Genomic DNA, 210,091 nt, shown 5'->3' with positions numbered 1-210,091 from the left:
CAGAGGTACACTTCAACTGTGAGAGACAGAATGTGAAAAAAAAAATCCATGAATCCACATGGTAGGATTTGTAAAGAATTTATTTGTAAATCAGGGTGGAAAATAAGTATTTGGTCAATAACAAAAATACAACTCAATACTTTGTAACATAACCTTTGTTGGCAATAACAGAGGTCAAACGTTTACTATAGGTCTTTACCAGGTTTGCACACACAGTAGCTGGTATTTTGGCCCATTCCTCCATGCAGATCTTCTCGAGAGCAGTGATGTTTTGGGGCTGTCGCCGAGCAACACGGACTTTCAACTCCCGCCACAGATTTTCTATGGGGTTGAGGTCTGGAGACTGGCTAGGCCACTCCAGGACTTTCAAATGCTTCTTACGGAGCCACTCCTTTGTTGCCCGGGCGGTGTGTTTTGGATCATTGTCATGTTGGAAGACCCAGCCTCGTTTCATCTTCAAAGTTCTCACTGATGGAAGGAGGTTTTGGCTCAAAATCTCACGATACATGGCCCCATTCATTCTGTCCTTAACACGGATCAGTCGTCCTGTCCCCTTGGCAGAAAAACAGCCCCATAGCATGATGTTTCCACCCCCATGCTTCACAGTAGGTATGGTGTTCTTGGGATGCAACTCAGTATTCTTCTTCCTCCAAACACGACGAGTTGAGTTTATACCAAAAAGTTCTACTTTGGTTTCATCTGACCACATGACATTCTCCCAATCCTCTGCTGTATCATCCATGTGCTCTCTGGCAAACTTCAGACGGGCCTGGACATGCACTGGCTTCAGCAGCGCAACACGTCTGGCACTGCGGGATTTGATTCCCTGCCGTTGTAGTGTGTTACTGATGGTGACCTTTGTTACTTTGGTCCCAGCTCTCTGCAGGTCATTCACCAGGTCCCCCCGTGTGGTTCTGGGATCTTTGCTCACCGTTCTCATGATCATTTTGACCCCACGGGATGAGATCTTGCGTGGAGCCCCAGATCGAGGGAGATTATCAGTGGTCTTGTATGTCTTCCATTTTCTGATGATTGCTTCCACAGTTGATTTTTTCACACCAAGCTGCTTGCCTATTGTAGATTCACTCTTCCCAGTCTGGTGCAGGTCTACAATACTTTTCCTGGTGTCCTTCGAAAGCTCTTTGGTCTTGGCCATGGCGGAGTTTGGAGTCTGACTGTTTGAGGCTGTGGACAGGTGTCTTTTATACAGATGATGAGTTCAAACAGGTGCCATTCATACAGGTGTGGGGGACAGAAAAGCTTCTTACAGAAGACGTTACAGGTCTGTGAGAGCCAGAGATTTTCCTTGTTCGAGGTGACCAAATACTTATTTTCCACCCTAATTTACAAATAAATTCTTTACAAATCCTACCATGTGGATTCATGGATTTTTTTTTCACATTCTGTCTCTCACAGTTGAAGTGTACCTCTGGTGCAAATTACTGACCTCTCTCATCATTTTAAGTGGGGGAACTTGCACAATCAGTGGCTGACTAAATACTTTTTTGCCCCACTGTATATGTCGTCCTCAAATGCTCTCTCATCTCACCTGTTGCACTTCTGACCTTTCACCAGAACAGAGGCTCATCCTTACATGTAATCCTCAGAATAACCTGCACTTAGACTCTGCTTTCGGTTTCAGTTCTTCAAAAGGCACACTCTGCAAACCTGCAATTTCCTGTCAGCCTGTGGCTTTAGTCTTTCTGAAAGACGCACACTGTTTAAACATCTGAATGCAATATCAATACTGTAGATTATATTATTAATCTGGACAATAGCAGTAAAATAATTTCCCTGATCTCCACAATGGATTATTTTTTTTATGTTCACACCAAATTCTGACAATATTTTTCCAACCCTCTATTGTCCAATTTTAGCAAGTCTGTGCAAACTGTAGCCTCAGTTTTTTGTTCTTAGCTGACAGGAGTGGGACCTGATATTGTTATGTTTCTGTAGTCCTTCTCCAGTCCAACCATTTTCCTCTTACTTCTGTGTGGCGAAATCTCAGTAGGTCAGTAGTTTGTGAAATATTTAGGTTCAAAAGTGGTTTTTATTTTAAATTATTCACTAAGCAAAGGTAAAACGTTGGTATCCAAAAGAGCATAAAGGCAAAAGGTGTTGTCTCCTTAAAATCAGCCTCAGGCATGCCTTTATTCACACCTCATTAGCAATTAGGCCCAAGCAACACAAGAGAATAGGCGTTCCTGAGTGGCGTGACATAACAATGTAAAAGCAAACAGCTGTGACATCAAAAATGTCCCTACACTTCCCGTAAGCCTGACAGGGGGATAACTCTGATGACATCATTATGACAGAATCAGGGAGAGCCTTGAAAACTTCCTCATGAGCTGGGTTTTTCCACACACACATAAAGAATTAAATATGTGTGTGTGTGGCGAAGACCATCAACATGTGTATCAAATCAAAACATTAAATCAGATATGTGATACCAGAAACAGGAATTTCTTTTTAACCAATCAAAATTTGTATGATTGTACAAAACTGAGTGACTAATCCTTGCTGCCCAAGCCTCTGTAGTAATGAATATAAATCCCATTGACTGTACTTAAATTGATCATCGTTTAATCGCATTTCTTTGGCCGGACACTTTGACATTGGCATTCCTCATGTAAAAGAAATCCCACAGGAAACGCGTTGGTGACAGGTCTTCAGGAGAAGAAATAATGACCCTATTGGACAGCCGTGATGTCCTTGCTGCTGTTCACATAATTCAGGCCCACAGGCAGGTGTGGTGACATCATCCTGGCAATGAGGTCCCACAAGCCTGCATGGCTCACTTGGCTCCATCCAAAGCCTGTACTGGTCTGCTTTTTGTTTTCGTCAAGCCATTGCAGAATTAATGCAAAGTGACTCAGGCTGCAGCACGCGGGGGCAGCGAAATAAAGGCTGCATGGCCACACATTCGGATGTGCAAAGTACACAATGCACACGCTCACACCTGCATTTTGTTCATACGATAAAACACAATGACCGTGTCCTAGTCAGGCTGAGGTTCTCTATTAGTCAGAGCCATGACAAAGAAGCGACGTCTATTTTAGGATGCTTTATTTTTTAAAAACTTGGCTTCGTCATGATCCAGTTGGGGGTAACATGCTTTACTGGGCAGCCAGCTGTTCACCAGAGATTTCCAAGTGTGTCTTTTCTCAGTCCCTTTCTCCGACACAGAGGCCAGATGTAGAGCGTGGAGGGAAGACTATATCTGTACCAGCGAGTGTGAATGCTCCAGGTGGAAAAGGGTGGCGTGAATATAAATTGGGTTTAATTCTGAAAGTGTCAAGCTACGGGGCGAAAGTCTTAAGTTGCTTTGATTCACTTTGTGAAAGTGCATGGATCCAGGCACTTCCTGCTGCTTTATTGTGCGTTGTGGGTCCTTTCCAGGAGCAGAGCAAATAATTTTCTAATGGCAGGGGGTAAAGACTTTTAAATCTCACCATCGTGTTCAGAGAGTTGGCCCATGGCACCATAGTGTGTCGACATTTTGAAATCTCCTGTCTGAGTGGTTTTTCATCATTCTCCTCGCATATTGCCGCAAGGGGAGGCAGAACAGCTCGGGCAAAGGCAAACAAGAGAAACAGCTTTGCACTAAACTCGACTAAAACTCTGGTTAATTGAATGTCTAAACTAATTTTTGAAAAAAGCCTAATAAAGATGCTTGAGTGTTTTCTACCAGACAGGCTATCTAGGACATGTTTAATGCTGCTGAGAAGGTTTATTTTAACCCCAACTATTATCTTTTCATAAACCCAACCAAGCAGTTTGCTTCCCCCACCAAACTGGGACTGAAAGCTGAAAGCAATTTAAAAACTAAATGAATTTCTTGGACTAAATACCTGACAGGTTTCAGAAGAACAGGTTCAGTAACATCCTTGGCAGTCATTGTTATGATGCTGTTATATGCTCATCTATATTTTTAGAAGCAAGACAAAATACGCGTGTGAATGAGAGAGAGACGGGTGTAGCAGTGAAGCTGCGAGAGATGAGGTAGTGAAGGTGGATGAGTGTAAGTACCTGAAGTCAATCATCCAAAGCAACAGAGAGTCTGCAAGAGAGCGCAGGGTGGAGTGGGTGGAGACGAGCTTTACAAGGCGGTAGTAAGACCTGTTATGATTTTTGGTTTGGAGGCAATGGTACTAATAAAAAGACAGGAAGCGTGAAGGATGGAGAAGATAAATACGTATCAAAGGGACGGCTCAGGTTGATCAGTTTGGAGACAAAGTTAAAGAGGCAAGGCTGAGATGATGTTGACATGTGCGGAGGAGAGGTAGCGGCTATACTGGACAGAAGATGTTGGATACGGAGCTGCCAGGCAGAAGGAAACTGTTGTTAGCGGTGTTATGAATCAAGGGAAAAATATTGTAATTTCTTTCAAGCTCTCTGTGATATGGCTTCTGGAAAAATAATGCTAAAAGCAGACTACTCAGGCAGGCTAAATAAATAAAATCTCAAAAGAAATAAAACTGCAGAAGCCAAAGGATTTTGTGCGCATACAAAGGGGTGATTGGTGGTCAGGTGAGAAGAAGGTGTGGAAACAATCAGTCGCAGAAAAAACTAATCAAGTCAGATTTTCATAAAGGAGGGAACAGAACAAAACCTGGAAGTAAAACCAAAGTGAGATATGAGAAAAGAAATGCACAAAGAAAAACAGGAGGCAAATAACTAACACAGAGAGAGCGAGAAGGGCTAACACTGAAAGCAGGAGAAACCAAAAACAGCAATAAATATCCTTGGAACATGACATCAAACATCATAAATAGATTTTCCTTTTAAAACTATACCAAGAATCAACTGATGATTTGATGATGATAAAATGCAGCGTGACAAAAAAGTGAATCTGGGAAACCCACAAAGCCAGTGCTGCTTCCACTCTTGCTTAACTGCAAAAGCCGCAAATGTAGTTCGACACCAACGGGTAGAAAGAACTGGCCTGAGAAACCGTAACGGCTGCAGTGTTCTTGAACCCTGGCATCTAGTGTCATATTGAGGAAAGGCCCACTCGCAGCGCTTACGCAGCCTGTTGTCAGGCTGCATCCACGAGATTGCGGTGAGGTGAAGAGACAGGCAACACGCCAGCGGAGCGTCTCCAGCCACATGACTCAACCTGTCCCTGCGCGTTAGCCTGGCTCAGTCAGGGCCATGAGGGAACAAGGCCGTTGGTATTGAGTCACTGACACAGCGGACAGTCCTTACATCAAGCATGACGATGGGGGAAGCGGGGGAAGCTTTGCATGTTGTCACGTTCTCGCCACGAATTACTGGCACGAGGGGTTTCATCCATATATACAAATCTACTATAATGCAACATGATGATTCTGTGCATGCACTCTCTGTCCGTCCTCCATCCTGCGTTATGCTTTTTTATCCCGCTTACCACTTTCTTATAAGTTAAGTAACATTGCACATTGTTATTATTTATTCTAGCCATATTGTGATTCTGAAAAGCTATTTTATAGTCACATCTGTGTTTGTGAAATTCTTAATTTTGAGAAAAAACTATGAATTTTGACTATTCAAAAAAATTTCCCCATTTTTTCAGTTTTCTTTTTTTACACCCAGTCATGTTTCTGACCTGTTGCCAGTTGACTTAATTAGTTGCAAAGTGTCCCTCTAGCTGTTTCTTGTGAGGAAGACTCGTTTTTCCAGACCTTTGTTGCCGTTTCCCATCTTTCTTTTAGTTGTGTTGCTGCCATTAAATTCAAAATAAACTCATATTTTACTCTAAATGGTACATTTATTTTCATATACGTTCAATATGTTCTATTGTGAATAAAATATGAGTATATGACATTTGCAAAACATTGCATCCTGTTTGAATTTAAATTTACAATTATGTAACAAATTTTACACAGCGTCCCAACTTTCTCAGCATTGGACATGGAAAGGATGTTGTGGCCGTTGCCAAAACCACCCACTGGTTTTCAGAGTCCAAATTCTGAAGCCTCAAGCAGATCATTTTACCGCCACAGCTTCTTTTTTTAAAAATGTATTTGTGTTTATTATATTTGTTAGATGGAACAGTGGAAAGACATGAAGGAGTCTCAGGCAGACTGCAACCCTCAACCCTCTATTAAAGACTCAAGTCTGCAGTAGAGTAGAGTTATAGGTGTCACGTGCTTGTGTGTTAATAATGGGGATTCACTGTGAAGCGAACCCTCATTTGCTGTCGTTCTGCACACTAATGGAGGCCATAATATGCAAAGTGAACATTATGCTGTGTTTAGTAAGAAACTTTGAAACCATCTTATTAGGAAAATCTTATGTTTTAGGTGAGGTGTACTGAAGGGTTATTTTCTCAAAGACTTCCATACATCTGTTCTTTATCCCTCTTGGATCCAGGGTATAATTGGCCGTTTTTGACTACTTTTGATTTTACCTCTATCTTTAACCTTTAAAAACTGTTTATCTTGCCTTGTTTGGTATCATTATTTTCAGCACGACCTCAAATATCTGAAATTTGAGTTATTTGTTCATTTTGGCAAACTATATTAGAACAATTGATCTAGATTCAGACAAAAAATTCAAAATCTGAGTAGAAAAAAGTTTTTTTTACTGTAGAACTCACAAACATGTCTAATGAATCATTTTCATAACTTGAAATGCAAATAGAAATGGTACATTTCCAAAAACTTTTGCACAAATTTTGCAAACAACAAAGTTATATGGTACTATTTATTACCTAAAAATGCAGCCAAGGCCTCAGGGTTTTTTTATATAACCATTTAAATCAAATTACAGAACAATCAGGTGTTCTGCATCAAATAAGAAGGCACACAAATTATTTGTGCCAGTCCAAAAAAAATAGTTTCTGTTCAGTATAAGACAGGAGAACACCAAAGGCCTAAACCCTGCAGGTCTGACAGCAGGAGGTGGATCAGTCCTGTTTTCCACGTGGGAACAGCGTTTACACTGGAATCTGCCTTTGACGGCTTTTTTGACATTCAGCAGTATAACTGACACACAAAACAAAACAATAACTGCACAACACACTAACTACAGCCTCCAAACACGCTAAAAGTCACTAATGTCTCACATATGAAAACTCTCTCTCTCTCTTTCTTTTGCTCGCCCGTTTTCCGTCACGGGTGTCACTCCTTAAAACGTCCCCTTCTCCCTAAACAACCAAGTGCCACATGTTGCCATATCAGTTTTTTGATTGGCTGACATGGTAAACTTTAACACCAATAGGGAAGCAGTGTTTTTTCTTTTTCTTTTTTCACTCACAAGCGGAGAATGTTTGCTAGCGCTGTCTGTAGAAAACGCAGTTTTTACCGTTGTAAACACCACTGTTTTGTTCAGAAAAAAACATTGCGTGTATTTTTTATCATAACTCTGGTTTTACATTGCCCATCGACACAATTCAAAAACTGGTATATAGTTTGAAGTCCGCACTTTCGACCCAGCTTGAAATGGAGACTCTGTGTCGCTGCATCTTGTAGCTGTGATGTCTTAAATTGGTCATGTGATTTTGACGCGCCGGCGCGTCCGTCGACCCCAGAGGGTTAAGACACTTCAAAAGTGGTTTCACTATTCAGACATGAAAGCCAAGTCCATCCTTTATATACAGACTATTCCATACATAGAAATCTATGCAACGTCCGTGTCCATGCAGTTCAAAAATAAGTATTTTTTCCTCATTTTGAGCCTCTATTGCATATTTTTTATTACAATTTATATTAGTTATTTTATTTTTTTCAGTTGTTTGCATGTCATAAACACTGCTGAGGGAGAGTTTGCATGTTTGCTCTCAGACAGTTTCTACCACAAACCTGAGAAAAGTGATGGAAGAGTAGCAGGAACTGATGAGGACATTGTTCTTTTCACAACAAAAGCAAAATTAAAGGTCTCACAAAGCTCAATCACCGTCATCTGCTTTCTTGTAATCGTGCCTTTTGTCTTTTTTCTTTTTTTTTTTGTCTTTGAGGACATTCTCTTTACTGAGTTGTCATGTTATTTCTCCATAAGCATGCAGGCAGCTGCATGAAGAAGCAATGATTCTGGCATGTTTGCAAACTCTTTTTGCTATATTCCAAAGATGTGCAAGAACTTTGCTGTATTTCTTGTAGCCCGAAGAGAGGAGTGCAGCTAGTGTACAAGTAGCCTTTCCTGTTTATTTTTAGTATCCAGTGTGATATGTACAAGCTTGTGGTGACCCTTGAGTTCACACATCTGGAGAGGATGGCAGAGCAGCTGGCGAGACTCTGTTCAGTGTCAGTGGTTATTGACAGACAGCGAGACAGGATCGAAGAGACACCCATTTTTTAGCCCAGCTGCAGGCAGATTTTAATCTTTCCCAGAATTATATCTTGTAAATTTTTGTGCTGATTATACACTGCTGTTTTTTCGCTGTTCGTGAAATATGTCACTTTTGTTGTTGTCAACTCGCACCATCTCATGCCACCCTTCTCAATGACAGCTGCTTTCCACATGCAGTCAGGTTACTTCAAGGCTGATCGAGCAATATAATCCTCATCTTCTTTTTAGGTCTGTGATGCGTTCTCTTTGTTTTAAGGCAAAAAGTGCCAGATCACGCAAATTTTATTGAACTGCTTACCCACATGACTGTAAAGCCGAACTTGACATTGATGAGGCCATGACATTTCCTTCTCCTGCACCAGGAGGCTGACATTTTTGGTTTTTAATGGCGTGTCTCCATTGCTGTTACATGGATGGACATGTGGCACAGCCCACGCTGTTTACTTACCTAGTGACACGTCTTAATTGCCACCGGTGTCTGGCCTGTGTGGTGCTAAACTCAGAGGGTTTACAAAGAAAGCGTTTTTACCGGATAACTATCGGGTTGTTACTGAAAGCTTGAAAACATTCTGCAAGAAAAAATAGAACCGGATTTTGGACACAACGATAGCACCCACCCTCCTGGTGCCAAAGCCAAGAAAGCTTTCTATCATCCAGGCTTTCTTTCACATTGTGCAGCACACTGCAAATGAAACAAGAAAAAAAAAAAGAGCGAAAAGCAACCTTGTTTACGGTCGGTGGTGCCCTGTGAATAGTTTATAATGGTGCTTTCTGAGGAAAAATGCTTTTTGAGCTGAAAGGAAATGAAAAGTAACACATTGTTAGAAAGCGTACTTCTTCTGTACTTGTATAGATACTGCAAAAGTAAGATAACAGCCCGTATTATGGTCTTTTTCTCTTTTGAGAACCCTTATTGTGTGCAACTTTTCGGTGAAGTGTAGATTTTTAAAACTACTTTGTTAAACCCAAATAATACAAATACCTAAGATTTTTTTTTGTGTGCCACTCGCACAACACGTCAGTGTGGGCACATTGGTGTGGGAGGAAGTGCACAGGAGAATAAAAGGCAATTTAGCTCAACATTTAAATTTGGTTGTCCCCCAGTGAGATAAGTGAGGATGTTCAAGATAACAACACCAAGGGCTCATTAATGTCACTTCAAACATTTCAGAGGAGGCACTTTTCTCCAAGCCTAGCATTGTCCTGTCTCACGGAGACTTAAAAACACATGCAAGGATACACACACACACACACACACAAATGATCCCAGAAACATGCACACGCACGCTGCAGCAGCCTGATATGCCTCACCAACTGGCCCCTGCAAATGTCACATTGAAGCCATGTCAGTTTACTGATAGGGAGTCGGGCTGAGTAAATGAATCAAACGTTTCCTACAGTTACGTTTGCATAGGCTAAAGATTACCTAAATTAAAACAAGTCTGTAGCAGAAACGTAATCTTTAAAATCCTTCTACTTCTTAGCGATTAAACAGCCACAGTAAAAAAAATAATAAAAGACTCTCAAAATATCCCCACAGCCTAGTCCAAGAGGCGAGGCTCGCGTCAACAAAAAGCAGCTTAAAGCACTTCTCAGCGCAGTGCTTATCTTTCAAACCTCGGACCTGCTGAAAGTTCGGGAGAGCGTGAGATGAAATGCGAGTCTAAGATTTAAACTGTGTGTATAGTCCAGATTTACAGAATTACAACACCGGCTCCCCGAGTGTCCTTGTTCTATTCTTCTCTTACATGTCGGTGTCTTGTTCAGGTAAAACCACCATTAAAAACCCCTTGAAGAGCACATCTGTGGTTCTTGGAAAATCGCAGAAGCTGGAAAGAAGATCATTCATTTGTAAGATGAGGATGCTGTAGAGACGCTGCGGAGGTTTCCAGATGATTCTGGTTGCCAGCGAGAGACTGTGACCTCAATAAATGGCTTAAAAGAGCATGGGAGTCTAGCCAAACAAGACATTCATTTATATCCATTCAGTATGACGCAACACTTTGTTCTATTTGCCAACATGATACCTTCACTTAGGTTCTGGGAACAAAAGAGTGAGCAGAAACAAACCGCCTGCCAGCGTTCTCAGGTGCATTTCCCCCCCTTTTGCTCTCTTTGCTCATGTTGAAGCAACAAATGCTGCTGAACCTTCAGTTCAATGCCATTTTTGTGCCCTCTTAAGCGTTTCTATGTAAAATGGTTTCTGTGAGTTTGTTCTTTTCCCCCGAGGATGTCAGGAAAGTACAGATGTTGCAGCGCTCAGTTCTGATGGTTTTAGCAGTGAAAGCTGTTTCTCGCAGACCGGGGGCGTTTGTCTTTGACATTGTGACATGAAGTCTCTAATTTGACTGCGTGCTCATGCACCCTGCAAGAAGAAAACAGCCTGAGCTAGTGCTCAACTGCCCCATGGCTTGGGTGACCTCTGCTTATGTATGGACCTTCAGTCCTAATTGTGTCTGGAGGAATTTTCTCGTCTTAAGACACGCTTAAGTTAAGCCCAGAGAGCTTCCTGGCTTAGGAAAACACAACTCAGTGTGGCAATCATTTTAATCAAAGCCATGCTATCATACCAATCAGAGAGGATATTCTGGAGGCAAAGAAGCCTATCATAGCCTTACCGTATCATCACAGTGGGTGATAGTCCCAGGTAGAACCTTTTGGTTTAGGCTAAATGGTGCTGCCTGGGTAGGAACCGAGAAACACGGCACCCACTGGCTCGCTAGGCATTCATTAGCTCCTCCTAAGTAAAGCTCCTTCAAGCAACCATAAACTTAAATTCGAAACTTCTTAACCTAGAGGCAGTTTTGTTGCCCGTGTCAAAGGCGACTTTTGTAATATCAAAGTAGCTCTTCAGAAAAGAAAGCAAAAAGAAAACAGGGTATTGGTTTTTACAGTTTGGGCCTCGAAGCTATTTTCTTGTCCGTGACACTTGTGTCACAGCAGAGGCTAATTTGCCCTGGATTACTTCGCGACGCTGATCTAAGCTTTGTCATGATACGTTCTAACACCCGTCACCCTGTCTGTTTTTTCTTTCCCGCCATATCTCAGCGTCTCCACACCCATTAGAGGAAGAAACGCATCCCTCCTTTGATTGTGAAACACAATCATCTCCTGCTTCATTTGGCATTTAACACAGCTGTGATTCCCCCTACTTTCCCCCACAGTGATCGTCTCTGCATTGATTGCCTCTCGCTGCGCTTGCGTGGCTCTCTTGTGTCTAACATTTGGAAGAATAAAGGCTGGTTTCGCCGAAAAGGGAGAGATCAGAACGGCTTATCAAAAAGTAGATGAGCTGAGTGATATTAACCACATAATATGTGAGGAAATGCAAAAGAAATTGAACTTTTAATGAAAAACCATGGACATTAAAATGAAAAGCAACAGCGGTAAATGCTTCCTACATGTAGCTATTTAAAATTTGTTTAAAATCGCTATTTTTTAACATTTTAGCAGTCGTTGCATGCATGAATTAATGAAATAAAGCTTTACGAGCAAGCACTTTAACCGCTACGTGGTAAAATTGTACAACTATCTATTAACAGTTTAGCTGTTTTTAAGGACACACAATAGGAAATACAGTGTGTGCAGTGCTGAAACTACTCTTCCTGTGTTCAGACATTAAGATTCAATATCAAATTTATATTTTATACACTAACATTAAATATGATGAGCTGATATGATATGCGACACGATACATTTTGTGACACTGGCGGCCTTTCAAGCACCAAAATCTCATTGTGGCATCCAGTTTATGACAAATTATCATTTCTTGTGACAACATATGATTCGTCAGTCACTGATGCACAACACTGTATAATACAAAGAGCATGAGAAAGAAAAAAAATCGCAACATAAATCCAAACAGCACATTTACAAACACTGTAGTCACCACGACTGTGGGATTTTCAGACTTAAATTTTAAATGACAGCTCAAAAATGATGGCAAAGCTTCTGCACTGTCAGAGTTGTTACCGTATCTCAATATGACACATGGCAGTGACTGACACCGTTACGTTGCTCGTGTCCATCAGAATAGAAGCATAGGCACCCTGTATACAATGGCATGTGGGCATGACAGTTAACCGACAGCCACAAATCCACAGCTATTATTACCGTATTAATGCTGATCTTAAATATCTAGCTGTGGATCAGTGGCTGTGGGTAACATTAACCTTACTCCACATCAGAAAGTGATCGTCTGCTGGCTGTGACCTTTCACCCCTCGTCCCGTCCAGTCTTCAGTCGGCATAGAGAATAAACCCTGAGAAGGTGCTGTACTTGTTGCTGTTGCCCCCATGAGCCTTTCCCCCATCCAGCTTTATGAAAACTTCATCACCTGCATCCAGATGAAGTATGACACTGTTGCCGGCATAGTCATAACTCTGGTCCTGGTCCTGGGCAATGGCGCTGGCCCTGACCTGGAATATGACACACACACGCACAGAACCGAGGAAAGAGGAAGTGAAGAAATATAAATGCTTAAGAATGTTTTAGTAATTTTAATTGAATGTCATAAGTTCTAACTAATAAAATCCCTTAAGATGACATGACTAAAGTTGATGAAGGTATTGAAAAAAATGCTTTTATTTTTTAAATATCAAATGACTTCCTGTTTTATAGCCTGGCATGTTACTGCTCTGATTATGTTTATATTTATATGTGGACTTTTTTTTAATAGAAGAGGGGGTTTTTTGAGACTGACTTGTGTAAGCTTTATCCCTGTGGTGAATATCTTGTTCTTCTCTTATGACTCAGCTGAGAGGGTCAGGGTTGAGTCAGCCTGCCTCTGAGGAAGGATGGCAGTGCGTACTATCCCTTTGTCTCGAGTTCTTCTCTTGCATCCACCTTTTTCTGAGTGGTGCACTGAAAATGTCATGTTTTCCCGAACATAAGTGTCACTGGGTGAAGAGAGGTAATTACTGCGATATAGAGCAACACACCCAAATCTCGTTGCATGTCTGTGGTTTTAAAAAAAAAAATAGAAACTGCTTGTACACTTAGCCCCTCAAGGACAGATCCCTCCTAAGCTTTAGCTAATGTGTAATGAGCTGGGTTGCCAGATTGGCTGTTACGCTCCAACTTCACCAGACGAGCTAAACAAGTGTAATTCTTGCTTCAACCAGATTGTGGTAGAAAGTTTTAAATTCAGTTAAAGCCATAAGAACATGAAACTGGTGATATTGTATTTTTGAAGTATTTTTACAGTAATAGTCGTTCACAGTGGACATAAATGCCTTCTGTCACTTAGCTTTAAAAAAAGGTGCTTTAGATACATCTAAAGGACAACGGTCACTCTTTTGAGGATGCCAATGTTCACATTTTGGAAAGAGAAGACAGATAGTTTGAAAGAGGAGTCAAAGAAAGTATGTCCACTGTGAATGACCATCTTTCAACAGATCTGTCTGCCATCTATAATCCAGTTTTGAGATCCCTTTCAAAACACCTTAACACCCACTCCTATCCTGGGGCTTTTGACTTCAGTAAATCACATGATAAGGTGGGGCTAGGTTTCAAAATGGGCTCACCCGAAACCTTGGCTGATTGTGACCCACACCTTGGCTTGTGTGATTAGGTAGAGTAGGGGTCTCCAACTCCAGGCTTCTTCTTGCAGGTTTTAAGAATCACCCTGGGTCAACACACTTCATTACCAGCCTCTGGAGAACTACAAGACATGTTCAGGAGGTAATTTAGCCATTTGAATCAGCTGTGTTGGATCAAGGACACATCTAAAACCTGCAGGACACCGGCCCTCGAGGCCTGGAGTTGGAGACCCCTGAGGTAGAGGATAAATAGGGGGTCCATGACCCTCTTGGGGACACTCCCATAGGGCTTAAAATCTGGGACTCTCCACCAACTGCTCTTAGAACTGAAGAAGCTTCTCTGATGAGAAGTGAAACATCTTCAAGAAAATTTAAAGCAGTCCAGACGCTTTTCTTTCCAAGCTCCTTAAACTACGATGACCTGGACGACTGAGAACCTTCCCAGACTGATAAACATGCCCCTGCTCCAACTTTTTAAAAACCTGTTTCTGATATCAAAGGTCAAACAAGGATAAATGTTTTTATGCTTTGGAACCAGAGTTGTATGTCTTGTGGCTGTGGGACTCTGAAAAATGTTGAGCGACAGCATGACAGCATGATGATGGATTTCTGATACATGTGAGCAATGCAGCATAAATTCTCTTGGCTTCCACCCTCTGCTACACTGTAGCAGCAGCACGGTGTCTACAACTGACTGGCATTTTATTTTACAGCAGCTTATTACCATATCTCATGTTAAATATAATGGATAAAAGAAAGTGCCTCCTTTTTGCCTAATAAGTAGCAGGTAGTACTAAATAATTCGTTAATTGTTAATTTCTGTCATTGACTTTTTGTTTTTAATTCCACAGTGATATACCAAATGTCCTATTGAGCCCCAGCTCAATGAGCAATCATATTTTAGTGTCGTTGATGGCAGGAATAGCTTCTCTGTCTTCAAACTGGTTCACATAGGTTGTTTTACAGCTGCTTTAATCAAATCCATGTTTATATGATTACTGTTGTTCTCTTGAAACAGAGTACACCACATACAGACTTTGGCTGGCTGTGTGGTGAGCGTGGTGCAGCCATAAGCATAGACATTTATAGAATTCATGTACATAAGCAGGTTAGGGTTTATCTGAGTATATAAAATGTGTTAAATGTTAAATTTCTGTCTCTTTTCCAATCACCACTAAAGAAAGCAGATATGAAGGAGTAGAAGCCCTTCACTGCAGTATTTGTGAAACTTAAAATATCTGTTTGCACTGAAACTGTGGTTACAGTATGTTCATCAGGTGTGGTTTTGTTGTCTCGGGTTCTTTTTTCCTTGTGAAAAAAACACCTTTTCTGGTTATAATACAAACCATTATAGCCACAAAAGGTTTTTATTGTGGTGTAGTTTGTATTCATCTGAAAGTGCATTTGATGTCCTGCATCAAAAGTATGGAAACAAATCTGAATCTACACTTCTTTTAAAGAATCGATACTAAAATTGATGTTGTGGTGAAGTATGTTGTGATGTAGATGTACTTGTGTTATTGCATCCACCTTAAGTGCAGCCTGCTGCAGTCTGGATGTGGTGTTGGCAGTAAAGTTTTAAGGTTCAGATGTGCAAGGTGTCATCACCCAGGGGCCTTAAAGACATTACAAAATTAGCCATGAATATAGCAAATATCATCACTGGATACTGAAACGCATTCGCCTGACGGGCTGTCTGATAACGTTTACCAGCACATCATTGCATCCATGAAGTTTGTTGTATTTCAAAGGGCACCAGCTTTGAACTAGCCACTACCCCGGGCTGTGTTTTGAAGTGTGCAGAGTGGAGATAGTGCTGTCCTCCTTCCACTCACTTCAGCTTGTACATCATTGGATGTGTAATAATCACAGATACACAATCTGGCAACATGCCACTATGTGTTGTCATTATACTGGACTGTAACACCAGACTAAATCAGAGCTAAATCACTATACACATGAATGCTCGACTACTCAATTTAGTCTGCCAGCATACTGGTAACACTCTTCCTTGAGTATTTTGATGTGCGTTCATCCCAGTAATAATACTTTTCTTTTACAAATTTTACCTTTACACATTTTTAAATTATTAGTTGGGGCTTTAAACACAAGGTGATAAATTCAAAGGCATACCCACCAGGCCATTTTTGATCAGGTCAGCCCACATGCTAGTGCCGTCTCCTCCCCTCATCAGCACATTGTAGATGAAAAAGTAGGTGCCAGGGATCTTACAGGTGAATTTGCCCGTCGCGCCTTCATAGTTACCACCAATGTTAGTCACCACGTCGTCAAAGCGCAGTATATCATAACCTTCTTGAGGGTTTCGTAGTCCTGCATAAAATGCCACCCGAGGAGTGGTATTGTATGTAGTTGTACTAACTGCCCCTTTACCCCCTAAACCTAGGATCCCTGTCCGTACAATGTCCACAGCATCTCCGGGTGGTCCTTTAGGTCCTGGTGGTCCTGGCTCTCCGGGTGGACCCGGGGGTCCGGGCTTGCCGGGACGTCCTGGTTTCCCTTGTGGGCCGTGAGCACTGTACGTGGGCAGCGGTGGACCGATGCTGTGATCACTCAGATCGTCCTCGTTTTCCACCTGTAAGACTGTAGGTGCTGTATCTGTGCCTGTGTGCACACCTTGGCCCGTGGTGCCCGTGCTGGGAAATGGGTCACAAACCATGCGGCAGGTGCCCAGCATCTCGTAGTGGCTCGTGCTGTCATCTATACCACCTGTGCCAACAGAGCTGACCAACACAGGGATGAGGACGACCAGAACCAGGACCAGCATGACCCCCACAGCAGCTGCCACCAGGGTCTTCCGCCCGATGCTCAGCCTGGGAAGGGGCTGTGCTGCCAGCGTGGAACTCTCCGGGGTGGAAATGGTGACTGCGGGGAGTGCGTCCACCTGGCAAAACGCAGATGCAATGAGGATCCCCGATAGTGGAGATGGTGCCCAGGGAGAGCCGGAATAAGTGTGTGACAGAGCTGTGTAGGAGTAAGGGAGAGGGAGAGGAGCAAGGGACCAAAGTGTTCAAGTGAAGAGAGAGACTGAGAGAGTGAGGAGAGAGAGTAAGAGGAGAGGCGGAGGGAGAGAGTGAGACAGCTTGAGAGGGGAAAAAAAGAGAAGAGAGGGGTGGAGAGAGTGAGCCACCATTTGAGTCGGGGCTGGGGAGGGCACTTTCCAACTGGCAGATGTGTAAAGCCAGAGAAGACAGGAAAAAGCTGTGGGATGTATACAGAACAAGAACATATCATCATAAAGAGAAATACATTTTGCTTGAAAAATTAAAATAAGAAAATTTATGAGTTACCGCTGACATTTCTATCCACCAGGTGTGAAAGTGATATCAAATTATTGGCACAGAGTTTGTGCACAGGTGTTTTTTCTCATTTTAAATCCAGTGCAATCAGTTGGAGCTCTTCCATAATGGACTAATTCCAGGTACCTGTATTCAGTCGACCTTCAGACTAATTTTAAAACATAAGGTTCAGAATCTTGTAAGTAAATAAATTTGTTCTGTTTTAAGATTAGCCTTAAAATTTCTATTAGCTGTAGTGAGTTTTGACTCTTAAATGTAATTACTGAAGCCTAGAGCTTTGGCAGCATCGCTTCAACAGACATAAGTAGAGAAAAATGACATATGTACTTTGACAGCAAAATCATTGCATTGAAGTCTGCATCAGCTCTGACATTAAAAGGAGATCATCCTTTCCCCCCTACTGTGTATGTCTTTGTGATTTGAGCAGCACTCTCCTGATTCTTCTAATAATCCACAGGTCTTTCCCACCAGCTTTGTTTTTCACCTCCTCTGAGGCAATCCAGAGGTGTTCCCTGAGTAGAGATGTAGCTATGCAGGGATGCAATTTCTGAATACTATATCATACTCTGTAATGTTCTTCTAGTTGAATGGACCCTAAAAAACTCCAAAGACTCTTCAGTCCATCAATGCTGGCTGCTTTAATGCAAAGTAGCAGCTCTGCTCTAATCTCCCTCCAGATGTCTCATTCCTTCTCTAAAGCTGAGCACAGTCACCCTACAGGAAAACAGATTTTGGCCATTTCAGGCACAAATGAAAGTGATCTGAATTGTATGTATGGCCACATATACTGTGTGGGGATTTTTGGATCAGTATGTTAGACAGTGCTCTCCAACAGCTTGACAAACGAGGGAAGAATTAGGAAGAATCTGATGTTCATCCCTCCAGTATGGTTCAGTGTCACGGAGAATCAGTGCCAAGCCACATTAAACTTGCTCGGGTGGCACATGATGGCCTAACTCAGACACTTGTTTGGTTATTTGATGCTGTTTTCTTTGTGCATTCTTTGTGTTTTCACCAATTTAAAAATTTTTTTTTCCAGTTTGCCATTTGATTCACTTTTATTTTAGCTGAGATTTAAATGACTGAGACACCATCACTCTGAGCCCACACAATAACGTAAGTTTATCATCCCGCAAAATTACATTTTACATACTTTAACTTGAGTTTGTAGCATTAATTTACATGAGAACTCGATGTTTTATGGTAAATTAAAAGTATTTCCACGTGAAAGAACAATTAAATTACCAAATGTTATGGTCAAGCATTACTGTAATATAAATAATCAGGCTTAAAAACATCAAAAAATTGCTTTTATTGTTAATATTTTTTCTTTTTTAAACCTTAAGAAAAATTCTGTACAGAATATGCATTTCTAGCTTTACTTTTCTCTACTTTTACCCGTTTTTGTCAATAATTTAAAAAAGATACAGAACTACTAAAAATAAAATCTGTGAAATTACAGTAATGAACAGTAATTATAGCTGTTTTCAATAATTAAAACTGTATTTTGACCAAAACTTAATAGTTTTATCTAAATAAACATTGCATAGGGTGTTAAATTTGCAACTTTGTTTTTATAGTCTTTTATGTGGAATCTTAAATAAAAAGGTAATTTACATTTTATTAGGGCCCGAGCACTGAGAGTGCGAAGGCCCTATTGTATCTGATCCGTTTCTTCTTCTTATTATTATTATTATTATTATTATCATTATTATTATTATTATTATTCAGGCAAAACAAGGGCCTTTTTGAGGGCCTAAACATGCTCAAAAACTCATGAAATTTGCACACATGCCAGGTCTGGTGAAAAATTTTGTATTTTAATGGTTTTACATATGAGCACTGGGAAATGGCTCTAGAGTGCCACCTATGCCTTGTTAAATGCAGCCCTACGACCACATCGTTTGAGCTACATGTATGAAATCTGGCACACATGTGTATCTTGCCGAGTCGAACAAAAGAGTCTGTGGGCCCATTGACGCAAACCCAACAGGAAGTCCGCAATTTAGAAGTGAAGGTGACATTTTGGCTCTAATTTTGCCGTTTCCATGCCTCGAACTTTTTCGAACTCCTCGTTGAGATTTGGTTGTATAAGCTTCATCTTTGGTCAGTGTCAACTACACACCTGGGCCATGTTAAATTGCGGAGCTTTTGAGTTTTCGTGATACGGTGAGGCCGTGGCGCCACAGCGAATTTCGATGACTCGCCATGAAAATCTTATTGCCTCTCATTCAGTCATACATTGTCCGATCTGGACCAAAGAGCACACATATGATAAGGCTCCACCCCTGAACATATTTCAACTGCCATATTTGACATAAGGGCCAGCGCCACCTAGTGGGAACAGGAAATGTCATGTTTTACACTTTGGGGTGCAGTATTGTGATGGGTGACATCTGCAGCCTCAAATTTCTCCAGGAAAGCCTTAAGGAGTTGGTCTTGCGTTACAGTGAAAACTGTGAGTTTTCACGAAAGGGTGTGACCCCGAAAGCATGGCGAACTTTCATGTCTCGCCATGAAGAAACAAATTAGTATAACTCAATGAAATCCAGTCTGATCAGTACCAGACTTTACAGGCATGATGTCAGACCTGCCCTGCACAGATTGATGTGCCCATTGTCAGGAATACACAGAACGCCACCTAGTGGCAACAGGAAATATCATGTCTTTCACTTTGTTGTACTGATTTTCACAGGTTCATCGTGGCCACCTCAAAAGCGGTGAATATCACCATCAGTCCCTCATGATGCTTCAGTGCAAAAATTGTGACTTTAAACTGAACTTTAAATCTGGTGGCAACGCGGTTCACCATGAAAAATGAAGTGGCTTTTGAGGGGCTTGGAAAGTTTATAAAGTCTTGAAATTTGGCCCACACCTCCAATGTGATGAAGGCTTTGTTGTTATGTGATCATTTTCATTGAATAGTGCAAAATGGCTCCACAGCGCCCCCTACAATATTTCAAATCATCAGCCCCTGCTCTGTGTTTTATGTATGAGTCTGAAACCTGGTAAGCTTATAGAAGATGTCAAGATGTACAACAAAGTCTCTTGGAGCAATATCCCAAATCCAACAGGAAGTCAGCCATTTTAAGATTAATGTGTAATTTTGGCGACATTTTCCCCTTTGTCTCTTTGTACTGTGAGGTGATATTACCTGACCTCCCCAGTCTGCTAAAGAATGTATGTATGGCTCATTTGCTTTAAAGTTCAAGTCCTCCATACCACATAAACCTGCTGTGTTCATATGGTAGCTTACATAATAGCCAGTCATAAGCCTTGGTGCTCGGTGTTTAAGCTGTTAAGCTGTTTGCTGTGCTGTGCATGGTGTATCCTTTGTAAATGTGTTGCATTTAAGTATTAGAAATGCAGTGCTTAAAAACCCAGAATGTTTATTTTAAAATCTAGTCAAGCTTCTACATTTCCAAATGTTCTAAATTATGACATGTGACAAAAGATCTAGCAATAGATGTAGCAGTGGCATGAAGAACAGCATCCAGAATGCTCCACGTATCTTAATAACCCACAAACACGATGCATGTGTTTTTTAGATACAGTCTATCCAACATGCACAGAAAATCAACTATTCTGCTACCAATTAACCACCTGATTTAACTACAAAACAAACCGTGTCACATTGATGCGAGCTGCATAAACGTGACTGCATACACGTGGCTGAATTATAACATGTATGAAAATGGAACAATTGTAAAGTGAGACTTGAGTTTCATTGGAGTAATATAAGCAGACAATCATTTTGTGAGTCCCCTCTGCATTTTGATGGCACCGTTTTCTCGGGACATGACAATGGCTCTGAGTCACACACCTCAAGCAGCGCTTTCTTGCTGAGTCTCTCTAGCTCATGACACAACACACTAAATCAGAGGGATGACCATTAACTCAGAAATATGAACACAAACTCAGTTTTACTGATAACATTTTGTGTTTTTAAATCCTTCATATGAAATTTGGTCCAGGGAGATCGCATGAGAAAAAAATTGTTGTTGCGAGCACATAGCACAAGAAGTCAACAAACAATCAACCAGGATTCACTTAAAAAAATCATCAAAATCTTTTTTTTTAAAAATGGATGCATTCTTATAAATACCAAAACTTCTGCCCTCTGACATCGTACAGTTTTCTCCAACAACTACCTCACGATTTCTCATTCATTTGCAGACTTTAGTGCCCTCGTGTGGTCTTTTCAAAAATTACAACATGTGTTACCTCCACATATCCATTCCCACATTCCTAACATGTTTATGTTTAGCAGGTCATGTTTGTCTTCATGCTTTAAGGTCAGCTTTTAACATGAAGCACTGATGAAAAAAAGGAGATGATAGTGGTTTTGGAGGAAATGTCTGGAAGTTTATTGCATTCAAAATTGATCATTGATACAAGGACATACATATGAATCATCAAGCATTTTTTATTTAAGCAGTTACATGTGTTCATTGGTTCACATTTCCATGCTGAGAAACACACATGTAGATATCAACCAGTTCATCACATTCACTCTCATTCATCCACATTTTGGGAAAAGGTGTTCTTAGACTTAACTTGTGTCTTGATGCTGCTGTTGATATCAGTTCACCTTTGCATAGGTCAAAAAGCAAGTTTTTGAATTATGGACAAAATAAGGATTGCTTTTCCTTGGACTTTCTGCTAAGTGGCACTAAAGTATGCCTTCATTATTTATTGTTTATTGAAAATATACATACTGAGATCATTTGACTTGCTATAAAATAGTAATACGGGTGTATTTTGCAATGGCTATATTCTGTTTAAGTGCTCAAGAGTTATATTAAATTCCAATGCACTGACTGCATTTAATTCTCTGAGCCAGAAGATGGCGCCCAGGCATTATTAAAAAGGCATCCCACAACAAACAGCAAGGCCATGCTGAAGCCAGTGGATTGTCAAAGTAAATCAGAATTACAACTATTTGGGTTATTTTTGACAAAACATCCATATATAGTAAAACGATCTCTCTCTATATTTCCTGCAATGTGCAGTCTGGACATTTATGATCTTTACGATTGCAATCCCCTTAAACACCATGCAGCAGCAGGGCTCAGGTATCTATAGAGTAGCAGGACAGCAGAAGGTAGACCACCCATCATGAGCACATTCCAGCATGCACGCACAAGATGACGTTATTAGTAATCGGAGAGCATAGGAAACAGCAGGCCATCTTTGAAGTCTATATTCAGGATGCAGTCCTCCAGAGGTGGTCCTTTTGGTCTCTTTTGATTATTATTTCTTTAAATAATTGTACATTCAACTATATTATAGAATAATAATAACAATAATAATAAAATAGGTTGTGTCACGAAACATAAAGTTCAAATGTTCAAATTGGGATCTCTTTATTGACCTTTGGTATGACAACTCCTTACACAGGGGGAAAGCATGTCAATCCCTTGTATGTTTACACAGTGGTTCAAACAGAGTAACTTCCTTGATTCTTTCTTTTTGGACTCTTCCTTTTTAGGCAATGGGCTGCTGCCTTGTAGCCCCTCTGGGGAATCTGTGGGAATTCCTTAGCTGGTTTGCTTGGCAGTTGGTTTTCAGTCCTCAAATATTGTTATTTCAGGATGTGAGGGTGAGGGTGAGAAGGAATTTTAAAAAGTGCCATGTCCAGCCACTGACAGAGCTGGGTTTGTAAACAGTTCAGTATGTCGGATGTTATCTCTGATAAGGGAAAATTGTTTTCAGCCAGATACTATGGGTCACTGCAAATTGGTAAAGTAGTGTGTAGGGTGTCCTTTATTTAAATTGAGATGTATACTCACAGAGCCTGTTATATATCAGTCAGTCATTGACAAGTAGGTTAGAAAATAGTGTCTTTGTTACCATTTATTTACAGCTTCTTTACTTTGTGGAGAATTTCGGAGTGCCCTGCGGAGTATACTGTTTGTTTTGGGAAGGGTTTGTAATCTGATCTCCACAGCTCCGATTTCTGGGCCAGCGGGGCCGAAAGCCCGACTAGTTAATTCACAGCTACTGGAATCGCACTCCCCTCTCAAACAGTAGACACATATTTCCCTTTTTAGGACATATGATGAGGATCTATTACGTAATCTAGGGAGCACTTGGATCTCTAGCAAACTCGTCAGTATGGAAGAAGGCGGTCCCGATACGGAGCGGCAGCCCTAATAACCAATCACAATCTAGGAAGCGTGCGTTCTCGTTCATTGATTGGGAAGAAGGCGGAAACCGTTGGTTGACGTTTAGGTTGCTCGCGCTCACTCTCTGGCTGGGAGTTTTTTCGCGTTCATGTTTTCATTGTACTTGTAGTCGGGAGGACTATCCTGGGGGGGAAAAGATCGTGCGTGGATTGTTTTAGGCTTCTGTAGAGGGAGATTTGGAGAAAACTGCCTTTGGTGGTAGAGTTTTTACTTAGATAGTGTTCTAAAGTTGTCACCATGCCGGTTTTTCACACGAAGACGATAGAAAGTATCCTGGAGCCGGTGGCTCAGCAGATATCCCATCTGGTGATAATGCACGAAGAAGGTGAAGTTGATGGGAAAGGTATCCCAGATCTGACGGCGCCCGTAGCTGCTGTTCAGGCAGCCGTTAGTAACCTTGTTCGGGTGAGTAACTTTCTTCTCTGTATAAAATCACATTGGTAAAGTTTGGCTGAGCTCGGCGAGTGTCGTAGGCTACCTGTCGCATTGTCCCATTCACCCATTACTTTCCAATGAAGTTGGACACAACACTTCACTCAGCAGAGTGTTAATGCGGTTACCAAATGTGTGTTCAATGGCAGGATTAGGGAATGCCATGAAACTTTTTTGGAGTTATTTAACTCGGGGCAAAAGGGCAGTGACGCCCTTTTCCCCTTGAAGATATGCCCTGCCTCCTCCTCTGTACATGACTGCCATAGCTTGACGTAGGCACTGCTGTAATGTGTGAGTCAGGTACAGGACCACAGTGAATTACTTTTTACTTTAATCACTCGGCTGCACAGAACAGCTGCACCTGTAGTGATCATCTATGAATAGTTCTGCAAATCACATCACTGCACTACATATCATATGCATTTGAATATTCAGCTATCAGTGCACTACTAATGCGTGAAAACAGTTATGAAAGGGGCATAGTAAGTAGTAAGAAGCGTGTGCATGTGTATTTGGTCCATAAGATTGTAGGACCAGACTAGGAATCTCAGCTGTAGTGTGTAAATGAGAAGTAGGTGCAGTAATTTATCGAAACATGTTCAAAATGTGTGGAAATAAAGTGTGTATAAAGCTAAAAAGCACACTTTATACAATTCTAATGAGCTTTAAAATCAATATGTGCTATGATCACCTTTATTCTTAAATACAGCCTGAACTCTCTTATTCAAGCTTTCCTTATAAGTAGTCTTCATGAATAGTTTTCCAGGGTTCTTCAAGGACATTCAAAACTCTTCTTTGGATGTTGGCTGCCTTTTGTTCTGTTCTCTGTAAAGCTGATCCCACATTGATTTAATAATTTTGAAGTTTGGGCTCTGGGGAGGCCAATCCATGACAGATAGTGTGCCGCTGTGTTTTTCTTTGAGTACTATGGCAGTATGTTTAGGATCATTGTCATGCTGTAAAATAAAGCTGTTGCCAATTAAATGCTTCCAGATGGTACTGGATGGTGGATTGAAATTGAATGGTAATTCTCTGCCTTCATAATTCATTCAGTTTTGACAAGCTCTCCAAGACTGCTGGCTGAAATGCAGACCCAAACCATGAAGGAGCCTCCACCTTGTTTCACATGGCTGCCTTTTGCTTCCTGACCTCCTCTTTAAATATTGAACCAAATATTTCATCACTTCAACAAGACCTGTTACCACAAATTTTTCAGTCCAGGTCTTGTGTAATTTGGCATAACTCAGCGTTTTGTTCCTGTTTCCCTTCCCCGTAATGGTTTCTTGAAAGCCACCCTTCCACTCAGAACATTTCTAATGAGGCTTCAGTGGACAGTAGATGGATCAGCTGAAGACCATGTTTCGGATCAGTTTTTTCATCTAATACTCTCCGGGAATCACATTGGTGGTGGAAAATACTATTTTATGCCTGTCAGATTGCAAAGTTTAAAATAGATTCTTTGCCAAGTTGTTTTGTGTGGAGTGGACACAACCTTGGTTCATCACTTGAGTGGGTTGCCTTTCTTATGCTTCATGCATTCAGTCATTCATCAAATATGAAGAAATGAGGGGTGGCTTGGAAGTTTTGCACTAATGTAAAAACTGCAACCCTTCAGTATTAAGCTTAATGTTATATTTTAAAAACTGATAATATTTGTAGTAACTGATAAATATGACATTGTGTGTATAATATTCACCTGCAAAAATTCATTTTGAGTTGCGTGTGTTTCATACCTTAGTCACGAGTCACGATTTGCTCTGTGTGTCCTCATGTTACACAGAAACCACTTGCTATTGACCCCATGACCTAGAACCACACTTTTTTTTAAAAAATAGAACCTGTCATCATACACATAATCTTGATGCACTATAGTGAATCTGGCTACATTATCAGATCTAGTTTGTGTCTGTTATCTTTTTCTATCCACATGGTAATTAACTTGTCTATGGGCCTATTAACTATGTGTTTCCAACCTATCTTTTTAAAACATTAAATTATACACAGCCCCTTCACCAGATGCAGCTGTTGCCTCAATTATATTTAGACTCAGTGATGTAGTTATAATGGCATGTCTCAAAACCACATTGTATCTATCATGGAAGCTAGTTAGGAAATGACTGTCAATTTTATCCTGAAACACATGCTGAGTTCGTAACAAAGGAAGCGAGGGCCCTGTCAGATACTGTGGCTTATATGGAAAGAAAAGCATACAGGCTAAATTGAGGCAGACATGGTTCCTGTGTGTTGTGCAGTCTGTCAGCCTGGTCGAGCCCAGAACCCCTGGCACTTGTCGGGCAATAAATTTGGACAATTACTCTGGCGTCAGCAAAGGAATGTTTCATTTAGGGGGATTGCCTACCATTGCCTCGCAGTTTATTTATTACAGTTCATGGCCTATAAGAATTTCAATCTGGTTTACTTCATTCTGACGCTTTGTTTTTCCTCAGTGCCCACTCTTAAACAACAGGTCTGCACCTCATTGTGTCCATTATTTATATGTTTACAGGCTTCTGTCCTCTAAGGGCCTTTATAATACCCCCTTTCCACCCATGCTGGAGCCTATTCTGCTTTGCTGTCTTTCAAGAGCAAACCTTCTATTTTGACAGGTCTAAGAACTAAATGGTACATGTTTTTGGACCATTTTGGGTGGACTGCAGTAAATTTAGACTCCCTTTAACCCCATGATTAGGGTGGATTTAGCACAAGAGCTCATTACCAGTCCACTTACAACAAACCATTGAATAAACAAAGCCAAAGCAGAGCTAAATAAGGCTCGGTAATACATTTTAATATTTAGATATTAAGCGGTCAAGTTGTTCTGCCACTCAGTTTTTAAAAAAGTACAGAATTAAGTTTTTAGTGTAGAAACCTTTTATTTCGGCCAAGTAATTAACATGAAAACAGGGCTTGTCGTAGCACATGAAAATGTCCTGTGTATCCTCAGCTATCTTAGGATGAAATCATCCAGGCTTTCTGGACACTGTGAATTGTGATCAGATGTTTCCAACAGTGGCATGAATGGTTGCACGAGTCTGTAATTATTTCCAGTTGCTGTGGCAACATTACAACATGAACAGCGTTATGAGATCACTGAAGTTAAGGATCCGATGCAATTTCTTGTGGTCACAGTCCCATGAGTCATACATTGCAGAGCCTACATAAGTAATCAAATACACCGTGTAGCCCTTATCTTTGATTTTATCTAATGAGAAAACAGAAGTTTATTTTAGTCCATTAGCTGTTGGTGTCTTTTCCCTGCATATTTCATTGTTTTCCTAAAAATGACTTTTGAACTTCTTCATTTTTGCACCTGTTTTGTACTAGTTACTTGAAGTGAGTCTGCTTGAAAACAAAAATGTAAGCGTCTAACTTGAAAGTATATCTTTACTATCTAGGGAAAAGGATGAACCCTTCTAATTGGATTTTATTTAGTCATTGTCGGGATAGGATCGTTTCAAAGAAAAGCCATTTATTTGCTTTATTGTCTGTGCTTCCTAGAAAACCATCTGTTGCACAGACTTCCTCCCCCATTAACTCTGTCCAAGATCTCCAGAGCAGAAGCTTAAGTACTGTAATCAAGTTAAAAAACTGAGATGACCTAGAAATCGAACAGAGAGCAAGTTGCAAGTAATTCTACCTTTAAATTGCTTATTAAGACGATTGCACCAGGTTTTCCGACTAAAAAGGAAGGTGAGATTCCAGGATGTCTTGGATGCTTTAGCCTGTCTGAAGAGATCAGGTACAAATGATTAATTTTTAACTTATTCTAGCAGATGCATGGAGATAAAAGTGTAGCCCCGAACCATAATTGTTACTCTAGCAACATCACAAACTACTGTCATATACTCTGTGTTCATTTAATATCTATGACTACAGGGAGTGCAGAATTATTAGGCAAGTTGTATTTTTGAGGAATAATTTTATTATTGAACAACAACCATGTTCTCAATGAACCCAAAAAACGCATTAATATCAAAGCTGAATGTTTTTGGAAGTAGTTTTTAGTTTTAGCTATTTTAGGGGGATATCTGTGTGTGCAGGTGACTATTACTGTGCATAATTATTAGGCAACTTAACAAAAAACAAATATATACCCATTTCAATGATTTATTTTTACCAGTGACACCAATATAACATCTCCACATTCACAAATATACGTTTCTGACATTCAAAAACAAAACAAAAACAAATCAGCGACCAATATAGCCACCTTTCTTTGCAAGGACACTCAAAAGCCTGCCATCCATGGATTCTGTCAGTGTTTTGATCTGTTCACCATCAACATTGCGTGCAGCAGCAACCACAGCCTCCCAGACACTGTTCAGACAGGTGTACTGTTTTCCCTCCTTGTAAATCTCACATTTGATGATGGACCACAGGTTCTCAATGGGGTTCAGATCAGGTGAACAAGGAGGCCATGTCATTAGTTTTTCTTCTTTTATACCCCTTCTTGCCAGCCACGCTGTGGAGTACTTGGACGTGTGTGATGGAGCATTGTCCTGCATGAAAATCATGTTTTTCTTGAAGGATGCAGACTTCTTCCTGTACCACTGCTTGAAGAAGGTGTCTTCCAGAAACTGGCAGTAGGACTGGGAGTTGAGCTTGACTCCATCCTCAACCCGAAAAGGCCCCACAAGCTCATCTTTGATGATACCAGCCCAAACCAGTACTCCACCTCCACCTTGCTGGCGTCTGAGTTGGACTGGAGCTCTCTGCCCATTACCAATCCGGCCACGGGCCCATCCATCTGGCCCATCAAGACTCACTCTCATTTCATCAGTCCATAAAACCTTAGAAAAACCAGTCTTGAGATATTTCTTGGTCCAGTCTTGACGTTTCAGCTTGTGTCTTGTTCAGTGGTGGTCGTCTTTCAGCCTTTCTTACCTTGGCCATGTCTCTGAGTATTGCACACCTTGTGCTTTTGGGCACTCCAGTGATGTTGCAGCTCTGAAATATGGCCAAACTGGTGGCAAGTGGCATCTTGGCAGCTGCACGCTTGACTTTTCTCAGTTCATGGGCAGTTATTTTGCACCTTGGTTTTTCCACACGCTTCTTGCGACCCTGTTGACTATTTTGAATGAAACGCTTGATTGTTCGATGATCACGCTTCAGAAGCTTTGCAATTTTGAGACTGCTGCATCCCTCTGCAAGATATCTCACTATTTTTGACTTTTCTGAGCCTGTCAAGTCCTTCTTTTGACCCATTTTGCCAAAGGAAAGGACTTTGCCTAATAATTATGCACACCTGATATAGGGTATTGATGTCATTAGACCACACCCCTTCTCATTACAGAGTTGCACATCACCTGATATGCTTAATTGGTAGTAGGCTTTCGGGCCTATACAGCTTGGAGTAAGACAACATGCATGAAGAGGATGATGTGGACAAAATACTCATTTGCCTAATAATTCTGCACTCCCTGTAGTTATTCCTCATTGAGACAATGAGCGAGATCTCAATTAAAGATGAATGTTAGGAATGCGAAGAATTCCCAACAGGCAGGAATTTATCCCATTTTGGAGGGGGAGGTGGGATTGGGCTGATCCTTTGAATGAACAACTTTACTCCCTGACCATGTTTTCACATGTCAGGAGCTTCTTTTTTGTCAGTGATATCAAGTTTTAGCCTGATACATATCTTTAGCTGCAGGATGTGGCTATGCTGTGGCTGACTGGTCGATTTCTAGCCGAACCAATATGCTTGTGCAATGAGAACGATTGCCTTTGTTGCACAAATGAGTGTTGTAACGGTAACATCAAGAAAATGAAATAAGTTGTTTGTAAAGCTGAAAATGTTTAAAAGAAAGCATCCTGTCATGAAAATTTGATGCTTGTTTTTTTATTGATGTCTTTCAATTTTAGCAGTCATTTTAATCTGACAAAGTAAAATCATTTTTGAGGCACATATCACTGTTAAAAAGACTGATATTTTTAATGATTCTAAGAGTTTTGATAATGTCCTAATGGGATAAATGGAGAGCATACTTGTCTGTGTCAGTAGCCAGCCTTTAAGGTTGGCTGTGCAGGCCTGTTGTAGCTCATTATTTTTATAGCTCCTTTTTATAGGTGTAAGGTTAAAAAAAAAAATCCAGTTTCTTCCTGTTTGCAGAGATCACGTGACTTGTGGAGATGCTTCTCTGTGTAGATCACTGAGTTTTTGTTGGGATAAAGAAGCTACTGTCTTCTGCAACACTCTGGAGGTTACAAAATATCACTCTGATTTATGAAATGCAGTTACTGGAAGCTGGGCTCGGCAGCAGTCACTGATTAGTGGGTTGTGTGAGAAATCTGGCCTCATGCTTTTTGCTCAATCTGCACAACACATCTGCAAGACTCTTGGAGGCCTTTAATATCTTCTCGAATGTCCTTAAACTTTGAAAGAAATACAGAGGATGCAACACGAGGGCGCTTTTAGGGGAATTTTTAAATACTTAATTGTGACGTGATCAGTATTTGAGTATTTTTGTTTATAGCAATTTCAATCACCCACTTCTCTAACCCTTTAGAAATGGGAAACAAATGAGCTCATTAAGTAAACTGCTTCACAGGCCAACAAAAGAAACCCTTTCCTATTACCTGGTACTCAAACTTCCTGCATTTTGTCAAGGGAAACAATTTCATGCAGCTCTCCATTTGATTCTATTATCTTGGCAGCAATGTGAGAACTATGGACTGTGAAATGTTTGTATAGTCAAACAAGAACACCTTACTAGTCCTCATGCTCATGCACTATCAATTCATAATGCAAAGTTTGTGTATTTTTAGCTTTTTCTGATGAAAATTAGCTGGGATAGGAGAATACGGCAGAGCGTTGAGTTGAAAAGGAAATGCAGGAAGCCAAGTCAGGAATACCCAGCAGCTGTCAGCCCCACTCTGAACAAATGAAAGGAAAGCAAAGGGAAACCCTTGTCCCTCAGCAGCAGGGTGTTTATGACTCCAGAGCACACCATGACAAATCACAAAATGCACCTGGGGTGATCTTTTTTGTGGGGGGGTTTTTCCCCAAGAAACAAAAATTCAAGATTTTGTTGGAATTGTTTCCTGTGCAGTTTGTGTTCCCCAAAAACACTGCAATCAGTATTACCAAATGTATTTTAAAACACGGATGTGGCTTTCTAAAATTGCTCAATTGAAACTTATGAAAGAATATTGAGAGAGTAGTAGAAATATAAAATGCATTTCCAAGTCAGGTGTAGACAAGGACTTGTACTTGCCTCTTTTTTACCCTATTTGAGCTCTTAGCTTTTAACTTAACTTTCGTACATTCACTGCGATCACATCTGTCCATGTTGTAATCGAATATCAGAAGGAACTTGGAGATACCGTATTTTGCCCAAGGAAACCTCAACATTTAGCCACTCCACCTTTGAGCTGCTGTTTTCCACGTTGTCAGACAAACCATGTTCTTCGGCACACTTCCGGCACTTTCTTTTTATGATTAGTTCTGTTGTGGACACCATTCATGCTAGTTATGATAGAGTAATGAACAAACATGAAGTTCTAGTAACCCCTTTAAGCCATCAGCTGCTACTCGAGGCTATTTTGCTATGTTCAGCTTTCTGTGATGTACCTTGTGTAGTTATGTTTTGTAGGAGAACAGAGGCAGTAATAATTTGTGTCCTTTAACAGATTCATGGATATTTAAAGTCTTTGACTCTTTCAAACTCAACAGTTTGCGTTTTTACACCAGTGTAGTCTGTATTTTAACTGAAAATTAATATTCTTTTCATGTAAACGTGAACAAAAACATCAGCTCCCTTTTTAGACTGTCTTTTTAGAATAGTTTCCCCCTCATTTTCTGCTAAACAAGCTGAGCTGTAGTCTAGTTTAATGGAATATAAAGTAAAGTTACAGTCCTACATTTCATGGAAATAGTTATATCAATCAGATAGTGACAAATAGGTTTTATATGGAACCACGTCATTGGTTGGCCAAATGTGAAGTTGAGGCTTCCTCTCTAGCACTTAAAAGTTATCTGTTAAATGTGTTGTTTTTAGCTGTCCGTGTTCTGTGGAAGTGAACACATGCAACATGCTTTTTATTGACTCACTCTTCTTTTTAAGATAAGGACAATGAGTATAAATGCTGTTCCCCAGTAAGGCTGTGAGCTGCAAAGTTCCTGCATTGTGAAATAGTAGTTGTGATGTATTTCTCTAGCCACAGAGCCTGTTTTGCCTCTCCTAGCAGAACAATTGATTTGTGACTTTCAAGCAGATGATAGGATTTGGACACACCGTGCATAAGTGTTTACTGATCCAAATAAGAACAAACAAACAAACATGTTGGACACCGCTTGGAAGATGTGTGATAATGCCATAAGCACAATGTTTCTGCTGCCCTTCTGAATCATTATTAGTCAAAAGCCATTTGATATGTTAAAAAGCAGCACTTCCTGGTTTGAGACTATTGATCAAAGGTAGCTAATGGAGTGCTTTTGCATCAGATTGCAGTTCAGAGACACTTACTGTGGAAATCGGCGTCTTTCTCTCTGAGAAATACAAGTGTAGTTTATTTTCTTATATGGTGTTAAGGGTTAGCGGTAGCACTGCTTGTAGGAATTTTGCAGTCATAGATCTTTGAGGTCCCCATGACTAACGCAGTATTGTGTTAAAACTGCCCGACATGAGAAAGGCAGGCTGTGTCTTGGCAGTCTGGAGGCTTTCAGAGTCGCCTTTCTTCTCGAGAAAGAGTGATGGGCTCCTGTCAACAATGCAGAGTCTGTGCTAAAGGAGCAGCCACTTTATCAAGCTACTTCACAACACAGGAGTGCCAGTGTTTCCACTCTAGGCTCAAATGGGACACACAGCTAAAAGTGTTGTAATGGCAGCTTGGAAGAAGATGACACTAAATCTGTGGAAGGCTTTAAAAAGATGCTGGGAGGGAACAGCTGTGCTTCTTTAAATTGTTTTGCAAGATTCTATTCAAGAAATAGAGGATTTTTATTGTGGTTTGGGTTGGCTGTCATAGCTTTAATTACTAATGACTGGTGACCGGACATCCTCATGTCATTGTTTCCCTAAGTCTTGATATCAATAATTTAATGGGGGGAAAATACCATAAAATTGACAGAAAAGTAATCTGGAAAAAAGAAATACAAAGTATAGGCTTCAGGGGTCTCAGTTCAGTATTATTCTTTATATTAAGTTTGATTTGTTATAAATTAAATATCCTTGCATTTCAACTTTTGTTGCTGTCGGACAAGACTTGTAATTACAGGCCATTCTTGGCTTTGGTAACTAGTGAAGGACATTATCTTCTATTGTTTTACAGAAGAAACTATTAATCTCTTAGGCCAACAAAAGACCCCAGGAGACAAATCAAGAGATAAATAATCACAAGCTGTAACCCTAATGTCAAACTAGGGCTTTGCTGCCGTCACAGGAATGTGGTCCAAAATCACGACAGAGGCTCAAAATAGTAAAAGAGGCCAGGCATCACAAACTGCTCGACAACAAGCGTTGCAAACTTTGGTTACAGTTCTATTTTTACATCAAATTGTTTGGATCGCTGGTGCAAAACAATTTTTGAACTTCACACAACAGGAAGAGGCACGACAAGGGAGGAAGGAAAGGAAGACAGTGACAGTATCAAGAAATTTAAATTTGCTCAGTTTCAGAGACTCCTGTGCGACGCTTCGGGGTCAATATGACTCAGCTCTTGTTAAATGAATGCTCAGTTTCAGATCATGTCTAAACTTGACTTGAGCTTCAATAAATAGCAGTGTTGTTTTAACAGTTCTGTGAAGAGCTTACACAATCACCCTTACCTTGGAAAGTCGTTCATGAGCTGCTTGAGCCCCCTTGACATAATAGATTTATTTACCTAACCCACCTAACAAGTACTCGAAGCACACTGATATAAAGGAGTGAAAGTAATCTATAAATAGTAGACCATATATGCAAATAATCTCATATAGCTGTTGATAAAAGACCTTCAGCATTCATATGCTTTGTTCCTGTTAGGGCTGATGAGCAAATAATTTAATCAAGTAGCTGCTGAAACCACAAGGAAGCTACATTTTTTTTCATCATTCTAGTTTACTGCAACTGTGCAAAATACTTTTTGCAGGTGGATCAGTAGAAGTATGACAAAGCTTTAAAGCAAGATAAGACTGGAAAAAGGAAATGCACTCGGATGCACTGAGTAAGTAGTTTAAATACTAAAAATATCCCAACATCAGTTGTTGCTGGCTTTTTTTCCCAGAGCCTCTTTGGAGGAATGTCAGGGTGGCGTATGCTCCCTGCCACTCCAGCTTCCCCGGCTGAGCTTTAGTTTTGGTTTGGCACAACCTTTGCTCCTAATTTATAACCCCACAGTTACTCAGAGTCCCTCAGGTCCAGTGAGCACAGCGCGAGGAGATGCATGTGTGCTCTGCTCCATTACTGCCTCCACGTCAACCATCTGGAATGGCTCTTCTAGTGGCTGTATACAGACACAATGACAAGCTCACTGGGATTGCTTACTGTAGCATCAGGAATGCATCATGAATAAGAAAAGCAAAAGCAGAAGTCACTGTTTTAAAGGAACTTCCAAGAGGTTAAAAAACACTTTGAAAGTTGTGCCAGGATTTGGATTCATTATTTCCCATGCCCTAATTAGACATCTCTAAATTGTTTTGTCTTGTCCAAAATTCAGATATATTTCCGCAAACGTAACTGAAGAACTTCCTGGTGTGTTGCCTAGCGGGTACAAAAGTGTTCAGGACATTGAAACACGTTGGAAATGCTTTGTAAGAGTAAATTGTGTGACAGTCAGGAAATCACACCGTCACACATAATCTAGCGCTCTGCAACACTTTTACTATTCAGCTGATTTGTAGTGCAATATTAATGTGAAAGGAAAGGTTTGTGCAGCAACGCATCTCATTTAAACTGGTCAGTATGCTCCGTAAGGATGAATGCCTATGATCTCTCACCCATGGCGGCTCAACGTGGGTGAGTTGTGCCTCCCCGCAGAGCTGAGGTCATGGTTGGGGGAGGTGAGTCATTTTGGCATTGGATGGCCAGCTGCAAGGAGGCGTTCAGCTGCTTTGCACATTATAACTGTACCAAGGCCTGGCATCCCTCAGCAGCTGCCTTGTTGAAATAGTGCTTCGCTACACAACTAACAGGACATCATTCTGAAAAACTGCCTGATTAACAGCAAGACTCTCTAAGGAGGAAAGTTGTGGTTACAAAGTTTTTACTCATGCATATAACATTCAGTTGATCTATGTACTGTGGTCACATTGCATAAAAGCTTTGGAATAGACTGTGTCCACCCTGTTTAAATTTTGTACAGGGGCTTTAAGCTTTGACTCACAGAAATCCTCATGACTGATGAACTAGTCAGAGTTGAAGCTTGGGTGTTGGGTGTGTCTCGTGTCTGCTGTTTTATTACTGGTGCTATCTTTAACAGTTTGTAAATATAATGGCTAACTGGCTTTTAAATATTACAGAGAAAGAATACATAACACCTTCTGGTTAAATGGGAAATTGTTATTGGGATTTTTGGTTGTGAGCTTTGGGACCATCATATCATAAAATATCTGCCTAAATACTCTGTGTCAGACAGGTTTTCCAAACCTGGAAACATTTCGCTTCATGAGGGAGCAGCATGGATAGTGAACACGCCCACTCACTTGTGTTAAATGTACTGGACTGCGCTATTCACACTTTGGCGCAATCTGACAGGAGCTGTCAGGTTAAAGATTGGCCGATGACCTGTAGGCCCCAGAAAAGTTTGCGGCTGCAGTGAATGTGTCACAGTTGCTTTTAATGCCATCTGGTGATATCACTGGCCAGTATTTATCTGTTGAGTCAGACTACTTTTGCACAGGCTAAAAGCTGTGGGAATATTGTGAAGAGGTGAAAGACTTTCTATAAATAATAAGACCTGTGAACAGCAGGCACATAAATAACAAAAGCAAGATAAGAGTATATGTATCATCTATTAGGCAAGTAAACCAATTTGCCTTTTTTTTTTTTTTGTAACTAAGTGGTTTGTAGTATCCTTGCTATTATTTATGGTTGTTATCTAGATTATTATTCTTGAATTGTGCTAATTTGTGAGAATAGTAGGTGTGATGGAATCAGAGAACCCCATGGACACAATCCAGTAGAATAACCACACTTTGACTTCACTTTTCCTAAATCTGTCTCTCATGAAAACTGAGACATGTGCCACCACACTGAGGCACAAGGCAGATGAATATATTCCTGTATTATTTATTTGCCACAGAGTACCTGGCAAGTAAAACATTTGCTGAGGAGAAAGTCTGCATGCATTATTTAATAGGTAACTTAGGCTTGCACACCTCTTTTCCCAACATGCACTTGTACACATGTGCTCTCTGTCCCTGGCCACACTTATAGTTTCTATGCCAGCGAAGTAAAGACCAATTATGGGGCATAGAGTCACAGCAGGTGCACTGATGATAAGGTGTAAAATATGGAGTGAAATTAAGTTGATTGTAGGATAAACAATCAAATAACACTTTGTTGATTTTATTGTGCTGACCTTTAATATCACTAAAACCCAGATGGATCTATTTTATTGTCAGCAGTTGATTGATTAGTGAAAAATTGCTGGGATTTTTTTTTTTTTCAGTTTCTAAAGTTGGACATGCCAGAAATGTCCAGTATGTTCCCAAACACTTCCCATCACGGTCAGCTTGGTGTGCTATTGCACACACTGTGTTTACTTTAAATGTCATGTTTCTTTACATTATGCGTGTCTAATGTTTACTCATTTGTGTTTTCCAGGTGGGAAAGGAGACTGTACAAACCACAGAAGACCAGCTCATGAAAAGGGACATGCCACCAGCTTTTATCAAGTAAGTAAATGCCTCAAATTCATCTCAAACATCTCAAATTCTTGGATTAAATGTCTCTTTCAGTATGTGGAACCCATCAGCTTCCCTTTGGATCTCTTTCTCTCTTTATCTGTTGCAGTAATGGCCGGTTGTGCCCAGGCAAAGGTCAGACATGGCATGTTAAGTGCCTCAGTCTTGCCATGGTGTAACAAAAATACTTTTTAGATCTGGGAGGAGTTCCTTTACCCTTTAAGAAGTGGGGCCTCATGAGAGTCGCTGGCTGCTGCTTTTTGTTTACAGAAAAAATGTAGATATTGACATAGAAAAGAGATGTCCCCATTTAATCAGTGTATTTGTTCCCCTGGCTTGCTTGACATTGCTTAAGTCATTAGTTTGTGCTTATCTGCTGCCTGTCTCGATCACAGTTTTTGACTGATCCTTATTATATGAGAAACTGCAGTCAGCGAGGGGGGAAAGGGCGTCCTATGGGCCACCCCAAGGTCAGGGAAAAGCATTGGCAAGCACAGGTCGTCAGGCTCAACACATTTGGCGCCTCAAAGTCACATCGTCACCTTGTCGTCATCCATCAGCACATGCGCTGGAATGTGTCTCCTTCACTAAATATAGTGTCTGCTGGGATCCAGTTAATGCATGTCTCTTTTCTTTCTGGTGCACGCTGAAGGACAGTGCTGGCTGGCTCTGCAAAGACACACACATTCATGTCAACCTTGATGCCATGCACATATATTAGCCTTTATCTTACACAAGACTTGATTAACCGACTGTCTCTTGCTTGGCCCCTTTAGTCTATAGCAGTAATGTTTCCTTGTTACCGGTGAACCCTTTAGCCTGTAGGCAAATGTAGGAAGTCAGTATACCGTGGGAACTGAAACGTGTTGTTCCTTGGCTTACTGCCTGTTTCGATGTGCAAAATGGCTGAGATATTTTGCAGTTGGCATGTACGACAATGAATCAAATGGCTGAGCCTGCATTTTTTTTTCTTTTTTTACTGCTTTACAAGTCACAGAGTACACCACACCCAGGAGGCAGCTATTGATCTTTACATTTCTGTAAAGCAGGGGTTAAATTGGACCAAGGCCAGACTCGAGAGGTGGGGTTCAGAGGGGAACCCCACCTCTTGGATCTCGTATCACGTCCTGTGAAAGCAAGATAACTTCTGTATCAAAAGATTGTTTACAGAATGAATATTTCAGTCAGGCCATTTTTGTTTATGTAGCCACTATCACAGATTTGCCTCATAATCAGTACGACACATGACATTGCTTTAGCTTTTAACCAGGCTCAGACTTGATTACTTAGACTCTGCTCATGAGACCAAATTTTACCCATTTCTTTTATGTTTTTTCATTAAAGACCACCACTCAAGGTCAATTAATTAGGCAGTTTTTTTTACAGTCTTTCTTCGAGGAATAAAAGGACATTCAGCAAACAGTAACTCCTTAATTTTGTGCTTTAACATTTTCCAAACGAAACTTTTAAATGATTTAAAATAGATTTTAAAATCGCATAAATGTATTTCTGAGATCATTGAAGTTTTCAAAATAGAGAAAACTCCCAGATCATTTTAAAAAGATACAGTGAAAGGACCTTTAAACTTTTTATTCTGAAGAAATTAGTTTGTGTATTTATAACTTCCTTACTAAATAACAAAGTTTGGTTAGGGTATATAATAAGAAATGACTGCGTATGCTCAGCTAGAGTATGACGTGACCATTTTTGGTTAACAGACTGCCAACTTCACACACTTCTATTTTCTGCGAGCAAATAGAGGAAGCTGACGATACTGTTATTAGCTGTTTGTGTGGGCTCCTTACCAGAGAAATTCTGCCATCACATTTTTCAGTTAAGAATTCGTTTGAGTGGAAATATTTACAGTACTCTGCAGACGTCTTGACCCACCCATTATTTCTTTGTATTTTGCTAGGAAAAATTTAAAACGGTTGACAATTATTTAATCAAATGCACAAACACAAATGGAAAAACCCCATGTAAGGGCAGTATGTTTATGATCATTGTCATGCTGCAAAATGAAGCTGTTGCCAAACAGATGCTTTCCAAATGGTATCACACGATGGATGAAAATCTGATGGTACTTTTCCCTGTTCTTAATTCCTATAGTTTTGACAAAGTCCCCAACACCACTGGCTGAATTCTAGCTCCAAACCATGATACCGCCTCCAACGTGTCACCATTGTGTCGTCGAGATGGCTGTAGACATTCACTGTACCTCTCTCCTGACCTAAACTGTACAAATTGACAGTGATTTGAAGCAAAATTTTCAAATTTGAATTCTTCATTCCATTTTTCAGTTTAGTTCTTCTATAATTTGCCAACCTTCCATTGAGTTCATTTCTGATGAACATTCAGTAATTAGTAGATGGATTAACTGAACAGTCAGATGCATTTGTCAGTTCCTGTGTCAGGTCTTTTCCTATTTCTTAAGAACGCTTCCTATTTCTTGATGGCTTGAGACTTGTGCACAGGACTGTATTTGTTTTGTGTTTTGGTTACATTTGATTGCAACTAGCAACAATTAGAGTAAAATCTTATGAGGATCACTTCATTTGAGTCCATATGTAAATGAATATCTGAAGAATTGTGGTTTGCCACACTTGTAGCGAGAACTGCGATGTTCTTGATATGCACTTTATGGAAGATGGTGTGAAAAGGATTCACGCTTCATTAACTTTACTGCACAAGGTGTGATTTTTTTTTTTTCTTTAAAAAAAAAAAGCATATACTAAAGAGGAAATGAAACAAAGTTATGTTTACATTGCAGTTACTATATGTTATGGCTACATGCTAAGGCTTCCATCTGTCTTTGCTTTATGTTGTTTCTACTTGTAATGTCACTTGGCTTTGTACCATGAGCATGACTCGTGTTAAGCATTTTTCTACAGGCTCTTGAAATGGATTGTCTTCTTTCCACAGAGTGGAGAATGCGTGTGCTAAACTGGTACAGGCTGCATCCATGCTGAAAGCTGATCCATACTCTGTTCCTGCTCGGGATTACCTGATCGATGGCTCTCGGGGCATCCTGTCTGGGACCTCTGACCTGCTCCTCACCTTTGATGAGGCTGAGGTATTCATTCATTAATTTATTTCATTTTACATGGAAAACCTGTTAACCAAAATAAATCTGCTGGAGGTCAGAACATCAGTTTTGTTACGGCAACAAAATACTGATAAGGTGACGCTGCTAGATATCAGTTTTACAGCACCAGATTCATTTCATACTTTTGATGGTGGTTTAGTGACCTTCTACTCCCGTTCTTGTGCTCAGCGGTTGATTTGGAAGGGCTTCACCGACTTATTAATTGACTGTTTAGACGTTCAGAGGATTGCTGTCACAGGCTTCTCTGCTGTAAGGATAGTATCTATTCCGGCCTTCCTCTTGGGTACTGTAGGCAGAGACGTAGATAAATATACTGTACGTGTACAGAAACACTTCTTATATCTCAAATCAGACGGGAATATCATCTGTCATGCCCATCTATCTTTTCCTCTCAGGGACAGAGAGTGAAATGAAAAAAGTTGCAGGTCAGCACTCTGGATGCAGACATCAGGCATCCCAGTCCTGTCTGCAGCAGTCAGCAGGAGTCATCATTCAGCACTGCAATCATGTTTTCCGGTAGAGCTCAGGGATCACCCTGCATAGTGTAGTGGTGACTCCAGCAGTTCACATAAAGCTGGAGTGAAGCAGCACAAAGAAGTTGGAATGTCAGTTGGCCGTGTTATCAGAGTGTAATTGGAGGGAATGTGAAAGGGGTGTGTGAATGTGTGTTTGCATGATCACTTGTTTTATTTGTCTTTGAATTAGATTAAGTAGTTGTTTTCTTTTTTTGCTTACTGTTCTCATAGGTTCGCAGAATAATCCGTGTGTGCAGAGGCATCCTGGAGTATTTGGCTGTGGCAGAGGTGGTGGAGTCTATGGAGGACCTGATCACATATACAAAGAACCTGGGACCAGGTCGGTTTTCCAGTACAAGCTTACTTAGCCGAAGTCTTAACTAGACAGCGTGTAAAAATAACATTTTGCTGTGTTAGTTGACAGATTCAGAAGTTGTTTTTGCTGTGTAATCATTCTAGTGTAAGTGTCAGTTGTGATACCAGTGCAAAATAGTTATTTTTCCAACTCTGTTTTGTTGCCTTTTTCCAGGTATGACGAAGATGGCAAAGATGATAGATGAGCGGCAGCAGGAGCTCACGCATCAGGAGCATCGCGTGATGCTCGTCAACTCTATGAACACTGTCAAAGAGCTGCTGCCCATCCTCATTTCAGGTACTCTTGTTCTTTATAACTGTTACACAAGTCAGTGTTTCTTTAAAAGGGAAGCCATTTTTATTTGGATTATCCGATTTCTTATCGCAAGTTCCGTTTTGTATTTAAGGCATCAAAATTTATGTGACAACCAAGACCTCTGAAAGCCACGGAGTGGAGGAGGCCTTGAAGAATCGTAACTTCACTTTTGAGAAGATGAGTGCCGAGATAAACGAGATCATCCGAGTGCTGCAGCTGACTTCCTGGGACGAGGATGCTTGGGCAAACAAGGTTCGTACAGTATAATTATATGAGTATGAAACTCCACAGAGTCGCTTTTACACAGTAAATATACACGAGTAGCTACAGTCTGTGTGGCTGTTTGAGCTGCTGTGTTTAAACCTGGTTTTTTGTGTGCTTTGGGAAAACAAAGACAGCACCCATATTGCTTCCATGTACTCATAGAAGATCAGCAATGAACTGGAAAGTTCATAAAGTGATGGTAACTCTCAGCTGTATTTTTCCCCCCTTTTAGTAACAAGTGCTTTGTTTCATCACGATGAGACTGTATCAGTTTTGACAGGTGTGAATGAGATTTTTTCATTACAATTAGAAACAAAGTACACATGCCTTAACTTCTCCTCTCTCTTTCTTGTATAGTCGGTTAATGTGTTAGGTTCTTTTATGTTTTTCAGCTCTGCATGTGCAGCTCCTTTTCTATCCCAGGGTCTCTCTAAAATCTCCTTCCTGTGTCACTTCTGTCTATTTTCTGTTGTGGTTCTCAGTCAGTATGTCTAGCTGAACATTTGAATTTATGTCCCTCTTCCTTTCTTTTTACCATTTCTTTCTCCCTTCACCCCCTGTAGAAGGTAAGGCTTGCCTGTGTCGCCCTTTGGTTGTACAGCAGCATGCTTATGAGAGATGAGTGGGCTTTTTGTGCTTTGTAGTGCCTTTGTGTGCTTTTCAGTAGCGAGACTGTTAGGAGGTTAAATTGACTATTAATTAATAAATTCAATTACTATTATCTACTATAGACTGGAGTTTTGTTGATGAAGAGTAAAGCAGGTTGAAGTGCAGAAATGTCTGCCTTTTTTGGGATTTTGTTTGCCTTGCAGTAAGACTTTGTATCAACATCTGTGTGTCCCCCCTCCTCTGTCCTTTAAACCTCACTATAGCCTTGTCTTCAGCTGCTTGGGTTATTGATTGACCTGACTCATGCAGTATTGATTTTGGCATCATTAGGGAGGACTCTGAGTGTTCATCTCTTCTTGCCATGAACATCAGGTTTCTCCTGATGGAGGAGAGCACATAGAAACTCTGATATGGATTTTGTTTTATGAATGGCTAATTGTTTGTTTAATCCAACATGCATAACCACATTTTCTCAATGTTTTTTTTTATTTTCATGAACACTAAATATCCGTTGTCATTTAACATCATCAACATAATCAATGGTGTTAATCATACCCCATCTAATTTCTAAATATAAGCTTAAATGAATGCATGTTTGCAAAGCATATCTCTTTCACTTTACTTCACTGGCTTTTTGTACTCATACACATGCACAGACACACACATAGTCAGTTAATGCCAAAGCAGCTGCATGCTGAGCATATTTGAACAATAAAGTAATACACCCACACATCTCCGGTATCATCACTTCACACCTTTTTGCTTGTGTAGACTGTACCTGTTTTTTCTCTTTCCATTTCTAGTCACATTGAATCACATGCATGGTTTTCATCTAGTTGGTTTTGACTAGCTTAAACATACATTACATTTTATTTTATTTATTTTTTTAATCATGGAGGTTGGTTCTGCCTATGTGGTTTGATTTGCTTTGAAACTCTTTACTGAACTCTGTAGTCAGTCTTCATACAGCAGGATATTTTACCCTGAAAAACAAGTTAACTCAAACACTCATCTGATCTGGTCTCACGCTTGGCTCAAGCTCCTGCAGGACTCTGCTTTGATTTGCAGAGTTCTGCAAAGAGAAGGCTCATTGTTGAGTCAGTTGCTGTTGGATAGATTGTTGTATTTCCATCCACTCGGACGGAGATACAATGGAAAATCTCTCGGCTTTATAAAAACGCACACCCTTTGTCGACAAAGGGAAAGAATAATGGAAACGGCATGTTTTTACGTGGCTGAGCGTGACACATTTTAACGATGCTGCATGTGGATTATGCCAAATGTTTATGTTTAACTCAAATAACTAACAGTTGATCATGACGGTGACAGGGCCTGGAAATTTTCCCTGAAGTCACTGACTCAGTGAGAAGTCCGAGCTTCCAGATCACTTGATTTTTAAACTGAAGTTGCATTTAGTTGCCTTGAGATAGCTGCTTTTGTAGAAACTGAATTCAATTTGATTCACATAAACATTAGTATTTATAGAAAAATAGATTAACTGTTAAAATAAAGTGACTCTAGACAGTAATGTTTTATATGGAGATTCTGCAATAAGAGTAAAATGATTCATGAACTCCTCGTGCAGATTGTAATGCCTGAGACAGCCACGACCAAATGAATTATGTTCTCTGGTTGTCCAGCTGTTCGGTCTGTTCGATATGTTGGCACGGCATTGAGAACTGGAGACTCAAGAGAATCTGATAAAGTTTTGGTCATCACTGGATGTCATATGTTGACATTATGTCTTTCACATAATTAGTCAGACCGCCAGTAGTACAAAAGTCCACAAAATGTCTGTAGAATAAAATGAAATGATGTTGTTTCATATCATAAAGGGCAAAGATTAAGCATGTTGTTCTGCAAAAACAGCACAATTGTTTATTGTTATTCATCTCCATAACTCAGGAGCTGAAAGGAGGATTGTCATCATGTTTTACAGTTGGTTGGTTAGTGACTTGGTGACACTGATCTAGTGAAGATGCCTTGAAACTATGATGATTTGTGCTGCTGGTTTGAATATATGTGTGTTTGTGTGTATCATTCATCCATCAAAATGTGATGTTTCTTTGTTGTAGCATCTATATTTATGGCTCTGACAAAATCGGCATCTTTTTTTTAAACTCTCAACAGTTGATATGTCACAGATATGGATGTAAACTCCAACTTGACTGGTTGCTGCAAGCATATAACAGTGAGGCAGTAATTTTAGTCTTTTTAGCATATTGATATATTCCTTTCTTTCAAAACTCAAAGGACACAGAGGCTATGAAGAGGGCTCTTGGGCTAATCGATTCAAAGATGGCTCAGGCTAAGAACTGGCTGAGGGATCCAAAGGCTCAACCAGGTAATAATCCTTAGTTTCCTCTACGTTAATCCCTTCATTCTGTAGCTAATCACATCCTTATCCTTATGCGTGGCCTAAGTGAATTCAGAGACGTATTTGGTATTTCTGAGTTCATTTATTTGTGTTTTTCCTTTTTCTAGGAGACGCAGGTGAGCAGGCCATCCGGCAGATTCTTGATGAGGCCGGAAAAGTTGGTGAGCTTTGTGCAGGGAAGGAGCGCAGAGATATAGTTGGCACAGCGAAGACACTGAGTCAAATGACAGACCAGGTGTCTGAGATGAGAGCCAGGTAAAGTGCACATTAACAACACTGCTTTGCATTTTTGTGTTGCAGCTGTTGCAAAATAATTGTCCTCCTCTTGTGCACCTTTCTTCAAGTAGTCTTGATTTCTGCTATTGTGCATTTCATGTGTTGATTTGGTGTTTTAGCAATGTGCTCCTTTGATACAGTTGTTTCATTTTCAGTCCTCAAAGGATAAAGGTTGTAATGCAGTAAGCATATTAAAGGGGATTATAGTGTACAGAAGTGGGAGTGATAAGACCTGATAAGAAATGTTATTGTCACCAGAGACCCTGAGTCACACTAGATTAAAAGCAGCTGCCTGGTATTAATCCATAATCCACTTTTAACCTCTGGTGCTGTTACCTCTACGAAAACAGAGATGAGTCTATAAATCAGACATTACGACATTAAGTGTGGAAGTTTTACTTAACCAAATGGGCCATATGGATTAAGCTCTGCAGTAAAAAACAAACAAGTAGATCAAAATAAGTGCAAATGTGCACTTAATGGAATCTGGGTGTTTTCTTTGTCCATCTCAGAGGTCATGGAGCATCCCCGGTTGCCATGCAAAAGGCACAGCAGGTTTCCCAAGGTCTCGATGTGCTCACAGGCAAGGTGGAAAATGCTGCACGGAAACTGGAGGCCATGACCAACTCCAAGCAGGCCATCGCCAAAAGGATCGATGCTGCGCAGGTGAGTCGTTAGCTCAGAAAACATGGCTTCAGACAGTTCAGTGCAATTTGATGGTTTTGATTATTTTGTGTGCATGTGTTTTGTCTTGTTGCAGAATTGGCTTGCAGACCCTAACAGTGGAACAGAGGGAGAGGAGAATGTCAAGGCGGTGCTCATGGAGGCCAGAAAGATTGCTGACATGTGCGAAGACCCCAAAGAAAGAGATGACATCATGCGCTCTGTTGGAGAGATCGCTGCCATGACTGCCAAGCTGTCTGATCTCAGAAGACAGTAAGTTAAAGACCGGCTGAAAAATGGGACAGCTTTATGCTGGTTTGTTTTTCCACACGTGAAGCGTGAGATTGATGGCTCTGTGTCTCCCTAATCCAACTGGTGTGCGTTCACACTTTACTACAGTTGTTCAGATGCTTTTTTCACCCCTTAAATCATTTGCTACTGTCATCATCATCAAATCCCTGCTGTTTACTTTTCGTTGCGAGGAAACGGTATTGGTGTTTCTTTTTATGTATGCAGGCAAAAATGAGAAATGTGTACAGTCACGGTTGTCAGCTACCAATTTCATACTATAATTTGACAGTTTGGAGCTGTTCATATGCAGCATTGTACATATGGATGATGGGCTGCACCTGCGATTTTTTTTTTTAAGTAAAAAGTTCTCATTTGACCATATTTGTAGGTGAACTCCAGATTTAATAGCAATACAGACCTCATTCCAGCCATAACTTTGTGATAAATTAGGTTGCTGTTTTTAATTCCTTCTAGGGGCAAAGGTGACACGCCTGAAGCCAGAGCTTTGGCTAAACAAATTGCAACAGCTCTGCAAAACCTGCAGTCCAAAACTAACAAGGCTGTGGCCAACAGCAGGCCTGCAAAGGCAGCTGTTCACTTGGAAGGAAAAATCGAGCAGGCACAGCGCTGGATTGACAATCCCACCGTGGATGACAGCGGTGTGGGTGAGTCTGGCTTGCATCCTCTCCAGACTTCCTCATGTCTGTCTATCTCTCACACATTTTATATTCACTCCACTGCTCCCATGGCTTAATTACAGAGTATACAAATTATACACATACTCGACATTCCATTGTTGTCTTATTCCCTGGTTTTGGCCCATCTCCACTTAAACCTGGACAACTTACGTGGTTTTGAACAAAGTTGGAGTGTGCCTGTTCCACAAATATCTACAGTAGTTTCCCGAGAAAAAGCAAACGAGAAATAGAAAGAGACACTGATCTGATTTTTTTAGCAGCTGGGCTGTTTTGCAGCTAGTTGCATGAGATGACAAAGTTCAATGCTGCGATGAGCAGCATCCACTTACCTAGTGCTGAAACTGGAAGTGAAATATTTGGTTTACCACTTTTGTTATTCATCAAAAGAAAATGTGAAAAGCACATTTGTTCCAGCTTCTCAGATGTGCTGACTTGCTTTTCTTCTTTCATTGTAAAATGAATCTTCCAATTCTTTGCCAAACCAAACCATCTACTGGAGCATATTTCTTTGTGTATTAGGATGGACTTTTTTTTTTTTTTACATTTTCAGGGCATTTTTAGAAAAAGAAAAATGGAAAAAACATCCAAAATTAACCCAAAATGAATCTTATTATCTAATAAACTATGTCAGGGATATGTTTTTATCTATATAGCCATTTTGTTATCTGTAGATACACTATTAAATTAAATATAGAGCTTGTGGATTTATAAAAAGGAATTGTTAACAAAGGTGTACAAAGAAATAACTTTTCTAAGCCAAACTAAATTAAATATGTTGTTATTTGTACTTTTTTTTTTTTTTTTTTTTAGGCCAGGCAGCCATACGTGGCCTAGTTGCAGAGGGCCACAGGCTGGCCAATGCCCTGCCGGGCCCATACAGGCAGGAGCTGCTAGGCAAGTGTGAGCAGGTAGAGCAGCTCATGGCCCAACTCGCTGACCTGGCTGCCCGCGGTGAAGGGGACTCCCCTCAAGCACGTGCTGTGGCTCAACAGCTCCAAGCAGCCCTGAAGGTAAGACGGCTCACATTCTTCAGTCATTCCCACCCAGGTCTGTAGCTTCTCTGACAGGATTCACTCAGGAATGCAGGCAAACAACCCCCTCTGCTGGTTACCAGGGGTGGAGGAAACTAATGCCCTAAAAGCTTTTTATTTCCCTAAAGCTTACTTAAATGTAAACTTGAATAAAAAACAGTGTAACGTAGTGTTGTAGCCATGATCATATTGTAATATGCACTTCATGCAGCTGCTGAAGCTAAATAAAAACAGATGTGTATCTATAATCTCAGCAAAACTCTGTGTGAGTGCTGGCTGGTTGTAACATTTGTCTGACCTCATCTCAGGATCTGAAAGGAAAGATGCAAGAGGCGATGACTCAGGAGGTGTCTGACATCTTCAGTGACACAACTACCCCCATCAAGTTACTGGCAGTGGCCGCTACCGCCCCGCTCGACGCCCCCAACAGAGATGAGGTCAGCGGCACAGTCACTCTACTACTAACTATGATCTCACTGCAGTGATTCTTTTTCATTTGTATTATATTTATTGGCAGGGTGTTCTGTTGCTTCCAGAAATCATTTTGGATAATTGTTTTTATTTGATCATGTGTAGGTCTTTGACGAAAGAGCTGCCAACTTTGAGAATCACGCCAATAAGCTTGGCACCACAGCCGAGAAGGCTGCTGCTGTTGGCACTGCTAACAAGAGCACGGTGGAGGGAATCCAGGCTGCCGTAAAGTCGACAAGAGACTTAACACCACAAGTATGTTATGGTTGAGTGTTTGTGTCTGCCCTCCACTCCGCCGTGAGCCACAGAGCTTAAGTGTTTCTCACCACTTGAAATGAGTTTTTAGCAGTTGTAAGTAGACTTCCAATTAATGTTTTTTTTTTTCCCCTTCCTATTAGGTTGTATCTGCTGCTCGCATTTTGCTGAGAAACCCCGGCAACCAAGCAGCATATGAACATTTTGAAACCATGAAGAACCAGTGGATTGACAATGTAGAAAAAATGACAGGTAAGGTGCCGTAAAGACCCTGAAAACGGCTGGAACATCATTTCATATCCTGGTCCTGGTATAACTCCCTGTGGTTCCCTGTGGATGTCTAGGTTTGGTGGACGAGGCCATCGACACCAAATCTCTGCTCGATGCCTCAGAGGACGCCATAAAGAAGGACCTGGATAAGTGCCGTGTGGCGATGACCAATCACCAGCCTCAGATGCTGGTCGCAGGTGCTACCAGTATCGCCCGCAGAGCTAACCGCATCCTCCTGGTAGCTAAACGAGAGGTAGAAAATTCTGAGGATCCTAAATTCAGGGAGGTGGTGAAGGCTGCATCTGATGAACTGAGCCAGACTATCTCTCCTATGGTGATGAATGCTAAGGCTGTGGCTGGAAATATCCAGGATCCAAGTAGGTTTATGTTTCTCACAGGTTTTGTCTTATGTTCATATGGCACATTTTGATTAATGGTCATGTGTTTGTTTTAATTGCCAGGTCTTCAGAAGGGCTTTTTGGACTCTGGTTATAAGATTCTTGGTGCTGTGGCAAAAGTCAGGGAGGCCTTCCAACCTCAAGAACCAGACTTCCCTCCACCTCCTCCTGAACTGGATCAGCTTAATGTAAGTTTTCATATAAGTACAACTTTAGATTTGGAAAATAAATTAAAGCTCCTCTGATTGTTCACAATGATTTGTATAACCGCCTAACCACGATTGTTTTACTGTTTCCTTCTAGCTTAACGATGAGGCAGCACCTCCCAAACCTCCTCTCCCAGAGGGTGAGGTTCCTCCCCCAAGGCCTCCTCCCCCAGAGGAGAAAGATGAGGAGTTCCCTGAGCAGAAGGCTGGTGACATGGTTAATGAGCCCATGATGGTGGCTGCGAGGCAGCTTCACGATGAAGCCCGCAAATGGTCCAGCAAAGTAGGTCAACACTATAAACCCAGCAGATGTGACGATACCAGAGGTTTGCTGATTCCTTTTACATTTAGGTCAATAAGAGCCTAACCTGAGCCCAAGCACATTCTGGTGTTGTGAAAATAATTTCTAAGGAGTTCTAATGACTCTAATTTCATTCGTTTGTTATGAGCGTTCTAAAGATCTTTCTTTGAAACACTAAAAGCAGGTTTCCCTGCCAGTTCGACATACCAGCTTATCAACAATTTACCACAAGAGGAAGTGATAAGATGCATTGCAGAGATGTTTGTTTTTTTTAAACTTTGATTATGTTCTTTCTGTGCCTTGTAGGGAAATGATATCATTGGCGCTGCCAAACGAATGGCCCTTCTCATGGCGGAGATGTCACGTCTGGTGCGTGGAGGCAGCGGAAACAAGCGTGCACTCATCCAGTGCGCCAAAGACATCGCTAAGGCTTCTGATGAGGTCACACGGCTGGCTAAGGAGGTGGCCAAGCAGTGCACTGACAAACGTATCCGGACCAACCTGCTGCAGGTCAGTTTAAGTTGTCTTCATCATGTGGTTCAACCATTACCTCTTTTTCCCAGTTTGCACAGACAGTTTGATGTATTTTTATAAGTAATGTTTCTAATCTCCTTTAAGGTGTGCGAGCGCATTCCCACTATCAGCACTCAGCTCAAAATCCTGTCGACAGTCAAGGCCACCATGTTGGGTCGTACCAACATCAGCGAAGAGGAGTCAGAGCAGGTGAGCAGAGTTTGACATCAGGGTGCCATTTCACTGAATTAACCTCTGAGAAAAGTATCATTCGAATCTCCATTTGTGTCCATTTTCATTTCTCCTTTCAGGCTACTGAGATGTTGGTCCACAATGCTCAGAACCTGATGCAGTCTGTGAAGGAGACTGTCAGAGAGGCTGAGGCAGCTTCCATCAAGATCCGGACAGATGCAGGTTTCACCCTCCACTGGGTCAGAAAGACCCCCTGGTACCAGTAAGAGAAGAGAAGGGCCATTGTTCATGCCGGTCCAGGAGGACTTTGAATGGACAGATACATACTTTACCAGAGTTATGATATCAGTGCCCCACATCCTAATATTGGAAGAGTTTCTCTTGGTCCCACGTCCTGTCTGTAACAGTTGCTGTTCTGATATAATGTAAACGGTGGGACTTTTCAATGTGAGTTATGGCTTATAATCTTACTGGGAACAGCTTTTTTTTTTCTAAAGTGTGTAAAAATGTGTTTTTATTTTGAGAAATCCCAGGAATATATATATTTTGATCAGAGGTTAATTTCCTATAATGTGAGGTTAATTGTTTCTGGCCTCTTCTAGCAAACCACAGTAAATTAAATTGAAATCTAACATTATCTCTAGACATTTTTCTATCTTTGTACTGATAATTTTATTGTCGTTATCATCCATTCGTTCTTTCTAGAATAAGCACATGAACCTGGGGAGTTGTTACAAGTACATTATACACATTATACACCTGCGCTGAGTGCATGCATCTATTCAGCAGTATTTTGTCTGTTTACACTATTCTGTATTATGACAACTGAAAGAGAAACACTGTTTTGCTTATGCCGTTGTAGCAGTCTGTATTTGCTTTTGCCAAAGACATCCTGCAACGATTTCAAGTCTTTCTTTGGTCAGCAATACTTATTTGACTTTAAGGGATAGTTTTAAGATGTACCTGACTGAAAGGAAAAAAACGAATTTTAAGAGCCGGCAGAGCTTTTAGGCCTGCATTGACTCATTCAACTCTTTTTGTTTAACACGGTGCGTTGAGATTACATGCAATAAACAGGCTTATGCTACACTATGCGGCTTAATAGCCAAAAAGTTATTACTCTAATCTTCCCAGCAAAGCTTTGCCTTCTTTAGAGAAAGTCATCCAGCCTGTTGTTTTCTTTGTTGTTTTTCACTCAACATTATTGTACGTCTCATATCTTTGTTGTGCACAATCATTTTTGTAATATATGAATAGCACACTTCTTAGGTAGCCAAGGGAAAGTCATACAAGCACAGTGTCTGCAGCTGGTGAAATCTTTTTATATTCTCACGTCTGTCTAAAGATGTCCTGATACACTAAAATTAAATGGCCACTTCTTGGGGCTACAGTAGTTGAAACTTTAAAATATTTGAAGACTATTGGTGTGAATGTCTCATTTTAAGTACCTAATGCCAACTGATGTGCCTTGGGAAATAAACTTTATTTGCAATTGATACAATTTTCATTTTAAGATGTTTTGTATCATTTTGTACCAGGTATCATTGTGTTGATTTCCTTGAAACACTTGCTGTACATGATTCTTCTTTAAAATGTTCCCGGTTTATGACTTACTTTTAGTCACGTTATGCTCTATGCAAAACTTAGCAGATTTTCAAATTATGCAATGTAGCTGGGGTTAAATGGGCCTGAATGTGGATTTGCTTAGGCATCGTTCACAATTTTGTAATAAAGCATTTTATAGCACTTGGAGGTGTTTTGATCTGTATTTTCTGTTGTTCTGACACACACACACAAGTACTGTACAATAGTTAGATTTATTTTCTGAATTTCATTCATTCTTCTAGAATTATTTATCTTTCCTTTATTAGGAATGTGTTACCAACCAAAGTATTTTATATCAATCATTTTGTATTTTATTAACTCACAAAGGCATTTTTGAATCTCCACAACACAAAATGACCATAATCTAAACACTAAAAAACTTATCAACGTTCAGACAATGCTGGATACTTTGAGGTGTTGTGCTTTAGGGTGACATAACAGCCAACATGTACCCAGTTAACACAATAACATAGGCTGGAACCTATCCCAGCTTTGATGGAGTGAGAGGCAGGCTGCGAGTCCAGTGCAGAGCTAATACAAACAGACGATTATTCACACTCATGCATTTGACCAATTTAGAATCCACAATTAACCCAACATCTATGTCTTTGGACTGTGCGATTAAAGCCAGAAAGACCCTACACAGGCACAGGGACAACATGCAAAACCCACAAAGGACTGACTGGCAGATAATTTCATTTTACGTGTAACTTAACCATTTCAGGGCCTGAAGTCTATCCCGGTTGTTAGTAGTACTTATCTTTCCGGTTGTCAGCAGTTTACAAAGGCTTCATTGAATTTTTTTTATTTAACAAATACACAAAAAACACTATTTCTGCCAACCATATCTTTGATGTGCATTTTTACACAGATGACACAACTTCATATACAGCTAGCTTGTTCTGTAAATGGCTTATATTTTCTTTTGGAAACTATATCCGTTTTCTACTAAACTACTATCTATTGAACTGAATGGAACTCTATTGAATTAAACAAACATAGAGGTCATGTGTGGCAATCCAGAATCTTTTTGGTGTGTGATTGAGCTGTGTTTTCACTCCACAATAATTCCTTTATAGCACAGGCATTTGTTATGCCCTGTCTAAGGGGGACAAAACAAAACACCAAAGCCATCCATCTTCCCCAAGTCACACAAAAACCTAAGAACAACTTGATGTAAGGCCACACCAACAAATAAACAAATCTATCTGCAAATCCAAGCCGAGCTAACGAAACCAAACCAACATACCCTGTTTGTTTTCTATGTGTGAGCACTTTTAACATAGCATTCACACTTAGGCGCAAACTCAGGAACCTTGTGGTTTAAGATGACCTGCTCTACCCCCTTAACCACAGCCACCTCTTTAAAAAAAAAAAATACCACCAGCAACGTTCTCACACTTTGACATTTGCAAAAAGATCTGAGCCTGAGATAAGTTATGGATAGACCTTTTAGGTCAAAGCTTGCCCAGTAAAGTGGCAAGCTTTGAATTCTATACACCTCAACTAAGTTACACTGATTCATACAATTTGTTAAAAAAAATAAAATAAAATCACATTCATACTTTGTAACAGAGAAACACATTCAGATGTATGTTTTGTAAGTAAGTAAACAATATTCTTGTTCTTGTGACTCGATTTGTCTACCTCAAAAAGCAATTTTACATTTACATACATAACTGTCAATTGTGTTTTAATTTGAAACCACTGAGGATTTTATGACTTCACTACTACCCCACATTTTGCAAAACAACCCTGTGTGGGATGGGATCCTCTGGTGGCCAGCTTGTGGCCCGAGGGCCCCATGTTGGACACTTTTGATTTCCAATACAAAGCTAATATACTACTGTGGCTGTCTGCATGTTAACTTTGATCCATGCTATGTCTCCTATCCAAAAATGATGGTGACGCTGAAGTTAAGTCGTTGGAGCAGAGGAAGGGGGGAAAGCGATAACGAGAGGTAGCAATTTTTTTCCACATGTCTGTCCAAATGCACAGTGGCTGCTCGATCGGGCCGTAACTAGCTCCCCTCATTTTTATGTTTATTTTTGCTACTTTTCTTTCTCTGTCGTTGCATACTGTCGACTAATTTCTTCATCATCATCATCATCTGAAGGGGCAGGAAGCTGAATCCCGTCTCCAGCAGTTAGCAGCAGCTTCCCTGGCTCCACGGCGACGGCACAACCGGCAGCAGATTTAAAAAATGTCCGAGGAAGGACCGAACATGTTGACAGGGAGGAAGACGGCGTTAAGGTAACAACCCGAAAGTATTTGTGTTAACATATGCGACGTACGGTGTAGCTAGCAGCTAGCTGTTAATCGATGCTAATGTCTCTGTTGCCGTGGTGAACTGAGAGCGGGAGGTGCACAGTGATGGCACTGGGGCGGCTTAACCTTTGAACGTTACATCAGCTGGATGTGTACGCTGTAGTTAGCGTTTATGCTCGGTTAAAACAGCACGGAGCACAGCTAACGGGAAAAGGCTGGGTTCGTCATCACATGACTGGAAAACAAGAATTTCCGCTACATTTACCCAGCTTGGAAGTGCCCCTTTAAAAAATAAAGCACACACATGCATAAAAAATGTCGTGTGTGGGCAATCTGCAGAGTATCGTGTTTTTAAATGAAAGGTACTGGGGACAAACTTTAACGTTAGCCAAGAAGTTGAGAGGACGCTATTTAATGCTGTATTTTCACACACAAAAAATGGCAGGAGCTACAAATGCAAAAGCTTTTTAAATGCAACTTTCATTGAGTAATATGAAACATGTAAAGGGAACGGATACGTTTGTATGTTTTTTATCATTTTCTTGTTTATATTTTTTATATCAGTATAGGCTCAACATATTGCAGCGCACACAGCTGATCTGTTTTGTTGACATTAAAAGAACACGGTGTGAAGTGAAGCGTGCTACGTTCATGGAAACTTAGGAAAACTTAAATGTCAGCATAAATATCTGAGGCACGTGGGCCGAGCCAGTGCTTTTACACCCATTTAAACACACAGGCATGCAGAGGTTGTTACATGCCTTTAAATGGTCACACTGAAGGATGCATCATCTCTATGATTGGCCCAGGGGCAAATATCTTTTTCTCTGCCCATATTTTCTCACATATTATCTCTGTCATTCACGCACAGAGCAATAATCAATATTAACAATAACATCATTCTAGCGGTTGTGTCAGAGGTTGTGTTTGTGCTGTGAACTCACACCATCTTTTTTAAGCGGGACTACCGGATGTGGTAGACCCGAGGGCTCAAAAGCACTGCAAACAAAGAAAATACGAGCAAACAGAAGAATGCAGCAAAAACACAGCAAAAGTAGAATTAAAAAAACAATACAAGAGGAATAAAATACAAGGAAAGTAAGGTAAAACACAATGGAAGTAGATTGAAACACAACGGAAGTAGAATAAACCATCACGGACGTAAAATAAAACACCACAGAAATAGAATAAAATACAACCAAAGTAGAATAAAACAGAATAGGTGCAGAAAAAAACAAAACAAAGCACACAAAGCACAATAAATTGGGAAAAACAGCACAGAGGAAAAAGAATAATGTGTGTTCTAATCACACGATTCATAAAGTGCTGAAGATGCATGTTTCCTTCAAGTTATCGTCTCCCCTAAATTACATGCATTGTGTTTTGTGAGCCTTTTTTAATTTGCTGATGTTTTCTTAGTTTGCAGTGCATTTGACCTCTCAGTGCAACCATAACCACAAGCCCAAACATATTTAACTTTGATTAACTTGGAACAAGAAGAGAGAAGCCCATTAACCACAAGTCCTCACAGACTCACTGGATGGGTCATTTATAGAATTCCTCATTCAACAGTTATTTCACTGCTTCTACATACATCTCACACATGAGTCATATTTTTAACATAGAAATGGTAACAAGGATTCAGTTGTTTACAAAACCACAAACTACTCATCCATCAGAACTTCATCTTTCAGGCCGTGCGCTCAGCAAATCCATAGATAACACTGCTCAGACCCTGAATCTTAGCAGTTAACGCTGTCTGACTACTCTATAAGACACTCACCGAAAAAACAAACTGTTGCATAGTTGATGCCAAAAAGTTTGCAGGTATTTGGCAAATGACAGAAAAAAAAGTCATCATTCAGCTCTTTGGAAGGAAACTGGAATGTGAATGAAATGGTGCAACGGTTTAGGACCTAACCACAGTAATATTAATCGGGGACAACATCCTCATTTCGATTTTTTTTGTTTTTTCTTTAAATATTCAACACTGAAAAAATTAGAACAAATTAGAAAAAATTAGAACAAACAGCTTATAGTGCAGGAAGTACAGTCATACAACCAGAAGGGAAGTGTATGAGGTGTGTTCCTACACAAATTATCTTCAGTAAGGTGCCTATTTTCATCCTGTGCTTAAAAACAGGCAGTATGCAAGACATACACAGGCTATTTTATTATTTTAATTATTTTATTTTATTTATTTTTCTATACCTATTAATAGCTTATCTAACAGTTGTGGACACACTCACAGAGATATATCAGGAGCAACCCGGGGTCTTAATATATACATTTATGGTGTAGCTGTAGAATTGATCCACAAACCTTCTGATAGTTAGACAACCTACTCGACTTCCTGAGACAAAGGCTTAAGTAGAATTCTGCACAAGGATAGACTATTTGGAACTAAAATTATAAGCATTGTTGAATCTAAAGGATCAATATACCTGTGATATATGTGTGATGGAAAATAATTAATTTATTCTTATTTTATTCCATTTGTGGACAGGTTACAAGTGAAAAAGTAAAGAGTTTCCTTCGCTAACTATTCTTTAATATTTCAGATTTTTAGAAAAACGAGTGTTCATTTTTAAAAAAAATTATAATCATTAAAACATAACTGAAATTTATACATATTTATATACAATGCATGTGGCCGTGCTCTGTTTGTAATAGAGGTCCACCGTTTTTGCTGAGTTCCCATTGCCTGTGAATGCATCATCCAAGGCCTTTCAACATTGGAGAGTCAGCAGCCAATCATATGGCTAAAAGACGCTAAGGCCCGCCTATTTCTTTCACCAACAGTCAGGGTTGGCCAAAGTGCAGCTCCAGTTCCTGTAGTCAAAGAACACGCTGCTTTGAACCAAAGAAGGAAGCTGTTGACCTTTCAGTAATAATCAGTTTAGGCTGCAGGGGTTTCTGACATGCCAACTCCAAGGTGAGAGCCACATGATTATTATCCTCCTCTGTTTACACCGTAAGCATTTCTGCTCTTATGACTTTATTGTTTAAAGCATGAGCTAACATCACTGCCAGACTTTCAGTGGGTTGATTGAAAGCATTGAGCTCACCTATTGTTGAGATGGATAAAGGCATGTTGAGCTTGAAAGGCCAAGTATTTCTCCCTGTGCTCTGAGCTGTTACCCAACTTTCAGAAAGCATACTCTGTCCTCGGGAGTATACTTTGACCGCTATGATATCTTATTACCTCATACTTTTAGGTAAATGGGTAATCTGTAGCTGTAGTCTAAGAAAACCTTATTTTAAAGCGTTTGCATGACACATAGGTATCAAAGGCATAATAATCATCTGCAGGAGTCATAAACAGTTCATTCATTAATTACTCTGCTATAAGCTTAAAAGTTTTCAGTCGCTTATGTTTCTGTAGCTTGAATTTTCCCATAAAGAGATGCTCTTTATGGGTCCTTCCAGTGTAATTGACCAAATCACAAACAGATGATTTTCTGTATCACAACAGACTGTTTGTTCCCCCTGTTCATGCAGAGCCTGTTAGTGGGAGTCTCCATAACACAATATGCTTTTGTCTCCCCCACAGTGAAAACATGCTCTTTGGGATGGGAAATCCCTTGCTCGACATTTCAGCTGTTGTGGACAAAGATTTCCTTGACAAGTAAGTCTAAATGCTTCATCTGTTTCCCCTTAAATCATCCTGCATGCTCAGAACACACTTAATGTTTGTTTGCTTGCCCTTTCCTGAAAGGTTTGGACTGAAGCCGAATGACCAGATCCTCGCAGAAGACAGACACAAAGCCTTGTGAGTTAAAACTTCGCTCGTAACCCACGCTACAGTCGCTTGTGTAATGCAAACAGTTAAAAACATGTGAAACCAAATAAGGGATACACTAGCCATTCATACACACTACTACCATCTTGACACTGTAAGCTGTGCTCAAAATAGCTAACTCATACATTGGCCCCGGGTAGCTGGCAGCCTCAGAACTTTACACGCCCACATTTTTCCAGCTCTGAACCCATGCCAGGCTATAAATAACCTCTAAATTTACAATTGCCTTGTGGCAAATGTAAGTTAGTAAGGGTTTTTCTGAGTTGTGAGTTTCTTGTAAACACGCCTCCGTCACATTGCAAGCAGTAACACTATATCCTTCCTCAAAGACACTGTGGCATGCCCCCGCTTGCAGCCCGTCACTCTGTAGAAACAAAGAACTAGGCTTTAATCACTGACTGACCTTACACCACCCTTTTCCTTCTGTTTGATAAGGTACAGATGGTTCCTTTGCAGGGAACTTGTTGTGTGAATTTTTTTTTGAAGATGTTAAATATGTGCACCATCTGTAAATAAGAACATGGTGTGAGAGAGGGAGGTGTTGGGGTTCCCTTTGAAGTTTGAAGGATTAAACAGTTTTCACACTGAGAGGTAAATCACATGTTCCACATTTAGCATATGTAAACATTTGTTATGGGTTTGCCTATTAGTGTGTGAGTGAACTGAGATGTTTAATAATTACCCAAGCAGCAATAGAAAAAAATCACAGGTTTTCTGAGTTTTTATGACTTTACTTTGCCTGCCAAGTCTGAAATGTAATCAAAAAAGCCATTCACTGGGACAGAATAACCTCTTCTGTGAATCCAGCTCTCTTTTATTTTTAAAGCATGATGGATATTTTCTGACGGCAACATTTCATTTTGTCCTAAATTGGCAATTTGTGTCTCTGCAACCAAATGTAACCCAATGCCCGCTGCCTTTCAGTTCACTCTAGCAATAAAAGTGCAACAGATGACTTTTTAAGGCCTTTCGTTTAACCAGTAGCAGGTCACCTGCGCTGAAGTGCTCCTTTAGACAATTTTATTACATCACACTGGTCAACGTTCACACCTTAAACCTGCTCAGTCAACAGTTATCTGCTGGCCATTACTACTGGAGCACTTCAGTGTTTAAGGTGCCCTGTTGAGTTTTTAAAAAAAGTCTTTATGAAAACAGAATCGGCATTTTCATTGTGTAAAACGGTCTGTTTTAAGTACGATAAGCCAGATAGTGGCACTAACAAATGAGGAGAGGCCAGTGGGAATCCTTGGACATGTACAGTTAATTGTTACTAGCATTACTTTAACAATTTGACAATAAAATGGCTTAAAGATGTCAAATTCTGAACAGTTGGCACTTTTGCAAAGACAAAGAAAAATGATTTTGTTGTCCATTAAGACGTTTTAATGTCTTGAGTAAACTTTGTATTGGATTCAGTGTGACGGAGCAGTGGAAAATTTGACTCATGTCAAAATAACCCCCATATTTATTTGTATTGGGAGCTCCAGTGGAGCAGTGGTCCTGGCTTTGGGGTTTCTGCACTGCAGATGTTACATCGGCTAACATACTGTGATGCTGTGATTGTGCTTCCCAAACCCTATCCATAGACATTTAGCCAGTTTAAAACCATAATGTTTAAATTTTCAAAAGACCAGCTTAAACCAAAGATTGGTGACTGCTACCGTTGACTGTGCAGAACTACTGAGCCACCCCTCATTTCTTTATATTTTGCTTCCAAGGAGCCAGACTTTCTTGTAATGTTTCTAGGATAAGTGACTATAAGCTGCTGTTTCCAATGAGTCCAATTCAGTTCAGTTTTTGTACCCTTTCTTGTTGTTTGTTCAGCCATTTAACACTGACATACAACTCAATCAAGTATATATATAAAAGGCATCTAACTCAAGGGCTGAACCACTGTAGAGTCTGCACATAACAGACAACTTGGCAACGAACCAATTTTAAATTTAGTATCTTTAGCCACTTTGTTACTGCAACCAGTCACAAAAAAAAAACATAATTTGTTCCCATTTTTTTTTAGTTGAATAACACACATTCACAGGCATAAAATTTTATTTTTGGAACAGCAAGTTGATTCCCAAAGAAAATTTTGCATATGGTGAGGAAACTGGACAAGTGGAGGACAAAAGAAGTTGCAGACCTACAAAACTTTCCACAACAGGTGATCAGTATCTGAAAGTCCTTAGAAAATAGGAAACATCCAGGAAAGAGCTGACACAGAACTTGAGAGTTGCATTTGGCTCTTCAGTTGATCCATCAACTGGTAGCTGAAGAACAGCGATGGTCTTGAAGGTTAAATGACTGATGAACTGGACTGAAAATCTTTCCAACCACACTGCAAGTGTAGTAAAAGCATATGTGGATAGAAAAACATAAAGTGGAACACTATCAGTCGTGGATTGGCCTCCCCAGACCTGGACCTCAACATTAATGAAGCAGCGTGGGATCATCTTGACAGAGAAAAACAGCAAGTATCCAACGAAATGTCTGGAGAAATATTCCTGAAGATTACTTAAAGAAATGACAGTAAAGCCTTAAATATCAAGTTTGAAGCACGTTTGAATTGTAGGGTGGCCCGAGACTTTTTGTACAGTACTGTAGAATAATAATGCAAATGGATACATAGCCTATCCGTACCAGGCTGCATTAGTCCATAAACTTTACTACACTACTGCAAACCACCTACTGTGTAGCTGTTACATGCTGTAGTAAATCTGTGAAGGCATTATAAAACTATGAAGCACCATAACGATGCAGTTAGAGTTTAAAGACAGATCAGTACATCTGATCATCTGTACTTTACAATGGACTACCTTGTCGGGTCTTGTTACTTGACAAAAGGACACATGTGACCTTGGGCAGGAGCAGCGGCACAAAGCAGCATCATCAGCAGTGTTGTTCTCCTTCAGCACAAAGGCAGCGGTGTTATCTTTAGCCCCACAGACACTGTTCTCTACACATTCTGCACAAGGTCAGGGCAGGATTAACATGCAGCTTTGCTGGTTAATTCCCAGCACAATGCATTTCAATGCACGTCCCCTCAATGCTATAGACACCAGCGTGCCTGTCATCATGTCAGTCAATGCATATCTGAGTAAGCATGCAGTATTTTTATCATTCTGAACGTTAACTTTCGACGCTGCAGCATGTGCCACAGTGTACCTATTAATGCTGCTTTGCTTGAGGTTTGGTTTGGTTGCTAAGAAGTCACGTGCAAAGTCATTGGCTTACGGAAGAAGAAGAAGAAGTCCGCTGAAGTGTTGTGACAAATAACTTCATTACTAAAAAGGACTTACAAGTCCAGTCAACTAACACCATTGTTGCGCTACCGAATCTACAGAGTGTAACACGATTCATTTTTTCCTCCCATCACCCTGGTGGGAGAGAGATCATTGGATGCAGTGCGCTGTGGCCATGCCTGAATTCAATTATCTAGTCACAGCAGAGCCCATATAATCCTGTTGTTGCTGAGAAATTGCCTGCTGGACAGTAGAAACTATCTACATCCATGTTAGTACTGGCTGGGGACTTATTTTTGGTGTAACAAGATTCAGCCGCGTATTCTTAGTGATTCAGTAATGGATTAGGCACCAAAATTCACTGACTTTTGCTGTTTTCTTTTGTTTTCTGTCGCAGTAAATTAAACACGTTTTTGTTCTTAGACTGTTATTTTGAAAATTGCAAGACCTCAACTCCATCTAGCACTTAACCTTCTGACATTTTAAGATATTTAATGTTTTTTGCAACAAAATTTTGATCAACTTAACTGAAAAAATAATCGAGAGATGCAGGAAATTGAATGAAAACAATCATTATTTGCTGCTCTGATTTGGGTGGGGGGTGGCGGGGAAATCTGCCATACAGAAAAACAACCCAAACTTCCTGCTACATTCCATTTAACCACAAGCCCCGGTTCACTGCTGGGCGTGACCTTTCTGTTGTTTCATAATGCTTCTTTTCTTTTCACCTTTGCCAACTGCTGCATCCTTTCTTTCTCCTTTGTAATGCATCAAAGCCCTCAAACTATAATATACCTGTAGTTAATTTTTACATGATGCAATCTTAAGCAGTGCTATTATCTTGTATGAGTGACAGCATCAGTCTCTCCTCCTCAAAAAGCAGCTGCGAGTTCTGCCGGTACCTGTATATTATTCCTGGTTTCACAGTGTGGTGGTTAGTCTGTCAGGCTGGAGTAAATGCAAAATACTGTACTGTTTGTTCACATTATATTTTCTTATATATTATAAATATAAAATATATATTTTTATATTTTTTTGTGGTTAGTGAGCTGCAGTTGAGAGGGTCTGCTTTCAGCAGATGCTGGTTTTTCAGGCGAAGCCTCTGGTTGTTTTGAAATCGAGGTATGAGAGGAAACCAACTAACCAAAGAGCTGCGTGAGACTTCCTCTCTGCCTGCTTAGACATGTTAAATTCAGAGTTTCAGTGGGTAACTGTCGTAACTGTAGTTCCCTCTGACTTTTTGCAGCTGTTGCTGCCATCGTGTGGATTCAAATATGAGTTTGATTCCTGCAGGATTTTTAAAGGCTCTTTGTCATGTGCCAAGATTTGGGGTACGTTTGACTTTGTGTTGTGACCAGATGAACCCAAAGATTACTAAATTCAAAATAAAGTTGTGTTCTTTACTTAGGTCATGTCTAATTTTTCTTTGTAGTGTTTGCTTTTTTAAAATATTTGATGCTGATCATTTGCAGTATTCGTCTCATTAGCACGTGGCGAATATTTATATTTTAACCTTGTCACTTATTTCTTGGCAGCAAAATTCTTTTTAATATGTTATTACTTTGCAGAATATGGGGCATGCACCCTATATGACCAGCAGGGGGCAACAGTAACCTGCTGTTTCTACCCCCCTAAAAAAGAAGTCTCCATAGGAAACAACATGTCAACATAATGAAAACACGCCTCTTTCTGCAGGAGATTATAATGTGGGACATGCAGCATTTCATAATATAATATCTACCCAAACCCTCTTGGGAGTGTTAAGTGAATCATATTAGCGCTAATAATTATTAGTGTATCAAATGAGCGTGTCATTTTTTACTGTGAGAGTATTGTCACCTCAGAGGGGTGGTGGCGGCGGCGGTGGGGGGAATCAGCTGGCTCCTGAATATTAGTGCTGTTCAAACATTTGTTTTATGACTCCCTCTGTCCAATGATAATTAATTGTTTACTTTCTCATCTCTGGATGATGGCGTGACTCTTTTCAGTAGTTGTTTGCTCACAGCAATTAAGTTCATCAGTGCTCATCCTATCCTCTCCCCCAGCCCCCCCCCACCACCACCTACCCCGTCTCCCTCCTTTTCTCTGTTTCTCTGTGCTAAATGCAGATTAGCAGCATCACAATCGCATCCAGAATGAGAGTAAACTCCTCATTATGCCGTGTGACCCTCTGCTGCATGAATAATTCAGGGATGCAGTGTTAGTGGCTGGCTGTTATTAGCATTCCGGATGGCGAAGGATAGGGGAGGGTGGGGGGGAGGAGGAGGGTGGGAGGCTCATATCACTGACAGGGCTGACTCAGGGGGATCAGCGCTGGATTGAGACACACATCACACACACATCATCACACGACACAGGAGATCAGTGGAGGTGCCTCTCCACTAACACACCCTGCTGTCTGTGTACATCTTACACACCCCTGCTGCTGCCATGCAGCTCAATCTGCTTACTGGGGGAAAAAACAACAAAGGCCTCTCTCGCTGAGTACATGCTAAACACTTTGGCTCCCGGGTTCGTGTGTGTGATAGATTCTGCTCTGTAAACACACTTGACTCTTCTCCTCTCTTTCTATTTTTTATGTTTTTAATATATAATGAAGTGAATCGTGAGTGCTAGACAACCCCCCCTCCCTTCCCCTGTGGAGCTATCCTTGTGGTGTCATAAGGACAGACACTCCTGCTTGTTGTGTGTTTGTGTGTTTGTGTCTGCTCACATGCATGTGTGCAGGAGCTGCATGTGCTTGCCATGGTGCCACTTCACTGGATGTACTCATGCTTGACTGAGTGTGTAGACACATTACACACCCCCCACCCACCAATCCTTTTATTTCCCAGCTCCCTTGTCTGGTAACGCTGAGTGCTGTACTACAGTACTTAAACTCACCTCTGCTGGCAGCTACCGGGTCAGCACGTCCGGCTCCCCCCCGCTGCCGAGGACAAAGGTCACAGGCCTGCATCCATCAGCCGACCTCTGAGCCAAAGCGAGAGAGCAGAGATTAATGGCACTCAACCGGTAATTGAGACATCAGAAACACGTTCAGCGACCAGGCGCGCTGCTCTTGATGTTTTATTGATAACCGTGAATCTGGCAATTTGGGACGCTTGCGTGAATCTGACGTGCTCGCCAGAGCCGTACTCAGCTGTAAGAAATGCGAATGTAGACCTTGTGAATTATAAAAGAGGAAAACTTTTCAAATACTGGAAAGAAAGGGGGGAAAAAACAGCGCAGGGTCTCCTTGTTCCCGTGTTGGTGCTTTCTGTGTGATGAAATTTGTCAGCGTGCTGTGCAGCCGCTTGATTTCTCTGCATTTAAAAGCATACATGCTGCATTATGAGAGATGGCTGATGCAATCACAATTAAGGCTTGTCCTCGTTGGAGCTTTGAATTCCTCTCTTCCACTCTCTCTCTCGCTTGTTGATGGCCACTGCCAGCAGGTGGTGCCAGAAGGAAACATCACAAGTCAAAGGGGGCGTAACAAACACAATCTACATCTCTGTGCATGTGGGCGCTGCTACCCCCTCCTCACCTCGTCTCCCTCCAACTCCCCGCTTTTAAAGAGCGTTTTATAATTAAAATGTGGGCGTCTCAGCCAGTACATACAGCATGTTCAGTTCAGAAAAGCATGCTCAGGGCTATTTTTAGTCATCTTTGATCCCCCAGCAGCCACACAGGAAAAAGCCACTGATGGCAGCAGCCCTTTTTTTTTTTTTTTTTTTTTTTTTTTTTTTAACATGAAGGCTAGTTAGTGCACTATCTGTGCCGATCATTTCTCTACACCTAGCCTGTGCGGGGGTAGAGATGGGAGGCCTGACTGGTGAGCAGCAGCAGCACTCCCCGTGTATTTAAAGTTCACACTGGGCCATATGGTCCCCGCAGTAGGGGGTGTTGGTGGAATTATTCACACGGAGCGCTCTGAATCACTGAGATCCTGGTATCAACCTCCAAGATAAGGGGAATGTCTCAAAGGCTTTGTGCTCCGGCTTCAAATCTCAATCCTCAAGAGAGCACCAGAAGCCCCATCCTTGCTTACACACTCCCTCTTCCCACTCCTCTCTCCCTCAGTGTGTCCCTCTCTCTCTCTCTCCCTTTCATTTCCTCACACACACTCTCACACTCCCTTTCCCACATCCACGCAGTACAGTGTGACAAACAACGCCACCCTCTGCAGCGCGAAGCCAAAAACCTGTGACATTTTAGAGGAAATAATATGAACTCATACTCCATGACCAGATTTTGCCCCCACCGCCTAATCCTTGAGTGCAGCCTAATTAAGTACAAACAGCAGTCCTCAGCTAATGCCAACAAATGGGCTGCTGCTGCTGCTGAAGCTGGATTGGCCCATTATTAAAGGGACGCACAGTTGTCGTTTCTGCATTCTAATGCAATTACTCACCCATTATGACCATGTAATTGTGCAGTCATTAATTGTGTATCCAGTCTGTGATGCAAAAAGTGTCACTGCAGAGAAGATGTGGCACTACTTTTTCTTTCTTTCTTTTGCACCGAGGTACTCGAGGAAGGTTTTCTTAGCTAAAAAGGGATTTGCCCCAGTGGATTGAGATACCCGAGCGATGCCGATACTTTAATGCTTTTGTACAAATCAACATTCATCCCTTACTGTAGTCTATTAGAAGATGTCAGAGGACGGGAACAAGGCCTCTGTGGCTGTTTGAATCATGACTCATTTGTGTTCAGTACTTTTATATGCCTCATTCTTCGCCATCTATTCCCATCCTGCCCTAATGTTCCTCTGATAAGAATGTCCTATTCATTCTGCGTTCCTCACCGGTTGCTACACAGAGAGGGAGTGAGAGAGAGAGACTCTACAGGCATTGAATGAAAAGCACATCTATTTCTGAGAGGGAGCGCGAGCATGGTAGAAGATAATTATTGATTTGAAATAAGAAAAGATAAGGCTCAACCTTGAGCAGCCCAGCGATAGCACACAGAACAGAATAATTAATGGGCCTGTCTTGTGTCGGGACAAGCTTTCACACTGAGACGAGCGTATTGATTTTAAACAGATAAACTGCGTAACCCTTTGTGAAGGGTTTGACAAACAATTTAATTGGGGGGGAAAAACAACAATATTCCTCACCCTTTCCATCTCCCTTTCATCATGTCCCCGAGCTGTTTTTCCTCCGCCTGACCTATGGAAACAATTACTGTGCATCAGGCCTCGTACTGCCTCCAGACTACCAAGGAAGGCTGGTGTGGGATGCACACACACTGATTAGGGAATCTAATCAATGGTGGAACCTGTCTCCACTCCAGATGCCCGTGTTGAAACTGGGATTACCAAAGCCTTTTAGCTGCATTGGCCCCTCTCTGTTTCTGTCAGATAGAGAGAAGATGGATCTGCCTGTTTAAATATACCTGCCTGCTATACTTGAAGCAGAGATAATTTACTGTTCCTGTACAACCCTCCTCCTGCCTAATCCCCAAGGAGAGCCAGCAAAGAAGCCCCAGTCCGCTCACTTCTTCCTTTGCCCTCCCCTGATTAGCGATAGAGGCCGTTTGATCATGTTTCCCTGCCTGTCCTTGTGATTTGTAAGCTGTTTAAACGTGAACGAGGCAATTAAACGAGGACGAACGGCGTGTAGGAGAGAAGGTGCCGCGGTGATCATTAGCGATGAATTACCCCGGTGTGCACTCAAACACTCGGGAGGACTTTCAGGCGGACCACTCCCGAGAATCCAGATCCAATCTAGCCATTGATTAACAGAGACTTGTTCTTCCTGTGAAATCACTCGACGGGGATTTTAGGGCACTCATCCGGTCTTATCGAGATAGGCTAACATCAAAGGCGAATGAAGAGGGATTGGGTAAATGGGCTCGCCTTGCCCTCTGTGTAAGAGACTTAGAGGAGCAAATCTTGAATTATTGCCTCATGTAAATAATCTACTTGGCTTGTTTTTTGGGGAGGTGAGAGAGGAGCTCATGAGTCACTCGGGTTAGAGAACTCTCAAAGTACTTTGGAAGCTCTCATATTTCCCTTGATGGGAAACAACAGTGGGGGCTCCATCCTCAGGAATGTAAACAACACAATGTTCCCGACTTGTGTGATCTGCCTCAACAGTTTGAACGCGTTAAGCCGGAGAGATCTGGAGGTATTAGTTGTCGAGGGGGGACTCTAGGACTCCGATACCCTCTGAATACAAATATTGTATTCAGCGGCTTAATTCTTCTAATTTGAATATGATTTCATTTAAGCTGAATAAATAAATGCTGCTATTAGTCTCAAATTGGAAGGTATGAAATTGAAAAACTGTGGCTTTTAGTTAAGAGTGGCGTTTAACCAAAGTGCCACCGGCAGCCTCTTGTAAAACATGTTATATAACACATGCTGACCATACATTAGTGGAATACATGGCATAGCTGGGATTGCTCTTACGCCGAGCGACACCAGTAGGTTTTAAAAGCTGAGGTTACTGGCTGAGGACATTTTGTTCAAAACAATTTCTTTTTTCTTTTTTTTCTCCCTCTGCTCCCTCCCATCACTGAGTGAGCTTAGACTGCAGTAGATGGAAAGGGATTTTCTCTCTCTAAATGGCCAAGGGGGCCGTTTACGGTGTCACTACTATGGGATCACATGATGTTTGAGGGTGTAAAGGTCTCGAGGCAGCTGCTCCTTTTCGGATGGGATTTTCGAGGCGTCCAAGAGCAGGGCCCCATGCTGTCTGCACTGAAAGGTGGAGCAAATACTTCTAGCAAGGGGGGGGGGGGGGGGAAGCACTGAAATCCTCAGAAGCTGTGTGTCTATTTGAAATGGGTTCTGGAGTCCCTCGGCTGCCTTCATGTTATAAACACCCACAGTGCTCAAATTCTTCTTTTGTCAAGGAGTCATAACAGGTGTCTCAGGAAGGATTTTTTTTTCCACCCGGTTAGCATATTTTCCACTTGCATGGAAAGTTTTTTTTTTTCTTTATTAGGAACATTCTGCCCTGGGTGGACCTCTCGCCTTGAGACATGATATGTAGACTTTCTTTGAAGCAGTTAAGGTTACTTTCACACCCGCTCAAAATTCGGCCATGCCTAGTTAAACCAGGTTGTGCTGAAGTATTGAACACCTCTGGCTGGCACATGTTGGTAAGCCATGACGCACTTTGCATACAGATCAGTGCTGTCTGTGGCAAGTATACACAGTAGACATGACATATTTTTATGATCAGGGCTACAATTTAAAACGTACAACTGTTGACCAACCCCATAAAATGCACTGGATCTCTGTAGCGCAGAGTACCAGTGCCCCCTTGGGATTACAACTAAGCATTTTATTATGAATTTAAAGCAGTAACGCACATATAATTCAATGTGACTGATTTAGAAAAAGGCCAAGGTGCATCTTCACCTTAGTTAGGCCAGTTGCCATAGCATGGCGGATATGTTTGTATATCCAGCCCCCCCCCCCCCCCCCCCCCCCCCCAATCTCTAGGAGGCTAATGGCGCAAACAATGTGCAGAACGCAACATTATTCATGTTCTCAGCTTCCAAGATAAAGGGCTCTATCTCGCAGCGTAGCCTGGCTTTGCATCATGTTACGCCTGAGCATCGCAGCTATTGATGTTTGAAATGGCAGTATGATGGGGAAAATACAAAAATGATAGAACTGCCTTCAGTATTACCCTGGGGTGTTCCTTTGGTTTATGTTTGAAAACACAGCAATTGTTTACTCCGTATTCCCCGATGTAATGTCTGCTTTCTCGACTCATTTCTGTTTAGTCTGTTACAGTCATTTCTAAACTTTGCTGTGCGGTTCAAAAACATCAAACCTTTAATCAGATGCGGTCTCTCGCTAAACGACTTATCTGGGTATCGGGTTTTTATACATGGGAAAATAATAAAACGTAATTTTCTAATTGCTCTGAAAGCATCACCTATGAAATATGTGCAGTCGCCTATTTTTGCCAAGTTGAAGATGAATATCTGCTTTTATTTTGTGCATCTCTTTGAGGAAGCAGTTCAAGTTCCTTAGAAATAACTTTTGCTCACTGCTCATCTTGTTATAATACTGTAAGGCTAAATACAACCATGTGTGAACAATGTTTCTCTCTTTTGCTTTTATCAAGCTGACGTTTTAGACTCCCAACTGCAGCAACATTTGTGGTAAAGTATCCCATTTAACAAAATCCAGCTTTGATTTTTTTCTCCCCCCCTCTTTTCCCTGTAAGCAGTTTATATAAACAACTTGCACCTGGAATGTCACGGTTAAAGAATGGCGTAAATGTATCCCACTTTTAGTCTGTTGTGTTTCTGGGTTTACGTGCTCCAAAACACAACTTCTTTACTGCTCGAAAAGGGAAGAAAAATGTTGCGACTTAACTAGGGGATTGGAAAATATATCCTTACAGGATAAGCTGAGTAAGTTAACAAAAAGTCTAGCACAAATATTTGGAATACTGAGTCAAAAGTAACAAATGCAGTATTTAAAATGGCGATCTAAAAAGCGATCCTGTGAACTTTACTTGTGTTTTCTGTTTAAATGATCAAGATAATTCTGTTAGGAAGGGTTAGGAGTGTTACAGAACCACAAGACACTTTACAGGACTCTCTGTTTGTAGGTCTTGCTTATAACAAGCATCAGTAGAGACTTTCCAGCAGCAGCCACATGATAGTGCTCACCTTCAAAACCCACAGGCAGCTGCTTGTTATGTGCACATGTAACTTTGTGTTTTGATTAACTTCCAAACTTTGGTTTTAGTTTGGAATTTGCCGCAAAGTGTGCACGTCCTGTTGTAAATTTGTCACCGACCAGCATTACTGCATTAGCGGACATTGGCATTGGTCCATTTTATTTTTGACACGTGTTTGTGAAAATTGAAATGACATTTGGGCTTTTTTAGCTAGAGGCAAGTATAAATAATTATTTTGATTGTTCTTATTCCATCTCATAAGTGCCCTCTAGGTAAAGTGAGCATGCTCTCTGTAGATCAGACATAAATGTTTGAAATATATAGCTAAACTGACAGATAAACACTTGAAATATGTGTCTGAAAAAGATAAAAGCATCTTTTGTTTGGTACTATTTAATTAACAAAGTCAGAGAGCATCCAGTGTGAGATCATTTTAACTAAACACATTGAGTGCCCGAGTTCATCTGAAGTGCTCTTCTGATATATTGAGAGATTGCTAACCTGTTAAATTCAGAGAACAGGTACATAATGCAGTTAAAATGTTTAATTTAAAGATAAAATAAAAAGCTAAAACCATTATTTTTTTCAGGAAGTGCCCATTGAGGTTGCGCATGTGAAGCATAAAGCTGTTAGATTAGTTTTATTCTGAAAAGACAAACTTTGAATATGCAGCACTTGCACAGTGCTGCTCCTTTAGTTATCCTAATGTTAACATTATCATCATAGCAACAGTCTGAGTGATAACTGGTTAGCCAATATTATAAGCAGATCCCAGCTTATTGCAGATTTATTGTTATGTATGTTGTCCAAAATAATTTTTAAATACAGAAAATGATGTATAAACAGATGCTTGGGCTGATGTAGAAATGGTGTCATCGTGTAGTTTAACCAGAAGAGTGCCTCCCACTTTACAGTACTGTCTGCACAATGTACCGCACGTACAGTTGTATACATGTCATAGCTATGCATTAAATATGTTGTCAAAAACTTCATGAATTATGCTTCTCATGTGCTGCTCCTTTTTCATTATTTCTGTTGGCAAACTAATATACTTAATCACTTTATAGGGCTGATGGATGTGGTTTATACGCTAAGAACTGCTCATTTTAACCCGTTGCCGTTTGGTTGCTGAGCATATGTATTTCAACTTTTATGGCTATAATGAGATGCTATTGTTATGAAATGAAAACAACTGGATGCTTTCATTAGGTGATGTAGGTGCAGAAATGCTAAAAACGGGTCATTTTAGGATGTTGCTGGGCGGTTTCTAGGCAACAGTGATAACATCATAATATCTGATATAGATGAGAACCACCAGGGGGACAAGATGTACCTGTGTGCTACGTTTGGTTGCTCGACTCCTGATGGTTTTGCAGGAGTTTGCAAAAAAAGACACACACAGACAGACAGAGCTTTTATGTTTTATAGTAAGATAACATTTTTTTGTTCTTCCTGGGGTTGGATGTCAGCCTGATGGTTTTAAGTGCTCCGACATGGAGCGGCATTAGCATTAAGCTGGAAGCACAGTTGTTTTCGCCATGAATGCAGGTCTAATAATCTTTCTCCTTTCAGCCTTCTTATGGTCTTCATCAGCCCCTCAAAGAAATGTTTGACGTTTTAGCTGCTAAATGCTCTATTATTTTCAACAGTTGGCTGCGAAATTAGTGTGGGGGACATTAGGGCTCGGAAAATATTTTTGCTCTGAAGCTGAGTACAGCTTTATAGCCACAGCGGCTGGAAATAAGGTTGGTGGGAGCAGTGTGGCTGAATCGAAACAGCAACTTTGCCAGCGTTTAAACCAGACAATGGGTAGAAAGAGGAAATGGGAAAATTCTGTAGGCTTTAGGGAAACCACAAGATTAGGTGACATTATCATGAGAAATTTAATGCTTGAGGCTGGCATGTTAAACGGGCTAAGTTGCATTTGACATACAAACTCCAGAAAGTTTTGATCCACTCTGCATTTGTACCCATCTCACCATGTCCCTTGCATTCTCTGCATGTCTTCCTTCATTACCTCTATAAACCTTCTCTTTTCCCCCGCGCTTGGCATTGCCACAGTCAGTCTGTAATTGTTCTTAAACAGTGTCTTATGAAGCATTTCTTTTATTTTTGTTTGTTTCAGGTTTGAAGAAATTGTCAAGAGGAACAAAGTTGAGTACCATGCCGGTGGTTCTACCCAGAACTCAGTCAAAATTGCTCAGGTTAGTCTTCTCTGGCCGCCTGCCATGTGCCCGAATGTGTTTTGAATATACGGTGGTATGCTTGTAACCTTAGATTTGTCTGCCTTGCAACCCTGGGAATACTGGGCATAGCTGCACAGCACGATGACACATTACTGTTTTAGCTTTTTAGCTGTTTTGAATTCATCAACCTGCCACGAAAAGAGAAAGGCGGGAAGGATTAATAATATTTACAGTGTTATCTGGTTGGCCTAATTTCCTGAGACATATCAAACATCAATTAGAGAGAATTACAAGTAGACGCAATTAACATGTCACAACACATTATACCAAACAAATGCTGATCCGCTCTCTGGCTGTTAAGACAGATTTGAGCATCTAAAAGAAATTGGTGATTGTCCAAATCTAAAATGGCAATCTGAACTTTTAGAAGATTATTCACTGAATGCTTTTTTTTTTTTTTTTTTCATGTGACTGCAGCAAGTCACTGAATTTGACATCCAGTGATTAGCTGCTGATAAGGCTTTGGTCTGTTCACAATAAACAAAGAAAAAGCATCTAGCTGAAAAATAATTCTCTTCCAAGGAGGAGAAATGAGTGCAGAAGCTAATTGAGAGGCTGATGTCTGTGGAAGCGTGGAGTCTTTCTTCTGTGTGGGTTTTGTTTGTATGTGTCAGTACAGTGTGTAGACTTTGTATTTGTACACGTGTGCTTGTATATGTGCGCCTGTGTGTGTTTTTGTGTGTATTTAGCGCAAGATAGATACAGAGCAAGGGAAAAGAAAGCAAGCAGGCCCTCAGGCTGCCACCATCTCCATGCTTTGGAGACAGTAAACATCCTTTAAAAATGAGACGCCGAGCTGTGCACCTCCGTACAAACACTCTTTAATTATCAAGATCAGACACGTTTGCATAAACCTCAGTCACTTGCATTAACATTAACTGTCAAATTGATTTTATTCTTTGGGCAACAACTCCCTGCCTTTTAAATCTTGTTTGTTTGATGCAGTTAGATTTCATATAATTGGCGGACTCGCTTTCCTGCTTGAGTCGGTTAGATGTTGGAAAACAATCACTGCAAAATGCTGGAGCTTAATCTGTAGATTCACTTTAGGTTGCCACAGTGTAATTTGGGCTTCTAAAGGGTTTCTCGATTTAGAAACAACGACTTGAAGATAATGTCAACGGAGATGTGACTCAAAATCTGTGGAAGAATTCGGTGAAATCAAGGATGGTGGTCCTCTTAACCCTCCCCTCAAAGAGCCAATGACATGTGAGCAAGTCGTGTTGCTGGTTTGAAACATGCGCAGATTTGGTTTTCAACCGTTTCAATTAGTTTTCAGGGTGGGTACATCTGGTTATTATTGTAGTAAAATCATAGGTATGTGTGTTTTTGTTTTTTTTTACCCCTCAGCTGAACAACAGTGAACTTGACCTCAAGGTCAGAGGTTGGAGGTCAAAGTTTCAGAATCTCTCCTGAATCCGATAACTCAAGAACAAGGCGACGTAAAATTTTGAAATTGATACCAAAGGTGTATCTAAATGGAGGCTGAGGGCACTGGCAGTTGCCAGTATTTTTAAATTTTGGCTTACTTTATTCACAACATGAATTAACAAGTCTGTTTGTTTAATTTGTTTTGTGCTCTGGTGGATTAAGCCCAAAAAGTTGATCTGGATTGAGCCATTAATGAATGTACTGGGATTTAGTATAACCTGCGTGGGAAAGCAACTTATGCTTTGTGTAGCCTGAAATAACTGCCAAGATGGCTGACGACCAGCAAGCTTTGTTTCTAGGAGGATTTTGACCGTGTGAAGTGGGTGTTGGACCATTGGAGTTCCATTACTGGAGAAAATCTACAGGTATAAAATGAATCACATTCAGAGAGAGTGCTGCAGTCACACTACGGACAACAGTTGTTGGAGCCTGCAGCACGGTCCATGTGAACTGAACTTGCAGTCTTGCAGCCTTTGAATAGGTCACTTTGAAGATAATGAACAGGTCTGCAAGACCACCCACAGTCAGTTGCCATTTTAAAAGCAACTTTGGTGCCTCAAAATGGTAATAAAAGGGAGTCAATCTGCTACCAGTTTGAGATTGAATGGTGTCAAGTTGGCAATTATGTACAAATTAGTTAAAAAAAAATCACAGATGTGGCTAACCAAAACTTCACATAAACTTACATTCAGGGTCCAGCAAGAACTTTAAAACGTTGAAATAGTTTCAGATTCATAGAAATTCCCCAGGTTTTTTTTATTTTTTATAACATGTTGGCATCTGTCTCTGTGAGTGAGAGTTAGACCAGGATTACAGATAGGTTGGCCCCCATTGGGCGACCTGTGCAGTCGCTTTGAATGAAAAGCTAAAAAATGCTAAGAAAATATGTCTTTTTAGCCTGTTCCTACATGGTTGTTTGGTCTATATAATGAGATGCTACTGTGGTGAAATTAAAATGATAGCATCCTTTCATAAGCTGTTGTAGGCGGTTAAAGGCTAAAAACAGGTCATATCAGCCTGTTGCTACATGGTTGCCGGGCAACATGACAGTGTCATAATATATCATGCATAATTCATTTTTTGTGGATATAAGTTAGATGTTAATGTCATGAAATAAAAATGACACGGTGCTTTTTAAGGTGTTATGGGTAGATAGTTGAGAAAAATGGGTGATTTTAGCCCACTGCCATCACGTTGCTAGGCAACATGACAACATCATAATATCTTATATAAATAAAAACCTTCAAGGACCTAAGATGTACTTGTGTGCCAAGTTTTGTTGATTAGCTATTGATGGTCTACGAGGAGTTTGCAGACAAAGAAACAAACACACAGACAGACAGAAATTTCATGTAATATAATAAGATTACAAATTTCTCTTAAGTTTAATTGTTGTGAGATTGCAAGTGCACAAGAAAACAAAATGTTGCTTTTAGACATTTTGTCGCATAATGGTTGTCATTAATTTTTCATGTTTTATATAAAAAGACACTGAAGGAACTGCCCCAAGAAATAAATGCCCCTTTTGAATTTGAGATTTTTAGTGTGGGCCCAGACTGGAGAAAGAGCCGTCATGGCCTCTGTGCCCCGTGAGAAGCGTTTCGTCATCTAAATTGGCTTCATAATGGCATGGCAGGTCCTAGTCAAATGGTATTCTACTCTGTTTATTTGGATATTTACCCCCTTCAGAGGGAAGATGTAGTGCTGATTCTGAACTGCTCAAGATAACAAGAGTGTTTTCGTCCCACACCCAGAAGTCTCAGAAACAGTCTCTGTCAATATATACCTTGAAGCGCTGACTTTTCCACATTTCACTTTCAGGTGATGGTGTTCTTTTATGAAAAATGTATAATGCATAACCAGCTCCCAGATTATCACATTGTAGCACCTGCAATATGTGAAACTTCAAACCCGGCTGTATTGTGGAAGCTGAACCTTCAAACACGAATGATATGCACTGCAGCACTGAATCCACATCAAAGGGGCCCAGTGACTAAATGAGATGCTCGATCCGGGGCAGGTTTGCTCAGGAGCATCACCGCCGCTGGAGGAGAGAGAGTAGTGTTCAGAGGCTTTGCACGGGAATTGCTACACACGCTGGGAAAACCCAGGGTGTGGGAAGATCAAGGCTTTCGCCAGCAGAACTCATACTTCCCTCCAAAACCCAGACGCTTCATCGGAGGCTGTAATAGGTTAAATACTGCAGCTTCATCCAAGCTAAGGTTTCTGCACTATCAAGGAAAACCTAAACCTCGGCTTTAAGAAGATGTAGAATCAATGGTAATTGGATTTAGTCAAATGAGAATTGACCAAGCTGAAGCTTAGACGGATAAAGTATTATTTTCCTCTAGCCACCATCTCCATCCTGCTCCTTGATTGAAATCCTTCATTGCAGTGTTTGCTAATCATCAGTAGCTTGTACTAAGTGCTGTCTTTGACACTACTTACTACCCACTATATTCATATTCAAATCATACAAGCCCCAAAGTAGATATAGCAGTGCATTTGTGCTTCCCTAGCTGTGCACCAGTGCTCCCCAATAAGCCTTGGATCTTGTTTGGATCAAGCCAGCGAAGTTGCAAGCTTGTACGCAGCGCTCTTTGGCTCTGATTCTCCTGAAAAAATGCAATGATAGAAGTGGGTTGGAGGTTGTTGCCTTTGCCCAGGCTCTAACAAACACCATGCCCTGAAGGGGCATCCAACATAAAGGCTTACCTACTGGATGTTGCAGGGGTGTAAGGTAACAAAAACCAGCCCAGCGTTGCCTGCTTTACACACAGCCTCACACATCAAAGGCTTTCTGCTCAGATAGGGCACGGCAGGAAACAACAATCATATTTTTTTCAGTTATTCACAGAGTTGAAGGAGGGGGAACAAAAAAACTGTGGCCTTTCTGTGCATGTGGGGCAGAATTTGGTGACGCCAAGCATGCATGGTGTTTATCACTGGTGACAGAATTGGTGGGGGGGACTCAGTTGACTGGAGGGCTGTATCAAGCAGCACAGTCAGTTCATTTAGACAGAACATCAAAGTCCTCCAACAGCTCTTTGGGGCCCAGAGATTGAAGTCTGAGTAGAGACAGGCTCGCGGGGAGTTATTGCTGCTGCCAGGGAAGTAGATCCTACTCTAAGTGCCTCGTGTAAACCGTGCATTCTCATTATGATCCTCACAAATCAGCACTTTTGACGCATTGTGTTTCTGTGCACTGTAAGCAGGCTGTGTACCTATTCACCAAACGGACAAATTGGTTCTTCTAAGGGGCCTTGCTTTGAAAATGTCGCTAAAAGTTATGATTAAGTATGTTCTCTTTTCTTTATTTAGATTGGCATTGGATGCTTTTCAGCCTACATCATCAATTCACCGTGATGTCTTAATTACTGTTTAGAAAATAAAGGCTTTTGAAAAATCTGCTCTCCTTGTCATGCTTATGATGCCTGTTTAACATTTCCTCAGACTTGGTCAATTGTGGAAGAGGTGAATGGGGCCCAGCCTCGGTTGTTGGCTCTGAGGCTCTTAATTGGAAACGCATGTGCGCCACACAGTTGAAAGTTGTATTTAAAAAGCAGAAAAATCCCACAGCACTACTTGACTTTGTGAAAGGTCCTCACCAGCTCATATTTTGCAGGAGAATACTTAAACCGGGTTTGATGTCTCATTGAACGCAGTGACTTATTTCTCAGGGTGAAAGTATTCCATGACCTAATGTTTGGCTTTTACAGCTCGTTTTGTTAAATAAATAAAGAATAGCGACTTGCCTCCATTTGAATGGGCTAAATGAAGAAATACCTACGTCTGGTACCACTTAGAGAAAAGAGGACAGTTAAGGAAAAAGAGAGGAGCTTTTGTGCTCAAACTATTTGAGTAAACTTTTAGAAGGATGTACGCTAAAAGGGGGCATTTGTAATGTTTAGCTGTTGCTGTCTGTCCTCACTTATTCTTCCTGCACTTAATGATCAGTATTGAAACAAATATTCTTTGCTTCTTTGTGAAAAGACCTGGAGGGCTTTTGTGACATTTAATCGTGGCTCATTCTGGGATCTACATAAAAGCTTCCACTTTTTTTGTGTGTGTGTGTGTGTGTGTTTTGCTTTCTGATCGCATTGAGCTTGTAGTTGCATAGATCTGAGTGCAGCTGTGCCAAAATGAGCATGCTAATAGCCGATTAAAACCTAAACCCTGGTGGGCCTTTGAGTTTCTAGCCACAGAAATCAGTCCTCTCAAGTATGTGCCTGTTGTTAAAGCAAAAAAACCCCTCTTGTTTGTTTTAAGACAGGTTAATTGCAAAACCACTGTTAGCCCCTGTTCTGAGCCGTTTTATGGCACCGGGGTCTTGTCGTTTTTTTCCTAGTACAAAGCACTGAAAGGTCACAGTCTGTTAAGCTTCTTGAGAGAGATGCATGAAACCAAATGGATTTTTTTTCTTCCGTTTTTTATTCCCATCCCCACTCATTGCAGACATTCCAGGTGTGCAAGTGTGCACTTGAATGTGTGTGTGCGCGGGGGGGCAGGCTGCCATTGTTTTCCTCGGCACAAGCAGCGGAAGCGAAGAACGCCTCATTCGCTTTGATGAGCGATGTGTTCATGCGTAGGCTTCAATGTCACCCGCCATGAGGCAGCTGTGAAGTCGCAGCTCATGTCTGCGGTGCCATTTACTCAATGATGAAGTGAGGAGATCTCTGTTGGTTCCACATTCACCTCCCCTTTACGCGCACACATGCACGTATACACACTGTCTGAGCACATGTTCCTCCCACCTCGGCTGTATTGTGACTGTATGTCACAGCTAATACCAGCATGCATTAAATCTCAAACTCTGCGATCACAATAATAAAGGTTGACTGAGCGATTATGCAAGCCTTCGTCGTCAGAAGGATTTCACAGCTGATTGCCCTGCCGCATCCTGCCTTCTTTCTCGTGTTTCCTCAAATTTGACTTTCACACAAAAATAATTTGTTGGATTTAATTTTGCGTTTAGATACCGGAGATCCCGATGCCCCGGCAAGGAACGGCACAGATTGCCATATAGGTGACATATTACCGTCCCCATTGAAGTTAATTTGCCGTCAAATTTGCGACTTAATTTAAGCTGCCAAAGGGAAGACGTGGGGAGTAGATTGTAACTCATAAGTATGCATTGGAAAGAGTGTTGATTAACATTGAGGGCTCGAGAGACAGACGCACTCAATGTGTATCATCTGGCCTCAGAGGCTGGCAGTGGAATTGAATGTGATATCTTGCATAACGTGTCCTTGCTTTAAGTCCTTGGTTCCAGGCTCAGGAAGAAAGGCTGCACCATTGGCTTGCTTGCTTTTTGCTTGGCTGTTGTACAGTTGCCCAGGCTCCAGGCGAGCTCTGAGCAAAATCTGAAAAGACTTGTGAAACAGACAGTAGTCTACATATCTGGCAGCATGCTCGCGTCAAATTACAGAACGATATTTTGCACAGGACACTCGGCATGCCTGCCACCTTGCTGTATTCTGCAGTTAAAAGCAGCCACTTGTAGGTTTGATACGCAGACAATGAGAGAAAAAAAAGTGTTCTCAGATGGCTGCGGAAAGGCAAAGCCGTTCAGATTGCAAACAGTGGTTCATTAAACAACCTATTGTTTGAATTATATGTTGACAAAGGTCAAGTAAGTGATGAATGAAAGGATGATTGTGCATTTTACACAACTGTTCTGCATTTTCATGTGATTATTGAACGATGCCCCTCTCTCATATTTCCCCACAGAATGTCTGTGGCAGTAGTATTTATTTGGCACATTCTCAGCATGCTCCCACTCTTGCGGTTGAAGTGTTGCGTAGCAACTGAGAAAAACAGCTTTAAATATTTTGGTTAAAAAGGTTTTAAGAAAATAAAGAACAGCCTGCAATTACTGTTCATTTCTCCCGAGTTCATAAGTTTAAGGAGCTGTAGAATTGTGCCAAGTAATAAATGAAATACCAAATTAGGCTTTGTGTTGGCGTGGTAAAAACCGAGAAACGATATGTCTAGAGTATCGCGTCCTCTTGTGCCAGTTCAGTTACTCATCTGAAGCTATTTTGTTTATCGAATAAATACTGGCAGCTGTCTGCACCTTCACTAATTCACAACTGTTTTGAAACAAAGCTCAGAGTAGTTTTCAGAGTGCAGCTCAGCTCAGTTTTCAAGCCAACTGAGTATATCTTTGACAGGATGGAAAATGTGTAGGTGAGTGCAAATTTGAAGTGATGTGCCTCAGGAAAACGGATGGGGATGGAGCGATGGGGATGGGGGCGCATGTGGAGAGGGGGAAGGCTGGATGACGCACAGCAGGTGACAGACAGACACTAATAGTAATGGCTCTTATCAGTGCTTCGCTCGCTCCCTCTTTTCACATGGGCTCTGACATCCTCCTCCTACTCCACCCCCTCCATCTAGCAGGGGGTGTTGGGAGCTCGCTGGGTTGTGCAGCCCGCTCAGACGGAAAGAGCCTGCCAAACACCGGTCCCCTCACATATAAATTGCATCATTAACATCGCCTAGATTATTCCAAGCTCTCCCACCGGGTTTATGGCAGCACCGGCTCAACTTAACTATTTGACTCACTGAAGACATTCAGGTTTCCTGACTGAGCTGTGCTTAGATCTGCTGTGAAATACACCAGTTCTATTCTATCTTAAGCTTTTAAACAAATCCTGAAGAAATGTGCCTGTATTTTTCACTCATCGAGGCTTATTAGGCTAATGTGCTTCGTTTTCTGTCTTGAGTAGCCAAAACTTGAGTTGTATGCTGTCATGCACACCAAAGAATCCTGTTTGTTCTCATGGCTGGCTATAGTACTGCAGTATTAATATTTTCAGTCTGTCCCTATTTATGTACTGAAATGTATTCAACATCACCTTTTAAATAATGTTCTTAATTTTCAGTTCAACATTAAAAAACTCTTGACTTCGTTCATTTGGGCTGCAGTCTTTTATGAAATAGTGGCAGTACAGTAATGTTTTCAGATTTCCAATAATTCAGCTGAACTATTTGAAATTACTACTCACAATATTAAGGATATAATTTAAAAAAAATCCTTACACTGAATAGTGAAGGTCATGATTTTTCAATATTTAAATATTAATTAAATTATATAAAAATAGTTGATGGGACTAGTGGTTGTGTTAAAATATATTTTACTATGTTTTTACCCGTGTTGATAAGGATTGTTTCTACCCAAATCAATTCAGTTCAAGTATTCAATTTCTACAGCGTCAATTCATAGCAACAGTTGTCTCAAGGCACTTTATATGAGGTAAAGACCCTACAATATTAGAAAAAAACCTCAGTAATCAGGACCCTATGATTAAGCACTTGGCAACAGTAGGAATAAAAAAAAAATCCCTTTTAACAGGAAGTAACCTGTGGCAGAACCAGAAGCTATCTGCCGTGATCAATTGGTTGAGAGGAGAAAGAGCAGAGGGTGAAGTTAATCCACCTAAAAGCCGTTTGGCTCTTCTTCACCTTCTTCCCTCACCACAGCACATAATGTGCTAGAACTAGAACTGGGTGCGGGGGACGATTTAAAAAAAAAAAAAGAAAGAAAGAAAGTGATTATTACAATAGTCTGTTTGCTTGAAATGCCCATCTCAGTTGATAAGGTGAAACATCAGTGTCTAGGTAAGGTATTGTGCCACCAGAACAGCTTCAGTGTGCCTTTGCTTCTGTACGGTACTCTACCGGGCAGATGGAAGACGTTTGGTCCAAATCTCCCATAGATGTTCAGCTGCTTTGAGATCTGGTGACTGCAAAGCCATAGCATATGATTCACATCATTCCCATGCTCACTAACCATTTAATGACACAGTGGCCCCTAAATGGAGTCTTGTTATCAGAGTTTAACCTGTCCTGTCGGGACAGAAATAAAGGTGATCCCACAGAACACCTCAGTATTGCTTTGCAGTGACAAGTAGGCCCAAACCATATTGGCTCACAGTCTAAGGTTAAGAGTCTGTTCATCAAAGGTCTTTCCCCCTAATTTAGTGTAAGCGTGGAAAGATACAGTTGGATTACCAGAGCAACTGGTTTGCATGACAATGGGCAGATTTTTCATCCCTCTTTTTTATAAAGAAAAGCTCTAAATTTCTCATTGTTTGTGAGACTTTCAGTGATTTGATATTTTAGGTGATTGTTAAAGGTACAGTCAGTCTTTTTTTAGGTTATAGAAAAGGTAATAGAGGTAACAGACTAAAGAATATGATTAAAAAATTTATTACTGTGTAATTAAGTCTTCTGACAAATTGATACAGGCTCATAAAATAAGAATCAATCAATTAAAAATATGTAGGAGCGGGCTCTGGTAAAAGTTTTAATGTTTTATACATTTGGTTGGAGAGTGGCCATGTATGTTGTATGCCAGACATTGTTGCAATTACTTATTGTCAGCGTTTGAGACATATAATCCTCCCATGTCTGAACAGCTAACAAGAGCCGCTTAAATAACAACAACAGCAAGTCAAAAGCTCACATTCACTGATAAATATTTTATTTATAGTCTTACACTGTATGGCAGGGGTCTCCAACTCCAGGCCTCGAGGGCCGGTGTCCTGCAGGTTTTAGATGTGTCCTTGGTCCAACACAGCTGATTCAAATGGCTAAATTACCTCCTCAACATGTCCTGAAGTCCTCCAGAGGCCTGGTAATGAACTAATCATGTGACTCAGGTGTGTTGACCCACGGTTATGTCTAAAACCTGCAGGACACCAGCCCTCGAGGCCTGGAGTTGGAGACCCCTGTTGTATGGGTTTATTTGCTAAGTGTCCTAATCCAAAAGTGTAATTTTTGCTCGAAAGACAGTTTTACTAACAGTGGCTAACAGTGACTAATAGCAGCTAACAGCGGCTAACAGTGACTAACAGTGGCTAACAGTGACTAACAGTGGCTAACAGTGACTAATAGCAGCTAACAGCGGCTAACAGCAGCAAAAACAGCAGCACTTAATAAAAAGAAAAATTCAGGACACTCCCCTACATATTACTCACTGATGCCTCCAGCATCCAAACATCAAATACCACATTATGTTTAATTGACACATCCATTCTTTGTCCCTGATTTATTCATAAATTATTGAAATATGTTAAAATATGGTTTATAGCGAATGTTTTTGTAGTCAAAAGGTAGTAGAAACACATTGACTGTCTGCCATTATAGGGTACACTCGAAATGTGATGTTTTTGGTCTGTTTTGGCTGATTAAAACATGTTTATCCTACAGCAGTCAAAGTAGCTAGGATTATGCAACTCAGTTAGGAGAGGATGACTGCAATCTACAAGCTACTGACATCTAGTGGTGAGGTTTTACACAGAGTACCTTTAAACTATGGAGCAGAAAAGACAGTGAGTATATCATGTAAACATATCAAACAGTCTTTAGGTTCTAAAACAAGATGATTGTTGTTTTAAAAAAATAATTAATTGCTTAAACATTATCAAGCAGGTGTTATTTTGGGATTTCTGAAAATATTAATGTAATAATAATAATAACAATAATTATAATAATATAGTTTATTAGGAATTAGCTGTTATTTTAACATCAAACGCTGCTCGACTTGCGTACTGTTAATTGCCCCAGTTCTTTAAATTATATTAGACAAGCTGAGATCCATTGCAAATCTGAAGGAGGCTCTTAAGCTCAGTTGATATCTGCAGTATAGCAAGATGGAGCTTCTTGCTCAGATCAGTTAGCAATTAACTCTGTAATTACTATCTGAGGTCAGGGTTAAGCTCAGAGTGAAAGGTTGAAGCAGCAAACATTTTTATATGATCCTCTTACTCAATTATCCTTTCTCCGCGCTACAAGGTTTTACCTCATGGGGAGAATACATTACACAAAGCCCCTTGGCAATTACTCCTCAATGAATATCCTCATGGCGTACAGTCCATATGATTAATCTGGAATCCCCTCTGCCCCTGTCCAACTGCAGGGCCAGCTCTGCTTACCATGCAAGTTTCATTTTCACCTGAACAAATGGCTCCTTTAGACAAAAAGTGCCAACCTTTTACTTTTACTGGCTGCTTGCTGGAGGGAAAAAAAAAAACAAGAGAAAAAGAAGGGGGGGCACAGCCTCCTGCAGCAATAACAGATATCCCAATGAGGGGGAAAAAAGGAGGGGTGGGGTCAGAGTGGTTGGTGGTGGTGGGGAGTTTTTTGGAGGGGGAGACACTTAATAGTATTTAATAAAGGAACATTTATTTTTGTGCTTCGGCCTGTAACAGCCTCAGGAAATAGCTCGGTCTCTTGATCGGGAGCAAATCCTATTAACTTACAGTGCTCTCACTCAGGGTAATGGGCTCCACCTTGAGACTTGGGAGAACACTTTTCCCTCTGACACACTGATACTGGTGTCTGGAGGGCTCGGCGTTGGGTAGTCTAACACTTGGGCAGAGACTAATCAAGTCAAACAATCTGCCAGGCTGGAGCAACACCGAGTGAGGATGTTGATATCCAGCGAGCTCATTCAACAGACCCCTTCACACGTTCCTAACCCAATACCAAAGGATCAGTGCACGGGATCGGTTCAAGATCAGGTTATTCGAGCCCCTGAGAATTGTAAAGCGATCCCAGAGCAGCTTTTGCTTTCTCAGGAGTGATCAGAGCTGTCGGTTCTGTTATAGACTGCTAGGGCCGGGGCCAAAGGGAACTCCTGGAGTCTCCATTTATTTCTGTCCGGCGAGGGAAGGACTGTCTGTGAAAGTGTTTGCACTGTGTGTGTTTGAGGGAGAAAGTGAGAACGAGAAACTCAATTTACAGTATGTGGGTAACCACCGTCCCCAAACCAATTGGTAGAAAAACTCCAATATCTTTTAGTGAAAACATGGTGAACCTCGAGTTTATTATTTTCTGTCAGGATTCTGATGTTTCAGAAATGGCTGTAGTTAGTATAAAGCTGCCACATACTGTAATTACCTTACTGCGGGAACCTCCGGAGAAATGGGAGCTCTCTATCAAAGCATAACTACTCCAATTAAAAAACTGCACTGGATTGAAAATCACCTTTGTGGGCGGCAACAGACTCTGCTAAAAAGCATCAAATTGCTCCTTTCCACACACATTCCACATGTTTTTGTTTTTGAGATTGGCACCGTGTGAAAGCCTCTGGAGCTTCATTTAGACATGTCCTAAATGTGGTCACGTTTGATGCTATGTGACTCCACTGATGGATCGCCTCAGTATGGGCCCTTTCATAAATCCATGTTCAATGGCATGTTCTTCTCCTGTCACCATTACCCCTTGTGCCTGCTGTCATCCGGCTGTCTAATGTCTGCAGAGTTAGTGTGCACCTGTCACATAGAATTTATGGCATGCAATTTGTCGTGTACCATGGGAGTTGCAGTTTCTTGAGAACTTTTGTTTCTTCCCCCCCAGTATTTGATGGACATTAAACATTGGTGTTTCTGGCCAAGAGTGAAATATTGTGTTTCCAGGTTTTGTAATATGTTTTGGGTTCATGCGTGTTTCACTAGGATTACCAGACCCTTTGCCTGCACATGAGCAATTTCCGAACCCATTTGTGAAAATGTATTTTTTTTTCCTGTGTAAAACAAGACTGCTTTTCTTTTCTGTTTCTAAGATGCGAGTACTTTGGAAATACTCCGGACAGCATTAGTTTGGCTTGTCATGAGCTGTCAACAGCTTTGTTAGATACAATAAAAGGCAGTGAATGTGCAGCAATTAGATGTTTGTTCTGTATTATTGTTGCACAACTGCACCATTGCTGCTGGTGCTCTCAGCCAGGATTATCACCCCTAAGAGGGGGAAGCATTACAGAATGACAGCCTCTCATGTCGAACAAGTCAAGCTGATTCAGTGAATATTGAAGAGGTTCCCACCACACGTTCATGTGCATGTTAAGGGAGCAGCGATAACCTTGTTTTGATTTGCATCTCCTTAGCAATTAAGATAATATGTCGTAATTAGAATTTTAATGTACCGCTGTGAGATTTTTGATAATTATACAGAATTCTCTGCGGTTATTTTCTCTTTGCCTGCTTGTCTTCACAGATGAATTCATGGCTGATTAGATCACTGCTCTAATCAGATTTGAGTTACATTGTAAAATATCTTCCCACATGTCTCTGTCAAGCTGAGTTAAACAGTGTAACTGTGAAACACTTAACACGGCATCACATATGTTCGATGGGGATTGTACAATTTGTACTTTTACAAACAGCAGGTTAAGACGTAACAACAGATAAAAAGCCGAGGTGGAACTTCAGGCAGCCAGTTCATGTAATTAAGTCTAAAGACTGGTTAGCTGAATACAGGGTCGAGGCAATGTCTTGCACTGTCTGATGTTGCAGCCTCCTTCACTCCTGCGCTGTTCTTTACATAATGAAACATTCAACAGTGTTGATGTGAGCTGCAAGCTGACATTTGGGACGTCACAGAAATGTGCAGGATTTGAGAGTGATGTAAATTTCACATTTTACTTGTGGGGGACAAAGTGGTGCAGGTCCTGGGTTTGAATCCACCAACCTGCAAGGGTTCGCTCCACACATGCTTCCTCCCACAGTCCAGTGACTTGGATGTTAGGTTAAATGGTGATTCTATGTGTGAATGTGAGTGTAAATGGCTGTTTTTTTCTCCATGTTATGCCTGTGACAGACTGGTGATTTGTCCAGGGTGTATCCCGCCTTTTGACCTATGGCACCTCTATCGCTGTGATTGAGGAATATTAATGTTAGTCTATGACTTGGATGGACTGAAGTTTTGAATAGATTATTGGAAGATGATAAGAGTTGGAAATGTTGTTTGCACTTATCAACAGCACTTTGGGTCATTCTCAGAGTTTTTGTGAAAATATTTGACTTGCACTGACATCAGCTAACTGCACACATTAACATACTCATGTTAGTTAGAATGCATTAGTGTTTGTGCATATGACAAAATGCTAAAAAATAGCGGCTAGTAGCACTAAAAGGATGTATGAGGCACAAATGCTGTACATGCTACGGGCAACATTATCATTTTCAATTATTTGTTTGTTTGTTTTAACATAACGGGATATTTCAAGGTGTTAGCTTTGTTTACTGTAGCTGTCCAGTTCAGTCCTGATATCAAAACATAATTGGTACCAATACCAGTATAATTGTCAGTAACTAATTTGTTACAAATGATCACCTCACCTTCTTAAACATAAGATCCTATTATTAGAAAAGTTGTTTTAAACACTGACATGATGATAGATTATTTATTTAAAATGTTAACATTATTGCTATGTTGACAAGTTTATTGGACCCCGAAACATTAAGTGACCCAGTGATACCCAAGTCTTTCTTGGACTGCAGGTTTGCTAACTATCTTGACAGGAAGTTAGCTACAGTTAAAAATAGCAATGCTAACAGGTAAGTGGTCAGCTAAGCTACTAACATAGATTTCCTCATTATAGTTAGATTGTATATGTTACTAATGCAAGGAGTGAATTCCATTAAGTAATATAGTATATTACTGTCTCTTTTGATAAATAGGTTTATACCTTCTGATATATTTTAATTAACAACCAAAAACAGTAGATTGTGTTTTGAAATCATTCAGTAGTATTCATATTTTCATAAGAAATGACAGAATTAAACTTAAATACTTAGCTGTTTGGAAAGACTTTGGCAAATACTGAAATGATTATGAAACTATAAACTTTATTTAATGAAGACTGACTCTGTGTGTGTGTGTGTGCCATGAAGAAACCGCGGGTTCAGGCTAGCACTAGCAAGGTGTACCTAATGTAGTAGCCTGTGAGTGTGTAGTTATATATGTGATGAATATTGTCCAAGTGTTATTTGGGCTCTAATTAACACTTTCAACAGGACAGGTTTGCTCTCATAAAGCAGTTCAACATTTTTGAAAACGTGGTGGCTAATTACTTGAGCGTGGATATAATGAATCAATTACAGATTCAGTTGTTGAGTCTTTAGCGCTGGCAATGTTAAATTGATGCGGGCTCGGCTCTCAGATTAGTCTGTAGACAGCACAGTGCAGCGCTAGGATCATTCCACGTAATGTATATTTCATCAGCGTACCTACCCTCAGTACATTAACTATGATTGTTTGTTATTTGTCTGCCTGTGTTTTCGCACTGCTGCTTGTTTTTATTCAGCACAAGACAGCAGCCAATATTCCTCTTGGCCTTTTCACCACAACAGTACAAACCAGTCAATATTGGCAGGAGAATATTTTCCTGCCCCAAGTTGCCACACTATCAATACTTGAGGATGATAACAGGGGCCAGGGTAAATGAACAGAGATCTGCAAAGAAAAACTAAACCTGAGACCTCTTTGTGGTGCGAAATTGGCCACCACAAAGGAATTAATGACGGATCCTTCCAGCATAATTGTCTAATTATGCCGGGCAGATGGGGCACTGCTTTAACTAGGACACATTGTGCTACCTCTCCAGACTCTCCACAACAAAAGGCAAACCAGTGTGACAGCCTCTTCAGCAGTGAGTGGGAGGGAGAGTGAAAGAAAGAAAATGGAGAGAGTGTAGCGGAGAGGAGGCGGTGGGGGGAAACTGGGTCTGTCACTAAGCCATTCCTCCACTCGATATGTTACCACAGAAACAAATGTATGGTGTAAACACTGCGTGGATCACAGCTCCTGGGAGGTGAATCACTGCAGTGTAATGAGGTTGGTTTACATGCTGCTTCTCAGCTTCCCACCCAGGCTAACTCAATACTTAAACCCTCTAATTAAAGAGAATCGGCCACTCGATAATTGATCACATTGGTTGCCTCGGCGTACGCCTGCACTGTGAGGCTTCGTGCCACTGTTTATTAGAGCTGTCTGCCTGCTTTGTCTCCTGGGAAGGAGAAGAGAAGAGAAATGTTGCAGGGGAGGGGCAGGTGGGGATGAAGCGAAGGTAAACATGCAAAGAAATTAAATCTCTGCTCTTGAAAGGTGTTGTTAACGTAGCTACGGGATAGAATATAACATAACAGTTAATGTCTCAGAGGACCATCGGGAATGTCAGGTAGCGGTAAAGCTGCTAGATTTGGAGTCATTCCTTCAAAAGAAAGCAGCCCTTGATTTAGCTTTAAATTTTACAGTGTGTCTCCCGGTCATACATTTCCTTTTTTATTTGAGTATGTTCTGAGGATGCGATGCTCAAAAGATGTGATTGATGTGCTCTTGACATTGTTCATGGATCAGAAGCTTATCACATCTAATGTAACAAATCAATTTCAAAGTTTAATAGGCTGTGATATCACAGTGCTACAGTTTATTCTGTCTATTTCACAATAGATTGCGTTTACTCCTTATATTTCTAATACAGTACGTACCGTTTAAATTTGACCACCTTTGCCCTTTTTTAAACTCGTGGCTTAGATGTTCTCGACTCATCTTTTCATTGCTGTGTTTTGAAGCAGGTGCACAGGAAGCGACAGGACTGACTATCGAGCATCTTCGCCACCTCTGACTTATAGATTTCCTCTGACTCCCCGTGACGTGGGGTAATTGCAGAGTTTCAGAAATTGATTAACGGAAAGTAAATGTATCATCAAGGCCAGGGCTGAGTGGGAGTGGATTGACAGTGTTACATGAGGTGAGGTGACAGAAGGAGAAATGTGGCTGCTGGAGGAGCATAGCAGCTAGTAGCATGTGTTTGTGGTAAATGGGTCTAGAGTACACCTGCAGAGCAGACAGAGCAGGCTATTATAGACAGGTCAGAGCAGGTGTGGTGGAGTCGAGGAAGAGGTACAACTACAGGCACTGTGCTGAAAGCTCTTTTCGTTTGTTCATTTGCTACACTGGGCTCACCATCGACTCAGCAGTGGAGTGTCAACTGCCAAAAACTACACCCAAATCAGTTATTAGCCATTTTAGATAACATAGAATTATAACCACTGATTCTCTTTTTAAATGATTTTTTAATAGTGATAAGTATGAAGGTATACCAGGTATAGAAGCATGCTTGAAAGAGGAAAAAAAGGTGATGCAAAGGTATAATTAAACCACATCCATTAGAATGACTTTTGAGTGGAGTTGCCATCATTAGATTTGTTCTGTAAGTTACATCTCATTTGTAATTAGGAGCTTTACAGCGACCTGACCTCAACCTCAGACAAATAATTACAGTCTCCTCAGCCTGATGTTTTTGTGCAGAATGATCTGATCAGTCTTTCATGTCTACATTGGCAGCAACCCATTTGGCACCTCACCAGATAGAAACATATTATTACAAAGTGGGTGTAACTTCCTTATGCCAATCACAAAGTGCTGGTTTGGCATTTCTGAATTCCTGTAGCTGGCAGCTGTTAGTGATTTCACTGACAACCTTTTAAAGAAGCCTACTGGGGCTTTCCCACCATTAACAATGATTAAAAATGACTTAACTGAAAAATAGAAACCCCTTTTACATGTAATGCAGTCCAACACAAGAGTGCTTTGTGATTTGGTTTTTAACCGTTCTTGGCACTGCATGTTTTTAAATACAGGCAGATAGAATATTAGAAATATTAAAGCGTATTAGCACAAGCTACACGCTCAAACCACACTTAAGAGGTGAATTAACAGCACTCTGAAAAACAATTAAAGATTAGATAGCAGTCAGATCATGCGGCGCTTTGCCACAGCTACGCAATCCTCTAATCCTCAGAATATCATCATATTTAAATGTGATTTTCTTAATGTATGTTGTAAGAATACCTTTATGTTTTTAATAGAGATCTGAATCTGGATCGAGATCAGAAGAGAAATGGGAAGCACAGCATATGCAGTATGTGCTGAGATTTATTTTCAGCTCATGAGAGGATGTCTGTCTTGAGTTATGAAAGCATGTGTGGCGATTTTCTATTTCTCTTATTATCGTAAATCCAACGTAAAGACCAGAGCAGATATCGTCTGTGTCTCTGAAGCCTGTTGCAGCGTCTTCCTCATTGATGGTACCGTACCTCGACTCTTGTCCTACAAACTCATTGCTGGGGGGACGATGAGCAAACTGTAAGTCACTGTTGCTTATTTTGAGTCAATCTCATACACACCATCTGGCTATAGTAAATACTTAATAGAGCAACAAATGCGTGTTAATTCACAGCTGAAAATAGTCCCCCACAAATACACTATTAACTCATGTTTTAGTAATTTTTTCAAAAGCAGACGGCGCTGCTGTTTTGCAGTTTTGCAGTTTATTTATTTCTGATCCTGTGCTAAATAAGACTCCAGTCGCACAGGCCTAGAGACCGTTTGACAACCACCTGTCGACCACCTGTTACTAGGGAAATAATGCTGAAAGTTGGTGGTTGTTGCTAGGTGAAATTGGTTGCCAAAGCCCCGGTTACACAGGCCTAGAGATCTGTTAGCAATCTCCTGTCAACCAGGGGTCGTAATGGAAATATTTTCATTTCCTGACTTGGTTGATAGCACTCAGTATTGGTCACATATATTGAGCTGCATTGCAGTTGGTGGCTAGCAGGTTGCCATGGTCACCTGTAGTTTGCATGGAAGATGGCAACTGGTTTGCAAATACTCTCCAACTAAGTTGCTGATCGCAGCAGTAAGGCATAACTTTTAATTAGAAGGTGAATGTTGTTCATTTCCAATTTGATTTGATATATTTTTATAAACTAGTCAAAGTCAAAGTAAACGTTATTGTCATCTCCACTATATACACTGCAGCATATAGAGAGACAAGACGACGAAGCTAAAATAAACTAAAAGAAACTGGACCAGAAACATAGTTTCACTGAAAAAAAAACCTCCTGTTACATTTATTAAATATTTGGCTGCTTTGAGTTATTATTTTTTCTGTATTGCTTTGCACTGAATTACAATGTACAGCTCTTTTATATTGTATGATTCTCATAAATCTTGAGTTAAACTTGTTTTTCTGTCCTTGAATTGTGTTTTCTTGTATTCTGAAAGCAGCTGCGTGACAGCATTACCCCTGTCATAGATCGGCCTACAACATTATAAACTAACACGATATTAACGCAGTATTAATGCTGCTTATATTAGAGGTCACATCCATTAGCCCTGAAATATAAATAATGGTGTAATGATTTTCTTTTTTAAAATCTAAGTTGATTTCTATTTAAGTGTTTAACACTATAAGAACAGCTGTTCTCTTCTGCTTGTTTAGTCTTTCTGCAGAGGTTACAAAGCAAAGTGAAGTTTATTGAACTTAGTATCATTCCGCACTCACTGGTTTTTATTTCAAGGGTGTGAGAGACGCAGCACTTCCCCCTGGCTCTGAGTACATCCTCAGTGCTGTGTTATTGTAGTGGTGACCTTGGTTCTTCTCTAAAAGCCTTCTGTCAGTGCAGATTCTTACAGGCACACAGCCCTGTACTGTTGGCTGAAAACTCATTGAATCTGCTTCGCCAAAGCCAACAGGGCAGAAGGGTGCAGGTGTTGCACTGAAATTGGTTTGCTTTTTGCTTAAAAAATAAAGTGTGCTTCACCCAGAAAACCTCTCTCTCCAAACACGCTCTGTAACCAGAATCTGCTAGCCGTGCTCCACTTTGGGGTTATGGTTTCACTGGAATTAAAAAGTCTGTTTACACTGTGTGAAACAAATATATGAATTGGATTTTGATACTAGTCTGTATATATTTGGGTTATGAAAACTGCTCAGACTGTGATATGTGGCCATTCCAGTAAATATGTGTGTGGGATGGGAGTTAGGTGAATCAGTCTTGGCCCACGCTTCGTGTTTTTATTTTCTTTTTTTTTAAAAGAACATTACGCGACTGTGATTTCAAGGAGAAAATAGCCTGAATGAGATCGAGTTCTGTTTTTTGGCAGAAGGAAAGGCTTGTTGGCACACAGAACAATATCTAAATAGAAATCACATTTTTCACTCAAGTTAGATTTAGCAGGGAGTGCATTGTCCTCCTTTCTGGCTCAGAAACGTTGCTGTCTAAAAATGTTAAAGTCGTAGTCGCAGAGTTTCGGTATATTAAAATCATTGGCGCGCAGGGTGTTATATCTGGCAAGGAAAATCCATTTTGAGAGCGTGTGGAAATAGTGTATATGTAAAGAGTGTCTACCACAGACCTTGGTTTCTTCTCTTAACCTGCAAAGCATTAAATAGGTCAGTAATATTTCCCTTCTTTTTCTGCGGGCTTTGTAAAACGCACAGGATACAGGGCCCAATCATTAGCATGGATGGAATCCAGAGCATTAATGGCAACCAGGCAGAGTCGAATGACATTGTTATTGCAGCCGTTCCCGAGAAAGTGAGGGGAGCTGAAAATTTATATTTGATTTATAGCCGGGTTTGAATTTATGCTCCGGCTCTCAATAGGAAAGTAAGTGATCTTCGCCCGGCTTCTCACAAGAGAGGGCCCCACAGCATCTGGCGCTGGAAACATCTCTGTATCAAACAGAGTTCCTTCTAGTTTCTTTTTGCAATGCTTAACCACCAAGAATTTTACACCTGTAGGGGATATAGTATTACTATGTTTATTGGACCGGGTTCAAGTCTGAGCCTTGAGAAATTATCAGACGAGTGAAATGAGCCACGCTTTGTGGGAAAAACGTCGTGCAACAGGTTTCTAGACGCACTTTTGTATTGTGCTCCAAGTGATTACCTGCTATTTGGCGCTATGCATCTTCCAGAGACGAAGCTAAGTCATTATTTACCTTGATTTATCATTGGCTGAATGGCAGTTGATAGCTTGAGTGTCTACTCAGTATTGTAAGCACTATGGCATGGATATAAAGATCTCTGATTTGCTCGGTGCAAGTGCTGTTATTTATTGAGAGTTCTTTCTCTAACAGCAGGTTGACGAGAGCAGAAATATACTGCTTACCGTCACTGTCAGTGTGCTTTTGAATCCTTGAAACATCGTATCTTCACATTATTATCTGCTTGAAGTGATGATACAAATACCATTCTTTATGGTTTGGTAATAACTGCCTTATTTTTCATAGGGACACAGAGCATTATTTATCACTGGCAGTGTTCATGGGGATTAATGATGCATAACTCTGTTGGAGTTGTCTGGCATACAGCACCAGCTGAAGGAATCTGGAAGGTTATCAGAGCAATAAATCCCAAGTTTTTCTCCGTTGTTTGTCACGATGCACTGCAGCAGCCAGTAGTTATGACCGTTCCAGTATGTTCTCGTCCTCTCCCTCTCTCTGTAAGCAGTCAGAAAAATAACACAACTTATTTTTTTAAGCCGCCAGATGATAAGGTGGAATTTGAGCGCACAACCTCAAAGTTCAAAGCGGGCAACAGTTTTTAAATCTCATCCTTATTACTTTGACTCTGCCTGCTTCCAGCTGGATGATTGGGCGTAGATAAGGAGCGCACCAAACACTCTCTACCGCTGATGTTCGTTCTTGGCAATGAGAACGCGAGCACAGTCTGTTCAGTCTTGCATTTTAACTGTTTTGTCAATTGCCGTCATCCACTTGTGTTATGTCTATAAACTGAAAATTAAATTAGGTGTGCAGACTGTTACACGAGTTCAATCTATACCCGCCCAACAGCCACACCAGTATTTCTTTCATCATGGCTTATTTTCTCTGTTTAATTTATTGAATAAATTACCCCTTTAACTTGTCAAGGAGGAGGAAGTCATTCATGCATTGTCCATGATCTAAGCAGAGAGGAAGATTCAGTCTATTAGTGCAATGATAGGGCCTTTACTGCAGTGAGCTCGCTGATTGAATGGCATCCTTCTCAAGGTCAGGCCGGAGCTAAAAGCTATTTTCTGCTTACCTGTGCAGCCAGCCGGCCACAGAATCTGCACACAAACTGCCTCCACACCAATGAGCTTAGTAAGCGGAGAAGCTCATCACTGATATTTCCAGCTGGTAACATGAAGAGAAACCTCTGCGCCTGCAGGAAAGGACACAAAGGCATGAGTAATATGATAAGTGCGATCTCTCTGCAGCACGTAAAGACATTAGGAATTTTGTTTTTAAATCCGCACCGAGGGTCCAATCATATCCTCCCATTGTGTCCTTGGTAAGTAAATCAGTGTTAAATGTGAATCACTTTCAGACTGGGTCACAGGTCAAGCTGGAAGCACAGCTGTTCCGTCAGCTGTTTCAAGGCCTGAATTTCCTTGGCAACACAAGTCTGTAGCTGAGATAATGCAGCACGACCACCATTAGCAGAAACTGTAATCTGCCCGTGTTCAGGGTTTGACTTCACGCATGCCTGAATTACTGCTCCTGGTAATCGAACGTTGGATCTTTTGGGAAACACTGATTTATAGTGTCGGAGAACAACCGTCGTTCCTAAATGATTTCGCTCATCGCTTCATGTTCATGCAGATGATAAATTGTATCACAGAATGCAGTCACAACACTCATTAAAACTCACTTTCTCCCTGCAGCACTGTTTAGAAGTGAATTTTCTGCACTGCCACATTGAATTTATTCAGGCCTGACCTGCTCTAAGCCTCAAACCGGCGCTGTCATTTGGCATAGGTTTAAAAAGAAAAGAAGTCTTTTGGGTAACACGGATCACCCGCACTGTCACTGCATCTGGGGGGGTAAGGGGAGTGCCGCCACCAGCACTGCCGCCGCCTCTGCGAGATCAAAGCCCCGTGCAAATCCGCCATACTTCGTACATGGAAGTTACAGAAGCGGGACCCAGAACCGATTCACCTGTGCAGGGGCCGAGCACAGCTGCACTCCCACCAGCTGGAGCCCACAGACCACAGATAGGATTAGCGGCTTTAGCTGCAAAGGTCCCTCATCATCTCCCCGCCTGAACCTTGTATGGCAACAAACCCCTGCAAACACAAATGCCACTTTATGATCTCTTAATAATACCCCCATCCTCACTTCATGCACACTCAGGCTCGGTAAATCAGCTCATGTTCTTTTATAGCCCCCATTGTCTCTGCAGATAAAAAGGACAACCCGCCAGTCTGGGACTCCCAACCCATGAATGTGGTGTGGAGGTATTTTTTCTCCTTGCTTCCCCCTTCCCCACCACTCCTCAGATAAGTATCACCATGCAGCCATTGTGTAGCTGCTGCCTGGCTTCTGTATCCAAGCTCAGCCCCTCATGCCTGCCAGGTAAACCCGTCTGCCTCTATGTTGCTGCGATAGGGGAGTTTGGCTCTGACTGACTGAAACAACATCACCTTGTTTATCCTGTAAATAATTCACTCCTTCCGGGCAACAGAAAACAAAATCAAGGTTGTGTGTTTAACAAGGGAGGCGAGGAATGAGAGGAGCTAGGAAAAAAAAAATCAGGTGTTTCCTTTTTAGATAAACTTGGCGCCTGGAGACAGCGACACATCCCTGATTCCTATGCAGCGCAAAGATGCTGCAGTGAGATGTGTTAGGTGTGTGTGTGTAGCGTGGAGAGGGGGGGGGGGGTTGTTGTGTGCTCACTGAACTTGCCCTTTGATAGCTCTCTGAAGAGGGTGCAGAGATACTGTTGGGGACATTCTTGTCGCGTTTAACATCAGAACCTATGGAGTGTGTCGGCGCGTCGTCGGGTTTGATGTTTATCTTCGGGGGGCTGTTCCTGGAAGCTGCCCCCCCGCCCTCACCCCCCACCCCTTTTGTGACACACGTATGTGTACATGGACACGTGAGCCACCACTGTTTGTTTGGGTGGTTTTTTTGTTGTCTGGACTCATTCCCCAGGGGTGGTTTTGCTACTACCTAGAAAAGCCAGACTGTTTATTTCCCCGTCACTTGGAGCGTTCCATTTATCTGTTTTAATTCAAGTATAAAAACATGAATTCATAAGGTAACACCATCGATACAAGAAAAACAGAAAACATGTGGAACAAATTCAGACAAACATTCAGTGAGACGTAAGGATGAACTTGGTGGTCGAAAGGTTACAGTCGTCACAATCTCACAAAACATGTTTTTGTCCCTAACTTGCCCATTTTTTGTTTGATCCTAAAGTGTACTGCATTGAATAACGTCTGGCTATTATTCAAAATCATACCTCGGCAACCAAATTGGAGATAATGGCCACACTTTGTAGCCATTGTGTCTTTATCTCACTTTGTAATTTGATGTTGATGTCAAAGCTGTGGGTGCCAGGTTGAAAATGTACATTGTGTACATTTTTAGCTTCTTTGCATTAACTTTCATATTTTAAGTGACGTCTACTACAATGGCTACAGCTCTGTGTTCTGCCAGAGCCAGCTTTATTGGCCAAACACCGTCTTTTAAAGTTTTCACTAATAATATTCGGAGTATATAGGAGTCAGGTGGTAATTCTAAATTTTAATATACCATGACATGGTGGCACATGGCTTTGGTGCTTCTATTAAGCCTTTTCTTCACATACAGAGTGTGTCGGGGGAATGTCACATCTGCAATTGTTCTTTCTGACTTGTAGCACACAGCGGGAGACATGTTCTCACCACTCTGGTTTAGGCTTAAAACCGGAGTATTAGGCTTAAATTTTTCCTTTTTGATAAAGCTTGTAGTTAGGGTCGGATCAAGGGATCCTGAACCCTTCCTTAGTTACACCGCATTAGGCCGTGGCTGCTGGAGGCTTCCTGTGATGCGCTGAGTGTTTTTTCTTCACTTATCCACCACTTTGAGTTTATTCATTAGTTATTATTTATCCCTGGCTTTCTTCCACTGCATGTTTTTGTCCTGTCTGACTCCGCTAACCTCCAACTGGTCACTGCAGATGGCTGTTCCACCCTGGAGTTTCTTCCTGCTTAGAGGGAGTTTTTCTTTCCCACTGTTGCCAGTCTTGAATTTGATAAAAATTTTTACCCATGTGGAGTTTACATTGAGAAACTGGAAGGTTAAAGATTGCTTATGGAAATTTGTGCTCTGGTGTGCATCTCTGTCAGGCAATACCTAGAAAAGTTCAAGGCTACAGTGCATGTTTGAAACTTTATAGACACTTTATAGACAAAATCATGTTTCTCTTACCTTCTCTTATGTGTGTTGAGTACATATGCAGAATAATAAAAGTATAGTGCAGGAGCAAAGGTATATAATCTGTCCACAGCCCTTCTGTTGCTTGTGATTAAAATAACACACATTCATCGTCTTAGGTGGGAATCAGCATTGAAATTAGTGGTTCTTGGTTAATTATGTAATCTTGTTTTGGCCTCAAGTGTATTTGCATAACAGTAGCTGATGCAAATTGATTTGCATTTGCACTCTATTATAATGCAAAGTATCTAATGAGGAAGCATCTAACAATCCTCATCGTGTTCAGCAGTTTAAAAAATAGCGAATGGAGACTACAGTGCTCCTATGGAGTCATGTCATTACTTTTGCTTTGTGTTTTAATTCCCACTTTCCGTTTGATTGGAAAAGCACAAGCTTGTTCACAAAGTTTTGATTGCTTTGTTCTTAGTCACACCCATTAGTATAGTCATTACTCACTTCTGATTCCCAGGAGGAAACTGTTTTCCAAGTAGTTAAAGTCCCTGTTTAATGGGATTTATTAAGCTGAGGCTCGGCTCTTTTAATCTCTGTTGTTGTTAAATATGTAGTGTCGGAACAATAGGAGATGTATCAACGTCCAAATACTTACAGATTGCACACTACATTTGAGCATCAGTGGAGCATCAGTCATCTGTGTTGTCCTGCAGCCAGATCCTAAAGCCGCATGACAACTGTGAAACATCCATTACAAAAGCAGACTTCAGTGGCGAGCCTCACCACCATGCTGGTGTGTCAGCAAGGGACGAGCGAGGCACTGAACAGAAGACAACTATGATCTGGATATTTGAAGCCGATATTGGGCCGGTTTCCCGTCAGGCTGCATGCTATGCCTTCCCTTTGAGTGTTGATTGCAGACAGGAGAGTGTGGTTGACTGATCTCAAAGGAAATTACTGGAGAGAAGGCTTATCCATGCCTTTGACTGATAATCAGCTCATTATCGTGTTGATCATTTACAGCTCTCCCTCCCGCATTCCCTCTATTCTTTTAGCTGTGTCACTAAAGCAGAGCACAGAGATTTTTAATAGCTTGGCAAGAAGCCTGCTGTGCTGAGGGAGTTAAAACAGCCATGCTAGCCCTGGCTAGTCTCCACTTTTTACACAGTACAGGTCCCCACCCCACTTATCAACCCTCTCAGGGAAGAGAAAAAATTAAAGAAAAACAACAACAGCAACAACAACAACATATGCAACCCCAGTGCGAGCAGTGCCCTAGCACCCCAACATGGCTAACTGTGCATGAAATTGAACTGATTGGAGTTATTGACCAGAAGGCTCCAGCCCCTGAGAGAACAGGCAGGAGGGTGGGGGCGCCTTGTGTGTTACCTGATTGAGTGAAAAATCCTCAGCCGGTTGCTTTGATGCCCGGCACTTTACAGCAAAGAGTGATTTAATGGAAGCTGCCAGACCTCATCAATGTCAGCACTCGTGGTAAGGGCCCTCTGCTTCACCAATACTTTATATATAAGCACCTTCCATGTCAGTCGCTGATGGACAGATGCTTACTAGTTGTTTTAACTGCACGGTAAAAAGAAACGCTGATCGGCCTCCGCCTTTAGCTCCAAAAGAGGGGCTTTGGAGTGAGAGGAGGCTGTTATAAGCCACCCTAGCGAGCAGAACCCTCGCCCTCAGCTATTTTAGGCCTCTATAAATAGCCCTATTGAATTTTTGCTGAGGTTGATAAGCCTATAATTAATGTGACCATCATTAGGCACGGTCAAGTTCTTCTCAAGAGGAACTGCTAGTGAGGTGAGGCAAGGAGAATGGGGACTTCTCTGTCCTTGTTTTAAGGATGAACTGAAACAAGTGACAGCCACTCAGCTTCCCCATGATGTGCAGGCACCACTTTGTTGTAAAGCTGCAGGATAACACACAGCGGCGTCTATCAACTCCCTGCAAAAAAAAAAAAAGGGGGGGGGGGGGGGGGGTACTGTGCTGCGACTTCAGTAGATCTGAATTGCATTGGAATTGCATCATTAATAGAGCAGAAATTCTTCCCAGCAACTCCAGGAGAATACATTGACCCCTGAGGGAGACTAGAAACAAGACAATGTTTTTACAGCAGGAATATCTAACTAGAGGTCCCATTACTACTTCATCAATATACAGCAGCGAGTGAGGGAGACGATGGGAGGGGAGAGTTGAACACAAAAAAAGGGGGGCAGGAAAAGAAGGGGGAATGTAATAGCTTATAGTGCTAATGGCAGCCTGAGCACTCAAGTCCCAAACATTCAGCCGTCTCATCTCATCTGGGCTGTGTAATTGCCCTCCTGGAAGCCGCCACGCGAAACGGCTGCTTCTGTAGTGAAGAGTGGCAGCTGCTGGGTGTTGAGGAGCGGGCCTAGGTCAGATCCCCAAATGGGGCTCCTTGCAACCATGAGATGTCATAATTAATAGCTATCTGGGTGCCTGGGGGCCAGTTTTGGGTAGGTTTGGGAGAGTGTATGTCGAGGGGGGGGGATTATTTGGCTAAATGGAAGCCAAATAGAAAGAGACGCCAGACGTATTCTCCACTTAACATAATGTACACTTATCACCGCTTTGCCTGTAGCGAGTGAGCCTGTGCATCATCTTACCGCCTGCGTTTCATGGGTGTTTTTCTCTCTTGTTTGCATTAGGTTTCCCTCCTGTATCGAAACGCACCTAAAGATATGTTGCTTGGGTGCGTCATGGGAACTTATTAATCTTTGGGGACCAGTGTTCTCCCAGTTAAGTAAATATACATGAGCTGCTGCGCGAGATACAAGCTCCCAGCACCTCCACAAAAATCTGTTACTTCAGCTTCCCTCTTTCTTCCCATCTTTCTCCCTCTTTCTCTCTCTCTCGCACAGTCGCTCTCTAACATGCCGCCTGGGGGCAAATCTCACTCTGTCTCATCTGCTGCTTAATTTCACTGGAGCGGCCCTCAGTAATGAAGCGCCTTGATGTACATTTGCCAATTCCTGCCTCTGCCACTGCGATATAATTGGGATGTGACTAAGCATGAATACCCAGCACAGGGTTGGTTGACCTCTCGGCGACCCCGCGGAAAGCGCTTTTGTCATAATGGAGGTATTATCTCACATAATCTGGGAATGGAGAGGGATTGTCTGCAGGGTGCCAGGGATGGAAATGAATTGATATAACTCCCTGCTCCTGCATACCACGGTGAAAGAGGGGATGAAATTTTTTTTTTAGCAAGATATTTTTTTTCTCTTGCTCATAATGAAGACATTTTCTGCTTATCTATTGGTGCTTTGTGTTTATTGGAGTAGCAGAGCAGCTTCTGGCAAAAGCAGGGGCGTTTTTTCTTTTTGTTTTTTTAGGAGGGAGTTTTGATGTTGTGAAACTAAACAGGATTTGTCTTTTTGTGTGTACGTGTGTGTACGTCAGCCTTCTGCCCGTGTAGGTGCACTGTGTGCTCACGTTAGTGTGTACTTATGTCTGTTAATGACCCTGTAAAATGACAAGCTGAGCTGGCAGTGAGAGTACAGCCGACGGGGGGGGGGGGCTATGTTCACGAGGTCGGTGGTTGCTGTGATTCACCGTGCTGTCATCAGAGGGACTGAGGCCCCTGAGTGGCCCTCTCTATTCCCACCTGAGAGCTCTGCAAATGGAGGGGCCGCGCTGTCATTATTTACAGCCCGCAGCTCCTAACCTTGGATTCTGCGCTCATCGCGGCGAGGGGAAAATCAGATTGGACTTGACGTGTACCCGAGCCAGTGACCTTGATAAGTGTGAGGTGCCTGCAGCAAGAGGTTAGGGAAGAAGAGCTCGCAGCCGTGCGCACGCATGTACACGTTGGTGTGTTTGTGTATTTCGGCCAGGTGGGGAGTTGGAGGCATGGTTGAATGACAGAACCATGACTCAAGATGACACGTTGGTAGGGCGCACTCACGGACCAAGATGCAGCAGGCATGTGTGACATTATAACTGTTCATTTCCTAAGGCCTAGTCTGGAAAATAAAAGGCGATTATTTATTTTTCTGAAAAAAAAACCCACCACAAAAACCAAAATCAGCTGTTGTGAATTGTTTTGATAGTTGCTCAAAGGTTTAGTGGTGTGACAAAAGACGATGCTAGGGATAGAGTGAGATGGAGGCACATGATCCAATGTGGTCACCCCAATAGGATCAGCGGAAAGAAGAAGATGATGATCCATTGACAGCACACAAAAAGAAATACCTGCTAATTAGTGCGAAGTAAAAAACTAAAAATAATAAAAAAAATTATTGATTTTATTCACAAAAAGTGAAGCACAAACTTTTGGGATAGGCTGTTAGTGCATATTAGTTCCAAAAGTGACAAACACAACTTAGAGGTCAAGATTTAATCAGATTCATAACAGGTGAAATGTAGCCACGCCCCTTGCAATGCTAACTTTAAAGTTGCAGTTTATAAAATCTCGCCATGAGATGTCAGTAGATCCCAGATTGCAGTCAACTGAATTCTATTTTCCTAGCCCTCCCAATTCAAGTGCATAACCCTAGCAACTCTAGCCGTTCATCTGTAGTGAGTGTAGGCCGTAAGTACGCTGTTTACCTCAGCTGTTAATATGTGTCCATGGCTATTTACTCTGGAGGAGGCTGTGAAACTGTGTAATATTTAATTCAATTCAATTTTATTTACACAGCACCAAATCACAACAGTCACCTCAAGGCGCTTTGTATTGTAAGGTAGACCCTACAATAATACATACAGAGAAAAACTCAATCTTATGAGCCCCTATGAGCAAGCACTTTGGCGACAGTGGGAAGGAAAAACTCCCTTTTAACAGGAAGAAACCTCCAGCAGAACCAGGCTCAGGGAGGGGTGGCCAATGTTTGCCTGCTTTAGCTTCTAACATTGTTGGACTCTTCTCTCAAACAAAGTGAGAATGTAGTCAAATAGTTTTTTTTAAGGACACTAGAGCCTAACATTAGCTAACATAACGTTAACTTGTAACCAGCTGTTGTTGTTGATGTGTAGCCAGCTCGTTATCTGGAGACCGGAGGGTCTGATGTCTAATCTGCTAATTACATTTTATTTGGATGCCGGTGTTGCTGTTTCTTCACGTTTTTGTTTCTCTGGCAAAGGAGACCCCTTCTCAGATAACAAAAGATAAGTATGATCTTTCATATCTTGAGGCTGAAGGTGCAGACACAAATTAATATTGACCTCCACAGCATGCTGTGCCTGCAACTTCTCTCTCTCCTTTTGGTGTAAAACACATTTAGGTGGAACGGTGATGTCCATCTCTCCCAACGTCTGTTTATTGGAGAGTTCATTAATTTATTAGAAAAGACATACAACAAATAAGTCAAAAATCAACGTGTATTTATGAGTACAGCTTTCTTTTTGTCTCTTAAAAAGCTTAAAAATTGACTGGCCTTTAATAGAATGCTAACATGGGATTTATGCCATCCCTCGCGTTAGTCATGAAGAGGTAAATTGGCTGTAAACAAGGCAAGAAGTTTTCTTTGTTTCATAAAACAGAGATAGATAGTCAAAAAACTCTATGCCCTGATCAGCTGCGCTTGCAAATTGTCAACCTTAGTCTGGAAACACAGGTGAGCTTTGTGCGATGTAATGAATCTTTTCCTGGATATTTTTATTTTTATTTTTCCTCCTTATTTTTTATTTTCATCTGAACTACTTACCTGGAGACCAGAAGGGTGGGGCATAGGGGGAACGCAAAAAAACAAAAAACAGAGGAGAGCTTCTCTAGACGGTTGATGAAAATGCATTTTTCTTCCCCCACCGAGACGCTGTTTGGTCGTGTGAAATGATTAATTTCACACATATACAGGTCATCCCCAAAAGCAGCAACATCTCATTCACAAGGGGCCCCCGTCAGCAACAAAACAGGAGTCTGCAATAAAACGAGCAAACAGCAGCACGTACTGTACGTCAATAAATCTTTGGAGGTTAAACCTGAGCGCTGTAGAATTTGAGCAGCCCCCACCCCCTTTTCCCTCATCAGGTAAAAGTCACTGAGTACATCAAGACTGTCAGGACCAAAAATTGTCCAGCGAGCAGTTCGGGGAGTGTCCTGCGGTAGCGGCTGCATACTCTGTCACACACTCAGAGTCTGTGTTTGCATAAGAAGGATGAAGCCTTGAATTATGGGGTTTGTGTAAATAAGGAGATGAGACTGTTTTTAGCACACATGGAGGAAGGAGTGCTTGGATGAGAATAGTGCCTCTGTGCGGAGTGGAATTGGTCTTGGGCTGTTTACGACAGCTCGCAGCCCTCATATATCACAAGCAGTATGTTTGCTGTGAAGCTACAGTTTGTGTGCCATCTGCCTTAGCTGAACTTGACCCCTCAAACAGACTTATATTTTGTAAACTGAGCTCTGTGTAACTGTTTTCATTTTCTCCTTCCCAGTGGATGCTCCAGAAGCCCCATAAGGTGGCTACCTTCTTCGGGTGCATCGGGAAAGACCGCTTTGGCGAGATCCTAAAGAAGAAGGCCGAAGAAGCCCATGTCGATGCCCATTACTATGAGCAAAACGAGGAGCCGACTGGTACCTGTGCAGCCTGTATCACGGGAGACAATAGGTTTGCAACCTTTCATTTATCCTTGACCAAGGAGTAACCCGTAACCCGGCTTTAAGAGAGTTTTTTTGGTTCATTTTGACTTCCACGGGCAAGCAGTTGACTTCTCGGGGCTAGAAGTCATAACAGGGAATCATAGCTCAGCTCACACATCAAAAGGAAAAGGAACAGCTTGAGCGTGTTTTTCCAGGCCCCCACTCAGTCTCTGCCGTCCCAGTGGGTTGTCATCCATCTATAGGCTGACAGTAGCAATGTGTTAGGGATGCCTGGGCTATCCCAGTTCTCACCTGTCAGCCTTCTCGACTGTAAAAGGGGCTTTAGTCTCTCTGGTGACTCTCACGCCAGCATCGTCGGGTCACAGCCTACACACACACACACACAAATACACAAATAACACTAACATTAAGGGCTCCAGTTCATGATAGACCAGGTGTGGATCAATAACCACCTCCTTCAAACACTCCCTTCCTTTACAGCCCTTTATCCGCTGCTACTGGAGTTGTCAGTCAGTCAACGCCTGGACCCTGACCGCCCCGGGAGTCAGCCCTGCTGAATGGTCTTAGTGGGATTGTTTGATGTGGGCTCTGACACCTGAAAAGGTCAGGTGCCGTGCTCAGGGAGACGAGCTCTGTAATATTTCTTACAGGTGTTTAACAGACAGCTCAGGAGGCCAGAGGAAAGGTCGCCAGCAGGGCCAGATTGGAAGGGTGATGGCTTTGAAGTACTGGGAGCCAGTGTGTCACAGCCCTAAGGCTTTGATTAGTGCAAGTCTTCAAAGATACAGAAAAAAAACCTGCCTCCTTTACTAAAATCTGACAGTTTGAGTCCCAATCTGTGCAGATGCCCTACGTTGAATAATCACATTTTAGCTATTAAGAAATTAGTTTATTAAAATCTTACAAGTGTAATCAGGGGTTCAATCAGCCAGTCTCTCCAGGAGCTCTGAGTTTTTGCATAGTAATTGCTGCAAATTTCTTTATATCAACTTTTCAATGCAGAAAACTGCAATAATTTGTGCAGATATTTAAAATATTTAAATATTTTAGATTGTGTGAAGATCTTGCTGATAATTTTCACGTTTAAAAATTCCCAGTTTGGTGAAAGATGCTGCTAGCCTGTCAGCAGTTATTTTCTGTAGCTTAGTTTTAAGATGACCTTAGCATAACTTAATATATTATTAAGCACTGGCAAGAACCTCTGTAAATTAATTGCTTAGATTCATTACATTATTAATACTTAAAGCCATAGCTTATTTATTTATCCATCTAGATTTCTTTGGTGTGAGTTGCCAGTTTTGGAGATATTGTTGCAGAAATGTCTGGCTTCTCTTGAATGTTGTGGAAGTTAATAATGTAAAAGTAATGCCTATTTTCTCTCTGCCAAACTACACCCAGCAAATATATCACTTTACAAAAGGAATGATTGTTGAAGTGAACAATGATGCGCACTTCTGTGGCTGGAGGGGGTGTAGTTCAGTAGAAGGGAAATTACAAATACACTAAACACATGACGACTAGTTTGTGGATTTATTTTTTATTTTTTGGAGTAATCAGGTCTTTCTAAAAAACAGATGTAAATACGATGAAACAATTTTGTTCAATTTTATTCATTAGAAGGCAGATGTCGCTACAGCTAATATCTTCAAAGCTGGGTGTCTCACAACCAAACAATGGAGATGAATAAATGGCACTACATGCCAGTGGAAAAACTTGAGTATTTTGTTTATGAGGGTGAACCGTTCCTTTGTTGTGTTGCCAGTTTGTTGGAGTGTACACAGCCTGTTCACCACATTCACTGGTTTTCTATAGCATAATTGCTACAGTTTCACAAGGGAAAACAATAGTTTGAGACCGCAGCACGACCAAAAATGCAATAACTGTGTGCAATGAACTTGTGGTCTCTTTGGCTTCGAAATTTTTCTTTCGAAGATGAGGACCAGGTCTGCAACCACTCACAGTCAGCTGCCATCTTCAAAGTGACATTCGTGCGTAAAGATGGGATGAAAAGGCGATACGATGGAATCGGGCTGCTATCGGTTTGCAGCTGACTGGCGTCAAGTTGATAATTATGTGGAATTTCTTTGTGATAAACTGAAAAGAATCACAAATCTGTTGCTGGTCACATACACAGAAATTCACATTAACTACTTACATTCAGAGCAGAGCCAGAACCTCATCTGAAACAGAAATGCCTTCACAAGCCATGTTGTTGCTGCAGGGCGTTAATTTAACTGCAAAATGACACAGCCACTTGGTAACTCTGCACTTGGGATTTTCAACATAGCATTTCAAAACATACCAGTTTTCTTTAGAAAGCGTAAATTATTTCTGCGTGTACACAATAACAGAATTATTTCAGATAAAACCACTCAGGTCAATATTATTAAACACCTGATCTTTTTATTGAGCCATGGCACAAACCACTGCTGTGCAATCATGTGCTTTAACTTGTAATGCTCAAAGCTTATAAAATCAAGTTGAAACTGAGGGTTATCTTCTAGCTTACACACAGTATAAAAACTTTAGCAATGGTTTGAGCTCTCACTTGAGAAAACATCATGCCAAAAACAAAAGAAACCAGTTCAGACTTTATCTTTAGTTATAGTGTTTCCAAGTGTCAAGAACTGGAGTGAGAAGTATCATCAAGAAATTTCAAAGAAGGCCACACAGTACAGAACAAGCCTGGCAGAAGTAGGAAGCGGAAATTTCAAAGATTCTGGAAAGAAAGCTAGTGAGAGATGTGTCTAAAGACCCCAGAAAAACTGCCGAGACACCATTGAATGACTTGAGGAATGAAGTCAAAGAAAACAATCACTAAAACCCTGCACAAGAGGAACAGCAAGGAAAACTCCACTTCTGCAGCAGAAACACTTTTAAGCCAGAGTAAAGTATAGTAAGCAAGAATATGCACACTGGAAATGTGTCCCTTGATCAGATGAGACAAAACTAGAGCTCTTTGGCCACAGAGATGCTGCTGATGTTTGGAGATAGAGAATGTCCCCAGTAGTGAAAGACGGTGGTGGGAGTATTATGCTGTGAGGATGCCTTAGTGTGCCTGGAAATGGGAATCTCGTCAAGGTGGAAGGAATCATGAAGGAAGAAGGATACGGGAAGATTTTAAAAGAAAACCTCAAGCAGTCAGCAGAAAAACAGAGTCTGGGTCATCGCCTTGTTTTCCAACACATCAACGTTGCTCATGGTGAAGAACTACCTCCAGAAGATTAAAGTAAACGTTACCGACTGGCCTTCATAAAGCATCGTCTTGGAATTCTGTAAGGTCCGTGCCAAACTATCATCGGATCTAGAGGAATTTGAGAGATTCACCAAAGGCAGTGAATCTGTCCTCATCTGTAGGAATATAACAAAAAAACAAGCAACTGTCAGCCAGTAGAGTCGAGTCTAGTAATGCAAAGACAGGCGTCTCATAAGAGTTGCGCTTATTGGTGCTGGTTGACAGATTGACTTCAACCTGTTCACAGACTGTATGCGCTTATAAACCAGATGGCAACTATTTGCAAACCTTCACCAATCTGTGTGAGAGCAATTGAAGTCTCTCCAAGTGTTTGGCGACAGGTTTCCTCCAGCTGACCCGTACTATTGAAAGTGGTCGCACATTCAATCTCAGCTATTTTCACTCTAGTTTGACTGAGTTATAACAGAAATCGATGCGTGACAGTTATTCCACTTTGATAAAACTAGAAATCATTCCTCTGGATTTCCTAGTTTTCTTTTCTTTCCTTTTTGTTAAATTCCTAATGAGCATTTTAACCTGGAGTGCCTCACTGTGGCATTTCGGCTTGTCCTCTTAAATATGTCACATCATAATGGTTATTTGCTCTGCTCACGTCCGTTGGACTTTCTCAGTTAACAACACTCGTTTTGTCTGTCACGCTCGTAGCAACCTTTTGAGTCCATTACGGCAGCTCCGGTCAAACACGGTCCCAATTCAGCTGCCATATCGTAGCCTTCATCATCACACGCTGATCAGCTTAGCACACTGTTACTCTTTTCTTTGACACTAACCACGGAGAGCAGCTTTTTTTTTGCTTTTTTTTTCTCGCCATGTGAGAACAGACCTTCGTGTAGCAACACCCTCCTGTCATATGGTCGCCTAGCAGTTTTCGCCTAAGTAGCTATGATGGTTGCACTCATTTTGATGGCCGCTCATAAAGATACAGCGCACGAGGACTGGCTAATGAGCTGTGTTAAGACAATACCACCTGCTTCACTTTCCAGCTCCCACCACTCACTACTCAAGTGTTCATTTAGTAATCTCTTTCTGTTGTTTTCCCACCCTTGTTATCTATGCAGAACTTTTACAGGTGATAATATGATATGAATAATTTTAGGGTGTCTCTCTTTTGGCTTTGAAAACCCCTCAGCTTGTTTAATCTCCTTTCTTTGGTGTATTTTTTCTTTTTGAGATAGCACCGTTTTTTTAAAGAAAGGAAAAATAAAGAGATCCAGATAGACTTTAATTCACCTTGGCTCAGACATTCTTAGGAACTATTATCATCCTTATATATCACAAAAGAACAAAGGAAAGTCTGAGGCCTGAGTGTTTTTTAAGGATGTTTTTGAGACAAAATTAAGATGGATGATAAGCGAGGCAGAAGATTTATGGGGTCTGTCTCGGCAGGTCCCTTGTTGCTAACCTGGCAGCGGCAAACTGCTACAAAAAGGAAAAACACCTGGACCTGGACAGCAACTGGGAGCTGGTGAAGAAAGCCAAGGTCTATTATATTGCGGTAAGTGAGACCCTCTACATTCAAAATGACTGTTCCCCAACTCCACTGCCAGAGGAGGACAAAATGTTAAGAGGCTTTATTCAGGAAATGCCTCAGCACGCCTTCTGCATTGTCAATATATCCATTCATCCTTTGTCGAGTGAAATGAGCTATGTTACCTATTGAGACAATACAGCTCCATTTTCCCCCTATTTTTTTCCCCAGGTCTTTGTGCGCGAAGCTGCAACATAGTGTGAAATTGTTCTACATGTAATGCATTCATTCATTTCTTTTAACGTGAAGACAGGCCAACAGGTGCTGTGAAAGTGTGAAAATTGATTATGCAAGTTCATTCGGTTTTAGCTCCCAACCCCCCACTCCCACGCAATCTTCTCCTTACAGACAAAACACACGCACAGATTGAGGAGGACAGATGTGCGCTTAGATATTCACACACGCTCGAGCTGCGCCCACTGAGGTAATGTCTTTACTTACAGCTTCTGGAGTGGGATGGCCTGCTATGCTCATGTTTCACTGTTTGGGATTATATTTAATTCCGGCAGATCGACATTTTCTCTGATCTCAAGTCAAGACGATAGCCCTGAAATTGGCGCTGCATTCCACGTCTTTAAGCAGTTCATTATCAACATAAATCAGCGTTAGTGCTCAGCATTCAGCATACTCCTTGGCATGTTGTCCCAAGTGATATTCCCAATTCCCCCCACCCACCTCCCCATTGCCCACAAGTCCTCTAAACACGAGTGCATCGCAGTGCAATAATGATGGAGGTTTCATAATTAGCCGCCCAGTCGAAGAAACAAATACCAAACGAAAAATTGTTTATTAGAGGGGAGGAAAAAGAATCTTTCAGTGGTCGTGCCAGAAAGCAGATCAGTCAGTCCATCCTCCAGAGTTTGTGTGGTCTCATTTTTAGCCTCTGCTTCGCATTAGCAAACATGGCACATCCTCTGCAAATTGGCAGTTGGGTTTTGCCCACATCCGACAGCGTAGCGCGCAGGGGAAAAGCTTCCGTGGGATTTGGAAGGGGGGATAGAAGGGCCACAAATGGGTGTTTGTCAGTGCTTGGAATCTAAAACGTGGTGTTCAGCGTCCCTCCTGGGCCTCTTTGTCAAAACAGGGGGATCATTCGCTTTATTAGAGTCCCGTTCGCACTTCTAAAGTACTTAGCCAGATACACTGCCACAGCTATTCCCACTTAATACTGTGTGGCATGTCTAGACCAGCGTTCACTAAGGCCTCCTCTCTCCATTAACCTTGTCGAGAGCACTCAGATGTATTTACCCAATTTACGGCCAGATTTTACATCTTCTCCCTCTCTCCCGCTCACTGTACCAACCTTTGCTATGCATTAATGTGCTTTGTTGATTTTCATTAAACTACTGCTGTGGTGGTATACGTAGCTTTGTTCGCTCTAATCTGTAAATTTAATTACCGGAAAGCGCACAAGAGCGTGCGCGCGCAAGAGTGTGTGCGTTTGCGTTCTGTTTGCTCGCACATGCCTCTGTGTTTGTCTGAACATGCGTGTTAAAGAGGTGATTGATGAATCCTGGCAGAGGCTCTCAAGGTGCCTGCTACTATGTGGTGTGATTGGATGAAAACAGAATTATTAGAGGGCTCTTGCAGCCAGTCTGGCTCATCCAGCATCAGCAGCGGCAGCGGCGGCGGCGGCAGCAGCAGGGCTGGTGGCAGACACAGAGCAGGGAGGCAGCACTGCCATTTCTCACAAAGAGAGAGAATGTTGAACTCCTGCCAAATGTTTGGTGGCAGGCTGTTGCTAGGAAATCTGGGTCCTTAGGCAAATCATTGCACAAAGACCAATAACAAAAGCATGAGGGGGAAGAAGGAATAGCTAAATGCATTTCAGGCAGAGGAGATCTCTCTTTTTTTTTTCAATGCCGTCGCTGCTGCAGTGATGTGTGCAGTTATTTCATTCCCCGACGACTGTAAACATCAGAAATGGAGGGTGATGTATTGTAAGAAGGGGCGGATGGGGGGGGGGGGGGTGAGTGACTCTAATTGGAGGGGGTGATGTGTGCATGTGCACACTGGCCCAGTTAGCCTCTTCTCCCTCTCCTTTTTTTTTGCTCCCACTTTCCTTCCATCCCCATCCCTTTACCCCCCTCTTCATCCTCCTCTTTTTCCTTTTTATTCCTCCTTGTGTCCCCCTTCTCTTTTTCTCTAGTCTCTCAAACACACACACACAGATGCTGTTAAACACACACACACACACACATTATGCAGCATACCACTAGCTTGTTTTTACCACCGAGGGCTTTGCCCTGTAATTTGATCTCCGCTGCTTGATGCATCCTCCATGATGCCACTTTGAATTAACCTACGTCTCCACAGCTCTCCTTAGCCCTGGATAATAAAATGGCCTCTCCTAACTTCTGCCATTTAAATTCAAGGGGGAAAAAAAACAAAAAGGAAGAAGAAGAAGCTCCACCTCACGGTCATGCACAGTGAAACCAACAGAAACGGGGAAGAGGGGAGACGAACAAGACAATTGACTGTGAAAAGGCCTGTTAATGACTGGGCACAGATGGTCAGAAATAACCCAAGGATAGACGGAGGAGACGCTTGCCTCTGCCAATTGGCCTCATACGCAAAACTCACCCAATGAGACACAAGCTGCAGAGCTGTTAGGTCACAAACCTAATCACAGCTGCGGATGCTGTTCGTTTGCACCCTGCGCTGGGAGCACAATCCACGTTAGCCTGCAAGAGGTTAGCCACGCCCAAGGAAAATGGCTAGCCCGCCCTTTTTTTTCCCAGTTTTTTTTTTTTTTTTCAAACAGCACAGCAAGTTGAACTATAATGCCTCACACTGTTAACACTGGCACACCGCATATAGCATTAATTGGCAGTTGTATTCTTGCCCTCACTGCAGGGGAAAGCTGAGTTCACTGTAGCATAATATGCAAGGGAAAAAAAGGAGAAAGGGAAGGCAAAAGCAGAAAAAAAGCGCAGTACTGGCACCACAAGCTGCACGTCAGCCTGCTTACACCCCAGAGTGGTGCACGCACACACACACATTGTTACTCCGCCCGATCAGCCCCCTTCATTTTGCAGCCAAAAAAGCAAAGGGAAAGGTTTTCCACACACACACACACGTCTAACTGACACCTCATCAGCCAGCCGAAGGGCTGATTAGCACAGAGGTGACTGCGGCTGTGTCTCTGTCCAACTCAGAGGACCACACTGTCCTCACACTGACCTTGAGATCTCCCTCTCTCCTGCTTTTCTACCCTTCTCTCCTTCTTACTCCCCCTCTCGCCACCATTCTTTATCTCCTCCCTTCCTCCATCTCCATCTCCCCTCTCCTTCCTGCCTCTCCTTTTCTGTCTTTTCTCTCTCTTTCCTCCACACTCTGTACTGCACCACTCTGCACTGCCCCTGTCCTTCCACACAGCCAGGGAGGGATCACGAGGCAAAACGCAGGCACTGGAGAGGAAAAAAAAGAAAAAAGAGGGAGAGGGAGGGAATAGAAGTGGATGGGGGAGAAAAAAATCTGGCAGGCTCCCCCTTTGTCTGCAGGCGATCAGTTACAGTCTTGGTTGCCGATGAAATTTAATCCCCACCGCATTTACATGCCAAGTTTGACTTCTGGCAAGCCTTATTAAATAGATTTGTAAATCATTTCATCTTGATTAGAATCTGTTCTCAAGGGATCGAGATTTTTTTTTTTTTTTAAATTTTTGCATTGCTTGTGTTTTGTTATGTGTACAATCTGTGCCCACTGGTGTTAAATTTTGTGAAAGTCAACCCTCGGCGCTGATATTTTTCGGTGCACGCGAGCGTAAGCGGTAGGTTTTGAAGGGGGGACAAAGAGCAATGGGTGCCAAATCCCGTCTGTCACCAGCCAAGCCACTGTGTCAGCATGTCTCTCATCTCTGGAGGTCATGTCGGTGGCCGAGCTACTGCTATGATGTGTCTCCTCTTTATTAGGCTGACACCACAGTGTCTTTAGCGTGGAACAATGTCATTTCAAATTGCGCCTAATCAGATGGCATTTTGTAATTGGCAGCAAACATCTTATGAATATGAATTCATAATTGTTCAATTACAAGTCGACTGCATCATATTTATTGGCTAATTTATTTTTTTCTCCCGCTGGCCTAGGCCAATTATAGGATTTCAATCTTGAGGCAATCAAGTGATAAGGGTGAGGCGTTTACTGTTTGCTGTCACTATATAATTCTCTTGAATGTTAAACATGCATCTGGGAGGGCTGTATTTGTCAGAAGACTGTGCATGGAGGTGCACCTGCCTAATTGAGTGGTAATGAGCTGTCAGGAGCGCAGGCTTGGTGATTGGCTCCTGGCGGGATGTCCTGTGCCAGTGGGACGTATGGGCTGGCCCGGCCCGGCTGGAGGATCAGCCAGCTCCACGGCGCTGCAGGCCTGAGTGGGCGGAGTGTGGCAAATTAGGGTGAAGAGGGCAGAGACACTGGCTGCTGAGACACTGTGGCTTTTACTGCACTGCGTAATTTATTTAGGTTGTTTACAATTATCCTTGAGACTCGATTCGTTCTTGCCGTGTCAGATTTGGCAGACAGTTTTTAGATGTTTTGGTTAAGTAAAAAAAGCAGTAGTGCATTAAAAGTAAAAGTTCTCTTGGACTTGGAGCCCTCGTGTATTCATTTTGATTTACAGTGTTTACGGTTAGAACATAAATAATGTGTACCAACATAGACTACTGCATTATATTAAAAATGGAGTCTGAATTCTGAATGTGAGATCTATCCACTGTAAAGTTTCTCTTCAAAATTCCTTCAAGGGAATTAATAAATGCAGCATCCACTCCATGGCTGCTGGTATTTGGTCTCATTTTATGCGTTGTGTGCGTTTAATAGATACAAAAATGCTCGTGTATTGAAACTATTATGTATTTAAAAAGTTATAACCTGTTACAGTAATGTACATGCCACCATGTTCCTGTCAGTCTGAAAGCTCATAATCATTTAAGTAGCGCTAAATAGCTTTATTATCACTTTGGATCAATTTATTGATCTTGAAGGAGAGGTCAGAGGTCATATGGGACATAATATTTTAAAACATATGGCATTTTGCATATGTTGACAATACACATATACACTTGTATAACTCATATGTTTGAGTTTTGAGGCTTTTTGTCAATTTCTTTCCAATAAATCATTAAGTTGACCTTGCAGGTGGATGTAAGCCAAATTCAGAAATATGAAGCCAGTAAAAAACCTTATTTCTATCTAGAGCCCAGCAGATGGCGATTGCTGTGGTGTGCAACGGCTTTCTTACTTAACCTCTCTAAACAGCACACAAATAGTCTATCACAAATTACTATCATGTAATCAGACTGATCTCTTTGACAGTCCTATAATTTGTATTATTGTGTCTGTGTAGATTCTCAGTCATTCAGGTCATGGTAATCTAAGGATCCTGAAAAGAAAAGCGACTGGACGTCTTCAAGAATATTAAAAAAGTCCAGTCGCTTAATATTGCATTACCATTGAATGCAATGCAATGGCTGACCGGTAACCCGGCTCCAGCCCCACACCACAAATATCAGAGGAAGAAAACGGATGGATGGTAGAGAGATAATGTACTTTTATCTCACTAGTGATTGTTCTGTTTGCCCATTTATTCTATATTTACAGTGTAATCTTTGACAAAGGAAATGTGTTGTTGTGCTGAAGGTTTTCAGGATGTCAAGATTTCACCTTGTTTATTACAGAGAGGAAGTTCTCATCGTACGCAGTGGGTTATGTATTGATCTTTATGTATTTATTGTTGTGCACAGATTTCTGTGTGAAGTTCAAAAGGATTTTTTTCATTCCTGTATAGTTGCAGGAACCTTGACTGAGGATTCAGTCAATGCGGAATATTAGTTTGATGCCATTGTTAAATTAGTAAGCTGTGATACTCAGTTAGCTTTACCCAAGCATTGCTTCATAAAACAAAATATAATCAATACATAAATACAAATACCTTTGTTGAATTTATATGTATTCTTAGATTAAAAAATACCAATGGAACAAAGAAAAACTTTGTTTTTAATGTTATATAGTTATTTTGTTAAAAACTTTATTCATTTAATCTCATTGTGACAGTTGCATTGTCTTTAGCTGTCATTCACAGTCCTCCTAACTTCTTCTCTCTGCCGCTGAGGTCAAAATAAAGCTAATTGAAGTAAAAAACAGAGGTGGTAAAGTCACAAACAAACAAGAAACTCACATTAAATACCTCTGATACCCCTTCACTGATGCATTGAATGCACAGAAATCATCAGTCTGCTATTTGTGACTCGGTGGGATCTGTAAATTAATAATAAAAAATAATAAACGCAATTAAAAATCTATTGTTTTGCACCTGTGGTAAGCTCCCAGGATGCGGTCCATAGTGCTCTAGCAGCATTGCGACTCTCTGCTTCTACACACGTCACCTTGTAAAAACTGTTTTTTCTTCTGCAGTCGGGAAAACACCATGTCCTTTCATCCCAGATTACTCTGCGCATCTGCTCCACCGACAACAAGGCTGTTTTCCTGTGGATGAAATAGTTCGGACTTAATGATATTTCTGCTTGCCATCACCTTGTCCCCTCGCTCCCTAGGCATCAAAGCACCTGCCATGTGTGTGCCTTTTTATTCATGAGACCGAGTTGTAAAACGTGGAATAATGTTTCAGTGCTACACTGGGATGTTGTGGCCATTTGTGTGAGTTCCACGGCTTAATTGAATAGACTGAGTAATTATTTGTCAAGTAATGCTGAGCAGAAAATAAATAGCCACTTTGCGGCTGTGAATTGTGCCTGATGGCCATGTGTTGATACTCTCACCAGGGAGAGTAAAAACCTGCTCTACTGGCTAAGTATCTGATTAAGATTCACATGATGGAACCGCAAACGCTTTAGGATAGCATGTCTCCTGGGCAAAGATAGTGAGTAGAGTTAAGTGTCAGACGGTGTTACATTATCACGCTGGAGAATAAAGCCTTGACTGAGTAAATATTGCTGGAATCGTCTCCTCGCCACAAACCATCTGTAGCACTGAGGTCACTGTGACAGTTTCTGAAAGAGGCCTACAAAGAATCACCACAGATGTGCATCTCTGTTCAGCAGATGTGGGACACTGTTCTCTGAGAATTGTTTCCTTCTGCAAGGTTTTATTTTTCCTTTCATGCTTTAATTTGTTTATGATCTACAATAAGCTAGGGCACAGCTTTGTTCTGTCATTTTATGCTGGATACACAGTGAATTAAAATGACAATAATGACTTTTGAGGCTGATGTACAGTATTTTATAATGAATTTACTGACATTGTATTCCAGAAGGTTTTTTTTTATTATTTCAGATCCTTTAATTCTGTGTGGGATGTAATTGTCCTGTCTCCCTCCCCTTACCTTCAATCCTTCCTGCCTCTGCCGGAGGTTTCTTCCTGTGAAAAGGGAATTCTTCATTTCTACTTTTGCAAATTGCTTGCCCATGGGGACTCATCTGATTGTTGGGTTTTTTTGCTCTATTACTGCAGGGTCTTTACCTTTATAATACAATACAATTTTAGTGTGTTTGCAAACCAGATCATGTCTGAATCCACAGAGCTGCTGTGTGGAGTTCCTCAGGGCTCCATGCTGGGACCTATTCTGTTTTTAATATACATTTTTCCTTTAGGCCAGACAATGCGGCAGTTTCCTGATGTATTTTATCATCTTTTTGCTGACAACATTCAGCTCTACTACTCATTTAAACCTTCTAGCTGAAGTTCATAGTTCTCTGCTCTGATTGACTTAATCATACATTAAACATTCAATAATGGTTGAACAACATTTGCTTACAGCTAAACCCAGACAAAACTGAAACTTTGATTATTGTACCGGACAGTGCAATGTCTGATATTAAACAGCAAGTGGGTGATTTAGGTTACTCACAGAAGCATAACCTTAGAAATCTAGGTATTATTTTTGATGAAGCTTTTTCTTTAGAGGGAATTTTAAATCAAATAGTAAGAACATGCTTTTTTTTTCACTTGAAGAACATTTCAAAACTTATATCTATCATGTCAACAAATGACCTTGAGATGATAATCCATGCTTTTATCTCTACAAGACTCAGCTACTGTACTAGTCTGTTTACTTATCTAAACAAGTAAGGGCTAGCTCATCTACAGGTTGTTCAAAACTCTGCAGCGGGACTACTGACCCGTTAAAAAAAGGTAGCTCATATGACCAGTCAGATTTAGGTTCCATTTTAAAATTTTAGTTTTAACCTTTAGAGCATTACAGGGACAGGCTTCTCCCTATATTGCTGATTTGATTCATATACATACCTCTCCTCATAACCTGAGGTCATCGAATCGAAACCTTTTAGTGGTCCCCCTACTTGTTTCAGAACTCGAGGGGACCGATCTTTCCAAGCTGACTCGGTGGAGACCTTCAAAAAGAGTTCAGAATCCTAAAACAGCAATACATAAATTCCTCAGTGATTTAGATGCAAAAGGACATGGGAACTTAATACAACCAGCTTGGCTACCAGTTGAGTTGAGAGTCCAACTGCAAAGAGCTGGATCACAGATGAGTTGGCCATCAGCACAGACTGTTTAAGATTGATTGCAACTTGTCGGTAATCTGTCTCCGCTTAGGTATTAGGCAGCAGTTATTTGCACATCTTCTCCAGTCTGTTTGACAGTGATTGCAGCCAGTCCAAAGCGATTGCACAGGTATCCCAGGGTTGAGGGTGTTGCATGCTCAACTTCTAGGCAGCAGATGGTGTATTCGTCTCTGACAGCCACAAAATTCAGTGCAATCTCTGGGCAACCACCGAGGACGCTGTAGTAATATTTTTACTGAGTTATCATGAGAAAAGGTAATTTATATTCTCTAATTATTAGTTATAAGTAACAAGCATTGGCTAGAAGTCGTTTTATTTTGACTGTCTAATGGTCTGAATCCTTGAGAATGTAACTTGGTAAATAATTAACCCATATAGAGTGCTTCAAAAGAATGTGGCAGATGGAGTTCTGTTCTGCTCGTTTTGTTGTTGCAGTGTAATGTGACGTACAGTGAAATTAGAGTTGTAAGCTGCTTTTAGTAGTTGCTGTCTCATCTGAAACATTAGTTCATAAATCAGGCCTGAAAGCAAATGATCCATTCATGTGTTGATGATGCATTCTTGAATTTTTTTAATGGTAAGATTCTTTCCTAAGTTAGTGGCTGATCTCAGTCCAATATCTGCTGCATTGTGAAGCCAACCTAATTTTTTTTAAGTAATAATATGTAGCAGTGATTTCTTTGAGTCTCTGCTTTTAGTCGTACATAAGCGAAACTCCCAAAATGTAAGTGCTTTTTCCTCAAGCGGTTTATCTTTTCTGTCTTCATAAGGATTAATCAAACAACATGAAATGTACTAATTAGTCAACTTTACACAATCTGTTAGTGGGAATTCTTTACTTTAGGACCCTTTAAGCTAAGCTTACTGCCGAAGCAACAAGATGGTATCAAGTAAATGTCAAAAAGTATCCCTTGAGTTACTTTGACGTGATCTGTTTTTATTAGTCTTTCAGGTAGGAAGGTACAGAAAGTCAGAACTAATTCAAAATCAAACCGCAAAGGCAAAACTGCAATTCAATACTTTCCTCAAATCGTTCAGATTTTGTCATCGCCCTGTTTTTACTTTCTGAAATTGGAAAAAAAAGTGTACTTGTCTAATCAGTCACTTAATTGCTTCAGAATTAATACAAACGTCTTTTTCCCCCGGGTTGCCGTCAGCATGCCTGAGGTCAGCACACGCAGTGTGAAAGTGTTGATCTTTCATACATGGTCCCACTCAGACATAGGCTACTACTCTGACCTTATCTATTGTTTCTCAAGTGTATATTGTAAGCAGCTTTGGAGGCTTTAAAGAGACTTAGCCGGCAGGGCTGCCGTTGCTCTGTTGGAACATTTGGACCTCTGGCAAGTGTCAGATTTTCAGCAGCACATTAAATCTCTTAACCCACTTCTTTTTTTTTCCCCGCTCCAACTTCCTCTCTCTGTCCCCATCTCTCTCTCTTTTCCTCTTTGCTCCTCTCCCTGCCATGCTAACAAGCTGGCTCTGATTTATTTTTCATGTGTTTTATTGTTAGCCTCCGCCATTTTTTTTCTTGTTTCTCCAGCATCTAAAGTCTTGTGCCAGTGGTTAGCCTGGTGCCCAGGCCCTGCGGGGGGAAATGTGGAAAGGCAGCCAGAGCAGCTGCACATCACCCCAACTGGGCAAAAGTCCTCCAGTCACACTGTCGCGGGGAGGCCAGAGACGCTTTGATTAGCGTCCGTCGTTACTAGCCAGCTTGAATGTCATGCACCGTGAGCCCAGTTGTCTAATGCTTTTGGCCGGCCACCGAGGCCGCTCCCCGCAATTACCGATAGTGCTGCTCGCTCCAGTGTCTGGGAGAGGCCAGAGAGAGCGCCAAAGTGCCAAATGATTGTCCTCAGTAAATAAAAAGCAGACATGTCCTTTTTTTGATGTTCTATATGTGCGTGCTTTATTTTCAGATGCTGTGGCGCAATCACATTTGAAAGCATTTTGCGCTCCCAACATAACAAGGGGGGACCAATCAAAACAATAACTGTGGTTCCTTTTGACAAAGCCCTTGGCTCACAGTTGTCAGAAGATGTAAGCTGACTCATCCACACAAGAAGGGCATGTATCCCTGGGAGCAAGGGGGCAAAAAAGCTCTGATGAATCTTCCCCTCTGTGCTCTCCCCTCTCCACTGAGCCTGTATGGATTAATTACATGACTAGTAGCTAGTTTAGTCCCATTATTTATTTATTTATTTATTTATTTTTTCTAATGAATAATTTTACTCTGCCTCTCAGCCTAGATTTTATTCTGCTCAGGACTTTTTCAGCTTCACTCCGTGGAAATAAGAATGCATTGATTATTTTCCATCTAGCAAATATCCCACCAACTGAGGAATAACATGCCTTCCCCCTAATTGGTTTGTTTATCTTGAGCAACAGACTCTGGGTTTGTTTGGACTCTGGCTGGCATCCACACTCTGCACCGCTCCTCAGCATGATTACTCACCTTGGGAGGAGGCTGCTGGAGCAAGGTTGATGTTCCCCACATAGACATCAGGCTGTCATTCTCCCCGCTTATGTGACATCATTTGCCAAGACAGATTTGTTACAGGAAAAATAAATTCAGGCCTAAAAAGGGATTGATTTAAGGACAGGCTGCAAGTGGAAAAAGGCGACAGGAGGGATGGGGGCTCCCAGACACATTTCACCACTCAGAGGGCTCGGGCCGGATCCAAACAAGCTGCCAACAGAAGATGGATTCTGGCTTCATGTATAATTGATAAACTGTATGTTCTAGGTGTCAGCTTTAAAGAGGGAGCTAGGACTATATCAGGAAGCTATTTTTCCTCTCTGAGGCAAGCATCATTTTTATTTTGTCCTCCCCCGTTCCCTGGCTTATCTTCTCAGTTCAGAAAGCCCCGTTGAAAATTATCGTTTTCTTTGAAGACGACATTCGGGAAGTGCAGCATTAAAAGTACATCCTGTTCCTGTGCCTATTAGGGGTGCTAGCGCGGGGCAGATAGCCATCTGCAAAGTTGACTGTACATCCTGAGTTATCAGGATTAGCCATCTCACTCTTGACACCCAGCACATTAATATTAGCTATGGGAGAGTCTATCCTGCTGAAAGCAGCATAAAAGGATTAATGCAGCGCTTATCCTTTTGGAAATAATGCCCTTTATTGAGCGGATCTGACACTGTAAAGGCTGATGATGACATTGAATGGAGCCAGAATAAGTAATAGTGTATTCATCCCGTGTCACGCAGCCAGAATAGTCTCCATTTGAATTCCAGCCGCTCAAACTGTATTGATTGTGCCGAAGGCATCTGGTTGTTTTTCCTCTGCAGCAAAAGAGTAAGAGTGTTACTCAATCATCAACGTCCCGCGGCTAATGACAGTCCTGTCCCGTCGGCCCGATGACATGCTTCGCTCGCCGTCGTACTGTACGCTACGATTTCACCTGTGAGCACTCTGCGCCGCGGCAATTACTGGACATGTAACGCAATATGCCAGCACGTCACCCTTCCTGTCTGTCACACATAGCCTGTGGGATTAATGCAGCTTTGCCCACTCACTTTAATAGTGATAAATTTGTATCCTGCCAATCAGCTCTTTGAGTGTTAGCAGTGCAGCTTGTACCACAAAGGCTATGACTGTTTCAGTGGACAAAACGAGGGGCGAATACTAACTTTGTACCCTGTTATTTCCCCTAGGCACAACATAATGGCTGTGAAAAGCAGTTTCCTATTGCGATTCTAACACGGGACTTGTAAGTGTAAATAGTGGCGTGATTCATGTAATTTTTTTTTAAATATCCCCCCCCCCATACACTTGATTTAATGATGCTGGATGTAAACAGGAAATGTGCCTGCATGGGGTGACTGGATCCAGCCACAGAGCGAGAATTTAGATGTTTGTAATTCAGCGGGAGAGAGAGAGAGTGTCTCCTTGAACCTCTAACATGATTTGATTATGAAGAGGTTAAACAACTGTAATAATAAATCTGTCAAGTTTTTAATACGATGTGCCGTTTTGTACCGGGGCATTATAACACTGAGGGGCAGACAAGTGGCCATCAGGGCCACCTGAGAACATTCGCTCTGCTCTTTCTGCTAAATTGCTGCTTCCCCTAGGTGCTTTTTTTGTTTGTTTGTTTTTTAAACTGACCAGATTGTAAGCTTATCAATCGAAAAACTACTTTCCCCTCTCTCCCAAGGACTCGCGCTGATGTGTTCTAAGTACTCCCTTATTTGGCTTCTTAATGGGAATATCGCACGCTCATTTGAGAAATGCCTCCATGTTTCTTAATGAGCTGATAAAGCTCCAATAATCGAGGCAAATCCCGATTTCTGATTTGCATCGCTGACTCTTGTTTCACCACACATGGTGAAATTGTACAAAATTGAGGAGCTACGATGTAGGCCTGCCTTTCCAGAAACTTTTATTTTTATATATGTGTGTGTGTGTGTGTGGGGACACAAGAGATGCACAGATTAGATTAGATACAGTAGCTGCAGCGTGGCCCCGGCCGTTTGTGTGCAGAATGCGATTTAGTTGTGAAGTTTGAGCACACTCTGGGCTCTGTGATGGGTGACGGGACAGACTGACAGTGACAGTGGGGTGGTAATGGCTCTGAATGAGGAGGAATGGCCCCTGCAAGACTGCCCACCCTCCTCCTGTACCAGAGCACAGCAGCCTTGTCCAAATACACTGCAAAATGAATTCTTCTCTACACCTGTGCTGTTTTTTTTTCTTCCACAGAAGCAGAAATCAAAGCTATTTATAGCTTAACCTATCCGGGGTGAAATGGAAAAAAAGAAAGAAATCCAGCCTTCGTTTTTATTACGAATTCACAGGCACAGCCTGTCAGATGTTGAGACATCAGGCATCAGAAGGTACAAATAGGTTGTATTGCATTTGCTGCTTTTAAACCAGACCCTGACCCGATAGCTAAAAAGGTGGATACAAGGCCAAAGCCAGCCTCTTGTCTGAGCGATGTGGACGTCTCAACATTACTGCAGCTTTCTATAAAATTCCAGGTTTGTTTTCATTCCCGCTCACATATTTGTCTCTCTTGCCCTCCTTGCCCCCTTTTCCTCGCTAATACGGAAAAATCATGTCTAGAACTTTGGCTGGGAAGCTCGGCAGTTCATGAAAAATGCATCCACTCAGCTCTTTTTCGAAGTCTTCGCCTCTGATACTCTTGTCATATCATATCCATGTCATGTCAGTGCGTGTATTAATTATGTAGCAGGCGGAGTTGAGGAGACAATATTGATGCATCTCAACTAGACGTCCCATGTATATTGCTTACTTGTCACTGGGAAATAAAAACGAGGCTTAATTACGGATGAGACGACTGTTTAATGTTTAGCCTTGTGAGTAAATAATTCTTGGTGTGTGTTTACGGGAAGCATTTTTCTTTCCTTTCTGTCAGCATCCACCCCCCCACCTCCCTGGGCTCCATTTTACTCTCTGTCTCACTCTATTCATCCGTCGTGGTCACTTTTTCCGGATCAACTGAGGTGTTCGACCCGGTCATCCCGCCTGGGTTTAGCCTCTCTTTTCAGTTTTTGCAGCCTCACAATCTCCGAACATATTGCAGACAAATGGCACCCAGTAGCACCTTTGGAGGTGTCCCAAATTGCAAAGGTAATTTATTTCTTCGCCAGCAGAATTATACATGAGTAAGAGGTCATATTGTAATATGAAATTGCTTAGCAGCTGCACACATTTGCCAGATCCTGTTCGGGTTTTGTGTTTCTGTTTACGAGTCCTCTCTGTGCAGTAATCTTATGGAACCGTGATAGCACTTGAATATATTCCCTCAGCAAATGAATAGCAGGCGGGCGCACTAGCTCTAGATGTTTCCTCTTGAAATACAGCTGTTTCCCTCCGGTCCTCTTCTTCCTTCTGTAACAAATGGTCTCCCAGGATTAAAACCACTACAAGCACTTCAGAGATATTAATCTTCTTCGAGGACCGCGATTCGAAAAGTTGCATCAGAAAGGAAAAGTAAAGACTTGCACGCTACTGTGTTTAAAGCCAAAAGGTTGGATATGTGTTTTCCTTATGTCTATAGATTACCTGCACCGTGTAATGAGTGCATATTTTGAGTCGGTAAACCCTGATGAGTCAGGATTGATCCTGTGTGTTTTTGCAGTGCTACAATCATTGTTTTACAGCGTGGTGATTGCTGCAGTTTGGCAGCAATAATTGGAAGTTCAAAGCGCCGATCCGTGAGTGTAGCCTGGGGATAAGTTTCTGGAGAAGCTGACACTTCAGACGTATTATGAAGCCATCACGTCTAATTTGCACAGGCCTCTTTTGTAATTTACCCCCAATTCAGAGGAACAGTCTCCTGCTCTGCAGCACAATGCACACTCTGCTTGCATTGTTCACGCTCATTGGAAGAGACACTGAGTGAATGAGTCTTGGAGCTCAAATAATGTGAGGCACTGTTCCTGTCATATTTGTTGCTGTGTAATGGCTCCTGATTTGGTGTTTCCTGCAGCGTCTTTTTTGGTTTTAGTGCAGAGCAGACAGCGCCGCAGCGCACGCAGCAACCGCTTTCTGTGCATCCAGTCCAAGCAACGTGTTTACAGTTCACTTTTTTCGAAGCAACTGCTTGACAGATAAAAGACAACGAGATGTCGTATAGTCTTTGAGAGGGGGGAGGAAACCTCTTCAGAGGCAGGACAGGGGTTTTCCACATGCCGCCCAGACATTCTGACACATATTGAGGTTGTCTGTGTGCATCTTTTGAAGATGCAAATGTGTCAGCCACATGTAACCAACCACCCAGCGAGAAGCTGAGATGCTCAACTGCCTTTCTCACGGCTCTTAAATGGCTTCCAGTTATCAGCGTGCCTGTGAAGCTTTCGGTTCTTTTTTAACACACACGTTTATTTATTTTTTATTTTTTTGCGGGGATATTGAATAATTTGGGCACATTTATCACTGGGCAGAAAATGACTTGTTTAACCACATTAAAAGACGGAAGAGAGTTTGGCTGTAAATCTTTACGAGCGCTCGTGTAGCAGTCGTAGAGGTTGGTGTTGTGCGCGTAAGTGTTAATGATACAGAAGCTGTTAATTGGGCAGTAATGCAAACCAGAAGTTACAAAACTCAGGAAATTGGTTAATTTGTCAAACTTTTTAGGCCTGCTTTTTCCCCCCCTCACGACAATGTAGTAGGATCTTAATCAAAAAGAATATTTACACCTCAAACTTGCCCCGCCAGCTTTGCCGTCTAACGTAAGGGGGGAAAAAAGCACATCATAGCGCCGCACATCCTGACAGAGGAGGCGTTGGTAAATTATTAATGTTTTCCCTCGCGCTGTCACCTATCATCGCACTAGCCTTCTGCAGTCTGCAATTTTGAAATGCAAGAGTGGTAGTCCTGCGGTGTGGCAAGTCATGTTTCAGGCTCTCATTTCAATATCTGAAGTGAAAGGTCAGGGTGATATATTCTGTCCTGTCGCGGTGCCAGTGACTTACATGCTACCAGTTGAAGATGTAACACTTTTACGAGGCCCACCCAGCCTGTTGAGCAAACTGATAATGAATCAATCTCTGTGAAACATTTATGGCTGCCCCCACAGCCCTGCCAATCCCACCCTTTTCTTTGCATGAGGCCAATTAGAGCATCCTCAGTGGCCCCTGCTGTCTGTGTCAGGGAAGCTCCTTGCATTGTCATATCAATATTCCTCCGTTGATCTCCAGCTGAGGCGAGTCCGGCTGCTCTTTCCACACATGCTAATTTGCATTCGCCAGCATGTGCGGGAGATGGCATGCTGGCTGCCTCTCCTCCTTGTTCCCAAACCTACTGTTGCCGCCTCTCTCTCTCTCCCTCTCTGTCTTTTTTTTTTTTTTTTTTTTTTTTTTGAGAGGGAGAGGAAAGGTTTCTTGATTCCTGGCATGCCAGAGAAGGGTCCTCTGAGGATTACATTGGCTAAGCCCTTATCACTCCAGGAAATTCACTGCCTGCTTAAAAAAGTGGTAGAAGTAGAAAATCAAGGGGAAGTGTTATTCTTTTTAAGTTTCTACTTATTCCCATGGAAAGTTATTACGGGTTTGAAGAAAAGTCCTTTTTTTGGCACTCAAGTTTTCTCCTAACTGTATTTCATATTTCACCCTTCCCTTCCCTTTTTTTTTCCAGGCGGCTGGTGGAATTTTAGAAGTGGAAAATGTGAAGGCAGGTGCTTGAGAGAGAGTGAGAGAGAGGGGAGGTTTAGGGAGGGCTTTGCTCACTGGGAAGCGATGTTAAACATCCAGGGGAAATGTTTGTTATTCTAATGGGATACCACCATGGTAACAGCTTTTAGAGACTCCCAAGGCTTTGTGTGGAGTATATGCACGCATTCATCAATCTCGCCTAATTTCTTTGGGGATTAGCAAATATAATCAGCCCTTTCTCCAAGTCGTCACCTGTTTATCGACATGAATATTATGGTGAAATTTAGCAGAACACGGCACTGTTGGATGTGGAGAAAGCAATACACGGGCTATTAATATAAATCACAAATTGAAGCGAGTCACTGAATGGATTCAAAAGTCATTAGTATTCGTTTTGCACTGAATGACATCCCAGGCAGAATAGCTTAAATTTTGCACATGCTTTTTTTTTTTTTAAATAGAAAAGCACTTTTGCTCATATTACATCTTGAAATTAAACATGTTTCAGGCAGAAGTGATTAATTATGTTATGTTCACACTTAATACCTTTAAAGGAGGTTAAAAGCAATGAAGTGAACTCATTTAGAAGACTTGATGGAAAAGAAAAAAAAAAAGGAAACCCGACCCGATGACGAGACTCGGTCTTTAAAAGACTCGAGTAACTCGTAAGCCCCCCCCCCTCTCAGTTCTATACCTTTTTCTCTCCTGCTGCAGATTTCCTTAAGTGGCTTATGTGAATTCCAATTGCCACATTGAAGCCGAGAGTGTACAGAACACATTTCTCCCCGGCCGTGACCAGCTAACAGCGCGTTGAACTTGTGCGTGCGGTGATTGAGAGGTTTCACACACAACACTGCAGCGCTGTGGGAGTATAGCCTGACCTAAAGCTAAGCCTCCAGCCGGAACAGCCTTCCATAACACTCACAACACTGCTCTCTTATCTACTGGCATTTCTGTCTGATACAAATAGCCAAGACATGATATAGTTGGCTACATGTCATATCTGGCATTGTACTACTCTCTGTCTGCCCCTCCACCACCCCCACCCCTGTGAAATATAATGCTTTTAACTCTCCAGCTTCTTGCCTTGGCAATTTTTTCCATCTGTAGCGGAGACAGAGACCAGTGTGTTTGCTCGTCTTGGCCAAAGGCCAAAGGCTCTTTCTGATATAATCCCCACCATCGATCAGACTTTGTTTACTCTAACATGGTTTCTCTCCCCTCCAGCAATTAGAAGGCAACCTTCCACCTCCTGCTCCTCAGACCAGCTTTATACGTTTATTTTTCCCTTAAGTGGTAATTTTTCATGTTGCAGCTCAGCTCTGAGAAGTGTGGGTGTATATTAAGTAATGGATACTTTTCAACCAGACTGACACGTTAGATACCACATTTTTTTTTTGTTAATGTTTCTTTGTTTCTTTAAAGAGAAGGATCCTCCAGTCGCCAAACACTGGCACGTATGGGCACATTATTGAGAGAGGATTCACACATATTGCACTCCACGTCCCGTGTGTTTCATTTAGACTGCTCCACTTAGAAATCTCAAGCACTTTGAAATTTTAGAAAAATGGATGGTGGTTGTAGAAGCCGAGGCTGACTCTCTGTCTGTCTGAGAGGCTCTCGTCATAATAAATCCGGCCGGAGAGTGACTGGCCTTCTCTGCTATCTTGGCTGAAGAGGTTTATAATGTAAAGGCTTTTACTTTGTCACCACAACTACGAGTTCTCGGTTTGTTACTTATCGAAGTAAATTAGTTGGGATGTGGTTTGTTAGAGACTAAAACTGACTCTGTGGGTTAACTTTAACAAATGGATTCTCAAGTTATTGTATCTGTTAATAATTTTGCAATTATGGTGTTGCAAAATATATATTCCCCCTTGCTGATATCTACATTTTTACAACAACTGGTAACAAGTTTTTCACATTGTTGCGGAGGAATTTTGGCACGTTCTTCTTTGCTGAAATGTTTGAATATAGCCACACTGGAGGGTTTTCGAGCATGAACGGCCTGTTTAAGGTCGTGCCAAAGCATCGCAATTGGATTTGAATCCAGACTTTAACCTGGCCTTTCCAGACCTAAACTGTCCAGTGTCCTGCTGCATAACCTTCAGCTTCAGGACCCAAACTGATGGTTTCCTTTGGAATTTTCTGGTAGAGAGCAGATAGTAGCAGAGCAGCTCCAAACATAATACTACCACCACCGTGTTTGACTGTTGGTATGAGAGGTATTTTTCACCTTGGAAGTCTCTCATGGATGCCATTTTTGCCCAGTCTCTTCCTTATTGTTGAATCATGAACTCCGACCTTAACCGAGACAAGTGTATTTCTGTATGGGTGTATTATGCGTGTTTAGTTACAATAATGCATACCGGCTCATGATTTTGGTTTAAAGTCGTTTGTTTATTCTTAAATTTGATATGTAAAGGTGGGTAGAATTGACTCTAGGTTAGGGCTGTGCGATATGACCAAAATCTCATATCCCGATATAAGAATTCTATCGTCCTGATAACGATATAAATCACAAAAATGTAACATTTTCTGTAAATTCTGTGAATCTCGGGCCGCTCGACTTGCGGGAAGTGCTTCGTGCTGCGCGTCATGTTGCTGGAGTCGAGTGTTTTAACCGATGCATGAAACGATAAATTTTTAGACATAAGTTGTAACAGCCGCTGTTTTCTTTGTGAGTATTTATTACACGGCGTGCTGCGGGGAAAAGCCTGTTCTAACGTTTGAGTCTAAGGTTTATTTTTTAGCACCTGGCGGCTCTTTTTTAATTCTCATCCGTAAATAATCTGCTTTTTCACGTGATTCAGTTTATTTTGAAAAGTCTCAACAGGATCTTGAGCTTTATTGTGAAAGGTTTATGTGGAACATAAACAAGCGGACACGCGATGCTGTTACCGTCGTTGTTGCTAACCACAACGCATAAAAACAGGCGCTTGTCCATCTGTACTGTGGTTATATAAAATATAAGAGAAAGAGAGAACTTTAAGAAATGAATATAGCCACTACAGTGACCATAAAAACGATGAAAAAGTATTGCCGTAAACAGTTTATTTTGCGACACCACGAAACAAACGATAGCGTAAAATGAAACGATAGACGTTTTTATATCGTCATCCGATATATATCGTTATATCGAACAGCCCTACTCTAGGTGGTGCATTTTAGTCTATAACCTCTGGAGATTACAAAGCAACTTGAGCCCAGTGTCTCCCTGTCCATGTTAGTTGGCTGTTCAGCTCATTTGGCATGTGCCAACCCTGGGTGTGGAGTCCATAACATGTGCATTTTTATTAGTGAGCTAGGGTTACTTGGATAAAACATGAGAAATGAGATGAAATTAACAATATATTTGAGTGTTTGTTATGTGGAGAAAACAGAGATTAGAGAGAAAAAAGTGCATTTACATCCATTTAAAAATAAATAAATACATTTTACAAAGTAAAATTCAAAATACAGCGAGAATGTTTTTCGACACTGAGGTGAGAAAGTTGATGTCTTAATAAAAGCAAAAAGCGAGACAGTGCAGTGGAAACAAACTTGATTAAAACATCGGCTGTGCTGGAGAGTTGCAAAAATTGCATCAGGAAAAAGCATTAGATCTGTAGCAAAGCTCCCATCCAAATGTAGCTCTAATTTTAACTGAAGGTCAGTGAAAGAAAATGCAAATTGTACTTTTGTTCATCTGAGATTTAAATAGTACTTTTCTCACATCATCTCATTGTGCTTTGCCATCCAACTGTTTTTACCAACTGTTTATCTCGGTGCATTCCTGCTGCTAGTATTTGCACTCCGGCAATGCATGGAAATGTTTTTTAATGCATATTATTATTTTTGAGTGAACAAAACCAAAACAGCTGTAAATGTTATTAATACCACGGCCAATATAGGATTAAATATCCCAAAGATCTAGAAGCACTCATGATGCACACATGAGGCATGAAAAACCTTTTAGGTCTGAGTCGCCCGGTGACAATGGCAACTAATTTTTAGGCTCATTTTTATTTAGCCCCAGATTAAAATATCACTGGTTTAACCTTCTATAATCCAGTATATCTCCTTGAAATAAGTCACTGATATGCATTAGTCATCTTGTCCTACAGAGAGGTAATATCAAACACACTGCGACTAATAAGTCTCTCAGTCAGAATTATCAAAGCCGAGCAGCATGCGAATGCCTCTGGACAATTGTAATTTAACATCTAACACATTTTCTTCACCCCGTTACTTTTGGCAAGCGATGCCGACGCCTACCAGTAGCATCTGAATTTGGGGATTTTAAGGTTTTGTTTGCAGCTTAAGAAAGGCTCATTTTCTGGCTGTCATTATATCCATCAAGTGCAAGAAGCTCTTAGTACCCTACAATACTAATATTTCAGTGCTTTGAGGAAGGAAAATGTCCGTTTAAAGCAATGGAGAGGAATAACTTTGAAAATGGCTCCCAGACAGATTATAAATACAAGAACTTTTAATGGTATTATTGCATTTACTTTAAAAAGTTAAGAGCTCCTTCAGTGTTTTTCACTTTTTTTCGCCCGCTGAGATAATTTCCACGGAGCGTGATTATCGTGCTCAGGTAGTGAAGCACTCTCCACTCGGCAGCAGTGAAGTTGTAGCTGAAACTGACCCCCTTCTCTTAAAAATCAAAACCCCATAGCATCATGAGCCTTTAAAGATTTTATTCTTGCATGTACGAGTATAGTAAACTTCAGATGAGTGCCCCCCCTTTCCTTACATGCATGTTTACTTCATCTATGCGCATTCGATATTTCTCCCTCATGGTTTAAATATAAACAGAGCCGATCGGAGCTGACTTGTAGTGTCTCGGCACAAGAAAGATAAAAAACATGTGGAGTGAATAAACAAGCTCAGAAGTTTCTTAGCCTTGGCAGTATTTCTTCCTAGTTGTCACTTCGTATAGCTTTGTCATTTTTTGCATAATTCCATGGTGCATTGGCTCGACTTGATTTGATTTAGAACCTCCACTTTCAAGGAAATTGGGCTTAGGGTATGAAAGTTCACACTTCTTGCCTCCAGGCAATTGATTTCTTCTGAACTTGATTTTAGTGCTGTAGCATTACCAGTACTGAGTGTTAGCACCGGGTTTGTCACAGTGGTCTGATGATACTCAACTCTTGCTACGAGTTTATTACTTTAAAGTTGTGGATATAGAATTTCGAGGAAAGCATATTTGATTTATTGCCCACTGAATAATTAATCAGTAAGGAAATTAATTATTATTTGCAGCATTGGTTTGATTATAGTTCTCTTCCATGTTTTGTTTCTTTTAGTCAAATTAATTTAAGTCATTTCAGTTACGCAGTGTGGGCGATTGACTCATTTTTGGAGCCATTTACAATCAGCTACTATGTTACTGTCACACTAGGTAGCACGACAGAAATTATTGCGACCACGTGCAGTCAACTTGCGATCAAGTCGACTGCACTTGCTCCGAGGATGAGGATCATGTCCGCAGCCACTAGCAGTCATCTTCAAAGCAATTTCGGTGCATTAAGAAAACAATAAAACGGCAACACAAGACGGAGTCAGTGTGCTATTAGTTTGCAATTGAATGGGACACAGGTGCTCAGCAAAACTACCTTTATATAGGAATATAACCAAAACACAACCACTTCAATAGGGAGAAGATCATTTGGAAGGTTGACTTACTAACTTACTTACTTGACTGCAAACTTTGATTACTAACCTGTTTTGCAATTAGACTCCAATGAATCGTCATTGCAGAAAGGAGTCAGGCAGTGATAGGAATTAGGATTGGACCTCCCAGAGTCTGCACACTGGTGGTGGTGTAGATGAAGATGGAGGCTTAGATGTGAGTGACAAGGGTGAGGTGGAGAGGAGGGAAGCAAGTCGTACGGATGATAGTCAGAATGACAGAAGAGCACTAAAGGTAGGCAATAAAATGATTGGTCTAGAGTAATGGTGTGGGAATGGAGGAAGTGATGTAAAGAATAGACTAGCACCCTGAACACCCAGGGGCGCAGGCAGATGAGTGTGTCGATGACGATTATTTGGAGACAGGTCGTCTCCCACCAAGTGAGGTCACCCAGCTACTTTTCAGTCTCCGACAGCAATGCATCTACCAGGCAACCATGATTTTTCATTGCAGATGGAAGTTTGTTGTCCTGTTGTTTACCACAGTGTGACTGAGCCATTAGAAGAGTCACAGGTTTTGGCTTTTCCACATCAGCCCTGAAGTTGGCCACTTGCTTAAAGTCTTAATAAAAGTGCAAAAAGTGCAGAAATCACTTGAGTTTAAAGAATAAATGTTGAAATATTTTTTGAAATGTCAATAAAATTACTGGAAATCATCTAAAATTTGACGCTTTAGGAAATATGTTCTCTAGACAGGATTTTTATTTGCTTCTCCTCCAGCTTCCAACTTACTCTGCTCATTTTGAATAACTCTGATTTGTTTATTAGGCAAAAACTGTTCAAAAAGGTAGGCTGGAAGCTGTTGGTGTTTTTCTCACGGGGTCATCATATCACAGTTTCAATTAGATGTTTTTTTTTCTTCATTTTTTTTAGTTTTTTAAGCAGCCATGAATAATTAAAAGCTCTTTTTTCCCACCACATGTTCTCCTGGTGCTAAGCACACAGTCAGAAGTTATTATTAGACTGAATTTAAGCGGCCCTGTGTCCTCAGCTCTGAGCAGTGGGCACTGAGCTCCTGCATTGAGTTTGACAGCCTTCACACAATATTGTGCAAGGGCGCTCCCTTAGCTTCTCATGCTGGTTAAATGTAATATGGCAGATGGATAGTATTTGCAGGGAGAGCGGGGGTCTCACCCTCTCTCTCACTCAGTTTTTTTTCTTCTTTTCGTCGTCTCTTGCCAGTACCTCAGACATTTCAAGAGGGAGAAATATGTATCAAATTAACTCTTAGCAATGGGGCCTCCAAGCTCCCTGCCCTTGTCTTTTCAGCAATCAGAGCTTTGTTATTTTAGTCTTTCAACCAAAACCAAACTGGATTCAATGGCTTCAGCAATTACCTGTAATTTTCCAACCTGGTGCGCTAGCTTTCACTGGACTCTGAACAGTGAAAGATTGTCTCCTCGGTTCTTCGTTTTTTTTGTGTTCGAGTTAAGTGCACTAATTCATTTACATCCACAAGAGTGGTACATTTGGAAATGTTCACTTCCCGGCAGCAGGAATGTCTGTGGAGATTTAGTTTCTGTCTGTGCACAACCTCCGAGTCACTGAAACTGGAAACCCCTGCGCAGTGTCGACGCTCAGACACTGAACCTCAGCTTTATACATCTGACCCATATATTAATACGTCCTTTCAAGCCCCTTCAGAAGAGACAACTCTGGAGCCCCAACATCTGTTTTCAGATGGCAGACCTTTATCCCATTTTTCCATCGACCCCCACTAACTCTCTTTTCCATTCCCCGTCCTGTTCTCGAGTCGCGAAAGAAACTACAGGAGCCCAACTTTCATGTGTGTTTTTGTGTGAGCCAGAGTGATGTTTCCTCTTCAGAGGTACTGGAGGAGAGAGAAACTGTTCACACTAAAATGCTAATTAAGTGCAGTGTGGCAGACAAGGACACTTGAGAGTGTATGCATTAGCAAATTTTAACTCCCTGCAAACCAAACAGTTTGTTCTGGGCTAATCTCCCAATGATGGAGGCAAGAACAACAGTGGGAACCAGAGAGGGTAAAATATATAGACTTGCTATGCAAGTGGAAGTGAGAGACAGAGGAGCTCGGTTCTCTCTTTCATCACATAGACAGCGCAGCTTTAACAGAGGGAAGCGTCTCTCCTGCCATATTTTTTGCCTTCGTATAGGTGCCATATGGTATCTGTAAGGGAGAGTCATTTTGTGCTATGCAGTGAATTATTCTGTGGATTAGTACTGGCATTTAAATGCTCTTGGCTTTAAATCTTGTCTGTTTTAGATCTTAAGTACATTCCTTGGCATCCTGCTCCCCTGCTCAAGTTGGCCTTTTCCCCTGGCCAACACATTTTTGAAACTGCAGAGCTTAACGGGAGAGCAAAAGGCAGCCATCTGAAGAGACCCTGAAGCTGATCTTGAATTACTTTTAGTGAGATACCGCTTGTATCAAACCAATTGTTCCAGTGTTGTGATGCCAGCGAACCTTAACCTAAACTTGAGGTTAAAACCTCCTCTTTCTTCTTTTTTTTAGCTACTACCTTAGTCTTTGCTGCCTCTGATGGTTATACAGGCTTGTGGTGTGACACACCCTCCCGTCAGATGTTGGCTTTATTGTGTGATGAAGATGACCGAGTATATTTGGTTCTGACCTTCTAGCTTCTAGCATCTCTATATTTCACAAATACCTCAAGAGACCTGTTTAACATCAGGGAAAAATATCCACCAGTTTAAAAATTGAGTAATATTTAAACCAGAGAAAATGTTTTAGGAATAAATCCTGCAGGAGTCAGTAAGCGATGTCTCTGCCCAGTTGTTAAGACCAGCATTCGTGGCACATTTATGTTGCCCCGGGGATGCCGGCTGACATGATAGCCCCCTTTTCCTCATCTCCAAGCGTCCTTTAGAGAGACGGGCCCTCCCTTCTGTTTCCAGTACAGTTGGCCTCCCTCCAGCCTCCCTCAGAAGAAGTGAATGAATTCCTAGATGTCTGATAAGCTTCACCAGAACATGATTCTTAATGGAAGAGAAGAAGAAGAGGCAGATGCTATCAGCGCGCCTGAATTGCCTCGCAGTCAGATCAAACATCCTAAAAGGGCGGTGAATGCTCAATCATGTTGTGAGGTTGTTACACATTTATCTTCTCTGTTGGTTTAATTGAACTTGTTTCCAAATGAAACCAACTGGCCGTTTCAATGCAAACAAAACATCATTAGCATTGTGAAAATCCCAGTTGTTTTGTAGCGCTCATTTTCCTTTGAAATGAAAAGCCTTAAATTAGCTCTTTTCATCCTTGTAATTTTTTCCCCCTCCACTCAAGGCACTTTGTGACACCATTAATCACTTACCTCTGTTTATTTGTCATCATTCTTTCTCCTGTCTATTGAGCCAGAGCCTAACACAGATTCACCCACAGCTCCACTACCCCACAGCACAGTAGGTGTGAAAGGCCTTGTTTGTCCCCCGTGTGTTTGTGTGTAAAACAGCACGACCTTCACGATCGGGGAGTAAAATATATCTCGCGACACTAGCGTAGCATGCCAGAGGTGTCTTGATGGAGATGGAGTCATACTGAGCTAATGAAGCTCCAAACCTCAGCTATCGATCCACCTCGCAACGGTGCTTTACAGAGATAACAGAGGAGGAGAGCACTGTGTGGCATCACGGGCGCTCTGATCTGTGTGACATCTAATTCTGTGTAATGAACCCTGTGCACCAGAGAGCGTGATGGGGGGGGCTGTCTATGATAATGACAGGGATAGCATGGCCTGGGAGTCTTTTGAAACACTGGAGGTTAGCTTGCAGGGCTTTGCTATGAAAAAGGTTATGTATCGCTAGAGTAAATGCCAAAAAATGTTTTTTAAAAATTGAAATCGTGCTGCTGTGTCTGATTTCATGCAGGTCTTAGTCGAATGCTGCAGTCTTGTAGCTGCTCTTAGTTGTCAAATGTCTCTCCTGCTCTACACTTTAACTCCATTCTTGTCTACTCTTTACATTTGGCAGCTCAAAGAGGAATCTCAGGTTTTTATTCTGATGGCACGATAGACTTTTTGTGTGATTGAAGCTTTTCTTTACTTGAATTGAGGGTCTCAAGTCACATTAGGCCGCCCTCTGCTGAAACTAGGAAAAAAGAAAAGCATGTGAAACCGCTGCTCGTGTTTGGGTAATAGATAGAAATCGAGCAGCAAGATCACAAACTGTGAGCAGTGTATCAGAGCGATGATGTGGTTTGTAGTCGGCTAGTGTGACATTGTGCTAAACAGGGTGAAGGCACACAGCTAGAATAATGATTTGTATTTTCAAGCACAGCGCACAAGTTCTTCTGTTGGCCACAAAGGGTCGCAGTGGGGGAAAAAATATAGAAGTTCATGCGATGACTGTATTTGCAAACAACTGCTTTTGAGATCTAGCCATAGCCTGGGTGGACCATGTGACCACCACTTCCAAAGAGATGTGCAACGAGCAATCACGTCAGCGATTCCCTGGCAACTTCCAATTGCTTGGGAACAATACATATTGCCCAACTGGTTGGCCAGAACAATGACTGTTCCCAGAGGGAACTGCACTGAAAACTACCTTGTGATTGCATTGGCTGCCCGATAGAGAGGTATTATTCGTCACTCCAGGGAACACTTCTCCACTGCTTTAGAGTCCAGTGGCAGCATGCTTTGCACCACTGCATCCAACACTTAAATTGCATTTGGGGATGTAAGGCTTGGATGCAGCTGCCCAGCCATGAAGCCCATTCCATGAAGCTCTCTATGCATTGTTCTTGAGCTAATCTGAAGACCACGTGAAGTGTGGAGGTCTGTAGTGACTGACTCTGCAGAAAGCTGGCGAACTCAGCATCTGCTGACCCCACTCTGTGATGTTACATGGCCTACCACTGCATGGCTGAATTGCTGTTGTTCCCAGTCACTTCCACTTAGTTACAGTACAACTAACAGCTCACTGTTGTGGCCCATTGAAGTGATTGAATCACCTGAATCCAGTGATTTGGATGGGTGAGCGTATACTCTTGGCAATGGAGTGTATGTTCTATTTAATATTGGTCCACCACTTCCTGAGGGACATATGTGTTTACACCAGCAGCTAGTTGCTAATATTGTTTCTCTGCCATTTGTTGCTTGGCAGTCAAAATATCATAACAGCTGCCTGCTGTACCTGGAAAATTTAACTTTGGCCTTTTAAGTGAAGCTAAACTGTGAAGTGGTGGGATAAAAGATGTAACAAAGATCTCTAGGGCAGCAGGCGACAGCAATGTTAGCATTTCTTTGTGTTTATCACTACAAGAAACCTTTTACACATTGGATATGCTCATTTCATACATATGGAAATATTGAGAAAATCCTCTACAAATCTGTGATTAGTGGTTTTATAAATAAAACTAAGATCTGGAGATTTGATTAAATTTAGCGCAATTGCCATGGACGTAATTACTCTTTTCACTGAGGTGGTGATAGTTTAAATTCTTTCCATCATTCTTGAGTAATAGGAAGTGTCAAATAAAACCTTCACGACACACTACTTTGAACACTCCCCCTTATTCCTGCAGAATTAAATTAGACCTAAAAAAAAAGAAGCTTTTTCTTTTCCATGACCACCTCTGCTGCTGGCGCAAATGAAAATGCCCTTCCCAAAATAGATCATTTTTACCCTTCAGATGTCCACTTTTATTTTAAGCCCAGTGACACCATGCCATCCATCACACCCAGCTTTTCAGATGTGAGCAGCCCCAGGGAAAACACTGATACAATGCAGAGGAAGTGTGATAGCGTGCTGCTGCTGCTGCTGGTTAGGACCTCTATGGTTAGATTACCACTAATTTCATCTCAGAGTAGCATTTAGACATTTTCTTTCTCTGCCTAAAGTGTAAGTCATTCCTCTTTTTAGCGTAAACATTGAAAATGGATGCTGTGCCTTTCCAGCTCTTCCCTCAAATTACCACTTGACATGGCCAAACATCGCTCTGCATTATTGTCTGCCAGGAAAATGCATTTCTGAAGGCTTTATTGAATGTTGTGCCTGGGTGGAATTTGTACGAAGTGTACCCAGCACTTTGATCATCTTGACCTGGAAATGTGATCGTCACCCCACTTCACAGAGCTCTCTGACACCTGGGAAACTAGATCTGGTATTCGTGATACACGATCTGCGTCGCAGTGTTAAAGACTTAACTTCTCCCGTTGCGTAGTCAGCACAGACTACTGATGATAACTGGAATTTTGCATGCCTCAAAGTCTGACTTTTTCTCCCCGCAAGCCACAAGATTGGTGTGTCGTTTGGAAGAAACGACCTACATGGTTTTTATGAGCAGGATTCCTGCAATATAATGTACACTATATAATATTTTAAGTGGATTTTTGTTCTTCAAAGCTGAGTTTTTTGACAGATGTTAAAAGACTACATAAAAACTCTTTATTTTCCTTTGCTTTACTTTATTATAGTTTATGTTGGACTGTTTTGCAGGGTTCCTGTAGTTTGGAGCGGAGTTAGATCATCTATCTGTCTGTGTGTCTATCATTTAATTCCTTTTTTCAGGAGGGTGGTCTGATGTATTTTCCATTCACTCTCTATCTGACTGATCTTTTCAGAGCCACTTGTTCTTATTTTTGAGCTAGAGAAGCTTTTAAGAGCCATAGTTTAAAATAACCCTTAATTATCTTATACTGATCCTCAGCTTAACTTTGTTAAAGCCAATCTCTCTTTAAGCCATCTTTCTTCTGATTGGCTGCCCCTCGTAAATAGGAGGTTTGAATAACAATAGGAGGAAGGGGCTACTGTGTTCCAAGCTAAATCGCATGCTTAAGACTAAGGATGCTACAGCTCTTTGAAGAGTGAGTTTGGTAGTCAAGAGTGGAAAATAAAGCCTCCACAGATTGAGCTTTTAATTCACAAGGATTGCTTTACATGCCCATGCATAAAACAAATATCACAAAAAGGGGTCATTTTAGCCTATTGCTAAATGGTTGCAAGGCATGCATATATCAGCTTTTGTGTGTATAAATGAGATGTTATTGCATTGAAATGAAAAATTATATGTTTTTAGAACGTTTTAGGTACAGAAATGCAAAAAAAGTGAGTCATTTTCGCCCATTGCTAGGTGGTGGCTAGGCAGATCAGAACCTGCAAGGACCCTAGGATCTACCTGTGTGTGCATGTAACAGTAATATCAGAATCAGAATCAGAATGGGTTTATTGCCAGATGTTGAGGTTTACAACATTAGGAAATTGCTGCGGTGCTTCAGTGCAGACAATAAGAATTAAGGTGCTATGTAGAGAGAAAGATATGTGCATGAGATATACATGAGATATATACATGAGAATAAGAATTATGAGTGCTACATAGAAAGATATATACATGAGTGCAGGTGGTGATCAGTGCCAGACATGAAATGATGCAGTGACACAGCGTAGGGTCATGTGTTAGTGGCGGGGACAGTCATGTGGTTATTGTTCATGTGTCCAACAGCAGAGGGGAAGAAACTGTTCTTGTGGCGAGAGGTTCTGGTGCGAATGGACCGGAGCCTCCTGCCTGAGGGGAGCAGGTCAAACAGACTGTGTCCAGGGTGAGAAGGGTCAGCTGAGATCCGGGCTGCACGCCGCAGTGTCCTGGAGGTGTACAGGTCCTGCAGAGATGGGAGTCTGCAGCCAATCACCTTCTCAGCAGAGCGCACAACACGCTGCAGTCTCTGTTTGTCCCTGATAGTGGCTCCAGCGTACCACACGGTGATGGAGGAGGTGAGGATGGACTCGATGATTGCAGTGTAGAATTGCATCATCGTCCGTGTTGGCAGGTTGAATTTCTTCAGCTGCCTCAGGAAGTACATCCTCTGCTGGGCTTTCTTGATGACGGAGGTGATGGTGGGCTCCCACTTCAGGTCTTGGGTGATGGTGGTACCCAGGAAGCGGAATGAGTCCACAGAGGTGATGGGGGTGTCAGTCAGGATGATGGGGGGGAGTGGGGCTGTGTGCTTCCTGAAGTCCACAATAATCTCCACTGTCTTCTGGGCATTCAGCACCAGGTTGTTGTGGCTGCACCAAGACACCAGACGTTCAACCTCCCTCCTGTAGGCAGACTCATCCCCGTCAGAGATGAGCCCAATGACGGTGGTGTCATCTGCGAACTTGATTAGCTTGACAGACTGGTGGGTGGAGGTGCAGCAGTTGGTGTACAGGGAGAAGAGCAGAGGAGAAAGAACACAGCCCTGAGGGGAGCCGGTGCTGATGGTCCGGGAGTCCGAGACATTCTTTCCCAGCCTCACGTGCTGCTTCCTGTCCGTCAGGAAGTCAGTGATCCACCGGCAGATGGGATCAGGCACATTCATCTGGGAAAGCTTGCCTCGGAGATGGTCTGGAAGGATGGTGTTGAAGGCAGAGCTGAAGTCCACAAACAGGATCCTGGCGTAGGTTCCTGGGGAGTCCAGATGCTGCAGGATGAAGTGTAGGGCCATGTTGATGGCGTCGTCTACAGACCTGTTGGCTCTATATGCAAACTGCAGGGGGTCCAGGAGGGGGGCCGTGAGGGTCTTGAGATGGGAGAGAACTAGGCGCTCAAATGACTTCATGACCACAGATGTCAGAGCCACGGGTCTGTAGTCATTTAGTCCAGTGATCCTAGGTTTCTTGGGGACAGGGATTATGGTAGAGGACTTGAAGCAGGCAGGCACATGACATGCCTGCAGTGAGGAGTTGAAGATATATACTGTTACCCAAAGTAATAAATAATTTACATAAACATTACACTTTTTACCAGACTAGTATACTAATAGGTTCAAGGTTCAAGGTTCTTTATTATTTGTCACATGCATAGTTATACAAGTATAACACACAGTGAAATGTAGCCTGACACGCTCCTCCTAATAGCTTTTTCTCAGAAATAAAAATGGCTATGCAGACACCCAGTTAAACAAAGTTCATACCAGTAGTCACCCTTCACCCTTTAGTGAAGGCTTCTTTCTCCTCCTGGCTGTCATCATCTCGATGTGTCCCTGTCACCTATTCTTCCTCCTATGTGTTTGTTTACATTCACATACTGAGGTGCTGTTCATAGCCCATGAAACATCTCTTCTCTGAAACATCCTAACCAGATGTCTGTTAGGAAAACTGTATAGCATTAATAACATATTAATAAACATATCGTGCTAATTAGACAATTAACATAATGCATTGAGGTTAAAGTTTATCCAAAGCACCAAAATGGACTTGAAGGTTTAATAAGTATAAATTGTTTTTTTTAGTATTTCAAGCTTATAATCCACTCAAACATCACTTAATCTGCTGCATTTCTGAGCAGTTTAATGCAATAGCACTGGCAGTGGTACTGAGGTTAGAAGTAAATTACACAGAGCCAGTGTGTGATTAGAGAAGCTGGCTTTTAAAGTTCACCACCCCTCGGGATATTTGATCGAGCCACGGGCCTTTGATCAGCGTTAACATTACGGTAACCATGACAGTTTATTTTCAACTACCAAAAAAGACCATTTGTGTCAGAAAACAATCTCCCCTTCCTCTGACACATTGGCACACCGCAAAAGAAAAATGTCAGGGTCAGTGATGGGCCATTAGCCCAGAGTGAGTTCTTTTTGTGCCGGCGGACCCATTGAAAACACCTTTTTAGTCTTCGACAGATGGTACTGTGACCCAGCAACCACAGGATGACCTGAGCCTCAACCTGAAGACTTTTTTCCCCCGAGAAAAACACCCGCAGGATGTACAAGCTCATCAGAGGAACAAAAATGTCTGGCCAGAGAGCAGAATGACACATGAATGCATAATAAAAAAAATTCACCTCAGCACGGCTGCATTGTAATGCCTTGTACATTTGATTGACTACACAGTCTCCCTCTATTCACTGGTATTATACCCTGTTCTTTTTCATAGAGGTCGCTCCTCTATTGCTGCAAATGTCATAGTGCTTTAATGAGAACTGCACTGTAGTCTACAATGGAAGCTTTTCAGCAAGATTAAATGTATCAATGAGCTGAAACTTGCCCCCCCCCCTCCTTCTCCCCTTTGCCCCTATTGTGACACAGTGGTTTTACAGAGCAGCTTGTTGCTGAAAAACAAGGTTAAGAAGATCAGTATCAAAGGAGGAGTGTTTTTGTGTGGCTTGCAGGAGAGTCTCGCTTCAGGTTTCCACCTGAAACACAAAGGTGTTTTCTTACCTGATTTGTATTCATTCACACAATGAGTGGGCCTGCCTCTCTTCTTTCCAAGTAAGGAGAGTCCAGACAAGACTTTTGTTCGCCCTATCATCGGATATGTGCATGTTGCTTCCTCCAGTACAAGCCTTGGAGCTCAGCCACAGGCTTTGTCCTGGATGGATTTTTTCCTGTCCTTTTTCCTCTTCTTTGTTGCTCCGCTTATGTTCTAAGAAACCATTTCAGATAAGTGTTTGAGCACTGCAGTTTCTTTTTTTCCTTTTCCTGCCCTTTGGCTGCTATGTTATTTCAAGATTATCAAGCCATGTCACCCTAAAACTACCTCGTCAGAATCCAAAACCTACAAATTAGCTGTTGGAAGTGTTTCAGTTCACAGGAGCCCGTTACAGTTCAGTCATTTCTGGGCCTATGTACCGTTGTCAAAACACTGATAATTCTGCCTGTGCGCAGGCACTGTACAGATTAATTTGTTTGATTTAGCTGATGTCAGTCAAACCCACGAAATTATAATGTAGTAAATATTTTCTCTTGTTTCAGGGTTTTTTCCTCACTGTGTCCCCGGAGTCGATCGTCAAGGTGGCAAGACACGCTTCCGATAAGAACAAAATTTTTTGCATGAACCTCTCGGCACCATTCATCAGCCAATTCTTTAAAGAGCCCTTGATGAAGGTTATGCCTTATGTCGACATCTTGTTCGGCAACGAGACGGTAAGTGAAACGAGACGTGCATTCAAGCCTCTTTAGGACAGATATTTCCAGCTTATTATATTTGTTTTTGCAAATTTTACAATTGAAATTGACAAATTCTTATATTTGGCTTTGAGACAAGCTGATTTAGCTGCTTTTCCCTCTTCCTTTCTTTTGATTGGCTGCACTTTGCAAACAAGAGATGTGAACAGCAGGTTTACAAGTGCACAGCTGCTGCTCCTGAATGAGATTTCCATAGTAAGGATGTCCCTCTTCTCTTTGACGTCATACATGGGGAGTATGTAGAGCAGTCTGAAGCCTGAGATTTCGGTTCACAGACGTTACCTGAATAAATGCTGACCTCATAAGGTGGCACTTTAGCCAGGTTTAATATGGTCACCATTGTAACAGTATGTATGACAGCTTGGATTACCTCCAAATCCTTCAATGTGACCTCAAATCAACAGCTAGGTGGCAATCAGATTTTCCAAAAGGACAATGATCCCAAACTGAAATGGATAAAGCAGGCTAACATTAACCATCTGGAATTGGCTTCCACACGCCTTGACCTCAACCCTATTGAAAATTTGTGGACTATGCTTAAAACTTAGGTCCAAACCAAGAAACCAACCAATTTAGAGGAACTTGAGCAGTGAAATATCTAGCCAGAATTAAGCCAGAAGCTTGTTGAGGGTCAGCAAAAGCATCTGGTTGAGGTTCAGTTTGCTAAGGAAGATTCAACCAAATATTAGTAGGGGTATATATTTGAGCCTGTATGTATAATTTTACCTTGTGCAACAATTTCTTGTTTTTTAGTCGATAAAATGTGAAATCATTCCGCTTTATGCATAGTCACGCTAACATTGCGCATTTAGCCTTTTTGTCTCACCACAGCGTGTGTCAGATTTAGTACAGTAGCATTGAATGAACAAAAACTGAAGCATAATACTCTTGATATAGATATTATACATAAACTACCTATGTTCTTAAACACTCAGATATGAAAGTGTGGAGATATCAATCATTTATTTACTTAAGCCTTTTTTTCTGCTTAAACAGTTTAGTGTTATTCAATGAACTATAACACCTGTTTATCGCACTTCTGTGTTTTCTCTCGCTGGGGGTTCGTCCTGTCTGAGTGCTTCATATGTCGCCATGTTTAAAGTAAAATCAAAGGGCTGTGTCCGACCTTTGATTCCACTTATTGCTCTCCTCAGTATCCATTTAACGTCTCACTTCTCGCTCACTATTAAGAGATGAATAAAACCGAGCGCGTTAATCAATCATCTCACTTGCGTCACCATTCCATCCCAGTTGATCTATCGATTTTTCTCCGCTTTGTGGAAGCGAGTAGGTGATTTGAGGTCAAGCTGTGGTCACAGAGTGTGCTGCTGCTGGGAAGTATCCTCTAACAGAGCAGACGAGCTTAACTCTGAGGACAAACTGCACCTTTGGGGGCAGGCGCAAAGCAGAGGGAAGTGGAGTGGATGTTCACTGGGCTGAACTTGCCTCCCCACTGCTAAAGTTACTAAACAGAGCCCCGTCTTCAGGTTAGAGATGGGGTCTGCAGACCGGGACAGAGCTGGAAGAAACTGCTCAGCATTTGAGGATTTATTGCCATTGCTGACTTCAGCTTTTTTCCCCTCTTTTCCATTCCCAACATAAGACCTCCCTTTTACATATGCACCTCTCTCTCTCTCTCTTGCTTCCTAATTGCTGTGAGGAACGATTCTGTCTCCTTAAACCGTGCTGTACATTTTGCAAGCGTTATGTATTTTCTAGTGGGTGGTACTGTAACTGTTTGTTTAAGAAGTTTGCTCACACCTCCAGTCATTACGATTTCATGACTCCGGATAATTGCAATGTATGTTTGTTGAAGTAGATTATCTTTCGGAGACTCTGTCAGGGCTCGCTTTCTGAAATTGAACCTGGCTAAGAACACCAAAATAAGAGTTTCAGTGAAAAGAAACAGAGGGCTGATTAACTGCTCAGCCGCCTCAAGCAGTGAGATCTTCAAGGGTCTGTATAGGACTAATGCCTGTCCAGAGTGTTTTGACTCCTTTTGGCTCCCCCACCCCCTCACCTCTGTATTGGCTGCTGGGAGGGGGGAATGACTGCTCATACAGTCGAGCCCCAGACCTCCCATTGTGCACAAGCCAGACAAGGTTGCCGGTCATGCAGTGGTGCATGGTGAGTGACAGGCAACAGAGCCGCCTCGCCCACGCTTGCCCCTTCCAGCCCCCCCGGCCGTCCTCTCGCCCCAGCTTCCACCCCCCAATGTGATGGATAACCCTCAGCCCGCGATGCTTTCATAACAAGTCAGTGACAGTCAGGATCATGCAGGCTGACTCCTATAGCCTTGCAGAATGTGCCATAAGGGAAGGCTAATGTGTCTGCTTGTCTCTGCCTTCCTCTCCCACACTTACTGAGTCACGATACAGAGCTAGTCTCACTTGGGGAAAAAAATGTTTAAAGCAGCTGTAAGATCTCATGTTTTGAAAATGACATGTAATAAATTTGAGCGAGATCGTTTTTGATTGCCACCTTATTTTTCCACGACTGGGAACTTATTTCAGCCAGATCACAACTCACGTTTAATCATTTTTAAATTCCCAAACAGTTTTGCAACACGGCAGACTTCAAAACATGTCAATAGCCTCTGTTTCTTCTCTTGTTTTGTTTTTTCTCTCCTGCCAGCTTCTGATGTTGAAATGTGTCTGTGTTTGAGTCTACCCTGGGTAATTCTGCTATAACTCGATCCTGCTGGTACTTGTTTTAAACCTGGCATCAGCAGGCCCTGCCTGCTCTATCGGCAGCCTCGTGCTTATATAACAGTCTCCCATCCATCCTGTAATTACTGCCTTTTTGGGGCATAGTGTAGTGTCTGTTCCTTCACTGCTGAGGGGAGGTGGAGGAGGAGGAGGAGGGGGGCAGTGCGGTTTCTGCGTTGGCAGGACCTCGGAGGTGGTGCCGGCAGAGGCGCATAGACATCAGACGCTACTTCTCTTAATTGGCAAACATGTCGTGTGATAACCTGGGAACAGCACCGGCCTAATTGAGTCCTCCTGTGCTGTCCTCCTCTGACTACCTGACATGGAACCCAGGGCATTACATTTCCCTCCATTTAATGGCCGCAGTTAATTAGGCCCGAATGAGGGAATCATTACCGCTGGAAAAACCACATGCCAGTGGATTCGCCGATAAAATTAGCCACAATTTGCTTTTGCTATTTGAGCATGAGAGATAAACCACACAATGGGGGGGGAGGGAGGACTGGACCATTACTGGTGGATTTGTATTGTGGCATTTTAGGCATATCATAGACAAATGGAACGATTAATCAAGGCTGAATTATTCACCCTAACTGATATTTCTTTTAGCCAGGATTCACAGCTTTCTCAATTTAGATCAGTCCGTGTGCTTCGGCTTCTCTTTCCCCTGTCAGAATGTTTTAAAAATGCGCTTCCTTAATAAAACAGTGCTGCAGATGATGTGCTTAGTTTTTTGCCCCACAGCCAGTACCGAACAACCTCCTCACTTCTCAGCCATTAACATTATATACCACCCCCATACAGGAGCTCTGCATGCTTTCCATTGCTGTCCAATGCATTCTGCACCTCCACACTCAGAGGGAGCTTATTTATATGGGTCCCAGCCCCGTCTTCCAAACGAGAGACAGCCATTGTAATTGAATACTCAATAGGTGAGCCATTTAACAAAAGTGGAAATGGCGTTCGGCTATGTATTAATGTGCTTCGCCGAGGCAAAAGGAGCCATCATCATTTCAATGTTCAAGCTGTTTTAAAAGAGCATTTAGCCTGCCATCTCTCCAGGCCATGAGAGCAAAATGACACGGATTTCTTCCTCCTCTGTACTTTGTGCGAATGTTCCTCGCCTAATATTTTGTATGGTTATCTTGCTTATTTTCCCATCCATCCTTCAGCACCTCTCAGTGATCTATAGGTGGAGGGATACAAGCAACTCCACAGAAGGTTATTGTCATGAAAAGCCCCTCAGGTCTTTTGGCTCTCAGCCCTATTTTTCTCCATCTACATGCATTGTGCGTATTTGTGTGTGCATGGGGTGGAAGGGGGGATCTCTAATGATTTTTCCAGGACAGACTAAAGTAGATGTACAAGTGTGTATGTGTGTATGTATATATATATATATATATATATATATATAGTGAGTGTGTGTGTGTGTGTGTGTGTGTGTGTGTGTGTGTGTGTGTCTGTCTGTCAATGTGTGAATGGAAAAAAAAAGGGTGGCAGAGGAGATACATGGGCAATACGGCGTCATTTCTTAACATCTCTCTAGATTCGTCATCTGGCTTTGTTTGTTTGATAGACTGCTTGGAAGCCTTATCTCTGTGGTGAGACCCGTGGCTGTTTATCACCTCAGTGACGTATGCGGGACTGTGGAAGTACGTGCTCTCTGCTGTCAGTATGTGTAGGTGATGGCAAGTTCACTAAAGGGCCCTTAGGGTATTGATGGGTGTTTTTTTTGCACAAAAAAAGAGGAAAAAGAAAAAAAAGAATAGGAAAAAGAGTTTCCCCTTGACAGCTCACCCACAGCAGACTCGAGATGTGCTTCTCAACGGTAGCTTGGGGAAAATATGCCGTCTACTGCCTAAAACAAAGAGATGCGAGAGTCAGATTAGCGTGTTACTGAAACAGCTTTCCTTTTAGGCTCTTCTCTCTCTCCTCTCCTGTCAGAGCTGTCTGCAGAGAACGAGGGTGGTGGTGGTGGGGGGAGAACATGAGACATTAACCTCTATGTGTTTATTCACAAGGCCCCACAGGCCAACTGGGAGGATGAACACAGAACCATCTCTAAAGCCGGCGAAGCGGAACAATCACAATGTGTCATTGGAGGAAAAGACATGAAGTATTAGCTGCCGCTCTCCTTTGTGTCTTTCACAACTGAATTTTAATTTAATGTGCTATTTCTGTGATGAGTCACATGCCTTTCGTTCAGCGCCAGAGTACATTGACCCTCAGTGTGACGTACAGTCAGTGAGTTGTATGATGAGTCATAGCCGCATTAGCTGTGATGATTGGCTAAATGCAAAGGCTGCCTTGCTTTTATTTTTGCTCTTTTTACTTATTTCTTTTCTCTTTTTCTTTTCCTGAATACTACCTCATACATCCGCCCTCCCCAAGACCCAAGACAATTGAAATCAATTGTTTTCTTTTTCTTCTTCTTCTCTCACTACTATAATCACTATTACATGCAGCTGGGGATAAGAAATCACATTAAACATTCTTGGATTTAAAAAAAATATGTAAACGTTGGCACTGTTGAATTTCCTTAATTGTCGTGTGTACTTTGCTTTAATTGCATCAGTCATTTCCTCCTGAGTCTCATGTTTCATCAGGTTACATAAATGCTAGATGTTCATTTCACACTGACAGCGGATTAAAGTAGATCTTTTGTTTAATATATATATATATATATATATATATATATATATATATATATCTCACATACCAAATTTTGGAACTATTGGAAGTTCAGTCATGAAATTACAGCCACAGTATTTTGCTTATGGAGCCAGATGTGTGCTTCGTGCATGAGCTACCTACATCCTTGACTTTTTTTCATATCGAATGTAGCTTCAGATATGGATGAAAAAAAATCTTTTCACATATTTTGAGAGGTTTTATTTATTTTAAAGTTTAAGCTTCCACTGTTCAAAAATCATTTATTTTGTGCAATATCCAGCTATTGGAGAAAAAAAAAAGAAAAATGACAAAGTAAAAAAAATATTTATAAAAAAAGATTTATTTCTTTGTGGAAGCTGAAATGTATTTATTTTTTTAAAGTATGTGTTCATTTTTGTTGTTAAATTGGGTGAAATTTGACATTCTCATTCTGAGGCCATCGTCACAAACTTTTTTCTGTCAGATTAAACTACTGATGGCCTTGAGAGGGCACAAATCCCCACATGAATTAGTTTTACAGCAAAAGGATAAATAATACTCATCCAAAGACATGCATGTTAGGTTAACTGGTGATTTTCGATCAATTATCGCTGTGGATGTCATCAAAAATGGAGAATCTTTGTGTTCTCTGGAGTCCAGGGTGTAACCTGTCTCTCGTCCTCTGGGATAGTCTCCAGATGTAAAAGTGTGTGGATATGTTTCATTTTTTAGAAATGTCATGAATTGCTAGATAAGGACCCAAATGTAGACACAAGAGACTGACTGAATAAAAGTTGATATTATATGTCAGATGATGAAAAGTCCAAAATAAGAGAATAAGTAGAAGGAGTGAGGTTAAAAGAAGATGAGACAGCAGGGAAGACAGCACTATTTATACACATGAGCGCAATTAGGAGATGTGGACACAGTAGCGTAACGCGACACAGGTGACAATAATCAAAGCCAGTCAAGCAGATGGGGGAAGTAAAACTAGAAACAAGACACTTGCGACAAGAAACTGTCAAAATAAAACAGGAACTAAGAACCAAAACTAATTGGAAAAATGCAGAAACATAAATTAACTTAACATAAGAGAGCTGAAACAGGAGGACCAAATGATGCTTTCAAGACGGGAAACACTGAGGGAAAAACACTCCTGAAACTAACACTGACCTATAACAAAAATTAAAGATTTACAAAAAGCTCACTAAACAAGACTGCAACAAACTGATAATAACCTTGACCAAGTGCACAGGCTTAAAGGTTAGGCATTTGTAATCAGACCCTAAAATCTCTATCTGCATCTTATAATGTAGATTGTTAAAAACTACAAAGTTGACTTCCACCTCTGTAAAAGTGTCTCTAACTACATAAATAATTCAAGCATGGCTCTTTTTTTTGGAATTTTACATCATATTGATCCACCGTCCTCTGGAATAAACGGAACGAAATAAAAAGGGGGAAAAAAGGAAGTTAAAAGAAACTGAATGGAATAGCCCGAAAGTAAATGCCAAAAGTATAACTGGAGCTTAAATCTCAGTGGTATAACAAACACTGCAGCAAAGGCGTGCATGAGGTGTATAGCCAACTTTACACTGGGAACCTCTGGATTAGATCATCATTAGGCAATCTGCCTGAATACAGTCATCCAGTTCAACAGCATGAAAGCACGAAAAAATGAACTGATGAGCATTTCAGATGTTTATCCGTTAGATATAAAAACATTTCTAACCCATTTGATTGCAACGTGAGCAGAATGAATCGCTAATGTCAGTTGTTCACAAATATTTATGCACTGAGGGTGAAGTTGAAAACCAAGAGCAAAGGTGTCTTTTACTGTTTGCGAACTAACTTTTCATTTGTAAGACGAAGAGGTTGGGAACTACTTTACTCAATCACAGAAAGTGTTGCTGCTGTTAAGCCATCAGTCGTCCTGTGTGTGCGCAGGCAGAGAGAGCCATTCGGCGCAGGAGAAGAAGAAGAAGAATGGTCTCACTGACATTCCTCTGTTTTTCCTGGCTGTCTGTTTGCGAGTCATGGTACTTTAGGAGCCAGCATGGCTCCACCAGAGGAGTCCGACTAACCACTGTAATTGTGCCGTGCCGTAGCCGCCTTCCCCAACCCTGGGACTGAACCATGAAATATTTGAAAATGCCGGGGTTAAGAGGGGGGTCGTTGGCAGTGCAATGTGAAATGTGAGACCATAGAGCATCTTTAACAAGGGGGCAGATAGAAAGCCCGCCAGCCAGCCAGTCGTGCAGCCAGGGCACACATTGGAGTTCTCTGAAGGAGAATAATTATGGATGTAAGAGGAGATATTGCGCTGGGAGCAGATCAATAGTGCCCACGTACTGCTAGTGCTGAGGTGAGTATATTTCTGTCGCAGCAGGAGAGAGTGCAGGATATCAGCTTGTTGCTATAGAGCGACTCACAGAACTTCGAACACCGGCGGGCTTCCCAGATGCCCTTACAATCCCGATGCCCGTCCTCCTCCCATATCACTGCTGCTTGGAGTTTGGCTGGTTGCTTCGCCCCCCCCCCCCCCCGCCATCTCCAATCCTCTTATCCACACAGAGTTGGCGGGAGGACTTGCCTTTGTCTACTCATGATTGTATTCCGACAGTCCAGACTATACTGTCATGGTTTCCAGTGTCGTTTGGAGGACTCCCCTATTCTCTGGATAAGAAACTGACAAAGGCAGAATCAACAAGCGTAATCTACTCACCCGTACTACCAAATTAATTAGTTGTTCCATGGACAATGAACCTGTGAGCTTATTTTAGAAACGAAAGCGTCCATTTGTTTCCACTTGAAGTGAATGAAAGGATTGTTTTCTCTAATTTACAGTCGTCATGCAACGTGCAAAGTATTTCCTTCTAGATGAGCCATGTGGTTCATTTGCTTTCCCTGCAACACGTATCGCATGGGATCTGTGCATACATGTAGCCTTATTGTTGAAGGGGGCTGTGCCTGCCGTGCAGATTTTGATCTGGAATATGGCCACATTGACAGATACCATATTGAATATCGTCTCAGTTTTTCTATGGCCAGTTTATTCAAAGATCTCATGTCCCCTGTGCGCACAAATGGTTTGAATTATTTTGAGAGGTTTTTTTCCTCCCTGGGTTTTTCATTGTCTGAGGCATGCAAGTCCCTCAAGAGCAGATCTTTGTTTCTCATTAGGAGGTAAATAGAGCAGGCCAAATGCTCGCATGTTTATTATACACAGGAGGGTATGGTCACTGTTCTCAACAGCTCACTGCAGGGGGAAAAAAAGCTGTTTGCTTTCTTGACCTTTGTCTGCACCGCCTGCAACCAAATGTCTGTTGAATTTACTGGATAATAAGCTGCGAAAAATTGATGGACTGAAAGGAAGTTGGTCTCAGCCTCATCAAAAGTTTTTCCTAAAACACATTTCAACAAAAAGTCATTTATCCAGACAGAAAAATCACCATTCAACATAACCACCATTCAAAGGTCATTATTTGAAGTGAAATTTCCACAGAATAAGACAGCGGCAAAACTATGAAATATGCAAGAGGAAAAACACCAGGATAACCATACTGGGTTGCACAAACATGATAGCAAATTTCCAACATAATAAAAGCAGTTAGCAGGGACCAAGAAGTAGGTTTTGAGGTTTTTGAGCAACATTTGTAACCATTCAGATGACATCTTTGGTTATTTCAGCAAGACAAAAGTCCAAATCAAGCCTCAAGTTTATGCTGCACCAGTTGATTGCAGAACCTTACTGAGAATTAGTACCAAGACAGATTTAGTCCAAGTCAAGCGTCAGGTCTATCATAGCAGATTTCAGGTATAATTTCTTGTCACTGAAGACTCTCAGGACCAGGTCCAGTTAGTCAAGACAAGTCTAAATGACATCTTAGGTAATTTTGCAGTTTTATTAATGTAGTGCCAGTCAGTGACCTCAAGGCACTTTATATTGTTAGGTAAAGCCCCTGCAATAATACAGAGAAAACCCCAACAATCAGATTATCCCCTATGATTAAGGACTTGGCAACAGTGGGAAGGAAAAACTCACCTTTAAGAGGAAGAAACCTCTGGCAGAACCAGGCTCAGTTGGGGTGAGACGAGCGAGACGGTTCAGGTGTTAAACTAAACTTCCTTCTCTTCTGAATTATGAAAAGAAGAAATAGTAAAATCATTTGGTGTTATCTTTGTATTGCTGTCACTTAAATGTAAGGTTTGTATTTACATTTTGCACAAGTTCCGTTTTTTTAATAAAGCAGATGTAAACAATAAAGAAAGTCAAAGAAAAATCTATTCAGTAGAAATCAGTAGGCAACCAAGTCATATTTCCAAGAAATACGCAAGTGTGTTTTCATCAGATTCTTAGGTTGTTACATTCTTGCCACATAAAAAAGAAATCTCACACACATTCTGTTTTAAGTTGGAATAATAAAGCAGAGGCACGAAGGTAAAGCACAAATACCTTAATATCTCATGAAATGAACAGCATTATTATGTCTTCATGTAGAATCACGTCACTGATTAAAAGAATAGGCTTTCAAGGCCTTCGGCAGCAGGTATTTAATTAGAGGGAACTTAAACTCCACGAATGCTAAACAATTCCTAACTCGCAGTTTTGCCCAAGCATATTATTTCTATCACTTAAATTGTAAGATAAATTGATGTATTGACCCTGAAAAAGGTGCCCCAAAGAACAGGAATCAAGATTGAAATTCGGTTGCTTTTATATGCGTATGAAATGGTAATCCTCTAAGTGTGGAAATTGCAAGTCCTGAAAAATTCAATCAAGTGGACCTTGAGCAAACAAACGTACACCAATAAAAGTTACTGGAGCAAAAGAAAAACTTCACTTAGGAAGACAAAAGCGAGTTGGGTTAGCAGATTTCACATTATAAAGGCAAGAATGGAGGTGCTGATTTAATTTGCTGGCTCACCTTTAGAGTCAAAGAGACATCATATCTATTGAGCCAAGATCGTTGTAAGCACGGAGATGAATCTTTATTTATTTAAAAGATATATATATATTTTTTTTTTACATAGCACAGTATTACAAAGTTAGTGTAGAAATATGTAAAGTTTAGAGCACCATATTAAATTTACAGCAGGGACCAGTGATGAGCATACCAGAAGTATGGACAGATGTAGAAGAATATGGTGATCTATGAGTTTTAGCATTATCAGAGAAGCAACCAAAGAACCAAAGAAAAACAGCATCTTCCCCAGTATAGAGGCCTGCAAGGACAAAGAAAAAATATGAGGCAACACTAATATAGGATATACATGAATGCAGAGGAGAGAGCAAGACAGCAAAACACACTAAAGATTATGGAGCAAAAAGATACAGATCCAAAACATCTGGAATAATTCGCTAGAGAAAGCTAGAGGAGGCAGAGAGATCAGTATCAAGACAACCTATGGTCCAGCAAAGAGAAAAAAAAACAAAAAGAGGACAGAAAAAAAATCGTGCTGTAATTTGAGTTCTTTGAGACTCACAAGGACCAAAGAAGTTGTTTAATAGCTGCTCTTTCTGAGCTAAAACACTTCATCCACTGTTTTTTCTTCATCCGCTTCCTCGAGAGATAACCGGTTTCTGGTAGTCTGACGTTGTGTACTGACCCCTTGTTTGAGTCCAGAGGTGAGATGTGTGATAGAGGCCCTCAGCGCTGATAAGGCCATCAGGCTGATAACTAACTCCCCCCAGCACAAAGCTACCACTGCTGCTGCCACTGCTTCCATTAGCCCCAGCAGATGCACTGAATGCCCATCTGGTCCCTCCTGCTCTATCTAAGGTTACATCCTATGTTCGGAGCTCCTTATGCAAACCCTGCTTTCCCTGCTGTGATTGCTATCAGAGAAGATATTTATGTAGTGCACATGTTTCTGATTGTTTAACCTTTGGACCTGTGCTGTAGGTGCTGTTTCCATCCCCATAGGCTTACTACCGCTCTCCTGCCCTTGTAGGTAGACCAAGAAAGATGGGAGCAGATGCTGTTGCTAGAGGTGTATAATGCACTGACAGGCGAGGGCACTGCTGAAATTGGACACATGAAAGCTTCAGTCTAACTGTGCACTTGCTTTTAGATTTAAAAAAAAAAAAACCTCAGCTCAATGATTTTTGGTTATTTCCTTTATTCAGGCTATTTTATTCGTAAGAAATGTCAGATAAATTGGCTTATTATCGTGCCACCAGTGATGATAATTTTACCCTGTATTGTTCTTTAGCAGAACTTTGTCAGCTTAATTTCCAAAAACCAGAAAGAAAAAGAAGTCAAATTTCTAAGCACGGTTGCCCGACTCCAACCTATGTTGATGGGTACACCAGCAAAATCTCAGAAAACAACATAACCTGTTGAGAGACATATTTCACAATATTTTTTTAGAAAAATATGTATTACACCAGTGTAGAGTAAAACAAGGAGTAAAAAATCAGCTAAACTTGGAAAAAATCAAATCTAGTCTTTGTCAGTTTGGCCAAATTTGTCAATAAAAAAAGCATAAGCTCTGTGGTGCATATGTTTATTTGAGACTTAGCTGTCTTCATACCATAGATAATCTTGTAGACAGCAGATGGGAAAAAGGTTGTTTGTTTTTTTTAAAAATCAGTTTTGACAGGTGTTTCTGTGAGTCATGTTTTTTAATAACTGTCCTTCAAGATATGTATAAATAAAAAACAAAGATAATAGAAAACAGTTTTAGGTGATGAAATAATGTGCAAGTGTTAAGCCATATATATATATATGTATGTGTATATATATATATATATGTGTGTGTATGTATATATATATATATATATATATATATATATATATGTATGTATATATATATATATATATGTATGTATATATATATATATATATATATATATATACATACACACACATATATATATATATATGTGTGTGTATGTATATATATATATATATATATATATATATATATATGTATGTATATATATATATATATATGTATGTATATATATATATATATATGTATGTATATATATATATATATATATATATATATATATATATATATATATATATATATATATATATGTATGTATATATATATATATATATATATATATATATATATATATATATATATATATATATATATATATATATATATATATATATAAAAGTTATGAGAAAAGCTAAATATAACGTTTAACAGGCATAAAATAGCATTTTTACACCAACAAGGTGATTCCCAAAGAGCTGTTAGCGGAAAACTTGGCATATCTCGTCATGGTGAGGAGCATATCTTTAAAAGTTTTAGGAAACTGGACAACTATACTATATACCTGTACTACAGCAGATAAACAAAATCTCCATCAAAGTTCAGTTAATCCATCTACTGTTCACTAAAATGTCATCAGAAGTGGTCTCAGTGGAAGGGTGGCTGTCAAGAAGCCATTCTTAAGGAAGGGTTGAGTTATAAAAATTATTTAAGACCTGGACTGAAAGTTTAGTGGTAACAAGTCTGAAGGAGTGATGATTTCCAAAATGATAGTTTGAGGTCAGGAGAGACGTACAACAGTGAATATGTACAGCCATCTGTAAAGCACGGTGGAGGTTCAGTCATGGTTTTGTGCTGCAGTTCATGCAGCGGTGTTGGAGATCTTGTCAAAACTGATGAAATTAGGAATGCAGAAAAGTACCGTCTAATTTTGATCCACCGTAAAAAATATATATTTTGGAAATGGCTTCATTCCCGACCTCCCCAGGCCCAGACTTCAACATTATTGAAGCAGCGTGGGATCATTTTGACAGAGAACGGAACAAAAGGAAGCCAACATCCAAAGAAGAGCTTTGAATGTCCTTCTGGAAGCCTGGAGAACTATTCCTTAAGGTTACTTAAAATAATTGACCAGAAAGCTTGCCTAAGAGAGTTCAGGCTGTGCTGAAGAGTAAATGTGGTCTTACCAAATATTGACTGAATATTGCCTCTTATAGTGTCTTTCCATGATGTTTCTACATGTTTCAATGAATCACTCTACCTATTTCCAATTTTGCTAGCAAAACATAAAGAAATGAGGCGTGACTCAAACACATTTCAGAGTTTGAGAAAGCTCTTCTGTGGATTTGATTAAAGCAGTTGATGTCAGTTTGTCTATAAACATACACTGACTTGCAGATTAAAATCTGAGCGATTGCACTTGAATGTACGAAAATATCAAGGCGAAGATGAAACATGCCACTTAATGGCTCAGTAAAACTTGAAGTGAAATACCATCAGCTGCTGTTGAGTAAATTCCCAGAGGCAGTAAAAGCGACTCCAGGCTTTCTGGAGTGTGTTGTTCCTGCGTGTGTTTACCCCCATGTTTGTGGCATGTCATGCTTGAGCAGAATTGCTGCATTCTCCTGGGAGCTTCAGGAGGGCTCGGTACAGGTGATTTATTCATCCTAATCTGTCCCGCACAGTAGCAGGGCGCTGCCTTCTTTCCACCCAGCATGAGTGAGTTGCTATCAGCTTGCATGATCGTTTTAATAATCACCTGTGGTTGTTATCCGCCCGCATATCTTTGAGGTGGCAGCTTCCTGTTCGGCAGCACCTGGACTCGTGCTGAGGGCTGACATCCTGACATCCAGGAGGAGATATGTTTGTGACCCCGAGGCCACGTCAAGGACACTGATGCTCCCCTCCGATGTCATCGTCTTGATTAGTTATTCAGTCTCCAACCCCCCCGCCCCACCCGCCCACCCACTGCCCTGTAATGTATACTGTAGTAATCTGACTGGAAACACTTGAGTTGAATGCCAGATGTTGTTTATACTGGGCATTTATGAAAGCTGTCTGGCTCGCCTGAGTGATGTCTTACGCTGACATGTAGGGAATGACAAAAACACGCCATATGCCATTGTTATATACATATACTTATATCTGTGAGTAGTGATAAGTGGCTGAATTATTTGACGTGTTATAACCCAGTCATGCTCACTTTATTTTAAATGGTTTCTAAAGATCAGTCATTTCCAAATATCATTACAGGCGTGATCATTTCTACATATAGAAAACTGTTGTCTTCTTTATGGTTCCTTAAAACCTTAAGGTATTTGAAATGAGCCGCTATATAGAGGAAGAAGAAAACAGAGGTTTTGGTGTGAAAAACTTGTCAGGGCTGCACCCAGGAATAAAAAACCACAACGTCAAATACAATTCAATTTCTGCCTCTGCATCGCTTGGGCTAACGGTCAAATAAATGCTTATTTTCTGAGTAGCCTGGGGGAGTTCGCTTTTCAGCTTATCAACTTTTATTAACCTTAGCACTGAGGTTTGCTCTTTGATTTAGATTCTTTAAAACACTGAAATTGGATTTTTTTTCCCTGACGCACTCCTGCTGTGACATATGCTCGACAACTTGTTACACAGAGGAGAAAAAAACCTCACTACTTGCTTTGTTTTGTTTGGTGTTTTTTTTTCTACTGGGAATATTTTATTCTGGAAGCTAACGACTCAGACAGTTTTATTAATTTCTTTTCTCTTGGGTGTCCTTATATGTAGTGGTACTTTAACTGGCAATGCATTAAATGATTTGGATAGGATAGGAATTGAGAACCGGTTCCAAATTGTCCAATCTTTTGGAATCAAATTCATTATGAGGTCTAGCAACACCTGTAGTATACACGCTTAACTGCCAGTTTATTAGTTACAACTGCTGGTTAATGCAAATCAATTTTTCCACACATCCATTCTTAAAGAGAATCATCTGAAAAAGAGAAAATATCCAGGGAGCAAAAGTTCTTTGGGTGAAAATGTCTTTATGATGATCAAAGAAAAATATCCACACACGCAGTGAGCTGATAAGAAGGCAAAAGCAACTCAAGCAAATACTTGTTACAGCCAGGGCATGCAGAAGAGCATCTCTGAGCATCTCATGTCAATCCTTGAAGCTGATGGGCTAAAGCAGCAGAAGACTACGATGGGTTTATCTCGTATTTGCTGGGAACAGGGAATTATTTGCAAATAGTAACATTGCTTGGTCTGACAAGCCCCAGTTTGAGTTGGTAGGGTCAGAAATTGGTATAAACAACATTAAAGGATGGCTTGTATCAACAGTTTAGGTAGATGGTGGTGTAAAGATGTAGGGGATGTTTACTTGGCTCAGTTAGAACCCATTGGTACAAAGTAGGCACAGTTTAAAGAGTATGTTGCTGACCATGTCCATCTGTATGAACACAGTGTATTCACCTACTGATGGCTGCTTCCATGTCACAAAGCTCAGATCATCTCAAACTGATTTCTTGAAGATGATAAGTTCTTTATACTCAAGTGGCCTCCACATTCACTGGATATCAATCTAACAGAGCACCTCTTGGTTGTGGTGAAATAAGAGATTGGCATCGTGGATCTGCAGCAACTGTGTGTTGCTACCATGTCAATAATGACCAAAATCTCAGAGCATCTTTTTAGCACCAGTTCATCTGAAAAATTGATGCGGTATTGTTAAGGTGTGCATGATAAAGTGTTTGGTGAGTGAACAAACTTGGCCTTCATCAGGATCATCATAAACCATACTGTATACAACATTTATATTAAGATATGGACTGAGTAGAAAAAGAGAAATATGTATCAGTTACATTCGCACACAAATACAGAAAACGTGATTAATTCCATATTTGATCCATAAACTGGAGGAGGGAAATTACAGAGTGGAATTTGTTTTGCCCCCAGGTTTTTTATTGACGTGTACATTACTAAAAGGAACTTTAAATAAATAGAAATCTTCAAAAAAAAAAAATACACTTATAAAAGTTTTTTTTGTTCTATTCAGAGAAACAAAGATGACTGTGGTGATTCTGAAAGCTTGTCTAGGCCTCTTTTTTTACCCTAAAAGGTAAAATTGATCAGGAAACTCTAACGGAATAAAGAAAGAATAAAGTCTTAGGTTTCATTCATAATGGTGAACAAATGGAAAATTATTATTCAACTTTGCAGTTTCCTTCAGCACTTTTTTTTTCACTTATTATCTTTGTTCCCCAACCATCTACCCAAACCTACATGTTTTACACGTTGCTCCACAACTGAAAAAAATAACACCAGAGCCTATTTACAGCAACTATTTCATTAAATTAATGTAGCATCCCAAGAGCCAGACATTTCTACAATAAGCTGGTAGAGGCCAAAACTGAGCTAAAAGCAGTGGATTACATTCTTGTGGCCGATATATGATTCCAAATACTGGAAATTGTCCTCTGTCTATGGGCTATGTAAATAACTTACTTTTTTGCTAACAATATTGTTTGTAGTCATATGTTCATAGCTTGTTCACTTCCCCCAGGCGACAAAAGAAATTGCAGTTGACTGCAGGTTTCTCAGATTGAATGCAAAATCAGCAGTTTAACTTCATTAAAAGGAGGGAGGGGGAAAAATGTCTATATGATATAAATAACTTCACAGAAAATATGCAACATACAGCTTCTGCTCTGACTGTTTAAGGCCCGCTAGGCTCCTGTCACTTACAGTGTCATAAAAAACAAAGTGTTAAACTTTGAAAACTGCCCTTTGCATGAAGTGTGTATTTCCTCTTTCATTTTGCTTGGCAAAGAAATTGTAGACTCCCGCCACCCCCCCGACGGGGCTCTGGATTATTAGCTTAAGCTCTCTAAAAATATCCCTTTGACTGTTTAAGCCTCTGACAGCAGCAACATCTCACACATTCTGATAGCTTTATACTAACTATGGCTGCAGAGGGCTCATGCACTCTGCCTGCTTTGTTATCTTTTACCTTGTTTGCCCGAAGAGGAGAAGGAGGAGAACATGCAAGCCCTGAGATCTGCAAGAGTCCTCTCTCTCTGTCTCTCTTTTTTGGAATCGGACTCGAAGGAGATCATGAAAGGCGAGCGTGCAATCACAGCAATCTCCGAACAAACGAGATGCCTTTTCTTTTCCCCCTCCTTTCTTTCGAGCACGAGAGGATTTCGCCCAGATGTCACTCCAAGCACTTGTCATTGCTGCAACAGCTGTAGAAGCACATGGGCCGTCATTTTAAAAACCGTCTACCACAACATCCCAAAACAGCACATGTCAACACGCGCAGCCTGAAACATAAGATTTTTGAATATTAACGCTATAAGCTCCTTAAGGAACAGTGGCTTTAATTGCCCATCGCTCCAGTTTTATTGGCTGTATGGGTAGTCTCGGTAATTGCATATTTACCGCCATGCAATATTTATCATAGCAGTATATTAGTTTTAGCCGAGCTTTACAGCGCAACATATTTTTGATGCTGGCATTCATAACAACTAGAAATTAATAAATTCCTAAAAGGGATTACACTGTACACATGTGGCTCATAGACATTGCTTCAATTATCTGTTCTTCTTACACCCACACTCTCTCGATAGGCTTTTCTCACAAATATTATAGCTGCTAACTAGAGAGAGAGAGAGGCAGAGCCATGCACTGCTCGGCAGCACTATAGTTATTCCAGCCTTCACTCGTGTGTCTCTTAAATGCTTTGATATGAAATATTGCTGTTTTGACAAGACATTTTTCCAGGCTGCTCTTGTCCCTGCGCGTTGCCTCGTGCTAGTTGGTGATGGAGCGTTCCTGAGGAGAAAAGTCAATATGTGGTTGTAAATAAAGGAAAATAAATGTGAGACCCAAGCCCTCGATAGATTGAAAAGGCAAAGAGAGGTTAAAAGAGAACACTACCTTCTGCTGATTACAGAACTGCTTCTCGACTACAGCAGCTAATTGTCTAGCCTGTGTGTGTGAGGGGCGCAGGGTGGGGTGATGAATTGACATATTGCTGGTGCTGTGATGTTGATCCAAGCCAGGGAGCCATGAGGCTTTCCTCCAGGGACCAGTAACCTTATTGTTCCATGTCATCTCCTCCCCTTCTGTTTGAGGACCAGGTTGTCAACCTCTCCCCAAGGTCACACAAACACCACACCCCCTCCCATACACACCCTCCTCCTGCAGATAATTGGATTATTTAGAATCATAGCATCAACTTATTATCCTGTCTGGGGTCAGAAGTGAATTTAGTGCAGGAGGTTGTCTGTCACAATTTGTGACATCGTTCGGAGCTGACAGGCAACGGCTTCTGTCATCAGTTAGAGGATCGTAACACGGCCTATTTATTACTCACATGTTGTACATCACAGCTTACCACACTGCAGATAATGTTCATGTTCTTGGAAGACAGCTTCATTGTTTTTTTACAGGGGTTAGGGTTTCTCGAGTCGGAGAAAGCAAGACAGTCAAAGTTTCGAGCTAACCCGGAAGCTAAGCAGCTAGCTAGGAACAATTGAGATTACATTTCCAAAAATACGACTGCACAATATGACGAATCAATTATAGCAGTAGTTAGTACTGCTTTTCTGAGTGTATTTAAATGCATCATTTATTGGTTAATTTTTTTGGGTTTTTTTTAATGTATATTTTCATTTTCCAGCCGATGCCCATTTCAGATATGGTTCATTTGGCATTCAGTTGGTGGTTTATCTCTTTTATATAATATAAAACATTATTTAGATACTTAAAAGGTTTTACTTTGAAGTTGTTCCCGTATATATTTTTCCATTGGTTTTAATTGTTTTATGTATTAAATTTAAATATATTTTTAGATTTGTAATTTTACAGAGAATGCATTAAAAGTGTATTTAGCTGTTAAATATACTTTGTTATAGAAGTAAACTTTAAATGTTTCTGTGAGCCCTGTAATGCTATAAGTGTATTATTTTTAGATTTTTTTTTACTAACACCAGCTTGTACCTGCGACCACTGGGAGACTACATTAAACTATGAAACGGCGTCAGTGAGCGGTTTTCGCGATTAACTCGCTACAGCCTGCATAAACGTTTAAGTGCACCTGTTAGGAGACTAAAGCAACATAAAGTGGGCGCTGAATGCCTGCAGTGTTGGGGATTCCCACACACTAGCACATATTCATGGTTTCAGTGGTGGTTTCAAGGCTGGAGGCTGATGGGGTGTTATCTCACGCTGCTCTGGTAAGATGAGATGATGTCAGGCTGTAGTTTAAATGGGTGGGCTGCACGCCTATTAAATCAGGAGTTGGCAGAACAACACTAACTCAGGTTACTTATTCTCAAGTGAAAATGGCCAGACATGCGAGGAGCGGAGGGAAGCGAGATGTCTTTACTTCACGTCTGGTGTGCGACACTGTGCTCTGTTTGTGACTCTGTAATTAACTGCTCATTTGTCTGTGTCTTATCTTTTCCAGGAGGCGGCCACGTTTGCCAAAGAGCTGGGCTTTGAGGTGAGTTGACCAGCAATTGCACACTAAAAAGATCCTAAAGGTTTATTTTTGCTGATAATGAAGTTCTTTTTGGACAGTGATTGATGTGCTATTATACTCTCCAGGCCTTGCAGCAGTTGCTATGGAAACCTGGCAGTCGTCATGGTTTCTTTGTTCAGCCAGCTCTCTGTTATGACGCACTCTGCTAGGTCTGCACCCAACATCGCCTACAGATGTTATTTATTGAATTTTGAAAAGCCTCTTGGGAAGCTGAGAAGTTGGGCATGGTTTCAAGCTTTTCTCTGCAGGCGTGGGGCTCATCAGGTTGCCTGGTTAAAAAGCCTCCTCATTATCTTCATTGCACTCAGGGATCGCATACTGTATGTCTCCTCTTCACTGCCATAGCATTACACTACACTGAGCGCGCACCGTCGTCTTTTAATAACCAAATTACAGCCACCTGTGATTTTGGATTATGGAAATGAAGATTACAGAAAGCACGGTGTGTTTTAACGTGGGGCTGCCTCTTAAGTGTAAAGTGAACGTTCCCTTAGTCTATTTTTTCCTCGTGTTTTTGCATATTCCTTCCATTGCTATTTAAATGCAAAAATCAAAACACAAATAGCCGATATGCGAGGCTTTTTTTTCTTCCCTTCACATGGGCTCAGGTATTTTAAGTGCCTTCTCTCTTTCAGAGGTAGCGCTGCCTTGAATATGTCTCTGCTCTGTGTGAGTAATTGTCATCCAGAATCACTAACGGTGTGATCAACGTGACTGGAATAGAAATGCAATCCTGATGGCAGTGACAGGTTTAAGAGAGGAGAAGGGATGAAGGCGGAGGTGGTGGTGCTGTAGGGGGGTGGTGGAATTGGGGAGGTGTTAGTAATGGAGCGGCCTCACATGGAAAAAAAACCCCACAAAGGGCAAAGTGAAGACTCTCCTAGTAGTTACAATTCTTTGACATTTTCCGTGTCAACCTGATTTGGCAGAACACTCTGCGAAATTGCATTGGATGAATGTGATTTCTCAGATAACATCGGTGGTGTGTACTGTACTTGGCGCATTTCTAGATGGCTGTGGTTCAAAGATGTTTTCTTCACCGCTTTTTTTTTCTCCTCTCGTCACTTTCTGGTGACCGTTTTAAACTTTACTGGTACAGGCCGGCTCCCGTAGACCAGTCATACCCTGGCAAGTCCTCAAAAATATGAATATGCACAGTTTTAGCCTGTAAAACTTTGATTCAACCCGGAGATGGGGGATTAATTGTTAAGGCAGTGTTAGCGGAGGAAATTTGTTTTTTTGCAAATACACAGTACACCTGTATGAGTTCATATGGATATGTTTTGTCATCTTTACATAATGTATAGAGGTCAAAAACGGCCCAAAAAATTTCGAAAAACTCCATAATTTTCACAGTTTCCTTGTACATGTACAATGACAATAAATGGCTACTCTACTCTACTCTACTCTATTATAAAAAAAAACTAAACTAAATGCTAATAAAAAAACCCAATTAATAATCTTATTATTTTTTGTTTTTACATTTATACTTACTCGTTATTCAAACTATGCATATAGGTTATGAACAAATATTGTACTAAAGTACGGAAATATAATTTAAGTCTCGTTTTATATATTTAATACCATGATAGTTATGCTTTTTTTTAATTATTATTTTTAGAAAGATTTTTTATCATATATTTTGATGGATTTTGGGATATTAATAACACATTTTTTTAAACTACTTACTGTATTTATTTATTTACTTTTTTAGGTTTTTCTGGTCTCCATAATTTAAAATGTCATATATTAATTAAATAAATTAATTTTAAGACTCATTTATAAGCTTCCACAAGTAATTAGATTAAAAAAGTCTTACAAGTCTTACAAGATCCACTTACCAGAAATTTTGAAGAGCTTTCAGCCTTATCCGATTGCCTTTAGCAGCAGAAGGCATTTGTTCGATTCATAGTTCAGTGGCAGCCTCTGATGCCATAGAAAACCACCTGTTAACCATATTCTAATGGTTTGAATTGCTTTAAAAAGTAAAATAAAGTTGGCTTGTGTTCAAAGCAGAGTAGGTTTTCTTGAAAACATCAATATTCAAACAATCATTTTTACCTTACAATTATTTTATTATTATATTCTATCATTTGTAGTTTTTTATTTTAGTCTTATAGCCAAAAACATTTGTTCTTTAACATTTGCCGACTCCAAAGAAGACAAAAAGTTAGACTTGCTGTCTGAAACGAAACATGAAGGCCACTGAGGTCGATTGAAGTTCAGTAAAAGTCCAGGTTAATTGGGGAAGGTCGGGAACTATAATTGGATTCTATGACCCTAAAGCGCCACATGTATCCCGAAACACTGTTATCATCACATTATGGATGACTAACAAAAATGACAGCAGCCCTTCTTCAGCTTAAACACAAGATAAAAAGCTTTCCTCTCCAAAACAGCAATCAGCAGATCTGAACACAGTCGCCTGATTGTGATCTGTTTCCTTTAAATGCTCAAAGAACTCAGCATCACAGCTCTAATTGAATCTCTCCCTCGCAGTGTTTCTCAAGCAGCATGCAGTGGAAACGATCAGTTTCTCACTGGCTTCAACACAGAAACACAATTTAACACCCTTGTAGAGCTTTCATATTTCACGGTTTGTTGATTTATGTCTGATCAATTGCCTCACAATTGTAAATATTGCCATTTGTCAGTAGTAAACCAAATTGACCATATCATTTGTCAAGTCATTTGTCTGCACTCGCGCTGAACGTTATTTTTCTGTATCGTTTTGCCCCGGGAGCTTGTCAGGTAAGTGTTTCTGCCTGGCAGAAAGGAGGAAGTTAAGTTAAGTGTGCTTGTACGTGTAAAGGCTAACCCAGGAGATCCAATTGTAGCACGTCAAAAGTTTTTTATACTAAAGGATGAAATCTCAAAATATGTAGGGAAGTAAACATTCAATTAGAAAATTATTTCTAAATCACGTGTCCGAAAGTGGACCAGTAGCGCGACTCACAGCTTCCTGTCTTGTCTTTTAGTCATCTGTTGGTTTGTTTCCAAAAGACACAAACTTGAGCAGCAGTGACTGCCGTGTTCGTCATCACTGCTACTGGGCGAGTTTAAAGAAGCTGATCGCACCCTTGACCCCCCTCTTTGTGGCTTTGCTATAAAAGTGCTCACTCTAGAAGTGATAGTTATCTATATGGGAGCTGGTGATAGACTGAAAAAACCTCCTTCAACAAGAAACACTGTGGATTGTAACACTGCAGGCCAGTAAGCTTTCAAGTCTGAACAACAAGGTAGATTTTCTGCATTTTTAATTTTTTTTGGTAGTTTATTTTCTGACTAGTAGTTGGAAGATACTTTGAAAACTTAAACACTAGCACTTTAGCGTAGCTTTAACGATAGCTTCCAATGTGATAAAGTTGGATATGCTGGGTTTCCATTTGACACATTTAGTGTGATAAGCTTAGGAATGAAACACCTTGTAAAACAAAACTCTTTACAGAAAACATTTACACCCTTTTTACTATTTTATGTATGTAGCACACAACTTATTTGCCTTACAGATTTACTTTTGTTGATACTAAAGCTACTTTCAGCTGCTCCATTATTCACACATTCACACAGGTAGCTCTACATATATTGGATCTGCAGATGTGCCGGACGCCCTTCCTGAGGCAGTTCTTGATGGTTTGGTGGCTTTTTCTGGGATCAAACCAGCACTAATAAAGTGTAAAGCACTAATTTATTTATTTTGCAAAGCACTTATTGTGATTTTTTTCAACATGGATTGGATATTTTCTTTTATTTCTATGGGTTGCGTACCATGTCATGGGTGTTGGCTGACTGATTGCGTCTTTGTCAGATCCTAATGAAGAGTCGTGTGAGGTTTCTTTTCCTGCTGAACTGCTTGAAAAGTAAACTTAAAATATCATTTTACTGAAGAGCACCTGTTGAATCAGCCTTCAGAGCCATGTGGCACTTCTTCCTTTTTTTGTAAACTTGTGTTTGTGTTATTGTGTGCCCTACCACCTCTGGCCTTTAGAACATTTTAGCTCCTAAAAGCTCAGTGGAGCCCCTTTTTTTTATGTCAGTGAACATAAAACCCAAGGGTGACAATGTGCCGAAGCCTTGTGTGGTTTTGCATTCAGTGTCTGGAGGAGTGCTTGTGGTTACATCCAGTCACAGTGACAAATTGCTCTTTTTTTTTCGCCGTCGTCTGCTAACGGCCTCTGTATTAACCTCACCATTAGCACTTACTTAGAGTGTTACACCCATTTTTCCTCAGCTCTGGGTCTCCCTGGACCTCTCAGGCCTGATTAAAGGACGTTTGGGAAGCATTTAAAGGTGTAAAAAGCTCATTGGTTTGAGTGAGCCAGTGAGCCTGGTGGTACTGGGCTGGAGCCTATCTTTCTGATTACTCCCATAATCACAGTATTTGCTCACCCCTGAAGGTGCTCAAGCGTTCGCTTTGATACAGATGCTAGAGGCATCTAGTATCCCTAATGCTAGCTCCTCAGTGTGCTGTATTACAGAAAAGCAGTCCACCCCACTGCGAGACGGCGATAAAGACGTTCTACCTGCTCATAGTACATCATGATGAGTTAATAATAAAGTAGCACTGACAGGTGTGGGTTTTTTTATCCCTCTCATGATCAAAGGCAAGCACTCTGGAGAGTTCTGTCGTCTCCAGGCGAGAATATCCATTCAGTGCAGATGCTGAGGAGAGATGGCCTGTTTCAGGAAGAGAATGATACAGTACACGCACCACCTATCCCTTCAGCTTGCAGAAGTAGCTTTATCTGACAACAGCATATCTTAACACGCTTATTTTCATCTCACTTAGGGAATATGACATTCTAATATTTTCGCAATTCTCCAGTAAGTGCGTGGAAGCCTCATTGAGCGTCCCTATTGATCTGTTTCAAAATGGGTTCACAGCCCATCTGGTTTCATTATCACTTTGATGTGTCTGCCTGGATTGGAAAAATCTGACCTCTCTCAGATCTTTGATTAACTCTTCAGAAATTGCTCCTCATGTTGCATTCGCTCGACTCAACACATTCTCACCCGGTGGTCTGGTGTTTTTCACAGACAGACGACATCGCAGAGATTGCAAAGAAAACCCAAAACCTCCCCAAGGAGAACACGAAGAGGCAGCGAGTGGTGGTCTTCACCCAGGGCAAGGACGACACCGTCGCAACTGTCGGTATGCCATTTTTCTTTTCAGGGTTCTTTTTTTGTCTGCTTATCTACACACATTTTCCACTCGAAGCCATCCCATCTTTGGCCCCTTTTGGACATCTTTACCCTTCACTTAAACCTCATATCTCGAAGCTGCAGAACACAGCCTTAAATAGATGCTAGATCTCTGACTGAAGGGAGCAGAATGCTATCAGTAATTTCTTTGAAGTTAAGCTCCAATATTGACACCAGATGTTTCAAAAAAAGAATGCTTGCACTACATTCTGTCATTTCAGAGCATAAAAGAAGCGTGGGGGATGCAGAGAGCAGGCATTGATTTGTGAAGTACTTCTAACTTTGTCTTGGACAGACTCCAGGCCAGTCCTCAGCAATTTTTAATGCTTCAACTCTTACATCCTGCCCTATTTTTCTTTCCTTTTTTTTTGCAAAATGCTGGCAGAGTGACCTTGGGGAGTGGTTGACAGAGCTGCCCCTCAAATCAATCCAGTTTCCTTTGATACAGGGCATATTTGTTAACAGGACATTAAATGGCAGTGTCATCATAACTGAGCAGGGGTTGCAGGTTTAAGCAGCGTGAGGAGAGACGATAGTTTCCGATTACTGCTGGAAGCCTTTGCCTTTGTTTGGAGCCACGGGGCGTCTCTCCTCATTGCCCTTGCAGTTCAGTTCCGACTAGTTGTGCATGGGGAGAGATAGCCTCAGGTAAAGACTCCATCATATCACTCATCGCTGGGGACTGCGGAGAGGCAGTGCAACAGCAAGAGTGTTAGCGCTGCAGGACAGTGTCCTCACATGTGTCCAGCGTTCTCAATTTCATCCTGCTGGAAAGAGTACAGTGGGGCAAAAAAGTATTTAGTCAGCCACCGATTGTGCAAGTTCCCCCACCTAAAATGATGACAGAGGTCATTAATTTGCACCAGAGGTACACTTCAACTGTGAGAGACAGAATGTGAAAAAAAAATCCATGAATCCACATGGTAGGATTTGTAAAGAATTTATTCGTAAATCAGGGTGGAAAATAAGTATTTGGTCAATAACAAAAATACAACTCAATACTTTGTAACATAACCTTTGTTGGCAATAACAGAGGTCAAACGTTTACTATAGGTCTTTACCAGGTTTGCACACACAGTAGCTGGTATTTTGGCCCATTCCTCCATGCAGATCTTCTCGAGAGCAGTGATGTTTTGGGGCTGTCGCCGAGCAACACGGACTTTCAACTCCCGCCACAGATTTTCTATGGGGTTGAGGTCTGGAGACTGGCTAGGCCACTCCAGGACTTTCAAATGCTTCTTACGGAGCCACTCCTTTGTTGCCCGGGCGGTGTGTTTTGGATCATTGTCATGTTGGAAGACCCAGCCTCGTTTCATCTTCAAAGTTCTCACTGATGGAAGGAGGTTTTGGCTCAAAATCTCACGATACATGGCCCCATTCATTCTGTCCATTCTGTCCAGCTGAACATCAGCAAGACCAAGGAGCTGGTGGTGGACTTCAGAAGGGGTCAGCACAGAGACTACAAGCCCATTATCATCAATGGAGCTCCAGTGGAGAGGGTGCAGTCCTTCAAGTATCTTGGTGTCCACATCTCCTCAGACCTGACATGGGCTGCTTACATTCAGGTCCAGACCAAAAAGGCTAGGCAGCGCCTGTATCACCTACGACAACTGAGGAAGTTCAGGGTCTCTCCAAAGATCCTCAGGATTTTCTATACAGGCGCTGTGGAGAGCATCCTCACACAGAACATGACATCGTGGTTTGGGAACAGCTGTGTGAAGGACCAAAAAGCTCTCCAGAGAGTGATCCGCACAGCAGAACGCTGCTGCAGGATTGCTCTCCCCCCGCTTCAGGACACCTACTGATGGTGACCTTTGTTACTTTGGTCCCAGCTCTCTGCAGGTCATTCACCAGGTCCCCCCGTGTGGTTCTGGGATCTTTGCTCACCGTTCTCATGATCATTTTGACCCCACGGGATGAGATCTTGCGTGGAGCCCCAGATCGAGGGAGATTATCAGTGGTCTTGTATGTCTTCCATTTTCTGATGATTGCTCCCACAGTTGATTTTTTCACACCAAGCTGCTTGCCTATTGTAGATTCACTCTTCCCAGTCTGGTGCAGGTCTACAATACTTTTCCTGGTGTCCTTCGAAAGCTCTTTGGTCTTGGCCATGGCGGAGTTTGGAGTCTGACTGTTTGAGGCTGTGGACAGGTGTCTTTTATACAGATGATGAGTTCAAACAGGTGCCATTCATACAGGTAACGAGTGGGGGACAGAAAAGCTTCTTACAGAAGACGTTACAGGTCTGTGAGAGCCAGAGATTTTCCTTGTTTGAGGTGACCAAATACTTATTTTCCACCCTGATTTACGAATAAATTCTTTACAAATCCTACCATGTGGATTCATGGATTTTTTTTTCACATTCTGTCTCTCACAGTTGAAGTGTACCTCTGGTGCAAATTACTGACCTCTGTCATCATTTTAGGTGGGGGAACTTGCACAATCGGTGGCTGACTAAATACTTTTTTGCCCCACTGTATTTATAAGCTGACGTTCGGTTTAATTTACTGGTGCCTTTATTTCCATCTATAAACCATGCTGCCTTTTTGTCCATATTCTCAAAAGACTATGATGGTTTGATAAAGAATAAAGCAGCTGTAATGAATATTTTTGTGTTAACAGTGCATAAATCAGCTATGTTTAACGTAAACGTGTACACTTAAAGTGATGAGCTCACAGAATATTTACTTGCAGTTTTTCACAACTATACTGTATCGTTGTGGAAAGCTGTAGTTTAAATTTGGTTCATTCTCAGCATTTTTTGTGGGGGTTTTTTTAGTTTTCAGTGATAGCACTGGAATAAATTCTCGCTAAGCTACCTGTCCATTAACAGTTACCTGATGGTGCTCCTTCAGACGGAGACCAAAATAAGAGCTCAAAGAAGACTGACTTTGCATTAAGTAAATGTAAGAATAATTGTAAATGAATGAACAAACTTTTAGGTTATAAAATGTCATTTTTTAACCATTTTTCTGGCTTAAAAATGTTTTCTATGGGTTTTTTAAAAAAATTATTGAGTAGTTAAATGAATATTAACCGAAATATAATACACAATATTTTTATATGTCCCAGTGTGCCTGTAATGGCACTATGCCAAATGTATGCACAAAAACAAAACAAAAGGTGTTGTTATTATCAAGTATGCTGCTGATATGTATGGGATTTTACAATAATTGTGACGCAGTTTGCAAAAAGTCAGGTAAAGATGCAGAGATGTAGTGATCGGTCAATCAAGAACAAGTGGTTTTTCTTCTTAACTTCACTGTGGCTGAAAAATATGGTTTATTGAACAACTTCTGATGCATAAACAATGATAAAAATAATAAACAAACGCGATATTTCACCCTAAATCCTTGTCCAGCAAACCTCTCGGCCATGAGGGGAAAGCCCCCCGCTCAGCGCAGCCATACGCCTGGGGGTGTGACCTGTCCAGTCAGCTGGAGAAATTTGCCCCCTCACTGATGCTGCCGACCTTTATCCATCTTTAGCCTGTGGCGATAAGACTGTGTGGATTGGAATCGATCCACCGTTTCTTGTAAACCTATTACAAGTTTAGTCATTTATGAGTCTGTTACCGCAACAATTCAAAGAACAGACACAGTTTGACAGCTTAAATAAAATATGCTTGTTAATATAGAAGTTTTGAAATTATAGGAAAGTTTTAGGTGTATAAAAGATGTGCTGATGCAGCTGGTGTGTATGGAATTTTAAACAATTGATGAAAAGTAATCAACTTTTTGGGATGTTTCTGGCTAAATGATAATGGGATTGCATTACGGTCAGCACATCATGCCATTCCTTGAATTAACTTAGTTCAATGGCCAATAAAAATAATAGTAATAATAAGAAAACATAATTGCTGCTAACAAACTGAGAAGAAGACGCACATCATAATTATTCAATTCAATTTTATTTATATAGCACCGAATCACAACAGTTGCCTCGAAACACTTTATATTATAATGTAAAGGCCATACAATATAACACTGAAAACCACAACAGTCAGGTTACATTTGGCGACAGTGGGAAAAAGAAACTCCCCTTTTAAGAGGAAGAAACCTCCAGCAGAACCAGGCTCAGGGAGGGGCAGACATCTGCCACAACCATCGGGGGTGAGGGGAGGGAGACAGGATGCCAGAGGGTAGTAATGAGTAATGGTTAAATGCAGAGTGGTGCATAAACACATGGTGAGGAAGAAGAAACACTAAGTGCATCGTGGGAAGCCAGCAGCGTAGCCCAATTGCAGCGTAACTAAGGAAGGATTCAGGGTCCTTTTTTATTGAAAAAGAAAGTTTTTTGCCTAATCTTAAAAAGGTTGTTTGATACCTGAATCCAAACTGAAATAAAGAAAATCTACAACACACCAGCATAATACAAGAAACAAAAAGTACAAGATGAGGTGTGATTTTATTATGCAAATCAAATTTATTTGCATCTGATCCTGTGGCTCTTTGTTGTACAATATATTTGAATGTATCTGGAAAGGTTCTCAGTCAAGAGCTTGGAAAGAAAAGCGTCTGGACTTCTTTAAGTTGCTTGAAGACGTTTCACCTCTCATCCGAGAAGCTTCTTAAGTTCTAGGGTCAAATAGTGGAGAGTCCCAGATTTAAGCCCTATGGGAGTGTCCCCAAAAGGGGGTCATGAACCCCCTGTTCAGGAAATCTCAGGAAATCACATGATAGGGTGGGGCTAGGTTTCGCAATGAGCTCACCCGAAACCTTGGCTGATTGTGACCTACACTCATTTTCACACCTTGGCTCGTGTGATTAGGTAGAGGATCAAAATGGGGTTCATGACACTCCCCTAGGACTTAAATCTGGAACTTTCCACCATTTGACCCTTAGAACTTAAGAAGCTTCTCGGATGAGAGGTGAAACGTCTTCAAGCAACATAAAGAAGTCCAGACGCTTTTCTTTCCAAGCTCTTTAGAATATATTTGAATGGTTTAAAGTGTACCCAGTTTCTTGCACTATGATGGTCTCCATCTTCCCTGTGACCCTGAATTGGAAAAGCGGTTAAGAGGATGGCTGGACTGATGGGTGGACAGCGGCAGCTTTGATATATGCTGTTTCGCGTTCATTTAAACTTTCCACAACAAAGATTCAAACATTTTCTTCTTGTTAATTTAATCACACAACTTCATAAATTAACAGTGTGATGTGTCAGTATTACCCCAAAATGATTCCACTTAATAAGCGATAATACAGCGTTACTGCACGGGCTTAATTAAAAGCATATATTTTAATCGAAAAGGCTCATTTGAATTTTCATTATCAAAGTCAAATTCCTCGAAGTGAATTTTCCTTTCATGAGAATTTAAAAGGAACTCTTTAAAGAGAGTCCCGACATTTAAAAACCAACACGAATCCATCCATTGTGCTGGAAGTGATGGATAATTCCTGCCTGGTTCCCTCATTGCTCCTGCATGAACACACAGCCGTGCGCCCCCGTGAACTTTATATAAAATACATGATGAATGCCGGCTGGATGAAAGACAATGTGTTTCAGGTGTCAGCTACAAAGGCAAACATGATAAATGTCATTGACTGTGCTATCATTGCAGTGGAGCAGTTACAGTAGTAGGTGCATCCGTAGTGGTGTGTCTGTGTGTGAACATCACTGTTCACGCCAGCCAAATAAATGTCAATGTAAAAAGAGAATTAAAGATTTTCATTTCCCAGAGGCGGCGCTCTAATAAACTTGATCTCTCATTTTGTTTGCAATTTGTCCTCCTGTCAGGATTTGATCATTTGCCAGCCTCTGCATGTCATGTTAAACCATTTTATAGTGATTAAGGATGGGAGAATGCCTTCCCCCGTGGTATAATTCTCCAAAAAAGAGATGTCAATTTGTTATTGTTCTTTTTTTTCTCCCCCCCTGCCCTTCATTTGGAGCCTTTCATCACACCACCGCTTCAAACGTGCCTTTTAAGAGCTGGGAGCAGGGGAAAATGGCCCTTTATTTAGCTGCCACTGACACTGCGGAACTACACTGGGCTTTTGCTTATACACCCATTATAGCAGTAATTAAGATCATTGTGCCCTGAACCTTAAACGGTGAGGAGATCTAATAAATGATCATTCAGCAGGGGTTGCTGCTCTAATCGCTGATAAGGACTTGATAAAGCCTGACTCGGCTCCTCTGCGAGTTTTAGGGCTCTCGGGGGGGCAAGGCAGGCAAATTTCAAAAAAACTCCTCTATACATGGTAATTGCATCAGATGGAGAAACAATATTGACTACAACACATGCACACACTCACACACACCTCCAAATAACATCGTTTTTTGCAGTAGTTTGTTAAAGAAGTGCCCCAAATTAAACGTCGTAGCATTATTTGAAGCCCTGCTTGAGCACGTCTCAGTAGTCGGTTTAAAGAGGAGGATATTTATGTTGCTTACTTCATAATAGGCAAAATCAATTAACCGCCTGCGCTATGAGAAAGACCTCCTCTCTTTTTCCTTGGCGTCTCACATTGAAGTGTTTTCTTTCATGACTCCCTGAAAGGATATTGGTTGGCGATGATCTTTTGCCTGCGGTTACAGTAATTACAGGCATATGTCCTTCTTTTCTTTTTTTTTCTCTTCTTCTTCTTCCTTAACTCAGTTGTGAACAAAGATGCTGGTTATGACGGGGAAACAGATTGAATGTCAACTTGCTTCTAACCTGTCACATTTGCCAAGAAAGCGGTAATGTTGTTTTCCTCTCTAGGCTCCGAATTTTTTTGGCTGAAACGCAACAGGAATCATTCCAGAAGAGGAAATAGTATTCTCAGGGAAGTTTCTCGCATAAAGATGTTTCACTCTGTCGAGCACTTTAGCTCATGAATTCTAGCTGAATATTCATGTGTAATTCCCAGTCGCCGGGTACCTCAGGATTTAAAATGATGTATTAATTGTTTTACTTGTGTAGATGATAAAGTGCCACAGAATCAAAGTTAATTTTAATGACCTGCCAGCTATTTGATCAACTTGTCAAAGCAACATTATTGAGGTTTGGAACATCACCAAGTATAGCATGTAATAATCTCAGAGTCAAAAAGAAAGAAAAGAAAAAGCTCCATATGCTCATTTTCATCTTATACGGAGGTCGTCTTATTTGCACGTATAGTCACTTATTTTAAAGGAAAGCCTTTTTCAGTCACTGTTGTGCAGTGAATTGTCATTGTTAGAAAGAATAGCCGATAATAAAGGACTTAATTGATACTCATTTCAAAGAGACGCCTGTTGAAAGAATTTCTTAAGTTTAATCACCACCATTCAAGAGTTGTAATGAGGGAATTATGAAGAGTGAATTAACAAAAGCACACAATTATAGCTTACTGGAAGGAAGTATTTGAATTCCTTTGAGGTTTTTTTTCCTCATTTTTTTCTCCTCTCTGGTGCAGGTTACCTGTCAAAGCACAGCCATACTACAACTCCCACGTATTCACCGCCAATCTGCTGCTTCACTCATTTTTGTCAGACTCAATTCTAGGAACGGGAATATGGTAGTGTTTAAAAATAAGTATAGCTGAGTTATGCTGATTGGAAATAATGTTGCCGACCTCATTACTGTGAAATGAGTTCAGATGTTCGACAAGCTAGAAACAACAGAGTATTTTGGCAGGATCTTTTCTTTTTTTATTATTTATTGTGATTTTCATGGCTGATTTTTGCCAGTGAGATCTTTGCTGCAGACGGCTGGAGAATTCTTGGAGTGTAACTCGAGGTAATATGTCAGTCAGATTCAATAATTTGCATAGCTGAGGTTATATGAACTCTGGCCTAGCAGGAGTATAAAAACTTTGCCCATGAATAAAGGCTTTAAATGTAGGATGTCTTATGTGCTTTCTTGGATCTGGAAATGGCATTGAAAGCACTGTGCTGCCAACACTGAGCTGAGCAGTCACAATGTTTTATGATCATTACTTTTTATCATTACAAATGCATCAGATTTAAAAAGACTAAAAGATAGAACAGAAAGTTACACTATTTTGTTGAGCAATCCCTAGAACGATCAGAGATTATTGTTTTTGAGGTTTGGGTAAAAATTAAGCCCGGACAAACCCCCAAATATGTTCCAGTAAGTGGAATATTACATGCTACCACTTTGCTGTTGGTTGTAGAGCTTTTCATAATAATTACTTACTAACATAAATAAGACTTGATATTTCTTGAAACAAATAGGAAGAGGGCCTTAAACTAAACATATTCGCTTCTAACAAATTTCCCACGTGTGGGACTAATAAAGGTTATCTTATCTTATCTTATCTTCTAACCTAATATTACTGATAATAGAACTTAACTAATTAAAACTAGACTGTTTATAACTGCAAACTTTCAGCTTATGCCTGATAATAAACAAAACTGCTAAAAGTAACTGAGGAGACAGACTGGTGCTGATGTAAGAGAGAAGCCATGCTCCTCCTCCTCCACCTCCAGGTGAGCCTCTGCAGCCAATCAGCATCAGGGAGGAACCACAGAGAGAGAGCGTGAGATGAAAAAGATGACAGAAAAACAATATATGGATAGTAACACAAATGTTTTTTATATCTTTTTTTTTTTTTACAAGATTTACATGGATGTGTTTCAGAAACGAAACAGTCAGTTGAAAGGAATTAAAGTAAACAAAAGTAAAATGTGAAATGAGTAGAGGGACTGAACACAAGTGAACTTAACACAGGACAAAGAGATGAAGGGAGACACTGAGGATGAAACTAATGAAATACAAGCTGGAACTAAGCTAAAAACTTAAGACTAAATAGCAAAATATAAGATAAATCAAAGTAATAAGAGAACTAAGAATTAAACAGAATGCTTAAAACCCAGAGTCAAGACCCAGGACGGAGGGTGATGTCACTGAATGATGGTTCTATTGCTTTACCAGAGCAGGCATCAGCCAAACAAATAACATTTATTCAACTCCTCTAATGTTAGTGGATGAAATTGCTTTAAGCACAAATCCAGACATGGCAGTTAAAAATGTAGGAGAATGTGATCATTGCAGTGATTAATCAGCCTGCTGTATATGGACAAAGTTACTGAGAGGCAACTAGCTTGGCTAGCTCGCTCCAGTAAAGCGTGATCAGCCAAGTATCAGGAACACCCACCTTCCAGCATTTGCCCTCAATTATATTACAAACATGGGCATGAATAGCCGAGCAGTTATTCCTGTTCGACTTCTTTGAAGTCCACTGCCTGGAGCAGATGCATAGTTGATGGATTGTAATGTAAATCTGCGGCAGACGAGGCTGCACGGTCACAAATAACAGACAGGCATGTGGACATCTGCGCTGACCTTCACTCTTGCAGCCTGATGACGAAGTTTATGTCATTGGGACCTGAGCAGACTTGCGGACTCAGAACGCATAATCCCGACTTTGCAAGGATGTTAGTTGACAGCCTTCTGAGGCTGCATTTGACTGTTTCATCTTGCAAACCGCAGATGTTTGGAAAATTGGATTTTGGTCAAATGAGGGTGTTATTTACATTCAGGGCTGATGACTCTTGATTGATATTGATTATGATTTTGTGGCATGACTGGGGGGAATTTTTCAGGGCTTCCTGTAGCCAGCGGATATCTAGTCCAAAGCGGTCCAAATTTCCTGTTCCACCTGCCAATCAGCGTTTACGAAAGATCTAATGAAAAACCAAATCTTTACAACTGCATTTCAGTGAATCATCTGCTCACCTGCGTGCAACCAAATACTAAAGACAAATGGAAACCCTGCCTACAGATATTTACTTATTTTTATGCAGATATGTATTTAACTAAATGGCCTGTATTTATATAGCGCTTTAAATAGTCCCTAAGGACCCCAAAGCGCTTTACATATCCAGTCATCCACCCATTGACACACACATTCACACACTGGTGATGGCAAGCTACATTGTAGCCACAGCCACCCTGGGGCGCACTGACAGAGGCGAGGCTGCCGGACACTGGCGCCACCGGGCCCTCTGACCACCAGAGGTTTCTGTTTCACTTCTTTCTGTTTGGTTTACAGAAAGAAGTGCGCCAATTTAAAAGGAACATTCAGGAAATGTGACAGGTTAGAGGCAACAGGTGAAGTGTCTTGCCCAAGGACACAACGACCAAGACTGTCGGAGCCGGGGCTCGAACCGGCAACCTTCCGATTAAAAGGCAAACTCCTAACTCTTGAGCCACGATCGCCCCGTTACATGATGGATAAAATTGATATTGAGACAAACAAGGAGCCAGTAAGACACGGAATAAAAAAAAGACCCATCTAACAGCAGTAGGTCTAATAGATCCGAGCCCTTTTTAATGAATTCTGTCACCTTTGGGTGGTGTTATCACAGAGATGAGCGCCACTTCTTCTGAGACGTTACCTCGTTTTTGATCTGTTTTCCTAATGAGACCTGACTCCTCCTTCTGCTGCTTCAATATTTAACTCCCGTAGACATATTTACACCCACATATTCCCTGTTAAGAGGCATTTTTTGTCGTCTAATGAACACCAGTTTCATGCAGAACAAGTGCAGCGGCTTCACATTTTAACGCGCCCGAATTTATATCCGCAAAGTGCATCCCTTAAAGGCGACCACATCTAACGACTTCAGATTCTTAAGCGTAGAGTAGATGACAAACTGTAATTTATTATTAGCACATTTATGTGCAGTTAATCATTTGAACAGGGAGGAGGATGCTCGAGCTTCATCTGTGGCTTTAATTAAGCAAAGTCGTTACGCTAGTAATTAGCTGATCCTGAAAGGATTGTTGTATTATTTTAATTTGTTATCAAAGTGACAATCGGCTGGTTCCTTTTACAAAGAGATTGTGTTGTTAGGAAAACACAATAACTCTTAATCTGATACGTCTTCAGCTCCTGACCTGTGACACGCTCCCAAGCTGCTCTTGAAAGATGTCTTTTTCAAGCACAACCTGACCACGTGTGTCTTTCAGCTAGCGTAGTGCAGTAATTTCTTTACATCGGGTGTTGAGCATGTGCTCAGCTCCAGGTTGTGTATCTTTTGCCCTTTAGGATGAGAAAAGAAAGGTATTCAAAAATATTATAATGTGCAAAGTCTCATCTGCAGTGCAGATATTCCATAAGCTCTTGTTGGATTAGCAGGGAGCCTCATTAAACAAGTTTTTTTTTGTAGTTTTTTTTTCCTCGTGTTCTCTTTAAACTCCCAACCTCTTTTTCTCAATAAGAGGTCTGTCAGACTCCTCTTGTTCCTTTTATCCACATGTCAGTCTTTTGTCTCCTGCACCTTTTTGAAGGTTCACGTCGGCACCAGAGCCCTTGGATTGTTTGAAGATTGTGTGTGTGGTTTAGATTGTTCTGACATAAGTTGCTGATTTAATGTCACTCTACACCTCGAGACTTTGTCATCTGGTAGAATTTTGTTTCTTTTTTTTCCTTCTTCCTCTCCTTTAAACTGGAAGTCTCTTTGAAGTGCATATGCTACTGATAATTGAAGCAATATAATTCACTGAAGATAATAAAGAGAGCCTCATTTAATGGATTCTGTTCTGAACTAAAATGAGTCACAGCCACAACTGCTCTATGATTGTTTTTAATTTATTAGAGCGTTGGAGGATCTGCTGCTCTTGGATGAGGGATGTTGCAAATTTGTCCATTAATCTAACATCATATTTACCTTGTCATCCACGCTAAGATAATACTTAATTATTTAATTTGCTAATGAACCTAATAGAACAGTTCTCATAGTTTTCTTATATATATAATACTTAAAGCCAAATGTTTACTGATTGTAGCTTATGAATATGATTTGCTGCATGCAACCGTGTACCTGCACTGAATTTTGCTAACTTTTTATTACTTGGCTATTAGCACCCAATGCAAAGCTAAGCTGTGGTATGAAAGTGTTTTTGTGATTATTAATTATTTCTGAGCATGTAAAGCAGTCGTAAAATGACATAATGAAGAGCATTTTACAAGATACTATTATAGTTCCTTTTCAATTTAAAGCACAAGGCAAAGAAGCACAATATATGAGACCTGCAAGCAATAAAATGGATTACCCCTGTGATAACATGGTAATTAATATAACACCTGGTGTTTGTGCTTTTGCATAGTTAGAGTTAGAAACTTTTTTTACAGTTGTCATTTGCCAGAATGGAGACAAAACACAATAAGTAAATTGTAATTGAGAATTATTTTAGCCATAATATCCAGGAGGTAAGCGTTTCATGCGGATTAAGTATTCCCTCTGGGATATGACCAGAATCTCATATGCGGATAATGATATATATCACACAGTAAATTCTGTTTATTAAAGTTTATATGATGTCCACATTCTAAGGTTGTTACTTTACTGTATATAAGCAAATGATTACATAAAATATTGCTATGTAAAATACAAAACCCAAACATTGTATTTTCAAGTTTAAACAGTTTAACTCTGGGATTTATTTTGAGCACCTGACAGTCCGTAAACTCTCGCCATACTGCATCACATGGTTCTTGCATAAGCAACGGGAGAGATTTGTGCTGTTTGAGCCCCTTGTGGAGGACGGTGTGTGGCATAATTTACACAGGACAGCTTACTGGGTCATGCAAGAGCAAATGACATCCGCGCTACAGCGTTAGCAACTCCTTTCATGCTGGTATTCATGTTCTCACCTGCATCCGCGTGTTGTAAGATTGCAAAATTGCATTAAAATGACGGAAAATACTGCTGCAAGGTCAAAAAATTAACAACAGAGGTTTTGATTTCATCACCAGATATATGTTATCACACTGCACAACCCTAAAGACAACACTGTGCTGTGTTATTTGTCACTAATTAAAACATGCTGAGCAGCAGCAGAGACATTAAAATCACATTACATAAAATATTGAAATCACTCTGGCACAATAAAGCCTCAATAAGGCGCACTTGCAGGTACAGGAAGAGAGACTTGTAGCAGCAGGTAGCAACAGGTGACCGCAGACAGCAAAGAACAGAGCACGCAGACTGAGGACAGTTATTATTTTCCTGTACACAAATATGTATCACAGCAGGTATGAAAACTGAACCATTACAACGCGTGTAAATGACTCTGTTATTGTTAGTTTCTCCAGAATAATGAGACGGGTCCCGGCCCGGTCCTTGATGATTTTGTTAAATGGTGTGATGAGTCTCCTCTCCTCAATTAAACTCATCCAAGACAAAAGACGTGATCATTGATTTCAGAAAACGCACTCATGCACACGAGGTCAAGTCCATTAAGGGTCAGACGGGGTAATGTGTTCAGTCTTATCTTGGAACAATTATTGATTCAAAACCGAACTTTGAGGAAACCTGTGAAGCCGTGTGCATAAAAATTGGCACCAGCGTCCTGTTTGATGAAACTCTATCACTGATTTGATCTTATCTTGCCTTTACTGAGTCTTTTTTTAATCTTTGTCTTTGGTGTCATGGGTTGGAAACTCACTTAAATTGTTAAATGGTCTAAAAGGGCAATTGGTGAGTCACAGCTGAGCCCAGCTTCCCCGTCCACTAAACAGTTACAGCGATTGGCTGGTTTGATGAGGACTGGCATCCATTGCAAAGAGTTTTAGTTTCTTCCTGGTCCCACAGTGGAGAACAACAAGGTTTAAAAAACAGTTTTGTTCCAACGCTCACATAGACTGTGACGTCTCCGTTATTTATTTCTTCGGTATGTTGTATTACGCTCACCTGCTGTCTGTGTTTTTGAAAGTGTTTATCCGAGGCTGAATGAGTCACTCACTGCAGACAAAATCTACCAGTGGTTGTAAATAATGTAACCTGAACCCGACAGCACTGAGCGCTGTTTCCGTCTTGGCTTGTTGTTTGGCTTTTTAGATATTTGGTCACAGATCAACCGAAGTTACTCTAATCATCCAAAACGAACGGCAACGTGTTCATCCAGGCTCGACCAGAAGCCACATTTATTATTCACGTCTCCTGTTTGCCGTTCCTGTTTTCAGATTTACTCCTTGGGTAGTTCATGGATTTTAAAAAGTGTTAGCAAATATTCACCTTGCGATATTCACCTTTGTTGACAACGATGATTCAGAGTGAAGATTTACTAGTCCTGCGAAAGCAAAAACGATTAACTGCACATAATCTTTAGCTGTGTACTTAATAATTAGAGGAAAAACCCCTGTGCAGAAGTGCTAAAATAAAATAGCCAATTATTTTTTATTTTAAGAAAGCCCTACAGTGTGCAATGACCCCACGAAGTGCGAGAAATAATAGCCTACAACTTGAGACACAAAGAGAGAGAATAACGCTGAAGTTGAACTTTAATTACCGAGTCTTCTTGTGTCCCCTCTGTAGGTGATAGGGTGACTATGTTCCCTGTTTTGGACATAGACCAGAATGATATTGTGGACACTAACGGAGCCGGAGATGCCTTTGTTGGAGGTATGGCATTATTAAGTGCATATCTTCATATCTGTGTACAATCCAATTAACCTTTGGTACTGGCCAACTATGCAATGTAGTAAAATCTCCAGATTATATGAGTGTGACTTTTACCCTGCTGTTTTTTTCCCCACTCTGATCATAGCGCCATATAAAACAGCCAACATTTATGTCCTGTTGAGGAAGAAGCAGTCCCTTTTTCTAGAAGCAATTAGTACTTTGCTCATTTTAACCCTAACTGCTCCCCCAAACTATTCTCGGAAGTGATTGATGGCTACAGGTTGACCTCTGCTCTTCTGTCTACCCAGGATTCCTCTCGGCGTTGGTCCAAGAGCACGCGTTGGAGGAGTGCATCCGGGCCGGACACTACGCGGCCAATGTCATCATCAGGCGGGTCGGATGCACCTTCCCGGAGAAGCCAGATTATCACTGATGCACCCGAAAATGCTGCGCACGTGTCTTTTCCACAGAAATACTTGTATTTGTATGTTTCGGGATTTTACGTATACTTATTTTCTATTCACAGTGACAGACTGCATGGGACTAATTACCTCAGCTTGACTATTTTATCAAACTGTTAAAAAAAGGAAAAATAGCAGCTCTGATGTTTTAATATAAGTCAAATACTGGAAAAATATGTGTATGTTTAAAGGCTTATTCCGCTAAAATCTGTCTATTGGATGTAAAAAACTGAATACCTGCAAGCCTGAGAAGGCTGTGGGAAAGTGTCAAATGTGTAAGCACATCTCAAGAAACAAATCAACATAATCTGCCAAACTTCACTAACATTGATCCATATTTTTTCCCCACTACAGAGCAAACACTATGTCCCAATAGCTCCTCCTCGTAGCTGGGGGTTTTGTATTTTAGTGATTTATAGGAAACTTGATAAAAGCTAATAATAAGCTGATCAGTAGCAGAGAAGTGCATTATCCCGAAAGAGTGGTTTGAAAGGTTTCTCCGGGTTCTGGTGACTTCTTCATAGACCCTGAATCACAGCCAAAAAAATAAAGATATATTTACAGAAACTTCTCAAGCCATTCCTGCCACAGAAGCCACTTCTCAGTTTTACTAATTATCGTAATATTTATTACTTTTCAAACAATAACTGCTTTGCCTGTAAATCGCTAATTACGCTTATTTAACTGGAGCTTGTGCACTCTGAAGAGACGATAGTGACACTGAAGTGGTGTAATTAGCAGTGAAAACTATAAGCGCAAAGCTGTAAGGTACAAAGTTGTCAGCGTAATCTGTTTTGGGGGGGGGGCTGTAAAATAGAAACAATACCACATTTCCACTTCAGAGTATTCCTTTAATATTTAGCTGCCGTGCTGCAGCAATCAGGGATTGGGTACTGACAATCTTAATAGATAATGAGATAAAAGTGAAACATGTTTTTTTGGTACTATTGAAATAAATCAACTGATCCCACCATGAGACTCCTGGAGAATTTTGACATCTAAGAGCTGTTTAACCCAGAGGTGATGTTTATTTTAGGAGATACAAAAAAGAAAGAGGATATGAAAACAATGTTATAACCCACAGAGTTTGTGAATTTCCTCATTATTTAATCAGCCAGAGGCACACACTCTCATGCTAATCACTTTTGGATGGCTCAGCACCCTCCATTACGGGCCTGGTGTCCTGGCTCTGCTCAGCTGCTGCTCCACCCTACCCCTCATCATGCTTATTGGGTCCTAACTGGACTCTTGTGGTCTGGAGCTGCACTGCAGGGCTGCAGGAGATCATTTTTCTCAGTTTAAGGGATTAGCGGTCGCTCTTCGCTGGAGTCATTAGAGGGACCTGAAAATTAGGCTGATCCTTCGTACCCAGCTGTGCTGTCGCTGGGGGTTGGAGAAGGGGATCAGAGGGAGGCCCTTTCCAACCACCACCACCCCCTCCCTGCCTCCCTCCTCCTGTCCTATTCACTGAGGGCCAGCAGAAGTGTCGGGCAGTGTCTCGAGTGTTTTGTGGAAAATAATTCAGCACTTATCTGTTCTACAAAGAAGTGTGATTGAGATTTTTTTTCTTTTCTTTTTTCGGTTCCCCTCGCACAACCTGTTACATCATATTGTCGTTTTATTTTCTTTGAGCACATCAGAAGGAATCCAGTATTTACACTCCCCGCACACGCAGCCCCGCTTTCATAATGAGGCATCGTTTATGCATTTATGCTAATTGGGGCCATCTAGGTGAAAATATTCTCCAGCCAAAATGTTATTAACAACTTTGAGACACTTTTTTTTTTCAATCAGCATTTTTTTTTAAAGGTTTCACACAGATGCGCTTTGAAAAGGACCACATTTCTGATTGGGCAAGATCACACTCCATGGCAGCTGGTTCATTTGCTTCTCAAGATGACAGATGGCAAAACACAAACACAAAAAGAGGGAGCCATGATTAAGTAATGAGAATGCCTGCCACAATAAGGAAACTACCAAACATACTTTTTCCCCCCACTTTTTGCTGGTTAACTTTTGCCTTGCTTTATGAAAGCAAAAGGCAAGAAAGCAGACATGGAAAACTGTACATCTGATTTACATTTTTACGATTCTGTGCTGTGTGTTTGCTGCTCCATTTCTGCTTACCAGTCTACAAGATTTACAGGTTTGAGTTAAACACACTGTGAGCTTTGAAGCAGGGAGAAGAATGTCTTAATTTTGTGACATTTGCCTACTTTTTTTTTTTTTTTTTAATTGAGCATCATTTTAATTGCAGGCAAAAGAGTAACTGGGGCCCTGGCCAGTGTTTTGCCCCGCAGATGGGCAGCAGTGTTTGTGAACACCAGTGCGGCAGTTGGCAGGGATTGAGGAGGAGGTGGCGGGGTGTGTGTCTGTGTGTGTGTGTGTGTGTGTGTGTGTGTGTGTGTGTGTGTGTGTGTGTGGTGGTGGTGGGGGAGGGATGGGCAGATTGCAATGGCACATGCTCCAATTCAAATTATCCCTGGACCCATGCAGCAGTGGAGGACCTGCTGGGGCCCAGGGTGGCATTCATTATAACCAGACACAGGCAGGTTTTGGTCAGCGCCTCCATCGTGACGCGAGTCCCGAAAGCATCAAATCTGGACTCTTTGCGGTTTTACGACTGCACCTAAAAGGAAATGTGCATTTTTATTTGCGCACGTTTTGCCACAAATTATCATTAAGGAGATGCAAGCAAATGTCAAGGACTGCACGGGGAGGAAGATGGTGAGTGATCTGCAGGTCAACAGAAAACATCAAGGTCATGGAGGTAATGAGGAGAGCGTGTCTGATGAAGATGCAGCATAATGGCAAAAATGACAAGACAAGTGTTAAATGAATGCAAATCAAATTACACATCAAATGTGGCTCTTCTCCCCCACCACCACCACCACCTCCTTGGTTAAAGTCTTTTTAAAGGCTTCTTGTACAGTACTGTATGTGTTCATAATCTGATGGGAAGTTACCAATTATCTCTCCCTAATTACATCCGTATTACTGCTTGAAAAATGAGCTTTCTGGCATTTCTAATGCTGCTAAAGAGTTGGTGAATGAGAGAGGCGAGCGCAAATCTTAAAAAAAAAAAAAAACTGAAAATTTAATGATCTACATTATTGCTTACAACTATTGCTCTTCCTTGGGCTTGGTGAAGTTAATTAACAGATTAGGATGGGGGGGGTAGTGTGTGATATCCCTTGCGGCGCTGGATAGTATTGGCCAATGCAAGAAATGTGTAATATGTATATATGTATATTTAGAATAATGATAATAAAAAAAAGTCTGGATTTATGTGTTTGTGTTGAAATGAGCCACATCAGAGCGCATCAACTGGAAGTTTTAAATGCCCACGAGGTGCTGGCGTTAATGGGGCTGTTACGACATCAAAATGTCACGTAGCAAGCCGTGGCTAATCCACACACACACACACACACAAACAAAACAAAAAAAAACATGGAAGTGTAAAAATGTTCCTCTTGGCTCATCGCTGGACGTGTTGATGGTGAGGTGGTGGTGGTGAGAGGGGAGGAAAAAAAAAAAGTGAAATTGACAATATCATTGTAGGAGCGCACTAAAGGGGCGACGGTCCGCTCCACTACACTGAAGTAGGGATGTCTACAGTGGAAGAAGAAGAAGGGGGAGGGTACCACTTTGTCACAGGCTGCTATGTAGATTAACCTTTCAATTAGTTGTTATCAGGTCCTCTCCATGTCTCGGCGCAAGCTTTTCAGCCTTCGTTTCAGGACATCAAATCCCGCAAAATCGCTCGGATATGTCGCGTCGCATTTTATCCTTCGACGTTTTCCCCGATAATGAAGAGGACTATCCGAGGGGGGGAAAAACTTGAAGAGGTAAAACTACCAGCAAATATTTACGGTAGCCTGTGCCCTCTCTCTCTCCCTCTCTCCCTCACGCTCTCCCTCTCCCTCTTTCTTTTCTTTTTTTTACCTCTTTCCTACTAGTTATATGTTCATCCTTGCATGAAACTTGCCGTTAATTTGTTGTGCCTTCTCGCCCACGGCGGCGTCTGATTAGAGATCGGTTCTGTGCAGCCTATAACATCTTAACAGTGGTGGTGGTGAGTGTGTAAGGGGGGGTGGAGAAAGAAAAATACTGCGAAAAATCAAAAAGGAGGCTTGTGTATCATTTCTAATATATATATGTGTATAGCTTAGGTGAGAAATGTGAGGTGAAGCTGAGAGATGGGGAGCACTACTTGAAGCGAAAGAACTAGCGATACATAATTGAGAAGCGGTGATGAAGGAGCCACTCTCCCGGCAGCCGTGTTAACTTGTATTCCCTACTGAGCATCTTTACTCCCCCCCTCACATCCCTCTCTCCCGCCTCCAGGGCTCACTATTTGTCCTCATTGGAGATATTTGATAGTTAATGGTGATAAAGAGGTCATGCCATCGTTGCACGGCGCAACACGGGACGTTAATATAATTTTGCTGGCGGATGTGGAGCGAGCGCAAAACCTACTTTTTTTTTTTAACATAACGCGTAACGGAATATATATTTATCTTCCCCCCTCTCAATTTAATAGTTTAAATGTTAAATATCGGGAGAATTACGGCTCCTCTCGGGGAAATTATAAAAAAGGGGAGGAAGATAAAGAGAGAAGGAGGCAGGGACGGAGGAGGGGAGAAGGCGATAGCATGCATTTATGCCTGCAGGAGTCTTGCATATGCTACCTGGAATTATTTAAAAATAAATAAATAAATAAATAGAGATATGTGTGCCACTTTAAACCAGTAGTGAGGGCCTTTGCAGGTTTTATGCAAACAAATGATAGATTTAACAAACAGCCAATTAAAGTCTAAAACGATCCAAATCACTTTCAAGTGTAACCAACTGTTTCAAGGAGGGAATCGGAGTAAAGGTGGGCCGGTGTTAAACGCTTTGTAAATGAGGTTAAATATTCGTCTCATTTAATTGCAACTTACTATTTAATGCCTGATATAGTGTATTTATAACTTAATAATAACCCTTCGCTACGTATGGAGCCGCAAGTTCAGATGTAACGCGTGCTGGAGGTGAATGATATCAATTCGTCACTGTAGGCACCTTAAGAGGCGGGTCAATTGAGTGAAGTGACAGATCATACAGCCAGTGCCGTGCCTCTTAGAGTGAGCTCATACATAAAGATTGACATGTGCTTTATCAAACCAGAAATCGGATCTTGTCTTTACAGCCAATATTGAAGTTGCTAGGGAGGGCACATTAGTGTAGGTAAGCTTTAATGAGACTCCATTGGATTGTAATCAGCGTCATGTCGGATTCATGTAAACTACAACATTGTAACAAAATGGCGACTGTTTAGGTGACATCAGTAATGCTGGCAACGCTGTCATTTATCTGCTCAACTCGGCGGAGCGCAAACTCTTCGGTGTGTTAACGTAGTTTTTTTTGTCTTACCACCGCTTTCTTCCGTCGTCAAACGGCTCGGTGGCGACTGCGGACGTGCCCCGAAGCGCCTGTCAGCAGCTGTCAGGAAGTGAGCATTGATTATTACGTGTGTCATTAAAGCTCGCGCTGATCAGTTTCGTCGCCGCGGACGTGGAGCTGTCAAAAAAAGTCTCGTGCGGACAACTAACGGTTAAACTTTTACGTATGATTTCCTCTTTTTGACTGTAATATGTGTGTTTTTAGCCAGTTTGTGTGTGATATTTACGTGCAGCAGAAATAAATGTTAACTCCTAAGGTTGCCTCTGTTTTTTTCCAAATGCGAAAGGGACTCTGAAACCGAAAATGTGTTTCTTTCGAGGTGACTGTGTACACTTTCCCAGAAGTCGGTAGAAGTTTCTAGCTGCCTGTCATAGTGTCAAAACTTACTACTTTTAGAAGAAGGGAAAAAAAGAGTCTCTTTTGAAATGGACATCTGGTTTGGTGTGTGGATTATAGTGTCAGACTATGGATTAAGTCACTCTGATTTCTTTAGCAGCCATGACAGCGCCTGCATCTGTTTTTATCCATCTGTTTCTCATGTTTTAGCACATCTTAAAAAGTCCTGCATTCCTCTGGCTTAGCTTTCATACCCGATGTGCCATCAGATAGTTTACAGAATGTGAATAAGGAGAAATAAAAGGTGATCTGACTATTTGTTGTTTTTTCTTTTTTCTGTTTTTCTTTTAGATTTAATCTGGAATTTTAATAAACTCAGCTCCTGGTCAGCTGGTGACTACCATTGTGGAATTTACTAGTGCCAACTTTTGTTGAAGTTCAATGTGAGATACCCAGGATTGAGAAGAAATAGTGAGCGGATGCGGTTGTGGAACATAACTTCTTGATCTTACTAAGGATGTGGATGTACCCAGTTTTCAGCAGCAGAAAGGGGGAATCTTTATGGATCTCATTTTTGTGAGGCTAATTGTTCAACCATGGTAAAACTTGCAAACCCTCTTTACACTGAGTGGATTCTTGAAGCAATACAGAAAATCAAAAGGCAAAAGCAGAGGCCCTCAGAGGAGAGAATTTGCCATGCGGTGGCAACGTCACATGGACTGGACAAGAAGACCGTCCTTGAGCAGTTGGAATTAAGTGTTCACGATGGCTCTATCCTCAAGGTTACAAATAAAGGAAGCGCCTCCTACAAGGACCCAGGACATCCCGGAAGAGTTGGATCAATCTTGCCTGCAAATGCACCTGTGCCATCAAAGGAATCTATATGGAATTCGAGCGATCTGCGCCATATTGATTGGAATAAAATGCTTAGGAGGGCCATCGAAGGCCTGGATGATACCCATGGCTCCTCGCTAAAGAACATCGAGAGGTATCTGAGGAACCAGGATGACCTCTCAGACATTGTTGATAACCCCGCTTTCCGGCAGAGGTTGCGGCTGGCTGCTAAGCGAGCAGTTAACACTGGCAGGTTGTCAAAAAATGGTCCGAGGTATAAGCTCAGCCATGGAAGCGTAGAGGGAAGGAGCTCCAGGTGTCCAAGTGCTTCCACCTTGGTCCTGTCATCTGTGACACTCCTCCCCCACGAGCGAGACCAGGTACACACTCCTCGGCCTCTGCATTGTTACTCCTTCTTGATCTTACTTCAGTCGTGTTGATTCATGTGTCATTCTGAGCTTTTCTTTGCCTAATGCTGCTGTTAACCCAAAAGGAGACATTCCTAAAAGTAGAAACATATTCCTGCTGTTGTTGATGTCTTATTGTTTTTGATCTTCTTGTCAAGCTCTGACATGTGCCACAGCTTTTTTTGGGTTCTTCAGCAGTGGCATTTATTTGAAACCTTCAGCAGTTGGGAAGGTTGAAAGTTCAGGCCACTTAAGAGTAGGACTTTTATGATTGTTGTCTTAATCTTTGGGACTTAAAGCTGGGCAGGTCTGAAACAACGCCATCTAGAGTGCGTCCCTTTGGGATTGTGTTGCTGTTGGTCTCCATAATAAGAGAGCTTGGATAATCAGAAAGTCATGCTGACTGTGTGGTAGGCAGTCTGCTGTAGGCTTCCCACAGGTTATGTAACTCTAGCCTAATGACCTTAAAGGATGTGGCTGGCGTTCTTGTGAGTTGGTGAACAAAATTATGATAGATTATTGGTAATTTGCACGTGAATGAGCATGTGTTGAGAAAGTAAGACTGAATATTCTCCCGACTGCATGCAGCTGTTATGAACTTGGTGCAAACTGAGATGCCCCAGAGAGGAAATAACACCATATAAACAAACTTTCGACATCCACAGGGTGGTTTATAGTTTGCAGAGATTGTGTCTTTGTTACTGGTGTTTAACAATAACACACGCTGCTGACAAATGTCTGCAAGATGACAGCACTTTTGTTCTTGCTTTGCAATTTTAAGACACTGTCAAAGAGTGGGAAGAGTGCTTGATGGAAAATGGTTTTCACTGCGTGACCTAAAGTGCAGTGTGTAGTCATCTAGTTAGTGTGTTGTCAAGGCTTTTTGCATATCATGTGTTGAGGCTTATCAAGATGAAATGCGGTCTAGTTTATGCACAAGTTATGCAGCTGAAGTAGCAAGCAGCATCAGGCTATAGAGATGTCACTCTGCTCTTCACCAGTTTCACAGTGAATAATCAGGAAGCGACACCTTGATACTGCAGCCACAACTGTGACTGTGTCTGTGGTGAGGCCAAAAGTGAAACTGAGAAGTGTTTAGAGACACAGTGTCCTGCAGTGGTTCTCATAGCTGAGGAAGGCCTGCTGTTTTCCATTTGGAACATTTCAACCTATTGCTCGCGGCCTGATGACATCACCTCGCCGGGTCCAGGTTTGCTGTTCACTTCAAAGGATGAGACAGCTCTGCCTGCTCAGTAGTTGAGTGTGTGTGCTGAGAATAAGAGATACTTTGAGGTAAAAAAGAGCAGTCTTGGTTTAGAGTTTATTAGATTCTGAAGAGACTCTGGCAGGAACAAAGGCAAGGAATGAGAGTTTTTTTCCTGCTGTGTTATGCAACCACTTGAGCTCTCTCTCTCTTTCTCTCTACCAGCACTGTTCTAATAGGACCCCACCCCCTCACTCAGGACAGCCTGCTCTTTTGAAGCAGCATAATTTCCTGTAATGTACTTAATTTAGAATCCCCAAGTAAATCATCAGCATCTCTTCAGCTGCGTTTCTTTCTTTCTTTCTTTATTTTGCATTTTTCTCTTGTACAGATTTCAAATTGCTATTGGTTTTTAATCACAAGAATATTCCTAATGGAAATTAATCCAGCCTTCATAGCTGAGTCAGTGGAGACTGTGTTATGGAGCCTTATTAAGACTTATTATTTTAAACAACTTCACATCACTGTGCTTGGAGCATTTCATCAGCGGCGTACACAGGTTGCACATTAGCACTGTCATTATCAGTCTTTATCGCTTTAGCGGAAATCATATTTATAGTTGTCTGTTAACCTATAATGAAAGTGTCACACAGTGCACTTCATGTACCTAAACAACAAGGCATAACCCAAAGTATTCCTAACACCAAGGCTCTGTTCTCAAATCCTGTTGTCTGCATCTGTTAGCAGTGATAATACAGACTTCGTTGATCGGTGATCAAGGACGACTGCTAATGTTTTTCCCCTTTTGTCTGCTTGAAGCAAGTCTCAATTCAACTTTGATGAAGCCTTAGCTGGCAGATTTTGCACAGTCGAGTTAACAAAACACAGGGCTTTAAAAGCAACAACATTTTGGAAATGAGAGAAAATTAAGCAAAACGTCCACAACAAGTTCTAAAAATTCAGCTTTTGCCTTTACACCAGAGATATTCATTATAACATTTTGTTCTTATAGGTGACCTGTAATGGTAATTTCAGCTCTATATTTTAATTCTTGGACTGTACTACAGTAGCTTTGCGTTGTTTATGCGTTGATAATAATCTTTATTTATATTATATCGACTCTAATAAGCCATTTTCTATCTGTCTTTTGCCCCCTTCACACCAGCTTTTTTCTGATTGGTTGCCCGTCAGAAGCAGAAGGTTTGAACAGCATATAAGGTTATCCACCCTCTGTGACTCTGCTCCTGATTGTTTGTTGATCTTATTGTTATTTTGTCCCTTTTGCGTACAAAAATCATTGAGATCATTATGTGCATTTGGACTGTGAAGGCAATGTTGTCTGCCCTTCTTGAACTTGCTGCCTTTTGTCTGGGTGAGTTATCATCACATATATCAAAAATCACCAGTTACCTCCGAGCCACAGTGTTAAATCATACAGGTGTAGAGTCATCACAAAGCTCATCACATAGATTTTTTTGTGGTTTTATGTCCATAATCACAGCTGTGTGAGCAGCAGTCTGCTTCTAATGCCAGCCCGCTTTCAAATATTGACCTGGCAGGTTGGAAAATAGAGTAATCATTGATGTGGCAGTAAACTGCTTCCCCTCGCCGTAGCAAGTAATTGATACAGCCAGGAACAATGACCAGATTGCCATTGCATCCTTGCTTCACTTTCCCTCTGGGGTTCATTTGGAGTGGAGTGACGGGTTGAAGGGATGCTGCTGTTTTTGTGTTTTGTTGACGAATGGAAAAGGAAAAACAACACCTCCCCCGATTCAAATGAGGGTCAGAGGGAGGTCAGTGCCAGCAGAAATTTGAAAGATGCAAATTGGGTTATGGTCAGGATGATGATCTGCGTCATAGAAACCAGGAACTAATTATGGCCATCCCTAGAGGGCCCTCCAAGGCTCCAGTCAATTGGTGAGGCCTTAGTGTGTAAACTGATGATGAGGTGGGTTATTTACGGTCACACCCTGCGAGTGTTATTTTCCGTTAAGAACTTCCTCTCGAGCTGAGAAGGAAACCGCAGTTTGTTTGTTGCTTCTGTAAGAGGCTTTTATGTATGATCTCACATTTAAAGGGAGACTTGTGAAAGCCATACTGCAGCCATCTCAGTTAAGTCTGGTCTTGATTTCAGCCTAAGATTCATTAGACTTTGACTGGCTTTGTATGAAGTAATGACACAAAGTCTTCCCAGCTCTCTCTGAAGTCGGCCTCTCTTCATTCTGAGTGATCAATGGGGAAATCCTCTTAAACCTTGAGCTCATATTTTACTTCTTCTGAACTTAACCGTAAGCCCTTAAATGAGCGTTTGTTCTGAGACTTGCAACATTTACTGTGGATCATGGCAGTAACAATGAGAGCATGTTTTATTATTGAGGTAATTTGATTACATGCTGGTTAATCCTTTCAGACTGGAGTGCAAGCTTTAAGAATTGGATTAAGCCCTTAAACTATGATTACTAAGATCACTTACCCATTCAGATGTAATGGATAAAAGAGGTGGATCTCAGATGCAGCATATCTCTGAGGATAAGATTCATTTATTATTCATTTCTAGTCTGTGAGAACTCCACTCTTTTATTTTTTTCCCATTCTCTAAGCTGCTTCTTCCCGCTGATATTTTCATGGGAGTTTCATTGAATCCGCACTTTTCATGTTAACCAGCAATACATGAATAGTTATCTCAAAATCTGGATCAAAGATTTCAGCGCTGCACACACAGTCTGTCATTCTGTCCCTTAATCAGTTTGTCTTTGCTTGTGTTCCCACACCAGCTCCGGGTCGACCCCATCCCAATATGCAGTTTCTGTCTCGGAACGAAAGAGTCAAATCGGGACAAGCGGCCAGAAGAGCTGCTGTCCTGTGCAGACTGTGGGAGCAGTGGTAAGTCACCTTGTGTAACGCTTCACTTTACTGCATGTTCCCACGAGCCATAACATACTGTAAACAAGACTAAACTGCTGGTATGTTAGCTCAGAAGCAACAGTGTCAGCGTATATGTGGACATAGGTCAGAAATGTGGTTAAAATCTCTGCACTGGCGTATAACATGATGTCATATTTATGCTATATGTATGAAATGTTGTGTTTGAAATGTTGTGCAAACTAAGCTAGATTTCTATCATCAGTCAAACATTTTGCACATTTAATGGTGTTAAAATTCACAGTTTAGTATGTGCCTGTGTTTTCGTGTCACGACTCAGTAGTGCTCGATGTTTTCAAAAACATGTTCTTGCATTATTTTGGCATATTATCAGTATCCCAACAAAAACATAAACATCTTCTTTTCAGTAACGCTCCTTTGTGATACATTAACTTGTTTAGTTCTCAAGTATAATAAATCCTACTTGACCTAAATTTACCATTTAAAGGCAGCGGTGTCAGTTTTGGCTGCAGAATAGTGCAGAATTACCACTTTCTGTCTGTGTGTGTGAGTGACTCTTTCTCCTTCTTTCTTGTCAACACTGAATACACAGCCAATCCTATTTGAATAAACTTTATTACCTGGGTGTTTGCGCTCACAGTGAGCTTTTACATTGTGGCAGGTTGATTGACCCATAGCGTGCGAGCAGGTTCTGGCCGTGGAGGAAGGCCAATTAAAATGTGTAAAGCAAGTTAACACATTGTACAAGATCAATAAAAAAAGACACACACACACACTGTGTACTCAGCTTTAAAGGGCTAACCCTCCTACCATGTTGTACCTGATACACAGAACAACTGTTGAGCAATCAAAACCTAATGGGTAGAAGTCACGCTCCAAGAGTGTGAATATATAGACATAAATAGATTATTCGGGGGTAGAGTGGGGCATTAAGCAGACACATTGCCTGATATAAACTAATTACATCAGCAGTATTAAAGAAATGCCAACAAATTTCTGTCATCTCACAGTGTTCAGTATATATTCAAGTCATCCAACCTTGGCGGTAGCAGTTTTCTGCATCGGTTAGGCAGATTTCATATTCTTTCACCATATTTTTCTCTTCCCTTTAAGGGATTTATTGGAAGAACAATCTGCAAATTGAGTGGCTGGAGGGATCCAAATTACTTGCAAGCCTCAGAAGGGCAGATGCTCCAAGTGACCATTACAATCTGAAATCACCCAAGTCATTTTCGCTCACTTCAAATTATTTTATAGAGCCACTCCAGTTATAGCAGATCAAAGATCAACCTTTCCCCGCTGCAGATTGTTGGCATTTCCTTTAGTGTTCTTTTGTTCCAGACAAAACTGCTAACCCCCCATAAAATTACCTCTGCCTAGGAGTCATTTATGTTTGAACAATTATTTTAAATGCCGTAAGGAATTGTTCTCCTGGTGACATTTTTATAGCTCAAATTTGACTAAGTAGCGTCGAGGTGGTTTTCATTAACCACTCGTAGTGTATACAAATTGTGCTCTCACTGTAAAACAGCTGTTTTACAACCATGAGAGGGAGCCGGGTGAGAGAAGAGGCAAGCTTTTACATGACTTTCATGGATCAGCTTCCATTAGAATGAGTGCTGCTACTGTTTCTGCCTCATTAAGATCAAATTATCTGTAATTAGTGGCTCAGATGTTTGATCATACTGTTTTTAGACACAACTTGTGCCAGGAGGAAAAGTGTTGTGGACATACAGGCACAGGCCCAGCATTGTTTTTTAGTGATGTAATATGTTAATGTTTAACCTGACTGTGTTGACAAATGAAAAACCTTGTCTCTGGCTCGGTGACAGCGCCAGCGGTGGTAAAATGTCCTGTGCTAATATGCATTTTTTATTGCTCCTAAAGGACATCCATCATGTCTGAAGTTTTCCCCTGAATTAACCTCAAATGTGAAGAGATTACGGTGGCAGTGTATTGAATGCAAAACCTGCAGCTCCTGTCGAATACAGGGGAAAAACGCTGTGAGTATTACACATGCATCTTAACACACACCATTTTCAGTGTTGTTGGCTTGAAGGTAGATCCCATTTTGTGCATCCCTGAGGATTTGTTGAGATTTGTAAAGCCTCTCTTGTGCACAATTGGGCTTATTTTTCAAAAAAAGAAAGACTTTAAATGACGGGGGTGTTACATGTATGCAACTGGGACATCCTTTACACATGCCTGCTGTTCCCTTTCAGGATGAGATGCTGTTCTGCGATTCATGTGATCGGGGCTTTCACATGGAATGCTGCGATCCGCCGCTTTCAAGAATGCCAAAAGGTGAGGTGTTTATACTGTCTGGCTTCTCTGTTTTCCCCCCTCTGCTGTCAATTCAAAGCCTTTTCTTCACAGAAGGCCGTTTGGGGCTGTCACTCAGCACACAGAGAAGCAGCGGTGGCTTATTAGGAGCTTTGCATGCATATCAAATTATTCCAGCTTCCCTGGGGAGATTTGCTATCTCTGGATTACAGTACTGACCCTACATTGAGGCTTGTAATGATGGTGCACGTACTGTAGTAGGATATTTGGCAGGCAATTCATACGAGTCACATAGCTGAGCTCAACAAGCTGACGCAAAGTCTATTTTTCCAAACGGAGAACTGACCCAATGTTTTTCTTATGGATTTTCGCTTTGTGCTGAGTAATTGATTGTCATTGTGAGCTGGTGGGAATCTCGCCAGCTCTTCCTATTAAAGGAAATGTTTCAAATGAATGTACTGTATGTCCTCTGAATTGATGAACCCACCCAAACGGTACTCTCTCTGTTTGGACACCCTCCAGGAACCTGGATCTGCCAAGTCTGCAGGCCGAAGGAGAACGGGAAGAAACTGCTGCACAAGAAAGCCGATCAGATCAAACGTCGATATGCAAAGCCAATCGGAAGGCCCAGAAATAAGCTCAAACAAAGAATGTAAGTGTGCTGTAATCTAACTAACAGCAGTTACATTATACTCAAGGTTAATTGTTTGGTGTAATAATAGTGCATCTGCTGGTAAGATCTCAATACATGGCAACATTTCTGTAGAGAAGTCAAATTGCCATTTTTATAGTAAACGATCCATGGTCCTTTGCAAACATGCATGCATTACAGTTTATAGCTTGACTCTGGTTTAAGTTCCTGACCTGATTAACTATAAATTTAAACATAAGCTATAATACATTTAGCCTCCACAGAGAATAAGAACACCCAAAAATGGAAAACAAATACAGATCCCTTCTATGCATTACATAGAATTAATATTGGTAAATTCACGTGTAAACAGCACTTAAGTGTTGTTATTGGATAAAGGAGATCCGTAGACTTTATATATATATATAGCCTTTATAAAAGATGGTCGTTGCTACCAAGTCTTGTTTTTCTAATAGCCAGCGGGAGGAGACTCATCTACTCAAAAATGACCTTTCTGCACCCTTGTTCTGTGACCTCTGGAACCACTTTCCTAATGAATTTGTGGTTTCTGTCATACTAAGTACAACATAGTTGAAGTTATTTTTGTAAATAATGCTCGTGATTAGTGTCAAAAAGGAGAACAAACCTGAGTATGCTTTAAGGTAGGGCTACCTTAGAACTGATGGCTCACTTCCCCTATGAGCGTCTGCTCACAGTGATGGCTGACATATGTGTGGCTACTTCCATCTTTTTAAACAGTCTATAGCTGGACGGTGTGTTCGCTCTGGGCTGTAGCAAGCCCCTTAAAACTACAGAAGGTTTAGTATTTTCACTCTCTTGTGTATTCAGGCAAGATGTGCAGATGTATTTTATATCTTGATTTGAAAATATATCTTGACATAAAAATGTTTAAAAAAGTGAATGTAAGATGATTTGTGCAGCCCCTCTATCATTACAATATTTCTATTTAAATGCTATTTTCAGTCAGTAGCAGTGCTAATAATAGTTTGAATGCCCTTTATTGATGCCGCGTGGGGGCATTTCTGCTGTATGTTACAGCAACAACAGTAACAGTTAAATTATATAGATGGTTATACAGGTTATAATTATATAAACAGACATTTTTATGTGTGAAAATGAATAGATGTCCACAACTTACATCATGCTGTGAGCATTTTATTCATCCTGTGCCTGGGAATATGAGCTCCTGGTGTCAGGGTAGAGAAAACAAAAATTATTGTGTCTAACTAAGAATCTCGCAGATAACTCTGAACAGGAAATATGAAGCAAGACTTTAGGCTTTGTATAAATATTACTGTTAACGACATTACATTTCTGAGAATGATTTGTGCCTCAAAACGTTAATGACATAATTACACGTCTGAGTTGATGTTTTTGGTTACATTCATGTGTCAGCAGTGAGATCTACATTTACTTTGCTGTTCTTGTCCCGGCAGGTCTGTAACCAGTGGTGACGGCTCCATGGTAGCACTGGGAGGAAGGGGGTCACCTGGTAGGGGTCAAAAGATTACCGTCTGTTCCACACCTTCATCTGGTCATGCTGCATCTGTGAAGGACGCCCGAGACAGATTTGCTGTTGCAGACCCTTGTTGTGCGGTCGACGCCACCCAATTCACCACTTCCACTCCCTCCACCACTCCCCTCCTCACGCCCACCTCCACCCCAGCTACACTCACTGTTAACAAGAAAATTAAAGGGCTTATCGATGGGCTTTCGAAATTCTTTACTCCTTCCCCCGTGGGCCGTCACATGCGAGCTGTAGCCATAGAGTCGCCCGCCAAACAGTTAAGCTCTAGAGAAAAGGGTCCACCCAAACTGTCCAAGCCACCAGAGCTGTTTGCCTTTGCTGCTGATGCCTCTCAAAAGATAACCCCCTCATCCTCTGCACTTCCTCCTGCTTCCACATTGCCCGGACTTAGCCCCCCCTCGCAGGTGTCCAGCAGCTCCACTTCTGCTAACTCTCCCCAGAGCTCTTCCAGCCAGTCTAGTGTTCCTTCCCTGAGTAGTCTCTGCAATAGCAGCCAACTTAAGGGACTTTTTGACGGACTCTCTCACATTTTTACTACTCAGGGACAGTCACGGAAAAAGCGACTACCTTCCTATGCGCCACCTAAGCCCCTGCCCCATAAGCAGTACTCCCCCCATACGTCCAAAACGGGGCCCCAGCGCCTTGGAAAGAGCGAGTTTAATAAAAATAGGTTAGACTCCACAACTGCTGGGCCAGGCCGACCCAGAGGACACCCGTTTAAGATGGTCAGTCATTTCAAACGTAACCCTTTCTTTAAAAAGCGCAGGACACTAGGCAGGCTGAGGTATAAAGGGAGCCCTCAGAAGGGAGCCCTCTCACCAGGAAAGGGAGACTTGACTGACGGAAGAATTAAGCCTGAGAATAATCATGGTAAGCAAGGCTCGAAATTCCAACCAAGACCTGCGTCTCCACACCTCTAAGCTTCTTCTTTATTTTTTACTTTCATTTTTTAAAAGCTTGACACTCGCAGTTATTTTTTTCCAGACTAGAGCTTATCTTTTCTTTGAGAAGGCACCCTCAGCACTCTAACAGACTACTAATCTTCCTCCTAATTTAAATTCTTTTAGTTTATTAACACAATTTCGTTGCGTTTTGACTTGACTGCGGAGTATACGTGGCTTCCATCCTCTCGCCCGTTGGCTTTTGTCATAGTGCATGGCCCACTAACTCCCTCATGTTGCTCCTTGCTCTGTCTTCGACCGTCTGCAGTAGTGCGCCCATTGTGATCACTACCTAGTAGAGACTGTAGTCCCATCGCCCTCTTCCTCATCCCACCCTCACTCTTGAAATCACTGTCTCCTCTCAACCTCACTTCCAGCGGTCATTACGAACCAGTGATTCACCCACCCAAGCTGACTCAGAGCTGACATGATGATTATGGCCTAAGTGCAGTAACCCTTACATTTCACTGTCTTCAGGAGTGAAGTCACAGCTTAAAAAAAAAAGAAAGACATGTAGGGGGAAAAAAACCAAACGGATGTATGTTTCAAGAAGTTCTAAACAATATCCCGCACAAACACTCGTTACTCCTCCAGCACATTTCCATAAATATGTTAATGATGCATCACTTCCACTTGTAATGGGTTTTTGTTTTGGTGGTTAAGTCATGGTGTTGATGTCTTTCATAAAATTACTGCCTGCTTTCCAGCATCAGTTGCTTTTCATGTCGACACTCGCTCCCTTCACTGCATCTGCTTCTTAATTCATGGGAAACTGTCTTGGTGGATGACTAAGCACATGAAAGCGGTTACGCAATTAGAGTGATTTAGTTTCACTTCATTACATTAGGGATTTTCATATAAACATGCAAAGATGATACATTATGAAATTCCTCTGAGACACAGCCTCAGACAGGCTCAGCAGCAGTGCTCACAGTATAAGCACATTTGCATAGAATGCATTTATGAGATTATTCCACGGCTGCTTCAAACGGGGCGCTGTTGATGTGCCGCCTGATGTGTTGATGTCGTGCTATTGTTCCTCTAACAGGCCACAACGGGGAGCTGCACGTGAAGCAGGAGACCCAGGCAGACTTTGCGGCCATGTCCAGAGACCACGTCACAGAGGAGGACATCGAGACCTTCACACGAATCCAGGAACTCGCTGCTCAGGTAGGAAAACGCTATAAATCTTTTGCTCATTTTACGTGCTTGCAAGAAAACTGAAAGGAGAACCAAAGTGGGATTATATACACAAAGAAGGTCTTTCAGTGATAATATGTCATGTCAGTTTTATTCAGCTCTCTTGAGTATATTGTAATATAAAAGGAGCCAACTTCTAATCCAATTGTGTTCATTGCCTAATTGGTAAACTCTTGCCAATAAAAAAGCTAAATACAAGCCAAGAATACATGAAACAATAACCCATGTAAAAGAAAGTCTTCTTTTTGACTTTTTTGTGTCATTTTGCACTTCTTGGAGGTGAACATTTGTCAGCATTTTTAGACTAACACTTCAGACATACAAGCCTAGAGACCCTCCAGAAAAGTGTATTTCCTGACCGGTTTGGGAGTTATTAATTAAGGTTGCTGGCAGTGTCCATATGAAATCGGTTGCAAAGAGGGTGCTGCACCAAAGGCTCCTTGCATGTTTTGGTTGCTAGCAGGTTGCCCATAGTTTGCATGGAAGAAAGGGACTTGTCTACCCTTCACTTTCCGAGCTGTAAGGAAACTTGTGCAATGCTAACTGGAGAACGTTCACCCTAAAAACTGCACCTTTTGAAATGTGTTGGCTGTAACAGTAAAACACCACTGTCCGGTCTGTAGGCCCGTGCAGCAGGGCATAACTGAGCAGGCTAACAAAACATTCGTATAGGTTAAATTCTCCGCCTTCTTCAGACTGTTTATCTTTGACTGAGGGTACAATTTGGCCTCAGTCAAACTGTTTGTCTTTCCACAGAACATTTTGTTTTTCTAAGACCCTGAAGCATGACTCTGGAGTTTCACTCTTAATTTAAACAGATAGATATACTATACGTCTGGAATGCATGGGTCTTAATAAGCAAAAAAGCTTATTTCACTAATACTTACGAATTTAAAAGGTTCTAACTTTGGTTAAAAAGATCAAGGGCTCAAATATAACATAGTTTGTTTATAGACTCAGAAAACCATATAGACATCAGAGAATATGCAGAAATGCTGAGTAAAAATAGTCATTTGAAAGAAAAAAAAAGAAACGGAAACCACTGGCTCAATCGGTAACTGGGGTGTCAGCATGGTAAAGCTTATCTTATTTGTGCGACTGATTTTGGGCAGATGTATCTTTCATTTCTCACGAGAACCATGAACCACAATCTCGTCTCGACAGAGTTCTTGACACGAGGAACTGTAATGCTGAATTATCTGGGTCACTATATTTATCAGTGTGTCTTTGTTAAATCTTTTTACAGAGAACCGGATCTCGTTCATCACTGATGAACACAGACTCCGTTCGATGCCCCGCTGTCATTGAATTTGGGAAGTATGAGATCCAGACCTGGTACTCATCACCTTACCCACCTGAATATTCAAGGTAAGTAGTATTTTTTGCACCAGATAATGCCAATTTCTTTTGTTGCTGGTGCCGAGTTTATTTCAGTGTCCTGTTATAAAGCCTCTCATGCTGAAGTACAAACCTCAGCTCTCGTTTTTGTCTTCACCAGATTACAAAAGCTTTATATATGCGAGTTCTGTCTGAAGTACATGAGAAGCAAAAACATCCTCCAGAGACACACAAAGAAGTGTGGCTGGTTCCACCCGCCAGCCAATGAAATCTACAGAAAGGACAACCTCTCCGTATTTGAGGTCAGCTTCCCTTTACAGCAATAAAGCAATAACTGTATGCTGCATGAGATCCCACTGAATGGGCTCTGGGAGGGTGGGGGAATGGGAACTGTTTGAACAGTGTCCTCTTGCTCTTTTTATTCCGTGTTTAGGTTGATGGAAATGTCAGCAAACTATTCTGCCAAAACCTCTGCCTGTTAGCCAAGCTTTTCCTGGATCACAAGACCTTGTATTATGATGTGGAGCCTTTCCTCTTCTACATACTTACAAAGAATGATGAGAAAGGCTGTCATCTTGTGGGCTATTTCTCCAAGGTAAGAATTACGGAGTGATTTTATGGGAAATGAAGGAATACCGCACATCATTTGTGAATGCTGATACTGAGACCTCACAGTAGTTTGTCTATTTAGTGATGTGGATTTAACTTCCTCACAGTGGTTCAAATGTGGGGAAATTTTCTGCTTTCTCAGTTTTAGATGACCGTAAATTGATCATCTTGGAATATCTAATGTTATAAAAATTCAAATGTCAGTTGCAGCCGTAATTCTCACACGGCGATACTTTTTAGTGAAACATCTCGGTTTGTGTATTTGATGTGCATGTGCATGTGCACAGCTTTAGACAAGGACAATGGCAGGTGCAGTAAATTGCCAGCTTCAGCAGAGCTCTGACATACTTGATCTGTTTCTCCTTCCCCCAGGAAAAGCTTTGCCAGCAGAAGTACAATGTCTCCTGCATAATGATCATGCCTCAGTACCAAAGGCAAGGATTTGGAAGGTTCCTTATTGATTTCAGTAAGTTCCTTAATGCCTTTTTAGACCACCACACTTGGTTTTTATTATTGGTCTTTACAAACAGTTTCAGATTAAAGGCAGAGTTTTGTAGCTTATGGCAAGGTGCTGTTATTTTGTTAAGGCTTTTCAAGGGTGTCTAATCAAGAGCATTCATGTACAGTGCTTAGGCAATCACAGAAGATTAGGAGTGGGAAACATAACATTCTGGCTGCAGTATTAATTTGATGGCCAGTAGTTTTCACCTAAGCATTGCCTGAAGAGCCCCCCCCCCCACACAGACACACACACACACCAAATTCTCTCTCCTTGACTTCTGATGAGCCGTGGATGCTGGTTTTTTGTTTTAAGTCTAGTAAATGCAACACATACAATATTTAAAGCCCACAGTCCACTTATGAAAACAGTTGCTGCCTTGAGTGGATTTTTGTGTTTAGGCAGGCATTTTTTTGTCATTATAGGCATTTTATTATTTTTCAAGGGTTGTCTCCGTGCCGACCGTGGAAGACAAGGAAAAAAAGGAGCGAGTGCAGGGGTGGGCAGGCGGTAATGGAGCATTTGATTTCCTGTTCACTTTGGGAACCATTGAGACAGAGATGCGAGAGGATCTGTGATATTGAGAGTGTGCTGATAACAAAGACAGGGATTAAGGGAGATTGAACACAGCTGAGTTCTGAGCTCTTTGACGGCTTTATTGGAAAATGTAGCTTTGGAGCTGGAAGTTGTTTAGATTAAGATTTTCTGTTATATTGGATTGTATTAGAGGAACACTTTGTCTCAGGTAGCTCTCACAGCAGAGCATTAGTGTGTGTAAAGCGTTCTCTTTCAAATCATACTTCACAGGTCTCAGAGTAGCGCTTTTGTTTTGCTTTATTAATGATAATATACTTGTGAAATGACACAAAATGAAAAACGACTTTTTCAATTAACTTATTGGAATATTCATCTCTAAGTGTATTTATCACAAGCTGCTGTTAGCTTTAGTAATGAATATTGTCATGATTACTGGAATATTATGTGTTCCCTGTTTTGTGATTAGGTTAGCTTGTTTGGTTCTCAGTAGTGGGTGCACATTAAAAGGCATTAATTAATTTCATGCCGCTCATAATGGATGACCCTTGACAGGGCTGCTATAAAACTAATTACACACAGATCCATATTAGTATTTTTTCCTTGTGCGTTATCTCTCCTAAGTGCAGTCTCCTGTGAGCAATGACATCCAGCTGCTTCTCTGTTTCGCTCTGTGGCTTTGTTTCCTCTTTCAACCTCCTTTGTTGCCCTTGCTGGCATGTGTCATACCTTCTGACGGAGGTTGAAGGAGTGGAAAGCTTCTCTCCCTTTTCGCACTATTTGAAGGTGAATCCCAACTAGGGTTTGGCGTCACATCTTTACATGAATACAGAGGGAAGGGGGGAGGCGCAGGGATTGGATTACAATCCGAAATAACCCAGCCGCTGCCTGCAGCTCGACTAAAGCATTTTGTTTTTGTTTGAATCGTGTCTTTTTAGGTTACCTTCTCACCAGGCAAGAAGGACAAGCTGGATCCCCAGAGAAGCCGCTGTCAGATCTGGGTCGCTTATCCTACCTGGCATATTGGAAAAGTGTCATACTGGAGCACCTTTATAAGCACCCAGATAAACACATCAGTGTTAAAGGAATAAGCAGGGCCACTGGGATGTGTCCACATGACATCGCCGCTACTCTCCAGCAGCTTGGCATGATTGACAGACAGGATGGCAGGTCAGTTTCAGAGCCACAGTCTCCTTCAACTTGCGCTGCCGCTGCTGCTTCTGCTGTCTGACTTATCCAGGCCAGCGGGTATTTTTAACAGCATATCCATTAATGCCGCCGAATATTGACAGAAGTAAGTCAGGTTAAGCACCCCCAAGGACACGAAGCACCTGCTGCCCCAATGAGCGCTACTTTAACGCTCGTATTTAACCACACTTCACCCTCTGTTACCTTTTGTTATGGATGTAGAGTAATGTGCTTTCCTCTTCGCGAAATAGGATCGTGCTGATCAGAAGGGAACGACTGATTCAGCGACACATGGAGAAGCTCAGGGCGAACCCACGTCAGATCGAGGTGGATCCAGACGCCCTGCGTTGGACACCTTCCACCACTCTGAACGCTGTCCTGTCTGAGGAGGAGAGGGAAGCAGAGATGGATGTAGGTTCCTTTGTTCAAGAAACACTAGTTATTTGTTTCTGCTTGCCTGCAATGCTGTTAGTAAATGTTTGTTTGATTAGCTTGGGAGTTCAAATAGAGGCCATTAATGGGAAAGGCATTCTCACTGTCAGCAGGCATCTAATGTTGTGCAAAATTGCTCTAAATCAGTTCACTGCATAATTGATAGTACTGAATATTCCATGAAATGCAATCTTTCCACGGTCGCTTAACAGGAACGTTTCCTTCATGACGGGCAGACATCCAATCATGACGCTGCTCTTATTATCAGGAGAAACCTGCAGTGATTCATTTGTCATGATGTTAATTCCAATCTCTTGCTTTCCCATTAGCGTCGTTGCTCAGATGTTGGATCCGTGCGTGCGCCTCTCCCAGAGATAATGCATCTTGTCTTTTTAATTACCAGGCTGAGCGGCTGAAGGAGCAGGCCAGTTGCTGGGAGAAGGAGGAGAGAGAGGGCTACATGATGACTCACAGTAGTAGGCAACCTCTCACGAAGGTCCACTGTAAGGTTCCCTACAGGACCTACGAACGAAGGCCCGCACCGCCCTGGACCAGGCGCATCCAGCTGACTGAGGAAGTGAGCGATGAGGAAGCTGACGACGATGACGACGACTCAGATGGCTCACCACCCATCTTGACAAAAGCCCATGCAATGCTTGCAGCCAAGAGAAAGGTGACTGTCAGTGTTTGTGTGTGCCACTGTGGAGTTTGCTTCTAGGACAAAGTGGGATTGAGTGTATGTCTAGATGTTTTCCTTCATTAAAGAGCATGTTGTGGTTGAGATGGAAAGGTTTGATAAATATTCATGAATTCAGTGTAGGGTTCAGTGGCTTCCTCCTGTCATCTCGAGCCTCCCTGTGTGCCTGCAGCTGTAGATAATAGATTGTGTTTTCACTGCTGGTGTCGAGACTGTGCAGGCTAAACCTTGTACTATTGTCAGTGGTCATGGTTAATTTACTGCCCTCCACTGTGCTCCTCACATCTGTTCCGTCTATATGGCACTGCCCCCTTGTGCTGGAGATAATATTACAACTGGCTGCATGATGTCAGGGGAGACCTTTTCAACTAAAACACTATGGAAACCAGAAAAGAATGACAGTGGTTGATGGGGTTTATTTGGTGCATTAGTTACTGTATTCATTTCGCATTTTTCTTATGAAGGATTTCGGAGGGAAGAGCGGTTACAGTCTGAGGCAGTCGGTGGGAAACAACTGGAGAATGTAAAATATAGACTGTGGTTTCTGCTTACTCTGCCTTTCTCATTTGTGGGTTTCCACACCAGCCTGCATTGCTCAAACATTTAGTCTTGAGCTGTGGTTTTAACATTTTGCATTTAGCACAGAATCCTGTATGGGTTTAAAAGCTGTACCATCATGGAGGTCATCCACTACTGCCCCACTTTCCAGCATTAACAAAAACCAATCTGCTTTGATTGAGGTTTGTTTTCATTGGTTCTTCTCATGTTTGTATTTCAGAGAACCCTGGTTCTGAAGAAGAGAGGGCGTAAAAGAAAGCGGATAAACAGCAGCGTAACGACAGAAACCATCTCAGAGACGACAGAGGTGCTGAACGAGCCATTCGACAACTCGGAGGATGAGCGTCCCATGCCCCTTCTGGAGCGCACTTTTAGAGTCGGTGAGATGGATGAAGAAGATGAGGAGGAGGCACACAAGGACAAGACACCAGCTGCACCGATAAAACGACGAAGAGGTCGCCCAAGGCTGGAGAAAAATGTGCAAAAAGACAATCTCGAACACTGGAATGAAGGTACTTGAGCTATGACTGCTGTTTACAAAAAACAACTAAACTTTATATTTCTTATGTTATTTCTCTACACTTCTATGCCTATGTCATGGCAAACCAGTAAAGTGTTGCATTGTTTTGATCTGTAGGAGCTGATCTTCTCTCTAAGAGACCCAGCAAACCCCGTCCAGTGAAACGGAAGAAAGGCTGGCCCAAAGGAGTGAAACGTGGACCTCCTAAATGGAAGCTAAAGAACGAAAGAAAGATGGGCTTTAAGCTGAACCTCTACACACCCCCTGAAACTCCAATGGAGGCAGAGCAGCACCACATTCATACTGAGGAAGCAAAGGATGGGCCGCACCAGGATGGCGTCCATGTCGATGAGGGCAGCAAGGCAGGCAGAGGCTCGGCAAGTCCCAATATAATGCTGGACAGGTTCCCCTCTGAGCCCCCAAGTCCTGCTGACCATGGCTCCCACAAGTCGAGCTCTCCAGAAGCATCACCGGTAGCTTCTCTGGTGTGCTCCCCAGCTGCCTCTCCTGGCGCAGTGTCCCCAAGGCAAGTTGATGCAGCTGATTCACCAGAACCACCTGAAGATGACCAGCAGGAGGTCCAACATGAGCAGAAATCCCCAGCCAAAGATGTAGTGCACAGCACAGAGGGTGCTGTATCGCTAGAGAATGAGAATGAGGAAAATGAGGAGGGCGAGCAAAGAGCCCAAATAGAGGATCAGGATGCAGATGATGAAGATGACCGCCACAGCAAGACAGCAGGGCCAGAGAATAATACAGAAGACCTGGAAGAGAGTTCAAAAGACTTACCCAAATGCATGCCAACTTTTTTAGATGCAAAAGAAGACAATGACTCTGAGTTGAGTCAGCAGGTTTCTACAGTACTCTGTAGTGAAGCGGAACCAGCTACTGCTACAGAAAGCATCCAGGATAGTGCGCCGGCAGAACCATCAGAAGCACCTGAAGCAGCAGCAGTCACTTCAAAAGCAGCTGTAGACTCTGATAATCCTGCAGACTCTGAGTCAGAGGAAGAGAGTTTGCATAGTCCTTGTCCAGAACACCACCTGCCTCTTCCGCCTGCAGAGAGGCCAATACTCAATCCCATGCTGAGGGAGGATCCCCCAGTCTGCACAGAGATTGACTCAGAGACAGCCCAAGCTGTTCAGTCCCTGACGCAGGAGACCGAGCGGGAGAATGTTTTCCAGGACTGCGTGGAGAGCCAGGAGCCCTGCAGGAACCTGCAAACGTATGCCCATGTGAGCCAGAGCCCCCAGATCACCTCGCTGGACGACTGTCCTCAGTCAGATCACAGCAGCCCCCTTTCCTCTGCGCACTCCCATCCCAGCCAATCAGTACGCTCAGTTAACAGCCCAGCTGTCTCCATCCTGGACAGTGGCTACACGCAGATCAGCCCTGACCACAGTGCCATCTCAGTGCCGTCGCTCCATAATATGGAGACAAGTCCCATGATGGATGTACCGTCGGTGTCGGATCACTCGCAGCAGGTGGTGGACAGTGGCTTCAGCGATCTGGGCAGCATTGAGAGTACGACAGAGAACTACGAGAACCCCAGCAGCTACGACTCCACCATGGGCCAGAACAGCTGCTCATACGGCAGCATCCCCCCTAGCGGCCTGCCCCAGAGCAGCTGCGCCGTGAGCCAACAAATGGCTGCCGTTAACCCCGGCAGCTGCGGGATGATCCAGCAGAACAGCCTGAGCTCACCGCCGCACTGCAACGTCAAGTCACCGCAGGGCTGCGTCGTGGTTGAGAGGCCTCCGAGCAACAGCCAGCACAACCAGCACAGTCAACACAGCCAGCGCAGCCAACACAATCAACACACCTCCCACAGCAGGCACGGCCCACACAATCAGCACACCCAACACAATCAGCACGGTCCACACAATCAGCTTACCCAGCACACTCAACACAATCCCCACAACCAGCATAGCCACCACCACAATCATCACCTGCAGCACAATCAGCTCAGCCAGCACAATCCGCATGCTCAGCATAGCCTTCACAATCAGCACGGTCAGCACAGCCAGCAGCAGTCTATGACTCAGTGCGCCATACCCACCAATTTCGCCACCACCATGCAGCTGGCAGACATCCCTGAATCTGACAACCGAAACTTTACCCTCTATGAGAGGATCAACCACCAGGGGGAGTATGGCAGCGGGCACTATTCTCAGTCCTCTGGCCTTAGTCTCGCCAAATTGCAACAATTTACCAACACATTCATAGAGCACCCTCACTCGCTGCCTTTCAACCACTCGGCCTCACACCCCATCACATCATACGCCAACACCCCCTCATTATCATCGCAGCACTCTAGCCTGGTATCCTTGTCCCAGACGCCACATCGAGTCCCCAACCCACAGGTGCAGGCCACCGTGACCCCGTCCCCGAATCTCAGCTCACCGCCACCCATGATGCTACAGCGCAACATGGGCATCCCGCACTCGCAGCGGATCCAGCCTCAGATGGCCTCCAAAAATCACATCTCTGCACGCTCCAAGTCGGCCTCGCTGTCGCACCACCAGCAGCAGATGTACCCCCGGCCGCCACAGGCTGTCGCCATGCAGGCGCCATCCAGGACGCTGACCGCCATGCCACGCATGAACATGAGCATGAACATCATGCCGGCACCAGCCTACAACGTCAACTCCATGAACATGCCCTCCCTCAACGCCATGAACGGCTACAGCATGAGCCAGCCCATGATGAACAGTGGCTACCATGGCAACCATGCCTATATGAACCAGTCACCCCAGTACTCTATGCAGATGGGCATGATGGGAACACAGCCATACCCCCAGCAGCCCATGCAGGCTCCACCACATGGCAACATGGTGTACACTCCAGCTGGGCACCATGGCTACATGGACACAGGCATATCCAAGCAGTCCCTGAAAGGGCCTTTCATCAGGCGGTAACTGTCCGCAGGACTGAGCTGCTTCTCCTCGTGTGCATTTTGCTGTTAAAAGATGCACTGATTTGGCCTTTTCCCTTTTTTCTTTATTTCTTTTTGTGTGTGTGTGTGTATGTCTTCATTTTTCCTTTTCCTTTTTTTTTTTTTTTCTTCTTGTTGTTATTGTTAATGACTTATTAGAAAAACCAGCAGAAGCAGCAGCACTTGGAAAGAATGCAAAAAATTTCATCAGTGAGTAAACTTTGAAGTTAATGTTTGAAAAGTATTTTTTGTTCCTCCAGATGGGAAGCCTTACATCATTATGATGAAAATCTATTTAATTAGTGTTAGTGTCTCTGATGTGTCTTTAGACCAGGCGGGTTCAGAGCTCACAGATAGAGATTTCATCAGTGGTCTTGTGTAGCAGCCTCAAATGAAGCCATTTAACGTGCCTGCTACAGGTGGAGATAGTGGCTGTTTGAACCTGTTCAGTGTACCTGTCTAACAGTGCTGACAGTTAGTTTGTACTATACTCATGCCTTTGTATATTTAAATTATTGTACTTATTTTGTAAAGTGACAACTAGCATGCTTCAGTCTCTGTTAGTGACAGTGCATTGAGTAGTACTGTACAAGTGTTGTGCTTAATAGCAAGCCATTTTAAAAATATCTGGCCTTTACTAGGTTTCCCTCTATGGGGAGAAAGATGAAAAACTATATTTTGTTAATTCTAATAATGTAAAAAAAAAAATATGTAAACTTAGTCTTGTTTTCTGTTTGGTTTGAGAGGTTTTATTGCTATGTATGTATAATTCTGAAGTCTTTTGTAACAGATCTCCTTGAGGCAGCTTTCTGTTTAATAAAGCAGACTGATTTCTGTCAAAGTAACAAAGCATATCTCAGTGTTTTTACCCTGAAAAATTCTAAAACATTTCGAAATGTCCAGAAGTGTGGCAGAATTTAAAAAAAAAAAAGAACTAAATGATTATAATGATGAATAACAATAAAGAAAATATAAATTTAGTCCAAAGTCGATATTTTACATAATGCCTTTAAAGCTACGTTTTCATTCCATCTGTAGATTTGTTTTCTATCTTTATAAAATGTTGGATTTATATTTTACCGAAGTGTAGAAGAATAGATCCTGTGAATAGACCAAACTAAGCTAATGGATTGCATGTAAAACGCAACTTGTACTTGTGTTTTTGTTTATATTGCTCTTTTGTAATCTTTCTACCTGTACAGAGTTGCTGGTAAGAACGGGGGGAAATACCTGGCTATGTGCACACAAATCGGACAGAATGACATTCTTGTATTTATGACTTTTCTCCTTTTTGTCAGTCACTTAAAATGCTGTACATTTTAGCATAAGAATAAATTATGATTGACCATGTACTTCACTGTTCCCCTTTTAATTTCAAAACATGCGTGTCGCAGAACCCAGCGGTAGATTTTGAAGGGTTGTGATAATCCAGGCAGGTGTTTTTTCCTGGAGATTTGCTAGGACGAGGCTGAGGCTTAACTTGATTTGCACTCAAAATACTTATGAGTCGGGCTTTAATAGACCTGATCCTCGAGTAGGACATTTATTCAGTGATCTGAGAGCCAACTTGGATTTCTCACTATGATTTGCAGTTTGGTTTGAGACTGTCCCTGATATATAGTCATGTGAAAAACTCAAGTGCACCGCGTGATTCATTTGCTTGTACAACCACCTTCAGCAGCAATAACGTGACGTAATCATTCTCTGTTTGACTTTATCAGTCGCTCACATCTTTGTGAGGGACTTTTGGCCCACTGTTCTTCAGTTCACTGAGGTTTGCAGCTGTCTTAAACTCCCATCACAGCATTTCAATCAGGTTGAGGTCTGGACTTTGACTTGAACATTGCAACACCTTAATTATTTTCCTTCTTAGTCATTCTTTTGGAGACTTGCTGCTGTGTTCTGGATTATTGCCCTATTGCATGATACGTTTTGGGCCAAGCTTTAGTGGCTGACCTGATGGCCTCATATTTGACTTGAGAACATTTTGATATACACAGTTCATACATAGTTGAATCAATGGTTGCAAGGTGTCCCGGTCCTGTGGCTACAGACACAGCCCAAATCATGACCTCTCCACCGCCGTGCTTCACATTTAACATGAGGTGTTTGTGCTGATATGCTGTGTTTGGTTTTCTCCAAATATGTTTCTGTGCATTATGACCAAACA

General features: G+C 41.5%; 4 protein-coding genes across 11 annotated transcripts; 3 read left to right on the top strand and 1 right to left on the bottom strand.

Moving 5' to 3' along the window:
* Positions 1-11,597: 11,597 nt before the first annotated feature.
* On the bottom strand, positions 11,598-16,899 carry LOC113028361 (C1q-related factor-like). The gene is made up of 2 exons (XM_026178570.2): positions 15,949-16,899; positions 11,598-12,689 (listed from the first exon to the last, which is right to left on the bottom strand). The coding sequence occupies exons 1-2, from the start codon at positions 16,594-16,596 to the stop codon at positions 12,510-12,512; spliced, it is 828 nt and encodes a 275-aa protein (XP_026034355.1). The 5' UTR covers positions 16,597-16,899; the 3' UTR covers positions 11,598-12,509.
* Positions 16,900-23,357: 6,458 nt separating this feature from the next.
* Positions 23,358-51,427, top strand: LOC113028360 (vinculin). Of its 2 annotated transcripts, none has more exons than XM_026178569.2 (21): positions 23,358-23,721; positions 36,492-36,562; positions 39,494-39,644; positions 40,424-40,532; positions 40,722-40,844; positions 40,954-41,114; positions 43,989-44,079; positions 44,220-44,367; positions 44,901-45,054; positions 45,149-45,324; positions 45,817-46,007; positions 46,851-47,050; positions 47,380-47,508; positions 47,648-47,797; positions 47,941-48,049; positions 48,142-48,444; positions 48,529-48,653; positions 48,769-48,954; positions 49,279-49,482; positions 49,591-49,695; positions 49,797-51,427. In XM_026178569.2, exons 1-21 carry the CDS (start codon positions 23,554-23,556, stop codon positions 49,941-49,943), a joined length of 3,201 nt encoding a protein of 1,066 aa, XP_026034354.2. In that variant the 5' UTR covers positions 23,358-23,553; the 3' UTR covers positions 49,944-51,427. The 2 variants fall into 2 exon arrangements, with proteins under 2 accessions (XP_026034354.2, XP_026034352.2); XM_026178567.2 differs by having other exon boundaries at positions 43,986-44,079.
* Positions 51,428-53,041: 1,614 nt separating this feature from the next.
* On the top strand, positions 53,042-181,462 carry LOC113028358 (adenosine kinase). 5 transcript variants are annotated; one of them, XM_026178562.2, is made up of 12 exons: positions 53,042-53,242; positions 53,399-53,535; positions 57,104-57,178; positions 57,269-57,322; positions 71,347-71,425; positions 103,091-103,263; positions 107,899-108,007; positions 141,054-141,224; positions 160,815-160,850; positions 165,927-166,041; positions 180,348-180,434; positions 180,743-181,462. In XM_026178562.2, exons 2-12 carry the CDS (start codon positions 53,486-53,488, stop codon positions 180,865-180,867), a joined length of 1,074 nt encoding a protein of 357 aa, XP_026034347.1. In that variant the 5' UTR covers positions 53,042-53,242; positions 53,399-53,485; the 3' UTR covers positions 180,868-181,462. The 5 variants fall into 5 exon arrangements, with proteins under 5 accessions (XP_026034347.1, XP_026034351.1, XP_026034350.1 ...); XM_026178566.2 differs by lacking the exon at positions 180,743-181,462 and adding an exon at positions 166,313-166,393 and having other exon boundaries at positions 180,348-180,435; XM_026178565.2 differs by lacking the exon at positions 141,054-141,224.
* A 3,001-nt stretch (positions 181,463-184,463) lies between these two features.
* On the top strand, positions 184,464-209,273 carry kat6b (K(lysine) acetyltransferase 6B). 3 transcript variants are annotated; one of them, XM_080305061.1, is made up of 17 exons: positions 184,464-184,743; positions 187,028-187,890; positions 191,899-192,007; positions 193,895-194,010; positions 194,230-194,311; positions 194,813-194,942; positions 196,379-196,434; positions 198,460-198,581; positions 199,858-199,979; positions 200,110-200,251; positions 200,383-200,544; positions 200,931-201,024; positions 202,530-202,761; positions 203,031-203,190; positions 203,615-203,884; positions 204,687-204,978; positions 205,104-209,273. In XM_080305061.1, exons 2-17 carry the CDS (start codon positions 187,273-187,275, stop codon positions 207,902-207,904), a joined length of 5,508 nt encoding a protein of 1,835 aa, XP_080161187.1. In that variant the 5' UTR covers positions 184,464-184,743; positions 187,028-187,272; the 3' UTR covers positions 207,905-209,273. The 3 variants fall into 3 exon arrangements, with proteins under 3 accessions (XP_080161187.1, XP_026034341.2, XP_026034340.2); XM_026178556.2 differs by having other exon boundaries at positions 196,379-197,340; XM_026178555.2 differs by lacking the exon at positions 184,464-184,743 and adding an exon at positions 186,153-186,503 and having other exon boundaries at positions 196,379-197,340.
* Positions 209,274-210,091: the final 818 nt, after the last annotated feature.

Source organism: Astatotilapia calliptera, chromosome 8 (assembly GCF_964374335.1).
Source record: "Astatotilapia calliptera chromosome 8, fAstCal68.1, whole genome shotgun sequence".
Classification (NCBI taxonomy): domain Eukaryota; kingdom Metazoa; phylum Chordata; class Actinopteri; order Cichliformes; family Cichlidae; genus Astatotilapia; species Astatotilapia calliptera.
This window is presented reverse-complemented; position numbering and strand designations above follow the sequence as displayed.

What these genes read in the sequence shown, in the direction of transcription:
- kat6b (XM_026178556.2), top strand. Translation starts at nt 187,273, where the DNA reads ATGGTAAAACTTGCAAACCCTCTTTACACTGAGTGGATTCTTGAAGCA. An exon ending in AAGGTTCCTTATTGATTTCA is followed by an intron (nt 201,025 to 202,529) that starts GTAAGTTCCTTA and finishes GTGTCTTTTTAG; the next exon opens with GTTACCTTCTCACCAGGCAA. An exon ending in ATTGACAGACAGGATGGCAG is followed by an intron (nt 202,762 to 203,030) that starts GTCAGTTTCAGA and finishes TTCGCGAAATAG; the next exon opens with GATCGTGCTGATCAGAAGGG.
- LOC113028360 (XM_026178567.2), top strand. Translation starts at nt 23,554, where the DNA reads ATGCCGGTTTTTCACACGAAGACGATAGAAAGTATCCTGGAGCCGGTG. An exon ending in ACGCCCCCAACAGAGATGAG is followed by an intron (nt 47,509 to 47,647) that starts GTCAGCGGCACA and finishes GATCATGTGTAG; the next exon opens with GTCTTTGACGAAAGAGCTGC. An exon ending in GCGAAGAGGAGTCAGAGCAG is followed by an intron (nt 49,696 to 49,796) that starts GTGAGCAGAGTT and finishes TTCTCCTTTCAG; the next exon opens with GCTACTGAGATGTTGGTCCA.
- LOC113028361 (XM_026178570.2), bottom strand. Translation starts at nt 16,596, where the DNA reads ATGCTGGTCCTGGTTCTGGTCGTCCTCATCCCTGTGTTGGTCAGCTCT. An exon ending in ACCTGATCAAAAATGGCCTG is followed by an intron (nt 12,690 to 15,948) that starts GTGGGTATGCCT and finishes GTCATATTCCAG; the next exon opens with GTCAGGGCCAGCGCCATTGC.
- LOC113028358 (XM_026178562.2), top strand. Translation starts at nt 53,486, where the DNA reads ATGTCCGAGGAAGGACCGAACATGTTGACAGGGAGGAAGACGGCGTTA. An exon ending in TGTATCACGGGAGACAATAG is followed by an intron (nt 103,264 to 107,898) that starts GTTTGCAACCTT and finishes CTGTCTCGGCAG; the next exon opens with GTCCCTTGTTGCTAACCTGG. An exon ending in CCAAGGTCTATTATATTGCG is followed by an intron (nt 108,008 to 141,053) that starts GTAAGTGAGACC and finishes CTCTTGTTTCAG; the next exon opens with GGTTTTTTCCTCACTGTGTC.